General features: G+C 33.7%; 4 protein-coding genes and 1 long non-coding RNA gene across 8 annotated transcripts; 2 read left to right on the top strand and 3 right to left on the bottom strand.

Moving 5' to 3' along the window:
• Positions 1–4,923: 4,923 nt before the first annotated feature.
• LOC112326921 (uncharacterized) lies at positions 4,924–6,330 on the bottom strand. The gene is made up of 2 exons (XM_024597439.2): positions 5,837–6,330; positions 4,924–5,734 (listed from the first exon to the last, which is right to left on the bottom strand). Exons 1-2 carry the CDS (start codon positions 6,328–6,330, stop codon positions 4,924–4,926), a joined length of 1,305 nt encoding a protein of 434 aa, XP_024453207.2.
• A 15,844-nt stretch (positions 6,331–22,174) lies between these two features.
• Positions 22,175–116,087, top strand: LOC127905040 (uncharacterized). Of its 3 annotated transcripts, none has more exons than XM_052450989.1 (3): positions 22,175–22,399; positions 79,519–79,671; positions 115,914–116,087. In XM_052450989.1, exons 1-3 carry the CDS (start codon positions 22,245–22,247, stop codon positions 116,002–116,004), a joined length of 399 nt encoding a protein of 132 aa, XP_052306949.1. In that variant the 5' UTR covers positions 22,175–22,244; the 3' UTR covers positions 116,005–116,087. The 3 variants fall into 3 exon arrangements, 2 of the variants coding, with proteins under 2 accessions (XP_052306949.1, XP_052306948.1); XM_052450988.1 differs by lacking the exon at positions 115,914–116,087 and adding an exon at positions 110,881–111,198; XR_008058660.1 differs by lacking the exons at positions 22,175–22,399; positions 115,914–116,087 and adding exons at positions 34,925–35,041; positions 110,881–111,198.
• LOC7480747 (ubiquitin-like domain-containing CTD phosphatase) lies at positions 95,504–159,021 on the bottom strand. Of its 2 annotated transcripts, none has more exons than XM_052450987.1 (7): positions 158,711–159,021; positions 157,512–157,656; positions 155,894–156,008; positions 155,766–155,829; positions 155,181–155,346; positions 154,701–154,990; positions 95,504–95,752 (listed from the first exon to the last, which is right to left on the bottom strand). In XM_052450987.1, exons 1-6 carry the CDS (start codon positions 158,977–158,979, stop codon positions 154,751–154,753), a joined length of 999 nt encoding a protein of 332 aa, XP_052306947.1. In that variant the 5' UTR covers positions 158,980–159,021; the 3' UTR covers positions 95,504–95,752; positions 154,701–154,750. The 2 variants fall into 2 exon arrangements, with proteins under 2 accessions (XP_052306947.1, XP_024452236.1); XM_024596468.2 differs by lacking the exon at positions 95,504–95,752 and adding an exon at positions 153,536–153,907.
• Positions 159,022–172,954: 13,933 nt separating this feature from the next.
• Positions 172,955–174,508, top strand: LOC7461526 (uncharacterized). The gene is made up of 2 exons (XR_002980687.2): positions 172,955–173,443; positions 174,158–174,508. It is a non-coding gene; the product is annotated as an uncharacterized LOC7461526 (long non-coding RNA).
• A 26,782-nt stretch (positions 174,509–201,290) lies between these two features.
• Positions 201,291–201,977, bottom strand: LOC7480746 (B3 domain-containing transcription factor NGA1). The gene has a single exon (XM_002303107.3). The coding sequence runs from the start codon at positions 201,914–201,916 to the stop codon at positions 201,551–201,553; it is 366 nt and encodes a 121-aa protein (XP_002303143.1). The 5' UTR covers positions 201,917–201,977; the 3' UTR covers positions 201,291–201,550.
• Between the last annotated feature and the right edge of the window lie 56,901 nt (positions 201,978–258,878).

The raw sequence follows: 258,878 nt of genomic DNA, 5'->3' as shown, positions 1-258,878 counted from the left end.
ACGCCCTACCTAAGGTAAGCTGCATTGTTTTATTTGTCTGATCAAAATCTAAGGTTTGGTAGCGTTTTCTAATTGTTGGTCATGTCTGTCTAAGATTCAAGAAAAGCCCTCCTCAATAAGGAGGTTCTTATCTTTTGGGTAAGACCTAACCGTTCTAATGTCTATAAAAGAACTATTGTTTTAAAATCGGGAATACGCTTTACGTGTAAATTCGTAATCCCTGATATAAAAAGAAACAAAATAATTTTTTTGGATTTTTTTGAAATATTGGCCAAATTCTCGTGACTTTAATAAACTGGTTATTAAAGCCAAAATGCATGATAAAACATTTTTTTTTTGAAGTTTTCTTTGTTGTATGAAAATAGAATATGAGTTTTTTAGCTTTGAGAGATTTGGCCGCATGCATAAAATATTTTTTTCTTTTTTTTCAAATTTTTTTGTATTTTTGAAGTTTTGACGAAAACCGGATATTTTAATATCAGATTTTGCATTTTTAACAACATAAAAAAAACTGCTTGATATTAATCACAATGACATAAAAATACGCAGGAAAATTGTCAAATTCCAAAAATATTTTTTAATTTTTCTTTTAGAAAAAACAAATTGGGCCTGACCTGGCCCACCCATCCTGGGATGGGCCTGACCCGGCCCATATACTGTGGGCTGGACTCAGCCCAGCCGCGTGGGCTGGGCTGATGTTTCAGCCCATAACCAATGAAAGGGCTGGTTACTGTGCTGCACACAGTAACCAGCCAAATATAATTAGCTAGTTACTGTGCACAGCACAGTAACTAGCTACTTAATCTCCATTTGCTGCAGAACATGAATTGCTCACGTTCTGCATGCAAATGAAGATGAGCAACTGAAAAACGACAGGGGAGGGGGGAAAGTTACCTGGAGTGGTGGCGACGCTGGCGACTGCGGGCGGCAGCGGAGGCGGCAGGGGTGGTGGCTCGACGGTGGCTCGTGGTGTCTGTTCTCGGTGAGTGGCGGCAGGCGGTGATTCTTCTGCGGTTGTTCTTCTTCCCTTGGTGCAGAGACACAGCAGTCGTGCTGGAGGAGCAGACGATGGCTTCGCTGATGAAGATGGTGGTCTCCCTTCCTCTGCGCTTTGCTTCCTCTCTGTTTCTGCTCTCTCTCTTGTTCTTTCTCCTTCTCTGTTTTGTTTCGGCTTCTCCTCTGTTGCTGCTGGTGGCAGCGCCGATGGTGACGGAATGGCGGTGCTGGATGGTGGTGGCCGAAGGCCACGGTGGAGAGAGAGGAGCAGCTGCTGGGAACCCGAAAAGGATGATTTTGTTTTCTAACTTTGGACCCGAAAACCCCCCCCTCTGTTTCTGCTTCTTTGTAAACCTCCCGTCTCCTTTCTCAAATTTGTTCCTCCCTTCAAGTTCGTTTCTCAAAAGTTCTGCCCCCTCTGGTTTCCCTTTTTTTTTTTTCGTTTCTGCAGCTTGCTTCCCTCTACTCTCCAAAAAATTTCCCCCCCTTCTTCTTGTCTTTCCTCCCTGTATTTATAGGCAGCCGGGGAAGAGGTTCACCATACCCTGTACAAGCATAGGGCATGGTGGCCGGGGCATGGGTCTTTTGATTTTCGTCATGGTGGGGGGCATGGGTCTCCTGTTTCTCCATTAATGAGGGTATGGGTTGTGTAAGTAGTTAGGCAAGTGGGGAGGTAGAGAAGGAGAAGTTAGCGGGAAAAGATTTAAAATCTTCTTCTTCCCTGCCTCTGCATGGGCAGGGAAGAAGGGGAACAGTGCCGTTCAAAACGGCACTGTTTTGGTTTTTTTTTTTTTAAGGAAAAGAAATGTAATTTGGAAGAAGAAAAAAAAATTTGGGAGTGACCCAAAAATGAGTTATGACAGTTGCCCCTCTCTTTACAATGCTTACGGAGCAAAGACTTTTGCGTAGTAAGCTTGTAAAGAAAACAAAAGGAAAGAAAATGATCTGATTATCTTGGGCAACCTGCTCACACACTCACACACTCACACTGGTCTATTTTCACGGGCGACCTGCCCACACACGCTCACACTGGTCTATTTTCATGAGCGACCTGCCCAAGTACTCAAAGTTGTCTATTTTCAGGGGCGACCAGCCCACACACTCACACTAGTCTATTTTCACGGGCGACCTGCCCAGATAAAAAAAACATGGAGAATTGGTTGAATTGTAATGGGTGACCGACCCAAAAATGGAAAAAAGAAAGAGTGGTCGTGTTGTAATGGGTGACCTACCCAGATGGAAGAATGGTCTCATTGTAATGGGTGACCTACCCAGATAAAAAAACATGGAGAATTGGTCGAATTGTAATGGGTGACCGACCCAAAAATAGGAAAAAGGAAGAGTGGTCGTGTTGTAATGGGTGACCTACCCAAGTGGAGGAATGGTCTCATTGTAATGGGTGACCTACCCAGATAAAAAACATGGAGAATGGTCGAGTTGTAATGGATGACCTACCCAGAATGGGAAAAAGGAAGAGTGGTCGAGTTGTAATGGGTGACATACCCAAGTGAAAGAATGGCCTCATTGTAATGGGTGACCTACCCAGATAAAAAAAACATGGAGAATGGTCGAGTTGTAATGGGTGACCTACCCAAAAATAGAAAAAGAAAGAGTGGTCGTGTTGTAATGGGTGACCTACCCAAGTGGAGGGATGGTCGGGTTGTAATGGGTGACCTACCCAAATAAAAACATGGAGAAGTGGTCGAATTGTAATGGGTGACCTACCCAGAAAAAAGTTGGTGAGGGCTCAAAGGCGCACTCGAAAAGAGGTAGGGTTAGAAAACGCACTACCTAAGAGATGGTGGCTCAAAGGCGCACTTGGAAGGAGGTAGGGTTAGAAAACGCACTACCTAAGGGAGTGAGGGCACAAAGGCGCACTCAAAAGGAAGGTGTGAGGGCTCAAAGGTGCACTTAAAAAAGAAAGAGGTAGGGTTAGAAAACGCACTACCTAAAAAATTTGATGAATGATTAACAATTTGCTGAAATGTTAAAAACAATGTATTATGATTGATATGCATGTATACCTACCTGAGAAATATAGGTCCCCATTTCTTCATGGTGTCTTTCTTTTCTCAAAAGTTGGAGTGTTGACCGTAAACTTCAACGGCTTTTTCGCTCTTGCTTACTCGAGTCATATCTTGTGATCTTGACTTCTAGGAAGGAATTGATGTCATCATACTTTGTCCTCCTCCCTTTATCTCAAGGATTGCCAATTTTGCCCAGCATTTTTTCTTAGAAAGGGAATCATGGAGCCAGCCCTACCACGAGTTTTTGATTGCCCCCCAGCTTGATCATGCCCCCAAGTATTTAATTCAGGTTTGGGGATGAGGTTATATGAAGGAAGATTTGGTTTTTGACAAGGAGTTGCAGAATTTTTGGAATTTCAAAGCTATTCCAGACACAAAAATCATTTTGACATAAATTCAAAGCAAACGTATTCTGAAGAAATTCAAGTGATTCCTATGGAGAGGTTTTCAGAAGTGATAAAAAAATTTTGTTTTGATTTTGGTAAAAAATATGAAATGACATCTGGTTGGTCAAAAAGGTTTCAGATTTAATTTGAGAGTTTCAAAGAACCAGTGTTCAAAGCATTCATTTTATTTGCATGAATAATGACTTGGTTTGCATGAGAAAGCACTGCCTACCGATCCAGATTGCTTGCCTTTGATCAGAAAGGGCTTGATTAGGCACGTAATATAGGCTTGGACTGTTGGTTATGAAGAATGGGATATTTGCAAGCTCAAAAGGTATTTAATGGATTTCAAAACTAAGGATCACTTGTGCTTATTTCTTGACCTTTTGTCATTTGAATTTCTTTCCAAAATGATCTATCGTGCCCCCCAGTGTTGGGCTTGGGCTGTTTCTCTTTGTTTTTGTTTTTGTTTTCTTCATTTGATTTTGAGCATCATTGCATTGGTTTTTTTTTTTTTCTCAAAATTTTTGGATCCTTTGGATTTTTCTTCATGCCCCCTAGCTCTGTTCGGGCACTTTTGATGATTGAGAAATTTCTTTTATGCCCCCCAGTATTGTTTGGGCACTTTCAATCGTTGAGGTTTTTTTTTTTTTATGTTCTCGCACTTGCCCCCCAATGTGGGGTGTGATCCTAGTCAAGGTTATTTCCAAAAAACATTACCAAGCTCAAAAGGGGACTGCAAAGGATATAGTTTTAGTTTCGTGAAAGGATTATCAAAGATGACCTTTCTTCATCTCAAATGCATGCATTTAGGATCGGTAAGCCTTGCTTTCATGCGAGTATGCAACGTGATTTCTCATTATTCATTCAATTAAAACTCAGCTTTAAAGTCACTTCATGGTGTTTTTGTTTGTTTGTTTGAATTTTTTTTTTTTAGGTTTTCTAGGTGTATGGTTACCTTTCTAAGGAATCACTTGAATTCTCAATACTTGTTAGTTTTGAACAAACACCAAAATGATTTTTGTTTTTGTACTAAACTTTGAATTCCCGAAAATTCTTTGGAAGAAAAGGAAAACACACCGAAGGATTCTTGGTGCAGTGGTTTTATGAGTAAATATTGTGCTCAGAGTGTTATTTACATGAAACAACAAGAAAAATGGAGGCATGTCCTGAACACAGCAAAACACATGATCTTATTAACAAGAAAGGCTCATTTGACAGAGAAAATCTTGTGGTATTATGAGCCAAATTACCAACAAGACTGAAATAGGTTGAAGCAAAAATTATCAAACAAAAGATAATAATAGGGCAGGCTTCATCCTTCCACTTTCATAAATCTCCTCTTAGGCTAGCCTTCCCACAACAGCTCTTGTAGAGGTCTCATTGACGGTGGGGACAAAAACTGTGGTCAAAATTTGAGTCCTTCAAAATTGAGTCTGCCTTTTTTCGCATCCTGCCTTGACCATCGGTGCTTTCTGAGCATTCTCCTTCTAGTGCCTTTACTGATCCACCGCTCAAGCATGAGTAGGTAGAGGGTTCGTGTTCACATTAGGAGTGTCTTCGAATGCTATCCACCCTGCCTTGATTAATTGCTGAAGCTTTCTCTTGAAGGCATTGCAAGTATGAATGCTATGTCCGGAAACACCAGCATGGTATTCACAAGTGAGTTCTGGCTTGTACCAGCCGGGGTAAGGTGGCTGCAAAGGCGCTAGAGGTTCGGGAGCTACATGCCCGATGCTTAATAGCTTTTGGTACATTTCATTCAGGGGCAGCGGTAATAGAGGTAGTTGTTCTTGGACCCTTTGGTAATTTCCAATTTGGCTTTTGGCTTGAAAGTTTTGGGGCTCGGGTTTTTTGGTGGGAGGTGAAGAGTTGATGTTAGTAATTTGGGATGGAGTGTGATAGTTTTGGAATGTGTTTTTCCTACCCCTATAGTCATCTCTAACATGGTCAACCACCTTTCTTTCGAAGCCTCTTTTCTCGGGGGCTACCACAATTCTACCACTCTTGACGCCTTGCTCTATGCGCTCACACACTACCACAGCATTAGTGAATTGCTGGGTTGAACTACCCATCACATGCTCGTAATATGGTGCTTTGAGTGTGTCAGCAAATAAAGTGACCATCTCTTTGTCCAGAAGTGGGGGATGGACTTGAGCAGCTGATTCTCGCCATCTTTGAGCATATTCCCTTATACTTTCTTTGTCCTTTTTCTCTAGATTGGATAAGCTGGTTCTGTCGGGAGCAATGTTCATGTTGTATTTGTACTGCTTGATAAAAGCATCCACCAGGTCTTTCCATCTCCGGATCTTTGTGTTGTCCAATCTCATGTACCAGCTCAATATTGCCCCACTTAAGCTATCTTGAAAAAAGTGCATCAGTAGTTTTTCATCATGTACTACTTCTGCCATTTTATTGCAATAGGACTTGAGATGAGTCATGGTGCATTGTGTTCCGCTATATTTGATGAAATCAGGAACAAGAAACGTTTTCGGGACAACCACATTTGGGACTAGACACATCTCCGCTGCCCGTACTGGGTCATATAAGTCTACCCCTTCAATGACTTTGATTCTGGCTTCCAGTGCCGCTATCTTTTCTTGATCAAGGCTATCAGATGACTTGGCCTTGTGGGACTCGTTAGCAAATGCATCCATGACTGCAGGGGCTGGTGCAGGTGTTGCTGACTGCACAAATGTTGGATTATGTTGAGGCTCTTGACCATGTTCACTCATTCTTTCTTCGGGCTGAGCTATTGTTGGAATCTGATTAAAGGTGACTGGTGGGTTAGAAGGACCTTCACCAGAGGTATTTCTCAGTGTTTGTTCGAGTAAGCTAGTGAGGCGAGCCACACTTGTCTTCAGAGACTCCAACTCTTCTTGAAAATGGGCGTCACGGTGAGCGCGCTCTTCATCTTCCATGTTTCTCGCTCGAAGTCGGGTGTTGTAGACTCTTTGGGGACCTATATTTCAACCTGCTGGATGTATGTATGTTATTTACAATGAATGGGTGTATGTGTACGATGCAGATGTATGTACATGCGTATTAGGGAGTTCATACTCTAAGGATAGGTTGGGGCCATTACAGGATGGGTGGCTTTCTACCTGATCTCAAAAGGGTCTCTTGCTGTCCCAGTGATCACCCTCGTGAAGGCAATATAGGGGCTCAGTAGGTAATGGGATGGCATATGCACCAATCATTACCAATCTAAGCTCTCAGCGAAGAGTTGGGGTTTACACAAACTTAAACCTTGACTAAAAGTCGTAAGGTAAGCTGCTAGTCCCCCACTTAACCTAAAGTTTTTTTTTCCAGTATAATTCCCCTCAAATATGAATGATGCATGAAATAATTTTATACAATGCATGAACAAATATGTACAAAATTTAAAGCGTATGAGCAAATGAGAATGAAAATAATAACACAAAACCAAATAAAAAAAACACGATGATCAGACAAAAACAAAGCTTAGTCCACAAGGTCCCCAGTGGAGTCGCCATTCTGTCGCACATGGACGGCGTAGCGACGATCGTCCTCCACACTCCATGTGGTGTGTGTGTCTGGAAAATATGGGGAGACAAGGAATTCTTGTCTCTTATTAGTGGAAAATAGAATGGGAGTCGCCACCTAGTATTTTGGTCACTAGGAACCCTAACTGGTCTCAGAGATCTGGTACGGAGACTGGTTGCGTAAAGGGAAGGTATTAGCACCCCAAATACGCCCTACCTAAGGTAAGCTGCATTGTTTTATTTGTCTGATCAAAATCTAAGGTTTGGTAGCGTTTTCTAATTGTTGGTCATGTCTGTCTAAGATTCAAGAAAAGCCCTCCTCAATAAGGAGGTTCTTATCTTTTGGGTAAGACCTAACCGTTCTAATGTCTATAAAAGAACTATTGTTTTAATATCGGGAATACGCTTTACGTGTAAATTCGTAATCCCTGATATAAAAAGAAACAAAATAATTTTTTTGGATTTTTTTGAAATATTGGCCAAATTCTCGTGACTTTAATAAACTGGTTATTAAAGCCAAAATGCATGATAAAACATTTTTTTTTTGAAGTTTTCTTTGTTGTATGAAAATAGAATATGAGTTTTTTAGCTTTGAGAGATTTGGCCGCATGCATAAAATATTTTTTTATTTTTTTTCAAATTTTTTTGTATTTTTGAAGTTTTGACGAAAACCGGATATTTTAATATCAGATTTTGCATTTTTAACAACATAAAAAAAACTGCTTGATATTAATCACAATGACATAAAAATACGCAGGAAAATTGTCAAATTCCAAAAATATTTTTTAATTTTTCTTTTAGAAAAAAAAAATTGGGCCTGACCTGGCCCACCCATCCTGGGATGGGCCTGACCCGGCCCATATACTGTGGGCTGGACTCAGCCCAGCCGCGTGGGCTGGGCTGATGTTTCAGCCCATAACCAATGAAAGGGCTGGTTACTGTGCTGCATACAGTAACCAGCCAAATATAATTAGCTAGTTACTGTGCACAGCACAGTAACTAGCTAATTAATCTTCATTTGCTGCAGAACGTGAATTGATCACGTTCTGCATGCAAATGAAGATGAGCAACTGAAAAACGACAGGGGAGGGGGGAAAGTTACCTGGAGTGGTGGCGACGCTGGCGACTGCGGGCGGCAGCGGAGGCAGCAGGGGTGGTGGCCCGACGGTGGCTCGTGGTGTCTGTTCTCGGTGAGTGGCGGCAGGCGGTGATTCTTCTGCGGTTGCTCTTCTTCCCTTGGTGCAGAGACACAGCAGTCGTGCTGGAGGAGCAGACGATGGCTTCGCTGATGAAGATGGTGGTCTCCCTTCCTCTGCGCTTTGCTTCCTCTCTGTTTCTGCTCTCTCTCTTGTTCTTTCTCCTTCTCTGTTTTGTTTCGGTTTCTCCTCTGTTGCTGCTGGTGGCAGCGCCGATGGTGGCGGAATGGCGGTGCTGGATGGTGGTGGCCGAAGGCCACGGTGGAGAGAGAGGAGCAGCTGCTGGGAACCCGAAAAGGATGATTTTGTTTTCTAACTTTGGACCCGAAAACCCCCCCCTCTGTTTCTGCTTCTTTGTAAACCTCCCCTGTCTCCTTTCTCAAATTTGTTCCTCCCTTCAAGTTCGTTTCTCAAAAGTTCTGCCCCCTCTGGTTTCCCTTTTTTTTTTTCGTTTCTGCAGCTTGCTTCCCTCTGCTCTCCAAAAAATTTCCCCCCCTTCTTCTTGTCTTTCCTCCTTGTATTTATAGGCAGCCGGGGAAGAGGTTCACCATACCCTGTACAAGCACAGGGCATGGTGGCCGAGGCATGGGTCTTCTGATTTTCGTCATGGAAGGGGGCATGGGTCTCCTGTTTCTCCATTAATGAGGGTATGGGTTGTGTAAGTAGTTAGGCAAGTGGGGAGGTAGAGAAGGAGAAGTTAGCGGGAAAAGATTTAAAATCTTCTTCTTCCCTGCCTCTGCATGGGCAGGGAAGAAGGGGAACAGTGTCGTTCAAAACGGCACTGTTTTTTTTTTTTTTTTTTTTTTTTTTTTTTTTTTTTTTTTTTTTTTTTTTTTGTAAGGAAAAGAAATGTAATTTGGAAGAAGAAAAAAAAATTTGGGAGTGACCCAAAAATGGGTTATGACAATGTTATTCATAGGAAATTCTTCCTTGTAAAATCTCTTCAGTGAAATCCATGTTTGCTTCCTGCTCTGTTTAAATGATGAGAAAAGCTATATTGGGTACAATTGCTTTTGCACAGGTTTGGGAAGGGCTTACAATTTACCTGATACTTTGCTTCTGTTACTTAGGTTTACAGAATCATGAGGTTCTCTGCTCCGTTGATTTTGCTTTGATCATAGGTCGTTTGAGCCTTTAACATTATATATACTTGGCTGCCCTACTTTGGGTAGGTTTTGACATCGTATGTCCATTTTCCTTGGTATACATGCACGCCATCTCAATGTCTACTTTGTACCAGTGCTGCTGCATCAAGAAATGGAAGTTGAATAGGGGAAAGAGAGGTTGAGATCGGAGAGATCCGTCCTCTTCTCCTCTCCTTCTATCTATTCTCGGTCCTGTTTTCTTCCTTCATTATATCCTCATGGGCTGTGGTTCCTCTCTCTCTCCACCCCACTTCCCTCACCCATTAGGGTTTTGGGGGATTTATATTACCAGTTAAGAAAATGAAGAATATTTGGGATAAAAAGAGAGGGAGAGAGACGCATACAGTAAAGAATGAGATTCTGTGGGAGTTTTTGTTTGATTTTCACATACATGACTATTCCTCTTGACGCAGATCCATTATTCATTGCATTCTTCATGTGAACCACGCAATTTTATTTTATTTTTAAATTTGTGTCATCTAAATGGTTGGTTTTGTGTTGATACTTTTTTTTTGCATAATCTGATTTTACAACATAAAATTTATAGTTAAATTTTATTTTTCTACATCCATTCTCTAAAAATTAAGAAAAAAAAATCAAGAAGAGAAAAAAAATACTTGGATGATCATAAATTCTAATAACTAAAAACACCAATCTCAATATTAATAAATTTATTTTTATGATAAGAGTTCAATAGAGTTTGAGTTTTCCATTTAACAATGCTAGCAAAGGTAGACAAAGTCCATAATTTTTAATTTTAAGAGTGATTTATGAGTGTTTTAGAGTTGAAAATGAATATATTAAGATTTTTAGAGTATTGTTTAGTTGTTTTAAGATAAAAACAAGTTGAGAAATTGGTTTTTATAATTCAAAAACTCAGACTTCAATTTTCCTAGACTGTTATGCCCAATGACAATTGGCCTTTCTCTATTTTTTTAATTTTTCATTAATTTCTATTTAAATCATAATTAATATCCTCTCTTATTTTTTTTTAAATTGTATATTTGATTTTTTTAAAATAATAATTAATATTTGCATTTTTTTTTATAATTTCATAATACTTCAAAGAAATTATTGTAATTTTTTTTTTTTGTTTTTTTCCTCTAGTAATTTATATAAGTTGTATTTACATGACACATTTATGAAAGCACATATCATTTGTTCTTATTGACTAAAATTAACTTATAAGATAAAATAAATAAAAAAAATAAAAAGGATAGGCTGGATAAAATATTTATATAAACATCTATCTTTTGCTTTTATTAGAAAGACTAATTTCCCATTTTTGTATGCAATTAGTGTTAACATTTTATTTATTTATCAATTTATAGATATTTGTATGCACAATAACTATTTTTTATTTTTTTTTATTTAAAAAATTAAAAGATGGTGTTTACACAATAAGATTACAAAAATATAAATTGATAAATAAAAAAAATTTGCTAACGCTAATAAAAAAAAATCATGATACTTAAAACACATTAGACATCCATAACATCGACTCTTTCTTATCTTTTTTAGAAATTAACTTAAAACCTTACCCGTAACATAGCGGGATTACTAAACTAGTTATCTAAAAAACTAATCTCCCTAGCAATATTACTGTTCTCCAAGACATAAATTACTATTCATTGTAATTGTCTAATTACTATATTCCCCTTGATCATTTTATCTTTTGCCTTTACTTCAAGGGTAAGGTGGTATTTTCACCATAACATCAATGTCTTTTGAGAATTGTACGAGATTATTTTGGTAATTGTGTTTTTTAATGCATAGTAAAATTACTAATATAACCCTTGAATAAAATAATCCAATGCCTTCTGCATAAGGTTGTTTTTGTATTTTCATATTTGATAGAATAATAGAAATACTACATTACCTTTACCATTCAAATTTTCTAGTATTGGCTTCAGGGGCTTGGTTGTAATTTTATTATGGTTTGTTTGTTATTGTTGTATAGTCCTAAGGATATTTTTGGTTTTGTACAAATAATAAGAAAAAAAAACTACTGATGCGTGCCTTGCATGGTAGCCGCTCCACTACCTTCTGGTGGCTGACTTTGATTATTGTAACCGTGATTCTACCACATCATTTAATTTGTCTCAACGTCCTTTTCTGCTCTAGGTGGCGTGTGTGTTATGGTTCAACGTGATTTGGTCCAAAATTGCTTTTCTTTTCTTTCTTTCTTTCTATTCCTTCTTTCTTTCTTTTTAATTTCACCCTTATGATTTTTTTTATTCTTTAAAATCTGATTCTTATTTTTTTAATTGATATTTATTTTATTTGGAATTATTTTTTATTTTTTTCATTAAATTACATCATTCTTGGGTTTTTTCTATCAAATTTTATCCTTATTTTTTTTTTGTTCGTTTTGCATATTTTTTTAGTAATATTTTTCTACCGGTTTTATTTTTTGAAATTAAATTAATTGAGAATGATACTTCTTGATTGAATCTGGGTTAAAAATTTAACGGGATGCAACTTTTAGATATTAGATCAGGTTTAAAAGGTTTGTCGGGTTTGACCTGTTTTTTCCTTTTTTCTAAATTGATGTTTTCTTATTTTTTTTAATCTTTTTTTTCAACTTTTGTTTTGTTATTTTTTATGGTTTAATTCTCTTTTTTTAACATTTGTTTTCTTTTTTCTTTATTTGATTCTATCGGGTTAGTCCTCAACAATATTTTTCTATTTCACCCCATCATTTTTTTATCTATAAATAATCTATTATATTACAAATAATTTTTAATTTCACCCCTATGATTTTTTTAATCTTTCAATTTTTATCCTAATTCTTTTAATTACAATTTTTGTTTTTGTTCGGGATAATGTTTTTTTTAGATTTCATCATCAATGAGTTTTTTCGTGTCAAATTTTAGCCTCATTATTTATTGTTTTTGTTGTTCCTTTTTTTAAAAAAGTTTTTCTTATTAATATTTTTCAACGATTTCATCCTTTTGAAATTAAATTGGATGACATTTTAGCTTCTTGATTGAGCTCGGATTCATTATTTAACAAGTTGCAAGTTTTTTAGATTAGCCTATATTTAGGAGGTTCGCATGGTTTTTTCTTCCTTCTTTGAAGCTGATGTTTTTTTTATTTTTTAAGTTTGACTTATTTTTTTTGGTTTTTTTCAATTAAGTTAGTATTAAGTTGTTTGATAATCCAGATAGGTTCGAGCGTGGTTTTTTTTTTTTGTTAGTTTATTTATTGTTGTTTTTTTATATTATTTAAATTGTTATTTTAACTAATAATTTGATATTTGAATTTGTTTTAATTTATCACTTTTTTTACATAAAGTTTTTTTTAATCCACTTTTTTAATCCACTGAATTACGCGAGCAACATATCCAGTTGAACCTAAAACTATTTAGATACATACAAAGGTACATCATTTGTGTCCCCCTAAACGTGACAATTTAGATTCATTATTCGTGTCCAGTTGAACATACGGAACCTCTCCTACATTAAAGTATAATTATTAAGCCTAGCTTAGCTTGTCCTAGTAGGTAATTATTTATTAATCCTGGTTTAGCTTGTCCTGGTCAACTCAGCGACGCCAACCTAGATCGTGTTGTTTTTCTCAAACCAGACATTGTCCTAGTTAAACCCTGTAGTCTAGTGGGTCAACTAATTACAAGGTTGATGTTATCTGATCAACTCGAGTGAGATTTCTTGAGGTTCATATATTTTTTAAAAAGATTTTTTTTATTAAAATAATATTATTTCACTTTTATTTATTGTTTATTTATTTTTTATTTCAAAGCAACATCATTTTTATTAAAAAAACTACTACAACAACCTCATTTTAAATTCATCCAGTAACTCAAACACTTGGGTCTTTAGCAGGATATAACATCTATGGATTAAAGTCATTTAAAAATTAATATCAATATTATTAATTTTAGAATCTTTACTAGATTTGTTGCCCGCGCTATGCTGTGTGCCGGATAATTTTTTTTTCAACATTTAAAAAAATGCTAAGGCAAGAGAAACCCAAATCATGAGTCACTGGTTCAATTAGTAATTTAAATAATATGAAAACAAATATAACAACATTAAAAAAACTAAAAAAAAATAACAACGAAAAAAATATAAAAGAACTAGATCTGAACTTATCCAAATTATCAAACAACTCAATGTTATAGAGAGAAACTATAAAATAAATAAATAAATAAAAAACCCTATTAAATTAGGTGAACTTGAAGACTTGAACATGAACATAAATTGAGATGATCTCATAGAAGAAAAAACAAACCAAGAAAAAAAGATTTAAGGATGAAATTGAAATAAATCAATTTTTTTTTAAAGTGAACCTTTGTTTAAGATTTAAAACTGGTGATCTTGGTTATGAACTCGAGGATAACTCAATAGAAGATAAATAACAAAAAATAAGAAAGCAAAACTAAAAAAAGGATAAAAATTAGAAAATATCTGCTTAAAAAAAAAAAGAAGAACAAGCAAACTTGAGCGCATCTCCTAAACCTAGTCCAATCTCTAAAACTCGCAACCTGTGAAATCGTAGATCTAGGTTCAATTAAGAAGCTTAATTCTCATTCAATTTAATTTTGAATGATGAAATTGTGGAAAAAATATTAATCTATTAGAAAAAACTTGTAAAAGAAAAAAAAACAGCAAAAAAAGAATGAGTATAAAATTTATTAGAAAAAAACCTAAGGATGATGAAATTTAAAAAACAATAATTTAAAAAACAATAATTTAAAAAATTATCTCAAATAAAACAAATAGAAATTAAAAGAATAAGGACCAAATTTAAAAGATTATAAAATCATAGGGAGTGAAATTGAAAAAACATTTGTAATGTGATATACTATTTATAGATTAAAAAATGATAGAGGTAAAATTGGACATAACAAATATAAGGAGCTAACCTAATAGAAGACAAACATAAAAAATTAAAAAAACAAAACAAAACCGAAAAAAAGGGATAAAAAATAGGAAAATATCAGCTTAAAGCATGCCAAAATTACAATAAGACCTATATAAACCACCCAACAACTTTAAAATCACTAAAATAATAATAATAATTGAATTCATAAAACAAAAATTAAACTTGATCTATCTTTCCTGGTTTGGTTAGAGGGAAAGACCAACTCCAATGAATTTCTCTTGAGAATAAAACCTAGTGACACAAAAAGTTTTTTTTTTTTATGGTTGGATTGTGATCGAATGACAACTTTCTCTCTCATTTATTGTTATTTGATATGTTTATTTCTTCTTTCTCTACCTCAAAATTAAAAAATGAACAAAAAACTTTTAAACCAAAATAAGATTTATAAATGTTTTGAGATTGACCATAAATTTTCTTCATGTTTTACATTTTGATCATCTTAATTTAAATTGTCTTTTTTTCTAATTCAATTGAAAATTTTATCTCATGGAATGAGATCTAAAAATAATCAAATCATAAAGGAAAAGGTGAAATTAAAAAAAAAAACAAAAGAAAAAAAAAAGAAAAAAAAAAGGGAAGGCGCTTCATTGTTCATATTGGACCTAACTTATAACTTTTCAAGTAGTTTGCATTGGGGCTTCTGTTATAAAACATGAACTGTAATGGTAGGTCAACTCAAGATTTGTTTAACCCAGTGCCTATACCATTCTAGGTTGAAAAGATGAGATAAAGAATTGACTTGATAAAATACCCGGATTAACTCGTGATCGGGTTTGCTCGAGTAAAATTAAATCAAAATTCATTGATTGTTTTTTAAATAAGTTAAACTGGATTAATTGTTCCAATTCATGACCTATTCTTAACTGAATAAACTTCTAAAACTATGAAAGTAGCATTTTATGAGATTCGATGAACCTACATTAGGATATAAAGTTGAAATTTGAATTCATTCAATTGATATTTAACCTACCTAATTAATTAATTATGTCCAGCATTAAAAATAACAACCACAACATTGGTAGCTCAGAACATATATGGTCAGATCATACTTTTTTGCAGAGGCAAATTATATATATAGTCACTATCGCTAATCCACGTATGAATAAAATTGTGACAAAATACAAGAATTTTAGCATTCAATCTCCATGAATGAACAAACTTGTCTTTCCCTATTGTACAAAACTAAAATGTTAATGCATCATGTGCAATATATAGCACTTCGAGACTATATATATATATTCATTAATCTATTTTAATTAATGTAGTGTATAATGAAAATGAAAAAAAAAGTTTAGGTTTCACAAACTCTAAAATTAGATCTAAATTACATAGAAGATTTAATTTGATGATTCTGAAAGTCAATAATTATATATCAGTAACATATAAAACTATTTATAACTAATAAAACCTGAATTAAAAAAATATCTCAAATCTAATTAAAAGCATGAATTTAAAATAATTAAAAAAAACAAAAAAAAAAATCAATAACAACAACTTTGGGGTCTTATAATACAGGCATGAAAACAACCTCGTCTAATCCAAGCTATGCTAATTTGCTAACGACACATTTAACAACGTTATCTTAATGTCGAACGGTTATAAGAATTGTGTGAGATCAACCGTAATGTCTTGCTTGAGCATCAAGCTAGCCGATAGAAATAATTAATTTTAGCATGGAATATTTATCTTAAACCAAACTTGTTCGACCTTTAACACCTGACATGGTATAAAAACCCACTTCCCTTCCCTCTCTTACCCTCACTGCATATCGCAATAATTATGAGCGCATCTCCATCGCTACAAGAAGTTGCTTCGTGCTCCTCCCCCTATGAAGCAAGCATTCCTCCTGGAATGCACTTCTATTGAGTCCGCAAGCAAAAGCAAGGAAAACCCTGCTTGTTAATCATAGTCTCCAAGCTCTTCAACGCACTTTTAGAAGTCTTCTCAAGACATTTTTTGGTGAGTTCTTTTTCTGTGTATTGAGAAACAACGAGAAACTCGGTTGTTTCTATGATCATTCTAGCTAGTTTAATTAGTTTTTCTTGAGCAGAATATCGAAGAGACATGGTAGCTTCACGGCTAAGATCTTTTAATGTTTGAAGCTTCTTTTGCTCTCAAATTTTTACCATCAAATTTCCTTTTTGGAGTTTTGTTTTGGGTCTTTGGAAGTGGGATTTTATCTTTCTGAATCTACAGACAAAATTGCTTTAGATAAAAATGAACAAACAGAAAGTGTGAAAACATTGGAGCCCCCCCTCTCTACTTCTCTTTTTTTTTTTTCAAGTCCTTAAATCTATTTTATGTTTTCACTGAACTCCTTGAATTCTATCTAATTTCCGAACAAGATGCCCACAAAAATCCGAGTGTGATAGTGTTCTTTTTTCACAGGCACACGAAACTTGAAATCATCCCAAAGTTGTTTGAGATATTGATATCTAGATACTTTATTACAAGGATTAAAACAATTAAAACCTTGAGGCTAGATATATGTTTTTGTTTTTACATTAATGTGAAGAAACATGTTTTTTTTTAATATATAAAAATAGTTTCGATGTAAACTTTAAATTTATAATTTTATTTTATTAATAAATCTAATAATATATGTTTTTTAAAATATTTTCAAGACCAGACTAAAAAATCATATCTCAACTAGAAAAAAAATAAAAATCTGAAAACATAAAGAAAATTAACATAAAATCTATAAAAATACTAGAAAAAATAATAAAATTGACCAAAATAATATTTTTTAAACCTAATATTTTGAGATTCAATGATGCAATAAATGACAAAGTGGATTTAACATGATTAGATCATCTATTTAATTTAGATTTGTACTATATATTAATGCATTTGTTAGATTATACATATAATCTAATAAATCCTTATCTAAATTCAATACTTTTTTTTAGTTTCTACAAGTTCATCATCTTCGTACCTCTAGGAGGGTGATTGCATCAGAGTTACTTTTCTTGGATTTGAAGGGCTGATGGTCTAGAGGTTATAGCCGCTACCTTTCAACAGGAATGAAGTCTTTTCATTGGGGGAAGGAAAACATGTAGTCACTTTTTTTACATGTAGATTTCGAATCAAATATTGATAATGGATTAATTAAGAATGTTACAGATAAAAAGGAAAAAAAAATCCATATAGCAGTTCATTCTATATATCTACTGTATATGAATTTGTGATCAACTATCGATGCTTTCAGTTGTGAAGAATTGTGTGCTGGTTTTAGGTAGATTCAGATAAGATCTTACTTATTCTTTCATGAACACAGCTCTTTTAAACCTTTTTTTTTTTCATCTTCTTGAGGAGGATGTGTATCTTCCTTGTGTATTTTCTACTTGATTTTCTGGGTAATCATTTGTGTGGATAACATATAGCTTTCTTTCTCAAAGTTGAATATATGAATATGTCATCATGGCTTATGCTATTTCTAAAACTTGGTATGATTACTATATATGATGGTTAGAAGTTATTTTTGGATTCATAATTCTTCGATGTTTTTTGTATTGTTGTCATCTTTATAGCTTCCAAATGCATCACAACAGTTAGAAAATTCAGCCCAGGAGCAGCTTATCAAATACTGTAAACTCTAATTCTTTACTTCATTACGGTTAGGGTGTTGATATATTATCCTTTTATCTTTCTCACTTATGGCTGCAGATTTTTTATATAACTCAAGAGTTAAGAATTAGTTCTCATTATGAGGAGCTGTTCGAAAAAATTATTTTTTCTGGCTATTTTTATTTCGGGTGGATTTCAAGTTTTGAGGCGATTTATTGGTTTTTGGGTGGCCATTGATTGATTTAACAAGGTCTCTAGGATGTTTTCTAGGTTTTTTAGGTCAAAATAGATTGAAAATGAGATTTTAGGTGAAAAGACAAAGACCAAGTTTTTCCGGCCATCACAATGGCCGGATTTTTGGTTTCCTGGGCGACACATCATATGCTGACGCGAGTGATGCGTCATTTTTTTTTTAACTAGTTGGGGTGGGCAACGCATCGCCCACCCCATTAACTTTCTTTTTAAAAAATAAAGGCATACGCTTAGGCCTGGCATTGCAGACTCGCGCGTAGGCTGCTTCTTTATTGGGCTAGGCACTGGGCCTGACTTACCAGTCCCAGTAGCGCCTAACCTAGTTATTTTTTTTTTTCAGTTTTTATTTAAAAAAATACATTATTTGTGTATATTTTTTCAAATAAATTTTTGGTTTATGTTTTAATTAGATTGTGATTATTTTTAAATGATATTAAATGTATTTAATTTTTAGAAAGGTAGGTATGATTCATCTGTGGTTTTTTATTAATTTTTTTATAGATTAAAATGTTTTTTAAATATTGATTTTCACAGTGAGTGACTGGCACCGCATTAAGCTTAGTTTCTCAAGGTTTGACAAAGATCCGATAGAATCTGGCAGTTCTTCAACTGCAGAATGATTGAGAGAGAGTTCCTTCAGAGAAATCAGGTTTTCCAAGCGTTCTGGCAGCCTTTAATGAATTTGCAACCATTCAAACTAAGCTTCTGAAGTTTTGTAAGGCGGTAAAGAGATTGGGGAAGCATAGATATAGCATGATAGCGAGAATGTGCTCATTGCTTATGATGCAAACGGGACTGCAGAAGGGAGAAGATGATTTCATATGTTTTTTCTTTCCCCCAAATGTCTTCCCTCCCCTGTTTCAAAGCATCAGCAGCCTGTATGCTTTCCTAGGTAAACAATTACCTGATTTATTCGGGTATGGAGATTTGTAGAGTATCCTTGATTTAATGAATTTATAAATAAATAATATATTAAATTAATCATTTTTAAATAATTATCTAAATTAATTTATGTAGTTTTTTTTTTATAAGATCACCTTAGTTAACTTTGTTTGATAAATAGAAAATATTGTAGTTAATAAAATTTATCATGATAAAAAACTACATGCACCTCAAATGAAGGCTTGCCTCCAATAAAGCATACATGCAGGATTGAAAATTATATGGATTGAAAATTATATCCAATTTAAATGAAGATGGTAAAGAGCCTTCATAGAGGTTGAGATTTGAAATCTATATTAAAAAATAAAATAAACTATGTACATTGAAGATGGTAAAGCGGTTAAAAGCCTTCATAAAGGTTGAGATTTGAAATCTATATTAAAAAATAATATGAATTACATCTCACTTAACCATTTTAATTTTTTAATTGAAAAAGTTATTTAACAAGATATAAAAGATTAAGTGATTATGTGTTAAAATCTTAATATAAATTATATATTCATACATCATTTAAGATTTATATAAGAAAAATTTATGTTTATGAATTAAAAATTTTATATCTAGCAATGAACAAGATGTTTTATAAGTTAATATTTAATTATTTGAGATCTTTTATAATTCTAAAACAAAAATGAGACTTTTTATATTAGAATTATGGTAGGAGTTGCTTTTCAAAGTGTTTTTTTGATTGAAAATACATCAAAATAATATATATTTTTTATTTTTTAAAATTTATTTTTGATATCAACACCTCAAAACAATTCAAAATATAAATAAAAATAATTTAAAATAATAATAAAATTTAAAAAATATAGTTGCACCGCATGTACCATCACGATCATATTTGAAAGTTTTTTTCATTTCATGTATAGAATTTAACAGAGAACATATTTCGGTCCCTCATGAGTAGGTTTTAACTCGGCCCTCACAACTATTTACTTAGACATTATCTAAATTATTTCCATATACTTTTTCAAGAAATTATATTTTTCTTATAGTACTAGCCTTATAGAATAATCCACAGCATTAATTACTTTCTAACACGAAAACTAGGTTTTTCATGTATTTTGTAAATTAAAAACATGGATAAAGGGAGATCATATAATGAGTTAATAATAATTCTTATAAATAGACAGAAAATAACTAGCTCTGAAGTTAAATATAATTGCAACAATGCTCCCAATTTCTATTCGTAATACTTCAAGTCAACAAATTGTTCATGCTTATCATCCCGGAAAATCTTATAATATAATATTAACATGTTTATTATCAGTGGGGTTGCCGAGGACCCAGAGAACGGAAGGAGAAAATATTATAATACAATATTAACATGTTTATTATTAATGACTGAGATAAAGATAATATAAAATGATTTAAATCTCAAATTTATTAGCTAGGAATAATTCCACTTTTTTTTTCTAAAATCCCATCTAGGCAGGGATAAGCAGAAAAATTAAAAAACCGATTAAATTAAAAAAACTAGAAAAAAAAATAACTGAAAAAATCAAACCGTAAAAAAAATTGATTAAACTAATTAAAATATTTTAAAAAAACCAACCAGTTCGGTTTGGTTTCGTTTTCATAAGTTTGAAACCGAAAAACCGAACCGAAATTAAAAACCAAGCCAAACCGAAACCAAACCCGTTAGAAATTAAAAAAATAAAACACAAAAAACAATATAATTTTTGATTTTTAATATAAAATAAACCATCAAACTGAAACCAATTAGTTGGATTTTAATTTTTATTTTAAAATAACTGAATTAAAACCGATTAGTTTGAACTTTTCAATTTTTTTTTTTTTTAATTCAATGTAACGATGGTAAAAACACCCTGTTCCACCGCAGTCGTTGATTACCTTATAATCCAAGTGGTGCGGAAAAAAAAACTGAGCTGGCGGGGAAAACACTTTGGTCCCTACAATCGTTGAATTGACAATTAGTGTTGATGAATTTTTTTTGTTTATTGTTGAGAATGAGAGAGAGATGTTAATACACGAGAGTAAGCCACGTCATTTGAAAAAATCAGTGTTGATGAATTTCTATTTGTAATACTTCAAGTCAACAAATTGTTCATGCTTATCATCCCGGAAAATCTTATAATATAATATTAACATGGTTATTATCAGTGGGGTTTTCAAGGAGCCAGAGAGCGAAACGAGCAAATATTATAATATAATATTAACATGTTTATTATTAATGACTGAGATAAAGATAATATAAAATGATTTAAATCCCAAATTTATTAGCTAGGAATAATTCCACTCTTCTTTTTTTTCTCAAATCCTAGATGGGTGAATAGAAAAATCAAAAAACTGATTAAACTGAGAAAATCAGAAAAACACTAATTGAAAAAATCAAACCGTAAAAAAAACTGATTAAACTGATTAGAATATTAAAAAAAACCAACCGGTTCGGTTTGGTTTCGATTTCATAAGTTTGAAACCGAAAAACCAAACCGAAATTAAAAACTAAGTCAAACCGAAACCAAACTCATTAGAAATTAAAAAAACACAAAAAACAATATAGTTTTTGGTTTTTAATATAAAATAAACGACCGAACCGAAACCAATCGGTTGGGTTTCAGTTTTCGCTCTAAAATAACCAAACCGAATCAAAACCGATCGGTTTGAACTGGTTTCAGTTTTTTTAAAACAATTCAATTTAATTATTTTTTTAAATAAAAATTAAACCGAATAAAAAATAATCATTCTTGTTGACCTATCATGTGATGGCGGGGAAAAAACCCTGTTCCGCCACAGTCGTTGATTACCTTATAATCCAAGTGGTGCGGAAAAGAAACTGAGCTGGCGGGGAAAACACTTTGGTCCCTACAATCGTTGAATTGACAATGAGTGTTGATGACATTTTTTTGTTTATTGCTGAGAATGAGAGAGAGATGTTAATACACGAGAGTAAGCCACGTCATTTGAAAAAATCAGTGTTGATGAATTTTTTTTTGTTTATTGCTGAGAATGAGAGAGAGAGATGTTTTTCCGATTTCCTTTTTGTTCATTGTTAATAAATTTATATATACACCAACTGCTGATGATCATGAATTGGACAGATTATAAACAATAATTTTTGGGGATATATAGTCCAAAACACGAAATCCCATCTTCAATATCTCTATAGGTTCCATTTAGATTTTAATAATAATATAGCTCCCAATTATAAATAATAATTTTTGGAGATATATAGTCCAAAACACCAAATCCCATCTTCACTATCTCTATAGGTTCCATTTAGATTATACATAATAATATAGCTAATCTCTGCTCCCACACACTTCATAGAAACTCTTGTATCTCCAGGAAAGGAATGGAACAAGTACATCTCTTCACGAAGAAACTAAAACCAACCCATATAAGCCATGCTCTTCCAATTCCAACCCATGTCCTTGAGGCTTTTCCAATTCCTGAAGGAGCCCATATGATGAATTTTGAAGCAGTCGATGCTACTGATAATGCATGGAGGTTTTGCTTGTCAACCCGTCTGACTGGAGCATACCCGAAACCCGTTCTTCTACGCTCTTCTTGGCACCGTTTTGTAGAGCAGAAAGGCCTTGCTCCAGAAGACAGGGTTGTCTTCTTCATGGAGAGAGATGAAGCTAATGACATGATCAGGAGGTACACGGTTAGAGCTCAACGAAAAGTGATGATCTTGATGGGGCAAGATGTTTGGGTCGATGTCGAGCATCTTCCCCTATATGGTCTTTGAAGAGTTTGACATGTAAGCTGTTGGCACGAAAAGAGTCCTTTCCACTACACTGGTATATATTTTGTTAATCTAGCCTTATAGCTAGCTGGCTAGTTAGGCCACTGTGTAATTAGTTATCTTGTTTGGTTTTCAAGTTTCTTTCCTTTTCTTCTTTATGTATGTGTGCCCCTCGTGCCCTATGAGCTTTGAATCGAAAGAATGTAATATTGAAGCTAATAAAAATAACTTAAAGTCTTTTCCAACAAGCCATGCAAGTGAGCATCAATGGGGGAAACCAGGACCAGCAGCTGGGACTGGTTCATGTGTTATCTCTTCTGCACTGCTGGCTTTATTGATTCGAGTGAGGCAGAGTTGCTGGAGATATAAAAAGCCCAAGCTTAAGATCCAGGAAACTTGAGATCTTTTATGAGCTTCAATATATTGTTAGGGAGACAGTTGAGGGAAACAATTTTTACACGCTCACTCACACAGAAAGGCTAACCACGCAGTAGACCAACTAGCCAAAAATAGTGTTAATCTTTCATTAGACTTCATTGCTTGGTTGTAATCTCTTTAATTTGTTGTTTCCTTGTTCGTTAACTCAAAACGAAGCTTTAGAAAATAGCCATTAAGTGAGTGGCTGAAACAGAGGAAAGAAATTAAGGGAAAAAAACAGAACAGGTAATAGTCAAGCTAGCTATGAAATCAAGCCCTGCTTTGCTAATGACATGCCACAACTTCCCTCTCTCGAAACGTGAAGAAAGGCCACTGTTCTCAGAGTGGCCATTAATGGAAATAGAATTAAAGAGACGCAGCATCGTCCATGGCCTGGTTGCTAACGGAATCTGATTCCACAGCCCAATTAAGCTGGCTTGCCAACGATGAGGGAACACTAATCTCTAATGCTTTCTTAATGGTGCAAACTTCAGTCTCATTCGAATCCATGTCCTCATTAATCATGCAAGAGAAAACGCACAAGAAACGACCCTATGGGTCTCTCAGAACGCCTCCTATTCCTGCACTTCCTGGTTTCCCTAAGAACCCTCAGCTTAGAAAAACAATAAACAAATATTAAAAAAACATGTGTTTTTTTTTAATGTACAGAAGATGTAAACCTTAAATTTGCAGTTTAATTTTAAAAATAAATCTAATAATGTATGTTTCCTTGAAATATAAATATGCCAAAAAACCATCTCTACTATGAAACAAATCAAAATACAAAAGCATAAAGAAAATTAACCTAAAATCCAAAATAAAACAACAAATAAAAAACATTTAGAAAAAATAACAAAATTGACGAAAATATCATTTGACCTAATATTTGAAGATCCAATGATCTAATGAATGACAAAGTGGTTTCCCATAGGATACCGAGTTGTAGAAATCACTTAGAAAAATTTAAGTCCGATCAAATCTCATAGTATTGCCTTTTTAAACCATTAACTTGGTCTGTCATCACCAAATATTTTGTTGGACCTAAATCTATTCTATTAATCCATAAAAACATATATTAGATTATCTATCTAATTTGACAAATCCTTATCTAAGTACTCAAAACCTTCTATTTCTCAAACATGACATTTGCATCAAAGCAACAAGTACTTTTTCTCAAATTTAAATTTCTGATATGTGAATAACCAATCTAAAATTTGTTATGATGATCACTATGATGGTTAAAAGTAGTTGTTTGTGCTGATTTTGTTACTTTTCTTATGTTTTTTTGGATTTGTTTTTGAATTATGTTTTAATTTCTCTTATGCTTTTAGATATTTAGATGTCTTTTAAATAGAAGTAGGGTTCTTCTGTTCTATTTATAAATCTTGTAAACCTTGAAGGAAATACACTTCATTATATTTATTTTTAAAGAATAAAACTAAGAATTTAAAGTTTATTTCTATAACTCTTTTTGTTCATAAAATCTTTTAAATATTTTTTGTGCTATTGTTGTTGTTGTAACTTCCATACGCATCATAGTGGTTAGAAAACTCAACCTAGGGCAGCTTATCAAATACTATAAGCTCTAATTCTTGACTTTTTTTACAGTTAAGGTGTTGATATATTATCCTTTAATCTTTCTCACTTTCGGTTGTAGATTTTTTATATAACTCGAGAGTTAAGAAGTACTTGCCATTACTAGAAGTTGTTTGAAAACAATTAAGTTTTCTAGCCTATTTAGTTTTTCATAATGCTAGCATTTATGCAAAGAGTCAACCATTGATTTGTTAGAGAATAATATAAATCATATCTTGGAACCTCACCTAAGAGCTTAGACTTTTGGGTAGAGATGATTTTTTGATATGGTATCAGAGTCTTGATGACCAAGCGGTCACGAATTCAAATCTCACTGTCCTCATTTATTTGATAAAAAATTAAGTACAAGATAATGTGGATTTGTGCAAGTTTCAAGCCCAAAGAGCTTTCACTTGAGGGGGTGTGTTAGAGAATAATATAAATCATATCTTGGGGTCTCACCTAAGAGTTTAAGCTTTTGGGCTGAGATGGTTCTTTGACATGCTTTCCCTATTCCACATCGCTGAACTTCCTAAGGAAAAGGGTAAGACTTGTCACTTAAGCACACAATCTTGTTTCTTTGTGCCATTTGAATAGAAAAGGATATTGAAGAAAGATTAAATGTTATCCAACTCTTGTTGGGGACTTGTTTTATTGATATTGTTGTGAGGATGACATTGGGACTAACGCGCTTTAAGATGTGAGCCTCTTGAGAGGTATGTTGTTGAGAAAGAAAAGAGTTTTGGGTTTAATCATAAGATTATGATTAAGATTTAGGAGTCGCTACTTAGTATTAAGGTTACTAGGAAACCTATGGTACGCGAAAGTCTAATTAAGGAACTGGTTGTGCAAGGAAAAAACACATTACCATCAATGTACCATACCTAAGATAAGCTGCATTGTTATTTGATTATTTTTCCAAGTCAAGTTTCTATTCGTTGGTCTTCTTCTAAGGTCTAAGATAAATCTATTTTCATGAGAGAGTCTCTACCTCAGGGGGTTCAATTCTAATCATTCTAAAGTCTAATTTTTAGTTTTGTATTTATTTTGCACTTTGTACCTTTAATATATGAGGATGTATTCTATTGTGTAGTTATACATATTCAAATATTAAAGTCTATATCTAAACCCTAATATAAAATGAACAAAATAATTGATGAATAGAGGGAAGGATTGATGAAACTTCTCATTCAGAGGTTCCTGAAAATTTTTCAATTGAAGACGTGTCATGGAATGAAAAATTAATTATTGAAGAAGTAATGGTGCGTTAAAACTTAAGAGTTTTTTTTTGTTTTTAGCAATGAGGACATGATTGTGTCTGTTTTTTCTATATGAAGAATAAGTTTCTTGTTATCATATTTTAAATAGATCATTTACATTCAATATAAATTAATTAATAATCTACATGGCAAATAAGAAAAATAAGGGATGGAAGAGAAGCTAAAATAAGAAAAACCCCACCAGTCTATGAGTTTTGCCCAAATCTTCCAATGCCTCTGAGGAGGTGTTCCACAGACTCTTCACGTGTCAGACCCTTTCTAGCTAGAGAATAGCTAACAACCAAAAAACTCCCGCCTTGAAAGGATCTACCCCTTTCCATAAACCATAAAAAGAAAAACTATTAGCAGATTGATGAAGAGGTAAAGAGAGTCCACACATCGATGACAAACCAGACTTGACAGACACCAACAACCTCCCTCATAACAACTTTGAGCCTATTAGCCAGTGCCTTTGAGATAATTCTGTACAAACTCCCAATAAGACTGATTCTGTCCACACCAGAAACACTTTAAGACTCTACTTGATAGTTTTAATAACTTTCGCCATTCTGTTCGAACCAGAAACAGAGTTTATAGCTGAAGACCATAAGTTTTGTATGACCACCTTGAAATCAGGTCGCAGCCACCAACAATTTAGAAATTAGAATGGTTAAGGACCCTCAATCCTTTTTCACCATGATGGTCCCGGGATCCGATGTATACTTGGGAAGACCAAACAAAGAAGCAGAGGGAAATGTTTGAAACTTGCCGTGGACATGAAGGCTCTGTCAATTCTACAGTAGAATTGACCTACACTATTAGAGAATAATATAAATTATATTTTGAGAATTTACTTATCAGTTTAAGTTATTGGATTGAGATAATTTTTTGACATGGTATCAGAACCTTAATGACAAAGTGTTCATGAGTTCAAATCTTACTACTTTAATTTATTTGATAAAAAATCAAGCATAAAATAATGTGTGTTATGCAAATTTCAAGCTCAAAAAGCTTTTATTTGAAGGATACAAGAGACGGTGAGTAATTTTTATTTTTATGAAAAAATAATTTAGATGATGAAGAAATATGATTTGTCACCTCGCTATCAATGATCCAACTACGGGAAGCAATTTTAGGCAAACCTGGCTTGGTTACGACATGTGCTTGAGAACTAGATTCTGCATCTGCACCTTTGTTATTAAGAGGTGATAAGAGCTACTTTAGTTGAGTCTTTGAAATTCCAACAACTGATTTTCCTTTTTCTTTCGAATAGCTCTCTGAAACATGATTAACTACAGGTTTGTTGCTGTTGCTAAAATGTTTTGGACCTAAATTGTGCTTTGCCTTGGGATGTCTCGCTGGATACCCATGCAGCTCATAACAGGTTTGGACCCAATGACCCAGTTTTCCACAGTGGGAACAATGAGGACGTCCTCTTCTAGAGCCAAAAGGACGTCTATCTTGTTCAAATCTATGTCCTCCACTGAAATTGTCTGGCAACCTGTCTTGCGATCTAAAATCTTGTGACCCATATGAGTGGTAGGAACGCTCGGACCTCCCTGTACCTATTAATGGAGTAGGTTTGTTGTTGTTGCTTCGAACTGCCTTGGCGGTGCTGCCAACAAAATCATTTATAGTGTGCACTGAGCTCAAGAGACACTTCTTTTTTTCTTGAGAAACAAAGGAATAGGCTTGCCAAACTGAAGGAAGGGGATTCATCAGGAGAACTTGTCCGCAAATAGCACTGTAAGTATCATTCAACCCCATTAGAAATTGCGTCATTCTCTGTTGATCTTGTTGTGCCCCATGTACTGTATCGTTTTAGTAAGCTAGTTCATCCCACAGGCCCTTCAATTTTGTGTAATAGGCAGAGACAGAGAGTCGTTCTTGTCAAAGACAAGCGTTATCTCTCTAAATCTCATATATGCGAGGTGCATTGCTTTGAGAGAACCGGTCATGAAGATCTTCCCAAACGTTATGAGTAGTAGAGTAGTAGATCACACTGTCTGAAATCTCTAGACTAAGAGTGTTGATGATCCATAAGTGGGACCATATCATTACATCGAGACCAAGCTGTATAACCTTCAGAATCAGTTTCTTCTTAAGGGGCTCTAATTAAGCCATTAACAAAGCTTAGCTTGTTTTTGGAATTCAAGGCCAAGGTCATAGCCTTTTTTCAAGTAGAATAGTTGTCTCCATTCAAGGGTTTGGAAATCAAAATGAAACCTCGATGATCTGAATGGTGAGTGAAATAAGGAATTGAGAGATTCGTCTTTGAAAAATCTGCATAAGTTTCTAGGTTTGGTGTGATAGAATCGATAATTTTCTTGCCAAGGATAGAAGTCGTTGATGATGTTTCATTGTTGGCCATGATGGTTGAAGAAGAGAGATGCTACATGAGAGATTTGAATGAAGCAATGGGTCAAGATCTTAATCCTGCTCTGATACCATGAAAGAATGAAGAAGAGATTGAATTTGCTGAGATAATTGTTATTGATACTGAATCATGTACTTAGATAGGAAGATCGCTATTAATTCCTACAAGTCAGGAATCAATTGCTACGTTGTAGTTTATCTAGCAACATATCTGAAATTACAATAGAAAGCTTATAAATACAGATGTGTTATTCTATACATGGAAGATTTGATTTCCTAACAAAGCCGAGTTAAAATAAAGAGAAATAAGGAGTCATAGTCTGGCTATTTTTGTTTAAAAATCAGATCATTACGAATGAACCATAGTGACCAAACAATAGCGAAAAACAGCATGAACCATACTTTCCTCTGAAATTTCCCAGGAACAAGAACTTCCCATTGCTGGAAAAAACATGATAAACTACAAGGACAACACCAGTGTAAGCCCCACTAGTCTATGAATTTTGCCCAAATCTTCCAATGCCTCTGAGGAGGTGTTCCACAGACTCTTCACGTGTCAGACCCTTTCTAGCTAGAGAATAGCTAACCAACAAAAAACTCCCGCTTTGAAAGGATCTACCCCTTTCCACAAACCATAAAAAGAAAAACTATTAGCAGATTGATGAAGAGGTAAAGAGAGTCCACACATCGATGACAAACCAGACTTGACAGTCACCAACAACCTCCCTCATAACAACTTTGAGCCTATTAGCCAGTGCCTTTGAGATAATTCTGTACAAACTCCCAATAAGACTGATTCTGTCCACACCAGAAACAGAGTTTGAAACATTCCACACTTTAAGACCGTCCTTGATAGTTTTAATTCTGTCCGAACTAGAAACAGAGTTTATAGCTGAAGACCATAAGTTTTGTATGACCACCTTGAAACAGAGCCTGCAAAGGATAATAAGGCTGCAGAAAAAGTTTTTTCAAGTCGGGTACCTTCCAGTGGGTAAGCCGGTAAGGAACCTTTTAGAGTAAATAGAAGTCTGAGTTTGAGGGCACTGTCTTGTGATTGACAGGGGTGGGAAGTTGAAGACAAAAGCTATCAGGTTTGAAAATTGCAATATTGAATTGAAATGATTTTGACCTAACTTATAACATCCATGACCTTCACGTAAGCATGCATTATAACATTTCACTAAATAATTATTCACGCTACAATGCGCGGGTTAGATTAAATTTTTATTGAACATGAAACAATATTCAGGTGTTGTGTTTTTTATTAAAAAAAATTTAATTATGTAGAGATAGAATAAATATGATCCGGTTGACTTTATATATTCAAATACAACTTGAATTACACATATAGTTTGACTTTAAAAAAATCAAGATGATATATTTTCTTTTAATATTAAAATAACAATATATTAGATCGACTCAAATTTACTTAGATCAATTTAGATTAACTTACCAAATCATAAACTCTAAGTTTGATAAATTTTAAATATCAATAACTCTTAATTTGTATTTGAATAATCTCCTATGAAAAATAACATACGAAGATGTACAACTTAAATCAACCGCTTAGAAAGAAAACTTAAATTACATAATATTATGGAACCCAACTAGATAAAAAAAATAAAAAAAAACTAGAAAAAAATTCTAAAACAATATGAATTACTCAACATCCAGCTATCCTCTTTCATAGGTAATCAATCCGGTAATTTCATACAAATTACCCAACATCCGACTATTATCTTTCATAGCTAAATAAATTCCAGTAATTCTATATAAATTACTCAACATTAAGCTATCCTCTTTAAACCAAAAAGTAAAATTAAAAAAGAAGAAAAGAAAATGGAAAGCTCTTCACTGTTCATATTAGACCTAGCTTATAACCTTTCAATTAGTTTGCATTGTAGCCTTCAAGACGTATTTAACCCGGGGCTTATATCATTTTGATCAAAACAATCATTTTAATTTTTTTTTAAATAGATTAACTTGGATCATCCCTTCCGATTTGTGATCCAATTCCTAACCTGAGTAAACTTCTAAATCTAAGATAGTAGCATTTCATAAGATTTGATGAACCATATAAAGTTGAAATTTGATTCATTCAATTGATATTTAACCTAATTAATTAATTAATTTTTTCCGGCACTAAAAATAACAACCACAACATTTTTAGCTCATTAATTAAAGGCTTTAAAAGCACACCAAATATCTTTCACCGACCTTTTAGGTTAAAAACAAAATATCATAATCAAGAACATATATTGTCAAACATACTTGTTTTTGTAGAGACAAATTGTATATATAGTCACTATTACTAATCCACATATGAATAAAAGTTTGAAAAATACAAGAATTTTATCATTCAATCTCCATGAATGAACAAACTTGTCTTTCCTATTGCACAAAACTAAAATGTATCATGTGCAATAGTACTTCGAGACTTTATATGCTTCATTTTATGTTCAATGTGAGTTAGCTAATCATGGTGCAAGTCACTCTTGGCTTCATTAATCTATTTAAATGCAGTGTATAATGATAAAAAAAAAAAAAAAGAGTCTAAATTATACATAAGATTTGATTTAATTATTTGAAAGTCAATAATTGTATTTCAGTAACATATAAAACTATTTTAATAGTAAAATATATTAACTGATATAACTAATAAAAGCCGAATTAAATAAATATTTCAAATCCAATAAAAATATTGCTAACTACACAGTTGACAACGTTATCTTTATGTCGAACGGTTATAAGAATTATGTGAGATCGACCTTACTGTCTTGCTTGAGCATGGAATATTGTTCCCTGGGTTTGATCCTAGCTAGCTACCTCTGTTGGCCCCTTGGTGGTCCTTGTTCTTCCTTAACTGAGAAACTGAAACATTATTAATTGCCACAAATTTCTTCTATGGGCTCCACATTAAATAGACTAAGTCGTGGAAATTAAGAACAAATGGAAGATCGATCGGGGAAACTTCTCAGTCGGCAGGTTCCTCGAGATTTCCAGGCGCTAAACCAATTCCCATTCAAGTTTTTTCCACGCTTATGACGTCTAATTAATGGCATGGATAACTTTTAACTAGTCTTATTTATTTATTTATTTATTTTTGAATCAGCAAAGTTAATTATTAAAGAAGTAATGGTCTGTTAAACCTTGATTTTCTTTTTTCTTTTTTCTTTTTTCTTTTTTTTTTGCAACGAGGGCATGGTTGTGGAAAATAAGTTTCTTTGGTATATGAAGAACACGTTTCTTTTTATCAAATTTTAAATAGATAATTTACATTAAAAAGAAATAAATTAATAATCTATATGGAAAATAAGAAATGGTAAGGGATGGATAGGAGAGAAACTAAAATAAGGAGAAGAAATTAAGGATTTTCGTTTGGTTAAAGAAAAGTGAGGGGAAAATGTAGCTTAATTTGTTTGTTTAGATGTATTATTGATGTAAAAGAAATGAATACAATTTTTTTTATTTACTTCAATTTTCTCTGAATTTGGGCAGAAATCAAATTTGTGTTTATAAAAAAAAAAACAAAGAAACTCGAAGATAGATTTATTTTCCCGGGATTCCTTTGTTTTTTATTTTTATTTTTTTCATAAATACATAAAAGTGACTTTTTTTTTTTACATTACTCTTACTTCCATTCCTTTTTTTCAAAACATACATATATACTACAAGTCTTTGCGATAGCATGATTTAATTAAGATTAAAACTTTGAGCAATAAATATAATACAAATATATCCACCTAATGGTATAAGAACATCTTATGTTTTTTGTTTTGGGAATCTTACTCCTTACTAAATCTATGGAATAATCACTATACATTAACATCGATTGATTATGAAGAAATAACTATATTATATATTAGGAAAGTCAAAAAGAAAAAACCTAAATTTGTCCTCCACATAATCTCATGTGTGCTAAAGTTGTTTGGATTGATATGATCATCATCATCATCATCATCATGATACTAGCTATTGTTTGAGATATTGATATCTAGATACTTTATTATAGGGATTAAATTAACAATCAAAATCTTGAGGCAGGCTAGATATATGTTTTTTTGTTTACATTAATGTGAATTTAAATTAATTAGTATTCATGACTCATGTTCATAATTGCACTGTTTGGTTCTTGTGGTTTTTTTTTTTTTTTTTTTTTTTTTTTATAAAAGGCTTGGTTTTCCCACTCAAATCAAGAGCAAGCAGCACGTACATGTCTTCATAAGGCCATATATAGCTAAAATACAACAATCAAAGAAGTGTTAAGAGCCTTTGAGTGTATTGAAAAGTGATTGCCTGTAGATTTGTCGTGTGCAATTAAAATCACGACCCATCAAATCATATTAACTATGGAAAATCAAATTAAAATCTTGAAAATCAGTGAAATAGATCTTGATTTGTATAAAATCAGTAAATCTAACCGGATTTACTAGATTTAACTTTTGAAATTAACCTTGACTCAATAGTTATAAAAATCTAAAAAGAAATACTCATTTAAACAAAACAATTTATATCATTTCTATTCGTGTTTATATTTTTATTTTCTATCCTTTGACATATAATTTTAATTTTAAATAATAAATTATATTAAAATTTAAAATATTATCAAATTGAATCTTAGTATTGTTTTTTTTAATTGGATAAGGGGGATTCGACTCAAGGTTAAGCATGATTTTCACCCATGATGAGTCTTTTCTCTCCATTTGGATGACATTTGGGTTGCTGGTGGGTTCGACTCAAGGTTAGGCATGATTTTCAACAATGGTAAGTCTTGATTGATATAAAAAAATCAATTAAACAATTATCCCAGTATAAGATGGAAAAAAATAAAAATAATATGGTGCATTAAATATAAAATATTATTAATTAGTGAAGTGAAGTAAACTATAGCTAGCTTAGAAATTAAATTATCATTACTCTTACATATACATAGTAATTGAGATGGTACAAGCTTGATTTCTCATGGCTAACATAATGTTTTCATTTGTATTTTTTTTAATTTAATTTCCTTAACATAACACACAAATTACACGCTGAAATTATTGCTTCTATTTATGAAAGCAATGAAATAATGTTTAGATTTGATGAACAAGTAGAGTATGTTTAAAAATATTATAGTGATTGTTTTTTAAAATATTTTTTTTAATATATCAAAATAATATATATTTTTATTTTTTATAAATATTTTTAACATTAATACATCAAAACCATATAAAAATAAATAAAATAAAATTTAAAATTTTTAAAAATACAATTTTAAACAGGTTTCCAATCATTCCAATGCTTTATGGCCGTAATGATTAAGGGCGTAATGTGCATGCTAGAGGTCCAATGAAGATTCTAATTTTACCAAGTCGTGCTCAAATTTTATCATAGTTTTCAAGACTTTCATAACAAAGGATAAAAGAAAGTTCCTTTAATACGGTTGAGAGCTGATAGTGAAATCATGGCCATCGTGGCTGTGAACCCTTTCATTAGAATAATAATTCTTTAATCCAGCCTTACTTTGAAAAACTTGAGATTTGAAAACTAAGTTTTTAATTAACTAATAAAACATTAACCCCGAGAACTTAACTTGTTTGATTTAATTAAATTTTTAATAATTTATTTATTTAATTAAATTAAATTCAAATTATATAGGGTTAAATATATTAGAGAATAATATAAATTATTATATTGAAATGATTTTTTAATATGATTTTAAAATTTTGATGATAGAATAGTAATTATTTCAAAATTATATGAGTAGAGGAACTTAAAAAAAACATTATTATTTTAATAAAAATAATTAAAATAAACTAGCGACACATAAATCAACAATCTATACCCTGTTTTTCAATAATTCTCGCAATTATAAATAGTAATTTTAGGAGATAAATAGTGGAAAACACCAAATCCCAACTTCACTTTATCTCTATAGATCCTCCTAGCTATAGGTACCCTTTTGACTTCTAAACTAAGTCAATCACAGAGAAATCTATTTTGAACTTATGTGGTAGATCGATGGCCCACAAAACTGATCTATCAAAGTACACACTCCGATACAGCTCAGGTAGGAATTGCTTAATATGGTGTTGTGTCGTGGGCCACTGAAATATTGTACCACCGCCTTCGTTGGATTGGCCGGCCGTTAAATCATAGCAAACTTTTTCTAAAGCTTTTTTGTTTACGCGTTCGAGAAGGAGATGAAAACAAAAAAACACGGGCATCCATGGTTGAAAAGATGTTCGGAAGGTGCCCGTTGTTATTATCATCTACAGTTTTTTTAAAGTGTTTTTTTTTAATATAAATCTATTAAAATTATTAAAAATATTAATTTAATAATTTTTCAACATAAATACACGCTCGCAAACAGACACGAATCTATTATTTTTTTTTTTAACTCAATGGGGTTTATCTTTATGATGACAAATTTTCTGTCCAAATAAAATTAGGGTTAAATTACCATTTTTATAGTTATGTTTCTAAATTCTCATCTATTTTTAAGCCGCAATAATCACATACACATATTTATTAATGACTGATTGGAGATAAAGATAATTAAAAGCCCAAAATTTATAAGGAATAATTACACTCTAATGATTGGTTCAACACAAATTTTGGTCGCATGTGGCATCTCTCTATAAGTTACATGTGGCATCTCTCTCTCTCCAAACCAACCCATATAGGATATACTCTTTCAGTTCCAACCCATGTCCTTGAGGCTTTTCCATTTCCTGAAGGAGCCCATATGATGAAATTTGAAGCAGTCGATGCTACTGATAGTGTATGGAGGTTTTGCTTGGCAACCCGTCTGACTGGAGCATACCCAAAACCCGTTCTTTTACGCTCTACTTGGCATCGTTTTGTAGAGCAGAAAGGCCTTGCTCCCGAAGACAGGGTTGTTTTCTTTATGGAGAGAGATGAAGATAATGACATGGTGAGGAGGTACACGGTTAGAGCTCAACGAAAAGTGATGATCTTGATGGGGCAAGATATTTGGGTTGATGTCGAGGATCTTCCCCTGTATGGTCTTTGAAGACTTCGACGTACTCGTTGTTGATATGAAAGTAGTCCTTTCCGCTGCGCTGGTAGCTTGTTAATATAACCTTATAGCTAGCTGGCTAGTTAGGCCATTTGCTTAGCGGTAATCAATATCATGCATATAACTGTGTAATTAGTATCTTGTTTGGTTTTCAAGTTTCTTTCCTTTTCTTCTTAATGTATGTGTGCCCCTCGTGCCCTACGAGCTTTGAATCGAAAGAATATCATGTTGAAGCTAATAAAAATAACTGAAAGTTTTTCCAACAAGCCATGCAAGTGAGCATCAATGGAGGAAAACAGGACCAGCTGGGATTGGTGGTGCGTTCATATTTTATTTCTCCTGCACTGCTGACTTTATTGATTCGAGTGAGGCAGAGTTGCTGGCGATACACAAAGCCCAAGTTTAAGATCCTGGAAGACCTTTTATGAGCTTCAATATATTGTTAAGAAGACAGTTGAGGGAAACAATTCTTACACACTCACTAACACAGAGGGGCTAACCATGCCGTAGACCAACTAGCCAAAAATAGTGTTAATTTTACATTAGACTTCGTTGCTTGGTTGTAATCCCTTTAATTTGTTGTTTCCTTGTTCGTTAAAATTCAAAAGGAAGCTATAGACAATAGCCATTAAGTGAGTGGCTGAAACAGAGGAAAGAAATTAAGGAAAAAAACAGAACAGGTAATAGTCAAGCTAGCTATGAAATCAAGTTCTTCTTTGCTAGTGACATGCCACAGCTTCCCTCTCTCAAAACGTGAAGAAAGGCTACTGTTCGCAGGGTTGCCATTAATGGAAATAGAATTAAAGAGACGCAGCATCCTCCATGGCCAGGCTGCTAACCTAATCTGATTCCACAGCCCAATTAAGCTGACTTGCCAACGATGAGGGAGCGCTAATCTCTAATGCTATCTTAATGGGGCAAACTTCAGTCTCATTTGAATCCATGTCCTCAATCAAGCCAGAGAAAACGCACCAGAAACGACCCTATGGGTCTCTCAGAACGCCTCCAATTCCCGCACTTCCTGGTTCCCCTAAGAATCCTCAGCATTCCATTTTGCAGTACCATCCTCGGGTTTCTTCCAGCTACTGTCAAGCCAGATTTTATTTTTTCCTGATGCAATGGGCTACTGGCTCATCGATCATGGATCCCCTGTATCCTTTGGTTTTTAGAACATTTTCCGCATGGCATCAGCCAACTTCCATCCATTCTTCTACCAAACACAATTGTAAATATTGATGCACCAAGATTCAATATACACAAAGGAATTGAATTAATTTCTGATGTGATGGTCAATTGGCTTCTATATTTTGGATTCTGGATGAATATATTAAGCTAAACAACACTGCAACAGAGACCTCATCTTTAATTCTTTAAGCAATCCCATGCTAGAAATGCTTGTTATTAAAACCTTCAAGCCTCTGTGGATTAAATGATGCAGTAATGATGGTGGCTTGTTGATAGTGATGGGGCAGTGCTGAATTCTTTTGTTAGTAGGAGTCCCCATTTTTTTGTCCTGGAGAATATGATGTGGCTGGGGACAGCAGGAATTGACCCCTTATCCCCATCATGGTGGTCCCTCCGGATGCCACAGGCGATGTTGACGTAACCTGACAGTTCGGTGGTTTTGATGGCGGCGTTTATGTCGTTGTTCTATGATACCAAAAAGGATGCTTTGTGACATGATTTTCTAAATCTATTATTAACAAAAATTTCTACCGTGATTAAAATAAATATTTTTTTTTAGAAATTAAGCAATTAGATTATAGATGAAAAAATGTCTTAAGTTTAAAATTTCATTTTCTTATCCATGTATTTCTCATCAAAAACATGTATATTTTTTTGAAAAAACATGGTTTTTTTTTAAGAAAAACTTCACGCAATTAAAATAAATATTTGCAAGAATTCAAATGATTTAAAGCACTAAAAAAAATACTTCTTTAACGAAATCTCTCGTTTCTTATTCGTGTTATTTTTCTAGCAAAAATACTTTTTTTATCAAAAAATTTGTTAAAAATTAAGGGAGAGGATAATTATTCTCCGCCAACTCTGCCTTTTTTTATCGCTATAGTAACAGCAGGAACCTGGACTCCCAATTTACAAACCTCCCTTTGAACACATAAGGATGCCAATTATAGCCAGGAGAATTGTTGCGCCGCTACTTTGCCTGGGTCGAGCTTTCCAAGTCTAGCCATGGCCATATGACCACAATTGTTGTTACCAATGAGTGGGAGCTTTCATCCTATTCCACAGTACCCGATTCGCACTTTTTGTTTCTCTTCGTCCCTGTCCTTCTCTAATCTGATAAATATCTTCAAGTGCTCCTGGTGGTCATTGTTCAGTCAGATGACTTACCGGAGTTTGTAGCTAAGGTTCCTATTTTGGCCTCTCCTGTACGTTCAAGTTATCAGAAATCAGGAAATTTGTATTCATCTCTGATCCATTTAGAAGATAGCAATATCTGGAATCTAATGTAGCTGTGAAGGATTTAGGGATTGTTGGATGTGTATGCATTGTCTGTAATGTGTTATTCATAGGAAATGCTTTCCTGTAAAATCTGTTCCGTGAAATCCATTTTGCTTTTATAATAAAAGACTGGTTGTGAAAGAAAATATATTATTACCTTTTAAACAATTTATCTGAGATAGACTGTATTATTGATTTTGTTTAAAATTACTAAAAATTTATTCTTCTATTTTTTTATTCTTCCTGTCATGATTTTGACTCTAGTGTTAGTGAATAGTATCTATGAATATTTTCAATTCTAGCTTTAGTAAATATTACCTAAACCCAAAAAAATATGAAATTTCTAACTTTAACGTTAGTGAATAGTTTTGTAAAAAAGTGAATAGATTTTGCATTTAATAATATTGGTCCAAAGATTGAGCATATAGCATGAAAACAAAATTGCAATAATAAAAAATAAAACAATGAACAAGGGGGTAACAACTAAATCTATGAAGGTCCCTAAATATTTTGAGAATTTTCTGATATTAAAAGGAGATTATTTGGCCATATATTAAAATAAAAAAAAGTATAAAAATTATAGTAAATTAAGGTATAAAGATATGTTTTGCAGAACCCACCCCTTAGCGAATAGTAGTTTGGGCCATTGAAATTGATGAAACACAGAACCAGTTATTTGTGTTTTTTAAGCAATCCCACCATGATATTTTTACTATTTTAATCATAGTGATGCACAGTAAATAACTGGCTATTTTATGGGTTTTTTTTTTTTCTTTTGGTATTCCACTTGAATTTGATTCTGTTTTCATTGTAACCTTTATATAAACATACTGCAATATAATGCAAAAGTATATTTTCATCAATATTTTTTTTTAATCACATTGGCAGAATCCGACTCAATAACAATTCTCTTCCCCGGAAGCTACTCCTCCCTGGAAGATGTTAATTCCAAAGCTTTCACCACTGCAAGCAGTTCACTTTATTTGATTCTTTAATCCCAACTGACAGAGAAAACATATATTGTACCACTCCCTTGTGATATCGAAGAACACCCCCAATAATTGAAGATCTATCTATATTCCATTTCAGCTCATGAGAACAAGGTTGTCAATTCTGTTTCGGTAGGTGTTTTGTTATTTTTAATTGGAATAGAATGTTTTAGTTTCGGAGTGTTTCGGTGTGCCGTTTCTGGATTGTATTGTTCATATATATATATATTCAAAAAACATAATTCAAATTCAAGATAAATTAATTATAAATTATGCAATACAAACACAATGTCAAACAAATATAATTTTAAAATTTAAAATATTTATAAATAGTTAAGATTAAATAGATCTTTAACTTAAAGTAATTCAACTTAAACAAAATATCAAAATATTATGAAATTAAAATGTTTTAACACATATATTTTAAATATAAAGTTAGGTCAATGTTATCAAGGCTAATGAGATCTAAAGCATCCCTTATTTTGCTCAAATTCCTACAAAGTATAAACTTGAAAAAACCAACATGAATATAAACCATATATATTAATAATAAATCTAATTTTAAAAATAATATCATTGTTAATGAAAATAGTAATAATAATTTTCAATATTATTATTAATATCATTGTTATTGAAAACAGTAATGAAAAAGAGCTTTTTATACTTGGGTGGTTTAATTAATTAAATTGAACTAGATTTAATTTAATTCAATAATTTTTCAAGATCGGAACGGAACATGTGGAATGAAACCGGAACATTCTGGCCGGAATTTAGCCAAAAAATTCGGATCTCCTAACTTGTTTACCATATGAACAAAGATATCTTTTCCTGGGGGTTTGGTCAAGACATCTACTAGTTGATGTGCAGAATCTACATGTTTTGTAGTCACAGAACCATCTTGGATCTTGTCTCTGATGTAATAACAATCCATTTCAATATGCCTAGTTCTCTTATGAAAAACTAGGTTGGCTGTAATGTGTAAGGTAGCCTTATTGTTGCAATATAGCAAGGTAGATTCATGGTGCAGAATTCCCAAGTCCCCCAATAAATATTAGAGCCATGTCAATTCACAGTAGGCTTCTGTCATTGCATGGTATTCTACTTCAACGAAGGAGAACGAAACTGTTTTCTATCACTTCGACCTCCAAGAAATCAATGAAGGTCCAAGAAAGACATAATAGCCCGTAGTAGATCTCATAGTTAGTGGACAACCTGTCCAATCTGAGTCATAGTAAGCCCTTAACTTGAAGTCACTATTGGAAGAGAAGAATAAGCCTCAGCCAGGTGCACCTTTTAGATATTGAACAACCCAAAGAGCTACCTCCATATGAAGTTTTCAGGTTGTTGCATAATTCTACTCAGGACATGTACAACGTATGTTATATTTGGCATCGAGATGGTCAAGTAAATTAATTGACCCACCAATCTTCTATATCGACTCGAATCTTTGAGCAAGGTGCCCTTGTCTAATAATTTCAAGCCTCGTTCCATAGGAGTACTAATAGGGGCAACGCCCAGCAACCCTGCATCCTTAATGACTTCTAATGCATAATTACATTACTAAATAAAAATCCCATTCTTTGAAGCAGAAACCTCAATTCCAAGAAAGTATTTCAAAGCATCAAGGTCTTTGATATGAAAGTGGTTATGCAAAAATTGTTTAGTTGTAGTAATTTTAACAGGATCATTTCCAGTGATCAGAATATCGTCAACATATATCAAGAGAGCAATAAAGGACTCACCCTCTTTTCTGGTTAACAGAGAATAATTAGCTCTAGATTGTATAAAACTAGCAGAGTGGATAGCTTTGTAGAACTTGGCGAACCACTGGCGAGATGCTTGTTTTAAACTATATAGTGACTTATGAAGGCAACAAACGAGATGGTTCTCCCCCTGTCACTGAAGGCCTGGCGGTGGAGACATATATATTTCTTCAGCTAAGTCTCCATAAAGGAAAACATTGTCGACGTCTATCTAGTGAAGGGACTAGCCATGAGCTGCATTTAATACAAGTAAGCAGCGAATAGAGATGATCTTGGCTATGGGAGAAAAGTTATCATGACAATCAACACCTTCTAGTTGAGTGAAATCCTTTGTGACTAAGCGAGCTTTGTATCACTTGATAGAACCGTTTGAATGTTTTTTAATTTTATATACCTATCTACAGCCAATCGGTGTCTTGCTTGTCGGGAGTGGAGTGAGAGACCAGGTGTCATTGGCTTAAAGAACATGCAGTTCGGAACGTATTACCTCCTGCCACTCAGGATGAGCAACAACTTCTAAATAAGACCTGGGTTCTGTGGTATTACTGATTTGAGCAACAAATGATTGATATACAGGGGTGTATTGATGATAGAAAACAAAGTTAGCTAGTGGATAGCGTGTACCTTTGGTCGGACCTAGTAGTAAGGAGGCCGATTGGTGGGAGTAAATGATTGTTCGGACATAGTTATTGAGCTTAGCTGGCAGACCGGTGTGGTGGCTAGAACAACAAAGCAGAGTGAGTTCGAGTGTGAGCGGATTTTCAACACCATATGAGAATAGAGGGAACTGAGAAGGCTGGTTGGAGAGTGATTGGCTTAAGGATAAATTCGGCACAAGAGAGGGTGAAATGGTTGGTGGTGATGGAGTAGCAAAGACGATGAGAGAGGATGGGTTGCAACAATTGTCTAGGTCAGAATAATCAAGTGACACAGAGTGAGTGGAAAGCTTGGGCCGACACATATATGTGCAAAGGATGGATGAAGGAGAGGAGGCAAGTGTGGGTGGTGGCTTTGAAAAGGGAGAAGCGGGTGAATTAGCGGGAGGTGATCTGGTTGGATGAGAAGTGTTCGGACTGGAATCAAGAGAAGAAGTGGTGTCGTGGGTCATAAGAGGAATTGGACTACAATCAATGTGTGAAGGAGAAAGAGCAGGATTGGGCTTGACAGATGCATAATGAAAAACTTTTTCATGAAATCTCACATTGTGACTAGTGAAAACTTTCTTGGTCGACTAATCAAACAATTTATATGCCTTTTAACCAGTGGGATAGCCAATAAAAATTAAGGGCATGAAATAAAGGTGAAATTTATGAGAAGGGTAGACAGTGGTAGCATAGGCTAAACAACTAAAGACACGAATATGAGAAAAACAAGGTGGTTTTGAGTAGAGAAATTCAAAAGGAGTTTTGATAGAGAGCACTGGAGAAGGGAGTCGATTGATGATGTGGATAGCGGTAAGAGCACACACCCCCTCCAAAACTGGGCTGGGAGTTGAGCTTGAAATTTTAAAGCTCGAGTTACTTGTAAGATGTGATGATGCTTGCATTTCATATTTTGTTGAGGCGTGTAAATGCAGGAATGTTGAAAAATGACACCAGTATCTTGAAAAAAAAAACAAAGTGATATAAATTCCCCACCATTGTCACTTCGAAAAAACTTAATGGGAGATTCAAATTGAGTGAGAACATAATTGAAGAAGCGTTTTAAAAGAGATTGTGCTTTATTTTTGTGTCACATCTAGAAAATCCATGTGAAACGTGTATAATCATTAACAATAGTAAGAAAGTAGTAAGAATCAGAAAGAGAAGGGTGTTGATAACGACCCTAAATGTCATAATGAATTATCTCAAAAGATTATATAGAAGAAATGACACTAGGACTGAAAAGCAAGTGACTCTGCTTAGCCAAATGGCATGTAGGACAAACATTATTGGATTGAACGGAAAAATTTTAAAAATTCTTGGCAATGAAACTTAAATGAAGAGGTGAGATATGACCTAAGTGTTTATGCCAGAGTTCGATGGATGAGATGGTGAGATTGCAGGCTGGTTGGTTTAATGATGAGGTAGAGTTGATCATGGATTTTTTCATCGCTAGTGCCACCAAGTAGTATAGTTCATCACGTTGTTTACTCAAACCAATCATCCTCCTCATAGCCAGATCCTGCAAAATACACCAATAAGGGAAAAACATTACTGAACAATTTAAACCATTTGTCATTCGACTAACTAACATCAAATCAACTTTGAATGTGGGTACACATAACATATCATGCAAATAATAGATAGAATTTAGAGGCAATGATCCTTTTGTAAAAATATTAGTTGTTTTTTCGCTAGGCAGTAATATAAGAGACAGTGAGCAATTTTTATCTTTATGAAAAAATGATTTAGATGATGAAGAAATATGATTTGTTACCCCGCTATCAATGATCCAACTGCGGGAAGCGACTTTAGGCAAACCTGGCTTGGTTATGACATGTGCTTGAGAACTAGATTATGCACCTTTGTTATTAAGAAGTGATAAGAGCTACTTTAGTTGAGTCTTTGAAATTCCAACAACTGATTTTCCTTCTTTCGAATAGCCCTCTGCAACATGATTAACTACAGGTTTGTTGCTGTTGCTGAAATGTTTTAGACCTAAATTGTGCTTTGCCTTGGGATATCCCGCTAGATACCCATGCAGCTCATAACAGGTTTGGACCTAATGACCCGGTTTTCCATAGTGGGAACAATGAGGACGTCATCTTCTAGAGCTAAAAGGACGTCTATCTTGTTCAAATCTATGTCCTCCACTGAAATTGTCCGGCAACCTGTCTTGTGATTTAAAATCTTGTGACCCATATGAGTGGTAGGAATGCTCGAACCTCCCTGTACCTATTAATGGAGTAGGTTTGTTGTTGTTGCTTCGAACTATCATGGCGGCGCTGCCAACATAATCATTTATAGCATGCACTGAGCTCAAGAGACACTTCTTTTCTTCTTGAAAAACAAAGGAATAGGCTTGCCAAACTGAAGGAAAGGGATTCATGAGGAGAACTTGTCCGCGAATAGCATTGTAAGTATCATTCAACCCCATTAGAAATTGCATCAATCTTTGTTGATCTTGTTGTACCCCATGTATTGTATCATTGTAGTAAGCTAGTTCATCCCACAGGCCCTTCAATTTTGTGTAATAGGCAGAGACATAGAGTTGTTCTTGTCAAAGACAAGCGTTATCTCTCTAAATCTCAAATATGCGAGGTGCATTGTTTTGAGAGAATCGATCATGAAGATCTTTCCAAACTTCATGACTAGTAGAGCAGTAGATCACACTGTCTGAAATCTCAAGACTAGAGTGTTGACGATCCATGAATGGACCATATCATTACATCAAGACCAAGCTGCATAACCTTCAGAATCAATTTCTTCAGAAGGGGCTCTAATTAAGCCATTGACAAAGCTTAGCTTGTTTTTGGAATTCAAGGCTGGGGTCATAGCCTTTTTTCAAGTAGAATAATTGTCTCCATTCAAGGGTTTGGAAATCAAAACGAAACCTCAATGATCTGAATGGTGAGTGAAATAGGGAATTGAAAGATTTGTCTTTGAAAAATCTGCATAAGTTTCTAGGTTTGGTGTGATAGAATCGATAATTTTCTTGACAAGGATAGAAGTCGTTGATGATGTTTCATTGTTGGCCATGATGGCTGAAGAAGAGAGATGCTACACGAGAGATTTGAATGAAGCGATGGGTCAAGATCTTAATCCTGCTGTGATACCATGAAAGAATGAAGAAGAGATTGAATTTGCTGATTGATACTGAATCATGTAATTATATAGGGAGATCACTATTAATTCCTACAAGTCAGGAATCAATTGCTACGTTCTAGTTTATCTAGCTACATATCTGAAATTACAATAGAAAGCTAATAAATACAGATCTGTTATTCTATACATGGAAGATTTGATTTTCTAACAAAGCCGAGTCAAAACAAAGAGAAATAAGGAGTCATAGTCTGGCTATTTTTGTTTAAAAATCAGATCATTACGAATGAACCAGAGTGACCAAACAATAGCGGAAAACAGCATGAACCATACTTTCCTCTGGAATTTCCCAGGAACAAGAACTTCCCATTGCTGGAAAAAACATGATAAACTACAAGGACAGCACCAGTGTAAGCCCCACTAGTCTATGAATTTTGCCCAAATCTTCCTATGCCTCTGAGGAGGTGTTCCACAGACTCTTCACGTGTCAGACCCTTTCTAGCTAGAGAATAGCTAACAACCAAAAAACTCCCGCCTTGAAAGGATCTACCCCTTTCCATAAACCATAAAAAGAAAAACAATTAGCAGATTGATGAAGAGGTAAAGAGAGTCCACACATCGATGACAAACCAGACTTGACAGTCACCAACAACCTCCCTCATAACAACTTTGAGCCTATTAGCCAGTGCCTTTGAGATAATTCTGTACAAACTCCCAATAAGACTGATTCCGTCCAAACCAGAAACACTTTAAGACCCTACTTGATAGTTTTAATAACTTTCGCCATTGTGTTCGAACCAGAAACAGAGTTTATAACTGAAGACCATATGTTTTGTATGACCACCTTGAAACCAGGTCGCAGCCACCAACACTTTAGAAATTAGAATGGTTAAGGACCCTCAATCCTCTTTCACCATGATGGGCCCGGGATCCGATGTATAAGACCAAACAAAGAAGCAGAGGGAAATGTTTGAAACTTGCCGTGGACATGAAGGTCTGTCAATTCTACCAGTAGAATTTCCATTGACATAATTTTTTAATATGGTATCAGAACTTTAATGATCAAGTAATCACGAGTTTAAATTTTACTACTCTTATTTATTTGATAAAAAATCAAGCAAAAAATAAGGTGAGTTGTGCAAATTCCAAGCTCAAAAAGTTTTTATTTGAGAAAATGTGTTAGAAAATAATATAAATCATATTCTCTAATCTCATCTATCAGCTTAAACTATTGGATTGATATAATTCTTTAATATTGTCAAAGTAAACGTTTTGCCACACACAGCTGGTTCGAACAATTTACATGTTAAACAATCTCGAAAGGCTTTCATGTAGCAGGAGTATTTCTTACATCCTTTGCGATCAAAGGGATGCAAAATCTCATTGATATCTTCGATAACACATCTAGGCTTAGAGACACTACCCATAAAATGAACCAAATAGTCCCATAATTCTGGTTTCTGGGAGTAGTTGTTAGGGGCATACACCATTGTGATCATACATTCGAAATTACACTGAAAAAAATACCTTCAATATGAAGGACTCTCCCATTCATACCCAATATTTAGATGCAAAGAATCCCTCCTGCAAACCAATATTTAGATTCCCGCCCTCAGATAACGTTTACAAAAATAAATTTAGCTTCCAATCTTCCAACATTCAATCGCTTCATATCTACTACTGTTGTGATGAGATCGTATCATCAGAGGATCTGAAGTATGCTCCACTATCATTTCCTTTTGAGATTTGGCCAAACCAAGTTGTCTGTTCCCGTTCCTGATACCATCGTCTGACACTGACATATCAATCAGCTTAATAGAAACAATCTTCTTCTTCTTGCTTTTGCACCTCTTTCTTATCTTTTGTGTGGCTTTCAAAATAGATTTCTTCTTCTTCTTCTTCTTTTAGAGCAGCTCTCCTCTTATCATTTTCCATCTCAATAATCTCATCTGGCTCAGAAATAGATTTGATAAAGTCTTCAAAAAACCCCATTGCTATTGTTGTTTGAACATCGAACAACATTTACAGATAGCACAAGCTTTTTATTATTGAGAGAACGAGCAAGAACATTCATTTTCTTGTTATCTAAGGAACAATTGCCAAAGAATCATCAACAGGCCTGGCCATCATAAATGGGCTTATAAAAAATAAGTGGATCATCACCATTTATTTTAGGTCCAAAAACATTCAAGAGCCCATAACCACCATTGTCATCAGGGTCTAAATCATCTGTCTTTGTGCCTTTTCCTTCCACCTGAACAGTTATCATCCACAGTATCCACCAACTGACAATCACTACTCACCTATCCGCATTAACCCCATCTTCACATTCTTTCTCTGATTTCTTTAAACATGCCTCTTTGAGATTTTTATCAGTATATTTAGGGGAATCAACATTCAAGGATGAGTAATCATCATACGAAGAGGGATTATTATATCTTCCCGCCCAAGAATCGACAACTTTCTTTTTTTCTACCCAGCAAGCATTAATTTCCAGACACGGTTCTTCAGTCACTTTAATACCACAAATTGATACATTTATATCCACCCTTACAGTTCTACCAATGCACTCCCTTGAACAAGTACTATAATTAGTACCTTTCCTGCATCAAACGCTTCTTATAGGAAGAGTTATCAAGATAGATGAATTTACCAAAAAGGGAATTAATATACTAAAAGAAATCCGCATCCCATGCATGGAGAGGAACACCCTCCACCCCAAGCCAGACAAATCTTTCAGTAGCAGTAAGAATAGGTTCCCAATGTCTCACGACGTCAAACCATTGAGCAAGCCAATCACAGTTATCTTCAATCATACTATTCAACAAATTTGTAAAACAACGTTACCTCCCATCGGTCGTGGGAAACATCTGGAAACACAATCCATCGTAAAATATCCATGAAGGTTTGGCATGATCTCAGGAGATCTGGCATATGCCACAGCACTTTTGAGCAACCATTCTTTGTTCACTTCAGCAGCCTCATACTTCAGATTCGGTTCTGCTTTATGGGAGCTTGAAGGATTTGGGAAATTGCCAGATATTTGTTGTGATTTCCTGAAGTTCCCACTTCTAAAAACTTCAGCAGAATTCTCTGCTCTTTATATGAATCTGTAGGAGGATAGTACTTCTTAGATGTATCTAACTTTCTAACAGTAGAAAACCTCTTTTTGCTTCCCCAGAAATCATTTCCTTATCATTTCCCCTGGTGACATTCTGTCTAAACCGAGCAATTTAAGCTCTCAGTTTGAAGGTACCGATCCAAATTAGATTACTATCACGTATAATTTCTGCAATATTGACTCCATCTTAAAAGCGTGCAAATCCAAAACGCCGATCGATTAAGTCTATTAGGGCCACAGACATCCAGAACCTCACCAAATTTACCAAATAGTTCAGTCAAGTCGGGTACCTTCCAGTGGGCAAGGGCCCTTTTCGAGTAAATAGAAGTCTGAGTTTAAGGGCAGTGCTGTCTTGTTATTGACATGGTGGGAAGTCAATGGCAAAAGCTATCAAGATGGATCATTTGTGATTGAAAAGTAAAAATATAGTACAATTTTATAAAAGGTATTATGATATTTTTTAAATAATAAAATATTAATTCTAGTAAGATTTACTTAGATTAACTTAAGTTTAATAAATTTTAAATATCAATAATTTTTAATTTTTTTAAAAAAATCTCCAATGAAAAATAACATACAAATTGTTTAAATGTACAACTTCAATCGACCACTTAGAAAGAAAACTCAAATTAAATAAAATTATGAACCCAATTAGAAAAAACAATTATGAAACAATATCTTTGGATGACATATCATGAAACAATATCTTTTAATACTAATTTGGACACAATCCGACCTCACCATGCAAGTTTGTGGGCATGCTAATTCATTATAAAATTAAATTTGTAGAATATACTGAAAACATTTCAACCCAATCCATTAAAATTAAAAATTATACATTTTTTTTTCGAAAAATCTTTTAGCTTGTCTTGATTTATTTTTTCTTGGATTTGAATTACAAGTCCAGGATTAAGCTTCCCCAATTAATATACGCAAGCCACTCTATGCTTCATGAATCCATTTTCTAATTTGCAAACTGTACAGTTGATGACATTATCTTTAGGCTGAACGGTTGTAAGAATTGTGTGAGATCATCAGAATAATTGCTTGAGCCACAAGCCGAAAGAAATCAATTTAAGCAGTGGAATATTGTTCCCTGGGTGTGAATCGATCTACTTCTATTTGTCCTTGGTGGTCCATGTTTTTAATTGAAAATTTAAACACTATTGCCACAAATTTCTTCGGTGTGTTCCACGTTAAATAGAAAAAAACTTAGAGATCCGTTATCTTTATTGTTTTTTATTTTAAAAGTGTTTTTTTTTTAATTAAAATAACTTTTATTTTTTAAAATTATTATTATTTTATATTTTCTGATTATTTTGATGAGTTCATATTAAAAATAAATTTAAAAAAATAATAAAAAATAATATTTTAATATATTTCTAATTGAAAAACACTTTGAAAAATAATTACTATTATAATAAAATTATATTTTTTCATTAATATAAATGTCCAAACCAACTTTTATATATATATATATATATAATTTTAATCCTATAATAAATAGACGGAAGGATCAAGGAAGTTCTCAGTCAGAGGATTCCTGGAAATTTTTATGTTGAAGACTTTATCATTGAATGAAAAACTAATTATTGAAGAAGTAATAATGCGTTAAACCTAGAGTGTTTTTTTTTTTTTTTTTTTTTGCAATGAGGTCGTGATATTTGTGTCTGCTTTTCTAGATGAAGAATAAGTTTCTTGTTATCATATTTTAAATAGATCATTTACATTCAAAATAAATAAATTAATAATCAAATTTATTTAAGAACAGTGAATGAAAATGAAGTTTTGTTTGTTTAGATATGTTGATGGAAAAATGAATGAATACAAATTTTTAGAGGGTTTTATCAGCGAAATTCTGTCCTTTTTTTTATTACTTTAATTTTCTCTTTTATAAAACAAGGAAAATCAAACTTTTGTGTATAATCAAGGAAAATCAAATTCTGTCCACTTATCTACGAACTCAAATCTCTAATGTTATAAGAACACTTTATATTTTTGTTCTGGAAATCTTTCTCTTTACTAAGGCTAGAGAATAATCGTTATACTACATGGAGTGATTATGAACAAATAACTAGATACATTAAGAAAGTAAAAAAGGGAAATAAAACTAAAAGGTGTGACAAAGCTTTTCAATTGGTATAATCATCATCATGGTATTACACTATGATACTATATATAAAATTATAAATAAATATAAAAGGTTTGGTTTTTTTTTTTTTTTTTACAATAGACGAGTATTTCACACATTCATAAAATATTGTGGACCTTTTATTCATTTTTAATAATTTATTTTGACCCTCAAAGTTTTATATTAAACAATTAAGTTTTAATTAAAGGTCAATTGATTTTGATTTATGAGGTAAGGGTGAAATTGGAATAAAGGAGACCATAATAAATAAATAAAAAGTGTCATACATGGATGGCACTTGCCAGAGACTTTGTGACAAGTATACTTAGTCCTCAATATTTAAGAACAACGAAATTTATACAATTTAGATCTCTTTAAATTTAAAATTTTCACTATTGGTACAAAAGTTTATTTGTATTATTTTTTAGTCATTAGATAGAGAGAGGGGTTGTTGAATTATAGTAATGAGAGAGAAAATTATTGTTCACGCCATTTCCAGCCACCAAAATGATTTTTCTTAATATCCACAAGTTCTATGGGATGAAAGATGATTGATAGTTGATGGTGATTGTTTAGAGTCTCAATGTTACTTGAAAAAACAAACTTAAACCGAGAAAGCCAAAACTAACCAAGTTTAATTTTAGTTTTTAAACCTTTTTGGGTATTTTAAATTGATAGATTGGTTTGTAAGTGTTCTGAGGATGTTAGAGAGTTGTTCTTGGGTTGAAATGACTTAGAAATTGGATTTTTTAGGTAAAAGAAACATTGCTCGATTTTTTAGTCACTATAGTGGTGGAAAAATCTAGGTTTGTAGATAGCATGGTGTCTGCATTGCCAGTTTTTTTTTTTCTTAAAAATAAGAGCTGATGACAGGTTGTCCACTCCTTTAAAAAGTAGAAAAACAAAAAACCAAACTCAGACCCGTAGGTGTGGGCTTAAAGGCCCACCTACGCAGTTGGGCTTTTCATTACAGTTGCCTAAGCGTGTTGAGCCATAGGCCCACGAGCCTAGACTATTTTCACCCTATATATACAGGTTAAATATAAATTTGACAGAAAAAACTTATTAAATCCAATTAAGTCCAAAACTTGGATCATATGTATGACGAGTTAAGCTGTAATAATATTGCTATTATTTTTTTCAATTTTGATTTTTTTAATTAATATATTTTTTTAACATGTTTTTTTTTAATATTTTTTAAAATTTATGTTTCAATTAATATCTCTATCCTATGTGATTTATTTATTTTTCTTATTTAACCTTTTTTTGGATATAGATTTTTTTCAATGGTGTTGTGTGTATTTAATTTTTGAAAAGATTATTTTTATTCATCTATATTTCTTGAATCTTTTGTATAGATGAACTTTATTTTTGAAAATAAATTTTCTTATTTTCATATAATATTTTTAATATTCTTTATAGAAGAAACAAATATATGGTACACGACAAAACTTAAGTCAAATAGCTATTACTAACTATTGCTTGAGATATTGATATCCAGATACTTTATTATAAGGATTAAAAGAATAAAAATATAAAGGACTCATAATTGTACTATTTGGTTATTGGCGGTTTTTTTATGGTTATTTTTGCTTATTAGCATGTTTTTTTAAAAATAATATTAGTGAAATAACACACTTATAAAAAAAAATTATGAAATAACATAGTTTGTATATGTCGTTATTGAGAAACACAACTTGCATAACTTTTCACTATCCTAAATGTCGACATAAAAAAAGAGTAAAATGGATTGCAAATTAGGAGAGATAAGAGAGGAGAATGAGAAAAAAATATTGGAGACATAACAAAACTCTAATTACAATACCATAAATAAATAAATAAAAAACATCATTTATGATGAAGGCTTAGTTTGTCCAATACAACTAAGATGACTACACTCACAAGTATTCAGGTGACTTGTCTCTTAAGAGCAGCAAACGGGACATATATGTGTACACAAGGTCATACATGGCTACATGATATGCAATCACAAAAGTGTTGGATATGTGGATTGAAGTGCTCCTTTTTTCTTCTTTTTTTTGGATTGGGACTCGTTGGATCTGTTTGTCCAATACAACTATGTCAATATGTCCTTGTGTCAACACGACCCGATATTAGGCATGTAACTTGAAAAGATCCTACTAACTTAAATAAATAAATAAAAAGATATAAAAAAACATCATACACCAAATATAAAATGATCGATAACTTAATTAGTGAAGTGAAGAAGTCTACATCTAGCTAGATTTAGACATTGTATATATTGTCATTACTCTTAACATAGTAATTTAATGAATGTTTCTTTTTCGAAGTAATTTAAATAGTACTAGTCAGTTTTCTCATAGCCAATACATATATAAAAGAGAAAAAGGTTAGGGTTTTTCATTAATTACTATATTTTGAAGTGTTGCTTTAATTTAAATACAAAGAGATTATATATAGGCTAAATTGAAAATACTTTTCCCCTTAATAAATCAAACAATATATATATATATATATATATATATATATATATATATATATAAATTTTTATCTAAACAAAAATTTAGATTGTTAAACCATTTCGAAACAAAATTTTTTATCTAAAAAAAATCTTGTATTGTTTTCGATGTTACCTAGTTGGAACGTGATTTTCCCACACCCTCCTCGCAACAATGTTATGCTCACTGTCCCAGCAGAATTTGTCCTGTGTATAAATAATTAATTTTAAAAAAAATAATAATTTATTTACAATTATATTAATAATTTATTAGAAATAAGCTGAAAATTATAAATTAACACCAACTTCAAATTTGTCAAACCATGCATTGATTTGAGGCATCCATTCAGGATACTTGGATATCTGACTCCATTGAAACAATTGAATCTCCATCGACGATTTAAACGCCAGTGATATTACTCGGGCGACGTCAATGTTTGTGAACCTGAAAATAAATGAAATAAATTCAATAGTGATTACTTCATAAATGATGTTGTAATTTTTTTTTAAAAAAAAAACTAAAACCTTAACAAACTTACATTGAAAGGTCGTCCTTCCACTGTTCCTCGTACTTGCAGGTAAATTGATTCCGCTGTGAAAGCACGCCGCCTCTGCGCTGTGAACTAGCGTTGGAAGAGGCACCATCGGTTGACGGTGCAGGTGGTGTAGGTGCCTCTTCTTGAGAGGCACCTAAGAAAATATCATCCTCGCTGCTAGACGAACTAGCTGCGACCATACGTGAGCGACCAGCTCTGGTTTTCATTCTACGTATCTACACAATTTTATACAAATAATTATATAATTAAATTCAAATGTTAAAAAAAAATTCGACAACACCTCCCTTATACTAGATACTACCCAAATCCACAAACCTGCACATATTAACAATAGCCACAACCAATTGACCCAATCTATACTAATTATTCCAACATATTCAATTACTAATCCTAAGGTAAATTCAACATTAAAAATTACAATTCAACAAATTATTCAATAATTATGCCAATCAACAATAAAATATATTCAAAAAAAAACTCTAGACTAACAATCAAATGGAAAAAATTAAACACAAATCATGCAATAATAGAGTAAAATTAATAATTATTCCAAAATATTCAATTACTAATACTAAGGTAAATTCAAAATTAACAATTACAATTCAAAAAATTATTCAATAATTATGCCAATACAACAAAACAATAAATTCAAAAAAAAACTCTAGACTAACAATCAAAATAAATGGAAAAAATTAAACACAAATCATGCAATAATAGAGTAAAATTAATAATTATTCCAACATATTTAATTACTAATTCTAAGGTAAATTCAACATTAACAATAAATATTCAACAAATTAACTAATAATAATTATGCCAATACAACAATAAAAGATATTCAATAAATTCAAAAAAAAAAACTATAGACTTTAGGAATGAAATATGCTTACTTTAATAATGTGTTGAATTCAAGACTTTATCTACATTACAAAAAATACACCAAAACAAAAAACATAACAAAAATAAAAATAGCTAAAAAAAAACCCTTAAAGTAAAATGAAATAGCAGAAACACATTCCTTTTAAACTGATGAAGATTCACAAGAAAACTTGCTAGAGATTGTAGGTGAAAGCTTTGAAGAATGGAGAGAAAAAAAATCAAAATTTAAGGTGAAAAACGGAGGAGAAGAAAAAATGAACTGAAGGGGCGGTCACTGGAACTTATATGGCAGTTTTACTGACGGATTCACCGATGGATATAAAATTAATTATTATTTTAATTTATTTCATCGGTGAAGTGTCAAAAATCCATTGGTAATTTTTGAATTTCGCACCAAAATTTTTAATGACCCTCCATATTTTTCGTGGTCCGTCGGTAATTCCGTCGGCAAGATGACGTGGTCAAAGATGCATTTAATGCACCACCCTTTGGAATTCGCACAGTCCGTCGGTAATTTTGTCGGTAACATTGACCCGCCGACAACTTACCAACGGACGTAAATCCATCGGTATGCATGTCGATGATTGTGGCATTTCAAGTAATTATTTTCGAACTCTCTGTGAAATGCCGACGGACTTGAATCCGTCGGCATTGTCGTCGGTGATTGTGGCATTTCAAGTAATTATTTTCAAACTCTCTGTGAAATGCTAATGGACCTATTCCGTCGGCATTGTCGTTGGTGATTGTGGCATTTCAAGTAATTATTTTCGAACTCTCTGTGAAATGCCGACGGACCTATTCCGTCGGTAAGGACGTCGGTGATTGTGGCATTTCAAGTAATTATTTCAAGTAATAAATATTTCGTGTTACAAAATATATCATCCATAATCTAAATTACATGAAAAAAAAGGGTTTTACACAGGGCTTCATTTTCATAGTTAGTCAGAATTTTCTTCTTCTTCATCATCAATTGAATAGTCATCACCTTCATCGCAATCTTCAATATGAATATCATCTTCTTCATCGACATTTGCTTGTCCGCAAGAACTCAAAACAACATTTAACTCCTCTGCGTCAACATCAACAAGACTATCATCGAAAACACGAAAATTTGAATTTTCTTCCAATTCAATCGAAGGAGCAACTCGATATGGTTCAACCAACTCACTAACTTGAAAGACTTCATCTCGCACACTTGTGTCTTCGTTTTCATCCTGAACAACCTCGACACGACCCCGGGGTTTCGTTTTTAAAACGGATAACCAATCCACTCTTGATTGATCCTTTCTAAATGAAGGGGTGTATATGTAATAAACTTGTTGAAATTGCTTTGCGAAAACAAAGACATCGTTTATGTTGCGGAGTCTTGCTTTTGAGTTGATTTCGACCAGACCATAGTGCGGATCAACTCTGATTCCTCTGTCAGTCGTGTCATACCAATAACATTTGAATAAAAACACTATATTTTGTACGCTATGATATTGCAGTTCGACGACCTCTTCTAATCTACCATAGTAGTCAACTTCTAACTCACTACTAGTGGATCCGTTAACACAAACACCGCTGTTGTATGTCTTTCTTCCTTGCCCGTATTCTTCAGTATGGAAAACATATCCATTGACAAAATAACTGTTGTAGCACTAACATTTTCTTTCAAGCCCTAGGCTTAGTGAAGACAATGACTTAAGCGCACTCCTTCCCATTTGATAAACCTTGTATGTAATGTACATGAATAAACAGTAAATGAACGAGAATCTCGTAATGACATGCATACGTACAGTAATTTTGCAAGTTAGAATGAGTTTGTGATAGTGCTTACATGTGTTCTGAACCACATGGCAAATTATTCATCTTGTAATTGAAAGATCTGGGATTCGGTCAGCTGTGAGTTATTGGAGAGCAAATATTATCGATGTTGCCTGCAAGTGATAATGAGTGTATGATATTACAATATATAATTAACAGTATATTACTAACAAAGTTTAATTAGTATTACACATATATAAACTTACTGAATAAAAGGTCTCAGCTTATCATAGTTAAATAGAACATAGTTGTGTGCTTGTTTGAACTCTAGTTCTGATAAATATCTTCCTCTTACGGCATTTTTAGGTATGGGTCGTCCAGTATTGGAGAATATTGACAAGTTCCCACTGGAAGGCACTTCACCGCCATCATCATGTCGTGGAACGCGATTGATTCTCATTCTCAGATGAGGTTCGAAATAGTACGAGATAAATATTGAGATCTCCTCAACAATATAGGCCTCACATATCGAAGCCTCAACACGCGCCTTGTTCTTAAATTTTTTCTTGAGATTAAACAAGTACCTGCATTGAATTAATCAAGTATTTTCAATTAAGAAAAACATAGAAAATACTTTTATATATGAATTACATTGTAACTGTAATATCTAACCGTTTGAATGGGTACATCCATCTATATTGGACCGGTCCTCCAGCTTTTGCCTCGAAAGGTAGATGTATAGGGAGATGCTCCATTGAGTCAAAAAATGATGGAGGGAATATCATCTCAAGTTTGCATAGTATCTCGATGATATTCGTTTGAAGCCTCTCATTGTGCTCAACATTCAACTTGCTGGAGCATATATCTTTGAAGAAATGACTGATCTCCGTAAGTGCATCCCATATTCCCTTTGGCAACAAATCACGAAAAGCTTATAGGATGAGTGTTTGCATAAACACGTGGCAGTCATGACTCTGCATTCCATACAATCTGCAGTCCTCTATATTAACCAGCCTTGATACGTTTGATGCATGTCCATCCGGAAAACACAAACTCTTAAGCCATTTGTAGACTAGTAGTTGTGCGTTTTTCTCTAACACGAAGCTTGCTCTTGGTTTTGCGACCCGTGACTCATCATAAACCAACACCATATTTTTACGGTTATAATATAAAGCTATATCCAATCTAGCCTTGATGTTGTCCTTGGTCTTCCCCTTCACATCCATGACAGTGTTGAAAATGTTCTCAAACACGTTCTTTTCGATGTGCATGACGTCAAGGTTATGGCGGAGCAGATTGGTCTTCCAATAAGGAAGCTCCCAAAAGATACTTTGTTTTACCCAATTATGGGTCAAACCAAAACTAGGAAACTTTTGCTTACCTGATTGAAGGCCAAACACAATGTCACCGTAATCTGATACAACATCATGCAATTCTTCACCAGAAAGATGCAAGGATGCAACATCTTTTTCAACTCTACCAACAAAGAAATCTTTTCTATTCTTTTTGTACCTGTGATTAAGTGGCAAGAAGTGACGGTGACAGTAAAAAAAAAAGAAGCTTTACATCGTTTGCTAGCGTGAATGCCTTGTTGTTTTCCATGCAGTATGGACATGCGAGTTTCCCATGTGTGCTCCAACCAGAAAGCATTCCATAAGCTGGAAAATCATTCATAGTCCACATCAAAGCTGCCCTCATAAGGAAATTTTGTTTCCTCAATATATCATAAGTCAGAGCTCCGGAGGACCACAACTGCGCCAACTCATCAATCAACAGTCGAAGGCAAACATCTATATTCCGCCCCGGGCTGCTTGGACCGGGTATGACAGTAGATAAAAACATGAACTCCGGCCTCATACACATTCCCGATGGCAAGTTATAAACTATGAGTATGACCGACCAACAAGAATAAGGAGTAGAAAATGACCCAAATGGGTTGAATCCATCTGTACACAACCCAAGACGCACATTCCTTGATTCAACTGAAAAGTGAGGATGAACACTGTTAAAGCGTTTCCACGCTTCGTTGTTAGAAGGATGCACCATCACTTCATCAACCGCATCATGTGCCTGGTGCCATGTCATGTGCTCAACAGTCCTTGGTGACATGAATAACCTCTACAATCTAAGTGTGATCGAGAAGTATCTAAGTTTTTTATATGCCACTAGAGTCTTTCCCCTGCTAGTTCTAGGTTTGTAACGGGAATGCCCGCATGTCATGCACTCGGTCATCTTAGCAATTTCAAGGTAGTATAACATGCAGAAGTTAGGGCACATGTCAATTTTCTGGTATCCTAAACTGAGGGGTTTCATCATGGACTTTGCAGCATAGAAGTTCTCTTTCAGCCTGTTCCCTTCAAGTAAAATGCTTCTCGCCCATTCAATAATTTTATCATACCCGGCTTCACTCAACCCATGATCTGACTTGATGGTGAACACCTGTGCTACGACCGATAATTTATTGTGGTTTGTGCAGCCATCCCATAATGGTTCGTTAGAATCTTTCAACAAATCAAAAAACCTAGCTGCATCTGCATTAGGTTCTTCTTCTATGATTGGACATTGACTGACATTACCTTGATTCATTCTCATTGCATCCATAACCATATTTCTGTAAGGATTAGTGTTGTCATTTGCTACTTCATGCACGTTGCTAGCACTAGAAATTGACCCAATCACCGTTTCTCCCATTCTCCTCTTACTAACAAATACTTCTCTATGTGCATACCAACACTGGTAATTCTCCATAAACCCTTTGTGTTGAAGATGCATCATTACAACATCTGGATGCAGATATTTTTTATTTTGACACTTCCTGTATGGACACCTAATACCGCCTCCAGTAAAATTTATGGGAATAGATGTTGCGAAATTAATAAAACCCTAAACCCCGTTACAATAATCAATCCTCCGCAATCCTTGGGGTGAATCTCGATATATCCATGAACGATCATCCATGACTTATATCGAACCTCTATAAAATTATGATGACATCATGTATTAATTAACTAAGTTAGGTAAATAAACTTGCAAAAATATTACTTTACCTCGAGATTATCCAACAAACCAATCACAACTTCTCATAAATATTAAATATTCATTATCATTTATCAACATCCATACAAATTAATATATATAAATTTACGGAAATTACCACTCTGCAATACCATTGATAAAACTTTAAACGAACCCATTAAGCAAGCTATTAATTATTTCAAAACGGCACATGTAATTCGGTAATTCCATAAAGTTTTAACAATTTACAAACAAATACAATCTTACAAAATCTAAAACAAACCATAACAGGTATAGAATTATACATTCATATACTACAAGTTTGTTTAAGAAATAACAATAAAACATGTACATCTACTAACAAAATACATATACTAAAAAAACAATAAAATTGACATTTAAATGTTAAAATTTAAAAAGATAAAATTACTTACAAAAATTGATAAAATCCCTCGGTAAATCAGAACACGGATGCTGTGACCACAAAACTTCAAGAAATATAACTTGTTGTGCTGAGATGAGGGAGATTTTTGTTTGGGGGGGAGGGGGGGCTGGTTGTTTGCAGATGGGGAGAGTTGGGATTAGGAAGAAGAAGGAGAAATAGGGGAGGAGAGGGTCGGCAGAGAGGCCATATATTAACTTTTTCCGACGGATTCACCGACGAATTTTCCATCGGTGATTTCGTCGGTTATTTTGACGAAAAAATCGACACGTCACCGTACAGATCTTCCATTTCGAATCCCTCAGTGATTCCGTCGGCATTTCAAGCGGTGAACCGGTCACGTCACTGTACGGATCTGCCATTTCGAATCCATTGGTGATTCCGTCGGCATTTTAAACGGCGAACCGGTCATGTCACTGTACGGATCTTCCATTTCGAATACCACGGCGATTCCGTCGGTAAAAATAAACCCGCCAAAACCTCCACATCAGCGACCCGTCTTTTTTTTCATTCAAAACTTTTTCCGTCCGTAATTCAGTCGGTAACTACCGACGGAAAGTATCTGTCGGTAGTTACCGACTGAATTACAGACGGAAAAGGTTCCATCGGTAATTTCGACCTCAAATTACCGACAGAAATAGTCCGTCGGTAAATCCGTTGCTATTGAGCGAATTTCTGGTAGTGTTTTTTTTAGAAATATATTAAAATAGTTTATTTATTTTTAACTTTAACAATTTAAAATGATTTGAAAATATAAAAAAAATAATTTAAAACCTTCTAGTAGATATCTAGAATACAAAGAAATACAGTGAAGCTAATAAAAATAGCTCAAAAGATGGCGTCTTCTATACACCAGCAGCTCGCTAACATCCCATGGTCCTCAATCCAAGACATCCCAAGACAACGTTGTCCACTGCCACTGCCTCCTTCAGCCGGGTAGGTTCTCCTCCCTCTCATGAGCCACTTGTTTTTAATGATGCTAATAGATATGAGGCATGGCATAGTGATATGCATGAGGAAATTCAGGCCTTACGCGCAAACAGAACTTGGACCTTAGTGTCGTTGCACCCCTCCATGAATGTTGTTGGTAGTCGGTGGGTATACAAGAGTAAACGCAGATCTGATGGTAGCATCGAGAGGTATAAAGCACGTCTGGTTGCTAGGGGTTTCACTCAGCAAGAAGGCATTGATTACTCTTAAACCTTTAGTCCTGTCATCAAACAAGCAACCATCAGATTAGTCTTCTCTATTGTCGTTTTGTGTGGTTGGAAAATTCATCAACTTGATATCCATAATGCTTTCTTTAATGGTGTTCTTGACGAGGAGGTCTACATGAAACAACCTCCAGGTTTTGTTGATTTTGCTCTCCCCTCTCATGTGTGTCGCTTACATAAATCTCTATATGGTTTAAAACAGGCTTCGCGGGCTTGGTACACTCGTCTGAATGATTTCCTGTTATCTATTGGTTTCCGTGCATCTAAAGTGGATACCTCATTGTTTATCTTCTTTGTTGGTGCTGATATGTTTTATCTTCTGGTCTATGTTGATGATATTCTGCTTACGGATAGCAACTCTCTTCTGCTCAAACGCCTCATTCAGATACTGAGCTCAGAATTTAAGCTTCGCGACTTGGGTTATGTTCATTAGTTTTGGGTATTGAGGTTCGGTCTACTAGTATGGGTCTTATGCTCCGCCAACATAAATATACACTTGATATCCTTACTCGGGCTAGTATGTTATCTTGCAAACATGTTGATACTCCTATCTCTACATCCAAAGCTACCATTATGCCCGATCCATTATTTTCTTATGCTACACGCTTTTGTCAAATTGTGGGTGCTCTTTAATATCTCACTTTTACGCGCCCGGATATTTGCTTTGCTGTTAACAGAGTCTGTCAGTTTATGCATGCTCCTACAGATTCTCATTGGGCTGCCGTGAAACGCATCCTGCGTTATCTTCGGGGTACGGCATCCCATGGCTTGCATATTACTCGCAGTTCTTCTTTTGCCTTACATGGTTTTACAGATGCAGCTTGGGCAGGCAGTGTTGAGGATAGAAAATCTACGGGTGGTTACCTTGTGTTCTTTGGTCAGACACTGATTTTATGGAAATCCGGTAAGCAACGCATAGTTGCTCGCTCTTCTACTGAAGCTGAGTACAAAGCCTTAGCCGATGGCACTACTGAGGTTATCTAGCTTCAGTACTTATTAAAAGATCTCCAGATTCCGTCTGCTTCTGCTCCTATCATCTAGTGTGACAATCTTGGTGCCACCTATTTGTTTGTGAATCCAGTCTTTCATGCTCGCACAAAACATGTTGAGGTCGATTATCATTTTGTCCGAGATAGAGTTGCCAAGAAGGAAATTCAGATTCGTTTTATTTCCTCTCAGGATCAATTTGCTGATGTCTTCACTAAGCCACTTCCTACTTCTTCCTTTACTGCTTTTCGTTTCAAGTTTCAGGTTGATCCTCCACCCTCAGCTTGAGGGGGCATATTATAGAATGTACTATATAGGAAATACTGTATAGGAAATATTGTCTATATACTCTTGTGTGGTAACCTCCACCATTGCTATTGTATATTGCCCTATATATATATATATATATATAGAAAGAGTTGGCTAACCATTAGGTTAAGCCTCCTAATTAATCTCAACTCTCTCTCTCTCTCTCTTAGAAACCCAAAAAAACTAACACGACCCACACTCCTCTCATGGCCTCTATTGAGACGAAAAAACAGAGGGGACAAGCCTAGTGGATGGCCTTGGGGAGGCTGCCCAATAGCCGCCCAGCCACCCTACCCATTCAGCGTGATTGGACAGTGGTAGGGTGGCTCTCTCCCCCTTATAAATACTCCTTTATCAGGCGGTAGAGAGTATGGAGAGGTGAATGGGTTTGATTGTTAATGCTGACTAGAGCAACTAGTGAGGATGGAGAGGTGCCTGAGGTTGAAGGAGATGAAGACGTGGTCAGGGGGGATGTTGTGGGGGAGATGGAGACTGGTTTGGGAGGAAGAGAGGGTAGTGGCGGCTAGGTTTAGGTTTTAAGATCATAGATCTAGGGATTTTTTCATGACTCCCCCTCTTTTTTGTTTGTGTGTGGACGCCAATTTATAGGTGGAAAATTGTCTTCCTTTTCAATTGCTTCGGTCCAACATTTGTATTTTGGTTTTTTAGAAAAATAGCAATATTAATATCGATTCAATGAGAAAAATCAATGATTTTGAAAATAATGTGTTAAAAATCAAACGCGTTAAAAAAAAATTTAAAATTTAAATTCTTTCGAGCCAATGCTGAAATTGCTGAAAACAATACAAATGTATCAAGAATATATTTTTATAGATTTTCATTATTTTTTGCTATTTTTGTTTTTTTCTCAAAAATACTTTAAAAATTAGGGTTGAAAATTGAATAGCAACTATTGCTACCCAATTTTTGACCCCTTTTTTTGATAAATTTTTTTAAAAAACCAAAAATAGCAACATATTTAGTAACATGACATGCATGTTTTTGTAAAATTGTATTTAGATATAATTTCTTTTTTATCATGTTTGATGATTTTGATATTAATGTATTAAAATCAAATTAAAATATCTAAAAAAAACATTAATTAGCATTAATTTGATGTGTTCATTCCAAATGCATTTTCAAAAAAGCATTACAATACACAACTTAAATATTCTTCGCTCACCAAAAAGTAAATTAATACACCTTTTTTTTTCCCTTCTTCATTCACGTGCACATATACACACACATATATTTTGATGCTCAAAGACAAGTTGCGTTGTTTTGTACTTGTTTTTGTATTTGCGGTGTAAAAAACACAATAAAGTGTTTGGTAACTGTAAAAACTGCATTTTATATTGCAAGCCCACTAAAAAAATAAGTTTGAAACGCAGTTTTCGTGAAGCAGTTTTTACATGTTTTTTTAATTACGTTTCATAAAACACTGTTTGTTTTTGCGTTTTAAAAGCGTTTTTGAAAAAATTTAATAATTTTTTATTTTTTTTTGCTTCAAATTAATTTTTTTTGGTGTTTTAAATCATTATGATGCGCTAATATAAAAAATAATTTTTAAAAAATAAAAATATATTATTTTAATGTATTTCCAAGTAAAAAACACTTTGAAAAGCAACCATAACCACACAACTACCAAACATTTTATGCTTGTTTTTTTTTTTTTTGCATATAAACCTCAATTATAATTTTTACTAAACACATATCTAAATCTAACTAATCACATTTAATTATATTGTTCTTAAACTTATTTTTTAAAAATTATAATCACAAAAATTATCTCAAAAACAATCCCACTGAATTTGAGGAATCTGTTGCAGTTGTGTAGCTTAATATATTCAACCAAAATCCAAAATATTTGACGGTGGGTGTGAATGATTGCTTCGATGGTGGCGGCGGCGGCGGTAATTTGTTGGCATTGATTGAGCAGTACTGAAATATATTGTTCGGAGGAGTCGCAAGTTAATTTGTCTTGGTGGGGTTGAAGAGGATGTGGTGACAGCAGGAGTTGACCACTTATCCCTCATCATGTGGTCCTAATGTCACGGGAGATGTTGACACAACCTGACAGTTTGGTAGTTTTCGTAGCGTGTATATATACACATATTGATACGAAAAATAAAAGTTGAATTTTTTTATATAAAATTAAATTTTTAAATGTTTTTAGAAAGTTTTGACAAAAAAAATATTATTTTATTATATTTTTAGATAAAAAAAATAACTACTATCATTATAATAAATACTACGAAAACATTTAAAAATAATATTTACTATCATTATGATAGAAGTAGTAATTTTAAATGATATATCACGGTTTTATATATATAAATATTTATTTTTTAAAATTTTATATTAATTAAAATAAATATTTTTAAGAAATTAAAAAATTAAATTATAGAGAAAAAAAGTATATACTTTCGGTTAAAATTTCATTTTCTTATCCATATATTTCATTTATATATATATTTTATAAAAACATGTATATTTTTTTATGCGAATAACATAGTTTTTTTTTTAATGAAAACCTAATACAATCAAAATAAATATTTGCAAGAATTCAAATGATTTAAGTCAGTAAGAAAACAATTCTTTAACCAAATGTCTCCTTTTTATTCATGTTTTTTTTCTAGCAAAAATTCATCTTTTTTTATGAAAACAAAATATTTTTTTAAAATAAAAAATTAGCATCACATGAAAATCAAATTTCAATTAAAAAAAATACTATCATGAATTGTTTTTATCAAAAAGTATAAAAGAATAAAAAAATAATTACTTTCATAAAAATATATAAAATCTAATATAGTTTGTATTGTAAAACTTGAATAGTTTTTTGTATTGTAGCTACTATTATAAAACTTTAACCAAATTATTGATCGACTTATAACTGGTTAAGATTGATATGGAATCTAGACTAGTTTGATAAAAAAAAAAAATTTAAAAATTGAGTCACTCAAAAACTTGAATTGATTCATGATTACATATATTCAAGTAAAATCCGATAAAAAATTTATTAATTTTTTGTTGAATTCTTTTTATCTAAACAATATCTCTTTAAAAAACATTTATATCGTTTAACGTGGGTTAATCCTGATAACAAATAACTTGGGTCTTGCCCGAATCAAACTCTAAAACTATGATTGTAGCATTTATAGTAGGATATCAAGTTGAAATTAATTTGATTCATTGAATTGATATTGAGCATAATTAATTAATTTTGTTCTTCACTAAAAATAACAACCACAATATATTAAGCTCATTAATTAAAGCTTTAAAAGCACACCTAATTTCTCCACCCTTTTGTCCAAAAACAATATCATCTTACATGTGTGTTCATACCATACAATATTTTTGTAGAGGCAAATTATATATAGTTACTATTACTAGTCCACGTATGAATAAAAGTTCCCAAAAATACAAAGATTTTATGATTCAATCTCCATGAATGAACAAGCTTGTCTTTACCTATCAATCAAACCTAAAATGTCAATGTATCAATAACAGTTCACGTGCGATAGTACTTCAAGACTTCATAATTAAATGCTTCAATGTGAGTTAGCTACTCATATGAGGGAGTCACTATATGCTTCATTAATTTATTTTAAGGCAGTGTATAACAAAAATGAAAAAGAAAATCATGGCCTCCCAAACTTTTAAATTACAATTATATTGTAGAGAGAACTGTGATTTAATGATTCTGAAATGTTAATAATTGTTTGTTAATAGATAAGTTAAATTAACCTAACTAATAAAATCAAAATTAAGTAGAAATTAAACATCTAGGTGGTAGCCCAATGGTAAGAGTTTGGAACCAAGAGGTTTGCTCTCTCTGTGGTCTTAGGTTCGAGCCCTGTGGTTGTTCATATTATGGCTACTGGAGGCTTACATGGTCATTAACTTCAGGGCCCGTGGGATTAGTCGAGGTGCGCGCAAGCTGGCCCGGACACGCACGTTAAACTAAAAAAAAAAAATTAAGTAAAAATTTAAAAACTAATAAGAAAAAGAATCCGAGAATTACAGGAAAAATAATAAGAATTATGAAACAATAACTTTCAAATCTAATTTGGATATAAAAAAGACCTTAATTCATTACAGTGAGCTAATTTTTTATAGAATTGAATTTGTAAAACGTGCTAATTTAGACATGACGGTCGATATGCTGTATGAACATATATGCTAGACTTTTTACATTTCAAATTTATTAATTATACAGTCGACAACATTATCTGTCGATCTGATAAACCGAAACCGAGTCTTTGCTCGAGCAACACGCAGAGAGAAATTAATTTTAGCAGTGGAATATATTGTGATTCTATCTACTTCTAGTGGTCCTTGGTGGTCCATGTTCTTGCTTAATTGAAAATTCAATATTATGGCCACAAATTTCTTCTATGGGTTCCCCATTAAACAGACATAGTCATGGAATGAGTAAGGGTTCATGGAAATTGCCTGGAGCAGAAACCAAAGCATCCAAGCTTTTCCACAGCTATTACGGATATATATTCACATGGATAGCTTTTAACTAGTCTTTGTTTTCTACCAATCAACAACTTAATTATTAAAGAAGTAATGGTATGTTAAATCTCAGTGTTTTTTTTTTTTAAGAAACGAGTACATGGATGTGCCAGCTTTTACAGAATTAATTTATGATAAATAATTAGTGAATTTTTATTAGTTATTTAAAACAAATCTCTAAAAATAATTACAGGGAGAACCTAATATTCTTATCATTTTTTTTGTAGGGTAATTAATTTTATATTAACTCTTATCTATATATTTATCTCTTTCTTTAAAAAAAATCAAAGAGAGTAGCTAACACGGTGTTGTTAGGTATTCTCTAAAGCATATTTTTTTTAGTTTTTTCCATGAAGAATAAGTTTCTTTTTAATAAATTTTAAAGAAATCATTTACATTCAAAATAAATAAGTTAATGATCTATATATCAAATAAAAAATGTTAAGGGATATAAAAGAAACTAAAATAAGGAAAATGATGTTTTGTTTGTTCAGATATACTGACGGAAAAGTAATAAGTACAATTTTTTTATAGGATCTTACGAGTGAAATTCTGTCCATCTTTTTTTATTTACTTCAATTTTCTCTGAATTTAGGCAGACAAATTTTGTGTATATAAAAACAAGAAAGTTAAAGATTTATGTTCGTTTCTTTATATTCTATTTCTAATTTTAGCTTTCAAACAAAGAAAAGAGGTTTATTATTATTTATTTTATTTACACAACTCTTCTTTCTATTTCATTTATCTCAAAACATACTATAAATCTTCGAGATCACATTTAAATTAAATGATTTAAGATTGAAACTTTGAACAATAAATATAAAACAAATCCACTTATCAAGAAGTTAAATCTCTACAGAGGATAGCTATTTTCTTATATTTTTAATATTAATGTGAATCTAATTAAATTAATAACAATGACTTATATATTCATAATCATACTGTTTGGTTGGTTCTTGGAGGTTTGTGATAAAGGCTTAGGTTCATTACCACAATCTTTATATTTACTAACGGAATTTTCCATCAGTATTTGCACTATCATTCCGTTGGTAATTAATTTACCAATGAAATTACCGACGGAAATGCTTCGTCGGTGAATCCTTCGTCGATAATTTTTTGTCCGTCGGTAAGTCCATTGGTAATAAAAAAATTATTTTACCGATAAATTTACCGATGGAAAAAGCGTGCAAAAAAAAAATTATCCGCTTCATTCCTTCGGTAATTATTTAAAAATATTTTTTAAAAAATCTATTTTACAAAACTATAAAATAATTAAATTAATATAAATTAACACTCTATAATACTCAAAACACTTGAAAAAAAGAAAAAGAAAATCAACTCAAACAAATTTGCAACAAATAAATAACAAGAAAAAATAAATTCAACTAAAAAAATTCATATGAAAAAAATAAAGTTGCAATTGCTAAAAATTTAAAAATTCTATAAATAAACAACTACAAATTGATCTCATATGGAAAGAAAATCCTACAACAACATTCATACAATTATTAAGAACAAAAAAAATTAAAAACAAAATAAAAAAGCAAATATAGTGAGAAAGAAAACATGAAAAAAAAGAAAAAAAATTCTTACCTTAATATAGTTGCAAGTGAAGCTAAGAAGAGAAAAAAAATTATAAAGTATATTAATTAAAAAAAGAATAAGAAGAAAAAAAAAGGAGAAAAATACATGCTTGAGCATGGAGGAGAAGAGAAGGAGTTAAGGATAAAAGAGAAGAGAAAGAAATGTATATTAATGTTTTTTACATATAGGGAAGAAGAAGAAGAAGAAAGGAGCCTTGTTTGTTGTGAAATTGGGGATTCCAGACTTTTTATTGGGGTGTTTTACCGATGGTTTTATCGACAGATAATTAAATATTAATATTTTTAAAAATTTTAATTTAATAAAAAAATTTCAGAAACTGCCAAATATCATTGACGGCTTTTCAATCCATAGGTGATTCCGTCTGTAATATTTAATTTAAAATTTCAATTTAATCAAAATTTTTTAGAAACCCGCCAAATAACACCGATGACTTTTTAATCCGTCGGTGATTTTGTCTTTAAAAAACAATAACTAACAGTGCAATTGGGGAGTGAACAGTTCCAGAGCTCTCTGGAAAATATCGACAGAATTTTCCGTTGGTGATTTCGTCTGTAATTAACATGATAAACAATGTTAACAATTTATCAACGGAATTTATTGCGTTGGTAAAAAATGACACGTCATCGTTTTTTTTTTTTGCTTTGTTTAAATTGTTTTCCCCACTGTAATTCCCTCGGTATATACTGAGGGTATATGTCCGTCGGTAAAATCAATCGGAAAGTTACCGATGAAAATATTCCCTTAGTATTTTCGTTTGTATTTATCGATTTTCTGATAGTGGTTGTACAATCAAATCAAGAAATTAATGGTAGTATTTAGTAGTATATTACTGTAGAGAATCGAGAATACATAAAGTAGTGAAGTCGCGAAAACTATAGCTAGCTAGATTTAGAAATTAAATTGTCACTACCCTTACATAGTAAATCAATGGATACTTCTTTTTCATAGTAATTGAAATAGTACCATTAGTGGATCTTCTAACCTTGACAACTGTTTTTATCATTGTTTGATCTTCACATTAATCTTACATCTCAAAGTCCTCTTATTATTATTATTATTATTATTATTATTATTATTAATATTGTTGTTGTTGTTGTTATTGTTATTGTTATTGTTATTTTATTATTATTATTATTTGTAATTTATATAGTTCACCTCCTTGTGGTTCGATCCCGGTCTTGCCAAGTTATTTATTACTTCGACACTCCTGCACTTGGGAGAAGACGTCAATCTTTTTATCGTGTCAGTGGTCACAATATCTGTGTTCTGATTTATTATGGATTTCATCATTTTTTGTAAGTAAATCTAACTTTTTTAATTTTAACATTTAAATGTCAATTTTATTGTTTTTTATTGTTTTTGTAGTATATGTATTTTGTTAGTGTATATACATGTTTTAAACTCATTATTAAAAACAAACTTGTAGTATAAATGTATAATTAATTTTGTACTTGTTATGGTTTGTTTTAGATTTTAAAAAATTGTATTTATTTGTAAATTATTGAAACTTTGTTGAATTACTGAATTGCATATGCTGTGATGAAATAATTAATAGTTTGTTTAACGGGTTCGTTTTAATTTTTATCAATGTTGTCGCACGTGTGCGGCGTTGCGATGATTGTCTACCACCCTCAGATGTCGAGTGTCTATCTAGCAGATATGGGGGACAAGGAATTCTTGTTTTTTTCATGGAAAAAGAGAATGAGAGTTGCCACCTAGTATTTTAGCCACTAAGAACCCTAACTGGTCTCGTAGATCGGGTACAGAGACTGGTTACGTAAAGGAAAGGTATTAGCACCCCAAATACGTCTTACCTAAGGTAAGCTGCATTGTTTTATTGTCTGATAAAAATCTAAGGTCTTGTTACGTTTTCTTATTATTAGTCTGTTTATGGTTTAAGAAAAGTTCTCCTCGGCAAGGAGGTCCTTATCTTATCAGGTTAAAACCTAATCGTTCTAACGTCAATAAAAAAACTACCTTTTTAATATCAAGAGGACATTTTACGTATAAATTTGTAATCACAGATATTAAAAGAATTAAAACAAAATATTTTTTGAGTGTTTTTAAAATATTGGCCTAGTTCTCGTGACTTTAATAAACTGGTTATTAAAGCTAACATGCATGCTAAACATTTTTTTTAAGGTTTTGACAAAAACTAGGTATTTTAATACCGGATTTGTATCTTTACTGTATAAAAATATAAACCAATATTAAGAAAAATTCCATAACAAAATACGTGGGGAAATCACAAATTTGTTCAGACAATATTTTTTTAATTTTTTTGGGATTGGCTCCGACTCGGCCCAAAAAATCTTGGTTGAATCCCACTGCTGCATGAACAATGGATATGAATTATAATTCACGCCCACTGTTCATGAATGAATAGAAGGCATGAATTAATTCACGCCTACTATTCACACAGTGAACAACGGGAAAGAAGAAGAAGAAGAAGGGGGAGGAAGGCTGACCTGTGATGGCGGTGGTATGGCAGGCGTGAAGGGCAGCGTGGTGCAAGCAATGGCTAAGGCAGGAAGAAAGAAGGAGAAGAAAATCTGCAGGGGGAGAAAGAGTGGGGGTAGTGGTGGCTCTTGGTGGCCGAATGACTTACTGCGGTGGGGCTGGTGGTGGAGAGGCTGGTGGTGGGAGGAACGGTGGTGATGGATGGTGGTGGCCGAAGGCCACGGTGGAGAGAGGGAGCAGTTGCTGCGAACCCGAGAAAGATGATTTTTTCCTAACTTTGGATATCAATCTCTCCTCTCTCAGGTCATGAAATTAGGCGATGGAAGAGGAAAATCTTGTCTATATTGGGGAAAAAATTCAGCCCTTGATTCAGTTGGAAAAGATCCCAACCGTTGGCTCAAAGTAGTCATGGTGCACTATCAAATCTGCACCTACAGGCTGCCTGAGTTGGCCTTTTTCGGTCTGAATGGATGATACCCAGAGGTAGAAGGATGTTAGGTGATAACTTGCGTGTAAGTTTTGTCAAATTTGATGGAGGGTACAGGCATTAAATGCACCTACAAAGTAGGTAACCTAAACAACCTTTTCAGAGAAATTTGAAGAAGAAAATGAACAGTAACCAAAACGGTGCCGTTTTGGTAAAGTTCATTTCGGTCCCTTGATTTCTAATTTGTCTCCTCTACACCCCTGATTAGTTTCAAATGTTTAATGTTATGCAATTGAGTCCTAGGATAAACATCAATTGTAACCTTGTAGTTACACGTCTTTTGCATTTTGGTCTTTGATTTCAGATTTATGCAATTTAATCCCCAATTGACCATTAAACTTTTCATTTCTTCAATTTTACCCTCGGTTTGTGTCATTTGGTCCCTCATAGTCTGCCGTCTTTTGCAAAATGGTCATTGACTGCAAATTTCTTCAATTTAACCCCTAATTGACCCCGAAACTTCAATTTTCTTGCAATTTTGCCCTTCATTTCAATCAATTAACTTGGTAAAAATTAAATTTGGTCCTCAATTAAGCCCAAATTGGGCCCTCAAACTTAATTTTTCACCAATTAAGTTGCTAATAAAATTAATTTGACCTATTTAAAGTATAATTAAGTCGTTGCACTTAATTAAATCCTTTAATTGGACCCAAATTAATTCTTAAACATAATCAAAATTCAATTTGGCTTATGATTAAATCAAATTGGCCTATTAAAAAATTAATTATGTCCTTGAACTTAATTCTTATGCAAATTTATCCAATAATAATTTAATTTGACTTCGAATTTGCATTGTTTCTCCATTTTGGGGGTGACAATTAGGTCTTTAATTTCGTCCAAAAACTGCAGCTTGGTTTTTCCATATTTTTATAGTCCTCTTTGATCTGCTTTCTCTGCATTGCGAGCTTTTATTTTATTTTTTGATTTTTATTTTTTGAGAAAAAGTAAGTTTTTGGGAATAACCTAGAATTAGGTTATGACAGTTGCCCTCCTCTTTACAATGCTTACGATAGGAAGTCTTGTAAGAGACTTTAGATAGTAAGTGTTGTAAAAAGAAGAATGAGATGACGATGGGCTCACCATATTAAAAAATGATAAATCTTTTGAGGGCTGGAAAGCGCACTCAGAGTAAAAATTAGAAGACTTGTCTTTTGAAATTTGAAAGATTTTAAAATGGTCAAATTATCATGGGTGACCTGCCCAAGGAAAAAATAAAAAAGAGTTTTTCAGGTGGTCTCATCGTAATGAGTGACCTACCCAAGTAGAAAAAAGAAAGAGTGGTCTCATTGTAATGAGTGACCTACCTAGGTGAAAGAATGGTCTCATTGTAATGGGTGACCTACCCAAGGGGAAAAAATGAAAAGTGGTCTCATTGTAATGAGTGATCTGCCCAAGTAAAAAAACATGGAGAATTGATCTCATTATAATGGGTGACCTACCTAGAAAAAGGATGATGAGGGCTCAAAGACACACTCGAAAGGAAGTAGGGTTAGAAAAACACTACCTAAAAGGAAGTAAGGGCTCAAAGTCGCACTCGAAAGGAGGTAGGGTTAGAAAACGCACTATCCAAGAGGTGAGGGCTCAAAGTCGCACTCAAAAGGAGGTAGGGTTAGAAAACGTACTACCCAAAAGGTGAGGGTTCAAAGGCGCACTTAAAAGAAGGTAAGGTTAGAAAACACACTACCCAAGAGGTGAGGGCTCAAAGACGCACTCGAAAGAAGGTAGGGTTAGAAAACTCACTACCCAAGAAATGGTGGCTCAAAGGCACACTCGAAAGGAGGTGAGGGCTCAAAGGCACTCTCCAAAAGAGATGAGGGCCTAAAAGCGTGCTCAAAAGAAAGTGAGGGCTCGAAAGCGCACTAAAAAAGAAGTGAGGGCTCAAAGGCACACTCGAAAAGAGGTAGGGTAGAAAACGCACTACCCAAAAGTTGATGGTGAAACACCGACTTGTCAATGTTGAAAACAATGCATTATGATTAATATGCATGTATACTTACCTGAGAAATATAGGTCCTCCTTTTCTTCATGGAGTCTTTCTTTTCTCAAAAGTTTGAGTCTTGATCGCAAACTTCGATGGCCTTTTCGCTCTTGCTTACTAGAGTCATATTTTGTGATCTTGACCTCTGGGAAGGGTTCGATATCATCATACTTTTTTATCCTCCAACCTTTATCTCAAGAGTCATCAACTCTGCCCAACATTTTGTTTTCTTAGAAAGAGAATCATGGAGCCAATCTTATTATGCGTTTTTGGATTGCCCCCCAGCTTGATCATGCCCCACAAGTGTTCAAATTGGGTTTTATTTGGGGATGAGACTATGTGATAAAAGGTTTGACAAGGAGTTGTTTTCATGCATAAATTTTGGACTTTCAAAGCTATTCCAGACACAGAAATCATTTCGACATCGATTTAAAGCAAACTCGTTATGAAGAAATTCAAGAGATTCCTATAGACATGTTTTTATAAGTGATAAAAACTGTTGTTTTGCTTTTGGTGAAAATATGAAGTGATATTTTGTTTGTCAAGAGGTTTAAACTTTAATTTAAGGGTTACAGAGAACTGATTTCCAAAGCATTCATTTTATTTGCGTGAATAATGATTTGGTTTGCATGGGAAAGCATTGCCTATTGATCCAGATTGCTTGTCTTTGATCAGAAAGGACTTAATTAGGCATGTAATGTAGGCTTGTGCTCTTGGTTATGAAGAATAGGATATTTGCAGCTCAAAAGGTGTTTAAGGGATTTCAAAACTAAAGATCATAAGTGCTTGTTTCTTGACTTTTTGTTTTTGAAATTTCTTTCCAAAATGGTTTGTCGTGCCCCCTAGTATTGGGTTTGGGCTCTTTAATTTTTTTTTCTTCACTTGGTTGAGCATCATCATATTAGTTATTTTTTTCTTTCTTCATTTTCGGGCAGACTAGGGGACAATTAGGTCTTTAATTTTATCCAAAAACTGCAGCTTGATTTTTCCATATTTTTGTAGTCCTCCTTAATCTGCTTTCTCCACATTGCCAGCTTTTATTTTATTATTTTATTTTAATTTTTTGAAAAAAAGTAAGTTTTTGGGAATAACCCAGAATTGGGTTATAACAAATGCTATTTCAGAGTTGTAATTTCTGTAAATTTATATATATAAATTTGTATGAAGGTTGATAATTGATTATGAATATTTATAAGAAGTTTTAATTAGTTTGTTGGATAATCTTGAGATAAACCAATATTTTTGCAAATTTATTTACCTAACATAGTTAATTATTACATGTTGTCATTATAATTTTATAAAGGTTCGATAGAAGTCATGGATGATCGTTCATGGATGTATTGAGATTTACCCCAAGGATTGCGGAGGATGGATTATTGTAATGAGGTTCGGGGTTTTATTAATTTTGCAACATCTATTCCCATAAATTTTACTAGAGGCAATATTAGTTGTCCATACAGGAAGTGTCAAAATAAAAAGTATATGAATCAAGATGTTGTAATGATGCATCTTCTACACAAAGGGTTTATGGAGGATTATCTGTGTTGGTATATACATGGAGAACTATTTGTTTGTAATGAGAGCATGGAAGAAAGGGTGGTTGGGTCAACTTCTAGTGTTAGCAACGTGCATGGAGTTGCAAATGACAACAATAATCCTTACATGAATATGATTATGAATGCAATGATAATAATTACACAAATATTGCAAAATCTTATATACAACCTAACATTTATAGAAAATCAACATCTATATATTTTCAACTAACATCTATACAAATTCATAAATACAAAAATAATTAATCGAAATAATAAAAAACATAACAAGCAATAATATAATAAAATTAAGATAAACTAATTAAATTTAATTATATATTTCAATTAACATTTTAAAGGTAAATTCAACAATAAAAATTCAAATTTAACAAAATTTTCAATTATTATGGCAATACAAACAATAAAATAAATTGAAAAAATAAAAAGAAAAAACTAAAGACTTCAGCAATGAAAAATGTTTACCTTAATAGTGTGTTGCTTTCAAGATTTTATCTACAAACAATACAAAAAACAAAAAACACAACAAAAATAATCATAACTAAAATAAGTAAAAGTAAAAAAAAAAATACAGAGATAAAGAAAGGAGAATCATACCTTTTAATATTGTTGAAAACTACAATCAAAACAATAAAAAATTGTTTGAGGAAGCATAGGAGAAGAGAAGATGAATGAGAGGAGCCGAGAAAAAATAAACCGTGGAGGGGGGTCCGGTTTTATACTGCATTTTTACTGACGGATTTCTCGATGGAACTTAAAATAATATTTTCTTGGGCGGTGGCATTAAATTCTGTCGGTATTTTTTTGAATTTCGCAATAAAATTTTGAAAATCCCTCCAGATTTTTCGAAGTCCGTCGGCACATCCGTCGGTAAATAGGTGTCAGAGCACGTGCGCATTGGATTTGCCGCTTTCGTCAGTGATTCCGTCGGTAAATGTGCCGACCGACCTGGCAGTCTGACAGTCACACACATTGGAATTTGCACTGTCTGTCAGTGATTTCATCGGGAAACGCATCGATGTCTGTGGCATGGGCTGTAATTTGTTTGCAACTCCTGATAAAATACCGACGGGAAAAATGTTGTCGGTATGGCCGTCGATGATTGCGGCAAAATACTGTAATTTTTTTGCAACTCTCGGTAAAATACCGACGGGACACATTTCGTCGATATATCCGTCGGTGATTGTGGAAAAATACTGTAATGTTTTTGCAACTCTCGGTAAAATACCGTCGGTAGACCTGCCGGTGACTGTGCCACGTCACTGTACGGAGATCCCAATTTGAATTCCTCGGTCATTCAATCGGTAAAATCATATGAAAAAAATCAACATCATCACACCGCTGCAACTTTTCAAAAATCTATATATTCTGTAGGCAATACAGTCAGTATATATCAAGAATACTATCAAGAATTTTTTTTATCAAAAAGTATAAATAATTAATTAAAAAATAACTAATTTTATAAAAATATATAAAAACTAACATAGTTTGTATTGTAGCCACTATTATAAAACTTGAACCAAATTGCTGGTCAACTCAGAACTGGCTAGGGTTGATTTGAAATCTAGACTGGTCTGATAAAAAAATAAAAGAAGGAATTGCAGTCAGTCAAAAACCTGAATTGATTCACGAACAAACTTGTCGTTACCTCTCAATCAAACCTAAAATGTCAAAGTATCAATAACAGTTCACGTGCGATAGAGACTTGTCGTTACCTCTCATTCAAGACTTCATACCCTCTCATTCAAGACTTCATACATGCTTCATTGAATGTTCAATGTGAGTTAGCTACTCATATGAGGGAGTCACTATATGCTTCATTAATTTATTTTAATTCATTCAAGGCCTCACAAACTCTTAAATTACAATTATATTGTAGAGAGAATTGTGATTTAAAGATTCTGAAATGTTAATAATTGTTTGTCAATTGATAAGTTAAATTAACCTAACTAATTAAATCAAAATTAAGTAGATATTTAAAAACTAATAAGAAAAAGAATCCGGAAATGACAAGAAAAATAAAAAGAATAATGAAACAAGAACTTCAAAATCGAATTTGGATATAAAAAAAGACCTTAATTCATTACAGTGAGCTAATTAATTTTTTATAGAATTGGATTTGTAAAACGTGCTCATACAATCTTATCTCGATTACAATTGAATTAAAAGTTATGCTAATTTCAACTAGCAAATTTGTTTTACTCATGCAAATTTGTGCCACATGAACATATATGCTAGACTTTTTACATTTCAAATTTACTAACTATGCAGTTGACAACATTATCTGTCGATCTGAAAAAACCGAAACCGAGTCTTCGCTTGAGCAACACGCAGAGAGGAATATGTTGTTTCCTAGGTGTGATTCTATCTACTTTCTAGTGGTCCTTGGTGGTCCATGTTCTTAATTAATTGAAAACTCAATATTATGGCCACAAATTTCTTCCATGTGTTCCACATTAAACAGACATGGTCATGGAATGAATAAGGGTTCCTGGAAATTGCCTAGTTTTTCCACAGCTATTACGTATACTGACATGGATAGCTTTTAACCAGTCTTTGTTTTTTTTTTTAAGCAATGAGGACACGATTGTGGCAGCTTTTACAGGTAATTTATGATCTTATTAGTTATTTAAAGGAAAATTCTCTAAAAATAATTACAGGGAGTACCTAATCATTTTTTAATTTAGATAATGAATTTTATATTGATTCTTGTCGTCTTTATGTTTATTTCTTTCTTTAAAAAAATCATAGAGAGTAACTAATACAGTGTTGTTAGTTATTTTTTAAACACTATAATTTTTTTATTTTTTACACAAAGAATAAGTATCTTTTTAACATATTTTAAAGAAATCATTTACATTCAAAATATATAAATAAATTAATGATCCATATAGCAAATAAAAAATGTTAAGGGATATAAAAGATACTAAAATAAGGAAAATGATATTTTGTTTGTTTAGATATACTGATGAAAAAAAAAAATTACAAATTTTTTACTTCAATTTTTTATTCAAAATATATAAATAAATTAATGATGTTTTGTCCATTTTTTTATTTACTTCAATTTTCTCTGAATTTAGGCAGACAAATTTTGTGTATATAAAAACAAGAAAGTTAAAGATTTATGTTCGTTTCTTTATATTCTATTTCTAATTTTAGCTTTCAAACAAAGAAAAGAGGCTTATTATTATTTATTTTATTCACACAACTCTTCTTTCTATTTCATTTATCTCAAAACATACTATAAATCTTCGAGATCACATTTAAATTAAATGATTTAAGATTGAAACTTTGAACAATAAATATATAACAAATCCACTTATCAAGAAGTTAAATCTCTACAGAGGATAGCTATTTTCTTATATTTTTAATATTAAAGTGAATCTAATAAAATTAATAACAATGACATATGTTCATAATTATACTGTTTGGTTCTTGGAGGTTTGTGATAAAGGCTTAGGTTGTACAATCAAATCAAGAAATTAATGGTAGTATTTTGTAGTCTATTAATGTAGAGAATATCGAGAATACATAAAATAGTGAAGTCGCGAAACCTATAGCTAGCTAGATTTAGAAATTAAATTGTCAATACTCTTAGTATCTTGAAATAGTAATTGAAATAGTATCTTGTATCGCCTGTTTTTTTTGTTCATTTAATGTCTTCAATATTATATTCATTAATTTACTTGTAGATAACCCAGAAATTATACTCTGGAATTCTTACTTCAATTTCTAAAACAATTGAAATAAAGTTTAGATTCGAGGAGGACATGTACTTACTGCCTGTTATGGACATGCTAAAGGTCTAATGTAGCTTCCAATAATCAGTAAAAGAGTTCAAATTTGATCATAGTTTCAAGATTTTCATAACATAGGATAAAAGAAAGCTCCTTTAACAAGTTTGAGTTATGATAGTGAAATCATGACCATTGTGATATGGAACCCTTTCAATAGGATTAAATCTGGTTTGGGTTTAGAAATTCAGTATTTAAAATCTAATTTAATTAAGTTTTTAATTGAATTGGACAAAATATTAATATAGTCAAATCCATTTGATCTAATAAAAATTTTAGTGACCGATTAACTTAATTAAATTATATCCAAACCCCCATATGTTAATATTTAATTAAGAACAAGTATAGTGTGAAAAAAATAGGATTTAGAGTCCAATTTAAGTCGGGTTTTTAACTAAACTAGATAAATAATTAATTTGGTTAAATTTATTTGATCTAATTGAATATTTAAATTTAATTAAACCAAATCCAACCCCTACTATCTTGATTATTTCATTAAAAATAAAAATAAAATATTGTCTGTTTAATAAAAATAACTAATGAGTCATTAATTAACTTATAAATAGGAAGTAATACAGTCATTTTATGAGATAAATAGTCAAAACACCAAATCCCAGCTTCACTTTATCTCTATAGAACCCTAGCTATAGGTACCCCTTTTGACTTCTAAATTAAGTCTATCACAGAAAGACCAATCTATTTTGAACTTGTGTGGTAATCGATGGCTCACAAAACTGATCTATCCAAGAACACACTCTTTCTTGTACAGCTCAGGTAGGAATCGCTAAACATGGTGATGTGTCGTGGGCCACTGACACATGGTAGACTGACAAAACTGATCTATCCAAGAACGTACTCTTATACAGCTAAGCTAGGAATTGATCGATGTGTTGTGGGTCGCGGAAATTATTCGTTGAATTTACCTGTAATATGTCATATCAACAGGTAATGAGTTTCTAGTTAGCTTTATTAGTAGTGCTGGTCACTAACTTGTTGTACGCGTTTTGGAGTGTCAGATTCAGATGTAAGTTCGCGTCACTAGAACAAAACCGTGAGGACGGTAAGGTCCAAAACGGACAATATATGACAAGTTGGGCCAGTCTATTACATTTAATATCAGAGTCGGCCTCACTGGCTATCTAGTAGTGCTGACGGGGTCGTCGGGTTCTTTAAGGGGAGTGGATTGTAATATCCTATATTGGCGGGTGAGAAGTTGATAGCTGACCTTATTAGTAGTGCTAGACACTAACCTGTTGTACGTGTTTTAGGGCGTCAGGCTCAGAAGTGAGCTCACGTCACCAGAAACAAAACCGTGAGGACGGTTAGGCCTAAAATGAACAATATACAGCAGGTTGGGCCAGGCTATTACATTATCAGCCATTAAAATCATAGTTAACTTTTTATAAATCTCCCATGAATCTATAACTCAATTGGGTTTGCCTTCAAAAGATTTTCTTGAATTCAAGCTTCTATTTTATTATGACAAATTTTATGTTTAAATTAAATTAGGGTTAAATTATGGTTTTTTAGCTATGTTTATAAAATTTTCATTTATTTTTTAATAGTGATAACCACATATCATATATTTATTAATGACTCGATTAAGGATAAGGATTAAATAAATACTTGATTTTATTCCTAAATTTATTAGGAATAATTACACTGATTAAATATATTTTTTGCCCAAATCTTTGTAAGTTCGTTTATTTTTTTCTTTTATGCCATGCACCCCCCCCCCCCGCTCTCAGTCTCTGAGTTTGTTTCTTAGTATAGTTAATCTCTGCTCCCACCCTAACTTTCTGTCTTCACAGAAACTCTTGTATCTCCTGCAAAGGAATGGAACAAGTACATCTCTTCACGAAGAAACTAAAACCAACCCATATAAGCCATACTCTTTCAGTTCCAACCCATGTCCTTGAGGCTTTTCCATTTTCTGAAGGAGTCCATATGATGAATTTTGAAGCAGTCGATGCTGCTGATAATGCATGGAGGTTTTGCTTGTCAACCCGTCTGACTGGAGCATACCCAAAACCCGTTCTTCTACGCTCTTCTTGGCATCGTTTTGTAGAGCAGAAAGGCCTTGCTCCCGAAGACAGGGTTGTCTTCTTCATGGAGAGAGATGAAGCTAATGACATGGTCAGGAGGTACAAGGTTAGAGCTCAACGAAAAGTGATGATCTTGATGGGGCAAGATGTTTGGGTCGATGTAGAGGATCTTCCCCCACATGGTCTTTGAAGAGTTTGGCCTATAAGCTGTAGCTACGAAAAGAGTCCTTCCCCCCTCCACCGGTAGTTATTCCACCCTTATACCCTATCTAGAGCCGTTTGGAACGGTGATTGCACTATTTGGAAAAACGATACTGCTCGGTGCAACCGCATTTCCAAACTCGCTCGGATATAATAATGTTGATACAATAGATAACTCAGAATAGAATTCTGTTAAATAATTTGCTTAGCAATCAATGTCATGTATGAGAAGTATTGTATATGTTTTCCTAATATTCAACTACAATAGCTGTGTAATTAATATCAAAAAATCATCTTAATCTAATAGTTTCAACTGTTAGATGAGGTCCCATTATATGATATATATTATTCTCTAATACACTTTAAATAAAAAATTTTGGATTTGAAACTTGCACAGACCTACATTATCTTGGGATTGATTTTTATCAAATAAATAGAGATAGTGGGATTTGAATTTGTAACTACTTAATTATCAAGGCTCTGATACCATATCAAAAAATCATCTTAATCTAATAGTTTAAGCTATTAGATAAAATTTTAAAATATAATTTATATTATTCTCTAATTAATATTATATTATCGTTTTTGCTTTCAAGTTTCTTCCCTCTTTTTCTTAATGCAGTATGCATTCTCCTCGGTGTCCTGTGAGCTTAATTTGAATAGAAAGGATATGATGAAGCTATATAATAAAAACAACTCAAAAGTTGGCATCAGTCAACTTCCTTCTATACCAATTGTCTCTACCGAAGTATTGATACGAGGCTGTTCCCATTGGAGACATGAAGTGTGACGATCTCTACCTCACTTGACCGATCTCATATTTAGAAATACGATGTACATGTTTTTGTAAGAATATATTTAAAATGAAAAAACAAATCATAGTTTTAAAATTTAAACAAGGGTTGAGCCCTCATCACGCATCAGGAGGATTGACTTTAACTTTTTTAAAAATCAAAACGATGTTGTTTTTTCAAAAGTATTAATGGGTTAATAATTAGGTTTTGATCACGTTATCGAGTCAGCCGAGGTTTTTTTCACTACTAGAAATTCGGCAAAAACCAACAGACTTACTGACAGAAATATTTTTTCTGTAATCATTACAGACAGCGTATATTCTGTCGGTCATTATGTCGGTATATACCGATAGCATCTTTCTGTTGGTATTAATCACCGATGGCCTAAATTCCGTCTGCAATTCAATCGGCATATACCGATGGACGCAATTCGTCGGTATATACCGACTGAATTGCAAACTGAATTTATAGAATTTTGAAAAATAAAGTAGTTCGCTGACGTTGGAGTTTTTGTGGGTGATTTTACTGATGGAATTGCCGATGGATTTAAAACTAGATCTTCGTACAGTGACGTGACTCTTTTCACTGTACCAACAAATTACGAATGGATATACCGACAGAATGGTTTCGTCGGTGATTCCATCGGTAAACTTGGATATATCACCACTTAGCTGACCCTCTCCTCCCCTATTTCTCCTTCTTCTTCTTCCCCATCCCAACTCTCCCCTTCCAAAATGCAGACAACCACCCCCCTTAAAATATCCCCCTCTTCTTAACACAAGTCATATTTCTTTAAGTTTTGTTGTCATATCATCCATGTTCTGATTTATTATGGATTTTATCATTTTTAAGTAAATCTAACTTTTTTAATTTTAACATTTAAATGTCAATTTTATTGTTTTTTATTGTTTTTTTAGTATATGTATTTTGTTAGTGTATATACATGTTTTAAACTCATTATTACAAACAAACTTGTAATATGAATGTATAATTAATTTTGTACTTGTTATGGTTTGTTTTAGATTTTAAAAAATTGTATTTATTTGTAAATTATTGAAACTTTGTTGAATTACTGAATTGCATGTGTTGTGATGAAATAATTAATAGTTTGTTTAACGGGTTCGTTTTTTTTTTATCAATGTTGTCGCACGTGTGTGGCGTCGCGGCGATCATCCACCACCCTCAGGTGTTGAGTGTCTATCTGAAAAATATGGGGGACAAGGAATTCTTGTCTTTTTCTATGAAAAAAGGGAATGAGAGTCACCACCTAGTATTTTGGTCACTAGAACCCTAACTAGTCTTAGAGATCGGGTACGGAGACTGGTTGCGTAAAGAAAAGGTATTAGAACCCCAAATACGCCTTACCTAAGGTAAGCTACATTGTTTTATTATCTGATAAAAATCTAAGGTCTTGTCATGTTTTCTAATTATTGGTCTGTTTATGGTTTAAGAAAAGTTCTCCTCGATAAGGAGGTCCTTATCTTATCGGGTTAAAACCTAACCGTTCTAATGTCAATAAAAAAACTACCTTTTTAATATCAGGAGTACGTTTTACGTATAAATTTATAATCCTAAATATTAAAAGAAAAAAAATATTTTTTGGGTGTTTTTGAAATATTGGCTTAGTTCTCGTGACTTTAATAAACTAGTTATTAAAGCCAACATGCATGCTAATACATATTTTTTGAATTTTTATTGTACTGCGGTTTGGCTGGTGGTGGCTTTAGTAGGTGGTTGGAATGGTGGTGATGGATGGTGGTGGCTGAAGGCCACGGTGGAGAGAGAGGAGCAGCTGTTGGGAACCCAAAAAGGATAATTTTTTCCTAACTTTGGATACCAATCTCTTCTCTCTCAGGCCATGAAATCCACCACTATTTATAGGTGGTGGAAGAGGACAATCTTGTCTACATTGGGGAAAACATTTAGCCCTTGATTCACTTGGGAAAGATCCCAATCGTTGGCTCAAAGTAGTCATGGTGCACTGTCAAATCTGCACCTACATGCTGCCTGAGTTGGCCTCTTTAGACCGGCGCTGGAGCCGCTGTGTTGTCATTCGGTCTAAACAGACGATACCCAGAGGTAGAGGGATGTTAGGTGATCACTTGCGTGCAAGTTTTGTCAAATTTGGTGAAGGATACAGGCATTAAATGCACCTACAAAATAGGTAACCCAAATAGCCTTTTCAGAGAAATTTGAAGAAAAAAATGAACAGTAACCAAAACAGTGTCGTTTTGGTAAAGTTCATTTCGGTCCCTTGATTTCTAATTTGTCTCTTGTACACCTATGATCGGTTTCAAATGTTTAATGTTATGCAATTGAGTCCCAGGATAAACATCAATCGTAACCATGAAGTTACGTGCCTTTTGCATTTTGGTAACTGGTTTTAGATTTATGCAATTTAACCCCTAATTGACCATAAAACTTTCAATTTCTTCAATTTTACCCCCGGTTTGTGTCAATTGAGCCCTCATAGTCTGCCGCCTTTTGCAAAATGGTCATTGACTGCAAATTTCTTTAATTTAACCCCTAATTGACCCCGAAACTTCAATTTTCTTGCAATTTTGCCCTTGATTTCAATTATTTAACTTGGTAAAAATTAAATTTGATCTCTTAAAATTCTAATCTCCTTAATTAAGCCCAAATTGGGCTCCCAAACTTAATTTTTCACCAATTAAGTTGCTAATTAAATTAATTTGACCCATTTAAAGTATAATTAATTCCTTGCACTTAATTAAATCCTTCAATTGGACCCAAATTAATTCTTAAACATAATGAAAATTTAATTTGGCCCATGATTAAATCAAATTGGCCTATTAAAAAATTAATTATGTCCTTGAACTTAATTCTTATGCAAATTCATCCAATGATAATTTAATTTGACTTTGAATTTGCATTGTTTCTCCATTTTTGGCTAGACTGGGGGACAATTAGGTCTTTAATTTCGTCCAAAAAATGCACCTTGATTTTTCCATATTTTTATAGTCCGCTTTGATATGCTTTCTCCACATTGCCAGCTTTTATTTTATTTTTTCATTTTTATTTTTTTAAAAGTAAGTTTTTGGGAATAACCCAGAATTGGGTTATGACAGTTGTCCCCCTCTTTACAATGCTTACGATAGGAAGTCTTGTAAGAGACTTTAGATAGTAAGTGTTGTGAAGAAAAAAAATAAGAATGAGATGATGATGGGCTCACCATATTAAGAAATGATGAATATTTTGAGGGCTGGAAAGCACACTCAGAGTAAAAATTGGAAGACTTGTCTTTTGAAATTTGAAAGATTTTAAAATGATCAAATTATCATGGGTGACCTGCCTAAGGAAAAAAATGAAAACGAGTTTTTGAGATGGTCTCATTGTAATGAGTGACCTACCCAAGTAGAAAAAAAAAAGAGTGATCTCATTGTAATGGGTGACCTACCCAGGTGAAAGAATGGTCTCATTGTAATGGGTGACCAACCCAGATAAAAAAAGCATAAAGAATGGTCGCATTGTAATGGGTGACCTAACTAGAAAAATAAATTGTCTCATTGTAATGGGTGACCTACCCAAGGGAAAAAAAGGAAGAGTGGTCTCATTGTAATGGGTGACCTATCCAGGTGAAGGAATGGTCTCATTGTAATAGGTGACCTGCCCAAGTAAGAAAACATGGAGAATTGGTCTCATTATAATGGGTGACCTCCCTAGAAAAAGGACGGTGAGGGTTCAAAGACGCACTTGAAAGGAGGTAGGGTTAGAAAACACACTACCTAAAAGGAAGTGAGGGCTCAAAGTTGCACTCGAAAGGAGATAGGGTTAGAAAACCCACTACCCAAGAGGTGAGGGCTCAAAGGTGCACTTAAAAGGAGGTAAGGTTAGAAAACACACTACCAAAGAGGTAAGGGCTCAAAGACGCACTGGAAAGGAGGTAGGGTTAGAAAATGCACTACCCAAAAAATAGTGGCTCAAAGGCACACTCGAAAGGAGATGAGGGCTCAAAAGCGCCCTTGAAAGGAGATGAGGGCCCAAAAGCATGCTCAAAAGGAAGTGAGGGCTCAAAGATGCACTCAAAAGGAAGTGAGGGCTCGAAAGCGCACTAAAAAAGAAATAAAGGCTCAAAGGCACACTCGGAAAAAAGGTAGGGTTAGAAAACACACTACCCAACAATTGATGGTAAAACACCGACTTGTTAATGTTGAAAACAATGCATTATGATTAATATGCACGTATACTTACCTGAGAAATATATGTCCTTTTTTTCTTCATGGAGTCTTTCTTTTCTCAAAAGTTTGAGTCTTGATCGCAAACTTCGATGGCCTTTTTGCTCTTTGTTTACTCGAGTCATATTTTGTGATCTTGACCTCTGGGAAGGGTTTGATATCATCGTACTTCTTTATCCTCCAACCATTATCTCAAGGGTCATCAACTCTGCCCAACATTTTGTTTTCTTAGAAAGAGAATCATAGAGCCAGTCTTATTATGCGTTTTTGGATTGCCCCCCAGCTTGATCATGCCCCTCAAGTGTTCAAATTGGGTTTTCTTTGGGTATGAGACTATATGATAGAAGGTTTGACAAGGAGTTGTTTTCATGTATAAATTTTGGAATTTCAAAGCTATTCCAGACACAGAAATCATTTCGACATCGATTTAAAGCAAACTCATTCTGAAGAAATTCAAGTGATTCCTATAGACATGTTTTCAGAAGTGATAAAAACTTTTGTTTTGCTTTTGGTGAAAATATGAAGTGATATTTTGTTGGTCAAGAGGTTCAAACTTTAATTTAAGGGTTATAGAGAACCAATTCCAAAGCATTCATTTTATTTGCGTGAATAATGATTTGGTTCGCAAGGGAAAGCATGGCCTACATATCCAGATTGCTTGTCTCTAATCAGAAAAGGCTTGATTAGGCATGTAATGTAGGCTTGGGCTCTTGGTTATGAAGAATAGGATATTTGCAGTTCAAAAGGTGTTTAAGGGATTTCAAAACTAAAGAACATCAGTGCTTGTTTCCTGACCTTTTGTCTTTGAAATTTCTTTCCAAAATGGTTTGTTGTGCCCCCCAGTATTGGGTTTGGGCTCTTTATTTGTTTTTTTCTTTCTTCACTTGGATTAGCATCACCATATCAGTTATTTTTTTCTTTCTTCATTTTTGGGCAAACTAGGGGACAATTAGGTCTTTAATTTTGTCCAAAAATTAAAGCTTGATTTTTTCATATTTTTGTAGTCCTCCTTGATTTGCTTTCTCCACATTGCCAGCTTTTATTTTATTTTTTGATTTTTATTTTTTGAAAAAAAGTAAGTTTTTGGGAATAACCTAGAATTGGGTTATGACAAATGCTATTGCGGAGTTGTAATTTCTGTAAATTTATATATATAAATTTGTATGAACGTTGATAATTGATAATGAATATTTATGAGAAGTTCTAATTAGTTTGTTGGATAATCTTGAGATAAACCAAATTTTTGCAAATTTATTTATCTAACATAGTTAATTAATACATGTTGTCATCATAATTTTATAGAGGTTCGATAGAAGTCATGGATGATCGTTCATGAATGTATTGAGATTACCACAAGGATTGCGGAGGATAGATTATTGTAATGGGGTTCGTGGTTTTATTAATTTCGCAACATTTATTCCAAGAAATTTTACTGGAGGCGATATTAGGTGTCCATACAGGAAGTGTCAAAATAAAAAGTATTTGCATCAAGATGTTGTAATGATGCATCTTCTACACAAAGGGTTTATGGAGGATTACCTGTGTTGATATGCACACGGAGAACTATTTGTTTGTAATGAGAGCATGTGAGAAAGGGTGGTTAGGTCAACTTCTAGTGCTAGCAACGTACATGGAGTTGCAAATGACAACAGTAATCCTTACAAGAATATGGTTATGAATGCAATAAGAATGAATCAAGGTAATGTCAGTTAATGTCCAATCATAGAAAAAGAACCTAATGCAGATGCAACAAGGTTTTTTGATCTGTTGAAAGATTCTAGCAAACCATTATGGGATGGCTGCATGAACCACAGTAAATTATCAATTATAGCACAGGTGTTCACCATCAAGTCAAATCACGGGTTGAGCGAGGCCAGTTATGACAAAATTATTGAATGGGTGAGAAGAATTTTGCCTGAAGAGAATAGGCTGAAAGAGAACTTATATGCTGCAAAGTCCATGATGAAACCCCTTAATTTAAGATACCAGAAAATTGACATGTGCCCTAACTTCTGCATGTTATACTACCTTGAAAATGTTGAGTTGACCGAGTGCATGACACCTGGGCATTCCCATTACAAACCCAGAACTGGCAAGGGAAAAACTCTCACGGCATATAAGAAGTTTGGATACTTCCTAATCACACCTAGATTGCAGAGGTTATTCATGTCACCAAGGACTATTGAGCACATAACATGGTACCAATCATATAATGCGGTTGATGGAGTGATGGCGCATCCTTCTGACGATGAAGCATGGAAATATTTAAGTAGTGTGCATTGTCACTTTTTAGATTAATCAAAGAACGTGCGTCTTGGGTTGTATATAGACGGATTCAACCCATTTGGGTCATTTACTACTCCTTATTCTTGTTGGCCGGTCATACTGATGGTTTATAACATGCCACCAGGGATGTGTATGAGGCTGAAGTTCATGTTTTTATCTATGATCATACCAGGTCCAAGCAGTTCGGGCCGGAATAAAGATATTTGTCTTCGACCGTTAATTGATTAGTTGACACAGTTGTGGTCCTTCGGAGCTTTGACTTATGATATAATGAGGAAACATAATTTGTTATGAGAGCGGCATTGATGTGGACTATCAATGATTTCCCAGCTCCTGGAATGGTTTTTGGTTGGAGCACGCATGGAAAACTAGCATTTCCATACTTCATGGAAAATAACAAGGCATTCACGTTAACAAACAAAGGTAAAGCTTCTTTTTTTTACTATCATCGTTGTTTCTTGCCAATGAATCATAGGTATGAAAAGAACAAAAAGGATTTCTTTGTTAGCAGAGTTGAAAAGGATGTTGCACCCCTGTGTCTTTCTGGTGAAGAATTGCATGATACTGTGTCAGAGTACGGTGACATTGTGTTTGGTTTCCAATCAGGTAAGCAGAAGTTTCCTGGTTTTGGTTTGACATACAATTGGGTAAAGTGAAGTATTTTTTGGTAGCTTTTTTATTGGAAGACCAATCTCCTCCGCCATAACCTTGACGCCATGCATATAAAAAAGAACGTGTTTGAGAATATTTTCAAAACCATCATGGATGTGAAAGGGAAGAAAATGGACAACATCAAGGCTAGATTGGATTTGGCATTATTTTATAACCGTAAAAATATAAAGTTGGTTGTTGATGGGTCACAGGTCGCAAAACCCAGAGCAAGCTTCGTGTTAGAGAAAAACGCACAACTATTAGTCTACAAATGGCTTAAGAGTCTGAGTTTTCCTGATGGACATGCATCGAACATATCAAGGCTAGTTAATATAGAGGAATGTAGATTATATGGAATGAAGAGTCATGACTGCCACGTATTTATGCAAACACTCATTCCATTAGCTTTTCGTGATTTATTGCCAAATGAGATATGAGATGCACTCATGGAGATCAATCATTTGTTTAGAGATATATGCTCCAGCAAGTTGAATGTTGATTATATTGAAAGGCTTGAAACGAATATCATCAAGACAATATATAAACTTGAGATGATATTCCCTCCATCATTTTTTGACTTGATGAAGCATCTACCCATACATTTACCGTATAAGGTAAAAGTTGGAGGACCGGTCCAGTATAGATGGATGTATCCATTTGAGAGATTAGATATTACAGTTGCAATGTAATTTATAATTAAAAGTTTTTTTATTGTTTTTTTAATTGAAAATTTTTGTTTAATTCCATACAGGTACTTGTTCAATTTAAAAAAAAATTAAGAACAAGGCGCATGTTGAAGCTTCGATATGTGAGGCCTATATTGTTGAGGAGATCTCAACATTTATCTCGTACTATTCGAACCTCATTTGAGAACGAGAATCAATCGCATTCCATGGCATGATGATGGTAGTGAAATGCCTTCAAGTGGTAACTTGTCAATATTCTCCAATTCTGGACGACCGACACCTAAAAATACCATAAGCGGAAGATATTTGTCTGAAATAGAGTTTAGACAAGCACACAATTATGTTCTATTTAACTGTGATGAGCTGAGACCTTTTATTCAGTAAGTATATATACTATTTAAACTTCGTTAAGAATATACTATTTATATATTGTAATATCATACACTCCCATAATTTGGAATAACCTTATAGGCATCAACAATATTTACTGTCCAATAACTCATAGCTGATCGAATCCCAAATCTTTCAATTACAAGATGAACAATTTTATACAAGGTTTATCAAATGGGAAGGAGTGTTGCTATGTTAGTGTCTTCACTAAGCCTGGGCCCTGGAAAAAAAAAGTTAAGTGCTACAACGGGTATTTTGTCAATGGATATGTGTTCCATATTGAAGAATATGGAAATGGAAGAAAGACATACAACAACGGTGTTTGTGTTAAGGAATCGACTTGTAAGGAGTTTGAAGTTAACTATTATGGTAAATTAGAAGAGGTCGTCGAATTGCAATACCATAGAAAGCAGAATAGAGTGTTTTTATTCAAATGCTAGTGGTATGACACCACTGACAGAGGAATCATAGTAGATCCTTATTATGGTTTGTTTGAAATCAACTCAAAAGCTAGACTCCGCAACGTAAACAATGTGTTTGTTTTCACAAATCAATGTCAACAAGTTTATTATACATACACCCCTTCCTTAAGAAAGGACCGATCAAGAGTTGATTGGTTATCTGTTTTAAAAATGAAACCCAAGGGTCGTGTCAAGGTTGTTTAGGATGAGAACGAAGACAAAAGTGTGTGAGGTCTTTCAAGTTAGTGAGTTGGTTGAGCCATATCGAGTTACTTCTTTGATTGACTTAGAAGAAAATTCAAATTTTCATGTTGAAGATGATAGTCTTGTTGATGTTGACGTAGAGGAGTTGAATGGTGTTCTGAGCTCTAGCAGACAACCAAATATCGATGAAGATGATGATGATGATATCTATATTGAAGATTGTGATGGAGCTAATGACTATTCAATTGACGACCAAGAAGGATAAAATTCTGACTAACTATCATCATCAAGCCGACTTCGTGCAAAACATTTTTTTTATAATGTAATATTATGGATGATATTTTGTAACACGAAATATTTATTTTATAATTGTTAACAGTTGTTATTATTTTGTAGGGGTAGTTTGTAATTTAAGTGTTTGCAAGAGGGAAAATAGGCAACACAAACAAAATCTTTCATGCACAGTGCACTCTCACCGATGTCCATACCGACGGATTTCTAATAGGTCGGTATTTTACAGAGTTAAAAAATATTTACTGGAAATGCCACAATTCCGACGTCATCACAGACGGAACCAATCTGTTGGTATTTTACCGAGAGTTGCAAAATATTTACTTGAAATGCCATAATCACCAACGTGTACACAAATAGAAAAATTATGTCGGTAATTTACCAAGAGTTGCAAAATATTTACTTGAAATGCCACAATCATCGACGCGTATGCAAACGGATACTATCCATCGATGTTTGTTTGTTGGCAAACACAATTACCGATAGACTCACTGACAGACAACGCAAATTCCAAAGGGTGGGTATTAATGCATCTCTGACAACGTGCTTTTATTGACAGACTTCAAAAATTTATGAAGGGTAATTAAAAAAAATTTAGTGTGAAATTCAAAATTTACCAACGGAATTTTGACATTTCACTGACGGAATAATTAAATGTAATATTATTTCAATAACCGTCTGTGAGTTTGTCAGTAAAATTGTGCTATAAAACCCAGTGACCTCCCATTCAGTTCATTTTTCCTCTTCTTCATTTCTTCAGCTTGAGAATCTCTAAATCTCTTTATTTTTTTTTTCCTTTCCTTTAATCTGTATTTGTGGTTCTATTTTCATCTTCAATAAATTAAAAGGTATGTATTGTGATTCAATGTAGGTAATGATTTTATTTTTTTTCATCTTTTCTCTGTTTTATTAACATTTTTTTTTTTTTGTATTGTATATAGATAAATTCTAGAAATAAACACACTTTTAAGGTAAGCATTTTTCATTCCTAAAGTCTATAGTTTTTGTTTTTTAATTTTTTGCCTATTTTATTTTTTTTATTGCCATAATAATTGATTATCTTGTTGAATTTAAATTGTTATTCTTGAATTTATTTTCATTGTTAATTCAATATTTAGGATTAAATTTAGTTGTTTTATCTCAATTTTACTCTATTAGTGCATAATATGTGTTTAATTATTTTCATTAATTTTAATTGTTATTTGTATAGATATCAGGTTATATATAAGATTTTTGCATGGGATCAATTAGTTATGGCTATTGTCACATGTTTGAAAACTTTGGATAGTCTCTAGTAAAGGGGAGATGCTATCGAATTTTTTTTAATTTGTTGTCTATTTTATTGTTTTTATTGCCATAATAATTGATTATCTTGTTGAATTTAAATTGTTATTCTTGAATTTATTTTCATTGTTAATTCAATATTTAGGATTAAATTTAGTTGTTTTATTTCAATTTTACTCTATTATTGCATAATATGAGTTTAATTATTTTCATTAATTTTAATTGTTATTTGTATAGATGTTAGGTTATTTATAAGATTTTTGCATAGGGTCAATTGGTTGTGGCTATTGTCAATATTTGCAGGTTTGAAAACTTTTGGTAGTCTCTAGTATAGGGGAGGTGCTGCCGAATTTTCTTTAATAATTGAATTTAATTATGTAATTATTTGTATAAAATTGTGTAGATGCGTAGAATGAAATCAACAGCTCGTTGCTCACATATGGTCGCAACTAGTTCTTCTAGCAGTGAGGATGACATGTCCTTAGGTACCAATCAAGAAGAGGCACTTGCGCTGACTTGCAATGCTGCCTCTTCTAGCGCAATTTCACAGCATAGAGGTGGTGTGTCTTCATAGCGGAATCAATTCACCCACAAGTATGAGGCAAATTGGAAGGATGCCCTTTCAATGTAAGTTTGTTTCGGTTTTAGTTTTTTTTTAATTATAACATAATTTATGAACAACTAATCAATATTTCATTAATTTAATTTATTTTCAAGTTTACAAACATTGAGGATGCCTGAGCAATATCATTGACGTTAATCATCGATGGAGATTCTATTATTTCAATGGAGTCAGGTTTCCAGACGACATCCTGAATGGAGACCTTATATCGATGCATGGTTTCAAAGATTTCAGGTTGGTGTTAATTTCTAATTTCTAGCTTATTTTTAATAATTTATCATTACAATTGTAAATAAATTATTATTTTTATTTTCAATAAATTATTTATACACAGCACAAATTCGAGTGGGACAACGCGCATGACAATGCTGTGAGGAGGGTGTGAGAAAATCAAGCGGCAACCAGGTAACATAAAAAACAATACAATTTTTTTAATAAAAAATTTATGTTTTTAAATCTAATTTGTCACTATGGAAGTAGGTTGCGTGATTTTTAGTATGACGCACATAAATAGCCAAAAAATACGCTAGAGATAATGGTCTCCAAGACTGGAATGACGTGGCAGTTTGAAGGGATTTCAAACCATCATACATCCTAGAGGATATATGGCTGCAATATATTGAGCACGTGATGTCTGAGCGGTTTACACGATGCTCACAGTCCGGTGCCGGCAACCGGAACCGATAAATTCATGGCTCGACTCCGTTCCGTTTGCTGCACATGCAAAATGGATGCTAAGATTAATTTAAATGAAATATATCATTAATTAATTTTTTTTCTTACAGGCTACGTCTCTTAGACATGAGCCGAGCCCAATGGAGCTGTTTGTAGAGACGCATGTGCGGAGTGATGACCGCTAAAAAGGGATGCAATAGTTTATTGACAACCTCGCTCAACACTTTGTGTCGTTCAACCATTTTATTTTGTAAGTATTATTTTTCTTGAATTGAATATGATGATTTCTTTTTCATTTTCAGGAGACCTATAATAGCAGGTTGAGGGAGAGATATGGGGACGATCCTTCAACCCATCTGGATTTCGATCCGGATTTGTGAATAGAGGTAGGATTATCTGGTGGACCCGATAAAAATCGGATGTACAAGCTCTCCAACATTACGACCAAGAACTTGCAGGCAGCCCATAGTATCTCAACCGTTGGGAGCTCCCAATCAGTAGCAAGCACCCAATCTAAGGAGTGCGTGGCCTTGTAGGAACACACGGCTCGACTCACTGGAAAATACAAGCAACTCTCAGCGAATTATAAAGAATTCCACCAAACGGTCATGAACATTACATCATAGAGGGGTGATCCATGTGGGTATTCTTTTTGGCTGTATGGTCCCGGGAACAACCAGTCTCGTCCTCCTCCAACTCCACCATTGTTCTAGTTTAATGAAAATTTTTGAAACATATTAAATTTGTAATGAATATTATTTAACTTTATTTTTATATTTTGTATGTATAATATAATATTATTCACATAATTAGTTTTTTTACTATTAATTTATATTATTTTATATTGTTTATTCTAAAAAAGAAATTTAATACACATCACCGACGGATTTATAAACGAAATCATTTTGTTGGTATTTTACCGAGAGTTGCAAAATATTTACAGGAAATGCCACAATCACCGACATCTTCACAGATGGAACAAATACATCGGTATTTTTACGAGAGTTGCAAAATATTTACTGAAAATACCACAATTACCGACGCGTATACAGACGGAAACATTCCATCGGTATTTTACCGAGAGTTACAAAATATTTACTTGAAATGCCACAATTATCGACGTGTATACAAACGGATATAGTCCGTCGATATTGCACATAGAGTTGAAAAATATTTACTATGTATGCCACAATCACCGACGGAATATATCCGTCAGTATATGTCCAACGGGAATTATTTTTTTGGCACGCATTTTTCCATCCGTAAAACCCTCGGTATTTATTTTTTTCCCGATAGAATGTGGAATTACGGGCGAAAGCTATTCCGACGAACTCTTTCTGTCGGGGATTTAGTCGGTAAAAAATTTACCAACAAAGTGTCTATCTCACGCTGACATAATGGGTCCGTTGGTAAAACTGTGAATTCTTGTAGTGTTTTTCTATTTTCTCTTCAACCTAGACTAGTTTAGGCTTCGGGTTGGTCAGATGCTAAGTCAACCTATCGAACCAGTCCAAGTTTTAAAACAATAAAAAATATATAAAATTTATGATTTTGACATTAATATATTAAAATATATCAAAATATATATGTTCATCCTAAATACATTTTCAAAACATTTTTTTTATTGTTTTTGGATGATAATGATATAACAGTATTTATTAAACTTGACTCAATTTATAAGATTGAGTTCAAAATTTTAAAGCTTAAAACCTGATTTGAATTGAATCAGATCAAACATTAAATTGATAAAATTTTATTGGCAATAATCTGATTGACCCAATTCAATTGAAACAATATTGTTTTACTGAAAACAATTAACTCATATAAACTCGATAATTCAAAAGTTGACTGGTATCTTAATTAAAGTGTCGAGCCCTTTTCCGAGTCGATTCATGAATTGAGCTTGACGGCTATACTTCCTCGTCATGGTGGAGATGTGAACATATCCTGAAAGTTCAAAACTGGTGGTAATGCCCGCGGCGTATAAAATTAAATTTGTTGAGAGGCAGTGATTTGATGCTTCGTGTTTTTATATGAACAATTTGTTGAGATAAAATTAAATTTGAAAAAAAAATTATAGTTCAAAGTAAATGGTTGCGCATTAAATTAATGAATTATAAAATACTAAATCTTTTTTTTCCGTCTTTCATATAACTCTTTTTTTTAAAATAAGTAAAAGATTTTACTAAAAATTCAATTCATAAAAAGATATTAATTATTTTGCATAAACCCAAAATTTGAATCATAAGTTAATTGCATCAACCCAATTCAATCTAAACATCATTTCAAAAAACAAAAAAATATATCATAAAAATAATAATCAAATCAAATCTCATTCAAGTTTTAACCGGACCAATCATGTTATATATTAACTAGTTAAGTTGACTAAATTTAACTAATTCATGGTTTAACATAAAACCTAATACAGACTAGATTCCAAGTAAACAGGCTTAACCCAGCAGACCGGTTTTATATGGCAATCTTATGCAGACTAACCTTCCTGCTCATCCAAAATGGACACAACCATCTGGCTGGCAGGGATGGTGAAGTTCAACTTTAATTCTTCCATTGATGTTCAGAATAAGGTGGCCAAATTGGTTCTTCCATTCAAGCCTACTCAGAATGTTTTCGTCTGTAATTTTTACCGACAGAAATAATTCCGTCTTCTATTCTGTTAGTATATACCGGTAAAAAATACCTATAGGTGATATAGTTGATATATACTAATAGAATACATCCGTCAGTATATACCGACCGTATCACCAACTGATTATATAGTTTTTTTTGAAAGTTGCATCAGTACTTAATCATGTTCGTCGAGCTAACAATAGAGCTGCTCATGCGATGGCCTTCTAGGCCAGGTTTAAGGGTGATAACTGTATTACACGGGAAGATCCTAGTGATTGCAAACTCTGATGTATCTTAGCTGTTTCTTTTTTTTTTTTTCTTTTTTCCTATCAAGGAAGATGAAAAAAAAAGAAATACATAATTCAAAAAACCTATAAAACACTGTAGGCCCTCTAACTCTGTAAATCTGGCAGCTCTTTTGCACTAACCCACCAGACAAAAACACATGCACAATTATCTCTACTAACGTTTCCATCCCACAAGAACTACTCAATTACTAACCTCCATACAAGTTTCACAGGATCTGAGCATTAGAAATTGCCATTAGCATACAAGTTGAGAACTCAAATCAAATTGTCGTTTGTATGTGTTTTGCAGCACTACACTTGACTGATGTACCAATCTAATAGAAAGGAAGTTATAGAGCTACTTTGAGAGTTGGGATAGAACAAGGCATGGAATTCTAAAATTTCATCTGAAACCATTCCCCTGCATCCTCCAAGACTGTTCAATTCTTGTGATTTATAGAACAAAGAAAGGAGCACAAAAAGGCTGGACTTTTGCTCTATATCCGAATCCAACCTTGGCATCCCTGAAATGGAAGATCTCATTAGAAATTACAAGGGTATAAAACAGTAGTTCATAATTTTAAATTCCAGTAAGCACTTTTTCAGATTTTTATGCACAATATTTTTTATAATGTTGCCAAATGACCCAATAACATTCGCTTGATAAGGTACCAAAAGGGCCAATATTACTTCACGCTGAACTATCGTAACATCAGCCATCTAGCTAGAACTATCACTTCCATGTTTTAAGTTACGAAAACATGACCCAATAACATTCCCTTGATAAGGTACGAAAACAACAAATCATGCAAATCGCGACACTTTAAGGAATCAAACAGTGTCCATCATCTCCATGGTTGGATGGCATTCACCTCATCAATGTTTGCATAGCACAAACCACCATCATTGTTGCCATTATTAGTGTAATAATAACGTCAATATGCTCCACCATGATGACAACACAAAATTTCTTAACACCATTTCTATAGTAATTAAATCATTTATAGCACTGAACGGTTTTAAAAACTCCTTGATCTCTTTCATATGATTTCCATAGATCTGCAATGAGAAACTTAGGTAACAATTTATGTATGATTATCATTAATAGTTAGCCATAAATTTTCCATCATATTTGGAATTCCCCTAATGAGATAAGAAGCTGTAGTAGATATCTACATTTTTACTAAGGTTCAATATCGCCAACCCAACCCCCCACCCCCACCCTTTTCCTGATGAATTTCGGTCAATGTTAGAGATAATGTTGTGGCAACAATAACAAGTGAGGTTTGACAGAGACGATAACTGAAAACAAAAGAGCATAAACTACCTACCTCAAAAGGAAGACATAAGCAGCAAACTTTAAGGTTTCAAAATTCATTAACGTCACTCAGGTACATCACTCAGTTCCTCAGCAAAGAACTCCCACATTTTATGATCCAGGACACTTAAGTCGTCGAGATCTGCAATGGCGAGCAAGTAATGTGTGAGCTTCACTAGCTCCTGATCATTATCTCGGTTTGCATGAGCCTTTCGGAATGGCTTGATTACCAAACCATTTTGCAGGTTCATCATGAAATTTCTACGCAGATCGTCAAACATTATAGTGTTTTTTGAACTGTAAAACTGAACCAAAAAGAAAACAGTATGTCAACTTGTGGTGCTTGACAATTGGACTTCATGCAAGAAACAAAATGGTTCCATTTTCTCCACGGTATTTGAAAAATATTAAAACATGGTGCAATTCAGTATGTCACTGTTATTTGGGTAACACATATAAACGATGAAAAATTATACACACGTGTCTTAAAATTGCACCTCAAATCAACCCAAGTGGCTTGTATTCGAAGATCCCACAAGAGTCTGACTGAACTGTAATCATTGCCGAGTGGTCTAAAAGAGCTGTGATTTTGTAGTTAGGATTGTCGAGGACCCCCAACTGTCCCATCTTCAATTCAACCCACTTCATGCTATAGAAAAGAGGTACAGTTAGTATTTAACTCTTTTGGAATTTTATATTGTGTTAGTCATTTTAATTTTTAGTATTATTTAGGAATATTAATATTTACAATTTAGTAGTAAAGCAGGAATCCTGAGTTCTTATTTAGTAGGTTTTCCTATTTTTATAGGGATGTTTTAATTTCTAATGCTATTAGGATCTACTTTTCCTATTTCTATTTGGTTGGTGCTAAAAAATATGCTAGTCGTGTTGTGAACATTGATTGATCAAATAAATTGAGTTTTTCACAGAATTGGTTCCCTTTAGTGTTTTGTTCATGTGTTTACAACTGTTTCTACATCACTTCATTTACCAGGCTTGGGAAGTGGAGGAAAAGCAGAAAGCCGGCACAAAGAAAGAGAAAAAATCAAAGTAAATTGAGGATCTGACCTGGTTGCAGACTATATCATCATGTCATATTCTGCATAAACAGCAGTGAGAAAAGCATGAAGATCTGCACCAGATGACACCATTAATAGAAATTAACTGTTACAGAAAATTCCTTCAACCTAGCTACTTACATGGTCGCATGAGTTCAAGTGGAGTCTCTGCTGTGGATCGGTGATCAAACAGGGTATAGTCAATGTCCAGAACAAACAGTTTCTTCCCTGGACGACTTGGATTTTTAAGTTCAATCTACAGATCAAAACACAACAAAGATGGACATTGCTCATAAGCTTTGTGCAGAAAAATGAAGTATCAAAGCGTGCATTCAAATTAATGTCAGTTTAGAAGTGTCATGCCGTAGTTAGTAGATAAAACCCATGCGTCCTTGTTTATGATTAGGTACATAATAGGCACTTTTTATAATCTTCTGTGCAAAGAAACAAATGGTGGAAAATATAGAGGAAACAGCAGCTTGGCTACTAAATACACCACTCATGCACTCCAATTATCAGACACATGCACATATACATATACCACTTTGTGACATTTTGACCTTCCACTCCATTAAATTCCTTATTTCTCATCCTCTTTCAAAAACTGAATGTCAAGAGATTAATGTACAAAGCCAAAGATATTTTGACTTCATTGTCTAGCGACCAAAACACCTGCAATCAAGATATTGGTTAAATCTCAAATTTTGCAGCCACAGACTAACGAGAGGGTGGTTGTGTTATGGAATAGGTTCCATAAAACTTCAACAGACACTTAAAATCATCAATTTAAAGAGAACTTGAAATCAATTTTTAGTTCTTAAAAACCAACAACATAATTTTGACAAGAAACATTTAGATATATTATATTCCCGTGGAACTCACAAGATACAATTCACTTAATTAATTAACCACGAATGTTTTAAAGCTGACCTCGTATTGATCAATGCGCCTCCTCAGTTTCTGCTTATTGGCTTCATCATCTTCAATGTCAACCGCTTCATCTTGCCCAAGTTCAAAATCATCAACAATCTCTGGAGAGTCCATTTGATTCACTATTATATCATCTTCAACAGTTCTGTGGTGGTATTTAGTATCCATTTCAAATGAGATTAAAATTAAAAGAGTAATAACATTCGAAGTCTAGTGAGAGAATCATGAGAGAGAGGCTCTCCTTCCTGTTGAAGCTGAATCCCTCGTGTTTGATGGCGGACTGCTGGACTTGATTTTCATCTCTGTTTGCTTGATCTTTCTTCTCCGTTTCTATCGTTTCTTTGTCCCGCCTCATCCCCCTTTTCTCTCCCGCCTTATCTTCTTTTTCAAATGACTAGAAACAAAAGGAGATCTGCGGCTACTGTTCCACGTAGACTGGACCACTTGCATGATCCTGTTACAGCCCACAGTAATCAAGAAAATACCTCGGTATTAGCCCTACAACCCCCTTTTGGTGCACAACCTCCTCCTGTTCCACACATTGCTAACACAGATCTGACCTCTATCCTAAACCCTCTCCGGTGGAGCTGAGGCATATGGGTCTCCGTCTCAGGAGAGGGTCTGTGCTGAAGATTGCTCTGACAAAGAGGATCAGGAAGAGGAGCAGCTGGATTTCACTATTTCGGAGGATGACTGTGAGGGGCCGTCTAACTCTCCCTCCCCGCCTTCTGCTAAGCACCTGCCACCTGTCAGCGCTGATGGAGTCAGACAGGACACAACATCTACAGCCAACGCAGCTCTTTCAGTAGATGCGCTTAATGGAGGTTCACCCATCTCTCCTGCACCTGCTACTCTGCCTATGCACACTTCCAGCGCTGCTGGCGATAATACCACGGGCAGCTGTGGAGCACTTTCTGAGCAAGCTGATCCCCAGAACCCAGGTATTCCTCAACCATCTGAAACTGTTGTAGGCAAATGGAGGGACTTGTTCTCAAATAACCGTATACAGAAAATTTTTCCAAGTTAACTCATTTTTCTGGCATTAGTAGTTGAAAGAATTGTTCTCTGTTGGAAGAGGATTTGGATGTCCACTGTGATGTTTGGCAAACTTGTATTGTTGGGTATGTTGCTGGGAAATTTCCAGGATTTAAAGCCTTGAATACTATTATTACTAGCACTTGACGTTGTAATGCTACATTGACTATTCATGATTCAGGATGGTTAATTTATAAATTCACTAATATTGAAGACAAAATGGCTGTTCTATGTGGAGGTCCCTATTTGGTGTATGGCAGGCCATTATTGTTGAGGCCAATGCCCGAATTTTTTTATTTCTCTTCTGAGGAGATGACTAGAGTTTCCAGTTTGGGTTAAATTCCCTAACCTTTCCTTGAGATGCTGGTCTCCTAGATGCCTTTCAAAGATTGCTAGTGTGCTTGGGAAACCTTTACAAAGTGATAAATTAACCTCTTCCATGTCCAGACTTTCCTATGCCAGAGTGCTTGTTGAATTGAATTTGATGGATGATTTGCCTTACTCTATTCAAGTCCTGCTGCCCAATGGTGCTATTCTGACGCAACCAGTTGTGTATGAAACCCTGTCGAAATTTTGTAAGCATTGTAAAGTTCTCAGTCACACTACTGCTGCTTGTTCTTCAAAGAGCAGGCCAAGCAATCAGGGACATCAAGGTATTTCAGATAATGAGCTCAGGAGCCGGGGTATAAATTCCATGACAAACATTGTTGTGGGAAACAATGGGAACCATCAGTCTGATCAGCAGACTCTTGATCCAATGCAAGCAGAGGCTGAAGCTGTCACTGATGGCTGGGAAGTGGTAAAGGGGAAGAAGCCTAACTGTAAGTTTTCCAGGCCCAGGGAAACAACTATGACTGATGTTCCTCAGAGTGTAGCATGCCCACTGGATGTTAGACTGCGGGGAGCCTGTGATGAAACTTCTAATGGTCTGACTACCAGTAGTGGAGGAGGGGAAGGAATATCCACTGGATTGATCAGGACTGGGGAGAAGGCTTGTGAAGGAACATCTGCTGGTTTCATTTTCAGGAACGGGGAGAAGGTCTGTGATAAGATCATTCAGATTGCAGCTCCTTCAGTTGTGGCAACAAGGAGAAGTACTAGGAAGTTAGGTGGAAGCGGTAGGAGGCCTCCTACCTCTCCCGCTTGTTGATGATCATCTACTGCTGGAATGTCAAGTCCTCTGAAACAACAGTCTCTACCCTCATGCGGAAGAATGATTTTGATTTGGAAACTAAACTTGTGTTGCCAAGCTTCATTATATGCACAGGTTCCAACTGAAAAAATGGAAGTTCCTATCCAATGTTGATGTTGCAAGAATTGCCAGAATTGTTGTGTTCTGGAACCCCGCCACTGTTGAAGTTGAGCTTTCGGATGTCTCTGAACAAAGGTCTGCATTTATCCATCCGTTGCCTAGTTAGCCAGCTCCCTTTTTTTGCAACTTTTGTCTATGGTTTTAATACCATTACTGCCAGAAGACATCTATGGGATAATCTGAGACAGTGGGCCCCTGTTCAGCCTTGGATTATCATGGGTGATTTTAATTCTATCCTCTCTCAGCATGATAAATGTAATGGTGAACCAGTTACTACATATGAGGTCAGTGATTTCCGTGAGTGTTGCTATGATCTTGACCTAGCTAACCTTAACTATTCTGGCAGCCACTTTTCCTGGTCGAATGGCACTGTTTGGACTAAAATAGATAGGGTCATGGCTAACAATTTTTTATCTGAACTTCATTCCAAAACGAGTGTACATTTCTCTACTCCAGGTGCTTTTTCTGACCACTCCCCAGCTGCTGTTGTCACTGGTCCAAGGCTGACAACGAGAAGAAGATCATTTAAATTCTTCATCATGTGGACGGCGCATGATGGTTTCCTGGATCTGATTGCCAATCATTGGCAGTCCAATGTTACAGGCTCTCCCATGTACACTGTATGCCGGAGGCTTAAACTTTTGAAGCTACCTCTAAAGCAACTTAATAATCTTCATTTTAGTCACATCTCAGCGCGGGTTATAAGAGCTGAATCTGAACTTCATCAGCATCAATCTCTCCTTCATGATGATCGTGACAATCCTCAGCTGTTAATGCAGGATAAGCATCTTCGGCTAAGCCTTGTCAACTTGAAGTCTTTGGAGAAGATGTTTTATGGCCAAAAGCTGAAATCCGCATACCTGAAGGAGTGTGATAAAGGTTCCAAGTTTTTCCATGCTATGATGCGGCAGATTAACAGCGACGAAATTTTACCCCAGCAATTGTTTGCAGTAATGGTTTGCTCTCCTCCTCCATGGATGAAGTAGGGGGGGAATCTGTCAGATACTACCAGCACCTTCTTGGCTCCTCAAAATCTATTATTCCTGTGGATGTATCTGTTGTTCAAAGTTGGCGCTGCCTTGGAGAGTCAGCTCACTCCCTTCTCCTTGCCCCAGTTACTAAAGATGACATCAAAAGCTCCTTATTCAGTATTGGGAATGATAAAGCTCCTGGGCCTAATAGCTTCCCATCCCTCTTTTTAAAAAAATCATGGGGTATCATTGGTGGTGATTACTGTTCTGCTATTCAAGACTTCTTCTCTGGAGAACTTCTGAAGCAGGTAAACCATTCCATTATCTCTCTAGTGCCGAAATCTGAGAATATTTCAACTCCAAGCGACTTTAGGCCAATTTCCTGTTGTAATGTTATTTATAAAGTCATTTCAAAGATATTAGCAGGTAGATTGGCGCTAGCTATTCATGACATTATTAGCCCTGCTCAGAATGCTTTCCTTAGTGGCAGATCTATGACTGATAATGTTTACTTAGTCCAAGAGCTACTGATCAGGCATTACAATCGCAAGAGAGCATCTCCTCGATGTCTCATTAAGATTGACTTCAGGAAGGCTTTTGACTCTGTTCAATGGCCTTTCCTCCGGCAGCTTCTTCTTTTGCTTAATTTTCCTGCTCGGTTTGTTCAGCTGATTATGAGGTGTGTTGAAACTGCTTCTTTTTCGGTGGCTGTAAATGGAGATCTGTATGGTTTCTTTCCCGCCAAAAGTGGTGTAAGACAAGGAGATCTGTTATCGCCATACTTGTTTATTGTGTGCACGGAGTATTTTTCTAGGATGCCGAATTTAGCCTCCCATCACCCTGATTTTCGGTTTCACCCAAAGTGTGGTTCTCTTGGTATTCAGCATCTAGCTTGTGCTGATGATGTGCTCCTTCTCTGTCGAGGAGATAGACCCTCAGTCAATGTTCTCCAGCAGCAACTCTTACTCTTTGGCAGGACATCAGGTCTCCTGATCAATGCCGAGAAGTCATCCATTTTCTTCGATGGAGTTGATGAGAGCTCCAAATTGGCAATATTGCAAGAAACAGGTTTTTCCGCAGTGTGTTTTCCATTTCGGTATCTTGGTGTCCCTCGTAGTCCTCATAGATTGCTGGCAAGTCAATTCTCTCCCCTGCTGCACAAGCTCGAATCTGCGATGGTGCAATTCTGGCTTAACATCTTTCCCCTGCCTTCATTGGTTATTCATCAGATTACATGTCTTTGCAGGAATTTCCTGTGGACTGGGAGTATCCTTTAAAGGTGCTCCGGTTGCTTGGAAATCGGTTTGCTTGCCTAAATCTGGAGGGTTGGGCTTGTTTCACATTTCAGCAAGGAATAGGAGTTTCCAAGCCAAGCTTCTCTGGAATGTCCACAGCAAAATTGACTCGCTCTGGATTCAATGGGTTCACCATTATTATATTCCTAATCAGACCATTTGGGAGGTTGCTGTTCAGAATACTTCTTCACCGCTTTGGAAGTCTCTCTTGTCACTTCGAGATTATCTTCTTTGCGAATGTGGAGGGCATTTACAAGTAGAAACTCTGCTGCAATGTTGGGCTTCAGCCGAGGGTAATTTCACAGTCAATGCTCATGAATTCTTAAGACATAAAACTGATGTTCTTTGGGCAAGGGTGGTTTGGGAACAATGGTCCTTACTGAGATATGCATTCGTCCTTTGGCTTGTGGTTTTGGGAAACTAAAGACCAAAGACAGGCTCTCTTTTTTACAACTTGATCCCATTTGTGTTCTTTGTTCACAAGTGCCTGAATCCCATTAATTTGTTTTTTTTTCCCTTTTAATGTATCTGGTTATTTGTTCATAATCAGTCCATGCAGTATAATGATTATTCTCTAGCCTTAGTAAAGAGTAAGATTTCCAGATAAAAAAAAAAAAATAGTGTTCTTATACCATTAATTAGAGATCGATTTAACTTCTTAGATAAGTGGATTTGTTTTAGATTTATTGTTCGAAGTTTCAATCTTAAATCATTCAAGTTAGTTTTGATCGCTAAGATTTATAACATGCAAGTCTTGAGAGAAATGAATGGAAAAAAGAGTAATATTATAAAAATAAATAAATCAAAACCACTTTTCTTTGTTTGAAAGCTAAAACTAGAAACAGAAAATAAATCCATAGTTTTTCCATGGACTCCTCAGTTGTTATCATTGTTTGAATACTATTGTATATATTGTCTGATTGGTGTATGATTCCACTCATGTTGCACATCATTTTCATCATCTTGTTTTTCTTCTTTTTGACTTTTAGCCAGCCTGCGATGAAGGGAACGCTTTGTCTGCACAGTAGATCACAAAACAAGTGATTGAACCTACGAATTCTTGCACATGAAATTACACTCTGGAATTCTTGCTCATGCTTTCTTTTTTATCCAAGTACTTACCATCCATGTCTTCTAAAAGCTATTGAACCGGGATCGTTTCTCTAGAAAAAAGTATAAATCCACATGTACTTCTTTACCGAAATATAATGCACTAAGTAAGTGTCTGTTTTCTTCTGAAGAAAATTATAGTAGACCCGATGAAAAAGACATCAATATTATAGTCGGCGTCGGCCACTACTCAACTCCCTCATGTAATTATTTTGGCCAAGTCAGCGACTGTAATGATAACTATACAATTCTATGCACTTTTCCCGAAGTGGTTTTTAATCTTAGCATTCCTCATCAACTAAAGTCTTCCCTTTTAGCACATGTTCCACAAGTTTGCAATATTAAATGATAATAAAGAAAGAAAGAAATTTAGCAACCTCCTTTTGGAAAAATCTCTCTTGTTGACTGAGTGTTCAGGAGAATACAGGTTATAATGAACTCTATGAAACTTGCCAAAAGGCTTTGCACGGAAACAGAGACACAGGCACAGAAAATATACAAGCAGGCAATAATCATTTAAAAAGTTCTCCCCGGCCCTCTGTTGCTTGTGGGTTCGACCCCATGTTAGGCATGTAATTTGGAAATATCCTGACAGTATAACGATTTTTAAGTTGGTTTCCCTTCAAAAGATTTTTTAAATAATTTAATTTAATTTTATATCGTCAGGTTTTGTGTTTACATTAAATTAGGGTTAAATTACAATTTTTATAGGTATATTCCTAAATTCTCATCTTTTTGTTTAACCTTTTAACCATAATGATCGCATACCATCTGTTTATTATTAATAATGACTGAGATAAAGATAATAAAAATTCCAAATTTATTAGGAATAATTACAGTCTAATGATTGGTTAAACTCATTTTTTTTTCTCAAATCCCATCTTCACCATCTCTATATATCCCATCTTCACCTATACTGTGATGGCGGGAAAAAAACACCATCAGCTACAAAAATCCCATTTTTGTAAATTTTCCTGTTCCGCAACAGTAGTTGATTACCTTAGTGTGTGTGGGATAGAGCCTGTCTCCGATCCCATTTCTTGCAGAGCATACAAAAGAATACTTCTTGTAAGGAAGCTTGTCCAGTTTTCTTTCTCTGTGTTTGTTTAATCACCAATGATGTTACATGCTGATGCTTTCTTAATTTCCTTCTCTCTTTTTTTTTCGTTTTTCATTTTCGTGGAAAGAAAATGTTTTCGTGTGTGTTGGGCAACGGAGCAAAAACTATTTTATAAACTTTTGAATTTTTTATTTTGAATTATTTTTTTATATTTTTAAATTATTTTAAAGTGCTAGAACAAAATAAATTTTTAAAAATAAAATAATATATATTATTTTAATATATTTTTAAATAAAAAATTCTTTAAACAAGAATCAACCGTATTCATTTCCAAAACATCATCGTATCAACACGGGCACCATTTTCCCGTATACTTCTTCCGGTCAAGATTTTCAAGTCATCAAGACTCGAAAATACAATAAACCACGATTAAAATTAAGAGAGAGAGAGAGATTACAGTTTATACGAGGTCAAATAAGCCTAAAAAATCCGGCTGAATATCAAATGCAGATTGGTAAATATACAATTTTTTTTAAATCACAAACTACACCCCCACACATAAAAAGGCTCCTAAGAAACAAACAAAAAAGAAAAAGAGAAGAGAATGAGAAAAAGTTCCATTAACAAGGGTCCCAGTTAAGTGGCCATTCTCATGCTGGATAAACCATTCACGCAATCTTGAAAATATATATATATATATATATATATATATATATATATATATATATATATATATATATATATAAAGTTGCTTATTTAACCATTCATGCCCACTTGTGTTTGTGCGCGAACCCATTCTTCATACATTGTCTTTCCAAGTTATAAGAATTAAGGTAGTATAGCTAATCTCTGCTCCCACAATAGCCTTCTCTCTTCATAGAAACTCTTTATCTCCTGAAAAGGAATGGAACAAGTACATCTCTTCACGAAGAAACTAAAACCAACCCATATAAGCAATGCTCTTTCAGTTACAACCCATGCCCTTGAGGCTTTTCCAATTCCTGAAGGAGCCCATATGATGAATTTTGAAGCAGCCGATGCTACTGATAATGCATGGAGGTTTTGTTTGTCAACCCGTCTGACTGGAGCTTACCCAAAACCCGTTCTTCTACGCTCTTCTTGGCATCGTTTTGTAGAGCAGAAAGGCCTTGCTCCCGAAGACAGGGTTGTCTTCTTCATGGAGAGAGATGAAGCTAATGACATGATCAGGGTTGTGCTTTATTACAAGGATTAAAACACTTAAAATCTTGAGGCTAGATATATGTTTGTATTTTTTTACATCAATGTGAATTTAATTTAATTTAATTAGTATTAATGAATTATGTTCATAATTTTTTATTTATTAGCGTGGGTGTCCGGGTTAGCTTGCGCGTACCTCAACTAATCTCACGGGCCTTGAAGTTAACGACCATGTAAGCCTCCAGTGACCCTGAGGTTTGTGGAACTCAAACTGGTAATTACTAAGGAACAAATCCAAGACCTGATTAATTGAGCTACACCCTTTAGGATTGACTCATGATCATAATTGTATTGTTTGATTCTTCTGGTTTTTTTATTTTTATTTTTATGAAGGCTTGGTTTCCCAATCAAATCAAGATCATTATACCCCCAAGAATACAATACAGGTGACCTATCTATTAAGAACAAGCAGTACTTACATGTCTTCATAAGGCCATATATAGCTAAAATACAACAATCAAAGAAGTGATAGAGTCTTTGAGTGTACTGAAAAGTGATTGCAAGTAGATTTATTTTGATTTGTTTTTGTGCAATTGACTACTTACACTAAAATAAAAATATAAATTCTTCAAATCTTCAAATCATATTAAATATTTAACATGTAAAATAAAATTAAAAACTAACCAGGTTTATATATTAGATTTAACTTTTGGGATTAGCTTTGATTCAATAGTTACAAAAAATTATAAAAATCTTATTATTTTTTTTTACAATAATTACAAATATGTTTTTTAAAAAATACTCATTAAAAAAAAAACAATTTGTACCATTTCTATTCTTGCCTGTATTTTTATTGGGTTGTTTAATTAGATACATGCATAAGTTTTTCGATATACATCTACGAGTTGTTTTGATATATATATATATATATATGCAGAATCTGGTGGAGAAAACTATTTGGTCAATGTTTGTCCAAGAAAGTTTAAAGGCTTTAGGTGCTCTTAGATTGCTTTCTATTGGGAGAAAAATTTATTTTTTAAGACGAGTAATTGAGATATGTACCATACTCATTTTATACATTTGATCCAGACACATAGATGGATACGTAAAATATTTTTGTAAACACTCAACTAAGTTTTTTAGATCCTTGCAGTCACAAGGAGTTGACAAGCATTCGTTACTCTTTACTTGTTAATAGTTGTTGCGACTTCACTTCTCATCCAAAAGCTGAGCTTTCATATATATTCCATTTGTTTATCATGCCACTTTTTGTTTTATATTGCTCAAACTAACCATGTTATAATTAAAGAATATAACAAATACAGGCAAAACACTTTACAAATATAAAAAATAATCTATGAAAATGTTGAAATTTTACTTTAATTATAATAAGGTAAAAGGTGCTCAGCTCCTAAAAACCAGTAATTCATGAGCAAATTATTTGATGAAGTAAGCTCTTAAGCAATCAGGATTTAATGAGATTTTTACGTTAACTGGATTTTATTATTATTATTATTATTATTATTATTATGTTTTAATTGAAAAACAGATCAATTGGTCTCAAAATATGTGTTACCAATGATATTTCATGGTAAAATACAAGTAGCAGAATCTTTAATGGCAGCTTCTTTTCACATGCATTATATAGAATCTTTGACTCTATTGAAATGATATCATGTTTAATGGCGTTACCCCTAATCTTCAAATCTATTTTTTCATGGTGCGTTGAAGTATTACTTTATAGCTGAGGCAATACTTCAACGCAGTCTAGAGAGATTTGCATTTTCAATATCACTAAGCTAGAGAGATTTCCAAAATTTTCAGATAATACTGTAACAGCAGTCTTCTCCATTAGCAAGTGGCATAAAGACTTCAACTTTCCTATCGAAACTGGAAGTTTGTGGAGCTTTTTACACTCATCCAATCTCAACATCACAAGGTTTTCCAGCCTCCCAAAGGATCCAGGCAACTCAGTAATATTACAACCAAACAAGTTTATAGTAGTAAGATTCAGTATGATCCCAATTGCTTCAGGCAGAGCTCCAAGAGATGTGCACTTCCTCAAGTGAAGCTTCTCAATCATTTTCAAACCACCAATTTGCTCTGGAAGTTCTCATATAGATGTCTCATCTAGCTCTAGTTCGCTAAAAGAAGCAAGTCCTCCAATTGAATCAGGCAATTTGCTCAGGAAATGACACCCTCCAGCGAATAGTGTCTTTAAATAAGGTAATGAACCTATTGCAGCAGGTAATTCCTTGATTGCACTGCTATTAATTGAAACTTCCATCAATGACTGAAGATTTCTAATGGATTCAGGAATCGTAGTGAGTGACTGGCACCACTGATTTTCTAACACGAAAACTAGGTTTTTCTTCTATTTTGTACATTAAAAACATGGATAAAGGGAGATCATATAATGAGTTAATAATAATTCTTATAAATAGACAGAAAATAAGTAGCTCTGAAGTTAAATATAATTGCAACAATGCCCCCAAATTCTATTCGCAATATTTCAAGGGAAAATCTTATAATATAATATTAAGATGGTATTACGGAAGCCAAGTGCTTATTATCAGTGGGGTTTCAAAGGAGCCAGAGAGCGAAAAGGGCAAATGGGCAAATCCGATACAATGGCATACCATATGTTTATTATTAATGACTGAGATAAAGATAATATAAAATGATTTAAATCCCAAATTTATTAGCTAGGAATAATTACACTCTAATGATTGGTTAAACTTTTTTTTTTTTCTCAAATCCCAAATTTGTGGAACAAACTCCATTTACAAGATAACGCGTGAAATTACACACTGGAATTCTTGCACATGCTTTCTTTTTTATCCAAGTACTTACCATCCATGTCTTCTAAAAGCTTTTGAACCAACCAGTACTCAACTCCCTCATTTAATTGTTTTGGCCAATTCAACGGCTGTAATGACAACTACAATTCTATGCAATTATCCTGAAGTGGTTTTTAATCTTAGCATTGTTCATCAACTAACGTCTTCCCTTTTAGCATGTTCCTCAAATTTACAAGATTAAATGATAATAAAGAAGAAAGAAATCTAGCAACCTCCTTTTGGAAAAATCTCTCCTGTTAACTGAGTGTTCAGGAGAATACAGGTTATGAACTCTATGAAACTTGCCACCAAAGGCTTTGCACTGAAACAGAGACACAGGCACAGAAAATATACAAGCAGGCAATGATCATCTAAAAAGTTCTCCCCCTCTATTGCTTGTGGGTTCGACCCCATGTTAGGCATGTAATTTGGAAATATCCTGACAATTTAACGATTTTTAAGTTGGTTATAATATTTTTAAAATAATTTAATTTAATTTTATATTGTCAGGTTTTGTGTTTAAATTAAATTAGGGTCAAATTACAATTTTTGCAGGTATGTTCCTAAATTTTCATCTTTTTGTTTAACCTTTTAACCATAATAATCGCATACCATATGTTTAATATTAATAATGACTGAGATAAAAATAATAAAAATCCCAAATTTATTAGGAATAATTACACTCTAATGATTGGTTAAACTCTTTGTTTTTTTTTTTTTCCCTCAAATCCCATCTTCACCATCTCTATATATCCCATCTTCAGTCTTCACCTATACTGTGATGGCGGGAAAAAACACCATGTGCTACAAAAATCCCATTTTTGTAGCTATGTTTCTAAATTTTCCTGTTCCGCAAAAGTAGTTGATTACCTTAGTGTGTGTGGGATAGAGACGTGGCTGATCGGCAAAATATACAATTTTTTCAAAGCAAAAACTACACCCGTTGGCTCCTAAGAACCAAACAAAAAATAAAAAGAGAAGAGAATCAGAAAAAGTTCCATCGACAAGGGTCACAGTTAAGTGGTCATTCTCATGCTGGACAAACCATTCACGCAATCTTGAAAAAAATAAATATATATATAGCTAATTTAACCATTCACGCCCACTTGTGTTTGTGGGCGAACCCATTCTTCATCCATTGTCTTTCCAAGTTATAAGAATTAAGGTAATATAGCTAATCTCTGCTCCCACAACAGCCTTCTCTCTTCATAGAAGCTCTTTATCTCCTGCAAAGGAATGGAACCAGTACATCTCTTCACGAAGAAACTAAAACCAACCCACATAAGCCATGCTCTTTCATTTCCAACCCATGCCCTTGAGGCTTTTCCAATTCCTGAAGGAGCCCATATGACGAATTATGAAGCAGTCGATGCTACTGATAATGCATGGAGGTTTTGTCTCTCAACCCGTATGACTGGAGCTTACCCAAAACCCGTTCTTCTACGCTCTTCTTGGCATCGTTTTGTAGAGCAGAAAGGCCTTACTCCCGAAGACAGGGTTGTCTTCTTCATGGAGAGAGATGAAGTTAATGACATGCTCAGGAGGTACACGGTTAGAGCTCAACGAAAAGTGATGACCTTGATGGGGCAAGATGTTTGGGTCGATGTCGAGCATCTTCCCTTATATGGTCTTTGAAGAGTTTGACATATAAGCTGTTGGCACGAAAAGAGTCCTTTCCACTCCACTGGTAGCCTCACAGCTTTTTGGCTAGCGCTAATCAATACCATGCATATTACTATGTAATTAGTATCCTGTTTGGTTTCCAATTTTCTTTCCTTTTCTTCTTAATGTATGTGTGCCTCTCGTGCCCTATGAGCTTTGAATCGAAAGAATATAATATTGAAGCCAATAAAAATAATGAATTTGTGATCAACTATCGATGCTTTCAGTTGGATCTTATTCTTTCATGAACACAGCTCTTTTAAACTCCTTTTTTTTTCATCTTATTGAGGATGATGTGTTTCTTCCTTCTGTATTTTCTACTTGATTTTCTTGGTAATCATATATGTGGATAACATATAGCTTTCTTTCTCAGAGTTGAATATATGAATATGTCATGGCTTATGCTATTTTTAAATTTTTGATCAGTTAATAACCAATCTAAAACTTGGTACGATGATTATGATGGTTAGAAGTTATTGTTTGTGCTAATTTTATTATTTATTCTAGGTTTTTTTGGATTTGTTTTTTAATTTTTGGATCTATAAATATTTTCTAATAGAGATATATGAATTTTTTTTATTTAAAAACTTAAACTTTAAATGAAACATATTTCATTATTTAAAGTTTATATTTGTAACCCTTCTTACTTACAAAAACTTTTATGTATTTTTTAGTTATTGTTGTCTTTATAGCTTCAAATACTGTAAGCTCTAATTCTTTTTTCATTACGGTTAAGGTGTTGATATATTTATCCTTTTATCTTTCTCACTTTTGGCTGTAGATTTATTATATAACTCAAGAGTTAAGAATTAGTTCTCATTATGAGGAGCTGTTAGAAAAAATTAAATTTTCTGGCCTATTTAATTAGTTTTCATAATGCTAACATATATGCAAAGAGTCAACATTTGCTTCCCCATTCCATACTGCTAAACTTTCTAAGGATTCGAATCTGTTTATTTTCGCGTTTTAAGTGTTTTTGAAAAAAATTAATTTTATTTTTTTTGCTTTAAATTAATATTTTTTTAGTGTTTTCAGATCATTTTAATATGCTGATATTAAAAATAATTTTTAAAAAATAAAAATATATATTATTTTGATATATTTTCGAGCAAAAAACACTTTGAAAAATAACCGTTACTATACTCTCAAACATGCACGTAAAACTTTTGTCACTGAGGCACACAACCTTGTTTCATGATATTGAAGAAAAAATAATTATTATCCAGCTCTTGTGGGGGACTTGTTTTATTGATATAGTGTGGAATAATCAGATAGTTGACTTGGCAAAAGGTTCATGAAACTTGTGTAATATCCATATTAGAGATGGTAAGTATCTAACATGTTGCTAAATGGGAAACATCTTCGTATATTTAGAGATTTCTTCTTTATAGAATAAATGTTCTATTACCTCCACGGGCTTCAAATTTATAGAATTGCTTTTGCTCGAGCTTGGAAAAGGGTTACAATTTACCTGCTACTTTGCACAAATTTGTGAAAGGTTTACAGCATCATGAGGTTCTCTAGTCCTCCGTTGATTATGCTTTTATCACAGGTCGTTTGAACCTTCAACCTTGTATATGCTTGGCTGCCCTACTTTTGGTAGGTTTTAACATCATGCCCATTTTCCCCAGACACAGTATACAAGCCATCTCTATTGCCTCTCTCGCTCTTTTTCTAGTGATTCTCACTGTCGAAAATCTTTGAGCTTCTCAAAGAAAATATCATGATTCTAAAACACCAGTTTAAAAATTTTCAAGAACTTTAAATAGGCTAGAAAATCATATCTCAACTAGAAAATAAATAAAAATTTAAAAATATAAAGAAGATTAACACAAAATCCAAAATAAAAACTGGAAAAATAATAAAATTAAACCAAATAACATTTTTTAAACCTAATTTTTGGAGATTCAATGTTGACAAAGTAGCTTCCATAGAACACCTAGTTGTAGAATCATATGGAAAATTTTTAGCTTGACTAGATCTTCTCTTCAACTTAAATTTATCCTACTAGTTTCATGGAAGTATTTATTAGATGACAGGACTTTTAGTTTCTGCAAGTTCATCACATTTGTACCTCTATGGGGCGATTGCATCGTAGCAACAAGTTACTTTTCTTGGATTTGAAAGGCCGATGGTCTAGAGGTTATAGCCGCTACCTTTCAACAAGAATCGAGTCTTTTCATTGGGGGAAGGAAAACATGCATGTAGTCCAGTAGGAAATATAACACTTTTTTTACATGTAGATTTTCGAAACTCATATTGATAATGGATTAAGAATGTTACAGAGATAAAAAGGAAAAAAATCCATTTAGCAGTTCATTCTATATATCTACTGTATATGAATTTGTGATCAACTATCGATGCTTTCAGTTGTGAAGAATTGTGTGCTGGTTTTAGGTAGATTCAGATAAGATCTTACTTATTCTTTCATGAACACAGCTCTTTTAAACCTTTTTTTTTTTTCATCTTCTCGAGGAGGATGTGTTTCTTCCTTGTGTATTTTCTACTTGATTTTCTGGGTAATCATTTGTGTGGATAACATATATATAGCTTTCTTTCTCAGAGTTGAATATATGAATATGTCATCATGGCTTATGCTATTTTTTAACTTTTGATCAGTTAATAACCAATCTAAAACTTGGTATGATTACTGTGATCGATGGTTACAAGTTATTTTTGGATTCATAATTCTTCGAACGTTTTTTGTATTGTTGTCATCTTTATAGCTTCCAAATGCATGATCGATCACAACAGTTAGAAAATTCAGCCCAGGAGCAGCTTATCAAATACTGTAAACTCTAATTCTTTACTTCATTACGGTTAAGCATGACATTACAAAAAAAACAAAACAAAACAAAACAAAACAAAAGGAATCAACCTTCTACTGTAGGCAAAAAAAACAAAACTGTCCACTCTCTCATAATTTACGGTGGATTGGAGCATTATAGGGTAAAAGTTGCTCACCTCCTAAAAACCAATAATTCAGGATTTAATGAGATTATTATGTTAACTGAATTTTATTATTATTATTATGTTTTAATTGAAAAAGGTCGAAGACAGTACATGACTGGCCGGGAAGGACCCATCCCTTTTTGGCTATCTTATCATCTGAGATACCAACCATAGTTTACAAAGCGGTCTCCATAGCACATCATTTTCATCATCACCTGAAATTACACTCGGGAATTATTGCACATGCTTTCCTTTTTATCCAAGTACTTACCATCCATGTCTTCTAAAAGCTTTTGAACCACTACTCAACTCCCTCATTTAATTATTTTGGTCAATTCAACGACTGTAATGATAACTACAATTATATGCAATTATCCTGAAGTGGTTTTTAATCTTAGCATTGTTCATCAACTAAGGTCTTCCCTTCTAGCATGTTCCTCAAATTTACAAGATTAAATGATAATAAAGAAGAAAGAAATTTAGCGACCTCCTTTTGGAAAAATCTCTCTAGCTTGTTAACTGAGTGCTCAGGAGAATACAGGTCATGAACTCTATGAAACTTGCCGGCTTGCCGCCAAAGGCTTTGCACTGAAACAGAGACACAGGCACAGAAAATATACAAGCAGCAGGCAATAATCATTTAAAAAGTTCTCCCCCTCTGTTGCTTGTGGGTTCGACCCCATGTTAGGCATGTAATTTGGAAATATCCTGACAATTTAACGATTTTTAAGTTGGTTAATATTTTTTAAATAATTTAATTTAATTTTATATTGTCAGGTTTTGTGTTTAAATTAAATTAGGGTCAAATTACAATTTTTGCAGGTATGTTCCTAAATTTTCATCTTTTTGTTTAACCTTTAATAATCGCATACCATGTGTTTATTATTAATAATGACTGAGATAAAAATAATAAAAATCCAGTGACTTAGATATTTTATCTTTTAAAACAAGTGTTTAAAGTATATATCATATTTATTTTATACATTCAGTCCAGTGACTTAGATTGATACATTAACTGAGTGTTCAGGAGAAAATTTAGCTATGTTCCTAAATTTTCATCTTTTTGTTTAATTGATGATAATAATAATCACATACCATATGTTTATTATTAATTAATGACTGAGATAAAGATAATATAAAATGATTTCAATCCCAGATTTATTAGCTAGGAATAATTGCACTCTAATTATTGGTTAAATTCTTTTTTTTTTCTCAAATCCCATCTTCACTATCTCTGTATCCCATCTTCACCTATACTGTAATTATGTTTTTAAACACTGAGCTTGTTTAGTAATGTAATTATAGTTGTTTTATAAATAATTTTTCGTGTTAAATTATATTTAATAATATTTTTTTATTTTTTTTTATAAATATTTTTTTTAATTTTTTAAAATTATTTTTAATATCAGCTCACGATTTAAAAATATTAAAAACATATTAATTTAAAATTAATAAAAAAAAATTAAAAATATTTTTGAAACTCAACTTTAACTTTTCAAAAGTAACTCCACTGTACATCTCTTAAAGGTTAGTTACAGACAAACCATTCATGCAATCTTGAAAAAAGCCATTTAGATTATAAGGCAATAGAGCTAATCTCTGCTCCAACACTAGCCTTCTCTCTTCACAGAAACTCTTGTATCTCCTGAAAAAGAATGGAACCAGTACATCTCTTCACGAAGAAACTAAAACCATCCCACATAAGCCATGCTCTTTCAATTCCAACCCATGTCCTTGAGGCTTTTCCAATTCCTGAAGAAGCCCATATGATGAATTTTGAAGCAGTCGATGCTACTGATAATGCATGGAGGTTTTGTCTCTCAACCCGTATGACTGGAGCTTACCCAAAACCCGTTCTTCTACGCTCTTCTTGGCATCGTTTTGTAGAGCAGAAAGGCCTTGCTCCCGAAGACAGGGTTGTCTTCTTCATGGAGAGAGATGAAGCTAATGACATGCTCAGGAGGTACACGGTTAGAGCTCAACGCAAAGTGATGACCTTGATGGGGCAAGATGTTTGGGTCGATGTCGAGCATCTTCCCCTATATGGTCTTTGAAGAGTTTGACATATAAGCTGTTGGCACGAAAAGTGTCCTTTCCACTCCACTGGTACTTTGTTAATCTAGCCTTATAGCTACTGTTGGTTAATTTCCAAGTAATCAAGTAATCAGTATCTTGTTTGGTTTCCAAGTTTCTTTCCTTTTCTTCTTAATGTATGTGTGCCTGATCTCGTGCCCTATCCAAATTCCACAAAATATGATTTAATATGCAAAATAACTATTATTGCTAATTAAAATGATAATAAATAAAGATGGTAATGGTGCCCTTTTCCATGAAAATCTGCTTCCATTTATTTGAATGGAGGTGGGTGTGGAGGGACTTTCATCTTCATGGATTCGGAGTTGCTAGTAGGTAAACAAATACTTGATTTATTCGGGCGCCATGGAGATTTGTAGAGTATCCTTTGATTTAATGAATTTATAAATAGAAAATATTTTATTTAATAAAATTTATCATGATAAAAAACTACTTGGACCTCAAATGAAGGATTGCCTCCAATAAAGCACACATACAGGATTGAAAATTATGCCAATTTAAATGTAGATGGTAAAGAACCTTCATAGAGGTTGAGACAAGATTTAAAATCTATATTACAAAATAATATAAATTATACATTACATCTCGCCTAACAATTTGCTTTGAAAGTTTAAAACCTAGCTCAAATATTCCTGGAAAAGTTGTGAGTTCCTAGTCCAGCAAGTATTTTGTTTGGGTGGACTTCCCTGAATTGTGATTGTAAGTAAATTGTTTTTGCGGATAAGAAGTGGGGAGTCGGAAATCAGTTTAGTGGTAAGGATGGTGGCTACTGTTTGGGTGGACTTCCCTGAATTCTTTAGTATGTGTTTGAGATAAAGGTGTGTGTGAAAGGGAAAATTACACTCGAAGAAACAAACAGATAATGAGAAATGTAATTTGGAAATATCCTGACAATTTAACGATTTTTAAGTTGGTTTCCCTTCAAAAGATTTTTTGAATAATTCAATTTAATTAATTTTATATGTCAGGTTTTGTGTTTACATTAAATTAGGGTTAAATTATAATTTTTGGAGCTATATTCCTAAATTTTCATCTTTTTGTTTAACCTTCTAACCATAACAATAATAATCGCATACCATGTGTTTATTATTAATAATGACTGAGATAAAAATAATAAAAATCCAGTGACTTAGATATTTTATCTTTTAAAACAAGTATTTAAGGTATATATCATATTTATTTTATACATTCAGTCCAGTGACTTAGATTGATACATTAACTGAGTGTTCAGGAGTAAATTTAGCTATGTTCCTAAATTTTCATCTTTTTGTTTAATTAATGATAATAATAATCGCATACTATATGTTTATTATTAATTAATGACTGAGATAAACATAATATAAAATGATTTCAACGCCAAATTTATTAGCTAGGAATAATTGCACTCTAATTATTGGTTAAACTCTTTTTTTTTCCTCTCAAATCCCATCTTCACTATCTCTGTATATCCCATCTTCACCTATACAGTGATGGCGGGATAAAACACTCTCTAACTAACATTCAATAAAGAGAGTACAGTTTATACGAGGTCATGCCCACGTAATATATATATATATATAAAGCATAAAGCACCCCCCCCCCCCCCCTCTCTCATTCTCTGAGTTTGATTCTTAGTTTATATTAGCTAATCTCTGCTCCCACCCTAGCCTTCTCTCCCCATAGAAACTCTTCATCTCTTGAAAAAGAATGGAACAAGTACATCTCTTCACCATGAAACTAAAACCAACCCATATAAGCCATACTCTTTCAGTTCCAACCCATGCCCTTGAGGCTTTTCCAATTCCTGAAGGAGACCATATGATGAATTTTGAAGCAGTCGATGCTACTGATAATGCATAGAGAATAGGGCTGAATCCGCGGCTGTTGGTTTACCGCGTAAGGATTTGCGCAAACCCCAAGTGGATGCCTGGAAAATAGGGCATTTCAACTTTTTTCTCGTACCTTAACCACCTTCTAGACTTTCCGCGGAAAAAGAAGCCGAGCCTTACAGCAGGAGTTCGGGACTTTCCTTTAGCCTGCATCGAAAAGTCGTCGCGCCAGGCCCCGGTGTCGAGCGAAGCATCAAGAAAGAATTTCAATTGGATGAGAAATCTGGTTCGATGGTTGTTCTCCACTAACCACAAGGATAAAGGGACCCTCTATTTCATCTTCGGTGCCATTGCTGGAATGATGGGCACATGCTTCTCAGTACTGATTCGTATGGAATTAGCACGAGGACTGCATATCATAAGCAATTTAATAAAGAAAATCACAAGCTCTACCCTTCTCATTCACTCTCCTAGTGGCCGACCATCTTGTACCCTTTACCCATTGATTTTTCTTTATTGTTCTGACATAATTTCACATCCAAGGTAACTGAAAGGTCCCTGTCACAGCTAGTAATAAAAGACAAAGATAAATCACAATTGTATTCTGCTTTGGACGAGAATAAGCCACAAGTTGATATTATTGAATTTTTTGAATGAATGGTTTCTCTGTCTCATACCAGAGTTTAAATACAGGAATGAAATAACAAACTTTCCTAAAATACTGGCACGACTACATACAATCAGGATTCTTAGCAACTGACTCCTGCTACATAGTTAGCATTTATTTAATTTGATAAATAAGACTTGACTTCTTCCTCCCGTGCACTGAGGACACTGCAGTGGCTGGATCCCCTTGACTCGTTCTTCCCTTGACTGGCTCTTCACAGCTCTATGAACCTGCGATTCTTTTTAGGAACTCTGTGCGATCTTCTTGGCTCCAGATCACTTGGCTCCAGCTGCTGCTTATCAATACCTCCCCCATTTAAGGGAACCTTGTCCTCAAGGTTCAAGTTGGTAAATCGCTCCTGTAACGCCACAGCATCTTCCTAAGTTGCATCATCAGTCTGCAGGTGTTTCCATTTCACCAGAATTTCTTCGACAAACCGAGACCCCTTCTTGATTCAACGAGTGTCTAAGATGGCCTCAGGTTCGATCGGCATTTCACCCGCAGCAGTTGTCATAACCCAATTTTTGATCCTTTTATTTTAATTATTATTATTTTATTTACTGAAAAGGATATAAAAAATGATGATAAAAAAATAATAATGATGAAAAGCAAGTAAATTGAAATAAATGAAGAATGAGTTAAAATTTGGGTTAAAGGCAACATGATTGGAAGTTTTGGGATTTAATTAAACTTTGAAATTAATCTAATTAATCCAATCAAGGGTTTAATTGGAGAATTGATAAGTTTTGAGACTTAATTGAGCTTGTAAGTAATTTAATTAATCCAATCAGGGGCTTAATTGGAGAATTGATAAGTTTTAGACTTAATTGGACTTTGGATTTAATTAAATTAATGAAATCAGGGACTTAATTGAAGAAATAGTAACGTTTGGGGTTAATTGGGGGCACGATTGCAAAACCGATTAAAGTCCAAGGATTAGTTTGTAAAACGCGCTGAAAAACAGGGGTCCAATTACAATTTATCCAGGGGCTTGATTACACGATTTCAGAACTTCAGTGACTAGATTGCAAATGGCCATTCCCATCACACAAACGGCGCCGTTTCTAGAAATCAGCCGTCGCCTTCTTCGTCTCCTTCCACAGGAACGGTTTCTGCAGTAATGGCTTTGAAGCCGTTTCAATTGTAGAGGTGCTGGGCATTCTCTGGCTATAAAGCCAGAGAAGATGAGAGAGCGTGGGGGGAGGAGGAAAAAGGAAGAACCCGAAGACAGAAAAGGAATCCAGGGGGGGACTAAAAAAAGAAAAAGAAAGAGCAGACTTTCGTTCCCCTGGTTTCTTCTCAAAGAAACAGAGGGGACGAACGGCAGGGAACAAGAAACACAGAACGAAAAAAAAAAAACCGAGTGAGGAGGAGAAAAAAAGAGGAATCACAGAGAGGGAAAAAGAAAGGGCAGAACCGAGGGGGGAAGGAATCACAGGGGGGAAGGAACCACAGAACCGGGAGGGACTAAAAAGAAAAAAGGAAAGAGCAGACTTTGGTTCCCCTGGTTTCTTCTGAAAGAAGCAGAGGAGACGAACGAACAGGAAGAAAAACTGTGGGGCAAAACTGGGGGGATTGGACTGAAAAGGAGAAGAAAAAACTGGAAGAAGAAACCAGAGAAAAAGCCAGCGTTCCCAGCTTTGCTTTCGTCCCCAGAACGCAAACGTAAAACAAAAAAAACTGGTGAAAAAACAGAGGAAAGTGTGACCATTGTCTGAGCCCTCTCCAGCACCGGAGAGAGAGATAGAGGAAGGACCAGAGAGGGAGAGCAAAGGGGGACAGAGAAGAACTAAGAAAAACAGAAGCACAGAGACAGAGAGAATAAGAAATAAACACGGAAGAGACAGGGCAGAGAGGAGGTAGCGTCGGCCAGCCAGAGCTCCACCATCGCCTCCACTAGACCAGGTAAGTTCTTCCTTCTCCTTGCTTTGTAAATTATAGCTTTCATTTGTTGCGCAAAGGTAAAATAATTACCTCGTTACTGTTTCAACAGTACCCAACCGGTCACTGACTTGGGCCAGTGACCGGGCCGGGCTGGCTGGGTCTAGCCCAGCCCATGTGGGCTGAGCTGGACCCAGCCCAAAAAAAATAAAAAAACAAAAAAAACAGGAAAGTAAAAAAGGTAGAAAAAAATAAAAAATGTGTATGCATGAATAAAAATAATGTAAATTTATTGGTTTATTCACTGACGCCAGAGTCAGGAATAAAAATACCGGTTTAAATTTATATTATTTTTATTCGGTGTATTTTATTTTATTTAGCTAGAAAAATAAAAAAATATGTGCATGCGTAAAAATCAATTTATTTTTATTTATTTATTCACTGGCGCTAGAGTAGGGAATAAAAAATATTGATCTAATTTTTCGTAGCTACGAATTTTTACCAACGCCAGAGTTGGAATTATTCGAGCTCGAATATTCACTGGCACCAGAGTCAGGAATATTATAAACAAATCATCATAGCATAAGCGAATAAATGTTTAGCAATTTAAGACAAAACCAGCAATGCAGTCTGCTTCAGGCAGAACGTTTAAGGAGTGATAATATCTTCCTTTTTACGTAACCAATCCCGAGCCATAGAATCTCTGTTGACCAGTTAGGGTTCCTAGTGACCATAATACTAGGTGGCGACTCCTCAAACAAGACCGTTTTCCCCTAAAAGAACAAGATGCCAGAAATTTGTTCTTTTTCCATAATCAAGAATATTTTTGTGGGCCGCCGCGATGTCGGGTGAGACAGCAGTCATAGGAGGCAAATCGATCGTATCGACGGCCTTGTCACCAATTTTCTTTTTGAGCAAGGACACATGAAAAACAGGATGAATACTAGCCTGGGTAGGCAACTTCAGCCTATACGCCACTGTGCCAATTCTTTCTTCAATCTGATAGGGTCCATAATAGCGACTAGCCAATTTTTTGCATACACGTTTGACCACCGATTGCTGACGGTAAGGATGAAGCTTAAGAAAAACCCAATCTCCCACTTGAAATTCAACATCACGTCGCTTAGAATTAGCGAGTTGTTGCATGCGATTACTAGCAGCATGCAAGTTGGCCTTGAGCAGACTCAATAATTCATCTCTAGAGGCGAGTTGCTGATCCACTTCATTCACCGGAGACATGCCAATGTGGTAATGGGGAATTGTCGGTGGTAAATGTCCATAAAGAACCTGGAATGGTGTCATACCTGTGGAAGCATGATAAGTGGTATTATACCAGAACTCAGCCCAAGGTAGAAGTGAATTCCATTTGGTGGGCTGCTGGTGAACAAAGCACCGAAGATATTGTTCGACACAGCGATTGACAACCTCAGATTGCCCATCCATTTGTGGATGATATGCGGAACTCATCTTCAGCTTGGTACCTGACAATTTAAAGAACTCACACCAAAAGTGACTAATAAAGATAGGATCTCTATCACTAATAATGGATCGTGGCATACCATGTAGCTTCACCACACCTTCAACGAATTTCTCAGCCACCATTTTGGCCGTATAAGGATGAGCCAATGCCAAGAAATGTGCTGACTTACTAAGTCGATCAACAACAACAAAAATTGTGTTCTTTCTGCCAGATTGTGGGAGACCCTCAATAAAATCCATCGTGATGTCATCCCAAACTTGACAGGGGACGGGTAATGGCTGCAATAAACCTGCTAGTGATAGTGTGTCTGACTTCACCCGTTGACATACATCACAAGAAGCTACATATTCCTTCACTATGCGAGCCATTGATGGCCAATAAAACTGTTGCGCCAGCCGTTTGTAGGTGCGCAATACACCCAAATGCCCCCCAAGAGGTGAATCATGGAATTCACGTAACAATTGCTGAATGATATCAGAGTTGGGGGCAATTACTACTCTATTTTTGTAGTGAAGCAACCCATTTCGCCATGTATAGGGGCTGTCCGGATTCTCAGTAGCCAGCTTGCCAATTTTCTTCATGTAAGGATGGGAAACAGCTTCGGCCTTAAGTTGATCCCACACGTGAATTTGTGGAACAGATAAGTGTGAAAGGCAAGGGCTGCCCGTCATACGTGACAATGCATCTGCAGCCGAATTCTCCTTGCCTGCCTTATACACGATTTCATAATCATAGCCAAGTAATTTCGATACCCATTTCTGTTGTTCTAGGGTAGTAATACGTTGCTCCAATAGGTACTTTAAGCTGCGTTGATCTGTTTGGATCACAAATTTATGGCCTAACAAGTATGGTCTCCACAGCTGGACAGCCACCACAATAGCCAACATTTCTCTTGCATAAGTTGACCATGCACGCTTAGATAGCCCCAAAGCGCGACTCATGAAAGCTATTGGCCGCCCTTGTTGAGTTAGAACAGCACCGATGCCATCTCCGGAAGCATCAGACTTAATCACAAAAACTTCAACAAAATTAGGCATTGCAAGGGTTGGAGTGGAAGTCATTGTTGTCTATAATGCCTCAAAAGCTGCCTCGGCGTCATCATTCCAGCAAAATTGACCTTTGCGTAATAAGGATGTCAATGGACGAGCAAGAATCCCATAATTACGAACAAATTTCCTGTAATAACCTGTAAGACCTAAAAATCCATGAAGCTCAGATATATTAGTAGGTCTTGTCCAGGATAGCATTGCCTGGATTTTTGCTTGATCAACCTTAACCCCCATTGGAGTAATAATATGCCCCAAGTACTTCAATTCCTGTTGGCCAAATGCACATTTTTTCAATTTTGCAAAAAATTTGTATTGCCTTAGAATTTCAAAAGCCTTGCGAACATGTTCAAGATGCATGGTCCAATTGGGACTATAGATCAAGATATCGTCAAAAAAGACTAACACAAATTTACGAAGGTAGGGTCGAAATATGGCATTCATAAGGGCTTGAAAAGTAGAGGGGGCATTACAAAGACCAAATGGCATGACTAAGTATTCGTAATGACCATTATGGGTGCGGAAAGTAGTTTTATGAATATCATTTGGGGATACCCTAACCTGGTGGTAACCAGCTGTCAAATCTAGTTTGGTAAAATAAACAGCCCCATGTAGTTCATCTAACATGTCATCTACCGTAGGAATAGAAAATCGATCTTTAACTGTTACTGCATTAAGGGCTCTATAATCAGTGCAAAAACGCCATGTGCCATCTTTCTTTTTAACTAACAAAACAGGAGATGAAAAAGGGCTAGTGCTTGATCTTATAAATCTCAATTTTAACATGTCTTGAACTTGTTTTTCAATTTCAGCTTTTTGAAAATAGGCATACCTGTATGGTCTGACATTGACAGGCTCGGTTCCTTCTTTGACAGTGATGGTGTGGTCAATCTCCCAGACCAGTGGCAATTGAGCTGGAGTTTGAAAAATATCTCCAAATTCCTCCAACATTTGCTGCATTTCAGACTCCACTTTGCTGACAGGTATCTCGGCTTCGGTTTGCAAACATATAGCAAACATTGTTTTGCTTTGGCGCAGCTCCTTCGAAACATCTTTTAGAGATGCGGGCTGAATGTGTTGGGCATCAATTCCCTGTAGTTTCTGCATTTGATTCTTCCAATCACAGGCCACTGTTCCCAATTGCTCTAGCCACTGCACTCCCAAAACCAAATCCAATCCACATAATGGTAGGGCATATAAAGTCAGAATAAATGGAATACTTTGAAGTAAGACGTGTATGTTTTCAAATCTGCCCTGACATTTCAATGGATTCCCATTTGCCACCTTCACGTTGAAGGGCTGTGTTGGTATCACTGGCAGGTGTAGCCAATTAGCAATCCGTTCGCTAATGAAATTGTGCGTGGAGCCACTGTCAATGAGGACAGTCAAATCTTGATTCTCAATTCTTGCCATAATTCGCATTGTTCTGGCAGTTGACCAACCAGTAAGAGCATGTAATGATATTTGAGGTTCATCACCTTCAAATTCCTCGTCATCTTGCAAGCTAGTCGCAAGCTAGTCCGCTGGCGATTTTTTTTATTATTATTTGTGTTTTGCTTGGTTCGTTGGAGTCGCCACCTAGTATTATGGTCACTAGGAACCTATGGTCTACGAGAGTCTGAGTAAGGGACTGGTTGTGCAAGGGGAAGACGCATCACCCCCAGTGCACCCTACCTAAGGTAAGCTGCATTGTTGTTTGATTGTTTTTCTAGGTCGAGTTTCTATTCGTTGGTCTTTTCTAAGGTTCAAGGCAGATCTCCCTTCGTGAGGGAGTCTCTACCTTATTGGGTTAAATCCTAACCGTTCTAAAGTCTGAATTTTAGGATTGCATTTATTTACACCTTGTATGTTTAATACCCGAGGGTGTACTTTATCATGTAATTTTACACCCCACAAATATTAAAGTCTACATCTGGATCTTGAAAAAAAAAAGAGTTAGAAAAAGGTTTTTGATATTTTGGCCAAACCCTAACGGATGATCATAAACTAGTTATGATATCCATTTTTTGGATTTTTAAAACGTGAGAAAAATGAAATTTTTTCTTCTTAAACATAAAAACATGCTTGGAAAATTCTTTAGGACTTGGCCGTATGCAATAAAATATTTTTTTCTTTTTTTGAATTTTTTTTTTGAAGTATTTCGAAGGAAACCGGGTGTTTTAATACCGGACTTGTATCTTACCATGTAAGTATACAACCCAATATTAAGCAAACTTGGTAGAAAAATATTTAAGAAAATCACAAATTTTTGAGATGATTTTAAAATTTTTTGAATTTTTTTTCCCGGGCAGGGCCGGGCCCAGCCACTTGGGCTGGGCCAGAACTGGCCCGACCCAAGCAGACGGCTAATTAATTAGCCGCTGCATGCAGAAACGAATTCTGCATGCAGCCACGGTGAAAGGAAAAGGAAGGCGTAGCAGGGGAGGGGTGAGTTACCTGGCGTGGAGAGAGTCGGCGGCCTAGCTGGTGGTGCACGGTGTAACTGAAGGTGGTGAGGTCGGCGGCTTGCACTGGTCACGGCTGGAAGAAGAAGGAGCAGAGTCCTGCAAAGGAGAAGGAAAGCTCACGGCTGGAGCTGTTGGTGTGGCTGAGGAAAGAGCTGCTACCCCGGCTGCCTTTGGGAAGGAAGAGAGCTTCTGGGCAAGGTAGTGGCCGCTGCCTCTGCTGTCGCCGCCGCTGCTGCAGTCACGGTGGCAGAGGAGAAGATTTTTACAGAGGAGAGAGAGAGAGAGAAGTGGTGCAACTGTCACGTGACATGGTTTTATGGCTACTGGAGGTGGGGATGATGGTAAGAAGCTAGGTGATGAAGGTGGTGGTGGCTGAAGGCCACGATGGAGAGAGAAAGCAGAAAAAGGATTGTTTGCAGGAAAAATGAATACAGAAGGCTGGTTTTCGGCCAACTTTGAGCTCGTTTCTCTCCTCTCCCTGAGCATTAAATTTGCTCCTATTTATAGGGATACAAAGAGGGTAATCTTTTCTTCAATGTGGAAAAAGTATCAGCCCTTGATTCAACTCGAGGAATCCAAGCCGTCGGTTCAAAGTGTGCACCTCGAACTCCCAAATTTGGCAGTCCAAGGCTGCAGACTGTCCGAGGTGGCCACTTTAGGCCAATAAACGGAGCCGTTTCAAAGTTTTTCGACCCGACCGGACCATTCTCGGGGATAGAGGGGTTCCAGGTGGACATGTTGGTGCACGCTTTGTCGGATTTGGGGGCCAAACAAGGCAGAAAATGCGCCTGGAAGTCTGCCACTCGGGCAGCTCGGCGGGGAAGAATTTGAACAGTAACCAGGCGTTCCTCCCCCCCTTTTTTTTTAATACAAAACGGCGTCGTTTTAGATAAAAAATTAGGGATTTCTTTGCCGATTTTCAATTTAGTCCTCCAACTTTCGATTTCCTTCAATATTATTCCCTAATTGACCCTAAACTTCTGATTTAATGCAATTTGGTCCCGGCGTAACTTCAACTTCAGCCCCAGCTTTACGCGCATTTTGCAATATGGTCCTTGATCTCGGATGTATGCAATTTTGTCCCTAATTGACCATTAAACTTTCAATTTCTTCAATTTGACCCCCGGATTTTGTCAATTAGACCCCTATAGTTTGGCGCATTTTGCAGATTTGTCCTTGGCTTTGGATTTTGTCAATTTAACCCCTAATTGGCCCCAAAACTTCAATTTTCTTGCAATTTGACCCCTGATTTCAATCAATTAACTTGGTAAAAATTAAATTTGGTCTCTTAAAATTCCAATCTTCTCAATTAAGCTCAAATTAGGCTCCCAAACTTAAGTTTTCACCAATTAAGCTCTAAATAAAATTAATTTGACCCATTTAAAGTATAATTAAGTCCTTGCACTTAATTAAATCCTTCATTTGGACCTAAATTAATTCTTAAACATAATTAAAATTTAATTTGGCCCATGATTAAATCAAATTGGCCTATTAAAAATTTAATTATGTTATTGGGCTTAATTTTTATGCAAATTTGTCCAATAATCATTTAATTTGACCTTGAATTTGCATTTTTTTTCTCCAATTTTGGGCACAATGGGGCGCCAATAAGTCTTGAATTTCCTTCAAAAATTGCAACTTGATTTTCCGACATACTTTCTCCACGTTACCAGCCTTTATTATTTTTTTGTCTTTTTTATTTTTTATATTTTTATTTATTATTTTTTTAAAAAAAAAAAGAAATTTATTTTGGGGAATAACCCAGAATTGGGTTATGACAACTACATACAATCAGGATTCTTAGCAACTGACTCCTGCTACATAGTTGGCATTTATTTAATTTGATAAATAAGACTTGACTTCTTCCTCCCGTGCATTGAGGACACTGCAGTGACTGGATCCCCTTGACTCGTTCTTCCCTTGACTGGCTCTTCACAGCTCTATGAACCTGCGATTCTTTTTAGGAACTCTGTGCGATCTTCTTGGCTCCAGCTCATCACTTGGCTCCAGCTGCTGCTTATCAGTAACCAACTACAACACTCTAATTGATCCAATTCTAGATAATTTTATATTTTCCCTAAATTATGTTCAATAACCCTAATTTTAATTCAAGAAAATTGCACAATTTCAAACCAAATTTAAGCTAATACAAAAAATTGAGTTTAAGACTCCTTACTTGAGGATAATCTGAATTTCACTTCTCAATTAGTTGAAGATTTCCATCCCCTTCCTCCTTGCATACCGCCAGGCCCTCACTCCTTTTCTCCTCACAATTAATTTCTATACTTGTTTCTTACAAGTTCTCTTATGAAATGATGTTTTTTTCTACCAACTTATCTAAGACTTGTAAATTTTTAACTTGTATTGTTTTGACGCAATTCTCAAAATTATTTTTCATTCATTTATTTTTTATTTATTTATTTTATTTAAAAAGATTCAAAAATTATGACAAAAATAATATAGCAAGATGATGGAGATAAAAAAAAAGGATAATGGAATGAGTTGAAGCATAAGTTGTAATTGATTGAAGGGCATACATAATCTGTAGCCATCTCTTCTATATATATAACTAGGGCAACATACAATAGTTATTGTGTAGTGTACTGCGTAGGATAAATATATACAGGAAAATACAATATTTCCTATATTACATCACATTCCATAATACACCCCCTCAAGCTGAAGGTGGGGAAACCACATGAAGCTTGGACCGTAAGGAAGCAAAAGCAGAGTGGGGAAGCGGTTTAGTAAGGACATCAGCTAATTGGTCTTGGGAAGGTATGAAGCGAATCTGTATCTCCTTTTTAGCTACTCGATCACGAACAAAGTGATAATCAACTTCAACATGTTTTGTGCGTGCATGGAAGACAGGATTAACAGACAAATATGTAGCACCCAAATTGTCACACTAAATGGTGGTAGCAGAACTGGGAGAAAAACACAAATCTGTTAAAAGGTAACGAAGCCAAAGAACCTCAGAAGTACCATCAGTTAATGTCTTATATTCTGCTTCTGTGGAAGAGCGAGCAATAGTGCGTTGCTTGCCAGATTTCCATGAAATGGGAGTAGTGCCGTAAAAAACAATGTAACCACCTGTAGACTTCCGATCATCAATGCTTCCCGTCCAATCAGCATCAGTAAAACCATGAAGGGATAATGAGGAACCACGAGTAAGATGAAGACCAAAGGAGGACGTACCCTTTACGTATCGTAGTATACGTTTGACAGCCGCCCAGTGACTCTCAGTAGGGGCATGCATAAACTGACATACCTTATTGACAGCAAAACATATGTCAGGTTTGGTAAATATGAAATATTGAAGGGCACCAACAATTTGTCAAAAACGAGTGGAGTCCGAGAATGGCTCACTAGGCAGGAGTCCATTCTTGGAGGCAGAAACCGGTGTATCAACAGGCTTACAGGTAGACATACCAGCACGACTCAGAATGTCAAGAGCATATTTGTGTTGAGTAAGCATGAGACCCATGCTGGTGGGAGTAACCTCAATCCCTAAGAAATAGTGAGCAGAACCCAGATCTCAGAGTTTGAATTCTGAACTGAGCAGGGTAATAAGGCTTTGAAGCAAACTGGAGTTACTACCAGTGAGCAGAATGTCATCCACATAGACAAGCAAATAACAGATATGATGATTCACTTTCAAAATAAATAAGGAAGTATCAACCTTTGAAGCGTGGAAGCCAACCGACAGAAGAAAGTCACTCAGTTGTTTGTACCAAGCCCGCGGGGCTTGTTTTAAACCATACAGAGACTTGTGAAGGCGACACACATGAGTTGGCAGAGTAGGGTCGACAAATCCCGTGGGTTGCTGCATATAGACAACCTCCTGTAGTGAACAATTGAGAAATGCATTATGAACATCAAGTTGGCGAATCTGCCAACAATTAGAGACAGCAATGGCCAGGACTAGGCGGACAGTGGTCGGTTTGACAACCGGGCTGAAGGTTTCTGAGTAGTCGATACCTTCTTGTTGAGAGAAGCCTCGCGTAACCAAGCGCGCTTTGTAGCGTTCAACAGTGCCATCAGCTCGACCCTTAATTTTGTAAACCCATCGGCAACCAACAACATTCATAGAAGGGTCATGTGGAACCAAGGACCAAGTGTCGTTGGCATGTAAAGCAGTAATCTCAGATTCCATAGCAGAATGCCAACACAAAACGGTCAGCTTCTCTGAAAGACACAGGTTCATGAGCAGATGAATAAATTACCCGTGAGTTGGGAGGCATTGAAGATGCAGACACTGAGCTCACATTGACAGACTTGTGCTGGCGGGGACGAAGCACCATGGGATGTTGTCGAGAAGCAACTGCAACAAGAGAGTCAGAAGACCTGATGGGCGGTGACTGTTGTGGAATGGAGTAGCTAGAAAGATCAATACAGAGATCTAGGCCTGGTGGTGACTCTGTAGGGACCTGGGAAGAAGAGGCAGGAACCTGTGAGGGAGATGCCGGTGGCGTAGCAGAAGGGGAAGATGCAGTAGCTGTGATGTCCGCAGCAGAAGAACCTGAACCTGCAAAATGATCAAGAGACATGCTTGCATATGGTGGTAAGGGGACCGAGGTGTGTGGGGAAAGGATTGGTGTTTGTGGTGGGTTAGATGATGGGAAAGATGTTAAGGCAGGAAGGTAGGAGATAGGGGCCGGCTGTGGGTTAGAATTGGTTGTGGTAGGAACATGAGTAGACTCAATAAATGGAAAGGAATTTTCATGGAAACGAACATGACGAGAGATGTAAATATGATTAGAAGACAACTCAAGACAACGGTAACTTAGATAACATGAACTATATCCTAGAAACACACAAGGAGTAGAGCGATAGTCTAACTTATGAGCATTATATGGTCGGAGAAACAAAAAGCAGAGACATCCAAAAGTACGCAGGAAACCATAGTTAGGTGGTTGATGAAACAGAGTTTCAAATGGAGATTTGTTTTGTAAGACCGATGTCGGCATACAATTAATAAGATAAACAGAGGTTTCAAATGCATAATTCCAGAATTTTAGAGATGCTTTATAGTGACCAAGCAGAGTAAGACCAGTTTCAACAATATGACGGTGACAGAGCTCAACAGTACCATTTCGCTCATATGTATGTGGAAATATGATACGATGGTGAATACCAACAGTTTTGAAGAAAGAATTTAATTTACGATATTCACTACCCCAGTCAGTTTGTATTGATTTAATTTTGCAAGAGAATTGTCGTTCAACCAGAACTTGAAATTGATGAAACATATTAAATACATCAGATTTGGCACTAAGAGGATAAAACCAAATAAATTTTGTGTGTGCATCAACAAAAATCACAAAATAGCAGAAATCATCAGAAGATAAAATAGGAGCAGGGCCCCAAACATCACTAAAAACGAGTTCAAGAGGAGCAGATGTTTTGTGACCTATAGGTCCTAATGACAGACGCGATGATTTTCCTAACGGACATGCTGGACACTGAAAATTTAAAGGACGAGACGTACAAGTGACCTTTTTATTTGATGCTAAGAAACTCAGAACCCGGGAGCTTGGGTGACCAAGTCGACGATGCCAAATATCAGCAGAGGTGGATAAACTAGCAGACAAAAAAGCTTGGGGCATAGACATGGCAGAATTTTCTGAAAGGACATAAAGGTCATCCTTACTCTGACCAGAAATTAGAACCTCCTTGGTGATGAGATCCTTAACATAGAAAACAGAAGAGTGAAATTCAAAGAAAACACAATTTTCATGGCAGAATTGTTGAATAGATAAAAGTCTTTTTTTAATTTTTGGAACATGCAAGACATTAGACAACGTAAAAACTCGTTTAGGAGTACGTAAAATTTTATAGGTTGTATTAGATATGACAAGTCCCTTACCATCACCAACATGCAATTGATCATTACCGAGATAAGGTTCTGCGTGTGTCATACCAGTAATATCTGGAGTAACATGTTGGTTGGCGCCGGTGTCAGGAAACCAAGTGGCAGAATTTTCTGTGGACGCGTCACTGAATGAGAAGTTGGTAGAGGTGTGATTACCATGTTGCACAAGCTGGGAGCATTGCTATGCGGAGTGCCCAAATATATTGCAAAGTTGGCACTTAATTTGTCGCTGCCACTGACCAGCATTACTGGTTCTGCTTTGCTGCCAATCTGGACGATTCTGCTGCCAATGCCCACGTTGTTGCTGCTGGAAGCTGCTGCTGTGACCTCTAACAGCCGAAGCACTATACTGAGTTGGAGAGCGCATATTCCTCCACCCATTGCGTCTACCTCTGCCCCGTTGAAAGGATGAACTGCTACCATTAAAACCAGAAAAAGAACGTTAAACTGCAAAGGCAGAAGGGGACTGTACAGGTGTTCGTAGCAACGGTGCAGCCATAGGCAGAGGATGAAGGGAGCTCCTGTGTAAAAACTCATGAGTAGATAAATGACTATGCAACTCAGAATATGGTAAAGGATCAGATTTTGTAGATAGACTGTTAACCAAGTCACAAAATTCATTGCGAAGGCCCCTAAACACATATAGGTTAAAGTCGGTGAGGGAGATGGGACGTCCTGCGGCAGCTAGCTCATCAAATAATCCTTCAGCCTTCTGCAGATAGGTGGTGATGGTGTCATCACCTTGACGAAGGTCTTGAAGGCAGCCATGCAATTGCATGATTCTAGAGTTGGATGGAGACGCAAGAGAACGTTCTAGCGTGCTCCATACACTAGCAGATGTTGGGCAATCCACTACAAGGTGAAGAACGTCTGTAGATAGAGAGGAGAGGAGTGCACTGAGGATGAGTTGATCTTGCTGTTTCCATGTCAAGAAGGTAGGGGAAAAACCACAACTGAAGGCAGGTGAAGTAACAGAAACATCACTGTGCGGAGAGGGACACATCGTTGAGCCATCGACAAAGGAAAACACACCTTGACCAATCAAATATGGCTTCATCTGCATACGCCAAAATAGATAATTTGTGTTGGTAAGTTTGAGGTTGATGACATGTTGTGTGTTTGAAAGAGGAATGATGGTTGGTGGTGCTGCAGGGGCTGCGGAGATAGATAAGGGTGTAGGAACAGACATACTGGCGGAAACATGAGCTACAAGGGAGGATAAGGTAGCAGTAGCAGGCATACTGTCATTGATGCCAGCTGCAGTAGCAGGCATACTGTCATTGATGCCAGCTGCAGTAGCAGCAGAGGAATCCATTAGAGAGGCTGGAGAAGTTGGATAGAAACTGCTGGAAGATTAAGGAGAAAATAAACGTCCTGCAACAATTATTTTGCAGACAAGAGAAGGTTGTGCCTATTGGGGAGAGAATAAACATGCCGCAACAATTACTTTGCAGAAAAGAGAAGGTTGTGTCGATTAGGGAGAAAAGAATTTGTTTAGATATTTTCGGCTCTGATACCAAGTTGAAGCATAAGCTATAATTGATTGAAGGGCATACATAATCTGTAGCCATCTCTTCTATATATATAACTAGGACAACATACAATAGTTACTGTGTAGTGTACTGTGTAGGATAAATATATACAGGAAAATACAATATTTCCTATATTACATCACATTCCATAAAAGAATGGGAATACGTTTTGTCAAATGAAGTATCTCAACTCAATAGCTTAAGCTGTTAGGTGAGGTCCCAGGATATGATTTATATTATTCTCTAACACACCCCCTCAAGTGAAAGCCCTTTGGACTTGAAACTTGCACAGGTCCACATTATCTTTGTGCTTAATTTTTATCAAATAAATATGGATGGTGAGGTTCGAACTCGAGACCACTTGGTCATCAAGGCTCTGATACCATGTCAAAGAATCATCTCAACCCAATAGCTTAAGCTGTTAGGTGAGGTCTCAGGATATGATTTATATTATTCTCTAACAAGTTTATTGATCACTATAAATGAAAATTCTTTTACATATATATTCTTTTGCATGCTTTTACACACCTTTTTAGGGTGTTTTCAGTGGAGCATGAAGTTTAAGACCTAATGTACTGTTTTCAATAAGTTTTATTTCCAGATTTGTGGAGGATTTAAGTAGACTTCATTTTGCAATAGCAAAAAGAATCTTGCGATATCTTTAAAGAACAATCCATCATGGAATCTTGTTCAAGAAATAAAAAGATAACAATTTGATTGGTTATTCTGATAATGATTGGTTATGTGTTTTGTCTAAGAACAAATATAATTTTATGGTATTCAAGAAAACAAAATTCTATAGCTTTGTCTTTTACAGAGATAGAATCCATTGCTGCAAATGAAGCAATATATCAATCAATATGGTTGATAAAAATTCTTTTTGATTTGCAAAAAGAAATCCTTGATCCTACTGTTATATTATGTGATAACATATTAGCAATTGCAATGACCAAGAATCCAGTTTTTTATACAAGACCAAAATATATAGAGTTAAGGCATCATTTTATGAAAGACATGATTAGTAAGAAAGAGATACAACTGGATTTTATCAATACAAATGATCAACCTATAGATGTTCTCACAAAAGCTGTTTTAGCTAAAAAGTTTCAACAATTCAAGGAGTTTTTATAGATTACAAATTAAAAGGGAGTGTTATAGTGTAATATGTAATTTTCAATGTCATTAATTGTTAGCTTTAATGAGTCAAAGTTCCTTTTGTTTTCTCTAGATTAAGAAAGTTTACGTGCTTCATTTAGTACTGGTATTGAGAACAAAATAATAAAAACATTTATGGTATTAAGTTGTAACTCTACCAATTATTTCATACAAAAATCTTCTTCAATTCTCTTTATGCAACTTGTTTCCAATTGATTTGGTATCAGAACAAGTTTCTTCTAATGGCTTCTTTATCAAGTATCTCTACTTTCTCCTATAGAGTAACTCAGATTCCTTTCTTTGATGGAGAGCAGTATGAATGTTGGAGTTCTTAGATAGAGACTATCTTCATTTCACAAGATTTATGAATGATGAGGGATCTAAAGAACCACCCCGAACAGGATTTGCTGCATCCTGGACAGAAGAAAATGTAAAAAAAAAAAATGTAAAATATGCAAAGAAATGCAATTTCCTTAAGAATAATTTAGCAGAGAGTAAACAAATCAATTTATCCTAAAATTTTCTTTATTAAAAAGGCAAAAGAAGTATGAGAGATTTTGAAAAATGAATTTTGGGGTTCTTAGAAAGTTATCTCTATACGGCTGCAGACTTTATAATTAAAGAGAATTTGAAAATGGATAGTGAGTTTGTTTAAAGATTTATCTTCAAGAACCACTAAAATCATCAATCAAATAAAAAGTTGTGGTGACAATATTTCTGATAAAAGAGTTACAAAGAAGATTCTTATAAGTTTGCCATAAAAATTTGAGCATATAGTTATTGAAGAAAAAGAAGATTTGTCAAGGCTTACAATTAATGAATTGATGGGATCTCTTGAAGCACATGAACAAAGAGTAAACCAATATAGCAAGTTGTAAATATATGAACAGAGGAAATATGAAATGAAGCTTGGCTCTGTTTCTATTACTTTAGCCATACGTCAATGTATTATATTTATAGGGATACATTGTAACTGTAAGTTGGTAAAATACAAAACAAACTTATTCTAAAGAAAGGGCACAATCTTAGGAGACGTGGTCAAGTTGCTAACAGAATGGAGTTATCACTACACTGCATATCCTCCAAGATATTGCAGATATTGTTGCTGCATATCCGGCTGCTGCATACCATTCTGTTGCTTTTCTCCTAAGGTAGCGGATGATCTAACAGCCCCCTTCAAATTGATGGGGCGTGAACAAACCATTAATTTGTGCTTCAAAACTTGAAATCGTTGAGCAGATTGTCCTTTCGTAAAAATATCAGCTACTTGATCAAGTGTTGAAATGTGATGCACCTTGACATCACGATTGCAGACTTTCTCTCGAATGAAGTGGTAATCTATTTCCACATGTTTTGTTCGAGCATGGAACACTGGATTTGCTGCCAAAGCAATGGCACTAATGTTATCACACCACATAGTCGGTGTAGATGATATACCAATACCCAACTCTTTGAATAACATTCGTATCCAGTATAGTTCAGCGGTAGCCAGAGCCATTGAACGGTATTCTGCCTCTGTACTGGAGCGAGACACAACATGTTGTTTCTTAGAACTCCAAGACACCAGATAACGACCCAAGAACACTCCATAACCGCTAGTAGACCTTCTATCATCAGGATTGTCTGCCCAATCAAAGTCACAGTATGTATGAATGTCAAGGAAAGATGGAGTGTAGTACAAACCATCATTTACTGTCCCTTTCAAATAATGTAGAACCCTTTTCATAGCCTGCCAATGTGACGACCTTGGTTGATGCATGTATTGACAAAGTTGGTTGATAGCATATGCAATATCGGGTCTGGTGATTGTGCAATACTAAAAAGCTCCTATAATATGTCTATAATCTGTGGGATCAGAGAGCACTTCACCATCAAAGCTAGATAGCTTTGTACCTGTAACAGTAGGATAGGCAAGAGGCTTGGCTCCAGCCATTTTGGTGCGATGTAATAGATCACAAATATTTTTGGTTTGACATAAATAAAGACCTTGTGAAGTTCTATCAGCTTCCACACCTAAAAAATAAGATAAGGAACCAAGATCTTTGACTTGAAAAATGCTCTGCAGGTTTCGGATTAGAGTAGCAATTTGAGTGGAGCTGGAGCCAGTGACCAAAATGTCATCTACATAAATCAAGACAAAAATTTTGGTGTTGTCAGTATATAGAGTGAACAGAAAGTAGTCATTGATGGATGCTTGGAACCCAAGTTCAATGAGTTGCTGTGATAAACGTTGAAACCATGCTCTTGGAGCTTGTTTGAGGCCATACAAAGATTTATGTAATCTGCAGACAAAATCAGGTTTGGTTTCATCAATAAAGCCCTGTGATTGTTCCATAAACACTTCTTCATCAAGAAAGCCATGTAAGAAGGCATTGGACACATCCAACTGCCGAATAGGCCAATGAAAATGAACAGCTGTGGCCAAAACCAATCGAATGGTTGTCGGTTTTATCACAGGAGAGAAAGTTTCATGGAAATCAATTCCACTCTTTTGATCATAACCCTTGGCGACCAATCAAGCTTTGAAGCGCTCAACACTACCATCAGGTTTTCTTTTCACCTTGTAGACCCATTTATTGCGCACAACATGCTTACCCAGTGGACGTGGGCATAAAGACCAAGTGCCATTCTCCATTAATGCATCAAATTCTCTGCCCATAGCAGCACGCCACTGTGAATCCAAGGTAGCTTTTGTATAACATGTTGGCTCAACAATTGCATGGAATGCAGAGAAGACTTGTAAAGGGTGTCGTGTAGAGTAGAATAATTGGTAATCTGAGTATTGTTTTGGTCATGAATGGCCTGTTTTGGAACGTGTTTGGATAGTAGGGACAACAGGCTGGTCAGTATGAGTGGCAGGTATAGGTTCAATATTTGAAGGTGAAGGTTCAGGATGGGAAGGTGGAGGGATGTTAGGTAGATGGAGAACTGGACGAAGACTTGCAGGATCAGATGTAGGAGGTTGAGATTGGATATCTGTAAAATTTGGCAGAGATAATAACGAACTTGACATAACTGAAGTAGGGATTATCAAAGACTTACTTGCAGGAGAATTCTGATTTGCAGGTGAGTTGAACACTTCCAATTCCTTAGCTGGGAAACAGTGCTCATCAAACACCACATGTCGGGAGATGTAGACACGTTTTGTGGCTAAGTCAAGACACCTATACCCTTTTTGACAGTTGGAATAGCCAAGAAAGAGACATTGCTTACTATGAAAATCTAGTTTGTGGTCATTATATGGTTTTAGAAGTGGATAACATGCACAACCAAAGATAAGTAAGTCCATATACTTTGGTTCAGTGTTGTGAAGTAAGAAGTATGGTGTTTGGTTCTTTAAAACTGGTGTAGGTAGTCTGTTTATCAAGAATACAGAAGTAAGAAAAGAATCAACCCAATACCGAGGTGGTAATGCAGATTGTGCAAGTAACGTGAGTCTCATTTCCTGAATATGTCGATGTTTTTGTTCTGCAATTCCATTTTGCTGAGATGTGTGGGGGCACGTTAGTCTATGATGGATTCCATGTGTCATCAAAAATGTTTTAAACTGATTAGAGGTGAATTCACCACCATTGTCTGTTTGTAGCTGTTTAATAGAGGTAGAAAATAGATTTTCTGCAATGGTTTTAAATTTAACAAAGGTTGTAAACACATCAGACTTTTGTTGCAAAGGATACAACCACGAATAGCGGGAAAAATCATCAACAAACAAAACATAGTACTTACAACCACCAATGGATTTAACAGGAGAAACCCATACATCAGAATGGATTAATGCTAGAGGAACCATGGACTGACGGTGAGAGATAGAGAAAGGGAGTTGTGTAGCCTTGCCAAGTGGACAAGCTGAACAGAAATCTAATTTATTGGAAGGAGTCATGATAGAAAGTTTATTGGAACGACACAAGACATCTAAGACAGCAGTAGAAGGATGGCCTAGCCTGGAGTGCCAAGTTGCAATAGTAGCAGTAACCCCGATGTTGGCAGACAGACATGTGAGGTTTTTCTGAGAAGACTTGAACCCAGCTAGTGGATATAGGCCATTTTCAACCACACCTTGCAATAGAATCTTGCCTGTCAAGTTCTCCTTTACGATAAAATCACTAGTAGTTAGTATAAAGTAGCAAAATTGATTAACAGAAATAAGATTGGAAGTTGCTTGTGGACAATGAAGAATTTTATTGAGATGAAAATAGGAGGGACCGATTTGAAAGGATGAAGAGCCAATGTTTTGAATTTGCAAACCTGAACCATTGCCAACAGTGACAAAATCAGAATAACGAAAAGGCTGCTGGTCAACGAGTTTATATGCATCAGAGGTGTCGTACCCTCGCGGCAGAGGCACGGCGTCGCGACGATCCTCGATTGGTTTCGGGGTCTTTGTTGTTTGTGTAAAAGGGAGTCGCCACCTAGTATTTTGGTCACTAGGAACCCTAACTGGTCTTTCAGAGATTCTAAGGCAAGGGACTGGTTGCGTAAAGGGAAGGTATTAGCACCCCTAGTACGCCCTACCTAAGGTAAGCTGTTTGGTGTTTGATTTGCTTTATAATTGCTATGGTGTTGGTGTTTTCTAATCCCATCAGTTTTCCTAGGTTTGATTCAAACTAAATTGATTAAGATAGAAATCCAAGGAGATTCCATGTGCTTCAAAAGCTCATTTTTCCCTTGGTATTTCAAGAGTTTGCGACTCGTAAATCGCAAAGAGGAGGGACAAAAATTTAGAAATCTAGGGTGCTTTAAAAAACCTATTTTTTTGTCTTAGTATTTTATACTCTCACGGCTCGTAAATCGTGGAGTAAAAAATTGAAATGTCCTCGATTATAATCAAGGCTTCTTTCAAGGATGTGTGCGGATTTATTATTCCTAGAAAATTGTTTTGGATATTTACCACTCCGGGTTTCTTTATCCAAATATTAACAGTGAATAATAACAAATTATTCCCAATAATATTTTAGATATTCGGCCTTTAAGGATTTCTTTATCCAAACATTAGCGGTGAATAATAGATGAATTCCCCCCAAAATAAGATTTTTATATTTTTTGGAATATTGGTCAATACCCTTTGGAGTTTTACAAACATGTTGTAAAATCCAAAAATGCAAAAAAATAATTTTTATGTTTAAGAAATTCATGCGAAAACACATTTTCAAAACTTCAAATATTTTTTTTTAAAAAGAAATTTAAAAAAATATTAGGGTATTAACCGTATGCAACACACAAAAACATTTTTTATATTTTCTATTAAAAACACATACATCGCATTTAATCATAATTAAAGTCAACAAACCACGTATTAGTCAAATTTTTAAGGCTTTAATAAATCAGTTATTAAATCCCAAAAAATATATAGAAACATATTCTTACATTTTAACAGGAAATACAACATGATTTTATTTGTCCTCAAGATATTTGATTATATACAAAATCAAAATATTAAATTTATTTTTTTATCCTTTTCATTTTATAAGTACATAAAAAAAACTACAAAACACACACATCCTTTTTTATTATGTTTTTCTCATACATCCACATGTAATTACAAATAACAAAAATTAAAAATAAAACAAACACATCACACAAATAAAAATAATTACAAAAACAGCCCCAAAACAATCTGGAATTACAGGGGAGGGCTTCTGCACCACCGGAACAGTGGCGGCGCGTCGCTAGAATCCACGCAGACAGGGGGCTGTCTGGAACGGTTTCCTCTTCTCTTCTCTTCCCTGCCCGTGGTAACTTTCACCGTGACCTGCAAAGTCAAGCAAACCAACACAAACAGTCGATTTTATGTTTTTTTGTAGATCGGTTTTCTTTTGCTTTCCATTCCGATCTGCTGATCTTGAGTCGGTTTTAGTGCACGCGCCGCCGACAGGCAAAGCGTATGGATGGCTAGATCGTCGATTTCTCCTCTCCTCCATTTCCACACCGACGATGTCGACCACCACTACCATGGCTGGGAGATCGGCGCCTTTAAAGTCTCTGTTTTCCGCCCCCCTCTTCGCCCTTTCTTGGCTGTCTTTCGGGTGGATTTTGTGGAAACCAGTGAGCAGGGAGGCTGAGTTATGGTGGAAGACCGCTGGATTCTGTGAGGGGAGTTGCTGGCTTCTGTGACCGTTGCTGTTTGGGGAAAAGAATAGCAGGGAGGTGGAGAAGGGAATGGCGGCCAGGTGCTGGGGAAAAGAAAAATGAGGGAGTGGCCGAGAGAGGAGCTGTGTGGGGGAAGATTGGTTCTCTGGTTCTGTTTTTGGCCAAGGGAAGGGAGGTGTGGCTGGCGGCTGAGAGTGAGGGTGGCGCTGTGGTCGGGTCTGAAGAAGGAAGATGAAATAGCCAAGGGGAGAAAGTGGCAGCTGAGGGGGATCTGGTTTTCCGGTTTCAAAGGGAGAGGGGCTGATTTCTGTGTAAAAGAAATAGGCAAGGCCAAGGGTGGAGGCGCTTCGGCACCGGAGATAAAAAAAATTAGGTTTAGGTTTTTTTATGGTTTAGGTTTCTCATTTTTTTCAAAATTTGCCTCGACGTAGGTTTTTTTTTCTTTTCAAATTTTCTTCTTCTTCTTTTATATGGTTATAGGTTCACTTATATAAAAAATATCTATACGTGTTATTTAAGGAAATATTGCAATAATTATTACAGAGATTGTCTTCTATAACCAGCACTAACAAATCTCATATATATGGTATTTTATATTGCAGTGATTATTTTTCATAACCAGCACGAATCAAATCATATATCTATGGTATTTTATATTATAGTAATTATATATGATTCAGTAATTATTTTCTTGACATATTGCTTCTTTAATATTAGCCCTGATGCTCTATGTTATCTCCATATGTAAACCCTTATTTTTTTTAATTTTTTTAATTTTTGATAAATTATTAAAACATGGGTAAAAAATTGGGTAGCAACAAGAGGTGATATGAGCATTGGCACCACTGTCCATGTACCACACTAGATTGGCATATTTGACATTAATATTTTTTACCATAGCTGCTAGATCCTGAGGAGGATACCTGCCCTGGAATGAATAGTCAAAACGATGAAAACAATCAATAGCAAGATGTCCAGGTTTATCACAAATTTACAGATAGAACAAGTGCTCTGATACCATGTAAATATATGAACAGAGGAAATATGAAATGAAGCTTGGCTCTGTTTCTATTACTTTAGCCATACGTCAATGTATTATATTTATAGGGATACATTGTAACTGTAAGATGGTAAAATACAAAACAAACTTATTCTAAAGAAATGGCACAATCTTAGGAGACGTGGTCAAGTTGCTAACAGAATGGAGTTATCACTGCACTGCATATCCTCCAAGATATTGCAGATATTGCTGCTGCATACCATTCTGTTGCTTTTCTCCTAAGGTAGCGGATGATCTAACACAAGCAACTAATGGAGCAACCTTTTCAAATCAAAGAAAATTTTTCTAATAGGAAGGAAACAAGACTTCATCAAGATCAGATAGGAGGAAGATTATTTTTTAGAAAAGAAACATATGAAAGAACAAATGAAAGTCAAAATCACAACAAAGGTAGAGGTAGAAGTAGAGAAAGAGGAAGAATATATTTGCAAAAGAACTAGTCCTGAAACTCAAGATTGTTTCTTTAAATATACCAAATACAAAAATTCCTCTCATTCTGAAAGAAACTGTTGACACAAAGAAAAAACATATGGTAGTGGAGAGATCAATGAAACAAACTTTTCAAATGATGAAGATTAGTTGTTCTACTCCTGCATGAATGTAGAACACAAGGGAGATAGTGGTTATAGTCATCATATCATTTATGATAGTTCGAACTTTGATAATCAGTCTAAAGTTTCGCAATCATCTCATCCTGCTCAACCAAATCGTCATGTAGGTCCTCGATCCAATGAGAAATGATCGAAGATCCACCAAAAATACACTGAGTCAATTCCAAAGCTTTCATCAGTACAAGCAGTTCACTTTATTTGATTCTTTAAGCCCAACTGACAGAGAAAACATATATTGTACCACTCCCTTGCGATATCGAATTAGAACACCCCCAGTAATTGAAGATCCATTTCAGCTCGTGAGAAGCAGGAGGAGACCACGTAATAATAGGCCTAACATTCTTAAGATCAGTCCATCTAACTAGGCCATCAGCAGAAATAAGCATATCCAAGGCATTATATGGGAGATCTAGGCAAAGAGCTTTTAACCACACACAAAGCCGAGTTAAAATGAATAAAGAGAAATAAGGAGTCATAGTTTGTCTCTTTTTGTTTAAAAATCAGATCATTACGAATGAGCCGTAGTGACCAAACAATAGCAAAAAACAGCAGGAACCATACTTTCCTCTGAGATTTCCCACGAACAAGAACTTCCCATTGCTGGAAAAAATATGATAGACTTCAAGGACAACACCAGTATAAACCCCACTAGTCTATGAATTTTGCCCAAATTTTCCAATGCCTCTGAGGAGGTGTTCCACAGACTCTTCACGTGTCAGACCCCTTCTAGCTAGAGAATAACTTTCGCCATTCTGTCCGAACCAGAAACATAGTTTATAGCTGAAGACCATAAGTTCTGTATGACTACCCTGAAATCTGGTCGCAACCACCAACAAGTTAGAAATTTGAATGGTTTAGGACCCCCAATCTGTGCTTGTCCTTTTCTTGGATTTGAATTTGTCATTACACGTCCAGATCAAGCTTCCCCAATGTACGCAAGCCACTCTCTGCTTCATGAATCCATTTTCTAATTTGCTGACTGTACAGTTGACAACATTATCTTTAGGCTGAACGGTTGTAAGAATTGTGTAAGTCAACAGAATCTTGCATGAGCAACAAGCCGACAGAAATTAATTTAAGCAGTGGAATATTGCTCCCTCCTGGGTGTGATTCGATCTACTTCTATTGGTCTTTGGCGGTCCCTGTTTTTAATTGAAAACTTAAACACTATTCCCACAAGTTTCTTCTGGGTTTTGAAAAATTATATCTGGATTGTTTTTGTATTTTAAAAATATTTTTTAAATATATTAAAAAAATTATTATTTTTTAATTATTATTTTTAGATATTTTTAGATTATTTTATATAATGATATCAAAAATAAATTTTAAAAAATAAAAAAATAATTTTAATACATTTCTAAATAAAAGATACTTTGAAAAATAATTATGAATACAATATCAAACATACTCTTAACCATGGAATGAAGTTTTGTTTAGTTTAAGAACAGTGAGGGTAAATGAAGTTTTGTTTGTTAAGATATATTGAGGGAAAATGAATTAATACAATTTTTTAGAGGATTTTATGAGCGAAATTCTGTCCATTTATTTGTAGTACTTTAATTTTCTGTTTTATGAAACAAGGAAAATAAAAATTTTCTGTATAAAAAAAGAAAGTTGAGGATTTATTTTTCTCTCCTTTATTTTCTATTTCTAGTTTTAGCTTTCAAACAAAGAAAAGTGGTTTAATTTATTTTTTTTTATAATATTACTCTTCTTTCCCTTCATTTCTCTCAAAACTTACATGCTATAAATCTTAGCCATCAAAATTAACTTAAATGATTTAAGATTGAAATTCTGAACAATAAATCTAAAACAAATCACTACCAAAATCTTTAGATTTACTGACGGATTTTTCCGTCGGTATTTGTACTACCATTCCGTTGGTAAAAAAATTTATTTTACTATAAATCTTTAATTTGCGATCAAAATTAACTCAAATGATTGAAGATTGAAACTTTGAACAATAAATCTAAAACAAATCCACTTATCTAAGAACACTTTATGTTTTTTTTTCCTGGAAATCTTACTCTTTACTAAGGCTAGGGAATAATCATTATACTACAAGGAGTGATTATGAGCAAATAATATCATGTGTGACAAAGCTTTTTCAATTGATCATCATGATACTATATATAAAATTATAAGTAAATCTAAAAGGTGTGGGTTTTGTTTTTAGTGTAGAGAAGCATTGTTCACATACTCACAAAATATCGTGAACCTACTGTTTATTTTTAATAATTTATTTTGGTCCTCAAAGTTTTATTATAGGCAATTTGATCCTAATTAAAGGCCAGTTGTTTTTTATTTATTAGATAAGGGTGGAATTAAAATAAGGGGGACCAAAATATATATAAAAAAAAGGTGTCATACATAGTGGCACGTGCCAGAGACTTTATGACAAATATACTTAGGTCCTCAATATTTAAAAATAACATAATTTATATAATTTAGGTTCCTTTAAATGTAAAATTTTTACTTTTGGTATAGAAGTTCATTTGTATTATTTTTCAATTTCTGCTTAGAGAGAGGAGAGAGAAGGGTCGTCGAATTCTAGTGATGAGAAAGAAAAGTGTTGTTCATGCCATTTCTAACCATCAAAATGATTTTTCTTGATGTCCACGAGTTCCATGTGATGAGAGGGGATTGATGGTAATTATTTAGAGCCTTAATGTAGTCTAAAAACACAAATCTAAACCGAGAAAACTAAAACTAATCCAATTTAATTTTAGATTTTTAGACCCTTTATTATAGTTATTATAGTTGTCCAAACATGCTGGGTCATAAGCCCACTAGCCTCATTTTTTTTACCCGTATATGTAGACATTTATGTCCTGCTTTCTCTTAAGACACAAGTCACCTTGTGTAGAGATTTAGGTGGACATCTCTCTCTCTCTCTCTCTCTATATATATATATATATATATAGAGAGAGAGAGAGAGAGAGAGAAACATGTCTACCTCTATGTCTACACAAGGTGACTTGTAAGAGAAAGCAGGACATATATGTCTACACCAGGTCATATATGGCTAAAAAACAACATGATATACAATCACAGATCGAAGCGTTGGATCTGTGGATTGAAGTGCTCTTCTTTCTCTATTTTTTATTTTGGATTGGGACTTGTTGGATCTTATGATTGTGTGCGTGTCTTGTTCTCATTACACGATGCAATCAATTTTTGAAGATTCGAATATAATCATATATACTTATATAGTAAAGATACTATTTAAGCGTTAGGATGTCTCGGGTAAAAAGTGAACCCCTGATCTGGCCAGTCGGATACACGTGTCAACATGCCAACACGCCCGCACGTAATTTTAAAATATCCTACCAACTTAAATATATATATAAAAAAAAAAAGATGAAAAAACACTGTACACCGAATACAAAATGATATCGGAGATTATTAATTAGTGTTTTTGATGTATTTTTTTTTAAAATTATTTTTATTTTTGTTTTAAATTAATATATTTTTTAGTTTTTTAATATCATTTTGATGTGTTGGTATCAAAAATAATTTTAAAAAATAAAAAAATATTATTTTGATATATTTCTATATGAAAAATACTTTGAAAAACAACCACAACCACCCTCAATACAGTGCCTAACATTATATGTTTTGTTATTACTCTTACATAGTAATTTAATGGATGTTTCTTAATTTTTTGCAGTAATTTAAACTTACTAGCCTGTTTTTTCTTTAATTTAATTTCCTTAACAATATATATATAAGTTTAAAATTACAAATGAAATTACACTCTGGAATTCTTGCTTCAATTTCTAAAAGTATTTGAAATAAAGTTTAGATTCTACGAGGGCATGCACTTTCTGCCGGTTATGTACATGTTAATTGTCCAATGAAGCTTCCATTAATTAATAATAACTGACCAAGTCTGGTTGAAATTTGGGTTTTAAACTAAAATAGATAAAATATTAATTTAGTGAATCTATCTTATCAAATTAGATTTTTAACAATCTGATTGAATTTTTTAATGTTAATATTTCATTAAAAAATAAAATATTATTAATTTAATAAAAATAGTTAATCCAAATTTATTTAGTAACTCATAAATCACTTTATAAAACTGTTTTTCAATTAATTCTTCCAATTATAAATAATAATTTTAAGTGATATATATATTTTAAAACACCAAATCCCAACTCTATTATTTCTATATATCTTTTTACTTGAAAATACATCAAAATAATATTGATTTTAGCATATCAAAATAATATGAAAACATCATAAAAAATAATTTGAAGTAAAATAAATAAAATAAAATTTAAATTTTTCAAAAAATATTTTTAAAATACAAAATCACATCAAAAGTAATATATTTTGAACTTAAATGGTAGATTGATGGCACCCAAAATTTATCTATCCAAGAACACACTCTGATACAGCTCAGCTGGGAATTGTTTACTAAGGTGATGTGTGTGTGGGGCACTGAAAATTGTACCACCATAGACGTTGAATTGGCCGGCAATTAAAATAATTGCAAACTTATTCATAACTCAGTTGGTTTCCCTTCAAAAGATCTTTTTTGAATTCAAGCTTCTATTTTATATATATATATTGTCAAGTTTTGTGTGTGAATTAAATTAGGGTTAAATTACAATTTTTTCAGCTATGTTCCTAAATTTTCAAATATTCTTTATAAGTTTGTTCCTTCCAAGTTATTAAATGGAGATATTTTTATTAATTTTAATAGATCATAAAAAAAATTTCTTCTCGTGGAACTAATAAAAAAATAGAGCACGTGAATTATCTAACTCTTATGTATTAACATCTCTCTCTCATTCTCTTTGTTTGTTTCTTAGCTCCCACCCTAGCTTTCTCTCTTCACAGAAACTCTTGTATCTACTGAAAAAGAATGGAACAAGTACATCTCTTCACGAAGAAACTAAAACCAACCCATATAAGCCATACTCTTTCAGTTCCAACCCATGTCCTCGAGGCTTTTCCATTTCCTGAAGGAGCCCATGTTTTGAATTTCGAAGCAGTCGATGCTACTGATAATACATGGAGGTTCTGCTTGTCAACCCGTCTGACTGGAGCATACCCAAAACCCGTTCTTCTACGCTCTTCTTGGGGTCGTTTTGTAGAGCAGAAAGGCCTTGCTCCCGAAGACAGGGTTGTCTTCTTCATGCAGAGCGACGACGAAGCTAATGACAATATGGTCAGGAGGTACACGGTTAGAGCTCAACGAAAGGTGATGATCTTGATGGGGCAAGATGTTTGGGTCGACGTCGAGGATCTTCCCCTACATGGTCTTTGAAGAGTTTCACATATAAGCTGATGGCAGCACGACAAGAGCCTTTTCCACTCCACTGGTAGTTTGTTATAGAGCCTGGTTTGTAATTATATCGTTTTTTTTCTTAAAAATTTAATTATTTTTAAGAAAATTAAAACCTTGTAGTAGATATCTAGTCTTTTCCATTCGCTTTTCTTCTTAATTTATGTCTGCTAGCTCCTCAGTGTCCTATGAGCTTTGAATAGAAAGAATACAATGAAGCTAATAAAAATAGCTCAAAAATGGCGTCTTCTGTACCCCTTGTCTCTATCTACCAAACTATTGACTGGAAGCTGTTCACATTGGAGGCATGCAGTGTGACTATCTCTGCCTGACGTGACTAATATCATATTTAGTAACACGACATGCATGTTTTTGTAAATTTGTATTTAGATAAAAAAAAATTATCAAGTTTGATGATTTTGATATATCAATATATAAAAATCATTTTAAAATATCTGAAAAAAATATAAATTAGCATTAATGTGATGTGTTCATTTCCAAATATATTTTAAAAAATATTTTAAAAAACATTACAAAACGTAACTTAAATATCCTTAGCTCACCAAAAAATATAATAAAAAAACTAAATATCCTTCATCTTTTTTCTATCTTTCTTTCTTTATGTATATGTATGTATTTCAATTGTAAATATTGATGCACAAAAACTCAAATATATACTAAGGAATTAAATTAATTTCTGATATGGCGGGTCAATTGGTTTCTAGGATTTTGGATGAATATATTAAGCTACACAACTGCAACAGAGACCTCACCTTTAGAAATGCTTATTATTAGAACGTTCCAGACTCGGGGGGTTTGAATGATTGCTGCGATGGTGGTGGCGGCGGCGGCGATTTGTTGACAGTGATGGGGCAGTACTGAACTACATTGTTAGAAAGAAATCGCAAGTTAATTTGTCTTGGTGAGGTTGAAGAGGATGTGGTGACAGCAGGAGTTGACCACTTATCCCTCATCATGGTGGGCCTAATGTCACAGGAGATGTTGACACAACCTGACAGTTCGGTAGTTTTCGTAGCGGCGTATATAGGGACCGTTTGTTTCCGAGCCGTGTTTTTTTTTTTTAATTTGAATTGTTTTTCTATATAAAATTAATTTTTTTTAATATTTTTAAATTATTTTAATATAAAAAATAATTTTTAAAAAATAAAAAATATATATATTATTTTATTTTATTTTTAAATAAAAAATACTAAAAAAACAATTATTATCATAATAATAAATACTAGATTGGTAGAAGTAATAATTTAAAGTGATGTATCGAGGTTTTACATATACAAATATACAACCTGTTTTATATTTATTTTTAAAATTTTTAAAATGATTAAAATAAATATTGTTAAGAAATTAAACAATTAAATTATAGAGGATAAAATATATTTTCAATTAAAAATTCATTTTCTTATCCATATATTTCATTTATGTTTTATGAAAACATGTATTTTTTTTTTGGATAGCATAATTTTTTGAATGAAAACCTAACACAATTAAAATAAATATTTTCAAGAATTGAAATTATTTAAATCAAATAAGGAAAAAATTTCTTTAACCAAATGTCTCCTTTTTATTGATGTGTTTTTTCCTAGAAAAAAATACATATTTTTTTATGAAAACAAAATAATTTTTTAAAATAAAAGCTTAGCATCACATGAGAATTAAATTTCAATAAAAAAAAATACTATCATGAATTTTTTTTATCAAAAAGTATAAAAGAATAAAAAATAATAATTAGTTTCATAAAAATATATAAAAACTAACATAGTTTGTATTGTAGTTACTGTTATAAAACTTGAACCAAACTGCTGGTCGACTCAGAATTGGCTAAGGTTGATGTGAAATCTAGACCGATCGATAAAAAAATAAAGAAAAGAATTGACTCGGTCAAAACCTTGAGTTGATTAACGATCGTAATATACTTGGGTAAAACCCAGTAAATAATTCATTGACTTTTTTTTGAATTTTTTTTATCTAAACAATATCTTTTTATAAAAAATTTATTTTATTTAACTCTGAATATAAAAAACTGTAATTGTGGCATTTCTAGTAGGATATAAAGTTGAAATTTGATTCATTGAACTGATATTGAACCTAATTAATTAATTATGTTCAACACTAAAAATAACAACCACAATATATTAAGCTTTAAAAACATACCTATTTTCTTTCACCGCCTTTTTTTCCAAAAAAAAAAATCATCTTTCATATATTTTCATGCCATACAATATTTTTGTTGAGGCAAATTATATATAGTTACTATTACTAGTCCGCATATGAATAAAAGTTCGCAAAAATACAAAGATTTTATAATCATTCAATCTCCATGAATGGACAAAGTTGTCTTTACCTGTCAACGCTGATGTAATCTTATCTGGATTCGCAATTGAATTAAAAATTATGCTAATTTCAACTACAAAATTTGTTTTACTCGTCCAAGCTTCTTATAAAATAATTTAGACACGTCGATGTGCTCAATGAACATATATGCTAGACTTTTTACATTTCTAATTTACTGACTATACAGCTGACAACATTATCTGTCGATCGGATAAACCGAATTACCGAGTCTTTGCTTGAGCAGCACGCACAGAGAAATGAATTTTAGTTTCCTGGGTGTGATTCGATCCACTTCTACTGGTCCATGTTCATACTTAATTGAAAACTTCAATATTATGGCCACAAATTTCTTCCATGGGTTCCACATATAGGCATTGTCATGGAAATGAAAAGGGGGAAGCACCGAGGAAACTTCCTAGTCGGAAGGTTCTTGGAAATATTTGCCTGGAGCAAAAACCAAATTAAAGCATCCAAGTTTTTCCACAGCTATTACGTATATTGACATGGATAGCTTTTAACTAGTCTTTGTTTTCTACCAATCAACAAACTTAATTATTAAAGAAGTTATGGTATGTTAAAACTTAGTGTTTTTTCTTTCTTTTTTTAAGCAATGGGGGCATGATTGTGCCGGCTTTAATTTCTAGAGTTATTTTATGATGCAAAATAGTGAAATTTTATTAGTTATTTAAAGAAAAATTCTCTAAAAATAATTATAGGAAGTAATTAGTATTTTTACCATTTTTTTGTAGGGTAATAAATTTTATATTCACTCTTGTCTTCGTGTCTATTTTTCAAAAAAAAATAAAGAATCACAAAGAATAATTAATACGGTGTCGATAGTTGTTCTCGGAACACCATAAATCTTTCTATTTTTCTATACAAAGAATAAGCTTCTTTTTATCATATTTTAAAGAAATCATTTACATTCAAAATAAATTTACATCCAAGCTTCGTGGATTATATGTAGTTGTTAAATTTGGTTTGAGTTCAGAAATTCAAGATTTAAAATTTGATTTAAGTTAAGTTTTTAATTAAATTAGATAAAATATTAATATAGTCAACCCCATTTGATCTAATAAGATTTTTAATAACTGGATTAACCTAATTAAATTATATCCAAACCCACCATGTTAATATTTAATCAAGAAAAAACACTTCTTGAAAAATCTAGAATATAAAGTCTAATTTAAATCTGATTTATAACTAAACTAGATATGATAAATAATTAATTCGTTAAACTTGTGCGGTCTAATTGAATTTTTAATGGTTCTATTGATATAATTAAACAAAATCCAATTAAACACTACCATCTTAATTATTTTATTAAGAACAAGAATAAAATATTGTAGTAAAAATAATTAACGAGTCATTAATTAACTTGATAACTCTAGAAGCTATACCTTTATAAATAGTAATTTAGGAGATAGTGGAAAACACCAAATCCCATCTTCACTGTCTCTATAGATCCCTAGCCATAGGTACCCTTTTGACTTCCCAATCAAGTCAATCACATGAAAAAGCCATCTATTTTGAACTTATATGGCAAGATTGATCCATCCAAGAACACACTCAGATATAGCTCACCTTGGAATTGCTTGCTATGGTGATGTGTTGTGGGCCACTGGAATCATTCGTTGAATTTACCGGCCATTAAAATCATCGCAATCTTTTTCTAAATCTCCCATGAATCTATAACTCAATTGGGTTTACCTTCAAGATATTTTCTTGAATTCAAGCTTCTATTTTATTATGACAAATTTTATGTTTAAATTAAATTAGGGTTGAATTATGGTTTTAATTTGTAGCTATGTTTATAACAAAAAAAAAACTTTGCAAATATAATTTATTAGGAATAATTACACTCTAATGATTGATTAAATACAATTTTTGCTCAAATCTTTGTAAGTTTGCTTACTTTTTTTGTCGAGCCCACGTCTATAAATAGCATAAAGCATCTCCCTCCCTCCCTCCCCCTCCCTCCCTCCCTCCCTTTCTCTGAGTTTGTTTCCTAGTGTCTATATAGCTAATCTCTGCTCCCACCCTAGCCTTCTCTCTCCATAGAAACTCTTCATCTCCTGAAAAAGAATGGAACAAGTACATCTCTTCACAAAGAAACTAAAACCAACCCATATAAGCCATTCTCTTTCATTTCCAACCCATGTCCTTGAGGCTTTTCCATTTCCTCAAGGAGCCCATACGATGAAATTTGAAGCAGTCGATGCTACTGATAATGTATGGAGGTTTTGCTTGTCAACCCGTCTGACTGGAGCATACCCGAAACCCGTTCTTCTACGCTCTTCTTGGCATCGTTTTGTAGAGCAGAAAGGCCTTGTTCCCGAAGACAGGGTTGTCTTCTTCATGGAGAGAGATGACATGGTCAGGAGGTACACGGTGAGAGCTCAACGGAAAGTGATGATCTTGATGGGGCAAGATGTTTGGGTCGACGTCGAGGATCTTCCCCTGTATGGTCTTTGAAGAGTTTGACCTATAAGCTGTAGCTACGAAAATAGTCTTTCCCCCTCCACCGGTAGGTACTCTAGCCTTATAGCCTAGCTAGAGCCCTTTGGAAAGGTGATTTAGTATTGCTCGCTCGGATATAGTGATGTTAATATAATAGAATTCTGTTTAATTAGTTAAATATTTTGTTTAGCAGTAATCAATGTCATGCATGAGAAGTATTGTATAGTTTGGCTTTCAAGCTTCTTCCCTCTTCTTCTTCTTGATGCAGTATGCATGCTCCTCGGTGTCCTATGAGCTTGATTTGAATAGTAAGGATATGATGAAGCTAATAAAAATAACTCAAAAGTTGGCATAAGTCAACTTCCTTCTATACCCATAATTGTCTCTACCAAAGTACATACTGACATGAGGCTGTTCCCATTGGAGACATGAAGTGTGACCATCTCTACCGACCAATCTCATATTTAGTAATTCGATGGTACATGTTTTTGTAAGAATCTAAAAAGTCATAGTTTTAAAATCTAAATAGGATAGACTCGAGGCAAAGCTATAGGATTAAAAGGATTAACTCTAATTTTTTAAAAAAAATCAAAATGATATTTTTATATAAAAGAACTACTTATTAATGATTAGTTTTGACTAGATTAATCGGATTATCGAGTCAACCAAGTTTTTTGTTTTTTTTAACATAGACCAGTTCAAGCCCCGGGTTGGCCAGATGCCGAGTCGACCTGTCAACCGGTCCGAATTTTAAAATAATAATAAAAAGTATCAAATTTATGATTTTGACATTAATATATTAAAATCATTTCAAAATATAACTTTAATTAGCATTAATTCAATATTTGTTTGTCCCCAGTTCATTTTCAAAACATTTTATTATTTTTATTATTTTTTTATCTTGGTTCAAAACATTTTATTATTTTTATTATTTTTTGGTCTTGGTAAGGTTAAAGATGATGAGGATACAACAATTGTTATTAAACCTTACTCAATTTAACTTAAAAATTTTAAAACTCAAGACTCGATTTGAATTAAATCAGATCAAGATATTGAATTGATAATTTTTTTTTGAAAATAATTTAATTGACCCAATTAACACCAAAGAAATCCTTTTCAAAAATGAAACAATATTATTTTACTAAAAACAATTAACTCATATATATAAACTCAATAATTCAAAAGTTGACTCGATTGATATCTGAAGGAGTCGAGCCCTTGAGCTTGACAGCTATACTTTCATGTCATGGTGGAGATGTGATCATATTCTAACAATTAAATATATTTATTTTTCTGTTTTAAAAATATTTTTAAAAAAATTAAATTGATATAAAAAAAATATTATTTTAATACATTTCCATATAAAAAACACTTTAAAAAAAAACTAATACCACACCACTTTAAAAAATAAGGTGGCCAAATTGGTTCTTCCATTCAAGTCTACTGAATCATGCTCGTCGAGCTAACAATAGAGCTGCTCATGCGATGGCCTTCTAGGCTAGGTTTAAGGGTGATAACTGTATTACACAGGAGAAGATTCTAGTGTTGCAAACACTGATGTATCTTAGCTGTTTTTTTTTTTTTTTTTTAATGAAAGGAAACAAGCTATCAAGGAAGATGAAAAAAAAAAATGAAACACATAATTAAAAAACCTAGAAAACACTGGAGGACCTCTAACTCTGTAAATCTGGCAACTCTTTTGCACTAACCCACCAGACACAAACGCATGCACAATTATCTAGACTAACGTTTCCATCCCACAAGAACTACTCATTTACTAACCACCATACAAGTTTCACACGGTCTGAGCATTAGAAATTTAGAGCTAACCCAGGCCATTAGCATACAAGTTGAGAGCTTAGATCAAATTGTCGTTTATATGTGTTTTGCAGCACTACACTTGACTGATGTACCGATCAAATAGAAAGGAAGTTATTGAGCTACCTTGAGAGTTGGGATAGAACAAGGCATGTAATTCTAAAATTTCATCTGAAACCATTCCCCTGCATCCTCCAAGAATGTTCAATTCTTGTGATTTATAGAACAAAGAAAGGAACACAAACAGGCTGGCCTTTTGCTCTATATCCGAATCCAACCTTGGCATCCCTGAAATGGAAGATCTCATTAGAAATTACAAGGGTATACAAGAGTAGTTTATAATTTTAAATTCCAGTTAGCACTTTTTCAGTTTTTTATGCACAATAGTTTTTATAATGTTGCCAAATGACCCAATAACACTCCCTTGATAAGGTACCAAAAGGGCCAATGACTTCACGCTGAACAAAACATCAGCCATCTAGAACTACCACTTCCATGTGAGCTACACCCCATGAGGGATCCATATACCTGTTCCTTCATCATCCCCCCCTCTCACCCTCTCCCCTCCGGTCTCTGAAAACAACAAATCATGCAAATTGCAACACTTTAACGAATCAAACATTGTCCATCATCTCCATGGTTGGATGGCATTCACCTCATCAATGTTTGCATAACACAATCCACCATCATTGTTGCCATTATTAGTGTAATAATAACCTCAATATGCTCCACCATGATGACAACACAAAATTTCTTAACACCATTGCTATAATAATTAAATCACTGATCACTTTTAAAAACTCCTTGATCTCTTTTCATATGATTTCCATAGATCTGCAATGAGAAACTTAGGTAACAATTTATGTATGTATATCATTAATAGTTGGCCATAAATTTTCCATCATATTTGGAATTCCCCTAATGAGATAAGAAGCTATAGTAGATATTTACATTTTGGTTCAATAACCCCCCCCCCCTCCCGATGAATTTCTGTCAATGTTAGAGATAATGTTTTGGCAGCAATAACAAGTGAGGTTTGACAGAGATGATAACTGAAAACAAAAGAACATAAACTACCTACCTCAAAAGGAAGACATAAGCAGCAAACTAAGGTTTCAAAATTCATTAACATCACTCAGGTACATCACTCAGTTCGTCAGCAAAGAACTCCCACATTTTATGATCCAGGACACTCAAGTCATCGAGATCTGCAATGGCGAGCAAGTAATGTGTGAGCTTCACTAGCTCCTGATCATTATCTCGGTTTGCATGAGCCTTTCGGAATGGCTTGATTACCAAACCATTTTGCAGGTTCATCATGAAATTTCTTCGCAGATCATCAAACATTATAGTGTTTTTTGAACTGTAAAACTGAACCAAAAAGAAAACAGTATGTCAACTTGTAGTGCTTGACAATTGGACTTCATGCAAGAAACAAAATGGTTCCATTTTCTCCACGGTATTTGAAAAATATTAAAACATGGTGCAATTCAGTATGTCACTTTTATTTGGGTAACACATATAAACGATGGAAAATTATACACGTGTCTTAAAATTGCACCTCTGGGAATTTAGCCCAAATCAACCCAAGTGGCTTGCATTCAAAGATCCCACAAGAGTCTGACTGAACTGTAATCATTGCCGAATGGTCTAAAAGAGCTGTGATTTTGTAGTTAGGATTGTCGAGGACCCCCAACTGTCCCATCTTCAATTCAACCCACTTCATGCTGTAGAAAAGAGGTACATTTAGTATTTGACTCTTTTGGAATTTTATATTGTGTTAGTCATTTTAATTTTTAGTATTATTTAGGAATATTAATATTTACAATTTAGTAGTAAAGTAGGAATGTTGAGTTCTTATTTAGTAGGTTTTCCTATTTTTATAGGGATGTTTTAATTTATAATGCTATTAGGATCTACTTTTCCTATTTCTATTTGGTTGGTGCCATTAAATATGCTAGTTGTGTTGTGAGCATTGATTGATCAAATAAATTGAGTTTTTCACAGAATTGGTTCTCTTGAGTGTTTTGTTCATGTGTTTACAACTGTTTCTACATCACTTCATTTATCGGGCTTGGGAAGAGGAGGAAAAGTAGAAAGCCAGCACAAAGAAAGAGAAAAAATCAAAGTAAATTGAGGATCTGACCTGGTTGCGGACCATATCATTATGTCATATTCTGCATAAACGGCAGTGAGAAACTCATGAAGATCTGCACCAGATGACAACATTAGAAATTAACTGTTACAAAAAATTCCTACAACCTAGCTACTTACATGGTCGCATGAGTTCAAGTGGAGTCTCTGCTGTGGATCGGTGATCAAACAGCGTATAGTCAATGTCCAGAACAAGCAGTTTCTTCCCTGGACGACATGGATTTTTAAGTTCAATCTACAGATCCAAACACAACAAACATGGACATTACTCACAAGCTTTGTGCAGAAAAAAGAAGTATCAAATCGTGCATTCAAATTAATGTCAGTTTAGAAGTGTCATGCCATACTTGGTAGATAAAAAGCATGCGTCCTTGTTTATGATTAGGTACATAATAGGCACTTTTTATAATCTTCTGTGCAGAGAAAACAAATGGTGGAAAATATAGAGGAAACAACAGCTTGGCTACTAAATACACAAAGCACCAGGCACCACTTACGCACCAGCTAGATGAACATTTCACCTCAACATTAAATGCACTCCAATTATCAGACACCATTCCTCCATCAAAATAAAGACCAAAAAATGAAATAAATAACCTTTCACAAAATTTCTTTAAGATCTCCCCATCCATTGAGTAGACACATGCACATATACATATACATATACCACTTTGTGACATTTTGACCTTCCACTCCATTAAATTCCTTATTTTTTATCCTCTTTCAAAAACTGAAAGTTAAGAGAAAATAGTTTACAAAGCCAAAGATAATTTGACTACACTGTCTAGCGACCGAAACACATGCAATCAAGATATTGATTAAATCTCAAAATTTGCAGCCACAGACTAACGAGAAGGTGGTAGTGCTATGGAATGGATTTCATAAAACTTCAACAGGCACTTAAAATCATCATTTTAAAGACAGGAAGTACAGTTTTAAAATTAGTAACAAAGCTGAATTGGCTATTTAGCAGTGGTAGTGTAGGGCACATTGAAAAGCTAGTAGAAACTCCATAATCGATTCCATATGTAGTCCTGTGTTTTTACCATTTATTTCATATGAAGAATAGAATCACACATTTGGAGTTCATGCAAAGCTTTTTTCACCTTGTCTTTAACAAAAACAGATATTTTTCAGAACAAAGTGATAAAAGGATAGGAGGATAACCACCACCCTTGACAGGAAAAAAGGTTAATACAAAATTCCAGATGTGTTAAACATCCAGTAGAGAAGCTCCACTGCAAGACCCTGCAGCATTACTCCATAACGAGGTTCAAAAAAACAATATCTATCAGACTACAGATGCTTCATAAGGGATAGTAATATTAGCCATGCATTCAGCATCTCATGTCACTAAAACTAAATACTTTGGTGTCCTACTAGTTTGAAAAAGGTTGAGTGGCATCATTACTGCCAATCTATGTATTGGCACGGGTTAGCTTGAGGATGATAGCCATGCTTTAGGAGAAAGTGAGCAGCAAACAAATCATTAAATGAAAACGTATAAGGAGATCCATCAAGCTATAGGGTAAGGTGAATGACAAATGCAGTAATATTTTGACACCATGTTTCTTGGATGAATAGCATAGGAAGGTTTAAATCTCTTACAAAGCATACATGTACACGAGTGTTAAGCGTCCAGAATAAAAAGATAAATCCAAGCACATATTATATTCCCATAGAACTCACAAGATACAATTCACTTAATTAATCAACCAGGAATTTTTTTAAAGCTGACCTCGTATTGATCAATACGCCTCCTCAGTTTCTGCTTATTGACTTCATCATCTTCAATGTCAACCGCTTCATCTTGCCCAAGTTCAAAATCATCAACAATCTCTGGAGAGTCCATTTGATTCACTATTATATCATCTTCAACAGTTCTGTAGTGGTATTTAGTATCCATTTCAAATGAGATTAAAATTAAAAGAGTAATAATCTCTTGTGATTGACATTGCAAAATAATAAATTAAAGTTGACGTAGATGTAACAGACTGACTCCTTGTCATTACAAACTTAAACAAATGTGACGGTGACTTTATTTTTTAGCAATGGCAAATTCTTATATCAGACGAATTCACCCTATAGCACACTAGGAAGAATGGAATTTCATTTCAATGTAGTAATGTACAACTTGAATTATTATGCATTCTGCTTCCACCAATTTTTTAAAACAAGTTGCTAGGAATAAAATGCTGAAGCTATGAAAATGTACAAAATTTCACTTTAGAATGAATAATCTATACAACCCTACACTCTATTTGCTGAGATTTATAGCAGTTATCATAGTTACATTCTGCATATTCTGTATCACAGAAGATAGGCACCCTTATTCCATCACTGCCTTTGTCAATAGTTTAATTTTGGGCCCATATGACTGCTATGAGCTATGCAGGGAAAAAAAGGGTATCCTACAATAGCATTACATGTTGCCAATGAGATACTAATTCAGTGAGGAAGACCTTAAATTGAAGAAGGCTTGACTACCGAGTAAGTATCCTAAAAGAAAAGGACAAAAGAAGGAGAATCCAGCAAAAGCTCTTTGTCGAAAGAACTTTCACCATTGCAAAAATAAGATCAACTTTTTACACGCAAGGGACCAAGACTGGAACCGAGACCAGAGGGGTCTGTTTGCCCTAATCCTTCATAATTGGTTCTTGAGCTAAGAAACATATGCCTCACCAAGACAAAGTAGCAAAACCACTTTCTCTTAGTTCTTTCTAAGTAGACAAACAAATGCAGACACAAAAATGGTGTCTTTTCCACAGGAAATTCTGAAAGCTCACAGAAACCACTCCATTTTACAAAAACAAAGCCCATTAATCAACACAAGAGCATCATCAACAAAAACCCATCAAGAAAAAGGCACATAGATCACTAAAGAAACCAACTTTTGCTTAGTCTTTGGTATGCACTGAGAGAGGGAGAGTTTGTTACCCGATCATGGTCATCTTGAGAGAGGGTTTGAGGGGTAATTGAGAGAGAAAAGCGGAGTCATCAGAGAGTTTGTTACCAATTTTGGGGTAAAGAAGCTTTTGCCTCTTGGGCAAAACGTTGGTGAGTTCGCAGAGACGGCGCTTCAACCCGGCTACCGAGTCGTCGCCGCAGACTTGGACAGTGTACTCCTTTCCGCTCCATTTAACTGTCAGCGTTATCTCTTCTTCTGTCGCCGACGAGGTTAGTGAAGCAGAAGCAGAAGCAGCCATTTTTTTTTTGGGTCTCTTCTTCACGACGACAATCTCCGGTTTTAGTCTCCCCTCTAATATAACTTAGGCTTAATGACAGTTTTTGTCACTTAATTATTGAGGCTGTGACAAATTGAGGCTTTTGCTATTAATTTGATCAATTATATCCTTTGATAGTACTGACCAGATTGAATTAATATGGCTTTCAACACCTCTAATTAAACTGTAAATAAAATTGATTAGGACTGAACAGTGCAGTTTATACTAAAACGCTGAGCAGTTGTTTATTTTTTTTTTGTTTTTTTACTTTTTTTTTAAGCTATTTTGTTTTTTTTTTTAACTATTTTTTTCTTTGATTTTTTATTGAATATTTTTTTGTTTAATTTTTTTTGTTAACGTTAAATTTTTTTCTATTTAGTTATCAAACTTTCATGACATAGGTTCCGAGTTTGACGGGTTAATCCGGATTTTTTTTCTAGTTTTCTTTTTAATTAATTATTTTTTCGAGTGCAGTCTACAGTGAAACGCTGAGCAATATTTTTTTTTTCCTTTGTTTTTTTAAGCAGTTTTTTTTCTTTGTTTTTTTTTTAATGAATATTTTTTTTGTTTAATTTTTTTTGTTAATGTTAAATTTTTTTCTATTTAGTTATCAAACTTTCATGACACGGGTTTCGGGTTTGACGGGTTAACCCGGATTTTTTTTCTGGTTTTTCTTTTTAATTAATTTTTTCATTTATTATTGTAACATATACTAAAAGGCACAGTGCAGTCCACAGTAAAACAATGATGATTTACCTTCTTTTTTTTTAATTTTTTTTCCCGTTTCTATTTTTTTACATTGATGAGTTTAGTTTTTTTTGGCTGGGCTGTTTTTTTTGTTTTTAATTTTTTTTTAATGTCTTTCCAGTTTTTTTTTTGCTTTTTCTTTGTTTTTTTTATTTTAATGAATTTTTTTTGTTTAATTTAGTTTGTTAATGTTAATTTTGTTTTTATTTAGTTATCAAACTTTCATGACACGGATCCCGAGTTTAACGGGTTAACCTGATTTGACAAGTTAACCTAAATTTTTTTTTGCTTTTTTTTGTTTTAATTAATTTTTTTCATTTAGTTTAGTTTGTTAACGTTGAATTTCTTTCTATTTAACTTCGACTTCCATGACACGTATCCCGGGTTTAACGGGTTGACCTGGTTTTGGACTGCACAGTGCAATCTACAGTCCAAAGGCTGAGCTGTCTTTTTTTTTTTCCAGTTTTTTTTTTCATTTTTTATGCCTTTAGAGTTTTTTTTTTTTTGCTTTTTTCTTTGTTTTTTTTCTTTTAATGAATTTTTTTTGTTTAATTTAGTTTGTTAATGTTAATTTTTATTTTATTTAGTTATCAGACTTTCATGACACAGATCCCGGGTTTGACGGGTTAACAAGGTTTGACGAGTTAACCCGTAATTATTTTTTTTTGCTTTTTTTCGTTTTAATTAATTGTTTTTGTTTAGTTTAGTTTGTTAATGTAAAATTTCTATTTAATTATAAGACCTTCATGACACGTATCCCGGGTTTGACGGGTTAACCCAAATTTTTGTTTCTTTTTTTCATTTTAATTAATTTTTTTCATTTAGTATAGTTTGTTAATGTTAATTTTTTTTTTCTATTTAATTATCAGACCTTCATGACACGTATCCCGAGTTTGACGGGTTAACCTGATTTGACAGGTTAACCCAGTTAATTATGGGTTAACCCGGTTAATTCAGATTTTTTTCTTTTTCTTCACAGTGCAGTCCACAGTAAAAAGGCTTATGCTTTTTGTTTGTTTTTGTTTTTTTTTCTTTTTAATTAATTTTTTTCGTTTAATTTAGTTTGTTAATGTTAAATTTTTTTCTATTTAGTTATCAAACATTCATGACACGGATCCCGGGTTTGACGGGTAAGCTGGTTTGACGAGCTAACCCAGTTAATTCTGGGTTAACCCGTCAATTTGTTTTTTCCTATTTCGTTATCAAACTTTCACGACACGAATCCAAGGTTTGACGGGTTAACCCAGTTAATTCATATTTTTTTTCTTTTTCTTCATTAGTTTTTTTCTTCATGTTGGTTTTTTTTCTTTGTTTTTTCTTTTTAATTAATCTATTTAATTATCACACTTTTATGACACGACTTTGTAGTCAGACCCACATCCAAAGCTATTGAGTCTGGTATTGCAGCTAGACCCACTTAAACTTGGGTCATGTAAGTTTAATATTATTATTAATATTATAAATATTACTCTTGGGTCAGGCGTTGCAGCCAAACCCAAGACTCTTGGGTATAGCTTTGCAGAAAGACCTAACACTTTTAGATCTTGGCCTTTTTTGATATTTTTTATGCAAAAAAAATTAACCCGCGGCAACGCGCGGGTCATGCAACTAGTATACTATATAAATGTTTACTTATGTATAGGAAAGGCTAGTGTTTGGGAAGGATGTACGGAGATAACCTCATGAAATGAAATTAAAAACCATGTTGAAGCTAAATTATCAATCAACCCAATGTTAAAGAATGACATTAAAAAAAAACCTGAGTCAACACATGTTAACCTACCAAAACTGAACCATGAGATGAAGATAACCCAAAAAAAAAAAAACAAATTATAAAACTCAATTCTCAATCAATCCAACTTTAATTGAATGATGCAATTGAAAAAATAATAATAAAAAAACAAAAAAAACATCCAAGTCAACATAGTTTAACTCGTCAATCCTTGACTCGGTTCATGAGACAAGGATAACTTCATAGAAATTAAATCGAAATAAATTATGAAGCATAATTCTTAATCAACCCAAATAGTGAAGGATGAAATTGAAAAAAAATCAATTACAAAAATAACCCAAAAAAACATGAGTCAATCGAGTTAACCTACAAAACTCGTGACTTGGATCATGACAATGAGATAACCTCATAAAAAGTAAATTGAAGTAAATTATAAAGCTCGATCTCTAATAAATCAATGTTAAATGTTGAAATTAAAAAAAAAATATTATTGGTTTTTCCTTTTCAATTAGTTCTTTACTAGGCTGGTGCCCACACTACGCTACGAGTTCATATTATTTTTTCAGTAAAATATTTAGGTGTCACAAGTGTTTTTTTTTTTTAAAAAATCCAATAACTCGGGTTACACATATTAAAAATATCATAAAAAAATAAGTATTTAATCTATATAAAACATAAAATTTTTACAGATGAATAATACTAACCTTTAAATACTCTGAATATAATTAAAAGATATTTGCTATTTAAAAAAGACTAAAAAAGTAAAACAAAAAAAATCAAAGACAAAATGTATTAATTAAAATGTAAATTTAAAAATAATTTTTTATTCAATATAAGAAATACATTTTACGTATAAGTTCATAATCTCATATATTAAAAGAAAAAAATAATTATTTTGATATTTTTGAAATGTAGGTCAAGTTCTCACGTCTTTAATAAACTAGTTATTAAATCTAATATGCATGCAAAACAAAAACTATTTTTTCTTGGATTTGTCTTGTATTTAAAAAAAAAAAGACTAAATGATGCCATGTATTTTATTTATTTATTTATGCAAATATGATCTTTTTATTTTTGAGAGATTTGACTTTATGCAAACAAACAAAAACATATTTTCATATTTTTAAATCTTTGATTTTTTTTGAAAATTCAAAGAAAAATAAGTATTTTTAATACAAGGTATGTATCTTACAATGTAACTCTATAGCTTGCATCAAGTGAAATTGTTGGTAAAAATACGTGAGGAACCTACCAATAATTTTAAATGGTCTCCGAATTTTTTTAGAATGTTTTGGAAATTATTTGGAGCTTGTTTAGTAAAATAAGGAAAAATCAATAAAATAAAACTATAAAAAAATTAATAGAGCGTGTTTGCCAAAGCCTAAACACCAAAAAAAAGAAAAGTGTCTTTCCTAAATTCTATTACACGAAACATGGTCTTAAATTTGGAGGGTCCAACCCAGCCACACAGGCTAGGCTCAATTCTAACCTAGATATGGGCCAACAACATGGCCCAAAAAGGAAAAACAAAATCCCCTAGCATCTGACCCAAAGATATGCAATCCATCTAAAGAGAAAAGCTCAGCTTGTAACCCACTTAAACCAATATCCCATAGCCATAAACATTACAAATATAATTTTAAACAAGGCAAAAGATCTACACCCAAAACTTCACAACAAAAATCACAGCCCCTTTAAATGTTCATTTAGTCTTCATGTCTAAACCCAAAAACATATAAACCCAGTAGCATGCATTTCAAGTCAACAAATATTACAACCTTATTCATGCCTTTATTGTTGAAATTCAATATCAACTAGGATTTATAGTTTATAAGATTTTTAATATTAGCTAAAAGAGGAATCCTTGATGGAGAATGATTTGTAATAAACTAGTTTATTATAATTCTTGTCTAATTAGAATGTTAGATTCCTTATTAGATTAGTATTTTCTTTGTATAGTTTAATTTCTTGATTAGTTAGGACTTGAAACCTATAAATAAGCTTGTAATCTTAAACATTAAACACAAGTTGAGAGAGATAAAAAGAAGAGCTAGCTAGAAAGGTGTATCTTTTGAGAGAACTCTTAATAAAATATCATTCATCTCATTCTTCTTCTTGTTCTTTAGCTTTGTTCTTATAAATTAGCTACCACACCCTATCCTTCTTTTCCAACAAGTGGTATCAAAGCTTATGTTTGATTATTTAACATGGTCAATTCAAACTTTCCACTTCAATGTTCTAGATTGATAAAGAACAACTATCAAACTTGGTGTATTCGAGTAAAAGCTTGGCTAGGTTCCTGAGTTGTATAAGAGATGGTTGAAAAGGGCTTTGAGAAGCCTATAGATGGAGCGACGTTGACTTCAACCCAAATGAAGGTCGTGCAAAAGGCATAAAGAAAGGATCAACTAACACCAACAATCATCCACCAATATTTGGATGACACCACTTTTGAGATAGTGGCCAACACAACCATCGCCAAACAAACATGAGAAGTTTTGCAAGAGCAACGCGCTGCTACTGTTTCTGCAGTTTCAGAGGGCTTCCCGGCACTATTCCTGAATTTTTTGGGGTTCATTTTGTAAATTTAAAATTGATTAATGTGTTTTTTTGGTTTATTTTGAATTTTTGATTGATTTGTAATTAATGGGTGTGTGCTTAAACATAGTAAAAGGAAAGTGTTTGAGTGGGTGTTTTGTTATTTTTTTTTTATGTATGTGTTGTTTATGTTAAAACTAAAAAGAAAAAAAGAAATAAAAGAAATTAAATGTTTTAATTTGCATTGAATTTGGCTTATATTTCAAAAAAATATCAAAAATATTTTTCTTTTGGTATCGGGGATTATAATCTTATATGTAAGATGCATTCTTGATATTAAATAGAAAAGTTTGTTTTTTTTTTTATTATTATTGATGCTAGAGCAATTAGGTTTTCTTTACTCGATAAGATAAGATCTCCTTACTGAGGAGAACTTTTCTTCTTTATTTTACGAAATCATTGGTAGGACAACTTTCAAAATCTTTTAAATCACATCAAATCACGAAGCAGCTTACCTCAGATAGGGTGCGCTAGGGGTGCTAATACCTTCCTTAGCCACAACCAATCCCTTACCCATGAATCGCTGACAAAGACCAGTACATCTAGGTTTCCTAGTAACCCTAAATCGAATACTAGGTGGTGACTCCCAACGAAACAAGCAAAAACAAAAAATCACCAACAGACAAAAGAGCCATACTTCACAGCTGCAGATAAAGGAGAGCCTGCTGCAGAATCTGTGCTGGCGGTAGTAACAGACTTGGAAAGATGCAATTATGAAGAAGGAGAACTTGTGCCTCCATAATGATCATCAGAAAAATATACAGATGGTGACATAAGGGCAGGGCTGTGGGACGGTGGTATGGTGGCAGATAAGGGTGGGGAACGAGGTGGTTGTGTCTGTGGGGCAGGAAGTGTGGCAGAGCCGCTGGGAGGGGTGATTGGCGGGTCTGCTGGGTGAAAAATAGGGGAGGTAATCAAGGTGCACAAGTGTGTAGGCTGGGTAGAGGTGGATGTGGATGGAGCTATCTGTTCAGAATTAGCAAACGGAAACACATTTTCATGAAAACAAACATGACGGGAGACGTATATACATTGAGACTCTAAATCAAAACAACGATAACCAAGATGAGAGGAACTACACCCTAAGAACACACATGGAGATGAACGGAAATCCAACTTATGAGCATGGTATGGATGTAAAAAAGGAAAGTAAAGACACCCAAAAGTATGTAGAAAATCATAATCAGGAGTACAATTAAACAAACATTAAAAAAGAGACTGATTTTGGAGGACAAGAGTGGGTATGCGATTGATGAGATATATTGATAATTCAAACGCATAATTCTAAAATCATAACGGGGAACTACATTGTCCTAGGAGGGTAAGACCTGTTTCAACAATATGACGATGGCAACGCTCAACGCTGCCATTTTGCTCATGTGTATGAGAAAAAATTAACCTGTGATGAATACCAATAGTTTGACAGAAATTGTTTAACTTGTGATATTCACCACCCTAATCAGTTTGAACAGATTTAATTTTGCTGCAAAACTGACGCTCAACAAGCAGTTGGAAACGTTGAAATATAGAAAACACATCTGATTTCGCAACAAGAGGATAATACCATATATATTTTGTATGCGTATCGATAAAGATAACAAAGTAACGAAAACCATCAGAGGAAAACATAAGAGTAGGACCCCAAACATCATTGAATATTAAATCAAGTGGAGCAGAAGTTTTGTGACCTGTAGGTCGCAAAGAAAAATGTGAAGACTTGCCAAGCAGACAAGCTTGACATTGAACAAGAGAGCGCCTAGAAGTACATATTAATTTATTTTTGGAAACTAACAATTTGAAAATACAGGAAGTAGGATGACCCAATCGATGATGTCATAGATAAGCAGTGGCAGAGACGCAAGAAGACCAATAAGCTTAAGGAATGGTGGTGGCAGAAGACTCAAAGAGAACATAAAGACCATCATTGCTCTAACCGGAAAGTAGCACTACTTTGGTGGTGAGATCCTTTACATAAAACACAAAGGCATGAAATTCAAAATAAATATTATTATCACAATAAAATTTCTAAACAGATAGTAATGGTTTGGTAATGTGAGGAACATGGAGAACGTTAGATAATGTAAAGGTGCGTTTAGAGGAATGTAACATGGTATCTCCAATATGGTATATGGATAGATCTTTACCGTCACCAACATGCAAGTGATCATTACCAAGATAGGGTGCAAAACCGGTCATAGTCGCAAGATCAGGCGTAACATGTTGGTTCGCACCGGTGTCTCGAAACCAAGTAGGGGCAAAAACCGGACCAACAGTAAGATGAGCAGAAGGCTGGTGGCCACTGCTACGAAACTGAGCATATTGTAGGGATGTATGGCCGAAGGAGAAGTATAGCCGACACTTGATGTTCTGCTCAAAGGACCGGTGAGGAGACCACTGCCCACCAGTAGCAGGCTGTCTAGGCTGCTGCCAATGACCCTGCTTCCAGTCTAGGAGCAGAGGAATGAGAGCCACCAAAATTAGACTTGTCATGGCTGTTGTACTTGTTGCTGTTGGAGCGCTAGTTGCCACAGGAACGACCTCTATTACGGCCAAAACTGGAGTTGTGTTGCTGCTGGGCAAGATGAGCAAAGGGCAGCAGAGGTGGATTTGCAGCTAAGGATGGAAGAGAAGTCTTATGCAAAAACTCATAAGTAAGAAGATGGTTGTGAAGGTCCGCGTATGACAGCGGTTCTGCCTTGGTCACAAGACTAGTTACCAAGTCTTTAAACTTACCACGAAGACCACGAAATATATAGAGGTTGAAGTCTTCAAGAGAGAGGGGCCGACGAGCGGCAACCAATTCATCAAATAATGAATTGGCGTGCTGCATGTATGTAGTAACTGAAGCATCTCCTTGCCGAAGATCTTGAAAAGACCCATGGAGTTGCATAATGTGAGAATTTGACGGAGAAGCGAGCGCTTTCTCAAGAGTGCGCCAAACACAAGAAAAAGTCTAACAATCTACCATAAGATGCAGGACGTCCATGGAGAGAGAGGAGAGTAACGCGCTTAAAATAAGCTGATCCTATTGCTTCCAACAGAGAAAAGAGGGGTTGATTGCTGAAGAAGAGCCATCAGAACAACCAGAAACATGAGAAGGAGGACACGATACTGAGCCATCGACAAAGTGAAAAACACCTTAACCAAGAAGATATGGCTTCATCTGCATTCGCCAATAGAGATAGTTGGTGGTCGTAAGCTTCAATGAGACCACTTGATAAGTGTTGGACAACACAATGATATAAGGAGTTATTGTCCCTATGATGTGATGAGGTACGACAGAAACATGGGAGAAGGAACCATGGTTATGCTCTGCAGGTTGGGGTTGTTGGTGGTGGGAGAAAGAAATAGCAGCAGCAGCTTCTAAGGGGTTAGCTAGCTGGGCTGCACCACCGGTTTGGTGGGGGGGAAAGGCGGCAGCAGCAATAGAATCCATTTAGGAGAGGGAGAGAGGAGGTCGGCTGAGGGAGGAGAGGGAGAGAAGAGTTCTGACGACAGAAGGCTCTGATACCAAGTTAAGAATAATTAGGAGGCTTGACCTATTGGTTAGCCAACCTTCTCTATATATCTGTGTAGGGCAATATACAATAGTAATGGTTGAGGTTGCAATACAAGAGTATGACTACAATATTTCCTATATATTATACCTAAAATATTTTCTATATAGATACATTATATAATACCTTTAAAATCACTGTGAAATGCTGTTAAAAACTGTAACAATCATTGTTGCTCTCTACGATCAATATTAATTTTGCTGATCCTGTAAGAGTCAATTGATCCTAAAAATTTGTCATAGCAGAATAAAACTTCAAAATACTCATATTCTTTTGGTGAAGAGCTCGTATATCGTTCTCTAATTGATATTGCTTTGCAAAATTTGATTGCGTGAATAACCTTTGTTGATGATCTTAAACCCCCTTTGTTTTCTCATACTTCGCCAACATCGTACCTATAGAACGCTCAACAGAATTGTTAATCCAAGTAATAATCTTTGCGTTGTTAGTATTCGTAGGTATCACAGAAGTTTAACTAACATATCTCCACATCTTTTTACCCTTAAAGAAAATTTCTCATTACATAACTCCAATACGAATAATTCTTTTCATCCAACCTCACAATCATAGACTAAAATGAACATCTTTTTTAGCAGCCATAATCAACAAACCAAAAAAAAAAACAGATCGCAAAAGAAAAGAAAAAACAAAATACCATATTGCAGATACTGAAAAAATATCTTCTCGAAGTTGGATCCGTGAAAGTTGTGTTTGAGATTAGGTCTCGTTCCATGCAACCATGCTCTGATACCGTTTTAAACAATCTAAAGAAAATAAAGAGAGGATGTTAGGATTTCATTGATACTGCATAACATAATGAATTACACAAAAATAAAGTTAACTTAACCTAAATACAAGGAGACTATATATAGGCTAAAACAAAAGAAACTAAAGAGTCTATTTTATCCTTAATAAATAATAAAATAAAATAACTCTATATTTCTTAGCATACATATATTGTTTGCCAAATTGTGTAATTAACAAAATTTCTTAACAATATCTAATAATAATACAACTTCATATAAAGAGCTTACGAGGAAGGTCTCTAAAAACCACCTTACACTTGTAAACTCAAAACCTTGATTGCGTCAAAGGAAATAATCCTCCCAAAACTACAAAGAAATCTCTTGACTTCCAATTCACAAAAAGATCCACAAACTTTTAGGACTTGTTTGCAACTTCTTAAAAATATTCTTATATTAATGCTTTGGTCGTCCTCAATTTTGTAGCCACTAGCTTAAAACTCTTATTATAGCCAAACTGGGTTCTGGTTGGATCGGGGATTGATATGTCGGGTTGTAACCCATTTTTAGGTCCCCACAAAATATATATAAAAATATATAGCCAAAGGAGGTTAGAAAAATAACAGGAGGCAGAAGCGCTCAGAAAATGGTTGGAAAATTGGTCAATGAGGTTAAAAATACAAAGATTGGATTTTTGACAGTATATTCTTGAAGGAGAAAAAAACCTGTTGAGAAGGAAAATTTGAATTTTTAGGAGAAAAGCCCAAATTTGGATGTTTATGGACTTAATTGGATTTTTAAATGAATTTATAGGAGATTTGATTGTAAGAAAAATTGATTTTTAAGTCAATTTGGGCTTTAATTAGAAGAAATTTAAGTTCTGGGGCCAAAATATATTTTTTAGGAATTTATTAGGTCAAATCAGGGGCTTAATTGCATAAATATTGAAGTTTAAGGGCCAATTAGGGACTTAATTGAGAAAATTCGAAACCAGGGACCAAATTGGAAGAGGCGCGTAAACGGAGGGGCGGAGACCGAAATTGACAGGGATGCAATTGAAGAAAAAAAAGATGATTAAGGGCTGATTTGGAATTTGGCGCGTTTTGGCGCCACATTCAAATGAAACGGCGCGTTTTCTCCAAAACGACGCCGTTTCATACATTCAAAAAAAAAGAAAAAGAAAGAGCAGAACGGTGTCGTTTTGAACGACACTGTTCATCTTCTTCCCCCGATCACGCAGCGGGGAAGAAGGAAAAAGGTTTGCTTTAATTTGAATTTCTGCCGGCCACTCTCTCGCCTGGAGCCCACCGACCGGACACAATGGCCGACCACCCACCGCGCACTTGCCAGAAAACCGGGGAGGGGGGCCGAACCTTGGCAGTCGTGCCCAATGGCCGACCGGCCGGTTGCTCCCCATGCTCCACAGCAAAGCCACGCCCTGGGCTCTATAAATAGAACCCCAAGAACGCTGGGGAAGGGGGGAGAAGAGAAAGGAAAGAAAAGAGAAAAAGAACGCAGGAGAGAGAGGAGACGGGGAAGAAGGAGAAAACGAAAAAAAACAGAGGAGAGAGAGGAGAACGGAAAAAACCGAAAGAGAGAGAAAGGGGAGAGGAAGAAGAGAACCGAAAGAAGGGAAAACAGGGGGAAAGAAAACCAAAGAAGGAGAAGAAAAGGGAAGGAAACAGAGGAGAAGGAAAGAGGAAGAATCCCTCTTTCCGCCGCTTGAGACAGCAGCGCCGCTGCTTGGAGTCGCTGCCAGGGAGCAGCGTCACCGCCACCAGCCTCCACCACAGCACCGCCAGAAACGCAGCAAGCCACCGCCTCCGCCTCCGCGCCAGGTAACACTTCTTCCTCCCCTATTCTGGTGTTTCTTTATTTCCTTCTCTGCATGCAGAACGAATAGCGTTCTGCATGCAGGGGTGGGGGGAAATTAATTCCCCCCGCCCGTTTTGAGTCTGGGCCAGGCGGGTCCTGGCCCAGCCTTGTCTTCTGGGCCGGGTCTGGCCCAGAAGAGAATATCAATATTTTGGGCCGAGATCGGCCCAATCCATTTTGGGCCGAAATCGGCCCAACAATTTTGGGCTGAGTCCGGCCCAGTCGGTTGGGCCGGACCAGCCCAGCCCATTGAATATTATATATTATATATATATTATATTTTGTATTATTTTTATATATATATATATGAAAAAAAATTATAAAAAAATATATGTGTTTTTGTTGTAATTTTATTACTGTATTTTGATTAATATTGGTTGGTATTTTATACTGTAAAGATACAAAATCCGGTATTAAAATACCCGGTTTTCATCAAAACATCAAAGATTTTCAAAACAAAAAATGTCTTTTGCTTTCAAAAATTTTCTAAAAATATCTTTGAAAATATTGTTGATTTTTCTGCATTTATTTTATCAAAGTGGATTAATGTTTGGTTGTATTTTTTACAAACCCAGTATTAAAATACCCGATTTGCGTCAAAGCGTACAAAAATACATATTTAAAAAATGTTTTGTTTTAAAATACGGCCTAGTCTCTCCAATATATATATATAAATATTAGAACATCATATTTTTACACAACAAAGGAAATTTTCAAAAAAACAATATAAGTATTAGCATGCATTTTGGCTTTAATAACCAGTTTATTTAAGCCATGAGAACTAGGCCAATATTTCAAAAATTCTAAAAAATCTTTTGTTTTCTTTTAGTATTTGGGATTACGAATTTATACGTAAAACGTATTCCAAAATATTAATAATAAAGTTTTGGTATAGACATTAGAACGGTTAGGACTTTACCCGAGAAGATAAAGACCTTCTTACTGAGGAGGATTTTTCTTGAACCATAGACAGACCAACAACTAGGAAAACACGAAAACACCTTAAATTTTATCAGACAATAAAACGATGCAGCTTACCTTAGGTAGGGCGTATTTGGGGTGCTAATACCTTCCCTTTACGCAACCAGTCCCCGTACCCGATCTCTGAGACCAGTTAGGGTTCCTAGTGACCAAAATACTAGGTGGCGACTCCCACACCATTTTTCACTGCTAAGAGACAACGAATTCCTTGTCTCCCTACATTGACCAGATATATAACCCCCCATTACATTTTTTGTGGGTGGACGATCGCCGCGACGTCGCTCACGTGCGACAGATATGTCGGGTTGATCATGTTTGATCATATCAACTTTCATCTAATTTAATGTAAAACCTGATCTAAGCCAAGTTTTATATCGGCGGGTCACTGAATTGTTCTATCAGGATAGGCCGAGTTTAATAATACTAGTTGGGTGTAAGGATTATTATGTTTTATATTGAAAGATATAAAACATGATGTGCAAATCAGAAATTAATTAATCAAAATGCAGACATTTTTTAATATGGATCGACAAGGTTTACTTCACTATCAAATATTAGTTACAATTGATATAACATCATTATTCAAAATCCAGCTATGCACAAGCCTCTCACTATAAAAACAACTTCTCTCTTCTTGACCTACATTTGTTAGTATTTAGCAAATTTCTTCGCACCAAATTTATCCAGTCCATCAAAGTAAATTAAAATAACCCTTTCATGGATACATCTAAACATTACTTTTTTATATTTTACTTTCAGCCCTACCAAACATCACATGTAACTCTCATAATTCCAACTTTAGCTTACTCATCACTAAATCATTTTCTTAACAGATATAAAGATTTTATTGATTAAAACTTAAATATAATAACAAATAAGTAATCTATATACTATAATCATAATTCCACTTTGAATTAAGAATCTTATACAGAGTTAAGAAGGAGGATAAATAATTTATACTTGACATTAAAAAAATATAAAAAATATCTAATTTTAATGCATTTAAAGAAAATGCTATAATTATAGTAAATAAAATAGATACATAGCCTCTCTCTATTTTATTTGCTAAAGAGGGTATATATATTGACTCATAATAAATACTCTCGTATTTTATTTGTGATGAGGTCTATTAGAAGTCCATGCATTCTTCCATTTAAAATCATGCCACCTAGAGTGCAATTTAAGCCAGTGTGACACTTAGACAGAAGATTTTATTTTGTTTTTTCTGCCTTCTGCTTGCAGAAAAGGAAAAAATAAAAATAAAAATAAAATGCTGTAATTAATAATCCACCATTTCTTTTCCGGCAGAAAACTATTAAGATAACGTGTTTCCTTACACAGCACTGTCATGTATAAAATTTCTAGAAAGGTAATATATTATATGTTTTTTTATTTGATGGTAAAACTACTCTCCAATCCGATTAATTTGTGTGTTAATCAAGATTTTCTTAAAAAAATATTAACAATTTATGGTACTTAGACCTAATCTTGAGACAAATTAACACTTCCAGCTAATATTTTTCTCTTCTTCCAATGGCCACAATCAAACGTTTTATGCTTTTCTTATGCAATTTGCTTGGGTCAATTTTCTCCGCCGCCCTTCGATCTCCTAATCCTGTAGTGAAATAAGCAAACATTATCTATTCTATAGTGCGAAAAAAAGTCCAAACTGCGTGCTCAGCTCGGCATATATAAACCCTAGCTAAAGAAAGCCCTTCAGGCTTTGTGATTTCTTTGCTTTCTTTCTGCTAGATAACTTCTCTTGGAACAAAATTTCCCCGTTCTTTAAACACCTTACTCTCTCTGATTTAACAAGAAAAACTCTGTAGTTATAAATCAACAATCATCTATAATGGCAAATCTCAGGAAAACTCTATCCGAAACTGACGTCGAGGTAAGATTTTCAGTACCAAGTAAATGGTTCAAGGAAAATTTGTTTTCTCGATTTGAAGGTAAAAATAAATTAGATTTACCAGTTAAGGATCTAAGTGGAGAAGTGCAGTCCTTTGGTTTTTCAGTTCGAACCAAAGGGAACCACTTCAAACCTGTCATCTCTAGGGGATGGCGTAAATTTGTTCATGCCAAGGGCTTGAAGCCTGGCAATAAGATAATTTTTGTTATGGAGAATGACCCAGAAACTGGGACAGAGTACAAAGTAGAAGTGATTAAAGAGATCAGGCTGTTTGGAAGAGATATAGAAGGAAGGGTGTAAGGTATATGTTTACAATATATGTTTTTTTTTCTTTCTTTTTAAATTAATATTGTTCTATATATAAACATTACTTATATATCTAAAAGTCAATGATCTAGTACTATAATAGTACAATTAGCTCAATCCTTTTGTTATAAAATAAAAGTTAAATAAACTCTTCCTTAGTTTAGGGTTGTGGGTTGGTACTTGGGTTAAATTAAAAATAGTATTATTTTAAGATTTAAAAAAAAAATTAAAAAAATATTGTATTTAAAAAAAATTCTTCAAAAATCAAATTGAATTTTAATTAAATTAGGGATTAATTCATCAACTTAATAAGGTTTGACCTGATTAATTTCTATTTAATTTAATTTAAAACTTGTTTAGAGACAAGTTCGGATTTATGGGTTACTAGGTTGTTCTGCAGGCCAAAAACTATATAAAATGAGATGTGCCGAAAAAATAAAATGGATAAAATAGTGAAACTTGTGCTCAGCATCAAATAAAATATTGGGACCTTAATAACTTCGGATCAACGCATGAAAAATTTGTTGCATTTTTTTATTTATTTCTTCTATACCAAATATTGGATATTTAGCTTTGTTTTGTTAAAGCAATCAAATATATGGTTCGGTGATTCAAAAGATGGAATACTCTTTGTTTTTTTTTAATCTTTTTTCACGCTTCAATTTTCTTTCTAATGCCTTTTTAATTAACCCTCTTGTTATTTCGACAGAATTGAGAAGACGACGTCTAGCTAGCTAGCTAGGGAGTCATGCAATTTAATAGGCTTGCTGGGTTTTTTTCTTCTTTTTTTTTGAGTGGAATATTATATATTTTATTTTATGTAATTTAGCATAGAGGAGAATGAAAATGTATCATGACCTAAGGTAGCAAAGAGAGAGAGGTGTGTTCATCCCTAGTTGGTGTTGTTTGTTTTTATCTTTTCTCTTTATGTACAAGAAAAAGAAAGTTGAAGGTTTTTCATTATTATCTGCCTTTACTGTGTATATTATAGTACTGGCGCGAGACATGACATCCGTGCCGCTAGCAAATAATTATTTAATGACATTCATTCTATATGTTTGCTGTGGTGTGTATAAGTTGATACAAATATTCTAAATTATATATAAAAATATATATATATTTTGACGTGAATGCCTAACAGTTGTAATTAATAACATACTAGATAAGAGCAATCATTTTGCGGTTGGGGTGAAATTTATATTTTTTATTAAAATTTGATTTTTATTATTTTAAATTGTATTTTTAATATTTTTATCATTTTAATATTACTGGTATAAAAAAATAAATTTTAAAAAATAAAAAATATTAATTTTATATATTTTTAAATACAAAATATTAAAAAAAAAACCATCTCTTATATACTCTAAAGCATCCTATTATATGATTCACATCCCATTGTGCCATGCGATGTCACGTGAAATTTGGGATTTCCAACAAAACATATCCCAGTATTTAACTCTCTATTGATCTCAATCCAGCATAATTACACATGTGGATATCTAGTGATGTTGTTTTATTTTCTCAATCTCAATCGTTTAAAGAATTGACATGATCAATTAGTTAGATAATATGATTAATGATTTAAAAATAAAATATTCAAAGCAATATTATTTTATAAAAAAATCATAATAGATCCGAGTTAATTTATCAATTTGTATGTTGATCTTTATTCCAAACCTTAAATCGAGTTGGGTATATATTATCTCAAATATTAACTTCAAATATTTTATTTATGTATTCTTTTCTATTACTTATTTCAATAATTATTTGAATCACAAGGAGAAATTGGAGGACCATGAGCGCAAGAGGTTGAGAATTCTTTTTATTTTTTTTATTTTTTTTATTTACGTGGGTGTTAGGGCCAGCTTGCGTGCACCACGACTAATTCCACGGTCCACTGAACATCCTGCAAACCCAGTGAGCATGTAAGGCACCGCAGGGGTGACAGACATGCATAGTGAGGTTCGAACCCGGGTGCATAGAAAAGAAACAAATCCCTACCACCACTAAGTCAATACCTTAAGTGCAAGAAGTTGAGAATTCTTTATTAGTATGATGGTGGCTTTTTCTTTTTTTCTTGGAAAATTGATAGTGAAAGATTTATTGTTTATAGAAGTCGACCTTAGGTGCAAGAAATGGGACACTTTTGGAGCAATAAAATATGAGAAATATGACTTAGTTATATGCATCCATATGCCATAGAATGCACGCTTCGAATATACAATAAATAAATCATTTTTTTTAATATATAGAAAGGGTGTGCTCCACATATGGGAGAGCAAGACAACGTAACGTTCCCTAATATTGCCTTCTCTTTTAAGGTATTAATTTCTTTATATCTTTCTGTCCTGAAAAAGGGAACAGCTAAGTTTCCATAAAAATTGAATGCACAGAAGTGCGTGCTGCTTTGGTGAGCAATATTCATACCACACAGAGACAATTTCTCATCAGAGCCAGATGTACAATTTCTTGATCATCTGATTAAAAGGTTTTAGGCTTAGACATACACACACATGGTTCAAATCCTTCTACTTAGGGATGGAAATCAAATCTGAACATAGGACTCGAATAAATAAGTTTTCTTTTTAATAGTTGCTGCTTACGTACGGCATCTCCAATGGCTGAGCAGAAAAAAAAGCTGAAAATAAAAATAATTTTTTTTAATTTTTATAGCTTTTCTTTATTGATATTGCAGCTCCAATGGGAGAGTCAAATAAAAAGTCAAAATAACTTTTTTGTCCAAGAAAACTCATTCTTACTATCTATTGAGCGAAAACATTAAAATTGATTATTTAAAAATTCATTCTTTCATCAATTCAACTTTTTTAAATACCATCTCTCAAAAAACCAAAATTATTAATATTAAATATATTAAAATATAAATGAGTTGTTAAAATAATTTTTTTCATTGGAATGTACATTAAAAAACAATTATATTTATACTATTCAAAAAACCATATCAACCATTTAACTCTTCTAAATGGATTTTTTTTTTTGCATTTCAATATGCCCTTGGAATTTGATATGAATATTTAAAATCTTTTTAAGTTGGATAATAAATAGATTATCATACTTAATCCAAAATTCAATCCAAATTAATTCAATTTGAAACATAAATAATACTAATGGATGACAATTATTACTTTTTATTTGGTTGTTTGAAATTGCTTTTCAAAAGGCTGACCATGAGAGGGTTATGATCCATCATCCTTGGATTTATCCAAATGTTGAGCCTGGACTTCTGTGGGTCTAGCGAGTTGTCAGACCCATCATCCCTGGGCTCAACCAAGCGTTAAGCCTGGATGCTTGTGGGTATGACAAGTTACTAGACTCATTGTTTTTAAGCTTAGCCAAAACATTGAGCCTAGGCAACCCCTGAAGGATTATAGATATTTTATTCTGATAGATTAAAGATATTTTATTCTGATGGGACAAAAATATTTTACGGATAAACCAATATTTTCCTTACAAGAAAGATAAGCACTTGGGGGGCTATAAAACCTGGGTGAAAAGATGACCACGCCAAGTTCAATTTCTTTTTTCTCTATTTTAACAATGACAATTCTATCTTAAAAGAAAAACCCTTACTAAAAAAATATAATTGATTTTTCCCTGGATCAATTCAAATTTAATTATCAGAGAGTCTCTAAATAGATAAAAGAGAACTTTTTACAGTTAACAACGATGATCTACCTTTACTTTTATCATGGAAGAATGAGTTAGATTGTCAGAATCAGGATATTAATAACTCTATTCTGAGCCCAGGCCCAATTTTCAAGTCCACGAGTTAAAACTGGATCTCATCAAATACATTTTTAAAAATATGTTAAAAAATTATTCTTTCTTTGAATATGTGTGTATTATTTTTATAGTTTAAGATAAATAATAAATAATATAAAAATAATAAATACCCAAGACCCAATTTATTAGGTATGAATATAGGAGTATGTATACTAAAAATCTAATTAATTCATGAATTCACGTTATCATCCTAACATCACTTAAATGATCATCATTGCATTCAAAACAAATCATGATAATTGTGACGTATTAATAAACAATTGTTTTCTTTCGTAAAAAAATGACTTTGGTCAACTTTACTTTTATTTTATTATAACTAAATCAATATAAATAAAAACATTGGACTTACTTTTCCCTAATAAAAAAAGTGAAATAACTATGCCGGAAGTAGTCAAAAGGGATAAATAATTCCATGCCAACAACTTTACGAGCCATACACTTTTATTTATAAGATTATCTTTTAGTCTCCACCGCCCACACACAGCAACTTAATACTAAAATAAAAAAATTTCACGCTTCATTCAGAGTTTGAGTGCTAATTATATCAATCTCCAATTCTATAAAACGATCGGCAAACTTATCATCTGAGTGAAAATGATGTTGGAGTGATATTGTCATCACGAGCTGATTAATGGTACAAGAAGTGTTTTATTTTTTTCTTTTTTAAAAAATAGAGAGTTCAAAGTAAATAATTGTTGGTTAAAAATGTATGTGTGATACATAATTATCAAATGTAATCCAGGGGATCGTTGATCTGTTGGTCTGAAACTTAACCTGAATCGAGTTTTATTTTGAATTATTTTAATGGTTGACCTAGTTAAATATGTGTTCCCTAACATGTTAAATTTGATTGATTTGACTAAACCTAATTGACTTGATCGTGTCAATTCCTGAAGGGTCATGGTTTTCTAAAAACCTTCTCATTTAAAAGCCATCACATGAAAGTCATAATTCAAAATACGGTTATGTCTTTTCTATGTAAGTGGAGCCATGGTGCACCTGCACCCAACTCTAGATTATGCCGTGACGCGCTCGCGCCAAACTCTAGATTGGGCCATGACGAGTCCCCGCCCAACTCCTCGTAGGTTCAACCTACAGTTGAACCCGACAACGCCTGGGTTCAGCGTATAGTTGGACCCAACTCTTCTCGGGTTCAACGTACAAGCTGAACCCAGATACACTTGGGTTCAACATACAGCTGAACCTAACTCCTCTTGGGTTCAACGTGTAGGCTGAACCTACATGCACTTGGGTTCAGCGTATAGCTAAAAAATAACTCCACTCTAAGCCTCCCCTCCTCTAGGCCTAGGCTAGTGACTATGATACCCATCACATCCCATTAATTACGAACAAACAATCCACGTTTATATTAATAAGATGTGATGGCACGAACAGTAAAATATTATTATTTTACTATCATGAGATTACATCTATACCCCTCACATGTCGTATGAAGCAAGTCAAGACATGTAATATAAAAAGAAGCTTGAGTACAAAGAAAAAAGGTTTGAAACCTTATACTCTTAGACATAAACACATCCCTTCTCTTCTTCCCTTATATCTAAATCCTCTTATACATCTTCTTCTCTATCTTCATAAAAACTCATTAATACCTTCATTAATGTCTTTTTATCACACGAAATACCTCGTACTGACTTGATCTTCGGAGTGTCCCCCAAGGGTCTCTAAAGGACTTTGTGCAGGTATTCATTCAAGAGAAGATTTACAATCCCTGAAAATAACCATTAAAGAGGAAGTCGATACAGTCTGAAAGTGAAGGTCATAAAACATATTGTGAATGATCTACTAGAGTCATCAGTCCAGAATATTCCCTGTGATTTTGTAGCCTCATCAATTCTCCAGAATGAGTGGTTTGAATTTGTTGATCATGAGGCTATGACTTTGATGATAAGGTGGGCTTTGTTCTAGAAAAATTTATAGTATATAAAGAGTAATTAGTAATATTTTGTTAGTTATTTTTTATTTTTTTTTTAAATAAATACAAAAAGAAAAGAGAAAATAAAATCTATAACCCATAAAAAATGATAAAATTATCTTTCTTATAATTTCACTCTTCTATTTATATCTTTTTATTTCTTTTGAAGTGTCTTGTAAAACAACAAATAAAATATCATTAATTATTCTATAAACATCATAAAAAATTATCGTTGCTCGATAGGCAGGATTATTCTTTGAAAAACATTTGTGAACATGGAATGATAGAGAGCCGTAATGTTGGGAGGGCCCAAATGAATAATCTTTACTTCGGACTTCGGAGCACGATTTCATAAAAGTAAGCAAAATTTACCAACGGACGCGTCTGCGTTCCACTGAAAGCAGCTCCAAGCTGCTTTACCTACGTCTGCGTGGTAACCAGTGAAGTTTTTGTCAGGGAGTGGAAGAAAAGTGAGAGCTCTCTCATGTTCTTCAAACCAATCTGATATAGGGTCCACTATGGATGATGATATTTTTAATATCAGTGCCAGGGTATGAGCCAATGAAAGGGTCCGAAGTGCAGTAAATAGTATTCTTAACAAAATAAGTATTCTTAACAATGATCATATTGAAAACAACAAGAGATTGTGATTTTTTGGAAAAAATAACAAAAGATTAAACAATTTGTAGTTTCAAGTGTTAAGATTTTTATATAGTTGAATATATCAATAAAAAATATTTTATATTAAATATTATTCATTTTATAATGTAACAGCAATAGTTAAATCTATAATATTTAAATTAAAAACCATTAATTTTTTTTAGTTATTTTATAACCTCAATTTGAAAAGTATTCTTGTAACCAAACACATTAAATTATTTTTTTTCAACCTCAATTTCAACCACAATTTTAACCAAACATATATTTTTTTCAAACCAACTTCAACTAAAAGTACTTTTTATAAAATAATTTTTTTCAAACTACAATCACAACAGCTACCACAATACTAAACACACTCACAACCACAATCACAATAATTACCACAATACCAAACATACTCGCTCGTTTGTTTATTTGGAGGCGGTCATGTAGCCTCCTCAATTCTTCACGGTGGCCCAAATATCAGCACCGAACACTCTGAGTTTCCTCTCCACTTGGATTCTGATAAAAGTTGCTGTATCTTGGATCTTGATGATTTCCTCATGAATACTGACCTTATCATCAATTCTAAGGTTTCTTTGACGAGCAAATTCAATCCAACCCACAGAAAGAAAAGGCTCCACGTTTTCATTCCTTTGAATGAAGCAAGGAAAGGTCCATTCTTGCCCTTCGTCATCGTGAACGCGCATGTTCATGGAATGGCCTTGTTGGGAAGGCAATGGACCTAGAGAACAAGCAGGAATAGCTAAGCAACCCTCGATGTCAGCTCTGGTTACCAGCTTCGAGAATAGTGTTGCCATTGCTTGCTTGCCACAAATTTGATCTTTAATAGTATAACTTCAACAAGGTGAAATTTGTGTACGAGTTTGATGAGTTATGGTAATGATTCAGTTGCTCTTCAATGACTCTTCAGTATGGTGTATATATATATATTGAGAGAGACGCCGTCCATAGGAGGGATTGCACAGGAGGTCCAGTGAGTTTTCCAGGAAACAGCGTGTGTGGAAATAACCCCGAAAAGGTGTCACCGTGGAAAAGAAGTCGTGCTTCTTTTCTTAACCATCTTGAGTTCAAAGCTAAAATTCAAGAATAAAAAATATTAAATTTAGATTGATGAGGTTGATGCATAACTAAAATCATCCGAAATATAATTAATCTAAAATCATCCGAAATATAATTAATCTTAATTTACATATAAATTGATTAGAAAATATTTATTAAAAAAATTACGAAATTAGAGTTGCCACAGTCAAAAATTGAAAGACAATTCAAGCTTTTCGATGTCCTTCAGGAGATTCTAGGAGCATAGCTATTATTTTATTAATGAAACAATGTAGTAGTAGTAATAATAATAATAATAATAATAATTTTTAATTTTATTCTTCAAATCAAATTTATTGTGTTTTTTATATTAATAATATTTTTTTTTCAAATTTATTAATAATTATATTAATAATAATTAATATAATAATAACAATAATAATAATAATAATAATAATAAACATGTCCGACCCAAATTTAAATAGGTCTAGCAAGCATGTCAAACATGCATATTTCCTCTCAATAGCATAATTGTGTCTTCACTGTTTATTTATTTTTAAAAAAACAAAAGAAACTCTAAACTCAAAAATTAAAATTTATTATATGAAAAAGATAATTCAACCCCTACTGCAGGCTTAATAAGTTTTTTTAACAAGCACAATTATATTATTATATTTCTCTTCATAATTATCTATATTTTGATGAATAGTAAAAGGATGGCCAGCAAAATAATAATCTCCTTTTCCAATTAAATAAGGACCCGCAGTCACCTAGGCCGCGTGAAGTTGGTTTAAAGGTGGAGCAGAAATTTCTTCCAAAGTAAACTCAAGCTGCGAAGCTTGTTCCTTGTGCACAAATGGCCCCACAAAGCAATAGCAATGCTCTTCAAATTGAAATTGAATATGTACAAGCAAACAGTTATATATATATATATATATATATATATATATATATTATGACTTTTAATATAATTATTGAATAAAAAAATATTAAAAAAATTAATACCTACTCATAAATACTTCATTAACTATTACAATTCATTTAAAAAAAAGTAATATTTTATAATATCCTTTGCATATCTTAGAATTACATCCAATAACAATTAATATATAGCGACAAAAAAATAATAAATATAATTTTTAATTTTTTTAATTTATTAGTTTTATTCAAACTAGTTTATAATTTATTACAATTTAACTCATTGTGTTTATATATCTTCAATAGTTTTTATTTACATATTTATAAAAATTATCAATAAATAGAAATAGGCTTAGCTGTGTGTGTATATATATGCACACAAATACATGTATATGTAACTGTATTATACAGTATTTGTATTTTGTGTCCTTGTTTGTGCTTTGATCAAATATTCACGATCAGGATCATCATTTAGTCCGGCACGTATTAATCCTTTACATGTATAAGCTATGTAATATTTTTTTGTTTTAAATATAAATGTGATTGTTTTTTAAAATATTTTTTATTTAAAAATATATTAAAATAATATTTTTTTATTTTTTAAAATTAATTTTAATATCAACATATCAAAATAATATAAAAATACAAAAATTAAAAAAAATTGATTTTTTTAAAATATTTTTAAAATAAAAAAACAAACAGGTATTTTCTTAACCTCAATCCAAAATCTATCAGGTTAACATTTAAGATTTTTTTGAAAAAAAAAACAATATTACTTTAATAAAAAAATAATTGATATGAATTGATTGAATAGCTTGCAAGTTGATTCATGCACCCTGACTTTTTTCTAGATCAAGTGACGGGATGGACAGCTAATTATTTTATATGAAAATGAAAAACATCCAAACAAGAAGAAAAAAAGAAAATCATTATTGGACAGCTCTTTATGAGCCGGCCCGGTCCATTATCATGAACAAGAAAACAAAAATCAAATTACGTTTTCAAATGAACTTCTTTCTGACAAATCATCCATTTATAATCCCAGGGGCTGTTGGGCCTGGATCATTTATTAAGGTCTACACGATTAAACCCTTAATTATTTTTATTTTAAATGTATTGTCTATCATAATTTTTTTTTAAATCAAGTTAAATGACACGTCTTTTAATATTATATAGATTCCGATTATTCTGATGCCTATTTCCAATATAAAAACTTATTTTTTAACTTATTTTTTACTTAAAATATTTAGAAAATATCTTACTCATAAATCTATTCATAAATCTATTCATGACTTTAAAAAACTAAAAAAAAAATTATTTCAAAACTCGAAATCAACCTAAAACAAATTTTTTTTCCAAATTTACATATGTTTTATAGGCAATTCTAGGATTAAAAAAACGCCTAATGTGACCGGAGCCCATGTATCATATACGCCCCCAAAATAAAGTTTTAGAGAAAGAAAGACGGTGGAAGGACAGCATTCAAACAAAGAATTTCCTGTTGAAAAAATCATATGTTAGAACCAGACTTTCAGCAATCCCAGAATGCAGGTGGCAGTGGGCTTCTATTGATTCAGCGAGTGCTTCGGCGAATGAAAGAGCTAGTTCTGCAGCTAAAGAACAACATCGAAAAGATCTTGACGAAGGAGCTCAAGCTCTCTTTCATATTCAATTCTCGGAAGAAGATTCTTAGAAGCTGATTTTACGTGTTTTCAAGCAAAAGGAAAAGGAGGCTCCTAGCTAAAGGGGGTAGCGCAACGCATCTGTTTCGGGTACAAAGGCGACAAGGGGACCCGGCCACCCAACCCAACAGGTCAGGGGAGGGCCGGCCATAAGTTCAAATCCTGCCACCTTTCTTGTGGATCATCCTGTGGTTACCGGATGATGGGAATAACAAAGCAGAAATTTTGATCGACTAGTACGGTCAACTATTCAAAATGAGGAGCTTATTAGTACACCTGATCGATCTACCTTTCGAAATCACTAGCCAAAGCAGCTAGCCAAGTGGGGCAAGCAAAAAGATACCTATTGATCATTTCCTTAGGAACCGCTTTGCGCTGCTAGGCGGATGCAGTCTGATGGACTGATTGAAAGAGTTTGAAGTCAAGTCAGTCATGTTTATCCTATCTCCGAATACCAGGAGCGAGAAAGGTAGCTATTGCCTTGATCTCATCTCTCATTCCCATTAGGAACCGGCTATTCCCGCTTCTTATAAAGAATTCTAAAGAGGGAAATTCCCCTCATCAAATGGAATAGTTTAATGTCAATATCGACCATTATTATGGTTGGAATTGGTCTCAACAAAACTTTTCTCTTTCTAGCATGGTATTTCGACGACCATTTCACTTCTCTCAAATCATAAATCAAAAAATCAAAAAAAATAAAGTTTGAGATCAAAATTAACTTTGCTCTTAAATTCTGAAAATTGAAAGAACCTAATATTTATAATTTAGAAAGTCTAGGGACTATAATGAATATTCCTACCTAAACTTTGTGAAACCCACTCATTCTCTTTGTGTTTTTCACTTTAGTTCCTGTTTTTCAATTTGATTTTTTCCCAATAAATTGGCTTGTAATTTGGTCTAATAAAGGCTAACTAAAAAAAGGAATAAAGAAAAAGACTTTGTAAATAGTGCATCCACGGTATCTTAAGTGGGTGAATATTGCAAGCTCTCTAATGAAGTGTTCACTTCTTTTAGATTTTTATTAACTAGTTGAAAAGAAATCATAATGGACTTTAAAAACATCATGATGGGTAGTAGCACTTTCATTTCTTGGTATAGTTATTAAAGTTGAACTGCCTCAACAGATAGATTTGACTAGCTATTTGACCCGCGCTTCGCCGCGGGTCAAATAATCAATATTTTTTAAAAGAAGCTTCTAAACAAAATAAAAGATAGATTTTGTCTATTTTTTTAGATTTTGGTTTTTTAACCCGTCATGTCACTTTAGGGTAGGAGAAGAAACACATTTAAAAAAAAAAAAAGTTCCTTCCGGATTTTTGCCAGATCACCCGAGTTATGGGTTGACCGGCGGGTCGACTGGCTTACGCCGAGTCAATTGCAGGCCTAGATTTTGAATGTAACAGACCCGCCCAACGCTGCTGGGTCTGGCGTCCTAGCAGGATGCAAAGCGTTGGATCCTCTTGCTAGGCATGGCCCAAGCTATTGGGTCCTAGTTGAAAAGGAGCCAAAGATGTTGGGCCCTCCTGCTAGGCATGGCCCAAGCTATTGGGTCTTGGTTGAAAAGGAGCCAAAGATGTTGGGTCCTAGTGGCGATATGGTCAAATTAGGTGTTGGGTCATAGTGCTAGGTAGGGCCCAAAAATGTTGGGTCCTGGTGGGCACAGGGTCCAATCGGGCGTTGGGTCATAGTAGAAGGCAAGGTCCAAAGTTGTTGGGTCCTGGTTATAAAACCCAATGTTATTGGGTTCTGGTGTGATAGGAGGCAAGGCCTGCTGTGAGCAAGGTCTAACGTTGTTAGGTCGTGCTTGTAGGCAGGGCCCAACGTAGCCATGGGTATGGCTACGTAGCCAGACCCAATCTTAGTATATTTTTTAAAAACAAAAATATGTTAAAAAATAATTCAAAAATATCTAAAAAAATATTAATGTGAAGTAAAAAAAATTAATTTTTTTTTTTAATTTTAAGTCTTGCTGGGCATTTTGAGTCTTGTTGGGCAGCAGACCCAACACTATTGAATTGTTTATTGGAGTGTCATTTCCAAGCATTTCTGGTTCCATGTAAGCCTGTAAGCCAGCCAGTTCCAGAAGAAATACACATCCTATTTAGGAAGCAATCAAGTAGGTAAGCAAATTGGGATATTCCTTTTCGGTTTCAGAGCTTTTATTTAAAAAAATAATACAAAAAATTCAAAAGAATATTATTTGAAGTAAGGAAAAAAATTCAAAAGAATTTAAATTTCATGTGTCTCCTTTCGCAGCCAAACACAATCTTAGTATAGTTTTTCAAAAAATATTGAAAAACTAATACAAAAACTTCAAAACAATATTATTTGAAGTAAAGAAAAAAATTAAAATTTTCTGGGTCTCGCTTCGCAATCACACACAAAATCAATATATATTTTTTAAAAATATTTCAAAAACTAATACAAAAACTTCAAAAGAATATTATTTGAAGTATAGAAAAAAATTTAAATATTGTCCCACGTGAATATGATGCCCTAAATTAAAAGGGAGGCTAACTCGTTCACTTAGGTCTAGCGTTGTAGCCAAACATAATGTCAATATTTTTTTTAAAAAAAAGATAATACAAAAACATAAAAATAAATATTAATTTGAAGTAAAGAAAAAAACTGAAAAATTGTCAAAAAAGTTTTAAAGAATTTTTGAAATGCAAAATCAAACATTATTTATTAGAAAATTCAACCCAACCTGAAACGGAAAAAAAAATTATGATCACTCAACTTTTGATCAATATAAAAAAAGTGCCATTAATTTGTTTCAAAAAATAAATCTAAATCAGATAAATCTAATTTCAGTGCCTAAAAATATTAAAAGAAATAATACAAAAGGATCAAAAAAATATTAATTTGAAGTAAAGAAAAAAACTTAATTTGTTTTTAAATTTCTTTTGTCTCCCCTCTCAGCTAGACACAATCTTAATATATATTTTTTAAAAATATATATTTAAAAAATAATATAAAAACATAAAAAAAAATTATTTTGAAGCAAAGAAAAAAATTAAAATTTTAAAATTTCTTGGGTCTGGTGTTGCAACCAAACACAATGTCAACATGTTTTATTTTAAAAATAATACAAAAACATGAAAAAATATTAATTTAAAGTAAATAAAAAAAATTGAGAAATTGCCAAAATGTTTTCAAAGAAATTTTGAAACGCAAAATCAAACATGATTTAATTAGAAAATTCAACTCAACCTGAAATGAAAAAAAAAATTATCATCATTCAACTTTTGATTAATATAAAAAAATTTCATCAATTTATTTTGAAAACAATTTAAATGAGAGTAATCTAATTTCAGTGCCTATTAGAGTGTCACTTCCAAGCATTTCTGGTTCCTTGTAAGCCCATAAGCTAGCTAGTTCCAAAAAAAATGCACATCCTATTTAGGAAGCAATCAAGTAGGCAAGCAAATCAGAAAATCCCTTTTCGGTTTCAGAGCTTTTCTTTGCCTTGTAATATTGATAAGTTTGATTCTCTCTCTTTTAGAGAAAAAAAGGGCTTATAGGCTTGTTTATAGCTTGTGTTCCTGTTGCCTGCTGTGGGAGGAAAACAATACATATTTGAAAAAATAAAAATTCCTTCTAGATTTTTAATGGATTTTATTGTTAAAAAATTCTCGGATATAATATAAATATATAAAGTATATATGAATCAAAAACTTTATTGAGAGCTCTATCAACTTTAATATCATAATATTAGAGAAAAAAATAAAAAAAATGATATTTTTTTTCAAAAAAATTTTGAAACACAAAAACAAAAATCCTTTAATAAGAACATTTAACACAACCTCAATTGAAAAAAAATTATGATCACCAAAGTTTTAAACAATGTATAAAAAACTTTCATCAATTTATTTTTTTTTAATGTAAGGGAAAAAAATTACCCCTATGGGTCCTACTAGAGACTAGACCCACGCTGATGGGTCCTCCTTACAACAGGAACCAAGGCTGATTGGTCCAGCCGCAGCAGGACCCAAAGCTATTTTGGTCCAGCTGCGGCTGGACCGAAAGCTATTTTAGATCTTTTTGAGATAGGACCCAACACGAATGGGTCATGCTGAGCAGCCCAGCCATACCCAATCTCAATATATATATATATATATATATACAAAAACATCAAAAATATTAATTTGAAGTAAAGAAAACAATAAAAAAAAATTTAAATTTATTCAAAACATTTTTGAAACGCAAAAACAAACATTATTTAATAAGAAAATTCAACCCAACCTAAAATGAAAAAACATTCAAAGTATTCATATAAAAAATATTATTATTGTTATTGTAATTCTAAGTGAATAGTATTCATATCCCAATGTACAGTAGAAATCAATTTATTTTCTCTTTAATGTAGGGAAACAATTATATGAGAGCAAAGAAAAAAAATTGAAAGCATTGGGTTCTGTTAAATCAGGACCCCACGCTGATTGGTCCAACTACGGACAGGACCCACACTGATGGGTCTAGCCGCAGCAGGACCCAAAGCGATTTGGGGTCTTTCTGGGACATGACCCAACTATATTAAGTAGAACCCAACTTAATATATTTTTCTTAGGTCTGACAACCCAGCCTAACCTAATCTCAATATTTTTTAAAAAATACAAAAACGTAAAAAATATTAATTTGAAGTACAGAAAACAATAAAAAAATTTCAAAAAAATTTCAAAGCATTTTTTAAATGAAAAAACAAACATGCTTTAATAAAAAAAACTCAACCCACCCTAAAATGAAAAAAACAATTATCATCAAGAACACAAAAAAAAAATTTCGAGAGGAAACAAAATGGAAATATCTTAAAATATTTTTTTAAAAATATATTAAGATAATATTTTTTATTTGTTAAAATCTATTTCTTATAGAATCACGTTAAAATTATACAAAAACATCTTAATATGAACTAAGGAAAAAATTATCAAATTATTTTCAAAGCATTGTTGAAAAACAAAAAAAAAACTTTATCATTACCTAACTTTTTTAGAATATAAAAAAAAATATTGGATCCACCTGCCTGGCAAAAGCAAGCCAAACCTAGTCCCTTTTTCTATAAATTCTCTGATATAATACAAAAATATAAATTATATTAAGAAGAAGTGACGGTGGATGTATCGAATGTGCACAGAGAAGCAGCAAAGCAGTCCTACTGCCCACAGATCTGCTTTTGGGTTGTGACAATAAATCGGATGAATAGATTGTATCTTTTTTTTTTCAATTGGAATTGATAAAGCTGAATCCAATCCCCTGGCCAGGTTTGAAAGAAGACGTTCTTTGAAAGGTAACTGCAATCGTCAGGGGCATAGCCTTCGTAAGGCCTCCAAGAGAAATCCTTTCTTTTTTATTGTACTGAGCTAGGTAATATGACAATATTAGAATTATAATTTTTCTGAATATTTTTATTTTGAAAAAAAATTCAAGATGAAAAAAAATAAAAATCTTAATTTGAAGTAAAGAAAAAAATATATATTTTTGAAAGGAAAAAACAAACATGCTTAAATAAAGAAATCCAACCGAACCTCAAATGGAAAAAAAAAATTCATCTATTTATTTCATATTTACTATATGAAAAAGAAAAAAGAAATTAAAGTCTTGGGTCTTCCTTGGAGCAGGACCCAACTCTAATGGGTTCAGCAAGACCCAACGTCATTGGATCCTGGTGGAAGCTGGACCCAAAGCTATTGGATCCTGCTGCAGCGACCTAGCAACCTTTTTTATTTACAAACAGAAAAGGCAACGCCCCCCCCCCCCCAACAAGCCTTAACGCTTGTCAACCAGACCCTATAGTGTTGGTTCCGGCTACCAAAGCCAGACCCAGCGGTTCTAATATCACCTATGTTGTTGCATCGCTCTCATCTTAATGGCAAAAGTCAAATGGACCACGCCTCCGACTGCAATTCTTGACTAAAAACACAAGAAAGAACGCCCCTAGGGTGCTATAGTGTTGTCTATAATTAATTGTATCTTGGTCCACAGTGCATGTACAGTAGAAAATCCCCATATGTTTTAATATATACAAAAGCAATTGTGCAAGTCCACACTTAAATTGTCTCTTAGTTCACAATACATGCATGTGCAATAAGTCCATAATGAATTATCTCTTGATCTACAATGCATTCATGTACAGTAAACATCTCAAGTAACAAAAACCGTTTTTTTTTTTTGAAAAAAGAAACCGAAACCGGTTCAAACCGACCGGTTTCGGTTCGGTTCAGTTATTTTCGGGAAAAAACCGGTTCAAACCAGTTTGGCTTGGTTTTTTCCGGTTTGGCTCGGTTTTTCCTGTTTTGGCTCGGTTTGTTTTCAGTTTGGCTTGGTTTTTCTCCGGTTTGGGTTTAGTTCGGTTTTTTCGGTTTCAGGTTTATAAAACCGAAACCAAATCGGTTGGTTTTTTCAAAACTCTAATCGGTTTTTTTTCACGATTCAGTTTTTTCGGTTATTTTTTTCCGGTTTAATCGGTTTTTTTGCTTGCCCCTACTTAATCAAGTTATATTATGAAAAAAAGTGAATTAGACTAATCCATTTCAAAATTTAACTTCGGGAATGGTAATAATATGTAAAAAAAAAAATTGAAATTGTATCAAAATAATTTTTTTATTTTTTTCATATTAATATATTAAAATTATATAAAAATATTAATTTAATATTTTTTTTCAAATAAAAAACACTTTAAACAACAATAAAATCACAAACATTATCAAACAGAACTTATTATGTAAAGTATCATCAGAATTAATAAGAACCGATTGCATGTTAGCTTGAAATGCTGTTTATTTATATTAATATTCTAAAACTTCAATTTAATAGAATAATTATTATCAAAAAATTGATAAATACAAATGAAAATACTGAGAGAATATTTCTGTTGGTAAATTTCAGTAAATTTTATCAATGAAAATATTTCTTCAATATATACCGAGAAAATTTAAAAAACAAAGAATTAAAACAAAATAAAAAAATACAATAACTTTTCATTTTTACTAATAGAATTATTGTTGGTAAAATTTATTCGTAAATTCGTTGGCAAAGTGTTCACTTTTCCCTTATACTATTCATCATATTAACTATAAAAGGAATATCGATGAGACATTCTATTAGTATTTTCTAGAAAACTCTAGAATTATTTACTTTTTAATTATATTGTTAATTATTGTTTTTATAGATAACGGATTGAAAATTCATCAAATAAGAATTTCTAAATATTTTTAATTAAATTGAATCCTTCAAAAAGTGAAAGCAACCAGAATCCCTTTCCCTCTCTCTCTTTTGGTTTCTCCCCATCACAGTTCGGCCGGTGCTGCACCAGCTCTCTTCTCCCTGGTGACAGTAGGTCCTGCCAGCAAGTTTCACCGTGCTCCTCCTGACCGCGTCCATTGTCTCCTTAGTCGTGAACAGCAGTAGCAACGCCATCTCTGCTGCACCGTGGCCTGCACCAGTAAACAACCAGCAACGAGCCAAGCCACCAGCCCAGCTGTAGCCTCCTCCACTGTAACTCCCTTCCATCTAGACCATCAAAGACTCTTCCACCATAGCTCCTTCATCCCAGAGCAGCAATAGCAGTGGCAGCACGGCAGCCGAACACTCTCTCAGCCTCCATTGAAGCAACGTCTGGAAGTTCTTCCTCGCGCGAGCAACCCTGTCTCCACTGTGAACAGCAAGTTGGATTCTAAGACCGTGACCAACAGCTCCATTCCCCTTCCATAACGGCGAGGAGCAGCAAAAAACCAGAAGGGAAAAGGGGAGAGAATAGAGAAAAAGAAAAACAGAGAGGAGGAAAAGAAGAAGAACAGAGAGACAGAGAGAAAACCGGCGACCAGAACAAGTGAAGATAAGAAGAAACAGAAACAGAGGGGAACATTGGTTAACCAGCCCTCCCTCATCATCTTCTTCGTCTTCAAGCAACGGCTCCAGGGATGCTCTTCCTTCTCTTGACCCGTTCTTTGCAACTTTTAATTCTCAATACACGGTGCGAAGGTAATTATAATTACCTTCGCATTTGCATTGTGCAGCACGCCTGGGTGAATAATTCACACATGCATGCTGCTTTGCCCAACGAGTGATCAGGCTGGCCAGCTGGGTCCAGCCCAGCCTCAGCTCATACGGCTGGGCTAGATCCAGTCTAATTTTTTTTAAAAAAATAAAAGGTAAAAAAAATAAAAAAAATTTTAATTCAAAATTTATAGATTTATTCACTGGTATCAGAGTCAAGAATACCGTACTTTTTGGGTTACGCAATATTTACCAACGACAGAATTAGAAAAATATTCATAGGCGAATATTCACTGACGCCAAAATCAGGAATATTATAGGAAGACCATAAAAGCGGAACAAAAACAAACCTTTAGTAATTTAAGACAAAACCATCAATGCAATCTGCCTCAGGCAGGACGTTTAAGGGGTGATAATATCTTTTCTTTTACGTAATCAGTCTCATACTATAGAATCTATGTTGACCAGTTAGGGTTTCTAGTGACCATAATACTAGGTGACGACTCCTTGAACCAATCCTTCCTAAAAAAAAAAAACAAGATGTCAGATATTTGTTCCTTTTTCCATCAAGAAATTTTTAATTGATCATCGCGAAGTTCGGGTGTAACAAAATGGTGACTTCACAGGGGAATTTAGGACTAAACTTTGCTTTTTGTCTACTTATTGCTAAAATGTTTGTCGTATTGTTCTTTTTTTATGTTTATTAATTTTTATTTTATTTATAAGTTTTTATTTTACTCTTTTTACTGTTTTAGAATGCGAAGTTATTCATGTTTATCATACATATGTGTATTAGATATGGATCTATGCCTTCACACATCACTCATCTCATTTTGTTTCGTGTATGGTATCAACTTTAAGATAAGTGGAGAAGTAACGGCACACCAATGACTTTAGCTTGGGTAGGACTCGCGAAACTATCCAACTCCCGTGTGATTGTTTGCTCGACAGTGATTGATATTTCAAACTAATATTACTCAGGGCCTCTATCTTCAAGTTCCATGTAAACCGCATCTCGACCTTTCGAATATAATGACTGAGCATTCAAAATACCCTTTGAGACTATATAACAAAACTACCCCGATGCATTTAATGGCTAGAACCTACCCTTTAGGTTGATCCCTACATAATTTCACTGAGATAAGCTTAACATGTAAGCATTCTTATTACAGGGCTTTCGGGTGACATAATAGTCGATATTCGTGAGATAACAACTGTTAAGTATGGACTCGAGTCTAAATCCTTGCAAATGACCGAGGGAGACTTTTTTAGACTAGATGTCAGTGAGATACCACTACTCGAAGACATTCAATGCATAATAAATGACACCAACTGATGGTTCTCGCTCACAAAGTATCAAATAGACGAGGTGGAATTTGCCATGAAATATGGAAGGATTTTGCATCTTCTGAAAGTGTCAGTGCTACCATCAGCCATAAAAAGCTCTGATCCATTTTTGGGATCCCGATTACCGTTTTTTCACATTTTGAAATATCTACAAGATGTCTACCGTTGAAGAATACAGTGTGTTGACTGAATTCCCTGAGGATGCCCCTAAAGTATACTTTCACTAGAGAATCGATGACACTATGGATGAGCTTGCCAACCTGTTGGAGATCCCTTAGTTAAACTCGTATAGAGAGAAAAATAAGTCTGGGATTTGACATGGAAACGATAAGAAGAGCTGTTGATTGCCAAGAAAGCTAATCTGGGTGCTAAAATAGTGAAATAGAGAATATTGGCCTTGGGAATATTTGGGTTAGTTTTGTGTCCTTCTACTACATGAATTATCAGTCTGGAAGCCGTTAATTTGTTTGTAGAGTATGAAAAGACCAAGATCAACCTGTTTGCTGCGAATTTGGTCGAAACCTTCCTATCTCTTAATCATTGCAAGAGAACTGGTAAAGGTTCAACGAGATGTTGTGTCCCATTACTGTTTATCTTATTGGTAAGCCATATAGAAACTGAGACACCGTTATTCAAAAAACTTTGGTTGTTCGATCAAAAGTCACACGAACTGTTCATATCAAAGGAGTGGGAGAATTTTTCTAAAGATTATTGGAAGGTAAAATTGTAAAGATTTCCATTAAGCATTTTCAATTGGAGCGCTCCTTGGATGAGGAATACGACAAGCCTAATGAGTTGTGGGAAAAAGCCTTGGGTATGATTAATTGGAGTAATACGGTACGTCAGTTACGCACTCGCTCTAGTTGCAATTTGTTGGGGTCTAAAACGGAGACGTTGTGCAGTCGCTAGAAAGCATTAGGTAGGATTGGAAATCTTTGTTGCTAATAAAAAAAAAGGAAAATAGAGCAAGAAATCCCACGGTTAGCAAAAAAAATATCCAAAATGGTGTTGTCGCGGGGTGCGTTGTGATGTCGTCGTAGGCGACGAGGTTTTATCGTGCCTCTTGATGAGGTGTGGTGTTGGAAAGTTTTTGGATTTAATCATAAAATTATGATTAATGTTCAGAAGTCGCCACCTAGTATTATGGTCACTAGGAATTTATGGTCTGTGAGAGTCTAGCTTAGGGACTGGTTGTGTAAAGGAAAGACGCATCACCCTAGTGCATCCTACCTAAGCTAAGCTGCATTGTTGTTTGATTGTTTTTCTACCCCAGGTTTTTATCTTTTGGACTCATCAACGGTTCAAGGTAGATCTCTCTTCATGAGAGAGTCACTACCTTATTGGGTTAAATCCTAACCGTTCTAAAGTCTGAACTTTAGCATCGTATTTTCTACACCTTGTATCTTTAATACAAGTTATTAAAGTCTACATTTAAACCCTAAAAAAATTGTAAAAGGGTTTTTGATATTTTGGCCAAACTTTAATGGATAATCATAAACTAATTACGATATCCATTTTGCATTTTAAATCATGAGAAAGATGCAAATTTTGATTTTATGAAGATATGCTAGGAACAATTTTAGGATTTGACAATATGCATGAAAACAAAACTTTTTTTTATTTTTTTTAAATAGAAATTAATTTAAAAGTTTTGAGATTTGTTTTAAAATTTTTGAAAAACTTTTAGAAAATTTTCAGAGAAAACTAGGTATTAAGTAAAACTGGTAGAAAAACATGTAAGAAAATCACAATTTGTTTTAAAGGATTTTTGAAATTTTTTAAAGAAATGTATATAATAATATTATATTATATTAATTAAATAGTATTAAAATATATGGGCTGAGCCGACCCTAGGAAAGTTGGGCTGGGCTGATCTCCCCCCAACAGATCTTTTTTCCTTCTTTTTTAGGTCGGGTCGAGTCTGACCCATACAGTTGGGTTTGGCCAGAACTGGTCGGAGCCAACGTCCACTGCATGAACAGTGGGCATGAGTTATAATTCACACCTACTGTTCATATGTGAACAATACGATGTGAATTATTCACTTCCACTATTCACGTTGTGAATAGAGACAGTGAAAGAGGAGAAGAAGAAGAAGAAAGGGAATAAGAGAAAGCTACCTGGCGCGGTGGCGGTCTGATCGTAGAGGACGACGTGCGGCTGGTGGCGGTGTTGATGGAGAGTTTGGCCGCCGGAGCTGCTGCTACCGTGGTCGTGAAAATAAAACGAAACAAAAACAGAGGGGAACATTGGTTAACCAGCCCTCCTTCATCATCATCTTCGTCTTCAAACAGAGGCTCTAGGTATGCTCTTGCCCTGTTTTTTGCAACTTTCAATTCTCAATACACAGTGCGAAGGTAATTATAATTACATTCGCACTATGCAGCATGCATGCATGAATAATTCACGCATGCATGCTGCTTTGCCGAGCCGGGTCACGGGTTTGGCTAGTGACCAGGCTGGGTCAACTGGGCTAGATCCAACCCAATTTAAAAAAAAAAAAAGGTAAAAAAAATAGTTTTTCTTTCTTTTAATCCAAATTTCACATATTTATTTACTGACGCCAGAGTCAAGAATACCGTATTTTTTAGGTTACACAATATTTACCAATGTCAAAATTGGAAATATTCATAAGCGAATATTCACTAACACCAGAGTTAGGAATATTATAGGAAGACCATAAAAGTGAAACAAAAACAAACCTGTAGCAATTTAAGACAAAGCCACCAATGCAGCTTGTCTCAAATAGGACGTTTAAGGGGTGATAATATCTTCTCTTTTACGTAATCAGTCTCATACCATAGAATCTTTGTTGACTAGTTAAGGTTCCTAGTGACCATAATACTAGGTGGTGACTCTTTGAATTAGACCTTTCCCCCAAAGAACAAAATGTCAGATATCTGTTCTTTTTTCCATCAAGAAATTTTTAATTGGTCACCGCGATGTCCGGGTGTGACATCGACGATATTTATTTCAAACCTCTCAATGTGATGTGTCTGCAACTTGCTGGAGCATCTATCTCTAAAGAAATGACCGATCTCCGTGAGTGCATCCTATATCCCTTTTGGCAATAAATCACGATAAGCCAATGAAATGAGTGTTTGCATAAACACATGACAGTCATGGCTCTTTATTCCATACAATCTGCATTCCTCCAAGATAACAAACCTTGATATGCTTGACACATGTCCATCGGGAAAACGCAGACTCTTAAGCCATTAGTAGATTAATAGTTGCACATTCTTCTCTAAGGCGAAGCTTGCTTTAGGCTTTGCAACCCATGACCTATCAAAAACCAACTGTATATTTTTATGGTGATAAAACAACGTTATATTCATTATAGTCTTAATGTTGTCCTTTGTCTTCCCCTTCACGTGCATGTCTGTGTTGAAAATGTTTTTAAACATGTTTTTTTTCTATGTGCATGATATCAAGGTTATGGCGAAAGAGATTGGTCTTCTAACAAGGAAGTTCCTAGAAAATGCTTCGCTTTACCCAGTTGTGGGTCAAACCAAAACTAAGAAACTTCTGCTGACAGGATTGGAAACCAAATACAATGTCACCGTACTCTAACACCACGTCATGCAATTCTTCACCGGAAAGACGTGGGGGTGTAACATCATTTTCAACTCTGCTAAGAAAAAAATCTTTTTTGTTGTTTCTGTACCTATGATCTGTTGGCAAGAATCATCGATGGTAGTAAAAAAAGATGTTTTAGCCCTATTTGTTAGCGTGAATGCCTTGTTGTTTTCCATGCAATATGGACATGTTAGTTTTCCATGCGTGCTCCAACCAGAAACCATTTCATAAGCTGGAAAATCATTGATAGTCCATATCAAAGCTGCCTTCATAAGAAAATTTGCTTTCTCGATACATCATAAGTCAAAGCCCCGGAGGACCACAACTGCATCAACTCATCAATCAACGGTCAAAGATAAACATCTATATTCTGGCCTGGACTATTAGGACCGGGTATGACCATAGATAAAAACATGAACTCTGGCCTCATACACATCCCCAATGGAGCAGCAAATGACCCGAATGGATTGAATCTGTTTATACACAACTCAAGATGCACATTACTTGTTTGAGCTGAAAAGTAAGGATGCACACTGTTAAAGTGTTTCCATGCTTCACCGTTAGAAGGATGCACCATCACTCCATCCACTGCATCATGTGATTGGTGCCATGTCATGTGCTCAATAGTCTTTGATGACATGAATAACCTCTGCAGTCTAGGTGTGATTAAGAAGTATCTAAGTTTTTTATAGGCTACAAAAGTCTTTCCCATGCCAGTTCTGGGTTTGTAACGGGAATGCTCACATGTCATGCACTCGGTTATCTCAGCATTTTCAAGGTAGTACAACATGCAAAAGTTTGGATACATGTTGATTTTCTGGTATCCTAAACCAAGGGGTTTCATCATGAATTTAGCAGTATAAAAATTCTTTTTTAACCTGTTCCCTTGAGATAAAATGCTTCTCGTCCATTAGACAATTCTGTCATAACCGGCCTCACTCAACCTATAATCCGACTTGATGATAAACACATGTGCAACGATCGATAATTTACTGTGATTTGTTCAGCCATCTCATAGTAGTTCATCATAATTTTTTTAGGTTCTTCTCCTACGATTGAACATTGACTGGTATTACCTTGATTCATTCTCATTGCATCCATAACCATATTCATATAAGGATTATTGTTGTCATTCACAATTCCATAAACGTTGCTAGCACTAGAAGTTTACTCAACCATCCTTTTTACCATGCTCTTATTATGAACAAATAGTTATTTGTGTGCATACTAACACAGGTAATCCTCCATAAACCTTTTTTTTTGTAGAAGATACATCGTTACAATATATGGATGAAGAAACTTTTTATTTTTACACCTTCTGTATGGACACCTAATACCGCCTCCACTAATATTTCTCATAATAGATGTTGTGAAATTAAAAAAACTTTGAACCCCATTACAATAATCCATCCTCCGCAATCCTTAAGATGAATCTTGACACATCCATAAATGATTATCCATGACTTCTATCAAACCTTTATAAAATAATGATGACAAGGTTATACTTAGATTAACCTGCATCAAAGTCATTAATATTATTCAAAAGCTTATGATGATATAGGAGTTGAATTATATATTCTTTGAATCTTATTTTTTTTAATTAAACCATTTTTAATAAAATTATGAATCAAGTGATACAATATTATTTATGTAAAGAATAAAGAATAATTAAGAATTTAAATATGATATGGTACGTGAAAATAAAATTTATAAAATATATTATGTTTTGTTTTTAAAGAAATATCATGTTTAGATATCACTCCTAGGATAGACTTTCTAAATTCAGTCTCAATCAAATTGATACCAAATTAAAAAAAAAAATTTGCTATAAACACTATATAAAATTCTAGTTGAGTATTGTTTATAGTACGGGATTTATTAATATTTTCTTCAAACATAATAAAAACTACATGAATAAATATAATTATAAAGACAACGATAACATAAAAACGAGATTATTTTAATATAGTTTATTTACTGAACAACTTATTATTAAATAACTCAAATCCTCTAAAATGGCAGGATATATATAACAGAGAGAGAGAGAGAGAGAGAGATTTCACTGCGATGGTGCGATAATCTATCGCGTCCTTCCCATGATCGAACGAAATAGAGCACAGGCCTTGATGATCGACCATATGATATAAACTTGTTGGGATATATTATATAGTTTGTACGAGAAAACTATTAAATGATTCAAAATCGAAGCTCTATTTATTGATAAGATGTGCGTAGAAAGAAATGCCAGACGAGACCGATAGACCTTTGAAAGATCTATATATATATCTCATAAAATAATTGAAAACCTTATTATTTTCTTTCTTGTACAGATATTGTGCGAAACAAGGGAGAGAACGCTCGATGATCTCTGCAGCCCCACTTGAAGCAGAAAGGTTTGACTTTTCTTTCTTTCAATATATGGTGCCTGGACCCCTCAAAGAACATTAGCACTTATTCAAGAAAAAACAAAGAAAGTTGTGAGACAAGAGAGCTTCTTTCTTTCAATATATGGTGCGTGGACCCTCGAAAAAACATTAGCACTTATTCAAGAAAAACAAAGAAAGTTGTGAGACAAGAGAGACTATAATTATGGTAAGAAAAGTTACGATACAGTGTTTCTTTATATTGTTTTTTTCCTTGATTATATGATTTTTTTTTTTAATTAAACCCAATAGAACCCATAATCTGGGTCGCTGGGAAGCGAAGTCGATCCAATCTGTCATTGTCTTAATATTTTTTTAAAAAATTATCATTTTGAAGTTTTTTAAAAAGCTAAGTCATGTTTTTATTGATCATAAAGGTTGCACTTGGACTTATAAAATCGATCAATTTAAATCAAGCTATCTTTCACATTGTTTAATTAAAACTTGAGTTAGGTAAGAAGTTGACTCAGGAGGTTTTAAAATTAACTCACTTTGTCAGGTTTAATAACTTTGTTAAAAAATTCTTTGTGCTCTTAATATTTTTTTATATTTAAAAAAAATGGTCGAATCAAAAGTGGAGCGCGGACCATTATTCTAGTGAATATAGCTTTAAGAGGTTAATTTAATATATCATTAGTTTATAATTCAACTTGACTTGAGTTTTATTTTAAATTGAATTGAAAATTAATTTAATTAAACTTAATTGTCACTAATTAATCTTGAATAAGACTAGACTAATCGATTTCAAAGATTTTTTAAAAGAATTTTTATCTAAAATAATATTTTATTATTATGAGAAACCAAAATAATATTTTTTTTATTTAAAAAAAACCAAACAAAATTAAATTTCGCCCACTAAACTTATGACTTGAGCTTAAACTAGTTAGATGTCAAATAAAATAATATTGTCTTGAATTTCACCCGGCAAACTTATGACTTGAGCTTTAAACTAGTTAGATCTCAAACTAAGTCTAGCATCGATGATTTAATACATTCGAAAGCATACAGATTGAATCATAAATAAATAAATAAATAATTGATTGAATATGAAAGCTTGGACTGTCCATCTCATCGGTATATAAATATATTGGGGTTTTCTCTTTCTTTCTTTCTCTGTTTGAGATTGGAAAAGTAGGGCTTTATCGTCTCCGTTTTCAACATCACATGAATATTGAGGTGGTCCATGATCGTCCCTTTTGTTCGGTGATTTTGTACGGCTAATTTTATTAAATATCTTCTTTCAAAATGAATATGATGCATGGTTTTGTAAGAGAAAGCTTGTAGATAATAATTAAAAAACAAAATAAAAAAGAGATATAATTAAGGTAGGCAAAAGATGAATATATCATCAGATATTAATCAAAGATTAAAAAAAAATCAATGGTGGAGAATCTTGGTAAAACAATTAATCTTAATCGTTGTTGATACCAATAAAAAGCACACAGACTGTCCATTCCATGATCGTCCCTTTTGTTCGGTGATTTTTTCAAGGATGATTGTACTCTTTAGTAGTGGTTTTTGGTAATCCGATAAGCATAGTTACTAAACCCAAACGGATCTAGTTACTAGGTTAATTTTGAGACTCGATCAATTTGATAACTAGATTAATTCGTGTAAATCAAAAGATTAAAATGAGCAAAAACTCAGAAAAACCTGGTTGACCCGTGACACTGGCGACTCGGTAAAAGTTGGTTGAGACCCGATTTTTTTCTTTCAAATGTGTTTTTTATCATAGCTAAAGACTTTTTTTTTTTTAGTTGATTATTAACTCTTTTCAAAGTTCACTATATAAATAATAGAAGAATATTTTATTTTTTCAATATGAGATTTGAAATCCTTTTAATATATATAAAAAAGAAAGAAGTTTTTTTTTCAATGTGGGATAAAAAAATATTTTTGATTTAAATACTTTAATTTAAAAGGATAACATACTAATATAATATATTTTTTAAACTTTATTATTTATAACAAGTATAGTCTATATTCACATGATTGTTTTTTAATTTTTTCATATGAATTATTAAAACTTCAAATATTTTTTTAAATTTTTCCGGATTGATTCGAGTTGACCCGAGTCAACTAGTGTAACCCGGAACCTAGCTCCTTGGCCGGTGAATCCTGGGTCGGGTCTATAACTATGCTGATAAGTACGAGAACTTACCAAATAAGTGATAAGTACCTTTTTCTGCAACTGTCTATGGCCGCATGACCATTTTTATAAGGGAAAAAACGAAAGAAAGAGAAACCCATGACCTTTATTTGCTCAGCAAGAAACAAAACATAGAGCAGAATTGGACCTATCAACAGATTTCTCTGTCGGCTGTTACCTTGCAGAGATTACAATAAACAAGAAACATAAGAAAAACAAGAGGTTTAATTGACTTATAAAATATATGTTTGTGAGCTATGATGTAGTGTTTTTTGTTCAATTGTTGAGAGAATTTCATGAAACCAATGGAAAATCAAAATAATAAGAGTATGTTATAACCAATTTCTTTTTAATTTATAATTTAAGAAAAAGCATGAAACATTTCTTGTTCTAGGATAGACATTTTAAGAAACAGCTAGCATCAAACACCCCCAACACCCAGGAGAAAAAAAAGAAAAAACAAGCAAGAAAGAAAGAACTGATATTAGAAGAGTAAGACAGAAGATAAAGCTACATCGATCAACACCTATATTTTATGCGAGGAGTAGTTTCTTCTTCTTCTTCTTCTTCACAGAGGATTACTCCAAAACTCTTGGCCGAATAACTTGATTCTTTTCCGAGCTTGAATTCCCAATTCCAGATCCTCAGCTCCCTTCATGTCCACCACAGAGAAGGTGACTTCATCTCCTACTTTGAGACTCCTTGTTTTGGCGAACTCTATCCAACCTGAAGACAGGACTGGTTTAGGGTAGGGGTCACTTTTTCTTGTAGAACATCGGAACCTCCACCTCTTGCCATGGATGTCAGTGACACCAAAGTCTTTAGAGTGTTCTCCTTCTGGGATTCGGAAAGCGTCGAGGCTTTTCATCGGAACTGCCATTCTATATTCAATGTCAGTTTTTGAGAGTTCCTTTATGAATAGGTTTTTTGGCATGTTGACAGATATGGGAGATTCTAACTGTATCTAAGAGGGAAACTACTTTAGTTGCTGATAAAAGAGCAGCGAGCATCATTCTCTTCACTCTATTTATAATTGAACGAATAACATTAATCGATGGTGGGTCCGTCTCCCTTTAAATGTTTTTTTTTCTTGCATGGTATCTTTAAATTAATTTATCCATCAATCAAAACTAAATTCCCTCATCATTGACTATTGACTAATTATAGATAAATTTAATAAATTCTTCTAGACATTAAAATAGATATTAACTTATTAAAGCCAAGTTGATCTAATTGTGTTTTTAGTGATTCAATTAACATTATAAATTTATTTTTAAATAAAATAATATTATTTTAATAAAAATAATTGATTCAATATGATATATGACTTTAAGGATTGGTCCAATTACCCAATTTTTTTTTCTAGATAAATAAGTCGATAAATATAATTTCAAAACTTAAAGAAGAAAAATAAGTAGTATACTTCCTTAGGTATGAAACAACGCTATGATAATATTTAAATGTTATTTAGTCAGTGCATTGCATTGATAATATAAATATTTCTTTCTTTCTTTTCTAGAAACAGACAACCTAAAGATTAATAAATCCAATGCTCCAGTTTCTCCAAGTAAGAAAGCAAAGCACGCTATTGGTTCATTGCGTTTAGGACAACCACACTCGCCCGAGAAACGAACGACGAACCAACAAACTGACGTTTACTATCGACTAGTGGCTCCACGTCGCATCACCCCTTATCTCTAGCTTTCGACCATTAATTTTTCTCTTATGTGTTATTTAATTTAATTGTATATACTTATTCACTACGAGCTTGACTGATTACATAAGAAATAAGCAAAATGTCCTAAAACAATCTTTTATCCCGAGGATCCATCAAAAGATTTTATATCTATTTATTTTATTGAACTGCGTTATATTGTGAGTTAGATTAAAGTTTTTTTTAGATAAAAAAATATTCAAATTTTTATTATTGTTATTAAATCTGACCCAATAAATTAATTTTAAAATCTCCTGACCTGATTTCTTGTCTAGTTCGAGTTTCAAATTAAATTGTGTAGGAGTTGTCATAATATAATCTAGTCAACTTGACGAGTTTGAAAACAGCCCAAATAATAGATAGAAACATGGTCTAACTTAATTTTTTGATGATGTACTTTTTTTTTTTGAAACAACAACATATTAGATCAATCAGGCCTTCGTAACTTTATCTGCTGAACTTGTGATCCTGGTCATGGACTCCATTAAATTTAATAAATTTATTTATGTTTATTTTCTATAAGGTTTTTGCAATCTCAAACAAACTTCCCGATACTTAATTGATGTTTAATTTTACAAATATCTATTTTAAAATTAAATTTCCCATTGAGTTATTGATAATCAATAAGGTTTAAGTTTCTAATATTATATTTCTAGGTGTGAATGGTACACATAATTTCATGACTCCACCCCACCCGACAAATTGATACATATGGGGCCGGCAACCCTTGAGAGGCATTGAAGGTTACATGCTTCTCTTGAAAAATTAATGGTACTTTAAGTTTTTTTTTCTTCATTAAATTCGTCCCCCAAGAAAAATCAACACACATGAGCAGCAACCCTTGGATTCTTTAAACCTAATCAGATCAGAACCAATTTTTTAATAAGAAAAACACTGTTGTTTTGTGTAAAATATTGATCTAGTTAACCCAATAACTCATTGCAATACAATAACACTTACATGGAATGAAGCCCAGATTACACACGAGCAGCATGAACGGACCCTGTTTCTAGAATATTCATGACAATAGTACCTGCATAGGTCTTGTTGAATACTTGTTGTCCAAGTCTTAATAAAACCAAAAGAAACGACCGACGATGATCGAAAGAAATGCTATTTTTTTTAATCGTTTTATGTATCATGTTAAATTTATTTTAAAAAATAAAAAAATATTTTTTAATATATTTTTTAAAAAAATAATCATTACTACAATAATAAATATTAATTTTATATTAGCATTTTTACATCGTGATGATCGCAACTGATAAAGTTCTAAAAATTTAACTAGCCTAAAAATAAAGCTTTCGGTGTAGATAATAGATTTACTTCGATAAAAGTGAAGAACATCATGGAAAATGTCAAAAATAAAACTGCCGCACCAGACAAACACACTCGCGCAGGGGATAAAAGTTGTCATATAATCTGAGAAATGTAACTTAAGTAGTCGGAATTTAAATTTATTTTATAAAAATAATTAGTGTAAATTTCACAAACCTCAAAATCATTATAAATTTATATAATTATTAACTTTAAAATTTATAAAATTAATTAAAATATACACAAACTAACTCACGTATTCACACTAATAAAAAATTTACCATGTCAGTTCATAATGGATCAGTCAATTCAATTCCGAATATATCACGTATCAATGGCTGCCAAACGCGAGACCTTGAAGATGGTCATGGCGATGAACTTTTTAAAATCGTTCGATTATCCAGCCGACCACTCGTATACTGACAATAAACCACCACGCTCATCGTACGACCAGTCATCGTCGAATCATCTACCAGCCTGTTGGAAATTTTGTTCTCTATTTTCTAAGCTTGCAGTTTGACTCGAGTACTTGTACTCTCTCTCTCTCTTATATTGTGTCCGATCGTCTCGTCTTCCATTCAATCATATGAAACATACCATTTTTAGCCCCGCAGTTGAGCCGGTTTTTTATTAAAAAAAATTAAATGATTTTTTTTAATTTTTCAATGTGCTAATATTAAAAATATTTAAAAAATAAATAAAAAATAAAATTATGATGGAAGTGGTTTTTAAAATATTTTTTAATTAAAAATATTTTAAAATATTAATTTATTTGACATAAATATATTAAACTATTGAAAGATATATAAAAAAAATATTAGTTTGGCAATGTTAGACATGAATTTCACCTCATGAACAGGTTGTACATGAGAGGTTTGAAAAAAAAAAATCAAGATTGCTTTATCATGAATTCTAATTATATAAAAAAACCTAATTAAATAAAAAAAAAATGGTTTGAATGCTTGATAAGAGGGAGTGACTGGCACCATAAAATTAAAGCGGTTAACCACATGATTTGAAATGCGGTTAACCACATCGTACAAACACGCTCTCCAGGGGATCTACGTCAGTGAGATAGGTTAGGTTCATAATGGATCAGTCAATTCAATTCCGAATTTGTCAAGTATCAATGGCTGCCTAACGCTAGACCACCTTGAAGATGGTCATGGCGATCGAACCTTTTAAAATCGTTCGATTATCCAGCCGTATACTGACAATAAATCACCACGCTCATCCTTGAACTGGTTTTTTTATTAAAAAAATTAATTTTTATTTTAATATTTTAAAATTATTTTACTATGTTGATGTTAAAAATAATAAAAAATATTATTATTATATATATTTTAAAAAACAATTTTTGCTATATTTACGAACAAGTTATTATCTTCTATAGACCATTTCAATGTTCGAACTTTACGTAGGCCATGTGAAAACATGGCTGCAACATGTAATTGTTTTTTTTCATATATAAATAATTTTTTTTAATAGTTACTAGGACAACCCAGTTCAATTATTTCTAGTAAAAACTATAATTTTAAAAGCCGGTTCGACCCGACAGGTCGATCCGGAACTAGAACAGAGCCGGGTCGAAACAAGCAGTCTTAAAATTAACAAATTCAATGATGTTAATTTCATGTTGATTTAAGAGAAATTCAGTAAATATTTTTAAGTATTGATTTAACGGAGAAAAAAAGCATACTTTCTTAAATTATAAATGCTGGTTCAAAGATTAACCTAAAAATACTTGGGTTATCTGCTCATTTTAATAATCACTTGGTCAACTCAGTTAAATCATTTCTAGTAAAAGTTATTTATTTTCTTAAAAGAATATTTTTAAAGCTGACCCACTACAAGAAAATTAAAAACACCCACGGAATATCTCTAAAAATATAGTATTATGCATCAACTGTTATAAAAAACACCCCGAGTTTTTTTTCTTTCTTTTTGTCGAAACAGGCAGCCTTAAGATTAAAAAATCCAATGCTCCCGATTCTACCGGCAAGAAAGCAAAGCCCTCTGTTGGTTCATTGTGTTCAGCAAAACCAAACTCGTCCGATGAAAGAGCGACGAGCCGACTACATTGACGTTTCCGATTTTCAACACATTTGGGGCCCACCGAACATTTTGTGGTAAATACTAAATAGTATTATGCATCAACTGTTATAACATGGCTTTAGCTTTTAGCTGCCGGCCACTTTGACTGAGAATTGATTACAAAAGAAATTAGCTAGAGATAATTATCAACATGTCTTTCAACAATCTTTAATGTTTTGTATCTATTAAACCTCAAAACAAAAATTTCCATGCCAAAAAACACATATTCTATCCTCACTATTATAAATCAGAACAAGTTTGTTTGAGAGAAAACAATAAAACAAGTAAATACTCAAACAAAATAAATATACTAAAAAACTTTCAATAATAAAACTGATATTTTAAAATTATGTTAAAATTAAAAAAATATATATAGATTTACTTACTAAAAATAAAAAATCCACAATAAATCAGAACACGAATGATGTGACTAAAAAAAATTAAAGAATGATGAGTTGTGTTGAGATGAGGGTGAATGTTTTTTTTTGCAGGGGGGCTGGTTGTTTGCAGTGGGGGGGTTTATTTAGATGCAAGGGGAGGAAGAAGAAGAAAAAGAAATATAGGAGGGGAGGGTCAATGGTCAGGTCATATATTAAATATTATCGATGTAATTACTAACGGAATGATTTTGTTTGTAACTCTGTTGGTGATTCTGTCTGTGTATTAGACACGTCATTATACGGACATTCCGATTTGAATCTCATTATAATTTCATTGGTAAAATCGTCCACAAAAACTTCCACGTCATCGCACTGATTTGTTTTTTTATATATATATTTTGTTTGCGATTCCCTCAATATATATTGACGGAATATTTTTGTCGATATATACTGATAGTTTTAGCGATGAAAAAATTTGGTTGGTAAATATCACAGCAAAAAAGTGACAGAAAAAAACCATCAACAATTCCTTTTATATTTGTTCAATTCGTGATAGTGTTAGTTAAGTCTCTTCATGGTGATTTCAATATTATAATAACAATAAAAGGAGTGGAAATAATGCTTATCAAATAATATACAATAAAACGAATACAATTTTTAAGTGTGTATTAATTATGGTTATGACACAGATTATTTAGTGTCAATATATTTGTATTTTAACTAATTAATTTTTCTCATTTATTAAAAAATTTAACACACATGCATGCTGGGTCTCTCTTGCAACGTAGTATGCGGATAAGAAAAGACAAAATGTAAACCTTTGATATATAGCGAGTTGAAAAAAGACAAAATATGAATTTTTTAAAACTAAATACTTTGAATTTTTTAACTTAGATTTATTGTAAATTGTTTTTATTTAACTAATTAAAATTTCATGTGATCTTCAATATTTTTAGGTACGTAAGATATAAAAGAAGTTAAAAAAAAAATTTTATACTTGGATTAACCTGCATGAAAGTCATTAAAATTATTCAAAAGCTTATGATGATATAGGAGTTGAATTATATATTCTTTGAACCCTTATTGTTTTTCAATTAAATTATTTTTAATAAAATTATGAAATCAAGTGATACAATATTATTTATGTAAAGAATAAAAAATAATTAATAATTTAAATATGATATGGTACATGAAAATAAAATATATTATGTTTTTTTTAAAAGAACTATCATGTTAAGATATCAATTTTAAAAAAGATTGATATAAAAACTATATAAAATTCTAGTTGAGTATTGTTTATAAGTACGGGATTTATTAATATTTTGTTCAAACATAATAAAAACTATATGAATAAATATAATTATAAAGACAACGATAACATAAAAACGAGATTATTTTAATATAGTTTATTTACTAAACAACTTATTATTAAATAACTCAAATCTTCTTAAATGGCAGTGTATATATATATATATATATATATATATATATAAACCTTCTCCCTCTACCAACAGATCAGAGAGAGCAAAAACATATTTTTCACTGCGATGGTGCGAGAATCTATGGCATCCTTCCCATGATCGAACGAGATGGAGCACAGGCCTCGATGATCGACCATATGATATAAACTTGTTGGAATATATCATATAGTTTGTACGAGAAAATTATTTAGAAAGAAATGCTAGACGATACCGATATAGACAGCAAGAGGTGGACCTTTGAAAGATGTATCTCATAAAAGAATTGAACATTTTATTATTTTCTTTCTTGTAGATATATAGTGCGAAACAAGGGAGAGAACGCTCGATGAACTGTGCAGCCCCACTTGAAGCAGAAAGGTTTGACTTTTCTTTCTTTCAATCTATATGGTGCATGGACCCCTCAAAGAACAATAGCACTTATTCTAGAAAAACAAACGAAGTTGTGAGACAAGAAAGATTATTTCTTTCAATATATGGTGCATGGACCCTCGAAAAAACATTAGCACTTATTCAAGAAAAACAAAGAAAGTTGTGAGACAAGAGAGACTATACTTATTGTAAGAAAAGTTACAATACGTACAGTGTTTCTTTATATTGTTTTTTTTCTTGATTATATGATTTTTTTTTAATGTTTTTTTTCAAAATTATTTTTTTTTTATTTTATTTCTTAATATTGAGATTATTGAGAATTTAACTTCGTAATTTTATTTTTTTTATTTTATCTTTTTATGAGATTAGCGTGGTTTGCGGGTTTATCGAAGTAACTTAGGTTGTCCTAGTTTATAGATTTGATAGATTTTTTTAATTGAACTTGATTTTTTTATAGTCTATTTTTTTCTCATATTGTTAAAAAAATAGTTTTAGAAAAAAAACATATTATTAAACTTCATGAAGTAACAAAAATTAAAAGATGTAAGGGAAACCACTATTCACTCAACACCTATTGCATTGTGGATTATAATAGTAATCCACAATGTTTTGCTTTCTTAATTTATTTATTTTTTTGAATTTTTGTTATGATTTTTTTCTCAAATCTATTTTTGTCGATTTCATCTTTTCAAATTGAGATTGTTAAGAATTTAGCTTCATAATTTGCTTCATTTTAGTTTGTTTTTATATGAGGTTAGTGTGGTTTACAGGTTTGTCAATGTAATCTAAATTGCCCTGGTTTATGAGTTTGATGGGTTGCCTATTTTATCTTTTTTTTAATTTAACTTGATTTTTTTATTGTCTATTTTTTTTTCTTTATATAATTAAAAAAAATAGTTTTAGAGAAAAGTCATGTTATTAAACATTATAAAGTAACAAAAATTAAAAGGTGTGAGGAAACCATTGTTCACCCATACACATTGCACTTTGAATGACAATATATAGTAATCTATAGTGTTTTGCTTTCTTTCTTTTTTCTTTTTCTTTTTGAGTTTTTGTTATATTTTTTTTTAATTTATTTTTATCGATTTCATCTTTTAATATTGGGATGGTTGAGAATTTGGCTTCATAATTTATTTCTTTTTATTTTAACTTTTTATAAGGTTATCATGGTTTGCGAGTTTGTCAGGGTAACCCGGGTTGCCTTAGTTTATGAGTTTGGTGGGGTGTTCTTTTTTTCTTAATTGAACTTGACTTTTTAATCATTTATTTTTTTTTCTCATATAGTTAAAAAAAAGAAGTTTCAGAAACAATTTATATTATTAAACTTTATAAAGTCCATGGACCTATTCACAAGTTTGGCAAGTTTAACTTTTTTCAATTAGTTTTTTTTTTATACTTAGATGTTGAGTTAATTGAGAATTCAATTTCATATTTGGTTTTGTTTCACCTTTTATGAGGTTATCGCGATTTAAAAAAAAACATCTTGGTATTGAGTTGGTGTTTGATTTCGCAATCATCTATTTTTGTTATCATATAGTTAAATAAAAAATAGTTTAAAAAAAAATTATAATCTCAGTGAAGTCCATAACTCAGCTCACAGGTTTGGCATACTAGTTTGGCTTACCTGATTCACAGGTTTGATGAGTTTACCCACCGTTAGGATATGTTTTTTTTTGTTTTTGGTCATTTAATTGTTATTCTTTTTTTATTTCATTATTTAATATTGGATTGGTTGAAAAACAAACTGCATTATTGATTGTTTTTGCTTTATAGGGATAATTGTCTCAAATAAGTGTTTATTTTTAAGTTGGTGCTTAATCTCGTGAGCATCTATTTTTATCATATAATTAAATTTAAAAGTTTATAAAAAAAAATATTAAACCCAATAAAGCTCATGATCTGGGTTGCTGGGGGGCGAGGTCGATCCAATCTCTCATTATCTCAATATTTTTAAAAAAGTTATCATTTTGAAGTTTTTTTAAAAGCGAAGTCAAGTTTTTATTGATCATCAAGATTGCACTTGGATTTATAAAATTAATCGATTTAAGTCGAGCTAACTCTCACATGGTTTAATTAAAAACTGGAGTTAAGTAAGAAATTGAGTCAGGAGGTTTCAGAATTAACTCACTTGGTCAGGTTTAATAACATTGTTAAAAAATTCTTTGTGCTCTTAATATTTTTTTATATTTAAAAAAAATGGTTGAATCCATGGTGGAACGCGGACCAATATTCTAGTGAATATAGCTTTAACAGGTTGATTTAATATATCATTAGTTTATAATTCAACTTGACTTGAGTTTTATTTTAAATTGGATTGAAAATTAATTTAATTAAACTTAGTTGTCACTGATTAATCTTATATAAGACTAGACTAATCGATTTCAAAAAAATTTAAAAGAATTTTTATCTAAAATAATATTTTATTATTACGAGAAACAAAAACAATATTTTTTTTCATTTTAGTATCAATGATTTAAATTATAGATTTGTCAAACTTATATCATATTGTACAAGATAACAATTATTCAAACTATTTTATACATTCGAAAGCATACAGATTGAATCATAAATAAATAAATAAATAAATAATTGATTGAATATGAAAGCTTGGACTGTCCATCTCATCGGTATATAAATATATAGAAGCATCATGCCATGGTGGTCCATCACATGAATGAGAGGAGTTATTGGGGTTTTCTCTTTCTTTCTTTCTCTGTATGAGATTGGAAAAGTAGGGCTTAATTTATCGTCTCCGTTTTCAACATCACATGAATGAGGTGGTCCATGATCGTCCCTTTTGTTCGGTGATTTTTTCAAGGATGATTGTACCCTTTATTAGCTTTATATATATATATATATATATATATATATATATATAGACAAGAAGAGTACGGCTAATTTTATTAAATATCTTCTTTCAAAATGAAGATGATGCATGGTTTTGTAAGAGAAAGCTTGTAGATAATAATTAAAAAACAAAATAAAAAAGAGATATAATTAAGGTAGGCAAAAGATGAATATATCATCAGATATTAATCAAAGATTAAAAAAAAATCAATGGTTGAGAATCTTGATAAAACAATTAATCTTAATCGTTGTTGATACTTAATTTATAATGATACATGTTGGAAAGTCACGGTAACTCTTTTTTTTTTTTTTTGATTTACGTGGGGTGTCCGGGCCAGTTTACGCGCACCACGACTATTCTCCACGGCCCACTGGACATCCTGCAAGCCCAGGAGCAGGTAAGGCACCGCGGGGGTGACAGGCGTGCACATAGAGGGTCGAACCCGGGACAGGGGCGGAACAAGTCACACGGTTGACCACAGCAGCTAGACCCTCAAGTGCAAGTCACGGTAACTCTTAATTTTACTGTTGTTGACGTTAATTTACAATGGGTGATGGTTTTTGGTATTATAGCAAGAAGAGGTACTAAACCCAGACTCACTCAATTCAGTGACTAGACTGGACACTATGTAAGTCAAAAAACTAAAATGAATAAAAATTCAAAAAAACCTGGTTGACCTGTGACACGAGCTACCCGATAAAAATCGGTTGAGACTTGATTTTTTTTCTTTTAAATGTGTTTTTTCTCTTAGCCAAAGACTCCTTTTTTTTTTATTTTTTAGTTGATTATTAACCCTTTTCAAAGTTTACTATATAAATACTAAAAGAATGTTTTATTTTTTCAATGTGGGATTTGAAGACTTTTAATATATATACTTTATGTTCACAAGAAAGAAATTATGTATTTTCAATATGGGATAAAAAATATTTTTGGTTTAAATACTTTAACTTAAAAGGATAACATACTAACATAACATTTTTTAAAAACTTTATTATATATAACATTTATAGTTTATATTCACATGATTGTTTTTTAATTTTTTTCATATGAATTATTAAAATTTTAAATTTTTATTTTATTTCCGAGTTGATCCGGGTCAACCGGTGTTACCCGGAACCTAGCTCCTTGGCCAGGTCAAATCCGGGTCGAGTCTATAACTATGCTGATAAGTCCGTGCACTTACCAAATAAGTGATAAGTACCTTTTTCTGCAACTGTCTATGGCCGCATGACCATTTTTATAAGGGAAAAAACGAAAGAAAGAGAAACCCATGACCTTTATTTGCTCAGCAAGAAACAAAACATAAAGCAGAATTGGACCTATCAGCAGATTTCTCTGTCGGCTGTCACCTTGCAGAGATTACAACAAACAAGAAGCATAAGAAAAACAAGAGGTTTAATTGACTTATAAAATATATGTTTGTGAGCTATGATGTAGTGTTTTTTGTTCAATTGTTGAGAGAATTTCATGAAACCAATGGAAAATCAAAATAATAAGAGTATGTTATAACCAATTTCTTTTTAATTTATAATTTAAGAAAAAGCATGAAACATTTCTTCTAAGTATATGTTATATATATTTGGTTACAAGAAAAATCATGATTCTAAGTTCTAGGATAGACATTTTAAGAAACAGCTAGCATCAAACACCCCCAAGCTAGCCCTCCTTCCCCGGAGAAAAAAAAAAGCAAGCAAGAAAGAAAGAAAGAACTGATACTAGAAGTAAGATAGAAGATAAAGCTACATCGATCAACACCTATATTTTATGCGAGGAGTAGCTTCTTCTTCTTCTTCTTCTTCACAGAGGATCACTCCAAAGAACTTCGCCGAATAACTTGATTTTTTTCCGAGCTTGAATTCCCAATTCCAGATCCTCAGCTCCCTTCATGCCCACCACAGAGAAGGTGACTTCATCTCCTACTTTGAGACTTCTTGTTTTGGCGAACTCTATCCAACCTGCAGACAGGACTGGTTTAGGGTAGGGGTCAGTTTTTCTTGTACAACAACGGAACCTCCACCTCTTGCCATGGATGTCAGTGACACCAAAGTCTTTAGAGTGTTCTCCTTTTGGGATCCGGAAAGCGTAGAGGCTTTTCATCGGAACTGCCATTCTATATTCAATGTCAGTTTTTGAGAGTTTCTTTGTGAATAGGATTTTTGGCATGTTGACAGATATGGGAGATTCTAACTGTATCTAAAGAGGGAAACTACTTTAGTTGCTGATAAAAGTGCAGCGAGCATCATTCTGTCCAGTACTGTATTTATAATTAAACGAATAACAATAATCGATGGTGGGTCCGTTTCCCTTTAATTAAATGTTATTAAATTCAATGATGTAAATTAATTTCTTGCATCAATCCTTGAAGTCATCAATCTATTTTTGACTATTGCATGGTATCAAAACTAGATTTTTCTTTCATGGTATTTTTAAATTAATTTCTCCATCAATCAAAACTAAATTTCCTCATCATTGACTATTGACTAATTATAGATAAATTTAATAAATTCTTCTAGGTATTACACATGTTAATTTGAGAAATTCATAATTTAAAATTTAATTTGAATTAAATTAAAAACAAATTAAAATATATATTAATTTATTAAAGTCTAGTTCATCTAATTGTGTTTTTAGTGATTCGGGTAACACAATAAATTTATTTTTAAATAAGATAATATTATTTTAATAAAAATAATAGATCTAATTACCCAATCAGTGGCGAAGGCGGAGAGCTGTTCTTGAAATTTTAACCCCTTTAAAATAATTCTTTGAATTTAGTTGTCCTTAATTTTTTTCTCTTACTCCACCCTTGTACCCAATATTTTTTTTTCTAGATAAATAGGTTCACAAATATAATTTCAAAACTCAAACAATGAAGGAAAAATAAGTAGTATACTTCCTTAGGTATGAAACAACGCTATCATAACATTTAAATTTTATTTAGTCAGTGCATTGCATTGATAATATAAATATTGCTTTCTTTCTTTTCCAGAAACAGACAACCTAAAGATCAATAAATACAATGCTCCAGTTTCTCCAAGTAAGAAAGCAAAGCACGCTATTGGTTCATTGCGTTTAGGACAACCACACTCGCCCGAGAAACGAACGACGAACCAACAAACTGTCGTTTACTATCGACTAGTGGCTCCACGTCGCATCACCCCTTATCTCTAGCTTTCGACCATTAATTTTTCTCTTATGTGTTATTTAATTTAATTGTATATACTTATTCACTATGAGCTTGACTGATTAGATAAGAAAAGAAATTGGCAAAATGTCCTAAAACAATCTTTTATCCCGAGTATCCATCAAAATATTTTATATCTATTTATTTTATTGTACTACGTTATAACATGAGTCGGATTAAAGTTTTTTTAAATAAAAAAAATATTCAAATTTTTATTATTGTTATTAAATCTGACCCAACAAATCAATTTTAAAATCTCCCAACCTGATTTCTTATCTAACTCAAGTTTCAAATTAAATTATATTAGAGTTGTCATAATATGATCTAGTAAACGAGTCTGAAAACAGCCTAGATAATATATAGAAACATGGTCTAACTTAATTTTTTTAAGATGTACTTGTTTTTAATTGAGACAACGACATATTAGATTGATTAGTACTTCATAACTTAATTTGCTGAACTCGTAATTCTAATTATAGACTCCACTGAATTTAATAAATCTATTTATGTTTTTTTTTTTTGCATCTTAAACAAACTTTCTAATACATAATTAATGTTTAATTTACAAATATCTATTTCAAAATTAAATTTCCCATAGAGTTTTTGATAATCAATAAGGTTTAAGTTTCTAATATTTTATTTCTAGGTGTGAATGGTACAGATAATTTCATGACTCCACCCCGCCCGACAAGTTGATATACATGGGGCCGGCAACCCCTGAGAGGCATTGAAGGGAAGATGCTTCTCTTGAAAAATTAATGGTACTTTAAGTTTTTGTTTTTTTTTTTCATTAAATTCGTCCACGAAGAAAAATCAACACACATGAGCAGAAACGCTTTAAGCGTTCGTTTTTTTTTTTTTTTAATTTACATAAATGGTATATTCGAACTAACACCAATCAAAACCAAATCATTTTCTTAGATGACAAATTCAATGATGTATATATAATTGGAGATAAATTTAGTTATGTTTTTTTTATACATTACCAGAAAATTAATAAATATAAATAAAAACATTAACAAAAATATTTTGTTGGTCTATTGCGATGATCTTTACTGACAAAATTTTTCATCCTTATATCCATCGATAAACACTGACAAAATATTTCTTCCCAGTATCTATCAAGATAATTAACAATATATTCGAGTCTCACAAATCTAAGAGGTGTAACTCAACCGGTTAGGTTATAAGATTACTTCCTATAGGTCACCAGTTCGAATCTATTCCATAAGTTGCATTTTATTTCTGTCTTTGCTATACAAGAATACTTACAAACAATAAATAGCTACTTTGTGTACATCTTTTTGTCACATCTTTATAGTTTTTGCAGAATAAATTGGAACTTATTAAGATAATATTCTTTAATTCTCAATGCTATTTGTAATCAATAAGAAAGATATGGACAAGTAGTCGTGCGATTCACATGGATTGAACCCCACATTACACACGAGCAGCATGAACGGTCCCTGTTTCTAGAATATTCATGACAACACCTGCATAGGTCTTGTTAAATACTTGTTGTCCAAACCTTAATAAAACCAAAAGAAACGACCGACGATGATCGAAAGAAATGCTATTTTTTTAATCGTTTTATGCATCATGTTACATTTATTTTAAAAAATAAAAACATATTTTTTCAATATATATTTTTTAAAAAAATCATTACCACAATAATAAATATTAGCTCTAACTTATAAAATCCTAAAAATTCAATTAATTTAGAAATAAAACTCTCAATTTAATAATTAATTAATAAATTCGTACTAACACTCTCAGGCATTCAACCTTTACTTAGTTTGCGGTTAATACCTATAAAATATCTATGTGAAAAAGGTAAAATATAAAACTGCCGATAATAATTTGAAATGCGGTTAACCACATCAGACAAACACACTCTCCAGGGGATCCACGTCAGTGAGATAGGTTCATATGGATCGGTCAATTCAATGCCGAATTTGTCAAGTATCAATGGCTGCCTAACACGTGCCCACCTTGAAGATGGTCATGGCGATGAACCTTTTAAAATCGTTCGATTATCCAGCCGACCACTCGTATGCTGACAGTAAAGCACCACGCTCATCGTACGACCAGTCATTGTCGAATCATTAACCAGCCTGTTGGAAATTTTGTTCTCTGTTTTCTAAGCTTGCCATTTGTCTCGAATACTTGTGGTTTCTCTCTCCGTGTACAATCATCTGGTCATCTATTTTGAATCGTTTTATTTTTGACTTGTTTTTGTATTTTAAATTTTTATGAAATTTTATTATTATTATTATTATTTTATTTTAAATTATTATTTTTAGTGTTTTTAGGTTGTTTTAATATGTTAATGTCAGAATAATTTTTAAAAATCACTTTCATATTAGCTTTTTAGAGAAGCACGCCACTTTAAAGCCATCATATTCGCATCTCTTTAGTCTTCGGTAAATAGCTGATGGATCATGTCTCAATCATAGGTGATGATATGATGATAAACCACACATGAGTCGCATGTTGTTTTTGTCTTTACAACCCTTCAAGTTCGTTTTTTTTAATTTACATAAATGGTATCTTCGACCTATCCCCGATCAAAACCAAATCATTTTTGAGAAGACAACAAACTCAATGATGTTAATATCATGTTGATTTGGTGATTTAAGATTAACCTGAAAAAAAAAAAACATTCTTTCTTAAATTATAAATGCTAGATCTGGCTCAAAGATTAACCTAAATATACTTGGGTTATCAGCTGATTTGAATAGTTATCAAGACAATCCAGTTCAGTCATTTTTTTCTAGTAGAAATTATAGTTTTAAAACTCAGTCCAACCTGACAGGTCGATCCTGAACTGAAACCAAGTCGGGTCGAAATAGGCAGCTTTAATATTAACAAATTCAATGATGTTAATTTCATGTTGATTTGGTGATTTAAAAGAAGTTCAGTAAATATTTTTAAATATTGATTTAACAGAGAAAAAAAAATATTTTTTTAAATTATAAATACTAGATTTGGCTCAGAGATTAACCCAAAAATACTTGGGTTGTCGGCACATTTTAATAGTCATTGGTCAACTTAGTTTGATCATTTCTAGTAAAATTTATTTATTTTTTTAAAATAATATTTTTAAAGCTGACCCACTACAAGAAAATTAAAAACACCCACGGAATATCTCTAAAAATATAGTATTATGCATCAACTGTTATAAAAAACACCCCGAGTTTTCTTTCTTTCTTTTTGTCGAAACAGGCAGCCTTAAGATTAATAAATCCAATGCTCCAGATTCTACCGGCAAGAAAGCAAAGCCCTCTGTTGGCTCATTGTGTTCAGCAAAACCAAACTCGTCCGATAAAAGAGCGAAGAGCCGACTACATAACACATTTGGGGCCCACCGAACATTTTGTGGTAAATACGAAACAGCATCATGCTTATGGTAGAGCATTTCTAATAAAAAATACTATATTAAAGAGTCAAATAAAAAAATAGTTTTTTAAATAGTATAAATATAACTTTTTTGATTATGTATATTTTAATAGTAAAAAATTATTTAGAAAAGCCAATTATATTTTAATATATTTCATATTAAATTAATTTTAATATAATTATATAACTAATTTAGATATTTTATATATAATATAATTATGATGTTATTAATTATATAATTAATATGAGTAATTTATAAAAGTAATATAAAATTAATGAAGTAATATGAAAGTTAAAAGATATAATTTAAAATTAAATTTAAAATTTATTTATATGAATATTTTTAATTTTAAGTTTTATATGTTATTGTTAAAAATTTAATTTTTTAAAAGTAAATTCAAATTCAAACTTTGAAAAAATGACCGCCAACATAACCGCCAACATTTTAAATTTTAAAATTTAAAATTTTGAAAAAATAACCGCCAACATTCTAAGATTTTACAATTTGAAAAAATAATCCATCTATAAATATTCTCATATACCTTAACATTTTTTTCTCGTCATTTTCTTCTCTCCAATCTTTGTTATATTTCATTAAAATTCATCATGAATCATTCTAATATTAATTTTTATGATGCTTTTGATTTTGATGATGACACTCTTGTGTTTGTTTTTCAAGTTGCTACTGCTGTGGTTGCTGAAAAAGAATCGAATAATCAAGGGCGGAGAACAGGGTATCGTGGCTTTATTCTTGGTCACAATATTGTCAATCGTAATAAAAAGGAAGGTGAGTTAAGGTTATATAATGATTATTTTGCAGAAAATCCTAAATTTACTGAAAGTCAATTTCGAAGAAGATTTAGGATGAGTCGTCGTCTTTTTCTTCGGATCGCAAATGCAGTGGAAGCTCATAATCCATATTTCAAGCAAAGGACAGATGCTCATTGTGTTCTTGGTTTATCTTGCCTTCAAAAGGTAACTGCAGCTCACATAATAGTTGTATATGGTATTCCTGCAGATCTTACTGATGAATATCTTCGAATTGGAGAAACCACTGCGATAGAAAGTCTTAGAGCTTTCGTAAAAGCAATCGTAGAAGTTTTTGGTGATTGGTATCTAAGGGCACCAAATGAGGCCAATATTTGTCGATTATTATCAATTGGAGAGCAGCGTGGATTTCCAGGGATGTTAGGGAGCATTGACTGTATGCATTGGAAATGGGAGAAATGCCCAATTGCATGACATAGGATGTTTAATGGTCATTGTCGTGAACCAATTATAATTCTAGAGGCGGTGGCTTCACGAGATCTTTGGATATGGCATGCCTTTTTTGGAATGCCTGGATCATTAAATGATATTAATGTTCTTGATCGGTCACCTATCTTTGCTACACTTGCTGAAGGTCGTACTGCTCCTGTCAATTATATAATTAATGGGCATGAATATACAATGGGATACTATTTAGCAGATGGGATTTATCCTAATTGGTCAACCTTTGTTAAGACAATCCCAAGACCATTAGGAGCAAAGAGAAAATATTTTGCAAGCAAGCAAGAGTCTGCAAGAAAAGATGTGGAGCGGGCATTTGGGGTGCTCCAATCTCATCTTGCAATTGTACGTGGATCTGTTCGATACTGGGATGAAGAAACGCTTGCATATATTATGAAAGCTTGCATAATAATGCATAATATGATTATTGAGGATGAAGGAGCAATGAACCTTGGATTTGACCATGAACATGAAGTCAATTCCTTTATATCAGTGTCACATGGTGAAATACCAGAACTACATGATTTTCTTCAAACTCATAATCGAATTAGGGATAGAGCAACTAGCTCTCAACTACAAGAAGATTTGATTGAACATTTGTGAACAATATGGCAACGAGTAGAATATTTAGATTTGAACTTCTTATGTTATCATAATTTTCAAGTTTTTTATGTTTTTTTTTATTATGGTTGTTATCTTTTAAGTTAATTAATCCTACTTATTATTGTTAAGTGTTAGAGGAACTTCAAAAAAGTATTATGAATTGATATCAATTTCATAACAATATATTTAAAATAACCAAGAATTTTCTACATATTTAATTAAAAATACATTACATTACAATAAATCAATCAAAGTTTATTAAAAATTAAAACCCCTCTTTTGCATAATTTCTAACTTTCTATTTTGAAAATACGCTGCAGAAATTGGATCAAAATTAGAAATATCCATTTTTCTAATTTGTTCTTCTTTCTCAATCCTATCCAATTCTTGTTTCTCTTGACTTTGTTGAATCATCATGGGTTGTTGCTCTAACATAATTTTTCTGTCTTGTTTCTTCTGATCCTCAATTTCAACTAGAGTATCCCTGAATTGTTGTAAGAGATTCGTTACAGATACCTCCCCAACTTTATCTTTTCCTTGTCTACGTTTAAGTCGTTCCTTTGCAGCCTTCTGACCGATTGGTCTATCTTGATAAATCAATGGTTCATTATCTTCTCCTAAACTAACAGAATCAGGGGTAGATAGAGTTGATGAAGCCGGACTTGTATTGACATGACTTTTTTGTTTCTTGTTTGACCTTTAATATTGACTTGCACGCTCAAATTGCCATTTGGGTTCTTTTCTTAAGATAACCCAACAATGTTCTAGTTGAAATCGTTTGCCAACGCAAGAAGCATACATTTGCCGAGCATCATTAATCTGGTAAAAAAATAAATAAAATAAATAATGTTAAAATATGTATTAAACAATTTAATATAGAAATGAATATTAACATTACCCTTGATTCTTCGGTCATTCCACTTTGCTGATGATTTTTAATTTGAGAAACAAATCCAACAAATTTACCGACTTCTCTATTTATTTCTTGCCATCTACTTGAGATGCTTATTTGAGAACGATTATTCAAGTTTCCTCCATTCTCTACAAAGTAAGCATCTACGCGAGCCCAGAACTGTTTTGTTTGTTGTTCAACTCCTGTAATTGGATCCTTGCTTGTATTTAGTCATGCAGAGACAAGTAAACAATCCTCCTCTAGTGAGAAATTTTTACTTCTTTGTGATTTTTTTGCCGAATGGACATTTAAATTCGAGTATGTTAAGTCATCAATTAATTGATTAGAATCACTTGGTTGAGAGAGAATATCTTCTGACTCACTCATAAGAAAGTTGGTAAAAGAGCTTGGAAAATTTGAATCCATCTACATTAAAAAAAAAAAACTCAAGTTAAAACCTTATAAAAGAGTGTAAAAGAAGCTCACATTCAATGTTTAGCAATTTTGTAGTTTTCATACATGCGAATTAATAATAAGCATTGCCTCCGACTTGTTCTAACATAACAATTTGACCATTTTTTGGAACTAAAAGAGAATTGATATAATGGTTTAATTGCATTTTCAACAAGACAAAATATAATTGACTTCAAATTAAAACAGACAATCAAAAATAAATTTTAAATATGTCACTCTATCTTTTTATCAATATCAACTACCATTATTAATTCCTCTCAATTTTATCAAAGATAACAACATAAATAAAAATTGTCTTCCTTAACCCATATTAAAAACATAAATAATAAAGAAATAAAAATCATCACAAATATTAAATTAACAACAAAAGGTCTAAAAAATCAAGAGATATAAAAGAGAAAATAGAAAAAGCTTTTAAACAAGCATACCTTTTAATTTCAGCTAATTAACACAACCGATGTTATTAATTAACCGGAGAATAATTGATTCTTGTTTTTTTAAATTTGAGAGAAGGGTGAGGCACAATACAAAATTTTAAAACTACAAGTTCTTTCCTCTTGCATTTAAAGAAAATTTCTCCTGCATTTAAAGAAAAAAAAAGAGTTGTTGGCCAACGGCTATAAAAATAGCCGTTGGCCAACAATTATTTATTTTGGCCATTTCTACAGTGAAATGTAGAAATGGCTGGCACAAGATTTAACAGTTTTACCAACAAAATTTTTCCGTCGGTGTAAGACACATATTCCATCGGTAATTATATTACCGACGAAATCACAGACGGAAATGATCCGTCGGTGAATCGTTCGTCGGTAATGTTTTGTCTGTCGGTAAATCCGTTGGTAATATAATCACCGACGGATTTACTGACGGAACATACGCGTCGGTAATAAATTTTTATTAGCAATGGAATTACCGAGGGATATACCGACAGAATTACCGACGGAAATTCCGTCGGTAATTATATAAAAACATTTTAAAAAAAATTCATTTTATAAAATTATAAAATAATTAAATTAACATAAATCAACACTGTATATTATATACTCAAAATGCTTGGAAAAAAATAAGAAAATCAACTCAAACAAATTTGCAACAAATAAATAAAATGAAAAAAATAAATTCAACTAAAAAAATTCATATGAAAAAATGAAGTTGCAATTGCTAAAAATTTAAAAATCCCTATAAATAAATCCACTAAAAATTGGTCTCGTATGAAAAAAAAATCTCACAACAAAATTTATACAATTATTAAGAACAAAAACAATTAAAAATAGAATAAAAAACAAATATAGTGAAAAAAATCATGAAAAAAGAAGAAAAAAGAAAAATATTACCTTAATGTAGTTGCAAGTGAAGCTAAGGAGAGAGAAAAAAATTCATAAAGCATATTAATTAAAAAAAACTAAGAGGATAAAAGAAGAAAGAAGAAGAAGAAGAAGACATACCTGAGCATGGAGGAAAAGAGAAGAAGATGAGGAGAGAAAAGAAGAGAAAGAAATAGATATTGATGTTTTTTACATATAGTGAAGAAGAAGAAGAAGAAGAAGAAGAAGAAGTAGTAGAAGAAGAAGAAGAAGAAGTAGAAGAAAAATTATAAGAAATGAGCATGTCTCTTGTGAAATAAGGGGATCCAGACTTTTTATTGGGGTGCGTTAGCGACGGATTTACCGACGGATAATTGAATATTAATATTTTTTAATTATTCCGTCGGTAATTCCATCGGTAATATTTAATTTAAATTTTCAATTTTGTAAAAAGTTTTCAGAAACCGCCAATAATTACCGACGATTTTTCAATCCGTCGGTGATTCCGTCTGTAATATTTAAATGAAAATTTTTAATTAATTGAATTTTTTCAGAAAACCGCCAAATAACACCGACGACTTTTCAATCCGTCGGTGATTTTATCCATAAAGAACAACAATTAACAGTGCAATTGGAAAGTGAACAGTTCTGGAGCTCTCTGAAAAATACAGACGGAAATTTCCGGCGGTGATTCCCTTTGTAATTGACATGATGAACAATGTTCACAGTTTACCAACGGAATTACCGACGGAAATTTATTCCGTCGGTAATTCCGTCATCATTTTTTTTTTGCTTTGTTTTAATTTTTTTCCCCACGGTAATTCCCTCGGTAAAAATGACACGTCATCATTTTTTTTTGCTTTGTTTTAATTTTTTTCCCACGGTAATTCCCTCGGTATATATTGAGGGAATATTTCCGTCGGTAAAATCCCTCGAAAATTTACCGACGGAAATATTCCCTCGGTATTTCCGTTTGTATTTATCGATTTTCTGGTAGTGTGGCCAGCAAACAAATAGCCAAAATGGCTATTTGTTTAGGTGCTGCGTTGGAATGAAAAAGCTGAAAGAATAAAAGCTAAAGTACAATATTTAGCATTTGCCTCTTCATTTGCCTCATGCGTTGGAGATGCTCTTATAACATGGCTTTACCTGCCGACCACTTTAAATTGTTTGGGAACGTGATGCAAATTGTGTTTTTAAAAATTTTAATTTTTTTTATTAAAATTTAATATATTTTGTATGTTTTGGATCGTTTTGATATGCTGATGTCAAAAATAATTTTTTTAAAATGAAAAAACATCATTGGCATGCATTTCGGCACGAAAAGTTATTTGAAAAGCAATCGCTATCACACTGCCAAACATACTTAAACTTATTAATTTAATTGTATAATATACTTATTGACTATGAATTTGCCTGAGTATTGATAACAAAAGAAATTAGCTAGAGATAATTATCAACATGTCTTACAACAATCTTTCATGTTTTGTACCTATTAAACCTCAAAACAAAAATTTTCATGCCAAAAAACACATATTCTATCCTCTATATATATATATATATATATATATATAAAATCCAAAATTAGCTATATTTTTTTCATCTACTATTAAAAAACTGATAAATACAAATAAAAACAAATGATGAAAAAGTTTTATTGATATATTACGATGATCTTTATCGATAAGATTTTTCATTCTTATATCCATCAAGATAATTAGCAACATGTCTTATAACAATCTTTTATATTTTATCTCTATTAAACTTAACTAGGTTAGAACCAATTTTTTTATAAAAAAATAACATTATTTTGTTTAAAAAATTAATCTAATAACTCACAGGATGATTAACAATCCAATAAATTGAATTTTTTATAAGGTCAAAACCTACACCATGAGTTGCATCTTCTTTTTGTCTTTGCAATACAATAATACTTACAAACAATAAATAATTAATTTGTATACATCTTTTCGTCACATCTCTATAGTTTTTGTAGAATAAATTGGAACTTATTAAGAAAATATTCTCAATGCTATTTGTAATCACTAAGAAAGATATGGACAAGTCGTTCGATTCACATGGATTGAAGCCCACATTACACACGAGCAGCATGAGCGGTCCCCTGTTTCTAGAATATTCATGACAATAGTGCCTGCATAGGTCTTGTTGAATACTTGCTGTCCAAACCTTAATAAAACCAAAAGAAACGGCCGCCAATGATTGAAAGAAATGCTAGTTTTTTTTTTAATGTTTTTGCTTTGTTTATTTGTCGTATTAAATTTATTTTAAAAAATTAAAAAAAATTATTTTAATATATTTTTAAATAAAAATATTTTAAAAAATAAATATTATCACAATAATAAATATTAGCTTTATATTAGCATTTTACATCATGGGTGGTTGTAACTAATGAACTCCTTAAAATTCAATTAGCTTAAAAATAAAATTTTCAAATTGAATAATAAATAAATAAATAAATTTTAATAATTTCATATATTTTATATAATAAAAGTACTTTCTAGGTGAAGATAGCTTGCGTAAAAAAATATATTTCGATAAAAGTGGAGACTGTCGTGGCGAAGGTAAAAGATATAACTGCCGACAAACACACTCTCCAGGGGATCCACGTCAGTGAGATAGGTTCATAATGGGATCGGTCAATTCAATTCCGAATTTGTCAAGTATCAATGGCTGCCTAACGCGAGCCCGCCTTGAGGATGGTCATGGCGATGAGCTTTTTAAAATCGTTCGATTATCCAGCCGACCACTCTTACACTGACGATAAAACACCACGCTCATCGTACGACCAGTCATTGGAAACTTTGTTCTCTATTTTCTAAGCTCGCCCTTTGTCTCGAATACTTGTGGTTTCTCTCTCTTTTATATTGTCTCCAACCATATATATATATATATATATATATATATATATAATTAACATAAAATTAATTGAAAAAACCAACTCAGGATATATATATAAAAAACTGATTAGAAAATTTAAAAAAAAATTAAATTGATTTTAGATTTAAGAGATTAAAAAAATTAAGCAGAATGAAACCAAATAATTGATTTTTTAGAATAAAAAACCTAAAAAAAATACCTATTACATCAAAGTCTATCTAAAAAATCAACCAAAATCTACGGATGAAAATGGGTTTTTTTTTTAAATGAATTGAATTAAACCAAACCATAACATTTAATTTGAACACGTAATTCAAATCAGTTCAATTTATTTATTTATTTTTACTTTTTAATTGATGTGGTTGGATTTGTTTTTCTCGTCCAAAAACCAAACCAAACCAATCATTGTTACCTTTTACTTTAATGGGTGGACCGTTTGTGGCGCTATTCTACCATGAGGATTGAATCATTGTAATAGCGGAATGGCTCACAACCCATGGACCAGTTGAATCATGATATTATTCTGAGGGTTATAAAGTTGACAATCGAACTCCACAGTCTAGTTAGGGAAACCCCCAGCGTCACCGCCGTAACTGAGTCACTTGTATGCAAATTCAAGTTGTGGATATCCTCAATTATGTTCTTTCAAAGCCTTACTGCCACCCCCAAGTTGATCATGAGATGCTGTGCTTAATCTAAACACTATCCAGAAGCAAAGATATTGGCCGGAAACTCTTTAATTATATTGAAAGGAAAAATTGTATTCGGAAAACGGGAAATGTACAGCGAAAGCTCACTCCAAATACAACGATATGATCTCAACCCTTTACAGTGAATTACAATGTCGAAGCCCTCTCTCTATATATAAGCGGTTGCTTGATGCCGCAGATATATACTTATAAAGGCCGATCCCGTCGTCAAGATTTGTAGTCATAGACTCACCCATCGAACAGGTTTCATCTTTACTGATCAGCCCAGAAAAGCTTAATATATATAGTTTGATCGAAGAGGCTCGATGCAGAGCTCGATCGACTATTTCCGAGTTGTTGAGGTTGTTTTCTTGACCTTGATTGTGAATTGTTCTCCGGCAGCTTGATCCTTCTCTCTATCCAAGGCAATTACTATTACGTCGCCGACCTTGAGATGCTTTGAGCGAACAAATAGAAACCAATCCCCAGAAAGGGCTGGTTTCGAACCCCCTCCTGGTGGGACTCTACAACGAAATGTCCAAACTTGGCCATCCTCGTCTTTAAACTTCAAATAAGCTTCATGGCCTCTCGGGAAATCTTTTATACAGTTTTCTGATAGCAGTAGCCTTCTCTCAATATCAATGTCGTTGAGTTTCTTCGTGAAGTTTTTTTCCATTGCTTATTGGAAGAAGTAGATGACCAATTGATGAGGCAACTTGCCCCTTGGCAAGAGGATTTAATGATTTATGTAGTGCCGCAGCCTACAAAACTGTGAAAAGGAATCGAGCGTTAAGGTCCTTGTTCTAATAAGTGAGTGGTGGGTCGTGGTGGGTCCACAGACAGAAAGAAAAGCCAGAATCATGTCATCGTATGTTCATCTTTCTGTCTGATTGTGAATTGTGATCGAAATAAAAATAAAAGAAAAAGAAATAATCAACATTCGTTTGATTGGTTATTTTAAAGGTCCAAAAAAGAAAGCATGATTAAAGGTCCAATGTTTCTGCAAGATCATCTAACATCACTATCATTTCTTCGTACGTATCGCACGATCATCTGACGAGTTCTTGGACTCCACTCAAAGTTGTCTCTCTCCACACAAACTCACACACTCACTGAAGAGATTGGCATTCACTAAAAGTTGTTTTTAAAAATACTTTTTAATTAAAAATACATTTAAATAACTTTTTTTAAATTTATACGGGCATAGACCTATCAAGACATTTTCAAAGACATATAAAAGAAATATTAGTTTAATGTTTTCTATAATAAAAAATATTTTAAAAAACAAGATTAACCATATTATAAAATACACCATAAATATATAGATAATTCATGATATCCATGCATGATTAGGCAATGTTAGACATGAATTCCACCTCATGAATAGGTTGTATATCGTGAGATGTTTGGAAAAAAATAAAAATAAAATCAAGAATGCTTTACCATGAATTCTAATTGTATAAAAAAAATCTAACAAAATGATATGAACAGTTAAATAAAAAAAATGGTTTGAATGTTGGATAGGAGGGAGTGACTGGCACCATAAAATCAAAGTTGGTTAACAGAAAGTAGGTCCACATCCCCAAGATAGAGAAAGCATTAGTGAGCCTACCACATGATCTAGAAAAAACACAAATAAAGAAAGAAAAAAAAAAACAAAAAGTGGGCTAGATCTCAGATTTTTTTAATATGAATTATTAAAATTTTAAATATTTTTTTTATTTTCCAGATTGATTCGGGTTAATCTGGGTCAATTGGTGTAACCCGAAACCTAGTTCATTGTCCAGATCAACCCCGGGTCGGGTCTATAACTATGCTGATAAGTACGTGCACTTACCAAATAAGTGATAAGTACTTTTACTGCAACTGTCTGTGGCCGCATGACCAATTTTATAAGGGAAAAAACGAAAGAAAGAGATACCCATGACCTTTATTTGCTCGGCAAGAAACAAAACATAAAGCAGAATTGGACCTATCAACAGATTTCTCTGTCGGCTGTCACCTTGCAGAGATTACAACAAACAAGAAGCATAAGAAAAACAAGAGGTTTAATTGACTTATAAAATATATGTTTGTGAGCTATGATGTAGTGTTTTTTGTTCAATTGTTGAGAGAATTTCATGAAACCAATGGAAAAACAAAATAATAAGAGATATATTATATATATTTATATATATTTGGTTACAAGAAAAACCATGCAAGGTAAAGAAGACTCACTCTTTTACTCACATGATTCGAAGTTCTAGGATAGACATTTTAAGAAACAGCTAGCATCAAACACCCCCCAAGCTAGCTAGCCCTCCTTCCCAGGAGAAAAAAAGAAAAAACAAGCAAGAAAGAAAGAAGTGATACTAGAAGTAAGGTAGAAGATAAAGCTACATCGATCAACACCTATATTTTATTCGAGGAGTAGCTTCTTCTTCTTCTTCTTCACAGAGGATTACTCCAAAAAACTTCGCCGAATAACTTGATTTTTTTCCGAGCTTGAATTCCCAATTCCAGATCCTCAGCTCCCTTCATGCCCACCACAGAGAAGGTGACTGCATCACCTACTTTGAGACCCCGTTTTTTGGCGAACTCTATCCAACCTGAAGACAGGACTGGTTTAGGATGGCGGTCACTTTTTCTTGTAGAATATCGGAACCTCCACCTCTTGCCATGGATGTCAGTGACACCAAAGTCTTTAGAGTGTTCTCCTTTTGGGATTCGGAAAGCGTCGAGGCTTTTCATCGGAACTGACATTCTATTTTCAATGTCTGTTTTTGAGAGTTTCTTTTCGAATAGGTGTTTTGGCATGTTGACAGACATGGGAGATTCTTACTACTTGAGTTGCTGATAAAAGTGCAGCTAGCAGCATTCTCTTCACTCTATTTATAAATTATCGAATAACAATAATTGATGGTGGGTCCGTTTCCCTTTAAAAGGTTTTTTTATTTTTTTATTTATGTTTTATCTCCATTCTCTCCAGATATGATGACCTTCAAGGATTCGTCCAATTGCCCAATAAATTTTTTTTCCCAGATAAATGGGTTCACAAATATAATTTCAAAACTCAAACAATCAATAAAAATACGTAGATAATATTTAAATGTTATTTAGTCATTGCATTGCATTGATAATATAAATATTTCTTTCTTTCTTTTCTAGAAACAGACAACCTAAAGATTAATAAATCCAATGCTCCAGTTTCTCCAAGTAAGAAAGCAAAGCACGCTATTGGTTCATTGCGTTTAGCACAACCACACTCGCCCGAGAAACGAACGACGAACCAACAAACTGACGTTTACTATCGACTAGTGGCTCCACGTCGCATCACCCCTTATCTCTAGCTTTCGGCCATTAATTTTTCTCTTATGTGTTATTTAATTTAATTGTATATACTTATTCACTATGAGCTTGACTGATTAGATAAGAAAAGAAATTAGCAAAATGTCCTAAAACAATCTTTTATCTATTTATTTTATTAGACTGCATTATACTAGTCAGATTAAAGATTTTTTTGATAAAAAATATTTAAATTTTTATTATTGTTATTCAATCTGATCCAACAAATCAATTTTAAAATCTCTTGACCTGATTTCTTGTCCAGCTCAAATTTCAAATTAAATTGTATGGGAATTGTCACAATATAATATAGTTAACTTGACGAATCTGAAAATAGCCCAGATAATAGGTAGAAACATGATCTAACTTAATTTTTTTAAGATGTATTTTTTTTATTGAGACAACAACATATTTGATCGATTAGGGCTTCGTGACTTAATCTGTTGAACTCATGATCCTGATCATGGACTCCACTGAATTTAATAAATTTATTTATATTTACTTTCTATAAGGTTTTTGTAATTTCAAACAAACTTCCCAATACTTAATTTTAAAAATATCTATTTTAAAATTAAATTTCCCATAGAGTTATTGATAATCAATAAGGTTTAAAGTTTCTAATATTATATTTCTAGGTGTGAATGGTACACATAATTTCATGACTCCACCCCACCCGACAAATTGATACATATGGGGCCGGCAACCTTTGAGTGTTATTGAAGGTTACATGCTTCTCTTGAAAAATTAGTGGTACTTTAAGTTTTTTTTTTTCCATTAAATTCGTCCACCAAGAAAAATCAACACACATGAGCAGCAACCCTTGGATTTTTTAAACCTAATCAGATCAGAACCAATTTCTTAACCCAATAACTCACACCAACAATTCAATAAATTGGATTTTTTTATAAGGTCAAAACCTACACCTTTTTGTCACATGAGTTGCATCTTATTTTTTGTCTTTGCAATAAAATAACACTTACAAACAATAAGTAACTAATTTGTAGTTTTTGCAGAATAAATTGGAACGTATGATAATATTCTTTAATTCTCAATTCTATTTGTAATCAATAAGAAAGATATGTACAAGTCGAGCGATTCACATGGATTGAACCCCACATTACACACGAGCATTTTATATAGGTCATAATAGCAACTTATAAAATCCTAAAAAATCAATTAATTTAGAAATAAAACTCTCAATTGAATAATTAATTAATAAATTCGTACTAACACTGCCAGGCATTCAACCTTTACTTAATAACTTATAAAATATCCATGTGAAAAAGGTAAAATATAAAACTGCCGATCATAATTTGAAATGCGGTTAACCACATCAGACAAACACACTCTCCAGGGGGATCCACGTCAGTGAGATAGGTTCACAATGGATCGGTCAATTTGTCAAGTATCAATGGCTGCCTAACACGTGCCCACCTTGAAGATGGTCATGGCGATGAAAGTTTTTAAAATCGTTCGATTATCCAGCCGACCACTCGTATGCTGACAATAAACCACCAAGCTCATCGTACGACCAGTCATCGTCGAATCATCTACCAGCCTGTTGGAAATTTTGTTCTCTGTCTTCTAAGCTTGCTATTTGTCTCGAATACTTGTGGTTTCTCTCTATGTGTACAATCATCTGGTCATCTATTTTCACATGAATCGTTTTATTCTTGACTTGTTTTGTTTTTGTGTTTTAATTTTTTTTAAATTTTAAAAAATTATTTTTTACTTTGAAATTATTCTTTTTAATGTTTTTATGTTATTTTAATATACTGATGTCAGAATAATTTTTTTAAAATAAAAAAATTATTTTAATATATTTTTAAATAAAAATCACTTTGAAAACATATTGCTACCATACTTCCAAACACACATTTAGTTTTATTGTTAACGAATCAGTTTTTTTATAAAAAAAATTTAAGTATTTTTTAAGTATTTTTAAAACGTTTTAATATATTTTTTAAAAAACAATTTTTGCTATACTTAAAAACAGGTTATTATTGTCTATGACCATTTCAATGTTCGAACTTTACGTAGGACATGTGAAAACATGGCTGCAACATGTAATTGTTTTTTTTATATATAAATATTTTTGAGCAGACAACAAACTCAATGGGTAAATTTTATAATATACTCTATCAAGTGAAAACTAACTTAAGCTGTTAGGCGAGGTCTCAAGATATGATTTATACTATTTTCTAACACATTCTCTTAAGTGAAAGCTCTTTTCAACTTAAAACTTGCACTGTAGAAAATCAAGTAATGGTTACTGAATTCAAGGGTGAAGATACTGATCCACCCGTGAATGCAGTAACAGGAATTGCAGAAGATCACACCAAACAATCCTATGAAGATCAGGACTCTGATCCGCCCGTGATTGAAGCAGCAGCAAATTAGCCTCCGTGAATGCAGCAGCAGATAAAGACTACAAGACAATGAATGCAGCAGCAGATAAATGGCTGGAAGATATGATCCCATGAATTTAAATCTACAGCTGTTGCCAGCCACATCAATATATACGTTAGAAGTTGTCATTGTAACATTATATATATATACATAACAAATAATCAAGAAAGAAGTGTAATTCTAAAATACACAATTGGTTCTTTTAATTCTTTATGGTATCAGAGCCATAAAAAGACTAACGTCTAAATGTTTTCCTCAAATTCTCCTGCAACTCCACCCCACTCTTCTGTCATCTCCATGCCTTTTGTTGCTATTATCAAACTCAACCATGACAACTTCCTTCTCTGGAAAGCACAGCTTATACCATATTTCAGAGGCCAATATCTCTTTGGTTATATAGATGGTAGCATTCCCAAACCACCTAAAATCATCTCTGTTACTCACCCTGAAACTTTTGTTGTCTCTAAACGTCTAAACCCATCCTACTCTCAATGGGTTCGTCAAGATAATCTTATTCTCAGCACTCTCATGACTTTTCTGTTAGAGCCAATACTTGCTCCAGTTGTCACTTATACATCTTCCAAGGTTGTATGGAATGCGTTGGATGATACCTTCTCCTCTCGGTCTCGTGCGCGCATTCTACAAATCGGCACACAACTTGCAACTGCAACTGCAACAAAAGGAAGCAAGACAGCCACTGATTACTTCCATTACATCAAAAGACTCACTGATGAATTGGTCGTTGCTGGACAACCACTGAATCATAATGATATTATAACATATATTCTTGCAGGACTCAGCCATGAATATGACAGCTTTGTAGTCTCCATATCCGCACGTACTGATGACATTACACTTGAGGAAATTTATTCTCTATTACTGACTTCTGAAGCGCGCCTGTCACGGCATCAACTCACCTCTATCATCTAGCAACCTTCTGCCAATATTGCCTATTGACAATCCATTCTTCCAAAGCATGGTGGTTTTCATGACAGGGGGCGTGCTAATCGCGGTGGTTATAATTCCAGTAGTAAGAATCATGATCAACCATCTGTTGTTTGCCAGATATGTGGTAAGATCGGACACTGCTAAGAAATGTTATTTTCGTTTTGATTTATCTTACCAGGAAACACCTCCATTACCAACAAAACACGGTCTGGTCGCTATGCATAACAGTTCAAACAATACATGGGACTCTGCATGGCATGCAGATACAGGAGCCACACATCATTTTACCAATGATGCTAACACTTTGAATCTTCAGAAATCCGACTATGTTGGTGCAGACAATGTTCAAGTTGGAAATGGCCAAGGTTTGCAAATCTCAAAAACCGGGACCTCCAAAATTTCCACTCCCTCTTCTACCTTTGTTCTTAATAACGTTCTTCTTGTTCCTGAAATACATAAAAATGTACTATTAGTGCACCAATTCTGTGTTGACAATAACGTGTATTTTAAGTTTCACTCGTATTATTTTCTTGTGAAGGATTACTCAAGGAATGTCCTTCATCGAGGCTATCTCCATAATAGACTCTATCAATTCACCAATAATTCCAGTCTTCCTCAAGCCTTTTCTTGTGTTCGTTCCTATGAGTGGCATCGTAGACTTGGCCATGCCTCTACTCCAATGGTCAATCAAGTGTTATCCCTCCTTTCTTTTCCCTTAGAGAAAAATAAAACACACAATATGTGCCCTGAATGTCAAATGGCAAAAAGCCATGATTTGCCTTTTAAAACTTCTACTTCTATTTCGTTGCACCCTTTGGATTTAATTTTCACCGATGTGTGGGGACCTGCATCAATGCCTTCCAAAACCGGTGCTAAACATTTTGTTAGCTTTCTTGATGATTATTCCAAGTTTCTTTGGTTATTTCCTATTCAACTTAAATCTAATGTTGAACATGTCTTTTTAAATTTTCAAATATATGTTGAAAAACAGTTTGACAGGAAAATAAAAGCAATTCAATCAGACTGGGGTGGGGAGTATTGATGACTAAACACTTATTTTCACCAAAATGGTATTAATCATCGCCTAGCTTGCCCGCACACTCACCAACAAAATGGATCTATTGAATGCAAACATCGACACATTGTCGAAGTTGGTTTGAGCTTGTTAGCTCATTCTCAATTACCTATGATATATTAGGAAGATGCTTTTCAAACCGATACCTATATCATAAACAGACTTCCAACACCTGTTTTAAACCGCAGATCCCCCTTTGAAATACTTTATAATAGGATCCCTGATTATCGTTTTCTGCGTGTGTTTGGATGTGCCTGCTGGCCAAACTTAAGACCATATAACAGGAATAAACTCAATTTCAGATCAAAAACCTGCATTTTCATTGGTTATAGTCTTTGTCATCAAGGGTACAAATGTCTAGATCTCTCTACGGGTAAAATCTATGTTTCTCACAATGTTATATTCGATGAAACCTTTTTCCTCTACTCACAAACCACTGTCTCCGTGAGTGATAAACTTTCTCCTTCCATGTGTCGCACGTCCCCGCGCGGCGTCCAATGGCGATTTTTCATTTGTTTTCAGGTTTATTTGTTTTTGTGAATAAAGGAGTCGCCACCTAGTATTTTGGTCACTAGAAAACCTGACTGGTCTTTCAGAGATTCTAAGGCAAGGGACTGGTTGCGTAAAGGGAAGGTATTAGCACCCTAGTACGCCCTACCTAAGGTAAGCTGCTTGGTGCTTGGTTTGCTTTATAATTGCTATGGTGTTGGTGTTTTTCTAGGATACATTTTGCTATAATGAATGGATTTGGGCTGAAAGTTTAAAAAGAAATAACCCTTGGTCAATGTGGATCATACCCTTAGATATGTCTACAAAGTACCAAGGGGAACCAATGCAGATCTCTTGAAATCTGTGTTTGATTCAGACTAAATTTATTAAGATAGAAATCCAAGAAGATTCCATGTGCTTTAAAAGCTCATTTTCCCCTTGGTATTGCAAGAGTTTGCGACTCGTAAATCGCTAAGAGGAGGGACAAAGATTCAGAAATCTAAGGAAATTCTAAGCGCTTTAAAAGCCTCCTTTTGCCTTAGTGTTTCATACTCACGGCTCGTAAACCGTGGAGTCAAAAATTGAAATGTCCTCGATTCTAATCGAGGCTTCTTTCAAAGATGTATGATGACTTATTATTCCTAGAAAATTATTTTGGATATTTACCACTTAGGGTTTCTTTATCCAAAGATTAACAGCGAATAATAACAAGTTATTCCCAATAATATTTTGGATATTCATCCCTTTGGAATTTCTTTATCCAAACATTAACGGTGAATAATAACAAGTTATTCCTAATAATATTTTGGATATTCATCCTTTTATGATTTCTTTATCCAAACATTAACGGTGAATTCCCCCCAAAATAAGATTTTTGTATTTTTGGAATATTGACCAATACCCTTTGGAGTCTTACAAACATGTTGTAAAATCCAGAAATGCAAGAAAATAATTTTTGTTGTGTTTAAGAAATCCATGCGAAAACATATTTTTAAAACTTCCAATATTTTTTTTAAAAAAAAACGTTCAAAACATGTTAGGGTATTGGCCGTATGCAACACACAAAAACATTTTTTATATTTTTCTTTGTCAAAAACACAAACATTACATTCAATCACAATTAAAGTTAAAAAAACCACATATTAGTCAAATTCTTAAGGCTTTAATAAATCAGTTATTAAATCCCAAAAAGTATATAGAAACATGTTCTTATATTTTCCCGGGAAATACAACATGATTTTATTTGTATATACAAATTAAAACATTAAATTTATTTTTTCTATCTTTTTAATTTTATAATTCAATAACATACATAAAAAAAAATACAAACACACACACATCCCTTTTTATTTTTATATTTTTTATACATCCATATATAACTACAAATAACACAAATTTAAAATAAAACAAACATCACATCACATCACACAAATAAAAAATTACATAATAGTCCCTAAAAATCCAGGAAACTGCTGGGAAGGGTTCTGGCAATGCAAGAAAAGTGGCGGCGCGTGGATTCACGCGCCGCCGGAAAAAAAATTACAGGGGAGATCTGCAACGTCTTCCTCCCTTCCTCACTGTCCTCGCCGGCAGTGACAACCATCGTTATCTGCAAAAGAAGAAACACAACAAGCAGTCGATTTTAATTTTCTTTTCTCCTTTCCGGATTTGTTCTCGGGTCTGTTTTTCTGCTCTGGTTTGTTGTTCTTTCCTCTTTCGATGGAAAGACCTTGCGGTTGTAGAGGGAGCTGCAGTGGTGGTCAAGGCGTTGATGGTCTTCAACCCTGTTGGTAGCAACGATGGTTGGGTCTGTGGCCAGCTGCTGGTTGAATGTGAAGGATGGCTTGGGTTCTGGAGAGAGATGATTTGTTGGCTGTTGGGGGTTGGTTTCGGGTTGTTCAGGAGAGAATGGGGAATCAGCTGTGGCTTTGAGAAGTAGAGCGACAGCTGGAGGAGGTGGGTCTACTCGGGTTTCGGAGAGAGATGAGGGGGGCTGTCTTGGCTGTGTCGAGGCGGAGAAACCGCTGCTGGAAGGAGGAGATGAAGGAAATGATCGGGGAAGAGAGGCAAATCTGTCCTGGGGTTATGGGTCTGTGGGGGAAGATAGGGACGGCTGAGAGGGAGAAAAGAGGCTTGTGTGCTCTTTGGTCGGCTGAGGGGAAGAAGAAAGGCCAAAGGGAAAAGGCTGGAATCAGGGAGAAGGGAGTGTTGGTGCCGTGATCGGGTGTCTGTGGGTCTGTGTTGATGGCAGGGAAAAAAATGAAGGGGAGCTCTGGTCGGCTGAAAGGAGAAGGAAGAGCTTCCTTGGGCGGCGGCTCTTTTTTTTCAAAGGAGGGTGTGCAGCCAGTTGACTAAAAAAAAGATGGGTTTCGGGTTTTGTGGAAGCCTTAATTTTTTTATCTTAAAATTGCTCTTCTTTTTTGTAAATTTTTCTGCCCCCTTGTGTATATAGCTGAAGGTTCACTTATATAGAAAATCTCTACGTGTTATTTAAGGAAATATTGCAATAATTATTGCAGAGATTGTCTTCTATAACCATCACCAACAAATCCTATATATATGGTATCTTATATTGCAGTGGTTATTTTCCCTAACCAGCACGAATCAAATCATATATCTATGGTATTTTATATTGCAGTAATTATATATGATTAAGTAATTATCTCCTTGACATATTTGCTTCCTTAACCCTGATGCTCTATGTTATCGCCACATGTAAACTCTTATTATTATTATTATTATTATTATTTTTATTTTTTATTTATTTTATTTTTTATTTGAAAATTTATCAAAATATGGGTCAAAAAATGGGTAGCAACACATGTCTGTGTCTCTTCCTCATCAGATCACTATGCCACAATTCCCATGTCCCAATGAGTTGCATCCTAACCATATTCCTACATGCACACCACTTGCACCTCTTATGTTGATTCCTGCAGAAACAGATGCTCAGGCTTCGCCTCCAGCACACTCTACAGAAACAGAACCAGCTCTGCCTTCCATTGTTTCTCCAGCTACTGCTCAAGTTTCACATATTGATCCTCTGCCCGTTCCTACCAACAATCATTCTATGGTCACAAGATCCAAAAATAATATTCATCGCCCTATACAGTCAAGTGATGACTTCATTTGTTATCCATTACCAAAAGCCTTAACAGCAGCACTTGTTCCCACAAAAACAAAACCAACATCATATAGTCAAGCCTCCAAATTTATGCATCGGCGAGAGGTCATGAATCAAGAATTCTTAGTATTAATTCATAATGGCACCTGGTCCTTGGTCTCACCTCCCACATATGCAAATATTGTTGGATGCCGATGGATTTACAAAATCAAAAGAAAGGCAGATGGAGCTATTGAGCGATATAAGGCTTGCTTAGTAGCTAAAGGATTTCATCAGTAGGAGGGGGTTGATATCTCTGAAACATTCAGCCTAGTCATCAAACATGCGACCATTCGGTTAGTCATCTCTATTGCAATAACATATAAGTGACCTATCAAATAGTTGGATGTGCAAAATGCTTTCTTGCACGGTGATTTGCATGAAAATGTGTTTATGATTCAACCACAAGGCTATGTTCATCCTCAGTATCCCAACCATGTGTGCAAACTGCACAAATCCCTTTATGGTTTACGCCAAGCTCCCCGCTCTTGGTTCTCCAAACTTTCAACCAAACTTCTGTCCCTGGGGTTCAGTGAAAGTAAGGTAGATACATCTCTCTTCGTGCTTCAGAAATTTAATTCGATGATCTACATTCTTATCCATGTTGATGATATATTAATTACTGGCTCAAGTGCATCTGTCATCGATAATATCATTCATTCTCTACAAACCACCTTTGCTGTCAAAGATTTAGGCAGTCTTGCTTATTTTCTTGGTGTTGAAGCACTTTGGTGCACATATGGTATCTACTTAACTCAACGCAAATATATTGTTGATTTGCTTAAAAGAAGCAAGATGGAGAATGCTAAGCCATGCACCAGTCAAATGGCCTCTAATTGTCGACTTACTTCTACTGATGGTACTCCATTTGAAGACATCCACCTTTATCGTAGTATAGTAGGTAGTATGCAATATTTGGCTTTCACGAAACTTGATATAGCGTTTGTTGTTCATAAAGTTAGCAAATTTATGCACAATCCTCTGGACACTCATTGGCTGGCTGTTAAACGTATCCTCCGCTACCTCAAGCACTCCATCTTAACAGCTCTGTTCATCACCAAAACTGTTAATTTCACCTTGCAAGCATTCTTCGATTCTGATTGGGCCGCCAACAGAGATGATCACAGATCAGTTGGTGCTTACTGTATTTACATGGGTTCCAACTTAATTTCTTGGAGTTGCAAACAACAACCTACAGTAGCACGCAGCAGCACAGAAGCTGAGTACAAAGCCATTGCCAATGCTGCTACATAACTCATTTGGTTTAAATATATCCATACTCCATGAACTCGGTCTGCCCCCGCAACATAGTCCCACTTTGTGGTGTGATAATATTGGCGCAACTTACCTGACGTCCAATCCTAAATTTCATGCACGAACCAAACACATCGAGGTTGATGTTCATTTCGTCCGCGACCAAGTTTACAACAAAGAACTCGTGGTTCAATTTATCTCCAGCAAAGATCAGTTAGCCAATGCACTTACCAAGCCTTTGCCACCAGTTAAATTGAGACAGGTTCAACGCAATCTGAATGTTTGTGACCTACCCCTCCAGATTGAAGGGGCGTGTAGAAGATCAAGTAATGGTTACTGAATTTAAGGGTGAAGATATTGATCCACCCATGAATTCAGTAACAGGAACTGCAGAAGATCACACCAAACAATCCGATAAAGATCAGGACTCTGATCCGCCCGTGATTGAAGCAGCAGCAAATTATCCTCCGTGAATGCAGCAGCAGATAAAGACTACAAGACAGTGAATGCAGCAGTAGATAAATGGCTGGAAGATATGATCCCATGAATTTAAATCTACAGCTGTTGCCAGCCACATCAATATATACATTAGAAGTTGTCACTGTAACTACACACACACACACACACACACACAGAGAACAAATAATCAAGAAAGAAGTGTAATTCTAAAATACACAATTGATTCTTTTAATTCTTTATGCACAAACCCACATTACCTTGTGCTTAATTTTTATCAAATAAATGGAGATGGTGATCACTAGGTCATCAAGGCTCTGATACTATGTCAAAAAACCATCTCAACCCAATAGCTTAAACGGTTAGGTGAGGTCCCATGATATAATTTATATTATTCTCTAACAAATTATTTGGTGATTTAAGAGGAATTCATGTAAATATTTTTAAGTATTTATTTAATCTAGAAAAAAATATATTTTCTTAAATCATAAATGCTAGATCTGGCTTGAAGATTAACCCAAAAATACTTGGATTATTGGCTCTTTTCAATAATTATTATATCAACAAGGTTCAATCATTTCTAGTAAAAATTATTTATTTTTTTAAAAGAATATTTTTTAAGCTGAGCCTGCACTACAATAAAATTAAAAGCACATGACAGTTTTTTTTTTATTTCTTTTTGTCGAAACAGGCGGCCTTAAGATTAAAAAATCCAATGCTCCCGATTCTACCGGCAAGAAAGCAAAGCCCTCTGTTGGCTCGTTGTGTTCAGCAAAACCAAACTCGTCCGATGAAAGAGCGATGAGCCGACTTGATTGACGTTTCCGATTTTCAACACATTTGGGGCGCACCGAACATTTTGTGGTGGTAAATAGTATCTCATATCTATAGCTTCAAATGTTATAATATACAAAGTGGCCGGCTTTATCTTTAGCTGCCGGCCACTTTGTATCTCATATCTTATTAATTTAATTGTATAATATACTTATTGACTATGAATTTGACTGAGAATTGATAACAAAAGAAATTAGCTAGAGATAATTATCAACATGTCTTACAACAATCTTTCATGTTTTGTACCTATTAAACCTCAAAACAAAAATTTTCAGGCCAAAAAACACATACTTTATCCTTAATATATATATATTAAATCCCAAATTAGCTATATTTTTTTCATCTACTATTAAAAAACTGACAAATACAAATAAAAAAACTAATGAAAAAATTTTATTGATATATTACGATAATCTTTATCGATAATATTTTTCATTCTTATATCCATCAAGATAATTAGCTACATGTCTTATAACAACCTTTTATATTTTATCTCTATTAAACCTAACTAGGTTATAACTAATTTTTTTATAAGAAAAATAACATTATTTTGTTTAAAAAATTAATCCAATAACTCACAGGATGATTAACAATCCAATAAATTGAATTTTTTATAAGGTCAAAACCTACAGCATGAGTTGCATCTTATTTTTGTCTTTGCAATACAATAATACTTACAAACAATAAATAACTAATTTGTATACATCTTTTCGTCACATCTCTATAGTTTTTTTTAGAATAAATTGGAACTTATTAAGATAATATTCTTTAATTCTCAATGCTATTTGTAATCACTAAGAATCGTTCGATTCACATGGATTGAAGCCCACATTACACACGGTCCCTGTTTTTGGAATATTCATGACAATAGTACGTGCATAGGTCTTGTTGAATACTTGCTGTCCAAACCTTAATAAAACCAAAAGAAACGACCGACGATGATCGAAAGAAATGCTAGTTTTTTTTTGCACCTGAGGTCGTGGTTTGATTCTCTTTGCACATAACTGTCATTCTCACGGTGTTTTATTTGTTTATTGAGCTTATAGGTAGGGTATTTAGTCAATTTGAGAATTAATATGTAAACGGGTTTGGACAACTCAGGTTATAAAAAAAAAGAAATGCTAGCTTTTTTTAATGTTTTTGCTTAAAAGTAAAATTTTCAAGTTGAACAATAAATTAATTAATTAATTCTAATAATTTCATATATTTTATATAATAAAAGTACTTTCTAGGTGAAGATAGCTTGCGTAAAAAAATATATTTCGATAAAAGTGGAGACTGTCGTGGCGAAGGTAAAAGATATAACTGCCGACAAACACACTCTCCAGGGGATCCACGTCAGTTAGATAGGTTCATAATGGGATCGGTCAATTCAATTCCGAATTTGTCAAGTATCAATGGCTGCCTAACACGTGCCCACCTTGAAGATGGTCATGGCGATGAGCTTTTTAAAATCGTTCGATTATCCAGCCGACCACTCTACACTGACGATAAAACACCACGCTCATCGTACGACCAGTCATTGTCGAATCATCTACCAGCCTGTTGGAAACTTTGTTCTCTATTTTCTAAGCTTGCCCATTGTCTCGAATACTTGTGGTTTCTCTCTCTTTTATATTGTCTCCAACCATCTGGCCATCTGTTTTCACATGAATCATTTTATTTTTAACTTTTTTATTTTTATGTTTTAAAATTATTTTTGAAAAATTTTAATTTTTAATTTTTTTACTTTAAATTTAAATTATTACTTTTTCTTATATATTTTTAGATTATTTTAATGTGTTAATATCAAAATAAGTTTTTTAAAATAAAAATAACATCAAAGTCTATCTAAAAAATCAACCAAAATCCACGGATGAAAATGTTTTTTTTTTTTTAAATAAATTCAGTTTAATTTATTTATTTATTTTTACTTTTTAAATTAATGTAGTTGAATTTTTTTAAAAAAAAAAAATTCAAACCAAATCAAACCAATCATTGTCCTGATTACTTTAATGGGTAGACCCTTAGTGGCGCTATTCTACCATGAGGATTGAATCATTGTAATAGCGGAATGGCTCACAACCCATGGACCAGTTGAATCATGATATTATTCTGAGGGTTATAAAGTTGACAATCGAACTCCACAGTCTAGTTAGGGAAACCCCCAGCATCACCGCCGGACGGCAACCCAAACTGAGTCACTTGTATGCAAATTCAAGTTGTGGATATCCTCAATTATGTTCTTTCAAAGCCTTACTGCCACCCCCAAGTTGATCATGAGATGCTGTGCTTAATCTAAACACTATCCAGAAGCAAAGATATTGGCCGGAAACTCTTTAATTATATTGAAAGGAAAAATTGTATTCGGAAAACGGGAAATGTACAGCGAAAGCTCACTCCAAATACAACGATATGATCTCAACCCTTTACAGTGAATTACAATGTCGAAGCCCTCTCTCTATATATAAGCGGTTGCTTGATGCTGCAGATATATACTTATAAAGGCCGATCCCGTCCTCAAGATTTGCTGTCATAGACTCACCCATCGAACTGGTTTCATCTTTACTGATCAGCCCAGAAAAGCTCAATATATATAGTTTGATCGTAGAGGGTCGATGCAGAGCTCGATCAACTAGTTCCGAGTTGTTGAGGTTGTTTTCTTGACCTTGATTGTGAATTGTTCTCCGGCAGCTTGATCCTTCTCTCTATCCAAGGCAATTACTATTACGTCGCCGACCTTGAGATGCTTTGAGCGAACAAATAGAAACCAATCACCAGAAAGGGCTGGTTTCGAACCCCCTCCTGGTGGGACTCTACAACGAAATGTCCAAACTTGGCCATCCTCGTCTTTAAACTTCAAATAAGCTTCATGGCCTCTCGGGAAATCTTTTATACAGTTTTCTGATAGCAGTAGCCTTCTCTCAATATCAATGTCGTTGAGTTTCTTCGTGAAGCTTTTTTCCATTGCTTATCTCAAAGAAGTAGATGAGAAATTGATGAGGCATGCAAAGTGCCCATTGCAAGAGGATTTATATAGTGCCGCAGCCTACAAAACTGTGAAAAGGAAGCGAGCGTTAAGGTCCTTGTTCTAATAAGTGAGTGGTGGGTCCACAGACAGAAAGAAAAGCCAGAATGATGTCATCGTATGTTCATCTTTCTGTCTGATTGTGAATTGTGATCGAAATAAAAAAAAGAAAAGAAATAATCAACATTCGTTTGATTGGTTATTTTAAAGGTCCAAAAAAAGAAAGCATGATTAAAGGTCCAATGTTTCTGCAAGATCATCTAACATCACTATCATTTCTTCGTACGTATCGCACGATCATCTGACGAGTTCTCGGACTCCACTAAAAGTTGTCTCTCTCCACACAAACTCACACACTCACTGCAAGAGATTGGCATTCACTAATTATATAAAAAAATCGTCAGAAAAAACATTAGTGAGCCATATCCCCAAGATAAAATAGGTGACTTGCACCATAAAATAAAAGTTGGTTAACAGAAAGTAGGTCCACATCCCCAAGAGAGAGAAAGCATTAGTGAGCCCACCACATGAAGAAGAACAAACACAAATAAAGAAAGAAAGAAAGAAAAACAAAAGGTGGGCTAGGTTTGAAAAACGAGAATCATGTTTCAGATTTTCTATTTTTAATAAATCAGCTACACATGATGTTGATCCAAAGGGCCCACGTGAAAATAGTATTTCACTTGATTGTGTTTATGGAATTAATTTATTAAAATTAGTTTTTTTATTTAATTAAATGATATTAAAAGTAGAAATATATATTAAATTAATTAATTAAAATAAAAATAAAAAATATTATGGAGGGCTGCACATATCAAAAAATATTACTTGAAAATATATATTTTTTATTTTAAAAAATAAAATTCTTTTATAGAAAAGATAAAAAAATTATACATGAATCAAAATAATTTTTTCAAAAATTAAATATGCGAAACACTTTAAAACACAATCTCTATCAAAAAAATATTAAATGAGAAAAAAAAACCATATAGATGAGGGATATTAAACAAAACATAAATTTAAAAATTATTAAAAAATATATATATCAAAAAAAGATATCAATAAAAAAATAATAACCTGGTTATTGTGGCTTTACTCGTGAAACCCATGATCCGGACCATGAACTCAACCGGGTTCAATATTCTTTTCCCTTAAATTTATATTCAACCCAAGAAAAGGAGGCAAAAAAAAACCCAGACTTGCCCGTCTTTATTTAAAAAAAAAAAAACTAGTGACATGTCATCTGTAAACCCAGATTCCAACTACCATTGTGGTGGCTGGAAAATCGAGCAGTTAGTTTTTTGGCTAAAAAAACCCAATTTTCAAGCTATTTTAACCTAAGAAAATCTCTATTTCAACCCAAGAAAACCTCATGAACACCTTTACAACACTCACAAACTATCCCATCAACTTCAAATACCCAAAAAATAGTCCAAAACCCAAAATCAAATCGTTTTAGTTTTGGCTCTCAAATCTCATGTATGGTTTTTCATGCAACATCGAGGCTCTAAAGAACTATCATGAAGCCTCTCTCATCTTATGAAACACATGAACACTAATAAAATCTATTTTTGTGGCCGAAAATGAAATGATCGACGACTTTCTCTCAACGTTGGAATCCAGCAACTCCTCTCTCATAAACCATCTCACTGACTTCAAATACCAAAAAATGGTCCAAAAATCCAAAATCAAATCAATTTAGTTTTGATTCTTTCGGCTCATATCTAGTTTTTTATGCAACATCAAGACTCTAAACAACCATCATGAAGCCCCTCTCATCTCATGGAACCCATAGACACCAATAAAATCCATTTTGGTGGCCGAAAATGGAATGAATGATGAATTTCTCTCTCATCACTAGAAATCTAGCAACCCCCCTCTCTAATTAGGGATTAAAAAATAACAAAAATGAACTTATGTACTAAAATTGATTTTTTCAAATCTAAAAAGACCTAAATTGTATACATTGCGTTATTTTTAAAAATCAATAATCTAAATGTATTTTTCATGTAAGTTTTGGCACGCCACCCATTTTTAGTGCTTTTTTTTTTTGGTCTTCCTTCTTTCAATTTCACTATTGACTAAGAATTCAGATGTAATTGACTTTCAATTAGGATTAAATCGCACAAAATAAAACTTCAAGGATCAAAATAAATTATTAAGAAATGCATAGCATGTCCACAATGTCTTGTTTTGTGAGTGTATCAACAGTGTCGGCTCAACAATGATCTTTATAGAACCATCCAAGATTGCTCATGTTTTAAAGATTTAGCTTTTCTATCTAGCATTTCTTTTTATTTTAATGTTAATTTTGAATTTTATACTATTTTGAATTTTCTGTTTAGCTCGTGATTGATTATGAAAAACTAATGGAACTCTTTTTCTTTGTTCTTTTTGTTATTTGAAACTCCATGATCAATTTTCAAAAACACTCAGACTTGTGAGTTTTTCTTATAGTTTATTGCTGTTTTCTTTTTCTAGGATTTGTGTGTTCAATAAACCTTGTTCCTTCATGATGTTAGTTTAGGTGCTACGAGGCACATTAAAAGCAAATAGTCAGCTAATAACTTATAATGGGCTAAAACTAGACTTGAGAGAAGGCCACCGTATAAGACCAATCATGGGCTTCTTTTATTAGGTCAACAAAAAAAAATCTATGGGCCTCACAATAGCCATCACAAACAACAAAACAAATATATACGTCCAAAGTAGATTCAACGAAATCAGGTCTATGCCCAACTTGTTAAGACCTTGCAATAATCATAGCTTAAGCTTCGGACTCTTTAATGCTTGCTGGGCATGAGAAGATACAATGAAACAAAGTCTTTCATGATCACTTATAGAGGCCTGTTGATGCAATTAGACTTGTGAAAACTGAAGTTCCCGAGTATTTTATACGAGGATTTACCATAGATAGATGATCTAATAGATTTTCTATGGATTGGTGAAATAAATTTAGGTCCAAAAAGAGGCTTGAATATGATAGATTAGATTAATGACTAAAAAAGACCATAAAAAAGATTCAATTATTGAATCGACATTAAATTAATTTTTTACAAGAGATTTTCAAGACTTATCTCAATTAGAAACATGCTTTGTTGATCCTTCGAATGTCTGAATCCCCTAAAATCAGATTCATAAGATTCTGTTTGAGCTAATTTTATTATTTTTTCTTGATTTTTTTTGAATTTATTGTTTTATTTTGGATTTTATATAGTTTTTCCTTGTGCTTTTGGATTCTGATATTTTTTCCCAACAGAGATAGGTTTTCTAGCATATTTAAATGTTTTAGAAACCTAAAACATTGAGAGGCAAACATCATTACACTTTATCTCAGAATAATAAATTGAGAATTTAAAGTTTAAGTTTACAACCCTGTTTGCTCAATAAATCTATTTTCTTTGTGTTTGTTTGCTGTCTTTCTAGTTTATGCCCGCATCACCTATTGCCCCCATCAGACTAGTAGAATATGGGAGAAAAATGGGTTTTTGAAGGATAAGATAAATTGTTGTGTGTTGTGAATCTTTAACAGTTGCTGTATATATATATATAACTCTAATGAATTTTATATAATAGATTTTAATATAATAATTAAACACATAAGAATAATACAAAGATAACAAAGTATAGCGAATCATAATGCTTCAATACAGAGGACCCATCTTCATTCTATTTAAAAGCACCCCATGGAGGCCTACTGCATTGGGCTATTTGCCAGCAGTTATGCACATTGCTCCAGCATCGAATTTCTTCAGAGCTAAGGAAAAGATCCATGCCAAGATACATGGAGTCGTAATCCTGAGCTGTCATCCATTTTGCAGACCTTCAGCATCCTTCGAGTTATGCACTCGCTCCTTAATTTAAAGAAAAACTATATCAACACAGGAAGATCTATGTACCTTTTGTAAATCTGGTTCAGAAAGAGTAACTGGTATACTCTTTTCAGTGTTCAGTTTCTAGGAATTTCTGGAATAAAATAGCAAATTGGTGGGGGTCTTTCATGGTGTATTCCTCATTCATTGGACGATCTATTCTACAGTAAAAAGGCTTGGTTTATGGTGAATTTCAACAAAGAGTGCAACGAGGATTCTTCTATGGAATAGTCTTAGCTTATTTGGCAAGTTAAGAACAAATTTATCTTGAGAAAATCAAACCGGATTGAGATTATGTTCTCTGTCTATTCTTTCACAAAGCAACAGCTTGGATCCATTCGTTAAACAATAGACTCAGCTACACTAGCATGGAAAAGTTAAGGAATAAGGAGTGTGTTTTTGCTTGGAGTAATAAGTATATTTTTTCGACTTTTATCAAAAAAGTTTGTTCGAAAAACTTAGTTGATCCTCACCATTTCAAGATACGAACACCAAAAATTCCATGCAATCAGCATCCCAGGAGACGTTGCGGTACTTTTTCTTGCTCAACAATACAAAATGGACAGAAGTTTGCTGCAGCAGTGACGATTCCTCTTTGGAAAAGGAAATCTCTTGTGCTAGATCTCCCTAGTGCTGCCATCTATAAGGGAGTTTCTACCTTTAGAGGCTCCAAATAACGCCCACTCGTTTGATTGAATGGAGCTCTCTCCAGCCAGCGAAGAATTTGCAGCAATATTTCACCGAGTAGACAGACACCTTTAAGGTCATGAACCCTAAGCCACTTATCCAGCTATTCAGAGGAAACTTGAGCAGAGGCCAGCAGCTGAAGTAGATCAGCTTCCTCCTTCAGTTCCTCTTGCATAAGAGACTTCTAAATTAAATTTCCAGCTCCAAATATTCATGTGTGCTACTCTGAACAAGTTGGGGTAAACTTCCTTCAAGGCTTCATTACCGATCCAAAAATCATGACAAGATTAACTAAAATTTATTCCCATCACCAATCTTAGACCTCAAGCTACTCGAAGCAAGAGAGCATTGATCAAAACTAGTATATGCAGGCACAAAAGCTTTCCAAATTGGAGTAAAATTGAACAGCTTAGCAGTTCGTTTCTACTTTTGAAGGATAAGAATTATGCCAACCCGAACCACCACCATCTCCCAGAATCCATATCCATTTAAAAAGGAGAGTTTTGTTCTTTACCATGATGGAACCCACATGTGTAATCAGGGACGGAGTTAGAATAATTTTCAAGGATGGTTAAAGCTGAAATAATTTTCTAGGGGTCAAAACTTAAATTTTTTGTTTCCTGTAGGGGCTACACGTGAGAAAAATTTAAATTTTTCCAGCCCCTGTCTCCACCGCCCTATATATACCCTCTTAGCTTTCAGACATAATTTTTATTTTATTTTAAAGTTGAGTGGTAATAATAATTGCGGCACAAACAAAAATTAGCAAGTTTTATTTATTTTTTAAAAAATTAATTTAATGTATTTTACATTTTTGAATCGTTTTGATGTATTGATATCAAAAATAAATTTTAAAAAATAATAAAAAAATTATTTTAATATATTTCTAAATAAGCAATTATACTCTTAGACTCTTTATAGTACTGTATTTGTTTTTGAGATAGCTTTTATGGTTGTGATTTTAAAAAAATAAGTTTAGAAAAAGTAATTTTAATTGTAGTTGGTTGAATTTAGATATGTGTTTGGTAAAAACTGTGGTTGAAATTTATGTGTGGCAGAAAACATGTATAAAATATTGAGATAAAAACTTATTTCCTGTTTATTTTTGGGTTTCAAAAGCGTTTATTAAAAAATTTTAATTTTTTTTATTTTTTTCTTTGCTTCAAATTAATATTTTTTTGGTATTTTCAGATCATTTTAATACACTAATGTTAAAAATGATTTTTTTTTAAAAAAATATATTATTTTGATGTATTTTCGAGTGAAAAGTACTTTGAAAAACAACCACAACCACACTTCCAAACACCACGAATTACAAAACTCAATTTAAAAAACATGTAAAAACTGCTGCACAAAACCTGTGTTTCAAACTTAATTTTTTAGTGAGTCCCGTATCATAAAATAAAATTTTTTTATTACCAAATATATTATTGTATTTGTTTCACCGCTCGCTAACGTAAAATCTAGTGGAAAATAGACGCACTCTAAATATGTTTTCATAATTATTGACAGTTTTTCTTAGTTTTCTTTTACCTTGACGATGGAAACTGAAAAAATTATTCACTTGTTGAAAAGAAAATAAAGATGAACTTTTTTCCTAAAAAAATAAAAAAATACATAAAAATTACAACATATTTTATGAAAAAATCAAAACCATAATAATATTAATATTCTTGTATTTGTGATAATGTAATTATAGAATATTAATTTTTACTCTTTTTTTGAATATTGTATTTGAATAATAAGCTATAATTTACTCTTTATTTTTTAAATTGAAGTGTTAATTTACTTTTGAATAGCCCCTAGCCCTCCACACCATAAGAATCTTCTCCTAGTGGCATTTATCCATCACCTTTAGAATTCTAAAAAGGGACAGATAATAAATCTTTAGGATAAAGATTCTGCTGGCTAGAGATAATACGCTACTCTTTCTAAAATTGCAGTCAGAATCGCTGCTGATTCATAAGCTTCATGAGCATAAGGATTCTAAAAGGTATTTGATATTTTCTTATTGCATGAATGAACTATTTACATAGCTTTATATATATCATAGCCCAAAAAGGATTCTAATAAAAATAAAATCACAACACTAATAATAAAAAAAATTATCCTCATCTAAGACATAAGCCAAGATAAATAATAATAATTATTATCAAATATTACTAGCCCATTGGCCCACCCTACACCACGGGTCGGAGAACAAACTTTTAAACACAAAAAATATATATTTAGGTATTACTAATATGTCTTTTACAAATATATATTTTAACTACGAATTAAACAATATTTTTATCCAATATTAAAATGAAAATACATTGAATCTATCTAGGTTAACTTGGACTAACATGATGAATAAAATCATGGGGAAATTTTTTTTTTTTTAACTTAAACATAAAACATCAAAACTTCAGAAAAGAAGAAGAAGAAGAATAAAAAAGGAGCCCAAACACATTGGGCAAAAAAAAAAAAAAAAATTAGCCTAGACGTGTGGGTCTTTCAGCCTAGCCCACTACGTTAGCCCAATTTTTTTTTTTTAATTTTTTAATGGTGCGTAAGAGTTGTGTGCCCTATTTTTTTTAAATAAAATAGAAGACAACGCATCGTTTATGAAAGTGGATGATGCGTCATTTGCGACAGCAGACAACATGTCGTATGCTTTGTGCATAATCTATCAACCAAATATTGTTGGAAAAATAGGGTATCAGTTGTTTTTGGTTTAAAACCTATTTAAAGTTATTTTTGACTCAAAACACTTACAAAACACCCTAAATACCTTGATAAACCTATCTATGACCTAAAAACCCCAAAAAACAACTCAAATACCTGAACCCAAAATCATTTTTGAGGTTAGATCTGCCTCCTCGGGCGAGGAGAAAAACAAGAAACACCTATGTGAAAATCCCTTTATGAAATAGAACCCATTGACACCAATTCTAATTATTTGTGGTCAGAATCGTCGTCAACGACTACTTTCTTTCGCTTCGCTAGAATCCATTGGTCCCCCCCTCTCTCATCTCACATAAAAGGATAAAAAAAAAATGAGAAAAATGAATTTTAGTATCAAAATTGAAGTTCTAAAAACTAAAAGGACTGATCACCTATAAACTGAAAGATATGAGAGATCAAAATAAACTTTTTATATGAAATTCAAAACTGCCACTTATTTCACTCACCCTTTTCACTTTGGCCCTCTATCTTTCAATCCAATCATCTCTTAAAAAAATACAATTGGGTACTAATTAATTGGGCTTAAAAGTGCTTGATTGTGTAAAAAAAAAGTTTTGGGATCAAATTGAAAATTTATAAAAAATTCACAATTCCAATCTACAGTTTTGGTTTTTGTTGATATCATCTTTTTTTTTTAGCTATATCATCAAATTTAAAATAAACTACCAATAAGCATGTTTATAGAAAAAGTTCACCAAATAACTATTTTTAATTATAAGTTCAATTCTATCCGCAAGAGATCATGTCATTTTGGTATAAGAATATTATAGATTCAATGCTGACCTACTTGAACTTGAAGAATGAGAAAATGAACAAATCACATATCCATAAGGTCACATGATCATGATAAATCCTATTTAGGATCACTTGTAATGTTCTCTCGGGGAACCTAGAATTATTCCATAACAATTAAAACTCAGCTGAAAAAAGTTAATCAATTCGGTCTTGAGCAATTCATATATTTTCAATTGGGTCCTTATTTCCACATTCCTTAACTTTTTTTTCTTACTTTTCTTTTAAATGGTACTGTTTCAAGGCATAACATATGCATATTAGATTAAAAATATTAACACATATTTAGAAAAAAAAGATGCATTAATTGAGAAACATATGAATATTTCAAGACCTAATTGATAAGTAATTCCCTTTGGGATCCCATAAAAAATGTTTGTGTGTATATAATAAATAATTTTTTTTCTCCTCAATGAGCTTCGACACCTTCCATATGAAATTGTTTAAAAAAAAATGTAGAAATAATTCGATTAAACATATACATGGTCTTTTAACAAGTTCATCCATTTAGACTTGTATATCAATCCCCTTCCACTTTTAAAGAAACTACTGTTTTAGTAATATTACCAACTTAATCCAGCTATTTGGTGAAAAGACATATATATATATATATATATATATATATATTTGTTTGTTTGTTTGTTTTTTGGATAATAGTCGAGGTTTTATTCATGGTGAAAAGATATGTTGTGCATGTTATCATTCAAGGTTTTTTTTGTTTTTTTTTTTAAACTAAAGAAAATATATTTTTTTAATTATAAATAAATTAGTTGAGGAAGATATTTTTTTCCTTTCAAACATGTTTACAATATTGCCTAGACGTAATTAATTTGAACTCAGATAAACGTTCATCTACGCTTTAAAATCCATCACTAAGCTTTTTGCTTTTCAATTTTTGCACTAATTCTAACCAAATCAAATTTAAAGTAAAATAAGGAAGATAATCTAATTAAACCTGGAAACTTGGTCATCATTATTGTGGAAAATAAAAATGATGTGAAATTGCATGTCTATTTCAACGTAAAGAACAAGTATAAGAAAGACCAAGTCTAAATTAGTGTTGACGTGTCTCAACTTTGTAGCCCATTAATATTTTATACCAAGTTTGACACTTTCTTTGTCCTTTAAACACGAACCGCGTCGAATTTTTATGCTTTAGAAGCATTCAATCCAAGCAAAAATGCATTCCTCGAATTTTCCCAGAAAAGAAACTTGGATTCTTGCATGCGCTTAATCGTAACAGAAACAGCCTGGTGGATAAGTGTTTGGATGCATTAGCCAATAGTCTCTGACTTTCGAGGAGATTGGGAATTTCCACGTTCTTTTGCATGAAGAAGTGACTGCATTTTCACAGCACATTAATGGCAGAATCGTGATTGCATCTATGTTCCCTATATATAGAACATGTTGAAGAGTGAAGTGAGCAACTCCAGCAGCATCTCATATTTAGCTACAAGCACAGATTTCTCAAAGCTGACCTCTACTTAAGCATCTTTATCTGTTTTTTTTTGTGTGCCAAGCGATGACAACACTCTTTTCAAAGTTGCTAACCAAGGCTGATATCGAGAATGGCTTGTCTATTCCTGCCAGCACTCTTGGTCCATTACCTTTCCAAGAAGGCCATTCGATGAACATGCATGTCCACGATGGTAATGGTCAGGAATGGATCTTCTCTTGCTCCATCAAGGGAAATGAGAGTGTAGGACGTTTTCTTTCCGTGGGGTGGATAGAGTTTGTTCGGGAAAGGAATCTTCAAGTGGATGATAATGTGACCATTCTCGAGGAAGTCATGAACAACCGAGCTACGGGAACATGGATCAAAATCGAAGTGAAAAGGAAAATCAGATTGTTTGGAAAGGATATTTGGGCTGATGTCAAATGATTTGGAGTGGTCACATCGCATGCTCCACCACTCCATATTGGTGATTTATTCTTACCAATAAAGTATTAATTAGTTTCGTGAATAAATTCATTCGGATGAAAGATTGATATCTCAAAATCAAGTTGTAATATTGTGCCGAATTTGATTTTCGTATACATAAATTAGATACAATGAAAGACAATTGCCAATACGTTTGCTTTATTTGTAACATTCTCGATTAGCAATAAACCAATGAATAAAGAGGGTGTGAATTCACTTGCGTTTTTTTTGAATGAAAATAGATGAATATATGAACAAAAAATAATGCAATCGAAATATGAAATTTGAGATTGAAAGAAAATAGTTTGATATACAGAAACACTTGATATTGTATAAAAAACAAAATAATTTCTTGAATAGTTAAACATATTCACAATATGGTTTTTTTTTTATTAATTTAATTTCTTGATTGCCTAGAATTTTAGGTTTATAAATAGACTTATAATCAGAAGTTTAAAGTATAAGTGTAATTAAAAAGAATTACACAAGAAAAAAATACTTAATAAAATTGCTTTCCTTTTTTTATTCTTTAGTTTTGTTTATTGCATTTTTATCCATAAACTCCTACCATATTAATTTTTTTGGTCTATCGGTTAAGTCCACAGAAGTACTCTTCTTGTTTATAATATATATATTTTTTATTAGTTTAATTTATTGGTTTTCTATAACTTTAAACTTATAAATTAGCTTGTAATCTAAAGCTTAAAGTATAAGTGTAAAGAGAAATATATATATATATATATATATATATATATATATATATATATATATATATATATATATATATATATAGAGACACACACACACACACTCAATAAAATTGTTTTTCTCTCAAATCTTCTTTTTACTTATTGCATTGCTGTACATAAACTTCTACCGTATATATTTTCTTCTAACAGTTTGGTGATGAGAAGATGCGAAAAAAAACCTTCATGGTCCCTTAAGACTCCAACTCTTTAATGCTTTTGAGGTTTTCTCCAAATAGTAGTAGGTTTAATTCTAACATGGTTGATATACATTTTGATTCGGATCGGATCATCGCCTTAGTATACAAAGTGTCCATCAACATTGTTGTTATCCATTTTTGGGTTCCCATACAAAAATAAGAAAATATAAATATATATATTCAGAAGAAATCCAAAAAATAATAGGAGCGAGAAAAGGATGTTGGAATGCCGAAAAAATACCAAAATTGGTTGAGGAGATTGAAAAATGAAAAAGGTTGAAATTTAACAGTGAGAGCCCTGTTGATAAGGAAGATTCAATTAGAGGAAGAAAAGTCCAAAATCAGATGTTTATGGACTCCATTAAATTTTATCCAAGGTTTAATTGAATTTATGAAGTGTTTGATTGCAAGAAAATTGATTTCTTAAGTCAATTTAGGTTTTTATTAGAAGAAATTAAAGTTCTAGGGTTCAATTATAATTTTGAAGAGTTGATTTGGTCAAATCAGGGGCTTAATTGCATAATTATTGAAGTTTGATGGCCAATTAGGGACTTAATTGAAACAATCCAAAACCAAGGACTAAATTTGAAACGATGCTAAAATCAAGGGGTCCAATTATAATTTTTCCGGGGGGTTTGATTACAAAATTACATAAACATTCAAGGATCAAATCGGAAATATTATTTAAAATTTGCAGAACGGCGCCGTTTCTCTCAACCTTGTTCATTGTCTTCTTCAGAAGACGTTACATTGCAGCTGGCGGAGAAACGGTTGCAGCAGCGAAGGCGGTGATCAAGGGGCCATGTCCACGGCTGATATCTCTCCGGCCGTTACTCCGTCCCTGCAAAGGAAAACGCTTGCATCCTCTGGCTATAAAAGCCAGAGGATGTACTGCACAAACAGGGGGGAAAAAAAAGGACGACATAGAGAGGAAAAAAAAACAGGAAGACAGAGGAGAGGGGGAAGGAGACAGTGAGGGGGGAATCCATAAAACAACCCTAACCTTAAACCTACCTCTAACCAAACGGTAGCTCTCCACACTTGAAAAAAACAAAAAGAGCCGCCGCCCCCCCCCCCACCGGTTCTGGATTTTGCTTCTTCCGTGGCCGCTCCCCCCTGGCCATCTTCACCTTCCCTCTCCCAGCCTCTCCTCTCTCAACCTTCCCCCCACAGAGAAGCAGCCGGCCACAATACAGCCCCTCAACTCTCATCCAAAGCAGCCGCTCCTTTCCCCAGCCGAAACCAGAGAAACAAAGGGAGCCCCGACCATCTCTCTCTTCCCACAGTTCCCCCTGCCCAACACCATTCCCCTCAACCCTTACAGGACCCAACAAGCCATCCTCTCCTCTCTGTAACCCAACCCCCAATTTTTGCCCACAGACCAGCCACAGCAGCGCCGTCCACCGACAGCTGCAGAGCGGACAAAACCCAAAGGCCAGCAGCCCTATGGTCACACCGTCGGCCGTTTGAAACAGAGAACAAAGGGGAAACGAAAAGAAACCGAGCTGCGAAGAGAGATGCAGATCTGCAGAACAAAAGAGAAACAAAAACTAAAATCAACTGCTGTTGTGCGTTGTTTCCCTTGTTGCAGGTGTCGGTGACCTTCACCGCCGGGGTAGGAAGACAGAGAAGAGGAAGACGGCCCCGATCCACCGGTTCTGCAACCTTCAGCCAGAGGCGGTGGCGCGTGGAACAACGCGCCGCCACTGTTGTTGCAGTGCAGAAGGCCTTCCCTGCAATTTATGGAGTTTTTAGGGGCTATTTTGTAAATTTAAAATTGTGTAATGTAATTTTTGTTTAGTTTTGAATTTGTATTTTAAAGTGCAGATGAGAAAAACAAAGAGAAGAAAAAGAAAAGAAAAGAAAAAAAATAGTGAAAGTGTATTATGTGTGTGTTTGTATTTTTTTTTATAAATGTTTTATTTATTTATTTATGATAAAATTGCAAAGATTAAAGAAGAATTTAATATTTTGATTTGTTCACGGTCCAAAATTATTAACTTATACGTAAGTTGTATTTTTAATATCCGATGAAAAGATAAAATTTTAAAACTTCTTTAACACGTCAAAATCACGAAGCAGCTTACCTCAAGTAGGGTGCGTTAAGGATGCTAATACCTTTCCTAATCACAACCACTCCCTTACCCGCGAATCTTTGACAAGACCAGTATATTCGGTTTTCTAATAACCTTTAATAAATTACTAGGTAGCGACTCCAATAAACTAATTAAAGTAAAACGCATAAAGAAAAAATCATCAAGCTCATGCCGCGCGGGTGACGTGGGACAAACATAACAAGCCCATGTTAATTAATCTTCTCATTCAAGCATAGTATTGTTAGAAAGACTATAATTGCTTAACCAAATCGACTACAAGACAGTAAAAAACCAAGAACCACACATGTTTTTGCATAGAGCCAAGAGCATTAAAACCCCAACTCTCAATTAAATTTTCCACCAAGCTTGGCTTCACGCATATGCAGCTTCACCATCTCATTACCCTATTCCAAATTAAGAAGTCGAACCTCACGGCAATGAAGGAGCATTTGCCATACAGTTACAGTAGAAAAATGACAAAGAGGGCAGCTCTGCAGCCATGGTAACAATACCTCGATGATAGTGAAAGCTTCTGGTGTCAACTTCTCTAAAGCCATAAGCCAAGTGAAAGCCTTAAATTTTGAAGGGGCCAATTCCATACATGCAATATAGTTCATACATATATATTTTTTTATATGCAGTATAAACTTAAAGCACCAAAAAATACCGACAAAAGAGAAGGCAAATTCAAGAGAAAACTCTAACAAAACAGCAGCAGCCAGGTTCAACCCAGTAGCATCCTATCTGTCTTCAAACAACCATGAATCAACGCAAAGCTTGAAGACGATGCTACCACTGAAATGAAGTCAAAATTCAATGTATGTTCTTCTGGAATTTCATGGGATAAATAGTTTCCATATCTGTAGCACAACCTTGCCAGCAGAATTCACCAACCAAGAACAGAAGCTCCAGAACCCAATTCATCCATGTAAGCCTGCCTTCATTTCATTTATACTTTGTCTCACATCAGTGAACCTAAATGCACTCCTTTTCCATTTCTACATAGCATCTTAGCACAAACTCATAGAATCATCAAATAAATTGAACATATGATTTCTATAAACCAATCAGTCTATCTAGAAAAGAGAGACAAGCAACCAATGAACAACAAATAATCACAGCCATGCTACCAGTTCACCATACTGATAGAATTAATTTAAGGAGAAAGAAGGAAGAAGGAAGACAGGGGAGAGAATCGTGATAATTGGATTAATTTTCTGCATAGTTCTATTCAATTACCAATTGGCATTTATAGCCATACATAACAGGAATTTAAGAAAACAGAATTAACAAAACAGAATGACAAACAATTAACAAGGAATTAATTACACCACTAATCCATTACTACAGATCACGTTGTCCACTCTGCAGTAATGCATGAATTATCCTGCATGAACCCACGTTCCTGAGACAACACTCTGGTCGTGAACTCCCTGCATGAACCCCTGCATGAACCCACGTTCTTGTACCCATATTCTGGAGATGTTAGCCACGTTTGATGATTGGCCACGTTTGTATCCATATCATTCCCACCCGCTTAAGAATCCTTGTCCACAAGGATGAAGGAAGGATAAGACTTACTGAAACGCCACTCGTTCTCCCAAGTTGCATCTTCTGCAGGAGCATTCTTCCATTTGACTAGAATTTCAGACTTGGGGCGATAATTTCCCTTACGAATGGTTCTGCGATCTAAGATTGCTTCAGGCTCTGGAAGACAAGAAGAGGCATCAGAATGCAAGGGAAGCTGCGGGGAAGCCTGAATACCTGACCCGTGATACTTTCGCAGCAAACTGACATGGAACACATTATGGATTTGGGAGCCTGCGGGCAATGACAATTTATAGGCAACCGGACCAATTTTGCCAATAATCTGATAGGGACCAAAGAAACGGGGAGAAAGTTTCTGAGATAAGCGTAAGGCCACCGAAGTCTGCCTGTAAGGCTGCAACTTCAAATACACATAATCCCCCACATTAAATGAGATATCGCGCCTGTGTTGATCTGCTTGACACTTCATGCGATTCTGAGCCAGCTGAAGATTATGCCTTAAATCTTTTAAAATGGCATCGCGATCACGTAAACACTCATCGGATTGCGGGTGATAACTTGAGCTCATGCATAGTTGAGTACCCTGTAATTGGAACAATGCCTGCCAAAAAGAACTAAGAAACACCTTGTCACGATCACTAACAATCGACGTTGGAATTCCATGCAGGCGAACCACATTGGTGATAAAAGCTTTAGCCACGGTTGCAGCAGAAAAAGGGTGTTTTAATGCTACAAAATGAGCATACTTTGTCAAACGGTCGACAACAACCATGATAACAGAATACCCGTTAGAGGATGGCAAGCCTTCAATGAAATCCATTGAAATATCAGTCCATATTCTGGTAGGAATTGGCAAAGGTTGAAGCAAGCCTGACGGTTTCATGCTATCGTTCTTGAATCTTTGACAGACATCACATTCTTTCAAGTAGTCTTTAACCATCCCACGCATGCCAGACCAGAGGAAATTGTGTTTAATACGAGCAAGAGTCTTGTGATATCCAAAATGGCCACCGACTGGAGATGAATGACCATAGGCTAATACCTTGGAAATGAAGGAAGAAACAGGATTCAAGAAAACCTTGCCTTTCTTAAACCATACACCATCCCGCAGCTGTAAGGACTGATTGAGTGAAGAAGAGCCCTGCTGCAGTAACTTTTGATAAAAAGGATCTTCAAGGACCTCATGTTGCAGCAAGGACCACCAATCTGCCAAGGGTAAAGAAAGAGACAAAAATTGGAATTCCACGACACGGGATAAGGAGTCTGCACCTTGATTTTCAAGTCCACGTTTATATTCAATCTTGTAATCATAACCAAGCAACTTTGGCAGCCATCGTGTCTGAGCAGGAGTAGTAATTCTTTGTTCCAACAAATACTTAAGACTCTTCTGATCTGTGCGAACAGTAAACGTCTTCCCCAGCAAATAAGGA

The sequence above is a fragment of the Populus trichocarpa genome, chromosome 3 (assembly GCF_000002775.5).
Source record: "Populus trichocarpa isolate Nisqually-1 chromosome 3, P.trichocarpa_v4.1, whole genome shotgun sequence".
Classification (NCBI taxonomy): Eukaryota; Viridiplantae; Streptophyta; class Magnoliopsida; order Malpighiales; family Salicaceae; genus Populus; species Populus trichocarpa.
The sequence above is the reverse complement of the archived record's forward strand: the minus strand, read 5'-3'. Positions and strand labels throughout refer to the sequence as shown.

Bases quoted from the DNA above. Each gene is read 5' to 3' on its own strand.
- LOC127905040 (XM_052450989.1), top strand. From the start codon at position 22,245: ATGGAACAAGTACATCTCTTCACGAAGAAACTAAAACCAACCCATATA. The intron at 22,400-79,518 runs GTTTTGCTTGTC...TAATGCATGGAG, and splicing joins GCTACTGATAATGCATGGAG to GTTTTGCTTGTCAACCCGTC. The intron at 79,672-115,913 runs GTACAAGGTTAG...CATGCTCAGGAG, and splicing joins GCTAATGACATGGTCAGGAG to GTACACGGTTAGAGCTCAAC.
- LOC112326921 (XM_024597439.2), bottom strand. From the start codon at position 6,330: ATGGAAGATGAAGAGCGCGCTCACCGTGACGCCCATTTTCAAGAAGAG. The intron at 5,735-5,836 runs GTCCTATTGCAA...CTGGTACATGAG, and splicing joins TGCACCATGACTCATCTCAA to ATTGGACAACACAAAGATCC.
- LOC7480746 (XM_002303107.3), bottom strand. From the start codon at position 201,916: ATGCCAAAAAACCTATTCATAAAGGAACTCTCAAAAACTGACATTGAA.
- LOC7480747 (XM_052450987.1), bottom strand. From the start codon at position 158,979: ATGGCTGCTTCTGCTTCTGCTTCACTAACCTCGTCGGCGACAGAAGAA. The intron at 157,657-158,710 runs GTAACAAACTCT...ATACCACTACAG, and splicing joins CTCAAGATGACCATGATCGG to AACTGTTGAAGATGATATAA. The intron at 156,009-157,511 runs GTCAGCTTTAAA...TTGGATCTGTAG, and splicing joins GGCGTATTGATCAATACGAG to ATTGAACTTAAAAATCCATG.